Source organism: Cydia pomonella, chromosome 1 (assembly GCF_033807575.1).
Source record: "Cydia pomonella isolate Wapato2018A chromosome 1, ilCydPomo1, whole genome shotgun sequence".
Taxonomy (NCBI): Eukaryota; Metazoa; Arthropoda; class Insecta; order Lepidoptera; family Tortricidae; genus Cydia; species Cydia pomonella.
The window spans coordinates 46,495,146-46,783,503 of record NC_084703.1 but is presented as its reverse complement, the minus strand read 5'-3'; the positions used below and the strand labels follow the sequence as shown (position 1 = coordinate 46,783,503).

At 38.7% G+C, this 288,358-nt stretch overlaps 11 protein-coding genes across 24 annotated transcripts in view; 6 read left to right on the top strand and 5 right to left on the bottom strand.

The window, feature by feature from the left end:
- LOC133525478 (receptor-mediated endocytosis protein 6 homolog) overlaps positions 1 to 59,086 on the top strand; it is a 61,223-nt gene extending 2,137 nt beyond the window's left edge. Inside the window, exons 2-33 of the mRNA XM_061861733.1 lie at positions 3,863 to 4,086; positions 6,792 to 6,959; positions 7,800 to 8,012; positions 9,320 to 9,503; positions 11,957 to 12,148; positions 13,071 to 13,177; positions 14,020 to 14,157; positions 14,849 to 15,033; positions 16,747 to 16,864; positions 17,861 to 18,002; positions 20,202 to 20,305; positions 22,094 to 22,199; positions 24,172 to 24,295; positions 27,847 to 27,947; positions 28,053 to 28,154; positions 29,252 to 29,325; positions 32,816 to 32,939; positions 33,943 to 34,037; positions 35,178 to 35,360; positions 35,916 to 36,146; positions 39,438 to 39,647; positions 40,057 to 40,196; positions 41,659 to 41,821; positions 42,648 to 42,759; positions 43,088 to 43,320; positions 44,707 to 44,852; positions 45,509 to 45,595; positions 47,505 to 47,619; positions 49,924 to 50,071; positions 52,459 to 52,572; positions 54,334 to 54,495; positions 55,444 to 59,086. Of these exons, the coding sequence (XP_061717717.1) occupies positions 3,863 to 4,086; positions 6,792 to 6,959; positions 7,800 to 8,012; positions 9,320 to 9,503; positions 11,957 to 12,148; positions 13,071 to 13,177; positions 14,020 to 14,157; positions 14,849 to 15,033; positions 16,747 to 16,864; positions 17,861 to 18,002; positions 20,202 to 20,305; positions 22,094 to 22,199; positions 24,172 to 24,295; positions 27,847 to 27,947; positions 28,053 to 28,154; positions 29,252 to 29,325; positions 32,816 to 32,939; positions 33,943 to 34,037; positions 35,178 to 35,360; positions 35,916 to 36,146; positions 39,438 to 39,647; positions 40,057 to 40,196; positions 41,659 to 41,821; positions 42,648 to 42,759; positions 43,088 to 43,320; positions 44,707 to 44,852; positions 45,509 to 45,595; positions 47,505 to 47,619; positions 49,924 to 50,071; positions 52,459 to 52,572; positions 54,334 to 54,477 (4,527 nt within the window). The 3' untranslated portion in view covers positions 54,478 to 54,495; positions 55,444 to 59,086. The remainder of the gene's footprint in view (positions 1 to 3,862; positions 4,087 to 6,791; positions 6,960 to 7,799; positions 8,013 to 9,319; positions 9,504 to 11,956; positions 12,149 to 13,070; positions 13,178 to 14,019; positions 14,158 to 14,848; positions 15,034 to 16,746; positions 16,865 to 17,860; positions 18,003 to 20,201; positions 20,306 to 22,093; positions 22,200 to 24,171; positions 24,296 to 27,846; positions 27,948 to 28,052; positions 28,155 to 29,251; positions 29,326 to 32,815; positions 32,940 to 33,942; positions 34,038 to 35,177; positions 35,361 to 35,915; positions 36,147 to 39,437; positions 39,648 to 40,056; positions 40,197 to 41,658; positions 41,822 to 42,647; positions 42,760 to 43,087; positions 43,321 to 44,706; positions 44,853 to 45,508; positions 45,596 to 47,504; positions 47,620 to 49,923; positions 50,072 to 52,458; positions 52,573 to 54,333; positions 54,496 to 55,443) is intronic.
- A 9,848-nt stretch (positions 59,087 to 68,934) lies between these two features.
- On the bottom strand, positions 68,935 to 99,436 carry LOC133525464 (uridine-cytidine kinase). Of its 2 annotated transcripts, none has more exons than XM_061861716.1 (6): positions 99,206 to 99,436; positions 95,412 to 95,671; positions 93,449 to 93,588; positions 92,235 to 92,332; positions 91,847 to 91,895; positions 68,935 to 77,791 (listed from the first exon to the last, which is right to left on the bottom strand). In XM_061861716.1, exons 1-6 carry the CDS (start codon positions 99,389 to 99,391, stop codon positions 77,646 to 77,648), a joined length of 879 nt encoding a protein of 292 aa, XP_061717700.1. In that variant the 5' UTR covers positions 99,392 to 99,436; the 3' UTR covers positions 68,935 to 77,645. The 2 variants fall into 2 exon arrangements, with proteins under 2 accessions (XP_061717700.1, XP_061717707.1); XM_061861723.1 differs by lacking the exon at positions 68,935 to 77,791 and adding an exon at positions 86,820 to 90,229 and having other exon boundaries at positions 99,206 to 99,434.
- Positions 99,437 to 106,605: 7,169 nt separating this feature from the next.
- On the bottom strand, positions 106,606 to 119,691 carry LOC133525592 (bifunctional phosphoribosylaminoimidazole carboxylase/phosphoribosylaminoimidazole succinocarboxamide synthetase). Its single transcript, XM_061861902.1, has 8 exons — positions 119,556 to 119,691; positions 118,138 to 118,341; positions 113,812 to 114,069; positions 112,733 to 112,858; positions 112,052 to 112,137; positions 111,196 to 111,364; positions 108,603 to 108,820; positions 106,606 to 106,969 (listed from the first exon to the last, which is right to left on the bottom strand). The coding sequence occupies exons 1-8, from the start codon at positions 119,572 to 119,574 to the stop codon at positions 106,772 to 106,774; spliced, it is 1,278 nt and encodes a 425-aa protein (XP_061717886.1). The 5' UTR covers positions 119,575 to 119,691; the 3' UTR covers positions 106,606 to 106,771.
- A 1,705-nt stretch (positions 119,692 to 121,396) lies between these two features.
- Positions 121,397 to 162,702, top strand: LOC133525413 (amidophosphoribosyltransferase-like). Of its 5 annotated transcripts, none has more exons than XM_061861669.1 (14): positions 121,397 to 121,559; positions 132,196 to 132,308; positions 144,684 to 144,792; positions 145,610 to 145,756; positions 147,299 to 147,422; positions 147,943 to 148,073; positions 148,354 to 148,472; positions 150,531 to 150,566; positions 152,977 to 153,066; positions 154,786 to 154,944; positions 155,065 to 155,192; positions 156,582 to 156,803; positions 157,282 to 157,402; positions 159,237 to 162,702. In XM_061861669.1, exons 2-14 carry the CDS (start codon positions 132,200 to 132,202, stop codon positions 159,386 to 159,388), a joined length of 1,647 nt encoding a protein of 548 aa, XP_061717653.1. In that variant the 5' UTR covers positions 121,397 to 121,559; positions 132,196 to 132,199; the 3' UTR covers positions 159,389 to 162,702. The 5 variants fall into 5 exon arrangements, with proteins under 5 accessions (XP_061717653.1, XP_061717660.1, XP_061717669.1 ...); XM_061861676.1 differs by lacking the exon at positions 121,397 to 121,559 and adding an exon at positions 121,586 to 121,938; XM_061861685.1 differs by lacking the exon at positions 121,397 to 121,559 and adding an exon at positions 131,583 to 131,938.
- Positions 162,703 to 168,536: 5,834 nt separating this feature from the next.
- Positions 168,537 to 179,330, bottom strand: LOC133525446 (xaa-Pro aminopeptidase 3-like). 2 transcript variants are annotated; one of them, XM_061861703.1, is made up of 10 exons: positions 179,186 to 179,330; positions 178,668 to 178,936; positions 177,326 to 177,475; positions 176,664 to 176,800; positions 174,416 to 174,645; positions 173,583 to 173,753; positions 172,160 to 172,266; positions 170,903 to 171,040; positions 170,121 to 170,241; positions 168,537 to 168,847 (listed from the first exon to the last, which is right to left on the bottom strand). In XM_061861703.1, the coding sequence occupies exons 1-10, from the start codon at positions 179,217 to 179,219 to the stop codon at positions 168,678 to 168,680; spliced, it is 1,527 nt and encodes a 508-aa protein (XP_061717687.1). In that variant the 5' UTR covers positions 179,220 to 179,330; the 3' UTR covers positions 168,537 to 168,677. The 2 variants fall into 2 exon arrangements, with proteins under 2 accessions (XP_061717687.1, XP_061717693.1); XM_061861709.1 differs by having other exon boundaries at positions 170,121 to 170,237.
- A 130-nt stretch (positions 179,331 to 179,460) lies between these two features.
- LOC133525401 (histone-lysine N-methyltransferase EHMT2-like) lies at positions 179,461 to 208,459 on the top strand. Its single transcript, XM_061861652.1, has 20 exons — positions 179,461 to 180,375; positions 181,630 to 181,753; positions 182,712 to 182,924; positions 184,710 to 184,772; positions 185,643 to 185,767; positions 186,977 to 187,179; positions 187,966 to 188,168; positions 188,594 to 188,793; positions 189,426 to 189,593; positions 189,853 to 190,022; positions 191,527 to 191,690; positions 194,493 to 194,654; positions 195,659 to 195,722; positions 196,370 to 196,503; positions 197,968 to 198,112; positions 199,944 to 200,102; positions 200,904 to 201,020; positions 202,245 to 202,364; positions 203,674 to 203,858; positions 206,208 to 208,459. The coding sequence occupies exons 1-20, from the start codon at positions 179,655 to 179,657 to the stop codon at positions 206,311 to 206,313; spliced, it is 3,546 nt and encodes a 1,181-aa protein (XP_061717636.1). The 5' UTR covers positions 179,461 to 179,654; the 3' UTR covers positions 206,314 to 208,459.
- Positions 208,460 to 209,457: 998 nt separating this feature from the next.
- On the bottom strand, positions 209,458 to 210,053 carry LOC133525385 (DNA-directed RNA polymerase II subunit RPB9). The gene has a single exon (XM_061861647.1). The coding sequence runs from the start codon at positions 209,882 to 209,884 to the stop codon at positions 209,504 to 209,506; it is 381 nt and encodes a 126-aa protein (XP_061717631.1). The 5' UTR covers positions 209,885 to 210,053; the 3' UTR covers positions 209,458 to 209,503.
- Positions 210,054 to 211,736: 1,683 nt separating this feature from the next.
- On the top strand, positions 211,737 to 216,006 carry LOC133525369 (small ribosomal subunit protein uS12). Its single transcript, XM_061861646.1, has 5 exons — positions 211,737 to 211,863; positions 212,206 to 212,365; positions 214,861 to 215,059; positions 215,500 to 215,583; positions 215,920 to 216,006. The coding sequence occupies exons 1-4, from the start codon at positions 211,860 to 211,862 to the stop codon at positions 215,566 to 215,568; spliced, it is 432 nt and encodes a 143-aa protein (XP_061717630.1). The 5' UTR covers positions 211,737 to 211,859; the 3' UTR covers positions 215,569 to 215,583; positions 215,920 to 216,006.
- Positions 216,007 to 218,695: 2,689 nt separating this feature from the next.
- Positions 218,696 to 247,255, bottom strand: LOC133525344 (homeobox protein extradenticle). Of its 4 annotated transcripts, XR_009800561.1 has the most exons (10): positions 246,794 to 247,255; positions 244,997 to 245,149; positions 239,337 to 239,497; positions 238,706 to 238,806; positions 230,326 to 230,476; positions 229,623 to 229,719; positions 227,278 to 227,340; positions 224,168 to 224,357; positions 222,591 to 223,436; positions 218,696 to 222,467 (listed from the first exon to the last, which is right to left on the bottom strand). XR_009800561.1 is itself a non-coding variant. In XM_061861630.1 (9 exons), exons 1-8 carry the CDS (start codon positions 247,050 to 247,052, stop codon positions 224,176 to 224,178), a joined length of 1,167 nt encoding a protein of 388 aa, XP_061717614.1. In that variant the 5' UTR covers positions 247,053 to 247,255; the 3' UTR covers positions 218,696 to 223,436; positions 224,168 to 224,175. The 4 variants fall into 4 exon arrangements, 3 of the variants coding, with proteins under 3 accessions (XP_061717614.1, XP_061717625.1, XP_061717628.1); XM_061861630.1 differs by having other exon boundaries at positions 218,696 to 223,436; XM_061861641.1 differs by lacking the exon at positions 227,278 to 227,340 and having other exon boundaries at positions 218,696 to 223,436; positions 246,794 to 247,254.
- Positions 247,256 to 247,521: 266 nt separating this feature from the next.
- Positions 247,522 to 250,135, top strand: LOC133525335 (glycine--tRNA ligase). The gene has a single exon (XM_061861625.1). The coding sequence runs from the start codon at positions 247,750 to 247,752 to the stop codon at positions 249,946 to 249,948; it is 2,199 nt and encodes a 732-aa protein (XP_061717609.1). The 5' UTR covers positions 247,522 to 247,749; the 3' UTR covers positions 249,949 to 250,135.
- A 6,335-nt stretch (positions 250,136 to 256,470) lies between these two features.
- On the top strand, positions 256,471 to 283,167 carry LOC133525307 (casein kinase II subunit beta-like). 5 transcript variants are annotated; one of them, XR_009800560.1, is made up of 9 exons: positions 256,472 to 256,587; positions 256,822 to 256,897; positions 256,978 to 257,080; positions 262,022 to 262,121; positions 262,761 to 262,852; positions 265,160 to 265,349; positions 266,416 to 270,479; positions 270,795 to 271,961; positions 272,018 to 281,171. XR_009800560.1 is itself a non-coding variant. In XM_061861609.1 (8 exons), exons 2-8 carry the CDS (start codon positions 256,826 to 256,828, stop codon positions 282,799 to 282,801), a joined length of 675 nt encoding a protein of 224 aa, XP_061717593.1. In that variant the 5' UTR covers positions 256,471 to 256,587; positions 256,822 to 256,825; the 3' UTR covers positions 282,802 to 283,167. The 5 variants fall into 5 exon arrangements, 3 of the variants coding, with proteins under 3 accessions (XP_061717593.1, XP_061717580.1, XP_061717587.1); XM_061861609.1 differs by lacking the exons at positions 270,795 to 271,961; positions 272,018 to 281,171 and adding an exon at positions 282,782 to 283,167 and having other exon boundaries at positions 256,471 to 256,587; positions 266,416 to 266,513; XM_061861596.1 differs by lacking the exons at positions 270,795 to 271,961; positions 272,018 to 281,171 and adding an exon at positions 282,779 to 283,167 and having other exon boundaries at positions 256,471 to 256,587; positions 266,416 to 266,513.
- Positions 283,168 to 288,358: the final 5,191 nt, after the last annotated feature.

Sequence of the window (288,358 nt, the reverse complement as noted above, 5' to 3'; positions counted from 1 at the left end):
GGAACAAATATCCATGCTCATCACACGAATAAATGCCCTTACCAGGATTTGAACCCGGAACCATCGGCTTCGTAGGCAGAGTCACTACCCGCCAAACTGGTCGTCAAAAGTATACTAGGTACATGAAATAAGATCTTTTTCGAGCAGGTGTGATAAATTAAATCTTATCCCTTGTATATGCCCTAGCAATTGATCTGTTTGAAGTTGTTGCTTTGCAATATATACATAACATACATTTAGAACTCTCATACTCCTTAACCTCCAGGCTAATCCCTCTCATATTCTAGTTTGAAAATTGTGTTTCTGGCTATGGCGTATTCCCATCTGTCTCTGCAATGGTGGAGACAAATGGGGAAACACTGTGACTATATGTGTGTTTGCTGTCTGTTTGATTATTCATATTTGGGGAAATTTGCTTTGTCCATCTGTCATAATACATGGGCGTTTGGGCACATGAATCACATCATATTCATCATGCTTGGTTTTCCAACAAAATCATCATTTAAGATTGTGGTATTTTTTAGTTCACGTTAATCAAAAACTGATGACTTATCTAATGATAAGTCGGAACTATTGTTTCTTCAAATTGTAATTGAAAGGTTACAGTTTTCATGATCATGATTTATTTACAAGACTTTTTTTGCTATTGATAAGTTGATCGTGTCATTCACGCGTCGCATTTTGATTCGTAATGTCATGTCATTAAAGGTTAGATTTGACAAATCTGCGCGTCATCATGGATGACACGAACTATAAGCCTTCACTCCTAAACTAACAGTATAGAGCACACAGATTCCCGAAGCTCATGTATAACCACATTTTGTTTTATCTAACATGGACAGTATTTACCTAATACCTATCATTTTTTTATACCACATCGGTAGGCAAACCGGCCTGTTATTTTCTTGAAGATATATTGTGTACGAATTGGTGTTCAACTTCAATATATTTCGATTATGATAGTAGATATATCTACAGCATATTGAAAAAAAAGTGGTTTTCCATCACGGAAGGGTCCTTATGCTTCAAGTGCAATAGGGTCCTTGCTATGTGAAATTCCAACAGAAGAAACCCTTCACTGATGAAAAGCCATAAAAAATCTGCCTAACACTTACGTTTTGTCGCAAAAATTCTGACCTCCTCATAGTGTTGTGTTCCTGCCGGTGAGTAAGGTTGCCCGAGCTCAACGAGGGGGGGGGGGGGGGTTAAGGGTCGGCAACACGCATGGAACTCCTCTGGAGTCGCAGGCGTACATAGGCTACGGTGACTGCTTACCATCAGGTGGGCCGTATGCTTGTTTGCCACCGACGTAGTATAAAAGGATTGCTTAAGCCTTTTTTCTTAAGGCATACAATGTATATGTTGATGTGCTTGTTTTTGCTTGTATCTAAATTCCATGATGACGTGTAACAGTGCCCTTGTGGCCTATTTGCTGAATTAATGTTGAAGTTGAAGAAGTAGAAGATGTTTCCCACTATAATTTTGAACCTCACATCACACCAAAGTGTTAGGGATAGGGTTCAATTTTTGACACCGTTAATGTGTAATCTGCATAGATTTGTTACATAAATAGCATAAATATCTTAACACCTACTCTAACGCCTTCACAATAGAGGCGTGTTCAGATATTTGTGAGTACCTTGGCCGCTCTTATCTGATGGTGACCTTACAAAGGGCAACCTTGCTGAAAATGCGGCTATTAAGGGGGGCTAACCCAATATTAGCCATCAGGGCATCCGTCTGCTCGTTTGCCTCATATATCGTAAAAAATAGCTAACAATTTTCGAACTAACCCTCGTACTTCGACTATCAGCTCTCTTGAGGGCCTACCGCGAAAAACGAAAAACGAAATTTCGTTTATCGCGTTAGGCTCTCTGCATTCGGAATATAATCAAAGCACACATCAACACACCGTTCGATTTCTCAGAAATGCTGTGTTCATTTATATAAATAAAGGCTGCATTTCTGAGAAATTATATACTAGAGCCAAATTGACCTAGGCTTATTTAATTCCATTAAATTTTGAACCTTAGTGCTATGGATTTAAGCTCTCATAAGATAAACGGTTACGTTTTACTTCGGCCATTTTGCACATAAGTCGTTGCGCTCAATTGCTGCGTGGCTATCTACATTCCTTAGGGTCTGTTTCACAAAGTCTGAGTAGCTAATTAAAATATAAATTAACCGCCAGATTAAACTTCCTGTAAAACTTAGCACTTTGTCTACTGGTAAGCTTGTTTGCAGAAACGCCAACGATGACTTCATTCGTCAGATAAGTGGCAATTAGCTTATTCAGGACTTTACTTAGGCAATGGGAAACAGGCCCTTTAATTGCAATGATTGCAATAATGGTGAGTTCTAAAGAAGTTGTTCAATATGTGTTCAATTATGAAAGCGATTTGCCTTATTAAGCATTGCAGTGAGTTTCATTTGCAGATTGATTATCAATTAAGTTTACTAATACACATAAGAACTTATTCGTTCCTTATGTCATGGGCGTAGGCAGGTACAGGAAGGGGGGCACCCTTGGAGCACAAATTGTACATACAATGTATGCCCCTCTGCCCCCCCCCCCGCCTCCGGCGACATCAACTTGCCTCCCCCCCCCCCTAGTTCACTGGCTGGCTACGCCCTTGCCTCATGTTATGACTGAGGATCAATAGGGATTGCAATAGGGTAGTTAGGTTTACAATAGTTCGTGTCAACCACGATGACTCATAGATTTGTGAAATCTAACCTTTAATATTATGACAATAAGACTTAAGGCACGCGTCTTCGTAAATGACACGCGTTGGACCGGCAATCCAAAGATGTGGGTTCCAATCGCACGGTGACCAGAGTTGATTCTCGTTGATTTTTTCATTGTGTTTGACATCTGTATAGGTACAGATTAAAATGTAAAAAAAAAAAACAAAAACATTTATGTAGTTTTTATGTTCAATTTTAACATACTTTATGGCGCAAATGCCATGAAAAAATGAAAAAAAAAAAAAACATGTCTAATTTTAATTTATTTTAGTGCAATTTAGAGTTAACTCCCTCTTGAAATATGTAAATGTCTAGTACTAGTGACGTATGTAAGCCCTAATGACATGTTTGCACGTGTTTACCGATTATGTAAAACATTGAACGATTGAACACATTATGTATTCAAGTCCTCCACTAAACATTTTCTGACAGTGAAATCAGTCACCTGTAAAATGTTAACCTGGATAAAGGTTGTGACGTTGTCTGCGCAGGGTGCGTAGACAAGATGCCAATCGTTGACGCTCCGTAGAGCATTTTTATGTTGGTTGTTTTAATACTACCTTGCGGCAAAAAGTATAGTAGTTGGGGTTATAATTTGACAACGCGTTATATTTGTCTGGATAAATGTCTTTCTACGAAATTTCAAGTTTCTCGATACACTCTTTCAGCCCTTAGTGGAGAATTTTTGTTGTATTGTATGCTTATTTACGCGGGTCTCTCATTTCAAGAAATATTTTTAACTCCACATTTAAGGAAAAAAATACATTAATGATACAAACCCCTTTTTACCACCTGAAGGGATGTATTTTCGAAAACAAAGTAGTTTTATTGTTTTTTAAATATTCATACGCCTTTTTAAGCAATTTCAAGTTCCGCGCAAAAATTCATTACCGATACAATCTTTAAAAAAAAAACTGCTTTCTCGGTCAAACGGACTGGGCGTTGATGTACATAAGTCAATCAATCAGGGATTGTGACATTTATGTTACGAGTATTAACCCTTCAAGTCCCATGCAGCCACTGATAATGTCAAATATGTGCACATATATAAATAAATAGTTACTCATAAGTTTCATCCGTAATATTAATTTCTCACAAGTATTACCTTCCACAGGAAGCCTTAGCCCTAGGTGAACTGCTAGGATGGCTGCGCGACTCCCCGCATCTCGTCTCCCTCTGCCTTCTCCTGGGGGAAGAACACATGCCCCCCACTCTACCGTGCGCGCTAGTAGCCGGGCTCTACGGCAGCTGCCGTCTCCCGGCCGACCGGACGCGGCTGCTGGCCGTGATACGGTCGCTGCTCAAACACCAACTGGCAACGTCCAGCGATCCTAGGAAGTAAGTTGTTGCTTATTTGACCTTATGTGTTTGGAATAAGATACACGTACAGTTGTTAGTGCGGACAGTACACGTCACTCTACTACGCGCTAGTGGCTTGGCAGTAAGGCAGCTGGAGTCCCGGCCGCCCGGACGCGGCTGCTGGCCGTGATACGGTCGCTGCTCAAACACCAGCTGGTCACGTCCAGCGATCCTAGAAATTAAGTTGTTGCTTATTGGACCTTATGTGTTCGAGATAAGGTTCATGGACAGTTGACAGAGTGGACGATATGTGCATCTAGGAAGTAAGTTTGTTGCTCTGCATTCTGGCAGTCTGGTTGTTTAAAAGGGAATGACCTTCGTTTGATAGGCTAGCCCTATTAAAATGATACCCAAAGTATATTTTAAGATTTTAACCGTAATTAAATTAAAGTAAGAAAAATATTCGTCAAAAAACTCATTCTCACTATAATATATGGTAAAATAGTATTTTATACAATCGTGATTTAATAGAAAGCTTTTCATTCGAGTACCGTGTTTAGGCGACGAAGGTTGCTGAGTTGCCTAAATAAGGTACGAGATTGAAAAGCTTGATTATATCACTATTGTACACAATACTTTTTCTACGAGTCATCTAAAATAATACTTTTCTTACTATGAAACCTAAATAATTAATGAAAATTGGTAAGTATCTCAGTAGACAAAAATGTAAACATAAACGCACGACTCCCGCCCCGCGCCCGTTCAGTCTTTTTTATGCGAGGACGGCGGCACGTGATTATTCATTTTTTATAGTTAACTACAGCGTACTGAAATTAATCTTATAGTCGAGTGGGGTACATGAAAAGTATTGCGTACATTACATTAAAGTTTGATATACTAAATCCTTATTCAACCAGTACAGTCGACGAGCAGACAAAAAATTAAACATAGTTATTGCCCATCATTAATATAACGTATACATAATTTTGTATCTTTGTCCGTATCGATATTTAATACCTTCACTGGCACGAATGGAATGAACGAACTTTCATTGTATGATTGACACCTGTATCGGGATACAGTCAGAGCTACAATTTTGTGATACTCACACAGATATTTTCATTCACTCATTCATTCCATTCGTGCTAGCTCTTGTGAATCGACCCGTATGAGGGGCAACTGAAACCGTTACCTTCGATTTGAATTCGTTCCCGCTACGCTACCGGTACATGTAAATATTCGAAAATATTCCAATACAATAAATTCAATTTATCTTAGTTTTGCTATGCGAAAGTTTACCCTGCCGTTGCCTCGAAAGTTATTAAGGATGCAAGCGAATTTATATCCTCCTAAAATACTCCTACGTAAAGTAATTATTAAGTTTGATGATATTTAAATCGTTTCTCGGCAGGCCCTTTGTAAACAAACCGCCTTGATGCATCAATGTCATATTTTATTTCCTTACGACCGAGGAATAGTTATGAGTGTTATGACAGTGTTTTTTGAAAGCATGTACGTTTATTTTCTTTGGCAAGTATTTCAGCTCAAATGACAATACGATATTAATGTTTAATTTTGTATTTTTTTTTTTAATAAAAGTGCAGAAACACCACAAGTGTCAATTTGAATGATATTAAACTAGTTTTTGCCTATGTGACTTTATATTACACGTTTTATATGATTTTGTATATATTTGTTTATTATTCCGAGAACCAACAACCATCAATTGGGTACTTGACACATGTTGCATATTATAACAAAATTTAGTTAAATGGATAGAGAATGAGCCATCCATTATAAAAAAGTGGAATTTAAAAAATATATTCTGATTATAAAAAATAATAGGCTCCGAAATCTCAAGATAAATAAAAATTTTGTCTTTCAAAAATAGAAATGAAAATGGGTACCATTGGATTCCTTACATTTTATTGAAAAATAAATTGTATGACAACTATACACATAAACGCAATATTTCAGGGTCAAAATGGCAATTTCCTTGATCTTCCATACATTTAGGACAGACTTATATGATGTGACGTCACATCACCTTATCATTTTGTTCGAGGCGTTTTAATCGAGTCGTCGAGTGCGAGCGTCAGACTTTAACTCTCATTTCTGACCTTTGTGTTGCTTAAATGCCATAAGTCCTATATAAACATTTGATCCTCAGGAAAATCAAGATCGTTGGACATTATTTACAAAAAACAGTCCCGACAGATTTTAAAGGTGTATTCTTGACCGCATTTAAAGACTAAAATGTGATACAAAGTTTCCTGAAGTCGGTCTTGTTTTAGAGATAATGACAATTTTTGTAAAAAATTGTTTCTGTATTAGTGGAAAAACGCATTTTTGGCTGCGACGCTGCCACTATGTGACTTGGTTTAGATATACCTGTTGGCAGATATAAAAGTTTTATAAGAAACTCGCAATTTTTAGTGTAAATAAAAAAAAAATTAGTTATTCTTTGTAACTAATTAGTTTTTTTTTGTCGCCAAGATGTAAGAAGAAATAACGTGTCGTATGAAGAAAAAGCAAAAAAAAAATTTTTTTGTCTTATAAAACTTTTTTTTGCCCAATTTTCCCAAAACTTATATAAAATTTTTTGCTCCTCATGACTTCAGGAATGCGTGGTTAAAATCTGTCGGGTTTTACCAGCCCACGGTGTATAGGCATTTGATCCTCAAAATTATCTGATCGACTGGCACCATTAAACTTGTCATCTAGCCTATGGACAACTGTTCCAGATTGTTCCGCTCCGGCAAATGTGCGCTAGCGTCTCTATACGGCGTGTTCCGAGACGGGCACGCGCCGGCGCGGCAGTTCCTGGTGGCGGCGCTCAACGCGCCCGTCATGGCGGCGCTGCACGAGGACGAGTTCTTCCTGGACATCCACCCCGACCGCGCCATGGAGCGGTAAGGATACTGACAACTTATATAGGATACCTACAAAATCATACTACTATCTCACTGAAAAAGCGAATACAAAGCCTGCAAGTTGACTGGTAGAAAATTCCTTAAGGCATTAAGTCCACCATTTTTATTTGTAAATAAATAAAAATCGAATACTTAAATAGGCCCCCTTCCGCGTCATGAAGCTGTAACGGATCCCATCTATACCCGCCTTCCACTAGGACCTAAGCGGGCTCCGTTCGGGCGGCGCCTTGCTAAATAAAAATAGCCCGCTTTTTCATTAAAACTTATAATTCAAATGAAAAAATCTTAATTTTCAGGTAACCATTGGCTCATAGATAAATACCTTAATACTATCACACATATTATTATAAAATCTTAAAACGAAAAGAAATCACAATTTTGGCTACGATGAATTTCACAATCCCATAGGAACCGGATATACATACAGTACTCAATTGCCTCGGAGTGAGAGACGTCGGCGATAAGTTCCAAGAAAGTCGGCTGAGGTGGTTTGGGTATGTCAAAAGAAGGCCGCCAAAGCCCTTAGTATTGCCTTACCAGGCCCTTACAGGAGGGGCAAACCAAGGCAGCGTTGGCGCAATGTTATCGCCAAAGATTTAAACGTGGGTTATCGGAAAACGACGTCCAGAATTAAGCGAAGTGGAAGGAGAAAAGTAGGAAAGCGGACCCCGTCACAGTACGGGACAAACGCTAGGAGGATGATAACTCAATTGCCTCCAATTAGTCAAGCCGATGAGAATCGAGCTAATATAGACGCACCAGCAATGTTTAGTAATATGAATTCTTCTCCTTAATCAATAATGACTGTATTGTCCACAGATTCTCTCCCCAAGACCGCGTAAAGAAGTTCGGCCAGTCCAACACAGCGGAATACAACGCCAAAGTAGCGCGCTATCGCAAATGGATCGTGCAGCGTCTGTTCCAACTCACCAGCAAATTCATTACTTCGCTGCGCGAACATTGGGCTAACTTCCCTGCGTCTATAGCGTGGTTGATTCAGCAGAGCGTGCATCTCATCAAACAGCACTCGCGGTCAGTACGGCAAAATTCTTAATAATTCGTAGTAGTAGTAGTAAAACTCTTTTTTGTACAGAAATGAAAATAAAACATGAAATAGAACACTCATCATTAGTACAAAGGCGAACTTATCCCTTGCTATGCTATTGTTTTACATATATGTATTTTTAAATGTTCATATAGCTTCGATAGCTAGCTAGTATATTTATTTTCACCGCACCAACTGGTAAAGGCCTTCATGATTGTTCAAAAACGTATGAGAAAGTTGCATTTTATCCACATGTGGGGCAAAGTAATCAGATGCAAATTTTGAGTTGTTTCCTTATGTTAGCTAGTAGAATTGACTTTTAAATGATGATTTTGAATGACTGTTTTTTTTATTACGTTCATTTGGATTTGATTTCACTTGAATTTTTTGGTGTTTCATAGTTAGTAGTTTCCTCGTGTTGGTGTGGTGAAAAATTTTGTGTTTCACTCGCAGGCAAAGTTTGTTTAACCCTCGTGCTTTGAAACCCTCGCAACGCTCAAGATTCCACTTCTAGACCCACTCGCTACGCTCGTGGTTCAATTTTGGAATCTTTCGCTTGCTCGGGTATCAATATTAGCACGAGCGGTTAAACAACAACTTTGCCCCCTTGTAAAACAAATAACTATTACTGAAAATATTATCGCTAAATGCAAAGTAAAATTGTTTAAAATATCAACGATAAATGTTCGCGCCCAAAAGGCACCCGCCATTATTGTGACGTCATAAGAGCAGTGCGAAACGTCAAATGTGCAATGCAAATTTGTTTCTACTATAGTGACGTCACTCACGAGCTCTCGCTACGCTCGTGAATCTATTATAGAATCTTTCGCTTGCACGGGACTCAAAACAAGCACTCGAAGAAATATCAAACTTTGCTCTCTTGTTGTACAAATAACTATTCTGCAACAAGAGAGGAAAGTTAGTTTTTCTTGCGAGTGTTGATTTTGAGTCCCGAGTAAGCGAAATATTATATAATTGAATCACGCGCGAAGCGAGTGATTCTAAGTTAGAATCTTGAGCGTAGCGAGGGACTCAAAAACACAAGATGTAAAATAACTTTGCTCTCGTGTGACACATACAACTTTCACCTTAGTAGTGAGAACATATAAAAAATTTAACATCAAGTAAAGTTTGTATTCCTCTATTCATAGCCTTCACTAAATTAAAAAGCTACTTTGTCTCACTCCCTGGAGTGAGGAAAGTCGTACTTTCGTCACTCTCTGGAGTGAGGAATGTCGCACTCTCGTAAGTAGGCTTGTTCGAGCTACTGAGGTGAACAGAATATTTCGTACAGAATACCAGAAAGCGAGCTGCACGGTCTATGCACGGACCTCGTGCTCAACCACTTCATCTGCCCCGCGATCCTGAACCCCGAGGCGCACGGCGTGGTCGACGCGCCCGTGTCGTACATAGCGCGCACTAATCTCATGCAGATCGCGCAGATACTACAGGTTCTGTGCCTCAGCAAACACACTGAGGTGAGTTAACTGTTTAATGTGATTCAGTAATTGGGTTAATTTAATACAGGGCATTTGTTTGTGTGATGAACACAGATATTTGTTCCTGAGTCATCGGTGTTTTCTATGCATATAATTGTGTACGTATGTATATCGTCGCTTAGTACCCATAATATAAGCTTTGATTAGTTTGAGGCTAGGTTGATCTGTGCAAAATCGTCCCCAAATATTTATTTATATTTATAATAATTGCCAAGCCAATAATCTTTACATTTTTCATGCTGCGTATAAGCGGCATAAAATTGCTTTTTATATTCTAGTGCAGTTACATTCTAGGTCGGCAAACCGCGACCCGCTTTGGAGGTACGATTGTGGCTCGTCAAGCGACCAAATAGATTACATTTAGTGTTCTTAGGCTACTGGGATCAAGATTATCGGCTCTTTGAGATTCCTTAAACTGGTGATTTCTATTGCCGTTGGCTGTTCTTCTGAAAAGTTTGCCGGTCCCTGCGGAGGCTAGTGCATAAAATCACCAATTTGATTTGACCCTTATTGATTTAGTAATAAAGTCGTGCATATGCCATACAAACTGTCACTGCTGTAGCAGGCGCTCCCCTCCTCACTCTGCCGTGCGCGGACCCGAGTACTATTTCTTTAGTCTAGAATAAATACGGTAAATGTTTGAAATTCCTGTATATTTTTCTCGTAATCGAAGTGAAAAGTCGAGCAATTCAGCAGCGGTATCATAGTCGCATTTTTATCACCTGTCATATCATGCTTCACTTTCACACTTGCGAGTAATTACTAACAGGTATGGTGACAAATGATAAAGAGCCGACCATCCCTCACAGCTTAGGCATAAATGCTCCCTTTTTCCATCGGTTCGCGCTTACTCTTTGATACTGATACATTTCCTCGAATAAAATAGGTTGTTGTGTAATTATTTCCATAGACAATGTTTGGTAGCAAAACATTAGTTTAAATAAATAAAATAAATAAATAAATAAATATTATAGGACATTATTACACAAATTGACTAAGTCCCACAGTAAGCTCAATAAGGTTTGTGTTGAGGGTGCTTAGACAACGATATATATAATATATAAATATTTATAAATACTTAAATACATAGAAAACACCCATGACTCAGGAACAAATATCCATGCTCATCACACAAATACATGCCCTTACCAGGATTTGAACCCGGGACCATCAGCTTCGTAGGCAGGGTCACTACCCACTAGGCCAAACCGGTCGTCATAGTTTTCTTTTTAAATTTACGTATTAAAAATGTTGGCGTGGACTAAAGAATATTTTAAACAGCATATTCATTTCATACAAAGTTTAAATCTATTTTTAATAGGTAGATTTAAAAAGATTTTTACTCCAACCAAACATTGTCTATGGAATATATTGTTTTAAAAAGTATACGTGATAGGATTCTTTGTTTCATATTTGTCTATTGGAGCATTCCAGGGCCTGTGCTGGACGCATTTTATTTCCTGTGTTGCGACTTTTTTTCGGCTTTTAAAGCAGGCGATTATTTTTCTGTGCATATTTTTGACCATTAGTTTAGTTATTAAGACGCTTTTATTAGGTCGACCTGTATGTAACTATGTAATGGAATCTAAGGTAACTAATTTAACCATCTTCCAAGGATCGTAGCGTCATGAACATTGGCAGCTGTATGTAGTTCTGATGACAATACAATAGTATGGTACTGTCGAACTGATCTGATGATGGAGCCGGAAGATATGAACTGGAACTTCATGATGGAACATCGTATCATAGCTGTGTTTGGATTTGTTAGAAATGTCTTGTAATGAACTTAGACCACTTAGACCATTCCAAGATGGAATATCGTATCATAGTCGTGTTTACTCTTGTGAGCAAGGTAACGTAACGGACTTCTAAAAATAATCGTGTTTTTTTAAACTATTAATTTATAGAAAAGGAAACTATTGTACTTGCAAATCTTTACAAAATTCTCGTTTGTACGTGGACCCGGGTACGTCCTTAAACTACGTCCAAAAGAGAGGTATGGGCATTGTGAATTTCATCTCGCTTTGTGTGGTAGGGCACAGCCAGTGGATGTCATTCCAGATCTAGAGCAGAGCCCAACTGGGGAAGTACCTCCACCTTACAGAAAACCGCAGCCAAATAACACTAGACCCTACTCATAGTGTTGTGTTCCTGCCGGTAAGTAAGGTCGCCAGAGCTCAACGAGGGGGGGGGGGGGGGCGGGTTTAGGGTCGGCAACGCGCATGTAACTCCTTTGGAGTTGCAGGCGTACATAGGCTACGGAGACTGCTTACCATCAGGCGGCCCGTATGCTTGTTTGCCACCGACGCAGTATAAAAAAAAAAGACAATAGGTATTCGCGGGCTTTGCTTCCGCAACTCGACGTCCTATTTCGTGTCGTACTGGTCGTGGAATGCTTTTATTGCAATACTTATCTGTCACGTATGTACCAGGTGGACCCTAAGCTCACGGACCTGTACTCGTTGTTCCCGCGGCCGTGCGTGTGGTCGCTGGTGGACGGCGTGTGCGGCGACGCGCTGGCGCCGCGCGCGCCCGCGCCGCCCGCCGACGCGGCGGCGCCGCGCACCGACGCGCCGTGCGCGCCCGCCACCGCGCTCTACTCGCAGCAGGACCTACACCACCTGGTTAGTGGCATTTTTAGGGTTCCGTAGCCAAATGGCAAAAAACGGCCTTATAGATTCGTCATGTCCGTCTGTCCGTTTATGTCACAGCCACTTTTTTCCGGAACTATACTGTTCAAACTAGGTAAGTAGATGTATTCTATGAAACGCATTAAGATTTTCACACAAAAATAGAAAAAAACAATAAATTTTGGAGGTTCCCCATACTTATAGTCTGTATCTTTAGGTATTAAAAAAAAGGTAAACAAACAATTTGTACATTTTCGGGTAGTTTTAATATTTATTGGTTAACCAACCAAATACAAAACCGCCTGGATCTGTCACTGAACGACCTGACTTTAAACCTACATTATTTGATCATGTAATGTTTTCATCTACCCTCAGCTGCCTTAAGGAGCCATTTGAGGGTAGATTTTGTTTACCTTTTTTTAAATACCTAAAGATACAGACTATAGAACTGAAACTCAATTTTTTTTTTCATCAAACCTATACGTGTGTGGTAGAATAGATAGGTCTTCAAAAATGATATTGAGGTTTCTAATATCATTTTTTCTAAATAGTTTGCGCGAGAGACACACATAGCTTTGGTTAATAGACACCAAATCACGTAAAAATATTTTCTATAATGTTAACATCCAAGGGGGAAAATGAGGACGTTTGTATGGATAAGCGATCACGGTACATCTTACCCTTTCCTCATAACCTCAAGTGCCACGGACACGATATCATACCAATGTACGAAAAGTCTAAAAGGTTTTTGATATTGTCTATCCCTCGGACTCGAAAGGTTAAGTTTAATACTCACAATAACTTAATCGTAGCCATAAAAAAATACCAAGAAAATAAAACAAGTAGAGGTTATTCGGGAGAGAGTGAATCAAGTCCTTCAAACTATACAAAGAATAATGAAACGTTTTTCGCACAGATAACTTTCCTAAAGCGGATATCCTCGAAGCTGAACAACAATACACCGAGCGTGACGTCGGAGGAGATGTCCAGCGGCTCTGGGCCCGCTGACTCAGCTGCTTATAGGTAAATAAATAAATATAAATAATCAATATTATACGTATTTTTTTTAATGGAGGATAGGCAGACGTTTGACCACGATCTCACCTGATGGTAAGTGATGATGCGGTCTACGGTGGAGCACGCTTACCTATGAAATACCTATTTACTCTTGTCTTGAAGAGACCCAGATTGTACTCATGGGGAAACACAGACTCGGGCAGGACATTCCACTCCTTGGCAGTTCGCAGGAATGTTGAAGCAAAAAAAAAAAAAAAGACTTCGTGCGTATTTGTGGAATACCTACCATGAAGCGATGCCGGGGTGCTGATTGTCTGGTAGTCCGATGGTGAAATGGACATTCTTACACAAATTAACTAAGTCCCACGGTAAGCTCAAGAAGGCTTGTGTTGTGGTCAGACAACGATATATATAATATACAAATACTAAAATACATAGAAAACATCCATGAGTCAGCAACAAATATCCGTGCTCATCACACAAATAAATGTCCATGGGTTCGAACCCAGGACCATCAGCTTCATAGGCAGGGCGACTAGGCCAGACCGATCGTCATATATAAATGGAATAAAACATTAAAGATCTGGATTTTTTGGGTTCACCTCAGTCTGACTACTAGAGTTTATAACAAAATAGTGTCCCAATGTTGTACGTTCCGTTAAGTCTTGTTACAGTATGACCTTCTAAGTAGTAAGGGTCCATTCGGTGACTACATTTACTTTCGTTGCGCAATCCATAACTATGACTCCCCCTACTTATGTCTTCAATGCCAGTTTTTGAGCACATTTCGGTGTTTTTTCATTGATAGGTAAATTACATATTATTATGTAATGTATTTTTTTTTCCAGTAGTGAATCCGGCAGCGACTCGTCCACCTCAGATGCCTGCGCGTCTAGCCTCGCCGCCCTTCTGCAGACCATGGAGCCCAACTACCGCAGCAGGCTGCACGACCTGCTCAGGAAGATGCCGGACTTGAGCAAGCCGAGGTAACACCAGCCAAACCATCCAACTAAGGCCCCTTCGGTCATACGTCTGCCTGCGCGTCCAGCCTCGCCGCCCTCCTACAAACCATGGAGCCCAACTACCGCAGCAGGCTGAACGACCTGCTTTGGAACTTGAGCAAGCCGAGGTTACACCAGCCTAACTATCCAACTATGGCCCCTTCGGTCTGCCGGCGCATCCAGTTTAGCCGCCCTCCTTCAAACTATGGAACCCAGCTACCGCCGCAGGCTACACAACCTGCACAGGAAGGTTCCGGATTTGACCAAGCCGCGATGAGACTAGTGTTCAACCAGTAGTGATCAATGAAAACCAGAAGCTTAGCTAAGGAACTACGAAAACTCACTAATTGCAATAAAATATTAGACAAAAATCAACCTTATTTTGGTATTAGCACGTTTCGCGATGGCTCTTAACATTGTGAATCATGTCATAATAATATATGAGTTTTGTTGTCACCTAACGATGTTCGCCTTCGCCTGCGGATTAAATGGGATATCCCATTATTCCATTGTTATTGCCTAGTAAGCGTGAAGCGTCTCCTTTTTAGGAAAAAAAAAATGATATACTGCTGTTGTCCTTTACAGTTCGCATTCCTCATTAAAAAAATCTAAATGGCGGTTTAGGGTTCGCACACAACTCACAGAACAATTTATCACCTATTACGTTATCTTTCAGACAATCTCCGCCTCAACCCGCAGACGCGGCAGAAACACAAAAGAAGAGTATTCTGGCGAAAGTGCCTAAACCTCGGCTGCCTCGCAGCGGCAGCTCGAACACGTCACTCGCGACCGAGACATCGGAACCCGAGCTTGAGGTGTACGTCATACAGATGGCTCGGCAGGATGAGAGCGACTACGTCGGTACGTTATATATGTTATACAGAACGTGTCTAAACCGAGGCTGGCTTGTAAAGCTTCGATACTCACAAATATACTCTGGCAAATGCATTTTGTCAGTAGTGAAAGGCGCGAAATTCAAAATTGAATGTATAAATACACAAAATTTACTAAGTCCCACAGTAAGCTCAATAAGGCTTGTGTTGTAGGTACCTAGACAACGATATAAATATTTATATCGTTGTCTAGGTATAGGTAATTATAAATACTTAAATACATAGAAAACACTCATGAGTCAGGAACAAATATCCATGTTCATCATACAAATATTATGCTCTTACCGAGATTTGAACCCGGGACCATCAGCTTTATAGGCAGGGTCACTACCCACTAGGTCAGACCGGTCGTCAAAAATTTCTATGGGAGAACAACTCGGCGCCTATTTTTTTTAAATTTGCCGCCTTTTCTACTGACTGAAATGGCTTACCAAAACATATTCGCGTTTAGAAGCGTTCAAATACACGCATCGACACATGCGTTAGCAATGAATTTTTCACCACACCAACTGGCAAAGGCCCTCTTGATTGTTCAAAAACGAATATGAAAGTTGCATTTTATCCACATGGGGGGCAAAGTAATTAGATGCAAATTTTGAGTTGTTTCCTTATGTTAGCTAGTAGAATTAACTTTTAAATGATGATTTTGAATGATTATTTTTTTATTACGTTCATTTGGATTTGATTTCTTATGATTTTTTTGGTATTTCATAGTTAGTAGTTTCCTCGTGTTGGTGTGATGAATAATATTGTTTCACTCGGAGGCAAAGTTTGTTTAACCCTCGTGCATTGAAACCCTAGCAACGCTCAAGTTTCCACTTCTCGAACCACTCGCTACGCTTGTGGTTCAATTTTGGAATCTTTCGTTTGCTCGGGTATCATTATTAGCACGAGCGGTTAAACAACAACTTTGCCCCCTTGTAAAGCAATAGTACATTGTGCAACGAGGGGGGCAAGTGAAATTCTTGACAGGAGGGTGGTAATTAAAGACCCGAGTTTGCAATATTCTTACCCCCGGAGTTACCCACAATGTTTTTCATTACACTTGCGAAGAAAAAACGACATTTTTAACGAAATAATTCTTAGTTACGGTGACATATCAAACATTTGTCCGCCATTTTGTAATTTCTTGACAGGTTAGCATCGAGGACACAGACCTTTTCGGTATTCAGCCACGATTGAAAATTATGAAAAATATTTTGATCAAATTATTTAATTTAAACATAAACAAAAATATTCAATTATAAACGTCAGTATTTTAAAAGTAAAACTCATTTATGCTACTTGGTTTGTATTAATAATTGACATAATTAAAAAAAAAGTTATAACTCCCTATAGCTTTTTTTTTCACAATCCATAACTCACAACAAAATAGGCCTTTGTCCTTCAGTACACCTGCATGAAATAAGAACTTTTTCGAGCAAGTGTGATGAAAATAACATTTACAGTACATATGGTGCTACTTTACCGCACTAGTGCGAAAATTAGCATATTACGTTACAGTGTCGAACATTTAAAGGGCCATATGTACTGTAAAACGTTGTACGATACATGTGCGAATAGGTAATTCGCAACTCGTGTCGATTTAAAACACTCCCTTCGGTCGTGTTTTAATTTATCACCACTCGTTTCGAATTTCCTATTTTTCGCACTTGTATCGTAATGTACTATTTGCGTCCAGGTCTGGTGCCCGAGTCGAAGGTCCTGGAGTGCTACTGCGGGGGCTCGGAGGGCGACGCGGAGGACGCGGGCTCCGCGCTGGCGGCCGCGCCCGGCGCCCCCGTGCAGAAACGGACGAGGTATGCGCACTGTAGGCTATCGGCTCGCCGTGATGAATAAAACGCGTAAAAAATCTTGCTGTACAGTATGTAATACAACTAGAGTCAGACCAAGATTAGCAGCGATGTTGATAGCCCAGCCTGTATAAGTGTAAACGTCATAAGAAGTTTGACGTTTAAAATAACTCTTTCACTGTATGGGCTGTCAAAATCGCTGACAACTTATCTTGGTCTGGCTCTAGATACAGAAACTGATGGCAAAAAAACAGAATATTTACAAATTTATACATATATTATACAAAAGCTCAAATCAATTATTTGTTGGTCATTGACAGCACAGAACCAAGAAAGAATGATACATATAAACGAAAGACGTGCGCTGGCACAGTATCCGTACAGACCAGACTGGCCAAGATATATTACAAAATAATAACATTACCACAAATAAGAAATTGTTGTATATTAAACTGTTACAACAATCATTATGCTGGTAATTTCAGGTTTTCGAATGCATCATAGAGGCTTTGTGATATGTGTGTAGATAAAGAGTACAAGTCACGTCTGAAAATATCGATACGAAAAAAGTGCCAAAAATATGTATACGCGACTTTATATTTTCAGAAGTGACCGTATTTATTGTAAATGAAAAGCTATGTTGCGAATGATGCTGCACATAACCATAGAACAGTATATTAACCCTTTGAATTATCGTGTACGGCGCTTCTTCGTGAATTGCACGAAAACTGATATTGACATCAGTTAACGGCTTTGGCAATCAAAGGGTTAGTTTTTCAAAAACCGTGGTCCAGTTTTAGATCGTAATACAGTTGCCTAAATAGATATCTTGGAGCCATTCACCGATTACTAACTTCACCGATTCGAAACCGGATTACGTGACTATCGCTCGATATCAAAACTTAGATAGCATCATTAAAATTTGTAACAATTTTAAACTTAGCTCAGTGAGAGTGTGAGAACCTTAATAACGGGGCCTTAATAAAATGATGTATATTTCAGATTCTCAGTGTCCCACGATGAAGTGTCGTTAGGGAACACGTCGGACAACTTGGAAGCAGTGTCGGAGGCCGCTTCCAACCACAGCGTGACGTCCAGCTTGGAGTTGGAGACCGAAGATCAGAATGATAATCTGTCCGATATGGTGAGTAGAATACACAGTACAGGGAGATTCAGCAGACATGAGCAGGATCCCAGTGTCCCACAATGAAGTCGTTAGGGAACAAGTCGGATAACTTGGAAGCAGAGTCGGAGGCCGCTTCCAACCACAGCGTGACGTCCAGCTTGGAGTTGGAGACCGAAGACCAGAATGATAATCTGTCCGATATGGTGAGTAGAATACACGGTACAGGGAGATTCAGCAGACATGAGCAGGATCCCAGTGTCCCACAATGAAGTCGTTAGGGAACAAGTCGGATAACTTGGAAGCAGAGTCGGAGGCCGCTTCCAACCACAGCGTAACGTCCAGCTTGGAGTTGGAGACCGAAGACCAGAATGATAATCTGTCCGATATGGTGAGTAGAATACACGGTACAGGGAGATTCAGCAGACATGAGCAGGATCCCAGTGTCCCACAATGAAGTCGTTAGGGAACAAGTCGGATAACTTGGAAGCAGAGTCGGAGGCCGCTTCCAACCACAGCGTGACGTCCAGCTTGGAGTTGGAGACCGAAGATCAGAATGATAATCTGTCCGATATGGTGAGTAGAATACACAGTACAGGGAGATTCAGCAGACATGAGCAGGATCCCAGTGTCCCACAATGAAGTCGTTAGGGAACAAGTCGGATAACTTGGAAGCAGAGTCGGAGGCCGCTTCCAACCACAGCGTGACGTCCAGCTTGGAGTTGGAGACCGAAGACCAGAATGATAATCTGTCCGATATGGTGAGTAGAATACACGGTACAGGGAGATTCAGCAGACATGAGCAGGATCCCAGTGTCCCACAATGAAGTCGTTAGGGAACAAGTCGGATAACTTGGAAGCAGAGTCGGAGGCCGCTTCCAACCACAGCGTGACGTCCAGCTTGGAGTTGGAGACCGAAGACCAGAATGATAATCTGTCCGATATGGTGAGTAGAATACACGGTACAGGGAGATTCAGCAGACATGAGCAGGATCCCAGTGTCCCACAATGAAGTCGTTAGGGAACAAGTCGGATAACTTGGAAGCAGAGTCGGAGGCCGCTTCCAACCACAGCGTGACGTCCAGCTTGGAGTTGGAGACAGAAGACCAGAACGATAATCTGTCCGATATGATGAGTGAACTGCGCGGTACAGGGAGATTCAGCAGACATGAGCAGGATTCTCAGTGAGGTCAGTTTATTAGGGAACACGTCGGACAACTTGGAAACAGTGTCAAGACCAGAACGATAATCTGTCCGATATGATGAGTACCTGACATCGGATAGGAGCCAAATTAAGGAGTTCTTATATCGATAAACTTAATTATCGATGTTTTTCCTTTGACTTTTGACTTATTGCGAAGTACTCAGTCCGGAATCTATACAGGTCAGTGACTTGTGCGAAGGCGACATCTACAGGTCTGTGACAGTCAATCACTCTGACGCAGTGTTTTGGAAAACGCGAAACCACACATGATTTTTTTATATTTTTGAGTTTGTTTTAAACATATTTCTAACTGTGACGTGTATCAGCTAAAATTGTTCTGCAGGCATTTGTGTTACAAATTCCCTTGGAAACAGAAATAGTACATTATTGCAGAGGCCGGGAAAGGGCAATTCGTGGATGATAGTTTCGATTTCGTCGGACGACGTGAAGCTTAGCTTAATTACCCTCCTTAATTATTTTTTATAAAGTTAAAGGCACAACTATTCTGCCATTCAGTACCATTCAATATAATTGTGCCATATAAGCTGTATGTGCACGCACGAGATCCTTAAAAAAATATAAAAGTTATATAGTCTGGCACGATCTTACACGACTATCCTATTGCTTATTGCTTGAAATGATGCCGACCGGGTCGTGTAGACGCAGCCCGCGGCTATATTAATTGGTTGTTTGCGTTTTTCTTAGTGGATACATGTTTTAACCTTTTGAACGCCACGCCTATCGTACGCGGCGCGTAATCGTGAACTTTGTCGGTACGCATGAAGGTTGATATTGGACTGTAGCCGCGCGCGTCATATGACGTCTTTGGCGGTCAAAGTAAAAAACAATACAGTAACAACTTCCCGTCCGCTAAAAAACGACAATAATGAATTGTTTTTTTTTTTAATTTGAGCGTGACCATAATGAAGAACGTCCCGTACTATTTTTGCTACAATAAGGTGAACATTTCCGAGCATATTGGAGAAAAGATAAGTAATGTTGGAACTGTTGCGCAGGTATCGGCCAACGTGAGCGGGCGTGGAAGCCCGAACATCTCGGGACGGGAGACGCCATCTTCCCAAGTCACAGACGGAGACGCGGCGGGCGAGCCGGCTAGACGGTAACTATTTTCATTACTGTTTTTAGGGTTTCGTAGTCACCTAGAAACCCTTATAGTTTCGCCATGTCCGTCTGCCCGTCCTCGGCTTTGCTCCGTGATCGTTATTGCTAGAAAGCTGCAATTTGATATAGATACATAAATGATGCATGGCAACAGAACGGTAAAATAAAACCTTCCGAATATTTTTTTTTTAGTACCTCCCATACAATTTTTTTTTTGCTTTGATCTAATGAATGAAGGGGTGTCGTTGGATAGGTCTTTTAAAACGAATAAGGGAATAAGCCATTTTTGATAAAGTTAATATTTTAGGATATCATCGCTCAGCGAGAAAAAAAATGTGTGTGTGTGTGTCCCTCTAAATTTTGAACCATTGGGTCCAAAAAATATGAAAATTATCGTGAAAAAAAAGCTTAGTAAATACTTCCAATGAAAACTATAGCGAACATGGATCGGTCCAGCCGTTTTTGAGTTAGATTGCAAAAATCTTCTCTTCTTAGTAAAAATACGACCCTTAGTCCCTTCTTCTTGTAATCTATATGATGCTTACTAATTAATAGCCCTCATTTGGCCTGTTCTGTCAGAATAGTAACTACTAAACCCTACACTTAGCATGGCCCGACATGCTCTTGGCCGATTTTTAACGCCGGGACCTGAGCATGATTTTGATTGGGATTTATATTGACATCATTGCAACTTAACCCTTTGAACGCCACGCCTGTCATGCGCGGCGCGTTATTGTGAACCTTGTCGGGATGCATTAAGGTTGATATTGGGTTGTAGCCGCGCGCGTCTGTTGACGTCTTAGGCATTGAAAGGGTCAAACATTGCGAGTGTTTTTCGAGTGCAATGCCGCTGAGTGAATAGAGACGGGATATTTGTTTTGAGAAGCTGTTTATTCACAAAAATGAATTTACAGTGGAACTAAATTTTTTCATACTAAACTGTAGGGCTAAGATGGTTGGCTCTTTAACATTTGTCACCATGGCTGTCACGTTCTAACAAGTAAGCGCGAAAGTGAAGGGCATAGTGACAAGTGACAAAGATGTAGAGGAACTATGCTGCCACCGCTGAACCGTCACCCTATACATGAGAATATACGGAAGGTGGAGATAAGGAACGAAATCTCCATGTACCAAAAAGTGTCATCAAAAAACTTTAAATAGGTGGCGCTACAATACCTAGAGTACTTGAACAAAAAAATTAAATCATAGACAGCGCAATTCACTCCGTCAATAACGCCTAGGTTCTTAGCTACTCTAGCGCTACTCTGGAGAGATTTGGAACTATTATTTATAGCTGACATCTGGACACTTTTGCAACAGTTCTACCATAAGAGATGCCACTCCTCTTAATTCCACACTCCATAGCAGCGCCCTCTGGACAATGATCATATATCTCTGATCGGGCTTTTGACATTCGTAATACGTTCGTAATATGGAAGATAGAGGCAAGGAACAGAAACTCCTTAGGCAGAATTGTTGCAAAAGTGTCCAGCTGTCAGCTATAAATAATAGTTCCAAATCTCTCCAGAGTAGCGCTAGAGTAGCTAAGAACCTAGGCGTTATTGACGGAGAGAAGTACGCTGTCTATGATTAGATTTTTTTCTCAAGTATTCTAGGTATTGTAGCGCCACCTATTTATGGTTTTTTGTCGGACACTTCTTGGTATATGGAGATTCTGTTCCTTGCCTCTACCTTCCGTAGTTCGTAATATTATTTCACCAAATAGCGCTGAAGAATTTTGGAATTTTAAATTTAGACGTACTAAAAAACCCTTAATACCCTACAGGTTACCGCAAAACGTCCCAGTGAGCCAGGCGAACAGCGCGCAGGCCAAGCTGCTGAAACAGACCAGGAACGATATTGAAGACAAGTTCTGCAAGTTCGAGATCAAGGTATTACACCTTCTGTCTGATAAAATATACAACTATTGGCGCTGTGCGCTGCAGACCTCGCGAGCATAGCTAAAAACTGAATATTTTTATGACCGGATGTCTTTGTTTGATATAATAGGCTAGATGTCAATTTTTAGGTTTAGGTTCGTTTTTAGAATCAAATGTTTTTTGACGACCAGTTTGGCCTAGTGGGTAGTGACCGCCTACGAAGCAGATGGTCCCGGGTTCAAATCCTGGTAAGGGCATTTATTCGTGTGATGAGCATGGATATTTGTTCCTGAGTCATGGGTGTTTTCTATGTATTTAAGTATTTATAAATATTTATTTTATATATTATATATATCTTTGTCTAAGTACCCTCAACACAAGCCTTATTGAGCTTACTGTGGGACTTAGTCAATTTGTGTAATAATGTCCTATAATATTAAAAAAATAAAATGTCTATATGGGACCCATTGCATTAAAGCAATACAAAAGTCAGAAGTCCGACAGTCGTATTTCACTTCGCTCCCAACAAAACGATAAGCAGACGTGACGTCACGGTCACCAAGAGCCCATCTTGAAGTATGAAAAACATTAAAATTGCGATTTTGTCGGTGAAATATTGCGTTTATGAATATATTTGCTATACAATATTTTTTGAATAAAATGTAAGGAATCGAATGGTACCCTTACTTTATTCCTTTTTGGTAAAAAATACCTTTAATTTTGGAACTTTCAGGTCCTATATATTTTATCATATCCATATATTATTTTAATAACCACATTATTGCGATAAATTGCTCATTCTATCTATTTTACTAAATTTTGTTATAAAATTCAATATGTGTCATCATCCCTATTATTGAATGTCATGTAATGATTGCCAGATCATCATTAGTCATGATTCTGAAACCGTTAAGTTCTCAGGATTTTCGTAAGGTTATCCTATGGATAGGTTAGATTAGGTTAGGTTTGTTTTATGGCAATCCTGAAAATAAATAAATAAATAATTATTATAGGACATTATTACACAAATTGACTAAGTCCCACAGTAAGCTCAATAAGGCTTGTGTTGAGGGTACTTAGACAACGATATATATAATATATAAATATTTATAAATACTTAAATACATAGAAAACACCCATGAAAAGTTACGCGTTTCTGAGAAAAACCAAATTTTGACTAACGAAAATGCGGACACACAATACATTGTGATTTAAACCTGTATGAGAAACAATAGAAACCCATTTATGACTCCGCCATTTAGAAAAAAAAAACAAAAACTAAATCGACAGTAAAAAACATTGTCGATTTAGTTTTTGAATGTGCTTCTAAATTGCGGATTTCATCATCGAACCTGGGGGCCTACCGCGAAAACCTAAATTCGCAAATTGCGGGGATCTTTCTGTTTTACTCTCACTAACACGTAATTAGAGTGACAGAGAAAAATGCCCGCAATTGACGATTTTCGATTTTCCCGGTAGCCGCCCTGCTCACAAATGTTTTTCGAGAATCTGTTGAGAATTGCGACCTGTAGATGAGAACATCTATACAGTCAGCGTCAAATAGTTTGTAGCAACTAAAGTAGCCAAATAGTTCGGTACACCATATATTTAGTATGGCGTACTATTTGGCCACTTTGACTTCTACAAAGTATTTGACGCTGACTGTACAAACGAAAGTATTTTTGCCCAAGGTGAAACGGACACCTTCGCTAACGCTTGGTCAATTATTGGCACTAAAGTAACTGTTATACTTACTACATTTTATGTAATATGCTTGGGTATGGAACTTATGGATATTTGCATAAGATACCAAAATATGTTTTAAGCCAAGATACTCCTACAGTGCCGTTATGAATAATAGACAATATAGACTTTTTATTTATGTTCTTATAGTATTGTTCATGAATTTACAGTAGATGAGTATTTTTTTTTTACTTTAATTTGGCTATCGACTAAAAATGTACGGCTAATCTTATCATTCTAGAAACTCCTGGAAGGCGACGAAACTGTAAGCATCATGTCCGACACGTGGAGCACAGACGTGCTGGCGTCCGACTCGGAGACCATCGGCGACTCCTGCGACCACACGCTAGTCGCCGTTAATCAGAGTGAGTACACTGACTAAAACTGACTTCCGTGGAAAATATATCTTTGTAAAATACAGTTTTAGCCCAGTCCGTAAGGGTGGATGGGCTTTTCAGTGTTTGCATAACATGGACATACCTTGTCATTCAATGGTAGATGTGGTGTAATTAAATAACTAATAAAATTATTTTATTATGGCTGCCTTTCTGCTAGGATCTTTACGTCGCCGTCAAAACAAATTAATTTTATAATAAGCTTTTTTAGCAAATCTCTTTAAATAATATGTATATCCATATGCTACTATAGCTACTATCAGAGTTAATCAAGTGATATGATATCATTTCAAACCTCTTTCGATAGGCAACAAATTTGTTTAAGGATGCCATATGCCATATTGAGTGAAACATAATGAACAACAAAAAAAATAGTACGTTTTGTACATAATGCATTGTTCTCTAAGTTTAATTTAAATTAATAGAGTTTTATTTTCTTTTTGAGGTGTATGTATATTAATATCTACAATTGACATTATTGACGGAAAAATGGCTCGCCCCTGTTCAGCTCTGTGAGGAGTGTAGGTATTCTTAAGGTGTGTCCAGATCTGGCGAGCGCACCGCGAATGCGCGCCTAAAAGCTCGCTCGCTTGCTCGTAAAGAGACGCTTTCCAGATAGATTTTCGTACTTTTACGCGCTTGTTGCTATCTCTATTGCACGCGCGTAATTATATTGCTGTCAAACTCGCACAGTGACATTGGCAGCCGGCAACATGGGCGAGACAGCTATATAATTATACGCAAGCAATATAGATATCGTCGGGGATAGTGCAATACCGCGCAACTAACAAAGTCGAAAGAGTTCGAAATTCAAACAATGTACAAGGTAATTGGACCTTACTGCATTTGTTAGTTACGCGGTATTGCACTATCCCCGAAGATATGTAGTAACAGGCGGTTCGTTGTACGAAAATCTATCTGGAAAGCGTCTTTGCTTTAGTGCGATGTTAATCAACACATGACGCTCAAAGGTAATTAACCTCAGAGAATAGAATACTAGAGAGAAGACAGGCCGGTGGCCGCGTCGCTGTTAGCTCAATGGGCATACACTGCCGTCAGATCACCGTCAGTTGTTACCGAGTGTGCACGAATGCAAAGACGCAGAGAATATTCCGTTTTTATCCAAAATGCCGAGTTGCGCAATAGTTACCTGCACACATCGTAGTGATTTGATTAGTTTCCACCCCAAAGGAATTACTTTTCACATGTAAATACAATTAATTCAACCTGATATTCTGTCTTTCATCTATATACACCGTGTTTTTAGGGTTCCGTAGCCAAATGGCAAAAAACGGAACCCTTATAGATTCGTCATGTCCGTCTGTCTGTCCGATTCTGTCACAGCCACTTTTTTCCGAAACTATAAAAGCTATACTGTTCAAACTTGGTAAGTAGATGTATTCTATGAACCGCATTATGATGTTCACACAAAAATAGAAAAAAAACAATAAATTTTGGGGGTTCCCCATACTTAGAACTGAAACTCAAAAAATCTTTTTTCATCAAACTCATACGTGTGGGGTATCTATGGATAGGTCTTTAAAAATGATATTGAGGTTTCTAATATCATTTTTTTCTAAACTGAAAAGTTTGCGCGAGAGACACTTCCAAAGTGGTAAAAAGTGTGTCCCCCCCCCCGTAACTTCTAAAATAACAGAATGAAAAATCTAAAAAAAATATATGATATACATTGCCATGCAAACTTCCACCGAAAATTGGTTCGAACGAGATCTAGTAAGTAGTTTTTTTTTAATACGTCATAAAAATTTAAAAAAAAAAAATTTTTTCATCAAACCCGTACGTGTGGGGTATCTATGGATAGGTCTTCAAAAATGATATTTAGGTTTCTAATATCATTTTTTTCTAAACTGAATAGTTTGCGCGAGAGACACTTCCAAAGTGAAAAAATGTGTGTCCCCCCCCCTGTAACTTCTAAAATAACAGAATGAAAAATCTAAAAAAAATATATGATATACATTGCCATGCAAACTTCCACCGAAAATTGGTTCGAACGAGATCTAGTAAGTAGTTTTTTTTTTAATACGTCATAAAAATTTAAAAAAAAATTTTTTTTCAACAAACCCATACGTGTGGGGTATCTATGGATAGGTCTTCAAAAATGATATTTATGTTTCTAATATCATTTTTTTCTAAACTGAATAGTTTGCGCGAGAGACACTTCCAAAGTGAAAAAATGTGTGTCCCCCCCCCCTGTAACTTCTAAAATAACAGAATGAAAAATCTAAAAAAAATATATGATATACATTACCATGCAAACTTCCACCGAAAATTGGTTTGAACGAGATCTAGTGAATAGATTTTTTTTAATACGTCAATAAATTAAAAAAAAAATTTTTTCATCAAACCCATACGTGTGGGGTATCTATGGATAGGTCTTCAAAAATGATATTTAGGTTTCTAATATCATTTTTTTCTAAACTGAATAGTTTGCGCGAGAGACAGTTCCAAAGTGGTAAAATGTGTGTCCAAAGTGGTAAAATGTTGAACAAGATCTAGCAAGTAGATTTTTTTTTAATACGTCTTAAATGGTACGGAACCCTTCATGCGCGAGTCCGACTCGCACTTGGCCGCTTTTTTTTGATTTGCGTTAATTTCGAGGGTGCATTCCTGAGCTTAAATTAAGTAACTTTCTCAAAGATACCGATATTCTAACTAACTCCATTTCGGAGATAATCAATCATAAATTTTTATATTATAAGGCCCTTACGATCGTGTACACTTGCTTTAGGACCTGTTTACTTATTAGTTAGTGTTTAGTGCGAGTTCATACATTTGCTACTAAACGTACGTACTATCTCGGACGATCGATGTTAGAAATGACATTGATATGTCACAGTTTTCAATTGTTTGGTTGAGTTAAATGTAATGCCCGTGTTACAACAACGCTATATGCAACATTTAGTTACTTTTTATAAAAATAAAAATAGTAAAAAAAAAACAAAAAAAAATATTTTTTTTGAAAATTAACTATGCCATTTAGTTTCCTTAAACGTACTTACCGAAACCCCGGAGTTAACGCAATTCAATAAAAACACGGTGTATAAACTGTCGCTAGATTCACTTCAACAATATTCAACATATTGCATTACATTGCTGCTGAACAAGTAACGTGATTGCAAAGCCAAGTGTTTACGCCGCAATGAATCGGGTACATAACGATACACTCAATGACAAATTATCTCATAGTACAGAGGTTCTACCGCGAAACACTTCATCAACCTGCGTTCATTCGTTCGTCTATTTGCATTTTTATCACTCTTTGATATTTGAGCGAGCTTGAACGAAAGAACTTGTGACAGACGAACTCAATACAAATCGGCCGGCATGTCCGATCTCCTTATATTCATATTTCTATTTAATTAACCCTTTGAACGCCACGTGTACACCATCAAATAATCAACCAAAGGGGTTTGAATTTGAAAGTTGTTTTAAAACTCTGCCCGAATTTATTTATTTTCAGAACTTATTCTTTTCGTTATACATGTTCATATAATCTACAGACGTAGTGGCTAACACAAATGCGCCAGACGTCTCCGAAACGGCGAGCGAGTCCGCGTGGTCCATGGACGTTCTCGCGTCGGACAGCGATCGGAACACAGAGGTAAACTGATAATTATTTATATTTGAATACAGTTTGAAAACCCGTGCTTTGAACCGTGGCATGCGATTTTATTCGTTACGCGTATAACTGTAAGGTCTGGTTCAGGTTGACACGGACGACTGCGTGTCGGTGGCGGCGCGGTCCGACACCTCGTGGCCGAGGAGGCTTTCGCAGCAGGAGGAGCAAGTGCCTATCAAACAAAATCAGGTATGTTAAGTATAACCGAGTTATGCTTCCACTAGACTGTCGCTTTGGTTTCCTAACATACTCATATTATCTTCTAACAAGAAAAAATGGTAGTCAAAGGAGGGTGGGCAAATTGGCCTATTTGAGCAATAAGGGCAAACGGTATGTCACGGGATAGGTTATTCTAAGTTGTAAAACTTTTAATATGGCAGGTAGTCCCAAATCTTTATGTGAAAAAGTTATCGCCACAAAAAGTAGTGTGAGTTGAAACATGACTAAGTATATAGTTTTTTTTTTCGATACTATAAGTTCCTGTGTCGCAGATCAAGAAGGTTTTGTTATTTTCGATGATTTTGTGTCACGATATTTTAGTTTTTTTATTTTTATAAACAGATTTGACTAGTCTTGCCATACAACAAAATTGAGTGTATAAAAAAACCTTTCCGATGTTGTGTCGTTTATTCTTATTGGTTCATAGGCCAGTATCCATACAAATCTGCCCATCCTCCTTTAAATCAATGGTATTAGATAATATAATTGAATTTGTATCGTTTGAAAATCGAACGAAGCAAAACAAAAGCAACTCTGTTATAATTAATGATGATTTGAAATATCATTGAAGATAATTTGTACTAGTATTAGGACCGTGGGACGGTAGAGGTTATAAGAGTAGAGTAGTAAAAGGCTTGATGATTTTTATAATGGCCTAAACTCCTTTTTTATATATATTGGACCAAATACATTTAATCAATTCAATATAATTAGACCGTCCCATAAATAATATTTATTTATTTATATTTAGAGGAGAAACCTACTGAGGACCATAGAGAATAGACGAGGAAAAATGATAGGTCACTTGATAAGACACGACACTTTCTTTAAAACTATTTTGGAAGGCAAGATCGAAGGTAGAAGAGGAAGAGGAAAACCACGAGCAAGTTACACGCAGCAACTAAAAGGAAAAGTAAATGTCGTGTCTTACAGGGACCTAAAGAACTTGGCCGAGGACCGCGAAAACTGGCGTCTACTCCACCGACAAGAGCCATGCTCTTAAATGATGATGATGATGATGATTTATATTTAATTAGGTGGCATCAATAATATATTTATTTCTACAGCAAAACGGCGCGTACAAAAAACCGGAGGTGAGCAACAGCCCGAAGCACACGCCGCGTCCGTACCTACCGAACAGGTAAGTCGTGCGTCAGGGAATGAGGCCAAGAACCTTTCGTACAAGCTGGATGTGCCGCCTCGGCCATTCTGCCGAGGCGACTGACTTCAAGATCACCCTGCAGTATGAGCTGCCAATCTGCCAAGGCTCCATGCATGAAATATACTTATTGTTAGTTAAACAATTTAACATTAGCTATTTTGTATAACATTTATAGGGTTCCGTACCAGAAAGGTACAAAAGGAACCCTTATGATGCGACTCTGTCCGTCCGTCCGTCAGTCACAACGCTAAATATCACGAAAACCAATTCATCAGCTATTGATTTGAAATTTGGAATAGTTATGATATGAACAACACTAACCCAGACACATTGAAAGTATTCTTTGGTTATTTTATTTTTACTATGGGAAATGTCCAATATGAAGAGGGGGCAAAATCGAGGAGAGTGATGTTGCGGCTGCTTATATCATAGGCGATTTCAACGCTCATCCCAGTGCTGCCTTTGGACAAGAGTTAAGCGACTTTTGTTCTGAGCAGCAATGGGAATGTGCGGACATAAATATCCTAGGTATCAACTCTGATACCTATACCTATTTAAGCGAAGCGAATGGCTCTCGACGGTGGTTGGACCATTGCGTAACCACTAAGGCCGCATGGAGAACGATACAATCTGTTTGGGTAGGTAATGATGTCTCCTGGTCAGATCATTTTCCGTTATTCATTCGCCTAAACTTAAAGGTTATATGTAACACTACGGCGGCTAAACATAATGTAAATGCATTAAAAAATATATTGTGGGGTCAAAGGGATATAGAACAAATAAATAAATATGGTGAATATTGTTATGAACATTTAAAACGCATTGACTATTATAAAAATGGACAGAATTTAGATAGTAAATTAATGGTTTCCGAATTATATAACAATATTATCGATATTATGCAGACTGCTGCATCCATGAGCTACTGTTTGCGTGCAGGTGCACGAAAAAAGGGCAGACAGGTCGCTGGCTGGAACTACCACGTCAAACAGAGCCATCTTATCGCTAGAATGTATTTTAATCAATGGGTAGATTGCGGGAAACCGCGCTCGGGTGGCGTTTATAATAGCATGGTAGAAAGTAGGAAAGTTTTCAAATATAAATTAAAATGGTGCCAGGATAATGAAGAGTCAATTAAAATGAATATTTTAGCTTTAAATAGAAAATGTAACAATTTTTCAAAATTTTGGAAAAATACTAAAGCTTTAGATTATAGATCAAAACTACCTTTAAGTATAAATAAAATCATTGACCCTAAAGAAATAGCCAACCAGTTTGCGCATCATTTCAAAGTAGACCCGCCAGCCGACGTCGTCGGCAATGCGCCCGCTCCCCCCCGCCCTGTCCAGGGGAACTCCCCTGTTCCAAGCGAGATGAGTCAGTTTACTCCAAAGGATGTCGCGGATGTTGTAAAACGTATGAAGAGGGGCAAGTCTCCGGGACATGACGGGTTAAGCGTGGAGCACATACTATATGCTAGCGATGAGATGCCGAGAGTACTGGCTATTTTATTTAATCTATGTATCCAGTTTAGCTACCTACCTGAAGCATTAATGAAAACTATAGTTGTCCCTATAGTCAAAAATAAAAGCGGTGATCTGTCTGACCTAAAAAACTATAGGCCAATATCCCTGGGCACAATTATTGGTAAAGTGTTTGAGAGGTTGTTGCAGCCCGAACTGACGAAAAACATAAGGTTGAATGACGCGCAGTTTGGTTTTCGTACCGGCCTATCGACCGAGTCCGCGATACTTAGTCTCAAAACAATAGTTAACTATTATATCAGTAAACATACATCTGTGTATGCATGTTTTCTAGATTTGAGCCGTGCCTTCGACCTAGTAAATTACAAACTACTGTGGACTAAGCTCTTGGAATCAAACGTGCCGGTAGACACGGTCAATGTCCTAAGGTATTGGTACGAAAACCAAACAAACAACGTGAAATGGGGCGACACCCTCTCTAACGATTATAGGCTAGAGTGTGGTGTACGTCAAGGGGGCATAACTTCTCCGGACCTATTTTGCCTCTACGTCAATGGTCTGATTGAGGAGCTGAGAGGTACCAGGACGGGTTGCCATGTTGCTAATATATGCGTTAACAACCTGAGCTATGCCGATGATATGGTGCTTCTCAGCCCCTCAAGCCAGGGTATCCAACAATTGCTTACTATTTGCGAAACATTTTCGAAACAGCATTATCTAAAATATAATATTTTAAAAACAGAAATGCTTGTTTTCCGATACGGCAAGGGTCCGGAGGTAGTTCCGCCAGTTTATTTGAATGGTTCGCCGGTTCGGGTCGTAGCATCTTTCAAGTACTTAGGCCATTTTCTAACGGAGAACCTTCGCGACGACATGGACATGGAGCGACAGCGCCGTGCGCTCGCGGTCCGCTGTAACATGCTGTCGCGAAGATTCTCCAAGTGCACCACGGACGTAAAAACTACTCTATTTAGGGCATTCTGCCAGTGCTTTTATACATGCTCACTATGGTGTAACTACACCAAACGCTCATATAACGCGCTCAGGGTTCAGTATAACGATGCGTTCAGAATACTCATGAAACAACCTCGCTACTGCAGTGCTAAGACCATGTTTGCTGATGCGGGAGTACCTGATTTTTATGCAATCATGCGGTCACGCATAGCTTCGGTCTGGGCAAACGTATGGCAAAATTCGCAGCAAAATGATATTCTGGCGCTGTTTACTGTCAACCCGAGCAATAAGATCCTAAAGCACTGGACAGCCGTGCACCTGGACGAAAATGGTAAATAATATATAAATGTATATAACAAAGGATCTGTCTATAGCATCTGCTTAAATTTATGTTTAATTTTATGTTATTGTTTTATTTATTTAATTGTATTGTATGAGTTTTTAAACTTGAAATAAAGAATTATTATTATTATATTATTATAAAATATGAAAGAACTTAAATTGACCATTCGAAAACAATATTTTATTATTTTTAGTAGTGAAAAAAAGGTATTTATAGGAGGAAAATGTGAAAAATACCATTTACTGTATCATATTGTATGGCAACAATATACGTAAACGTTTGGAGGATTTAACAACTGTTAAATGAGGATTTAACCTTTCGGAGCTTACTCCTTTGTGAAAAACCTCGGCCATGATGATGATGATATCTGACATGGCTATTTGTATGTTTAGTACAAAGCCATACTCGTACATTTGACGTGCCCAGGACCCTCGCAAAAATTGGCAGACTGTTTTGTACACAAAATTACAGACAAGGCGTCTCCTGTTGTTGATTCCTCCAAGCGTAAACGTATTTTATTTACTGCGTATCAAAATTAGTACATATGCGAAAAGTTCCTTCCAACGAGTGGCGATAAATTAAAACGCGATCGAATGGCGCCCGGACTTCTTTGGTGGTCAAAGGATTAAAGATGCCTAAGTAATGATCAGAAGTTTTCAATCCAAATGTACACTTGGATGTTTTCTAGGTCCGGCAGCGGATACCTAAGCGCCACAGCCCAACTGTCACGCGGCGCAGAGCTGGACCTAGGCTCCACGGCGGCACCCATTTACCCCGAGAACAGGAAGAGCATACTCGTCAATGGATACCCCGTGAGTTACACTAAATTATTAACTATATATATTGCCGAACGCGTCGACACGATATTTCAGTTTATAAGTGGTAGGTAGCATGGTAGGCTTGAGTATTTTATTCAACATGTTTTTACAAGCTTTTATTTTAACTTGCAATGTACCTATGTACGTACGGGTCAAATCTTGCAAGTTAAATTTGACCCACTTTCCGGTTTCCGATGAAGTTGAAAATTTGCCTACATATGTAAGTCGGGTGAGAATGCAATATTACGGTACCATCGAGCTGATCTGATGATGGAGACAGGAGGTGGACATAAGAACTCTGTGATGAAACAACGCAACCTAATTGGCTACTTGACAGTTTTTTATAAATAATGTCAAACGATCTTGATTTTCCTGAAGATCATGCCATAGAACTCATGGCATTTAAGCGACACAAAGGTCAGAAATGAGAGTTAAAGTTTGACGCTCGCACTCGACGATTGAAACGCCTCTAACAAAATGATAATGTGATGTGACGTCACATCACATGAGTCTGTGCTAAATGTATGGAAGATCAAAGAAATTGCCATTTTGACCCTGAAATATTGCGTTTATGTGTATAGTTGTTATACAATTTATTTTTCAATAAAATGTAAGGAATCGAATAGTATCATTTTCTTTTCTATTATTGAAAGACAAAAAAATATTTTTTTCGAGACTTTGGACCCTTGTATTTTTTTATGATCTCAATATAATTTTTTAAATTCCTATATTTTATAATGGATGGCTCATTTTCTATCCATTAAACAAAATTTTGTTATAATATTCAACATGTGTCAAGTACCCAATTGTGTTTGGGGTTTTTAGAATTATCTCGATGAGTATTAGTTGCCTGTGGAAAGAAAAGTACAGTCAGTGATAAAAGCTTGTACCAAAACTGTTTTTGTCATAAACTTATGATTTTTAGAAAGAGATTTGCTAAGTTTTATGTATAAAGGTAAATGTATATAGGTAGTGTGTCACGTATTTTTGGGCATAGGTGATGACTTGCTACGCGACGTCGGCCCCCGAGAGCCCCGGGGCCGCCGCGCCGGCGCCCCTGCCCAACGAGTTCGACTACGGGCCGCAGAACGGGTAAGAAGTCTAAACTGGTTACATGTTTTTCGTCACACTTGCTCGCGGGAGTTATGGATTGTGAAAAAAAGGTATAACTTCCCATGGAGTTACAGCTTTTTTAAAATTATGTCACTTATTAATACAAACCAAGTAGCATAAAAGAGTTTTACTTTTAAAATACTGACGTTTTTTTTTTTTTTTTTAAATAGCCTATCTTGTGTCCCACTGCTGGGCAAAGGCCTCCCCTTTTTTCCGCCACTCATCACGGTTTGAAGTATGTTCCCGCCAGTCTCTGCAAAAAGCGTCGAGGACTGACGTTTATAATTTAATATTTTTGCTTATGTTTTAAATGATTTAATTTGATAAATTTAACAGCCGTTTAAAATATTTTTACATAGTTTTCAATCGTGGCTGAATGCCGAATAGGTCTGTGCCTTCGATGCCTCATCTGCCAAGAAATTACAAAATGGCGGATGAATGTTTGATATGTCACCGTATTTAAGAATTATTTCGCTTAAAATTTTATTTTTTTCTCCGCGAGCGTGATGAAAAACATTGTGTGTAACTCCGGGGGGTAAGAATATTGCAAACTCGGGTCTTTAATTCCCTCCAGCCTGCGGCTTACCCCCCTCTTTGCACAATGTACTAAACTTCATAAGGCCCTATGTGCATTAGAATGTACACTCCGTTTACATCTAATTAGAATCTTTCATAAACCAAATACTCGAAAAGTCTAATTTCTTTTGTTTCGTTGCTCTCTCTAACAAATGAAATTCATCCCAATTCACCATACAACAAGGTTCAAATTAAAAATAAAAATATTGTAGGTTAAAACTGATAGCTAATTATAATCGTATTGGATGGGTCTGGAATATATCGTCGTTGCGCTTTCCAAATCTGATAAGTGCGCGATTTTAATTAAATTAATCAATACCTTATGTGTATTGTTGCTAAGTAACTATTTGTCAATCAAAAATCGAGCACATATCAGCTTTGGACAGCGCAACGACGATATCAAACAACTTTGTCAGTAGAAAAAGGCGTGAAATTCTATTCTATGGGACGATAACCCTTCGCGCCTACGTTTTTTAAATTTACTGCTTTTTCTAATGACGGAAAAGGCTTGACAGACTAAAAACCTTATCATTTATTCTACAGCGAAACCAGCCAATCAGAGTCCACGTTGGAGGGCGCTGCCAACAGCCAATCGGACGCGACCAGCCAATGGGTGGACGACTCGTTCCCCCCTACCCACCACTCGCCCGAGCGGCCGTTCCCCCCCTGCAAGTACGACATGCCCAGCACGTCCAAAACTTACGAAGACAACGATATCATGGACAGGTAATGTAAACTCCTTAGGCCAGACCATAGACGGGCCGATTTTTTATTTAGTTGCCGGCTTTTTTTTTGTGAGATTTCTGTAATATGTTGTGAATAGATAGAGTTCCTTATCTTCTGAGTTACGAAAAATTTTATTTTACCAAATATTCCATACTTAGATTTTTCGTCCCGAATCGGGTTTTTTTTTGTTTATTTCGCCCAGAATGAGAAAGAAAATCGCCAAAAAATTGGCTCAAAGATCTATATAAGAAACTAGCTTCTGTTTTTAGCACTTCCATTTTAAATTCTATCCCCTTGACACCCCTATTAAGGAACTCTTTCCGTAATGAAAACTATACTATGTCTTTTCCCGGAGCTCAAACTATCTGCATATCTTATTTCATTGATTCAATCCTTTATTACCAGACTTCGGATTTCAGGGGGCAAATTATAATGACAGGTAGTAAATTTTGTAATTTTTCAAATATTCACTGATTGTGTCTCTTGTATTCTTGTATAAATTACCATGCTAATTAACTCAAAAATCTAAAATATGAATCTCAATTCATTCCACAGATCTCTAAACTCCAGCGAGAGCTCGTTCAACGCGCTCTCCGTCTCCCAATACGACCGGCGCTTCGACTCGGGCATCGACACCGAACGAAACGAAGACCGGTCCGCCATCACCGACCTCATGACCAGGATGTCGTCCGCTACCATATCCACTTCTGCGAACCTGGTCAACAATGTGTCCAGGATTGTGAAGTCGGAGATAAGGACCAGTATTGTTAGCATATCGTCTTCTAGGTATGAAAAAGCTTTGTACAGTGAAACCATGATAACTCAAACTTCTGTAAGGAGGAATTCTCGTTAACACGAAATAAAATACTTAGCACTTGAAATCTTCATGACTGGAAATGTTTAACCTCATTAAAGCGAAGTAACCGACCTATAACTTGAAATCGACGTACTGTTGTGTCCCCTCTATATAAAGGTCTGTAAATTGAAACAAAAAATACTGTACTTACGGGTTTGTACCTTTTAAACGCGCGGTTGATTTGTGCGATTGACGCAGCGTTGAACGCAAGCGATCACGGAATGTATGGAAAATGGACAATGCGCTTACCGCTGCGTTTACTGCGTATCAATATACGGTCATTAGATTAATTGACCGAAGCGTAGCGTAGGTCTACGTTTTGACTCGGGCAATCTGCTTTCGTATGTCCGGATGTTCTCCTCTACAGGTCGCAATTCTCAACCGATTCGCGTGAAATTTTGTGACCATATTCTATGATTAAATAGAATTTTTTTGTCGATCCAGTTTTTGGAAATTCTTCAAAATGGCGGAGTCATGGTACGTCACGCCTAAACAAATAGCCGTATCCATATCATAAGAGTGTCTTCCTTGTGAGACATGTTTACTGAGTGATTTGCGGAATATTCAGATATTTTAGAACGCTGGTTTAGGAGGTATTTAGATATTTAAGTTTTACTCGAGAATAAGTAGCCTAATTTCACCGTATCACATATAACCACTCGTGGCACAGTTGGAATACGCTCGCTTTACAATGACGAGGTTCTGGGTTCCAACCCCCCCATACAATGAATTCTTTTTTGTTTTTTTTTTTTTTGCATTTTAATTTCCTATTTTTGATTAAGGTTTGTAGCAGGGAGAGAGAGGTCCCTGGATTTTGTATTATTTTTTGCATTTAAATTTCGTATTTTTGATTGATCAAGCTAAGCGCGTTCGTATCAGTTTTTTTTTTTCTGAACTTTTTTTCAGCCGTTATAGTTCAAGGATACGGACAGTTGCGCAGGCGAAAACGGGTGCGATGTGTGGGGGGTCCATGTTCAGAATTTTTCGGAGCAAATTTTACACTTTAGATTAATTTATCAACTTTGGCTTTTCTGTAGATTAGTTGTAGATCGGAATATTGATATTATTTTAGGAACAGAAGTTTAAACGTAAATGTTTGTTATATTGCTTTAATTACCAAATTGAATATCATAGCTAAAATAGGGAAACTGTTTTTATAGCATTTTTCCCCAGCTCCTACCGGAGCTGCAATGTTTCAAGATGGCTGTCGCAGCAGAAAGTTCCGGTACGGCACGTGGCATTGTTGTAGATAATTTTGGTGTATATAGCTAGATTACTAACAGTCGGCGATGAGAAAGTGGCGCCATCTAATAGATCAAAGGCCAAAGCAAAGGTATAGCGTTTCAAGCGATGTCGCCATAACCTTTAGGTTGTGCCCGGTAAGATGGCGCCGGTTTTTGACATTTAACAAATTGAACACATATTAGTGAAATAATAAGGATCAAAGTCAAATGTCGTTCTAAAAGTTTTAGTCACGTGTCGAAAGATAAGGCAGTAAATTAGGTGGCTACAAAGTTTTCTTTGACAATACACCTCTATTTCAAATTATCTTTGCCAGAGCCACTAAGATTACCAGGCAGGGGCCGCATATTAGTATAAACCCAAATCAGTTGAACAGTTTGCTACCTTGCTGTGCGGTATTTAGAGCACCAACATAGGTCTTGACTGGCTTAAAAAGTTAAAATGCTCAGAGTTTTTGTATGTTTTTGTTTCGTTATTTTGTTGCATGTTGAGACGGCCCAATGATGCCATTTTGAGGTCATTTACTGAAAATAGGTCCGTTGGCATTGTTTGATGTATCTTTCTAATCATGCTCTACTCGTTCCTCGCCTTTAGGTTGTAATGGTCAGATTTGATAACGGCACTGTCACAAGAACTTGGCGTCCTAAAGAACTTACATTATTCAGTCAGCGACAGTAATGCAGTTGGCAGTAATGTTGCGTTACAAATACTGCGGCAAGTGCAGCTACGGTCGGAAATCCGAACGTTACCTTTACATTGCTTAGAGTAGTGGTTGACCTGGGGTATCTTGCTGTACGTTGTTTATACGTTGCGCTTTCTCAGGTTCAAGCCTTTTGGATCGCCTCGCTAAAATTAAGATTGTGAAACTCCTTCTATTGCGATTCAAGGACTTCGAGGAGGAAAAAATACTGAAAAGACTGGCAAACCAAACAAACCGACGCGTACGATGAAGCATCACGGTTCCAGCTTACAGGCCAATTTCGAACGTACACTGACATTAGAATCCACTAATTATATATGAACCATTTTATTTAGTTATCATGCGTCTCGCTTGCGCCAATACATGTACGGACTCCGTAGAGTACGAGCGAAATGCATGATAACTGAATGACATTAATATTCGATAATAGGTGGTCCAAAAATATAAAGTAATGAAAATTTCTTTTCCATGCGGGTTTTTTTTATTCCAATATACGTAACAAGTATCCCTAGCAAAATTTAGAGCATTAAACATCATTTAGGCGTCGCTATAAATAAAACAATTATGCCATAAACAATTGTATGAAAATAAATTGACCCATCAATAATTCTGCTTTGGAAATGTCCTTAAGGACTTCTTATACGTTTTATTTATTTATCATAAGTATGTTAAAAAAATATGGCAGTTGATTTTTTTAAACTTTTTGGTTACTTTGCATTTTTTAATTTGTATGAGGATATTGCAAATCACAAAATCATAGCGAGTACAGCGACCACTAAATCATTTGAAAATTAGTTCAAATTATTTCATAATATACTAAAGGGAGCCTTGTGAAGATAAAATCTATTTCATTTTTTTTCCACATACAGAGTAAAGTAGGACCACCCTATTCGATAATTATGTATTTTTGTCAATTTAGTTTTTATAAATTCTTTTAAACAGTAGAGTCATTTATTAAATTTTAAGCTATGCTCGCGAGGTCTACAGCTCACAGAGCTACTAGTTTAAAATGGGTGTGCGGCGAACGCACCGCGTTTGACGCTGCGTTTATCGAATAAAACTACTGCACGCTTAAATACGAAATTAAATCTCTAATACGATTTTTTCATAATGTTAACCTCTGTATCTCCTCTTTAAGACGAATAAATATCTATAAGAACTTAAGTCGATGCCTTCTAACGCAAAAAATATAACATTTCTTTCAAATTATCATATGAAGAAAATGGAAAGCCGTATGAAGTTCATTTCATAATCATACTTATAACATTATTCTTTCCAGGATCGAAAAGAAGCGCGATACATCGAACATGTCCCTAAGTACGCTGTCAGTCAACAGCGAAACGTCAGTGTCGGACCGCAGCTCGAGCCAGGACGTCAACTCCGAGAACGTCACGGAGCGGCGAGTGAGCCCCCCGCCTGTGAAGCCCGCGTCCACTGGAGCCATACCTAAGAGCATCAGCTTCGATGCTACAGCTGAGAAGAGTCAGAGGTAAACACAGTATAATATACTTAACAAACTGATATAAAAGTCATGCAACAGCGAAACGTCACAAGAACGTCAGAACGTCACAGAGCGGCGAGTCAGCACCCCGCCCGTGAAGCCCGCGTCCACTGGAGCCATATTTAAGAGCATCAGCTTTGATGCTACAGCTGAGAAGAGTCAGAGGTAAACACAGTATAATATACTTAACAAACTGATATAAAAGTCATGCAACAGCGAAACGTCACAAGAACGTCAGAACGTCACAGAGCGGCGAGTGAGCCCCCGCCCGTCAAACCCGCGTCCACTGGAGCCATACCTTAACCTCTCATTCGTTGCTCATTTTGCAAAATACGTCGTCGTACGTCTCTTTCTCTCCAATTGCCAACAAAATATTGTATATCCCGTACCATTCCAGACGGCGTATAACAGAAGACAGTCTCGTCGGCAACCTGGACGAGTTGAAAAACAACGTGAAACGCTCGGGCGGCAACCTGCTGCACAAGATCAAGATGTTCAGCCGGCCCAATAAGGGCCGCTCGCACCAGCACCCTAACGGTAACCTTCGCCTCTTGAATCTAGTATTTAGTATGATGAATAACGGGATAGTCTTATGTATCTTTCAGTAGGAGTAGCAGAGAAAGCTTTATTATTGTTTTTTCACGTCACTGTTCGGAAATGTGGTAATAGATGGTCTAAAACCAAGCTGGAAATTAGGCAATAGCTGTAGCACCTGAACCTCCACTACTGCAATGTTTCATTGTTATCATCATCTGTCATTGGTGATGGTAAAAGGTCTTTTTTGGCGCAACTTTATCCTTCAAAAATAAAATTAGGTTAGGTTAGGACCAATTACTTGTTTCAAAAAAAAAGAAACGTCAAAACCATTCAGTTCATGCTTAAGGCGTTTTTGCTTTTGTAGCTGTTTGTTTTTTTAGCAAAAACGCTTCTAAATTTAGAAGCAAACAGAAAAACGTCTCTTAAAAGTAATAAAAAAGGCGGGGTCGGAATCGGAAAATACTGAATTAGATAGTGTCAATTGGAATATATTTGATTCATTGGAATATATTTGGTTTTGTTTTTTTAAACTTTGGACATTGGTAAGGCCTGGAAAAGGGTTACATTTATTTGATTCGTTTTCACCTCGAGCAAACACTTAATAAATTGACACAAAAAAAATATTCGATTTCTTAATTCATAAGGTCATAACTAGACATTCACTCAATTGTACAACCGGCCTATCCAAGGTGAGATTAGCTATCGCTACGACAACGAAACGCTTTGTTTCTCTATCGCTCTTCCATATTAGCGCGACAGTGACAATTGCGTTTCGAACGCTACGAGCTATTACGCATTGTCGACTTGTCGCCGGCGACTTAGTCTCTCGGCGACCAAAACAAAGGCGGGCGACCGGAGACCAAGTGCGTAATCACTAATTTAAACTATTGAGAGCCACACTGAGTCGCCGGCGACAAGTCGACAGTGTGTAATGTATCTACGGAGCGTAAGCGATTTTCATGTTGGCTACACGGCCAATTCCCCTACATAGTTAAAACAATCATATTTTTTCGTCTATCATATTTAATCCATAAGAGCACCATTTTGGACCCGGGTACGTCCTTAAACTGCGTCCACAAGAGAGGTATGGGCATTGTGAATGTCATCTCGCTCTGTGTGGTAGGGCACAGCACAGCGGATGTCATTCCAGATCTAGAGCAGAGCCCGACTGGGGAAGTACCTCCACCTTACAGAAAACCGCAGCCAAATAACACTAGACCCTACTCATAGTGTTGTGTTCCTGCCGGTGAGTAAGGTTGCCAGAGCTCAACGAGGGTGGGAGGGGGTTAGGGTCGGCAACGCGCATGTAACTCCTCTGGAGTTGCAGGCGTACATAGGCTACGGATACTGCTTACCATCAGGCGGGCCGTATGCTCGTTTGCCACCGACATAGTATTAAAAAAAAAAAAAAACCATACAGATTTCACCGCCGTTCACTACGATGTGATTTATTTGTCCCTAGACATAAAATTAGCCGAGGAGGAAGCCCTCCGCGAAGACGCGCCGCGCGCGGAGCCCGCAGAGAGCTCCGACGACATCCTCGCCAAGTACCGCCGCAAGAGCTCCACGGACTCGCGGCGGCGCGCCCAGCGGCGCGTGTCCGACGTGCCGGACATCGCGGACAGGTATTCAATAATTCATTACAGTACATATGGTACTACTTTACAGCGCGATAATTAGCACATTACGTAACTATGTCGAAAATTTTAAGGGCCATATGTACTGTAATACAAGTTCGAAAAAACAGGAAATTCGCAACGAGTGGCAATAAAATAAAACATGACCGAAGGGAGAGACTGTGAAATGTTGCGAATTTACTATTTTTCGCATTGGTATCGTAATGTACTATTATAGTTCTTTAAATCGTTGCAAAATGAATATTTCCGTTAGAAGTGAATAAATAATATACGACAATTTTACACAGATCTGCCTAATTCCACAGTAAGCTCAATAAGGCCTGTGTTGCACTAGACGACGATATTTAGATATTTATAGTGATTCTTTTCAAAATTTAAAGCGCAGAATGTTCAAACAAACTTAAAATGCTTGTGGTAATATAATAGTAATATAGTATAGTAGTTAGTTTTTTACCATGTATGTTTTAATCACTTAATCTGTTAATGTATAGTTGTAGTTAATAATGTAGTGTAAAAAGCCTCGAACTGTTTGAGTGTTGTTGCACACCTGTTATAGGTGCATATATATTATACGTGTCCACTATACTTGTTACTTTACTAGCTTTGTTTATGTACTATTGGTGTGTCTTATAAAATATATATATAACAACATCCATAACCCAAGAACACATATTCGTGATGAACACATAAATAAAAAGCCGTTACCAGGATTCGACGGTACCTCCTGCTACGTACCCATACAATCCGGCCCTCGGCATATACAGTTTAGAACTAAATCGGCAAGAACAAATATGTAAAAACTTTTTTTTTTCAGATGCGAAGGAGTACTGGATCTCAACGACCCCGAGGTGTTCAACAGCATGAAGAAGAAACTGCGGCTCGTGCTGTCCAACCCTGAGCTGTTGTGTACAGAATACGTGCCCAATGTAAGATATTCTATTTTGAACCTACTGACTAGTACAATAGGGTTGACAATTGAATCATCTTTAGAATGAAGAAGGTATTGTAGGTTGCGCTGTCATATCGTAAACGTCTACTAAAGTTGACAAGCCGCTAATAATCGTGTGTCCCTTTCCATCATACCAATACGTCGGAAAGGGACAAACGTTTATTAGCTGCTTGTCAACTTTAGTAGACGTTTATGAATAAGGGGGTAAATGGCTTAACAATTAAAGTCCGTTACTGTACTATGATAGACGATAAAGAACACAATAACATTTTTTTTAATATATAATTTACAAAATATTTCCACAGCGCTGCACAAGCACATCCCTAGTGGAATGGATGCGAGCCGCCGCCGCGGCCGCTTCCGAAACCGGCGCGTCCGCTCAAGCGGCCGAAGTGGCTCGAGCCTTAGCGGCGTCGGGCGCTCGCTGCGAGCGACTAGCGGCAGCTTTGCGGGCAGATCTAGATGCGAGACGGCCGTACGCCAAGTATTTGGCTAGCTGCCGGTCTGCGTTGACGCATACGCTTCACGCGCTCAGACGGTAAGTCTACTACTTATTGTCTAGGTGTATGGCGGAATGGCTCGAGCCCTAGCGGCGTCGGGCGCTCGCTGCGAGCGACTAGCGGCAGCTTTGCGGGCAGATCTAGATGCGAGACGGCCTTACGCCAAATATTTGGCTAGCTGCCGGTCTGCGTTGACGCATACGCTTCACGCTCTCAGACGGTAAGTCTACTACTTATTGTCTAGGTGTATGGCGGAATGGCTCGAGCCCTAGCGGCGTCGGGCGCTCGCTGCGAGCGACTAGCGGCAGCTTTGCGGGCAGATCTAGATGCGAGACGGCCGTACGCCAAGTATTTGGCTAGCTGCCGGTCTGCGTTGACGCATACGCTTCACGCGCTCAGACGGTAAGTCTACTACTTATTGTCTAGGTGTATGGCGGAATGGCTCGAGCCCTAGCGGCGTCGGGCGCTCGCTGCGAGCGACTAGCGGCAGCTTTGCGGGCAGATCTAGATGCGAGACGGCCTTACGCCAAATATTTGGCTAGCTGCCGGTCTGCGTTGACGCATACGCTTCACGCTCTCAGACGGTAAGTCTACTACTTATTGTCTAGGTGTATGGCGGAATGGCTCGAGCCCTAGCGGCGTCGGGCGCTCGCTGCGAGCGACTAGCGGCAGCTTTGCGGGCAGATCTAGATGCGAGACGGCCGTACGCCAAGTATTTGGCTAGCTGCCGGTCTGCGTTGACGCATACGCTTCACGCTCTCAGACGGTAAGTCTACTACTTATTGTCTAGGTGTATGGCGGAATGGCTCGAGCCCTAGCGGCGTCGGGCGCTCGCTGCAAGCGATTAGCGGCAGCTTTGAGAGCAGATCTAGATGCGAGACGCCCGTACGCCAAGTATTTGGCTAGCTGCCGGTCTGCGTTGACGCATACGCTTCACGCTCTCAGACGGTAAGTCTACTACTTATTGTCTAGGTGTATGCCAGAAGTGGCTCGAGCCTCAGCGGCGTCGGGCGCTCGCTGCGAGCGATTAGCGGCAGCTTTGAGAGCAGATCTAGGTGCGAGACGCCGGTACGCCAAGTATTTGGCTAGCTGCCGGTCTGCGTTGACGCATACGCTTCACGCTCTCAGACGGTAAGTCTACTACTTGATGTAATTACCGACAATTTGTTTTTAATTTAATATGTTTTTTTTTGTCATTTTATTGTAAGGTAAGGTAGCAACAAGTAGAGCAGCGCTACCTCGTTTTACGCAAAATAGGCACAATGGTTGTTGATTTTTGGCAAATGTCCAGAAGAACTAAGTACAAAATTATATTACTCACTACTTTACCTTATTTCTAATAGTAATAAAAAGACGACCATTTCAACTGGCAATCAATTCTTAAAAGAAACATTGACTATGGCCACGTTATATTTGGTCGACAGACAAACCATCCAAGTCCGCGCGGAGTGCTCGGCGTGCGCGCGCGCCGCCGCGGCCGCGCGCGTGCTGCAGCAGCTGGAGCGCGGCAACTCGCTGCGGCGGCTGGCGCGCCACCACTCCGCGCACAACAACCACGCCACCGTCAATGGCAAGTACAGACAAAAACACCTCAGCAGCTCGAACAACTGCGAACGTTTTGCCTCCTCTTTTTTGGTACCTGTATTCCCTGATAAATATGACCTCGTTCATTTGAAAGCAAGAGTGAATAGGCTACTACTGAACCGGTGAGCTCCATCTTAGGCCTCGTCTTCACTTTCCATCAGGTGTGACTAGAGCCAATCGCTGATCAGTTAAAAAAAAGGAATTTGCTGCTTAAAAACAGTGAGCAAAATCGCATTTTATTCACTGAGTGAGAGAAAATAACATTCAAGTGAACTTTATTTCGAATGTCATTTAAACGTGCGGAGCCTAATACAAGTTCGAAATATTTGGATTATATTGTCTTTGTCCCTTTCACGTCATTAGCAAAAAGAAAGAGACAAAAAAGTTCATACGTATACGTATTGGCGTTCGAACGAAGTGAAAATATCGGGTGCTATGTTTCACTTTACACCCTTGGTTAACAATGTACTATTTCTCAAAAATGGACGGCAACTGACTAAGCCGGTTAAAAAATAGGTTAAAATCATCGCAATCCCGTTATGGCGCCAGCAATATTGCATATACATTATTCGTGTAGTTCCAAACTTCTTACAAAGTTGAAATTGTTCACACGTGTTAATAATGTGTTCATGTGTGCAGGAGGAGAGCTGATGGACGAGAAGGCGAAAAGACTGATGGCCAACATTAAGACCCTGATCGCCGAAGTCAAGGCGGACCCCTCATGGGAAGGTTAGAATCATACTTCGCACTCGAGGGGGTATTTTACGGGCACGTCAGTTAGTAACGTGCCTCGCTTCTAGCCTCGCTTCGAATTTCAAGTGGCATATGTCGTTTTCGAGTTATTGGAATTTTGATTTGTCGGTTGGGAGTCGACGGCCTGCCACTCTAAGGGCTAATAATTTCTATGACAGTTCCTTCAAGTCTTCTTATTTATGTATATTAAAAGTTTAATGCTAAGTAAATTAATGTGATCCCCCCCCCCCCTTCACCTCGCCTATCGACTGGCGACGCTCTTGTAAATATTTTATTGTATTCTAAATAAGTTTGCTTGCAACTATGAGGATATTTTTTGGCATTACTGTGGTAAAACCTTTTATTGCGAAAAATATCGCCCTGTTTACATTGTTGTCAAAGAGTCTTCTTGTCAGTAAGGTCCGACCGAGATCTCGGTCTCGGTCTCGGTCTCGGCATTCTCGGCCAAAAACTTTTTTGGTGATTGTGATTGTGGTTGATTTCGTACCTGTTGGAATCGGACAGGCGCGGTTGCAAGTAATGACTTGTTCATTTGGTTCTCTTCGTTTTGAGGTTGTTGTTATTGCGGAAGAGTTAATAAATGAGTGTATATTGTTATCGAGATGTAACTTAAATTAACTTGATGTGAGTGGAAGATGACACTGGATATTTTGATACTTAATATATTTGTGTTTACGGGAAAAAGCATAGCAGTAGGTTAGTACAATACGATACCGGTGGCGGATTACTGTTGTGGAAAATTAGACATAATTTCGTGCGATCTTTGCGGATGCTATTCGATACAATTTTGACGAAACTCGCGGTGTGGTTGTTGGGTCATATGTTGGTTTTCATTTGATGTGGCTTATGTGGCCAACGAACAACTTTTTAGTAAGGCTGGCCAGTTAAACGACGAGCGTCGTCACAGTTTAACGGACCGTAACGCTGAAAAATTTCCTTTTTTTGGGTTATAATATAGAACTGTTTCATTTTAATCATTGTTATTACAATAACAATGATTAAAATGAAACAGTTCTATATTATAACCCATCAAAAAATGACAAAAAAGAATCACAAAAAGAGGTACACCTCTTTTTGTGCACATCCGTACTGAAAAACCCGGCCAAGTGCGTGTCGGACCACGTATAATGGAAGGTTCCCTATCTTCATACAATACAAAAAGCCGTACAAGCAAAAGAGCGTATGTTGGTGGCACTTACGTCGCGTCGTTTTAATCAGAAGATCAGATGATTAAGTTTTTATTATTTAAATATTTTTTTTCCGATTTGTTGCTCTCCCGGTTCAAAAGTTAGAGGGGAGGGGCACACTATTTTTGGCTTTCGGAGTGATTATTTCCAAAATATTTAATCAAAAAACGTTTTTAGCAATGTGGTTTTTTTTAAAGACCTATCTAATGATGTGCCACATGTTACTTTTATTTGAATTTTTACTTTTAGTTACATGTATGGAGTGCCCCTTGATTTTTTTTTTCTAAAGTACTAAGTAGCGATTCACATAATACACCTACGTTCCAAATTCGTAATAAAATTTATCGTATAGTTTTCGAGTAAAATGACATACGGACAAACAGACAGAGGTGACGAAACTATAAGGGTTTCGTTTTAAGGAAGCCCAAAAATACTATTTAATAGCGCTAAGAATTGATTATGATAACTTTTTTCTGATAAATTTTAGTGCAAAATTCGTGTTTTTTCTTCTATTTTATAAATTCTCGGTCTCGGTCTCGGTCTCGGCCGAGAATGCCATTGAATCTCGGTCTCGGTCTCGTTCTCGGCCGAAACCCAAAAAGCGTTCTCGGTCGGACCTTACTTGTCAGTGAAGTAAATTAGTACCACTGAAAATACGCAACATGGCGAAGGTCGAACATAACTATGAAAAATTTCAGGAGCGCCGGCAACGTCCATAGAGGTGCTGGAGCTGACCGTGGAGCGCGCCGCGTTCGCCCGTCTCTACCTGAACGTGCTCTTTCCCATCGGCGAGGGCGACTACGGGCGCGACCAGTGAGTATACAATACATGCCTTTTGTGTCTGCCATAGATATATGAATATTAGGAGATCGGACATGCCGGCCGATTTGTATTGAATTCGTCTGTCGCAAGTTCTTTACCTCCACACAAAGCACAAGTCATTCGCGCATCACGCTCAAATATGCAAGAGTGATAAAGATGCAAATAGACGAACGAATGAACGAAGGTTGACGAAGTGGTCCGTGGTAGATCTGTACTTTGAGACAATTTGTCGTTGTGTCTATCGTTTTGTACCCGATTCATTGCGGCGTCAACACTTGGCTTGGCAATGATGTAACTTGTTCAGCAGCAATGTAATGCAATATGTTGAATATTTTTGAAGTCAATCAAGGGACAGTTTATATGGATGAAAGACGGAATATTAGGTTGAATTATTATTTTATGAGAAATAAATAGTATTTATCGTATTTACATGTGAAAAGTGATTATACTGGAGTGGAAATTAATCAAATCACTACGATGTGTGCAGGCTCAGCATTTCGGATAAAAAGGAAATATTCTCTGCGTCTTTGCATTCGTGCACACTCGGTAACAACTGACAGAGGACTGACGGCAGTGTATGCCCATTGAGCTAACAACTGCGACGCGGCCACCGGCGGCTTGTCCTTTCTTTCTAGTATTCCTTGCTCTGTGGTGTCTGCATACTTATTTATGAATCCTTTTTGTATTTGCGTTAGATAGCAGAAGGTGTCGCAGAAAGCTTTCTCTGCCAAAAATGTGGGAGGTCGTGCCGCTCACGCATGGACCTCCACAGCCACCAAACCCGTTGTCTAAATAGCAAAGCTTAAATCAGCAATAGACGCAAAGGCTTGTGATGTTTTTTGAACTCGACTGTCTGTAATTATGTACACGTATTTTCTTCATTATATAAGTGAATGCAGTGGAAATGAGAACGTTGAGAAGTGTGTGTGGTGTGAGATAAGAAGATTGAATTAGGAACAGTATGATAAGGGAAGAATGTGGACTGAACGAAGATGTAGTGACAAAAATTGGGAAAGGTATGTTGAGATGGTTTGGACACGTGGAAAGAACGAGTGAAAGAAGGCTAACAAAGAGTATAAGGGAGAAGTAGAAGAGGGAGCTGGAAGGGGTAGACCTGGGTGGATTTTCTCTGATAAAATCGGGGAAATTCCGAAGAAAGGCCAGGTCAAGAGCATCCTAAACCGGCGAGCGTGTATGAAGAATGTTATGATAGTAGGAAGCAAAAGAGGTATCAGGATCGTAGCAAGTGGAAATCCGGGATCTCTCTACCCTTTTCTTCTTTTATTAACGGCCTATAAAGTTGGTGTCAGAACTAGTACATCATAAAGAATATACATTTTCAAACAAAAACTTGTGTGCACCTTAAAATAGCAGACACAACATATTTAAAATTAAAAGTTTATTAATAAAATATGAACAGAATGAAAAAATAATAATCATTTCAGAAAAAGAAGAATTCATAAAAAATTATAACTTTTAGTTTTGATTTGACTGAAGCCAAAGAGCAAAAGAATATGTTTACACTAGCTCTGATGCAAGTTCATGACCCCGCCGGGAAATAGGAGTTTAGGCGTGATTATATGTATGTATGTGTATTTTTTTTAGCTACTTGTAACTCGTTCTATAGTTCGATTTTTTAGCATTAGAAAGAAGGTAAGCGATTTTGACGTTATTTTATTGAAAAAAAAAAACTTGAAAAATAAGTCACGGCAAATATGTAACAATTACAAATCATATACGACCGGTTACATTCTATTGCTTTCTATATTTAATAGTTACTCATTTTTAAAAACCGTGTTTTTGAATAAAATGACATTTCAAGATTGTTTACCTTTTTTCTAATGCTGAAAAAACCGAACCATATTTGTACGAAGCTGCAACTAGTTAGTGTAAGGCCTGGGTGGCCACCGCCATAATCGAAATTCGCTAATTGCGGAATCTTTCTCTTTTACTCTCATTAAGACGTTATTAGAGTGACAGAGAAAAATGCCCGCAATTGTCGAACTTCGATTTTCGCGGTAATAGCCCTGAGTTGACGCTCGAGTTGGACTAGCAGCGGGGCGGGGCGTGCGGCGTGCATGTTGAACAAATGCAAACGTATAGGAGCGGCCGCACTGCACGCTGCTCACAGCACTCGCGAGTGTAAGATCTGAGTGGCCGTTCGCTCGGCGGGGCGTGCAGCGTGCACTAAGGCCGCTCCTATACGTCTGCATTTGTTTAATATGCACGCCCCGCCGCGCTGCACGCCCAACTCGAGTATCCACTCAGGCCTGACACTTAGTATTGTATGGGCAGAGTGCTGTCGGAGCACATCCGGCGGCTGGGCGCGGGCATGACGGCGGCGCGCGCGGGCGTGAGCGCGCGCCACCTGTGGGCGGCGCCGTACGCGCGCGCGCAGCTGCTGCTCACGCACCTGCCCGTCTACCGGACCCCGAGGGACAAGGTATGTGGAGCACTTAAACTTATTTTTTATTTATTAAAGTTCCAAAACAATTTTAGAAAATTCGCAGAGTTCCATGTTTACTTACTACTAGTTATGAATGGCTTAATTACAGCAAGGGTTCGGATTTATTAAACTAATTTATATAACAAAGCAAATATATGTTTATAAAATATAGTCGTAATTATTTGATATGAAATAATTTTTAATTTTTTTAATTGATTTACAGTTGGATAGGTATAAATCTTGTATGTGTTTCGGAAGGCTATTTATTATTTTTGTAAGTATGAAATTCTTAGTTCTCGTTCCTTAGACATTATTATATGATGGTAGTATGAATCTAGGGGCATTAGGGATACTTCTTAATATATTGTATCTGTGATATTCATTTAATTTATCTATGTTTAGGTGTGGACAGTTTAACTATATTTTGTACGGGAAGCACCTTACAAAGTTCAAAGAGGTTCGAGTAATTATTGTTACATGCTACTTTTATATTTTTTGGAACTATTGTTTTTAGAATAGTTCTCTGTAGGTTGTAGATATTAGAAATATTAGTTTTATTCGATCGTCCGTAGCTGCTGATACCGTATCGTATTACCGATTCAGCCAGAGCTAGGTATAACATTCTCAAGGTGTTGTACGGTAATTAATGTTTCAGAATAGTAAGACGTCTCAATACTGATCTAAGTTTATTATATTGCGTCCAGATCAAGGATCGAATACCGGTATATTTTTCATACAAATTAACCGGTATTCAATTTTGGTATCTCGGTTGTTTATTTATATTTTTGCATTTCACTTAGGTAATCTGATAATTCATTGTCCTTACCTTAACCCTTTTCCAGGCATAGTACGATTTATCGACCACATACGCGCCAATAGAATTTCAACCTTAGCCATCCGATTTAAAGATCAAATTAGATTGCACTTTCGGAAAACGTGACTTGTCTTCAAATGAATCATCAAAGCGGGATTTATTTGAATTGTTTGGGAAAACTTTGTAGATTGGTGCGGTCTGGAAAAGGGTTAATACCATTCTAGAAATCTAAAATAACTAAGAAATATTTGGAAGCTACGTGATTTTTTGATGTTTAGTTTTTGTTATAATAAAAAAAAAAATATTGCAGATCAATGATCTATAGGATGTTAGTAACATTTTGACATAAAGTTAGTAGGAGCAGAAAATATACAAAAAGAAAGTCTTATCCTATTTGGCCCTTCCGATGGCCACTTCAACCCAATATTTAATCACAGGGCAGTCAAGACTCTGATAATACGCACTCGCCTGAGTAGTCCCACACGCTTAGTTATACCGGTAACGATGCCTGGTCCGGGTGCCGCGTTTTAAGGTGGCTAAGACAATCAATGATATCTTTTACACGTAATAAGTTTTCACCCTGTACTATATAATTTTTGACGACCTTTCTGGCCTAGTGGGTAGTGACCCTGCCTATGAAGCCGATGGTCCCGGGTATATCATATGATGAGCGTGGATATTTGTTCCTAAGTTATGGGTGTTTTCTATGTATTTATACGTATTTATATATATGTACAAAGTGCCAGCGAGGAAACGGAAAAAATTTAACCACATATTCCCGAGGTCATAAGAAAGAAAATATCACTTTAAGTCAATTCCGCTAAGTATAACTTTTTGTATGACTTTAATCATAATAATTACATGTTCTGGTAAAATTATGGATTAATATGAATTGTTACATTTGTTTTCGTAAAAACCAGTCTATTCAAAATGTTCCTTGTCACTTTGATATCTGTCAATAAGGACGTCTAGACTACGTCCCATTTATGGAGTGTGGAATTAAGAGGAGTGCCATCTCTTATGGTAGAACTGTTGCAAAAGTGTCCAGCTGTCAGCTATAAATAATAGTTCCAAATCTCTCCAGAGTAGCGCTAGAGTAGCTAAGAACCTAGGCGCTATTTACGGAGTAAAGTGCGCTGTCTATGGTTTGATTTTTTTGTTCAAGTATTCTAGCTATTGTAGCGCCACCTATTTAAGGTTTTTTGATGACACTTTTTGGTATATGGAGATTTATTTCCTTACCTCCACCTTCCGTAGTCCCATTGTAGCGAAATCTCTATCAAAAAGGAGTTATGCACTGAAACACAATAAAAAACGATTTATTTTAATTGGTGTTAACTCTAAAACTGGGCGAATAAAAAATATATATACATGATATTTTTGTCTTTATACGATCCGGAATATAAGTACTGTTAAAATTTTACCAATTCCCCGCGGGCACCGTTGTATATATCGTTGTCTAAGTACCCTCAACACAAGCCTTATTCAGCTTACTGTTGTGTTTATTACACAATGTCCTATGATATTTACAAAAAAAAATTTAATAAAAATGTGCATAATGTATCAACAGCTGCAGTGCGTCATGCGGTGCGTGACCTGCGTCATGGCGGTGCTCGGGCTGACGGAGGGCTCGGCGCCGTCCGCCGACGACCTCACACCCGTCATCGTGTTCATTATACTCAAGGTACGTATATAGTACCTGGTAGGTAGGTAATTATATCCCTTTGAACGCTTTATGTCATAAAAACAAACATCATTCAAACACCAAAATGCCGGGCGCCAGGTAGCTAATATAGACCTTACTAGTGTGAAGGTTACTTTGACAGCGTCCGCCATAACACCTATAGGTGTCCTTGGCATTATGGACACGACTAGGAACGACGCCTTTAGGGTTCTTGGCGTTCAAACGGTTAAGCTACATACTTAAGTTAAAATTTAAAAGTGCCTCTCTTCTATGTATTTATGTATTCTGACAACTAGTTAGTAAAATACATATTTAGTAGGTAGGCTAACCTTTTCTACATGCAATGATGCTCCAAAGTTTCCTTGTCAATTACATAATTTTAGTTTTTTAATTATTATTTTTTTGATTTATTAAGAAACAAACAGTCATTCATTAACATTAATCATAATTAATAATAAATAGACCTATAGTTTCCTTAATTTACATATCAAAATACGTAGCTAATTTTTGATAGTTTGTCTGTGGCAAACAAGCATACGGGCCGCCTGATGGTAAGCGGTTACAGGAGCCAATGAACGCCTGCAACTCCAGAGGTGTTACATGCGCATTGCCGATCCTAAGGGGCCATCCATTAATTACGCCACACGAATTTCTAGGTTCTTTGACCCCTCCCCCTCCTTGTCCCACTTGGTCACATTTGGCAAACCTCTCCCTCGTGGTGTGACGTCACATTTTTGGCAATTGTGTTTTCATTGAAATCGGCTAATCGAATTAAGTATTATTAATATTTTATTAAAACCGAAACTAATCAAGAAAGATAATTAAAACGAATAAAAACGTTTACCGTACCAAAAACTTGTTATTTAACTGTGCAGCGAATAAGATGAAATAATAAATCGGACTACCAATGAAATTACAGTGACGTCACAAAGTTTGTGACTCCTCCTCCCCCTTGTCACAACATGTCACATTTTCTTGACCCCCTCACACCCCCTAAACGTGTGATGTAATTTATGAATGACACCTATCACCCCGCACCCTCGTTGAGCTCTGACAACCTTACTCACCGGCAGGAACACAACACTATGAGTAGGGTCTAATTTTAGTTTTATTTGGATCAAGGCGTCGACATTCTGTTTTTTGAAGTGAAAATTTCTTTAGCGGCGCTGTGCACTTTTTGTGATGGGGAAAAATGTTAAACTCGCGTCAGGGTCACGTGACCGACAAATTGAAAAATTCGTAAGACGGACACGGACGGTGACGTGCAAATTGAATATCATCGAAGCCTGGTTACTTTGAAAAATCGTATCTCATTCAAGTGTGACGTTTTATTTTCTTCATAATCAAAGTGCTGTCATAACGGTTAAAGATGTTTAATCTGTATTGTGTTGTATTGTATCTTTGTGTTGTTGGGTGTCCATGATTGTAGATACTCAAATTGTGCCTTACCAAAACGTTAAATAGCAGAAAAGAAGCGTGATCGTTTGACTTAATATGATGGTGAACGATTCATTAACATTTACTGATTGTGTAGGCTGTAGTCCTGCTCACGTCTCATGAATTACTCTGTATATGTTATATATTAACACTAAAATTTGTTTACGTAGGTATAATAGAGAATAATCTCTTTATAAAACTGCTACTCAATTTCTCCAAAATATCAAAAATGCACAACGTTAATATTGAAGTTTTCACTACTGCCGGCACTCCCGGAGTGGAACCCTTTGTTTTTTTTAAATTAACCCGTATCTTTGGTCGCAGGTGAATCCCCCCTCCCTCTTGTCCACGATCGACTTCGTGAACTCGCTAGGCGGGGCCGCGCTGCAGGGCCCCGCGCTGTACTGGTGGACCCACTTCTGTTCCGCCGTCGCCTACATCAAGACCATGGACTACGGGGACTCCTAGCCCGCTGCGCGGCCCCAGGTACCATCAGGTTCCAATTTATAATAATAGTACATTTATAAATACATTTTTTTTTATAGTACGTCGGTGGCAAATAAGCATACGGCCCGCCTGTTGGTAAGCAGTCTCCGTAGCCTATGTACGCCTGCAACTCCAGAGGAGTCTCATGCGCGTTGCCGACCCTAGCATTCCCCCCCTCGTTGAGCTCTGGCAACCTTACTCACCGGCAGGAACACAACATTGAGTAGGGTCTAGTGTTATTTGGCTGCGGTTTTCTGTAAGGTGGAGGTACTTCCCCAGTTGGGCTCTGCTCTAGATCTGGAATGACATCTGCTGTGCTGTGCCCTACCACACAGAGCGAGATGATATTCACATTGCCCATACCGCTCTTGTGGACGTAGTTTAAGGACGTACCCGGGTCCGGGTTTATTACACAAATTGACCAAGTCCCACAGTAAGCTCTATAAGACTTGTGTTGAAGACTTAGACAACAATGTATATCTTCTCTTCTAACTCGCGTTGACCCGGCATTTTGCCACGGCCCATAGGAGCCTGGGGTCAGCTTGGCGACTAATCTCTAGAATTCACGTAGGCACTAGTTTTTACGTAACCGACTGGGTAAACTAGGCCTTGTTGGGATTAGTCCGGTTTCCGCTCGATGTTTTCCTTCACCGAAAAGTGACTAGTAAATATCAAATGATATTTCGTACATTTAACAAATTTAACACAAATCAGTGAAGCAATAAGGATTAAAGTCAAATGGCGTTTTAAAAGTTTTAATCATGTGTCGAAAGATGCTGTCATCTTAATTTGGCTACATAGTTTTCTTTGACAATGTATTGTAATGTATTACCAAAGAGAATTGAAATAGAGGTCTACCTCTCGCTCTCTCTCTCTTTCTCTCTCTGGTAGCACTAATAACGCACAAACTACTATTATATCACTTAACATAACACTGTTCTATTACAGAATGGGCGTGGGAAGAAATCAGGAACGCAGTGGTATCCCGTTCTTCGTAGAGAAAGGGCTCACACTATATGATTATTATAGCTATGTTTGCTTATTCGGACACAATGTATGTACTCTGGCCACATACGACGGCATCTGTAAATGATAGTTTTGTATCAAGTTACTCACTGAACTGTAGTTACAGATCAATAGATGAAGCATATACAGGCCTGTGCACACTGGATGCGTGTGCGGACACATACGCGTGCGCGTTGTAATAAACAGATCGTTATGAGCGACGGCACACGGCTTGCGTAACGTGTGCTTGCTACGCATACTCAGCTGATGTGCTCTGTCTTAACACGTGCGTTCACCACACATCGGTGACCCATACTACAGATATCCAAGTCGCGGAAAGTTTCGGAAATTTCTAGAAAATAATTAGCAACTAAAATAATGCCTGTGTGTGGCCCGTATATTATAAAAAAAATGCCTTACATCACCGACAACATGTACATCACTAAGCATCACGGAGGTTTTAACGCAGGGTAAGACGTTAGTGAGCTATGGAGTCGACATTGGCAATAAAATTAAAGTTATATTCATACTCATCGAATTATTGAATTAGTGATTTTAATATAATCAAGAACGTCGAAGAGTTTATAAACGATCCTTTAATTTTGTCTTTAAGTATATACTGGGATGGGTCATTTTTACTTTTTTATGATTATTAGGGAGCATTTGATGATTAATTATTTCTTATATTTTAATTTTACTGCCATACGGATTTTAGTTTAAAATTTCGTGTCTCCATACATTTTATGGACATTGTGAAGAAAAAAAGTTTTTTTGGGATACTCTTTTTGATTTAATTGGCTCTGAACCTTTACCATGCTATATGGAGGCAGTTATGGTATATATTTTAAACTAAAGTTTGACAAAAGAGAATGCATAGATGTACTCCGCAAAACAAAATGTAATAATAGTAACAGTATTTATATGAAAAATTTGTAATGGATCCGGAGGCAAAAAAACATCAATTCCGATTGCAAAATCCTTTAAAATACTGTTTATTAGCTGTCTATAACTATGCCCGAAGAACAACTTTTTTTTCTCCATACTTGCGTGACCCACCCTTGTATATACCTAAATATTACAAATAAGATCTTTTTTGTATGAATTAATTTACACTCATTTTATTTTTACCTTTTTATATTGTACACATTTTATTTTTACCGCTTTTATATATAAATAAATAAATAATAAATAAATATTATAGGACATTATTACACAAATTGACTAAGTCCCACAGTAAGCTCAATAAAGCTTGTGTTGAGGGTACTTAGACAACGATATATATAATATATAAATATTTATAAATACTTAAATACATAGAAAACCCCCATGACTCAGGAACAAATATCCATGCTCATCACACGAATAAATGCCCTTACCAGGATTTGAACCCGGGACCATCAGCTTCGTAGGCAGGGTCACTACCCACTAGGCCAAACCGGTCGTCACATATACATTTTTTTTTTCAATTAAATTTCGTATTATAAGCAATACCAAAAATGGTCATTATTCTTATTTGTAATATTTATATACTCAAAGACAAAATAAAAGGATCGTCTTAAACTCGTCAACTCTCTTATCCTTGATTATAACATTAAAGTCACTTATTCAATAAATTAATGAGTATGAATATTAGTTGAATTTTATTGCTAATGTCGACTCCATAGCTCGCTGATGTCTCCCCGTGCAATAAATACTCCGATGTCTATACATCACAAATACATATGTACGTTTGTTACGAGCTATTGTAAGTAGACCAGAGTACTGTTGTGTACCATTTTAGTGCACTCAAGTGTAATATGAAGTGATGATTCGGTAACTGGGACGACAACTGCATTTATCGTTTTTTTAACTAAAAATGGTTTTGCTGTTGTTTGATGACTAATTAATATAAGTGTAACCATTAAGTTATTATGTTTTGTGAAGTTTTAAATGTAAAATCATTATAAGTATTTTTGTTATGCCTAAATCGAAATCGACCATTTTTTTAATGTCCGGGAATATTTTACTATCGCACGTAATTGAAATTGATTAGAGAAAAAAACCCTGAGTTATGTTAATGTTATAAATCAAATCGATTTTATTTCGTGCCAGTTTCCACGTCGTCACATGAGAGTGGGCAAGAGCGAGAGGCTTACTCTCAATATGGCAGTCCCCCTCGCACTCTAGTATTAAAACACCATGTTGAACACGAAATAATATGCTACGACTAAAAAGTTTTTATTGAACAAATATACAAATAATGCAATTAAGAAAATTTTAATATGGCTCGCCACCATTGACGACCGTAAGTAAACAAAAACATAGTTGAAATTTTATGTCTTCAATAATTTATCTAACTTGTCTTGTCTTATTTTTCATTTAACTTGTCTGTGTACGATAAGGAATAAGGATTTAATCGACAAATTGACAGATCGATATATACATTTGTGCTTTCTCTCGCGGAAAGTTCGTGTCATCCACGATGGCGCGCAGATTTATCAAATATAACCTTTAATAACATGTCATTAGGAGTCAAGGCACTCGTCGTGAATGACACGGTCTATAATCATGTGCTAGCCGTGCTTATATCAAAGGTTAATTCCACTGTGTAACTAATTTTTGCGCTATACACCGTGTGCAAATTCAATTTGCCAGATTTTAAAGATGTATTCTTGACTGCATTTATTTATTTATTTAAACTTATTACACTAAAGAAACGTACTGTACAAAAGGCAGACTTAATGCCAAAATGCATTCTCTACCAGTCAACCTTAAGGTGAAGCAGAGAGATTGTGTGCAGATTTAGAGTCTAATAAGAAAAAAAAGTTTCCTAACATCGATCTAGTTTTAGAGATAATGATAATTCTGACAGACATTAAACTCATGTTTTTTTTTTAAATTAAAAATAACTTTTCTTATTCGTTGTAATGATTTTATTCACCAAGGTGTACAAATAAATAAGGTGTCGTATGCAGAAAACGCAAAAAAGGCGTATTTGACCAAAAGTCACTGAACATTTTTTGCTCCTTGTGATCACAGGAATGCGTCGTCAAAATCTTTCGGTTTAATTGGCCCACGTTACGTTACACAACGGACACAATTATATTGTGGACGAATTAAGGCTCAATACAGTTCTTAATTAGTCTACAGTGACTAATGCTGTTGAGTAACGAATGTTACATAGGTCATTAGATAAGCTTTGTAATAAACAAATATGAAACAAAGAGGTGGCCTGTCATATATACTTTTTAAAACTATATTCCCATACACAATGATTGGCTGGAAAACATTTACTTAATTTTTAAATTTACTTATTAAAAAATCTAAACTTTGTATGATATAAAAATATTGTATAAAATACGCGTAAATCGTCCTTAGCCCACGCCGACGTTTTTTTAAGTTTAAATCTATTTTTTAATAAGTAAATTAATAAATTAAGTAAATGTTTTCTGGACAATCATTGTCTATGGGAATATAGTTTTAAAATCTTTGTTTCATATTTGTCTATTGCAAAACTTATCTAGTGACCTACGTATTGCCTATTGTAACAATTATGACTAATTTACGTTGCACAGTGGAAATTATGGACGTAAATTATGCTTTTTAATTATTTGTTTTATTTTACTTCAATCGGCTTAATTTTGTTTAATAATGCGTTTTCATCACATACATTTGAATGAGCATATATTAGACTGAACTAATCACACAAACCGTCATACAATCAAAGTTGCGCTCATATTTTTAAGCGAAATTCTAAAATAGCATGAAATTTGACTTCAACTTTCAGAAATTGAATAAATTGTGATACAAACAAATTATAGCATTTAAAAGTTTTTCATACAACACTTCTAATCGCTCCAATTTCTTTTGTAACGTTTCACTTACATGTTTTAAATATTATAAGCTTAGATTTTATTATTTTTACGTATAAAATTAATGAAATAACTTACTTATTCATTAAATTTTTAATGACTAATGCATGAATTATCATGTGAATCAATTATTATTTTTATGACATATTTATTTTAATCATTTAATTATGTATTTATACAATTTAATATTTACACTATTTGCCTTATTTTACTTTACCATTAAACATACGATTATTAAAACATTTTTTTGACAACCGTTCTGGCCTAGTGGGTAGTGACCCTGCCTATGAAGCCGATGATCCGGGTTCAAATCCTGGTAAGGGCATTTATTTGTGTTATGAGCACAAATATTTGTTCCTGAGTCATGGGTGTTATCTATGTATTTATGTATATTATATCGTTGTCTAAGTACCCACAACACAAGCCTTATTGAGCTTACTGTGGGACTTAGTCAATTTGTGTAATAATGTCCTATAATATTTATTAGAATTACCATATATATATTCAATACAAATAATAGTCGTCCACACTTTATCTTTACCGACTGTACTCACAACCGGTCCGTTGGTAATGGAAGGATCGAGAAAGGAATTTAATTTTTTTAATTTGATCATTTTATTTTTCAATTTTACTTATTTTTGTCGACATTATTGGTTTTATGGTTATCTTGTTTTTTGTTTGTTGCTTATTATTATTATACAATTGACGATCTTTTTGTGAATTTGTGCTATTTTTAAGTGAAAATAACATGGAAATTACAATTAGATATAAATATATCAAATCTAATCATGCCGATTGCACATACACTCACACGCTTGATTGTAAATAGGGACCGTGCGCGTTAGAGAGTCTGCCATCTTGTTTCCTAAATCGAAAACATAAACTTGACATTGACATTTCTGATGTTGCCCCCTACAGTTCACGCATGCTATCTTGCGCGCTGTAGGTTCTGACATCTTGTGGCGTAAATTAGAAACTTAATCTTGAAATTTACTTTTCGCGCCAATAAACAGAGGGCTCTTGTGCTGCCCTCTACAGTTCAGGCACGCTGTATACAGTTTTGAATTTGATTGTTATTATTAGACAAACAGCAGCGGTATCATGGTCGGGTTTTTGTCACTTGTCATATCATGCGTCACTTTTGCACTTACGTATTTGTTAGAGCGTGAAAGGTATGGTGACAAATGACAGACACCCGTCCATCTTAGCCCTGCAGGTCTTGAAACTATTGCATTTGTCATTTTGTGTGTTTTTATCAGGATCATAGACCGACTGGGCGAATCAACTATTTGTTGTTATTCTATCCCGTGAAAATGTTGTACCATGTTCTACTAAAACTTGATAGATGGCAGAAAAATGAATGATTGATTAATTTAAATAACTTAAAACTAATTTTTGAATACTGGGGTTTTCGAACGGTATTAGACTAATATTATAAGTCCACGAACTGGGGCCCTTTTCTCGAATGGTATTAGACTAATATTACTAGTGTGTTGCCATGGTAACCCATACGATTTGACAGTGCGTGTACTAATAATATTAGTCTAACACCGTTCGAAAAATGGGCCCTAGGCCCAGGAGAACGTAACCATATAGCCACGTGTAACAAGAAAAAGTTGATGCACCCGACTAACAGAAATCTGTCTCGAATATTTTGTCAGAAGAGTCTCCAAAGTTAATTTTTGATAAAACTTATTAGTCGTAGTACATTGTTTTAATTATTTTGTTATAATTGTAGGCAATAATTATGAGATTAGATTAGATTATTGTTGATTATGAATATGAATCAGTTATGCCATAGAAAATAATGGTAAAACTAATGGTAACTCACTTAGTTGAAGCGGTAGAATTTTTAATTGGTTCTATTGCGTAATGGAAAATTGTCGTTAGTTTTTTAATAGATATATACAATACAAGTTGCCAAAAATGTACCTAAATATACCAAATTATTATTTCGTTACTTTACATACACACTAGCTGTGACTTTTATGATTATAACTAAAATTCTAGGTCACAAAGGAATATAAGCACGGGTAAGTGTGGCCTAGCCTTCATATTGTGGCCTGTTTACACTAAGGATGTCACAAATATTCGCATCATGTTAAACATTCGCATCAAATGAAGCGAATGTTTTGCGAATGCGAATGTGCGCAGGTCGTGTCCTGTCTCGTCGACTCGCGTATGGGCAGTGCGCGCAAACTGTTTTCAAGTAATGCATTTTGATCAGTAGACAGCATTTCTCAACAGTTTATGACCTCCCGTTCTAAGGTTACATATGTTTTATGTACTAACAGATTTTTTTTCTAATTAGGAATGATAATAACAACTACATATTTCCTAACATTCGTATTCGGACATTCGCATCCTGGACATTCGGATTCGCATTCGCGAATATGAAGAATGCGACATTCGTGACATCCGTGGTTCACACATTGATTGTTTATTCCGAGTTTATACATTTGTTACTCGCAGTAAACAATAATCAATTTGTAAACAGGCCTTAATATAAAAGCCAGCCACAGTTATCACGCAGCCGCACTTATCTCTATTAACTTTAAGGGCTCATTTACACGGTGCGATAACTCCCACGTGAGTTTTTTTTTACATTGCGGTATTTGATCGGTCGGCTGAATTGGTTGTAACCTCAATAGTAAGGTCCGACCGAGAACGCTTTTTTTGTCTCGGCCGAGACCGAGACCGAGACCGAGATTCATTGGGATTCTCGGCCGAGACCGAGACCGAGACCGAGAATTTATAAAATAGAGAAAAAATACGAATTTTGCACTAAAATTGTTTTTATAATCGAAATTCGACGATTTATCAGAAAAAAGTTATCATAATCAATTCCTAGCGCTATTAAACAGTATTTTCAGGGTTCTGTAGCCATAATGGCAAAAATCGAACCCTTGTAGTTACGTCATGTCCCATATCTGTCGGTCTGTGCGTATGTCACAGCCACTTTACTCAAAAACTATACGGTATATTTTATAACCAAAGTTTTTTTTTTTTTTTTTTATAACGATAGGCAAGCGTTTGACCACGATCTCACCTGATGGTAAGTGATGATGCGGTCTACGGTGGAGCACGCTTACCTATGAGATACCTATTTACCCTAGCCTTGTAGAGACCCAGATTGTACTCATGCGGAAACACAGACTCGGGCAGGGCATTCCACTCCTTGGCAGTTGGAACGTAGGTGTAGATGTATTGTGTAAGTCGCTTCTTAGTTTCGAAAAAAATAATGTAAAATATATTCTCAAATATATACTCCGTATAAATGTAACAAAAAGTTAAAAAAAAAAATGTGGCTCATCATTAGATAGGTCTTTAAAAATACAGAAAGGTTGCTAACGCGTTTTTTTTATTAAATAAATACTTTAGTCAATAATCGATTTAAAAAAAAATTGTGTAATCCCCTCTAACTTTTGAACCGGGAGAGCAAAACCATTAAAAAAATTCTAAATAAGCAAATAATTTTTCAGGAAAATTATTTTGAATATGGAAGAGTTATAAAAAAACTGATCTTATTAAAACCACAAAAGTGCCACTAACATACGCTCTTTTGCTTGTACGGCTTTTTTGTATTATATGAAGGTACGAAACCTTCCATTATGCGTGGTCCGACACGCACTTGGCCGGTTTTTCAGTACGGATATGCACAAAAAGAGGTAAAATAACAATAATCAAAATAAAGAGTTCTATATTGTAACCCAAAATATCCGCCACAGGTGTCGTTTTGTTCTTTGCTTTTTCCCTTTGACACAAACTTATTTAGTATCAAAATATCCACTGTCATCTTCCACTCACAACAAGTTAATCTAAGTTACATCCCGATAACAATATACACCCATTTATTCATCAATAACAACTACCACAAAACGAAAAAAACCAAATGAACAAGTCATTACTTGCAACCGCGCCTATCCGATCCCAACTAATATATATATCAAATATCAAATATCAAATTCCGCTCGTGCGCGGAAAATTCAAATTCACCAATGATAACTCATTGCTTATTCTCGGTCTCGGCAAGAATCTCGGCCCATTTTGGCCGAGAACCGAGACCGAGATCTCGGCCCGATTTTTGGCCGAGAATGCCGAGACCGAGACCGAGATCTCGGTCGGACCTTACTCAATAGTCCGTAATGTAACTAAATCATGTCGTCTAAATCAGCCCTAAGTGTAAGGCCTGAGTGGCCGCTCGAGTTGGGCGTGCGGCGTGCATGTTGAACAAATGCAAACGTATAGGAGCGGCCTTAGTGCACGATGCTCACAGCACTCGTGAGCGGCCACTTTCGAATTTATAATATTACCCTGGGCGCCATTCATTTAAATAAATAAATAAATATTATAGAGATATTCTTATACAAAATAACTAAGCCCCACGGTAAGGTCAAGAAGGCTTGTATTGTGGGTACTCGGACAACGTTGTATATATATTTATAATATACAAATACTTAAATACATAGAAAACATCCATGACTCAGGAACAAATATCTGTGCTTTTTCATTCAATAATAAGGCTCCAGGGCTACGGCTGGGGATTTTTGATATGTTCGCCTCCTAACTAGTCTAAACAAAGTTACGAAATCAAAAATTGTGTTCGCATTTCCCTCTATACCTTTTTGTTGTCTGACCAAATAAAAGCTTTTTTTACTCGTCGACTGTAATAGTTGAATTAAGAATTCGTATACCAAATTATAGTAGCGTAGTTTTCATGTATAACTCCAACTATAATCATTTCGATACACTGTAATCAACTATAAAATTACCAATCACGTGTCGCCGCGCTCCCATAGAAAAGACTAAACGGGCGCGGGGCGGGACTAAATAGTAGCCGGTTTATGTCTTTTGTACTACATTTTTCCATTTTTGTCTACTAAGATACTTACCAATTTTCATTTATTATTTAGGTTCTATAGTAAAAGTATTATTTCAGAAGACTCGTAGAAAGAGTATTGTATAGAATAGTGATATAAACCTTACTTAGGCAGCTCAGCAAGCTTCGTTGCCTAAAAACGGTACTCGCATACTATTATAGTCTTGTTTTTCTATGGCATAGCTACAGTAGACCGTTAGGCGGCTGCGTTCAGCAATGACTTGTTATTACGATGTTAATACTCGCAGAAAAAAAGGGCGATTTAACACGCGTTCCTGGCTTGAGGGGCAAGCGGCTGTTTTATTTCCTTTCTCGATATCTATTTTCGAACTGTAACTATAGCCTCCTACCATCGTACAAATAAATGCGATTACAAATAAACGATGAAGATATATATGATTCGATTTCTTTTGTTTTGACAGCGATGGAAACAATTAAAAATGGAATACTCGTAAACAGGGGTCGTACAAAAAGTGCGGATGACGTCAAACCACTTATAGGATGATTTCAAATAGTATTTTTGATTTTTCATAAAAAAATATCACTTATCATTTATCAACCTCTTTATTAAACGATATCGCCACTTGAAATGAGTAAGTACGTTTTTGACTGACACATTGTCAATCAGATGAACAATAAATTGACTTCGTTATTGTTTAGCTATTGTATCTTCACGATTATATTTAGCAAAAATTTATATTTACTAATGTATAAGAAAACGCTCTAAAATGTCATCTTTACTCGAATATTGTGGCAATTTTCCGTTTTTGGAGGTACGTGACAAACACGTATAGGTACTGCTCTTGCTGTAATCAAGATATATATACCAACGAAGGTAATTGCTTACCTTAAAGGAAATTTGGAGACAACCAAACATGTCGGAAACGTAGAAAAAAGGGGCAAAGTGAATTTAATATGAACCTTACAAATTTTATGATAGCAGCAAACATACCCTGGGTGCAACTACAAAATGAAAACTTCCGTAATTTCATAAAAAATGCATGGATGGTGAATATGCAAAAACAGTTACCATACCAACCGAATCAAACCTAAGACTAGGTACGCTATTTGCCAAAAATGTTCAAAAATGCCTTTTCTTCTATACGAAAAGATATCGGGCAATCGTATATTTATGTTACAGTAGATGACTATTAAACCTATTTATCTGAGGATCCCACAGACTTGTTCTAACTAATTTCAAATAATTATACCTTATGGTAACAAGTTTCGTGAAATTTATTCACTACATCACGCTACCACCTGTATTATTAATTCCATGGATTTATATACAATTATTTTGTTACTTCATTAATACTACTTTGTTACTACATGTCACACGGAAGTTTAAATACAAACTCAAACATCACCTGTTTGCAAGATTACGTCATTTTTACGTCATCCGCACTTTTTGTCCGACCCCTGCTCGTAAATTACATTGAAGTATAGGTATCGCCAGGAGAGTTGAAGACACGGTTACGCACACAACAAAAAAAAAACATTTAATATCAGCGAGTTTTTGAAATTAGTGTTCTTTTTTCCAAGTTTAACCGCGAACCTCAAGATGGACACAAATATTTCTTCAAGGTTAAGTGTTTGTTAATTTACCATCCATTCAATACCTACTGTTTTTGCAATTAGTACACTGTGTAGCTTATCTCTCCTGACGATACTTATAGTACAGGTAGGACCTTACCAGGGTAAGGTCGTGTTATTGGGAGGCCGAATAATGTCGACCTCTGCATATGAAGATACCTATTACGACCGGTCTGGCCTAGTGGGTAGTGACCCTGCCTATGGCCCCGGGTTCGAATCCCGGTAAGGGTATTTATTTTCGTGATGAACACAGATATTTGTTCCTGAGTGATGGATGTTTTCTATGTATATAAGTATGTATTTATCTATATACGTATGTATATTGTCGCCTAATACCCATAGTACAAGCTTTGCTTAGTTTGGGGCTAAGTCGATCTGTGTGAGATTGTTTCCAAATATTTATTGATTTATTAACAAAGCAATTGTATTTAATATGGAAATTAATTGATTGTATTTTAGGGATGGCTAGGGGGTGCCGTAAGGTGCGTATCAAATGCATATCCTTGGAAAAATTCGACCTATGTATGCCGCCGTGACCCCGGTGACCGAGTGGCTCAGGCCTCAGGCACCTGCCGCGATAGCAGAGGACGCTGGGTCGATTCCACTGGAGCCATTGGTCACTTTCTTTCTTAGTATATGACATGTATTTCAGTTTGTAGTATGAAACTCGTTGTTCTTTTTGTTATAATTTTCTGCTTTCCATAAAAGGTCTTTGTTTATCGCAGCCGCGACTAGTCTAAAATACGATTTCTACTAACCGGGCGAAGCCGTATCGTATCTTACCAATCTTACTATAGTCTACATCCCTGGACATTGAAAGCCCCGTGGGTTCAGGGTTATAACCGCGAAAATAGAAGTTGCGGGCATTTTTCTCTGCCACTCTTATTACGCCTTAGTAAGAGTGAAAGAGAACGATCCCCGCAATTTGCGAATTTCGGTTTTTGCGGTAGGCCCCTAGGTACTTTTCTCTCTCTCACTGAGCGTAAGCGTGCCCAGGATCGCGCATATCATGTCTTTTTTTTTTGTAATTTATCAAAGAAAAGTATTCGATGAGTTCGAACAAAAATGAAATTGCGTATTTTTAGAAGCAATTTTCATATTTTATGCAAAAATTGTTACAAATTTTTAAGGTGCGTTTTAGACCTGTGTTTGAGATTTGTTTCTATCAAGCGAAAGTCAAGAAGACAGGTTTCGAATCGATGAAGTTCCTAGAGAGAGGCCGCACGACTGCTTATGAAATTTTTGGCAACCGGATTGTGATCTAAAAAACGCTACGTTTAAAAAACTGTTGGCTAAATTCAAACGTTCAAAAAAACGTTCAAAACAACTCGTGGCGCAAAATACTGGTTCTCTGTGCCGGACGTAGTAATAATAGTTCAATGATATGTATAAAACCTTTAGCTTTAGTAGAGTGCGCTCGGATCCGCCTAGTTGGTAGAAAGCGCACATAACACTAAGTAATGTAGATACATACATATTAAGCGATATACGTACTAAAATGTATAACAAACATTTATTCTTCTATTTAGATGTATTAAAGACTATATCACGCACCTGTAAATATATATTTATATACGAAGAGAAGCTATACATTAAGCAGGGGTTGGCGTACGTCAGAAAGAAGTCTATATTTCTATCCCAATCTGTTGTACGACGATCCCTCTTGGAAGGAAAGAGATAGAAATCCAGTAAATGTATTTTTACTCGAATGATATATAATCGGAATGCCTTTCTGCTTGGCAGCAGGCAAGATATGAGTTCGTAGAATCTTTGTGATGGAAGATTGGAAAGTAGGCAAATTATAACTTGCACTAGCTCGTGTCTTACAACCACTCGTTTTAGATGTGCAAGAGAGAAAAATTACAACTATATTACCAAAATGTGCAAATTTGCCCATGCGGTCTACTTCGCCCACGCGTCACGGAGTATTTTACAATCGCGCGGCGTCCGCGGCGCTTACATTGTAATTGTTTTTTGGCATGTTTGCTGACCGATCAGCCCAGACCAGTGGCCTATCGGGTGCATATGTTCCCGTCGGGCACAGATGGGAATACATGCGTTCATATGAATCATTCCATTTGTGCCCGCCTCATGTATGTCGACGGTACCATCCCGGGATAAATGGAATGCACCGCCTACTACTTTTGAAAATCTGTAACTACATCTATGTTTGTGTTTATACAATGAAAACAGTTTTTGCCGAACTATTCTTTCGATTATTTGTTTTTTATATAACATATCTGAAGATAGGCTACAATCAGGATAAACGTGGGCATAGTTGCCGAAGGGCAAAGATACAGTTGCTCTATAATAAAAGGTGTAACTAGGTATATGTTTGTGTTTATACAATGAAAACAGTTTTTGCCGAACTATTCTTTCAATTATGTGTTTTTTATATAACATATCTGAATATGTCTACAATCAGAATAAACGTGGGCATTGTTGCCGGAAGGGCAAAGATGCACTTGCTCTATAATAATAGGTAGACACGTGAACTCCAAATCTTGCCTTTTGTTAGATGTATATATGTATTGCTAATTAGAGTAATATTATGTAATCCAGGAAATGAATTACCAATATTTAGTAATAAATAATCTTGTTTCAATATGTGGTTTTTATTGACCTGCTCCATTTAAAGTCTATATTAGGACTGTTAGGTATTTATATTCTGTTTAGCAAGCAAATAAGTATCTCATTTAAATAAGATATTAAAAATTCATATTCAAATGCATGTTGCGGGTAGATTCCAAATAGTGTCAAAAATTCGCGGAGATTAAAAAAAAAGGGAAATTCGTATTTTGAAAAAGAATTTCTCGGTCTGACTCTAGTAGTAAGCTTAACCTTTTGACCGAATTTAGTAAATGTTTTTTTTTCTCGAGAATGTTATCGATGCAGCACAGTCGAAGGTTGAACACTCGATTTATGACCACCACATATATGAAAGGTTAATTAATAATCTAGTAGGTACAAACAGCAACACTCTACTGTCCATCGGTGGACCTTATGCCAAATACAATATGGTCTACCGATGGACAGTTAACAGTGTGGACGACGGTATGTCAAGTATTCTCAAAGGTAATCCTGGTAATATTGAAGCATAAACACAAAACCGATATTTAAACAAAATAGCTTTATTTAAAATAAAATTATTTGTACAATAATTTGTGTTACATGAAACAATACTTTACAACTAGTAAGTACGTTGGGTACTAGAGGTTAGACGCGGGACATACAAAACCATAGGCACGTTAGTTTTTGAATAAAAATACAGACCTAAAACATAATAATACACGCCTTGATTAGTCTATTCGATTGTTTCTATTGTGTAACATAAATTCTAATGTCAGGTATAAAGGTCAATATGGCTATTATGGCTAAGTGTGGCATAGGGTTAAGTGTGGCTGGCCATCACATTTGGGCCTGTTTACACATTAATTAGTGTTTATTGCGAGTTGATCATATTCAACTTCCGTTTAGTGACAAATGTATAATTATTATTATGAGTCCATATTGCCTCACTGCCGGACAAAGCCCTCCCACTTATTCTTACACGCAAGCCCTATCTAACCGACGACCGGTCTGGCCTAGTGGGTAGTGACCCTGTCTATGATGAACATAGATATTTGTTCCTGAGTCATGGGTGTTTTCTATGTACCTATATAGTACCCATATATAGCTTTGCTTAGTTCGGAAATGTATAAAATCGCAATAATCACTAGTTAAGTGAAGGGCAGCCGGACTTATCCGTATTGACCTGTCTACAGATGTGCAAATTACGGAAAGTTACCAAAAAGTAGAAAAAGTACTCAAAAATTTTAGGAAAATTTGTCTGGAAACGAAGAAAACTTTCGTTTTGGAACTGGACAATTTCGATTCCTATACAAATATATGAGTATCCGAAATTTTCCCAAGGGGAAATTTCGCAATATTGGGAACTTTCCGAAAGGCACAATACTTAGTATTTGTTACACAATTTAATAAGATAATCTTACGTGGTATACAGAATTAGAACTCATGTTTACTGGCGAATGTTTTTTTAAATGATTACAGCATTATGTTACAAATTCGGTTGTTTTAATGAAATGAAGTTCCTTTTAATTTTTATGAGAATACACCTCATTTATACGAAAAAAATAGACCAAATCATACAAATTTTTTGAACTGTGTGATTTTTTTTCTAATTCTAGATACCCCATAACGCCCAACTTATACGCATTTTTAATACACAATCCATTTAATATCGACAACTCTATCAAAAACCCTACGATTAAACGATCATTTCGCTAGCCTCTTTATAGTCGCCTTCAAAACAAACCTAAATATAAATATTATTAGGATGAATTGAATAATGAAAACGTTTTTAAGATACAAAGAAGATTCCGCGAAATAAGTTGAAACCTCTAGCGGCCCACCGCACCACAGTCCAGGTATTAAATATCGACACGGGCAAATTGCCAAAAATATGTATACACGACCTTATTGCCTATACATTAAAGTAGTGTATACATAATTGTGGCACTTTGTCCATGTCGATATTTAATACATTGACTGTACAAGAAAAATTAGCAGTCCAATTGGACTCAATGGTACCTATCACTACGCCTTATAAAACAAAGCCCCCGCCGCGTCTGTCTGTATGTATGTTCGCAATAAACTCAAATACTTCTGAACGGATTTTCATGTTGTTTTCACCTATCAATAGCGTGATACTTGAGGAAGGTTTGTGTATAATTTCTTAAGGTTTAGTGTAACTCGTGGGAAGCCGGGGCAGGTCGTTAGTTAGAAAATACAATTGAATTTTGAATTTAAACATACTAGCAAACTTTCCGCTATAACTTACGTATTTCTAGTCGCGTGGCATGGAATAGATGGGGATGGCGCGCGGACATCGTGAGTGCTAGTCATCCACTGTTAGTCCTTGAAAATGAAAACCTAGGCCGCAACTATCAGACAGGAGAAAAGTAAAAATAAATTTAAAAGAGCTTTGTTCCAACATTACATTGATAGCATTTAACACATACCTATCCATTTTTTGCCTCTACAATTAATTAGACTTTATGATTATCATGTACCTAACCTAGTATAGCCCCACGGATCCCACAGTCAAACTGTGCAAACAGTTTTGTGGGACGTTGTATTTAATATTAAGTCAGTATCCACTGTATTTTATTGAAAAAAAAAAAAAAAAACAAAAAAAAATCGCGCGGATGACTAAAAACCGCGAAATAAGCTTAGAATTGACTTTTTCTTTTAAACTCGTACGAAATAAAACAAAAGCAACTCTATTCCGATTATCAGTATTTAGTACTAGTATTATGACGGTGGGACGCTAGAGATTAAATTCCATAATATATGGGTACCTCATATACGAGTAAATCTAGATAGGCTTTCTTTTCCACTTATCTACGTTTATTTTGCAAAAATACTAATATTTCTATAAGGAGTAGGAAACATTAACAACAAACAAAATCTAATAAGCCATAACAATGGCGTAATTAATAATTTAGACACACGTTAAAAATAACTAGGAAAGCATTTAGCGACATAAATATTTTTCTTTGGCAATACCCTTGTAAAGACAATCGTGACATCATGCATCATAACCGAGGCATACAAACAAAAAGAAGGCAGAAAAACAAAAAATGTCCGTTCTAAGGCCGAAAAGGTGAGGATAATGTGGCCTATAGTCCGTTTTTAGGGTTCCGTAGTCAACTAGAAACCCTTACAGTTTCGCCATGTCTGTCCGAGGCTTTGCTCCGTGGTCGTTAGTGCTAGAAAGCTGAAATTTGGCATGGACATATAAATCAATGAAACCCACAAAGTCGTACAATAAAATCTAAAAATTTCATTTTTTTTAGGGTACCTCCCCTACACGTAAAGTGGGGGTGAATTTTTTTTTGCTTTAACCCTACAGTGTTGGGTAGCGTTGGAAAGGTCTTTCAAAACCAATAGGGGTCTTCAACAAACATTTTTTGATAAAGTGAATATATTCGGAGATATCGCTCCGAAAGAAAAAAAAATGTGCCCTCCCCCCCTTTTACTTTTGAACCATAGGTCCAAAAATCGTGGAAGTAGAGCTTAAGAAAGACATTAAATGAAAACTATAGCGGACATGATCAGTTTAGCTGTTTTTGAGTCATCGCAAAAAGTTTCCCCTTCATAGTAAAAAGACATACATCCACAGTTCATCCCTTGGTTAACAATCTACTATAAGTACTTTAAGCTCCAGTTTAGCTTATTGTGACGGAAGAGTAACTACGGAACCCTACTCTGAGCATGGCCCGACATGCTCTTGGCCGGTTTATTTTGCATTAAAAAGAAGGTAAGCTATTTTGACGTGTCTTTTTATTGAAAAACAGTTTCGAAAAATACGTCACGGCAATGTCACAAATATAAATATACGATCGTTTACCTTTTTTATAATAAAAAAAAAGTTCCTAACTTCCAGGAAAATAAAAATACATCTTTGTAGAGTCGGACCAAGCTGCATGGCATTTGCAATTACAAAGTGTGGCAATGTCATAATTAATGTGAAATATCAAAAAATATTACGACTATTATAATGACAATCTCTATCTATGCTGTATTCATGTCGATGCAAAGTAAGCTTAGACGGATTCAACAATATTAAGTTAAAATGAAAAGGCCTTTTTTTAATTAGACAAACAGTTAAAATGTTTAAAACGAAATAGTTAATCTTCAGAGTTAATGAGATTTGATACTTTTGACTTGGGCTCCAAGAGCATAAGGTGCATTGGGGTAATTTCAAAAGTGTGATAATTTTGGAAATTTAATTATCTACACGGTGTTTTTTTTAACTCCGTTAACTTCGTGGCGTGACTAGGTACATTTAACACATTTAAGGAAACTGAATGGCATAGTTAATTCTCAAAAAGTAAATATCGTTGTAACACGGACATTATATTTAAATATACTAAACAATTGAAAACTATGACATGTCAATGTCATTTCGAACATGGAGCGTCCGAGACAGTACAGCGGGCCTAATGCGAAAACCGAAATTCGCAAATTGCGGGGATCTTTCTCTTTTACTCTCACTAAGACGTAATTAGAGTGACAGAGAAAAATGCTCGCAATTGACGAACTTCGATTTTCGCGGTTATAGCCCAGATGTAGTGAATAATCCTTTCCCATCGTATTTTCTCGGAATCGTTCGTATTTGTCATGCTACTTCAGTCAACCTCAGTCTGTTGCTATCTCTATTGCCCGCGCATAATAATATTGCTGTCTAACTCGCAGTGACATTGACAACCGGCATCATGAGCGGGACAGCCATAATAACGCGTGTGCAATAAAATATCGTGAAATAGCGTCTCGACTTTAGAAAAAGCACTGTGTTGTACACAGCAGGTGCACTAGATGGCGTCACATATATTTCTTTGACTTTGTAACTTTCTTTTCTAATTTCTGTTTGGACCTCTAGATTACGAATAATATGCATTATATTTAGCAGGTACATTATTACGGCACGAAAATAGACATGTCACAAAGCAAAACCACGAATACAAAATTAAAATAAAATATAACATTATATATTATGAGAAAATAAATAGAATAAAAGCAGTCCACTATGAAAGTTATTTTTCCAGCATAAGTTACAATAAATTACGAGTACTAAGGTAATCATAAGTAATCATGGTATATACCTTTAACATACAACGAAATAAATAAATCATCTGCCTAATATAAAAAAGCTATACCACGTTTTTTTAAGATTAGATGTTTTATAACCTCAAAAGTAGTGGTAATTAACATTTCATTCTAAAATTGCGATACAATAACATGTAAATGACACTAGAATTCAGTGCAGTTACTCAGATTTAATTTTGGAAAGAAGTTACCAGTTTACAGTTTTGAGGTTATAAAATTTATCTGAAAAAAAACCGGGGTATAAATAAAATCGTAAAAATCAACGTCGATAAAATATGTTAAAATTTGTTACGATACACAACCAAAAGCGCGCTACTGACACAGAGTAACATAACATAACACTAAAACTAGTATAAGTACTTAAATATATTTTTAATCTCTCTGCTTAACCAAATGTGGAGCAAAGAAACAAGGTTCACATTGACCCGCCGACAAATAGCCGCACCCATACACAACTACGCTCGCATTATAAAACGACATGCTTCATTTATACATAATATATCTATCTCATTTTCTGGTACACATTCGTTTTTGTTGTCAAAAAATGTAATACAGAGAGTATTGTTTGATTACAATTGTTTTTTTGTATAAACAACTTTTACTCGATCTAATTTCCTTTGTATAGTGGAACCTCGATAACACGATATGAAATGCCCTTCAAAGCCCAAAACATCCATAACTCGAAATATTTAATCTCATTAAAACGAAGTAAACAACGTTTCCCTTCACGGGTATCTAGTACAATTTTCATTTATAACTATTAAAATTCTATTTGACCTTTACTAATCGAAAATATATACGTATTGTTTTATCACCTCTATCTTTCGAAGTTATTTACTAACAAACCTCTGTAACTCGAAAAAAAACAATAATACTTTATTTTCGCTTTCCGCGTTTGCATAACTACATCTCTAGCACGAATTTTTCACCTCTGCAACTTGAAACCCCTTTAAGACGAACAAAAATCTATAAGAACCTTCCTAAGTCTATGACTTCTACAAGACGAAACCACGTTAATATCAAGATTTTGACGTTTTCCTTGAGTTTCTTGCTATCGAGGTTCCACTGTATTACATTTCCTAGCAACGAAAACTAGTACAGTCGTCATCAGATATATGGGAGAAAAACATCTGAACACGCACTCTAACGCCTCGACAATAGAGTTGTGTTCAGATATTTGTGAGCACCTCGGCCGCTCCTATATATTTGATGGCGACTGTACCCGAAAACTTGAATGTGCACGCCAAGTTTCATGTCATAACAGCAATTCGTTTGAAAATGAAAGCGGAACTTTTAATGTATGGCGGCGGCGGTTATAGCGTGTGTCTTAATACCTAAAGTGTAGTTAACAATAAGTGTAGGATCCTTTACACCCGACTCATGTAACGTAACTTCCAACTTTGCCCAGGAGATAAAGACGGATACTCTTATCAATTATAAAAAATACAAGTTTGTCTTGAAGTTAAAAGTTATAATCCCAGGCCGGTAAGCAGTCAATTTTAACAGTTATCATAATTTATTTATTAACCTTTATATATATATATGACACTAAGGCTAAGTTAAACGGTAGGTCTTAGCTTCGTAAATATACCAGTTGCCGATTCACACTATGTAGTATGTACCCACTTTTTTCTTTTTTCTTACAAAAATAAATAAGTTGTTTTGTTTTAGAATATATTTTATGCTATTCGTGCACTATGTAAATAATGTATATTATGATTGTTTGTATTTCTCTATGTAAGTGAATTGTAATATTTGGAGAAATAAATTCTTAAACCATAAACCATAAATATAAGCGTCAATTCATAACTGTCAAAAAAGATTTCTTACCGGCCGGAGACTATAATTTCTAGGCAATGTTGGACACCTCGACATTATTAATGTTACTTTAAAGCACCTATCTAAACCACTACAGTAAACCATTAAGTTATCTCTTTGGCTAATAAATAAGCAATTAATGCTTGAGCATTTAAAATTTTAATCGAAAGTTGACTAGCAATTCAAGAATAGTAAATCGTCTACGCCGATATGTAGTGATGTGCCTTTATTTTTTGTTTATTTTAGGTGGAAACTACTGTAGTGTTGTCATGTCTAAGTTCTTAGATATAAGTTTAAAATATTTCAGTAGGCTTAAAACAGGAGCACCGGGAAAGTATTTCGCCCGCAAGACAGACTACCCTAATCTCGAATCAATGTACACTCGGGTCCACCACGGGACCACCTCAGCATTATTAACATTTTTTCAATTCCTGTTAAATCTGTAAGCTCGATCATGGTAATTTAGATACCACGTGGTAGATAATTTTCTGCCCTATCGAATGACATCAATATTCAGGGATGGGGATGGATATCGTATAAAATATGGGCCTGGAAATTATCCCTCTCCAACGGCAGGTATAAAACCAGTCATTATCATTGTTTATGATCATCGACTGAACCTGCAAAACCTAAAGGAAAATGGATACTACCCCGACTGAAGCCGGCCAAGCAGTTGCCCTATTGCAGGGAGGGCTTAGTCAACGTGCAGTGGCTCGACAACTGAACCTATCGAAGTCATCGGTTCAACGTATCTTCCAGAGATTCCGCAACGATCAGACGCTCTCCAGAAGACCCGGAACTGGCAGAACATGCAGTACTTCTGAAAGAGATGACCATTCATCGTTGTTACCTCGCTACGAAATCGTCGACTGAATGCTGTTCAGTCGACAACTGTAGTTAGCAAAAGACGGGTAGCTATCTCGCGGGCGAGATATACAGTCGCGGCCGCGGCGCACCTGCGCTAGGCCAACAGAGGTAACTAACATTGGCGTAAAAGTTATCTAGTCCTTTTCTTGAATTCATAATGACTCTTTAAAATCCACTCTTCTCCAGGAATTATTTGAAGATCTAACAGTCCTACAAAATTAACAACAATTTCTGTATAACTTAAACACCACTTAATACGGCGTTCAAAGCAGTAGCTATATAAAAGGCGATTCAAGTTTTCCTAAGACCTAATAAACTCTTAACATTATTAATTTAGCCTCAAAAATTCATAATAAATAATTCTATTTTTAAATAGATGCTGGAAGCTAGAAGACATAGCATAGAAAGAGTGCAATGTCAATAAGAGATGCTGTTATAAAATAATGTTTATGAATGTTATTTATTTGAGGTAATTTAAATATCTGTACAGAAATCTATAGATTAGTCATATCCATGCATATTGAAAAATATGTACAGTCGCCATTAGAAACATCGGGCCGGCCAAGGTGTTCAAAAATATTTGAACTCGCCTCTATTATCAAGGCATTAGAGTGTGTGTTCAGATATTTTTGAGCACATCGGCCGCTCCAATATATCTGATGGCCATTCAAACTGATTGCGGCCGAATAGTCTTTATGTATCATTTCTTGAATCGGTTTCCTCAGACTCAAACGCCGCAGTAAAAAATAATATTTCTACATTAAACTTCATGACGATTATAATATAATACGTAGAGTTGAATTCAGATTTACAGGTTTTCAGAATATGTTGAGCCTTCGAAAACTTACATGCGTGCAATTTGTTAAGATATAGTACAGAGTCGAAATTAATTTAGTAGCTACGTAAATATCACCGTCAGTTCCTATTTTTACTAGAAATGTAATTTTGACAACGAAGTTCAGATTATTTCAAGATTGCGAAATGCAACGTCACTTAATTTCAAAAAGGCGTATAGGTATTTATTGCAATTGATAGAACTATTCCTCATTTTACGCCGATACGGCCCGCCATGCTATACTTACCATCGCCATCCAATGGGCAATAACGCTAATAGAATAAGACAGTAGCCCAATATTACTTCCAGTCAACTACTAAACGCTTTTAACGTTCTATTACGATGGTCAATATAGTATAACAAATATCTCATATAAACGATTTTTAACAGTTCAAATATCACTTGATCGAAAGGCGGTATAACAGCATCTATCACATCTCTTTAAAATCGAAACACACACTTGTGATCTGTTGCCATCGCCAGCCTTCATGATTGGAGTTAATAACGCACTTTATAATAAACTACGTTCACTGCGTAGATATCGGGTTTATTCGACCCGACGCTGCACTGAAGGTGTTACAACGCTATCTTTGACTTTGGTCACAGCACTCATAGTCACAAATCATTCGGTTTAATGTGGCCTTCCACTCTTCGCTCGCTGCGGGCTGCCCGGAGCAGATGGACTGAACCCGGGGTAATCCAGGCCCGCGAAGTTCTGCTCTCTGACGTTCCGTTTCAGAAATTCTGATATGTGCTGCACTATCAGGTCGATCGCCACTGTAAACAAAGCACTTCGTCAATAAAGGCCGAGTAAGGTTCAATAGTTTAGTAACAAGCAAAGATGCGCGGCTCACGCACAAAATGATGTGATTGTACGGTATAAGGGCTCAACTAGCATGGTTGAGTGGGTAGATGATCCGAATAGAAGATTAATTTTATTAGATATCGTACAGGTCCAATGTACCTCGTCGGTGCAGCTCATGAAATACGGCGTGTCGTGAACAAGAGATTTCCTTTGGCAAGATTGGTCCTTAGAAGCCAAGGATGGATTTAAGAAGTGGAGTCACCAAGATTTTTAGGGGGGAGGGGTCTCAACTTTATCTTGATATGAACATCATTTAAGCTACAAGGCCAAGTTCGGTATAGTTTTCGTGTAGAAAGAAAATACATTTATTTATGACAAAAACAGACACGGATGACAAAAACATGTTGACAATACAATGAACTAACATTTAGCGCAAAATGCCATAAAAGGGTCACAACTCAGCATACATATATTATACCGAATATATATATTAATTCCTCTTCACGCCTTAACCGATTTGGCATAGAGATAATTTGAGACAAGAACAAGGACGTAGCCAGACCCATATTTCAATTTTCTGCCCACAGTTGACAATCTATACTCTCGTACAGTCGCGTCTGAAAATATCCATACGAAAAACATGTATACGAGTACACTACCTTCATATATGGGCAATAAAGTCGTGTATACATATTTTTGCCACGGTTTTCGCATCGATATTTTCAGACGTGACCGTACAATATTTCACTTGGCCCCCTCGTTGCACAATGTACTATGTCATGAGACACAATTACATAAGTTTGCATTGATGTCAAAAATATATATTTTTTATCATGATGATCGTTATGTTGTGTATGTATGAATATTAATTACAATTTGATTTTCTATGTGACTTCGCATGTTGCCAATAGATTTACGGATTTTTCACATAAAAGCTCGCATGACACTAACATTTCCGAAAATTAGCATTATTTTTCTCCTTTTTAGGGTTCCGTAGCCAAATGGCAAAAAACGGAACCCTTATAGATTCGTCATGTCCGTCTGTCTGTCCGTTTATGTCACAGCCACTTTTTTCCGAAACTATAAGAGCTATACTGTTCAAACTTGGTAAGTAGATGTATTCTATGAACCGCATTAAGATTTTTACACAAAAACAGAAAAAAAAAACAATAAATTTTGGGGGTTCCCCATACTTAGAACTGAAACTCAAAAAATCTTTTTTCATCAAACCCATACGTGTGGGGTATCTATGGATAGGTCTTCAAAAATGATATTGAGGTATCTAATATAATTTTTTTCTAAACTGAATAGTTTGCGCGAGAGACACTTCCAAAGTGGAATAATGTGCCCCCCCCCCCCCGTAACTTCTAAAATAACAGAATGAAAAATCAAAAAAAAAAAAAAATTATATACATTACCATGCAAACTTCCACCGAAAATTGGTTTGAACGAGATCTCGTAAGTAGTTTTTTAATACGTCATAAATGGTACGGAACCCTTCATGGGCGAGTCCGACTCGCACTTGGCCGCTTTTTCTGTCTAATGAAAATAGAAATAAATCATATTATCCATAAGGTCCAGACGGGCTGCGGAGTAAGTGAAACTAATGCACGTTGATTATTGCGAGTACATAATTATATTTGCCACTAAACGCGAGTAGCAAATGTCGCAAGAAACACTAGAGTAAGACCAAGATAAGTTTGCAGCGGTTTTGACAGCCCAGGCAATGCAAGTGTTATTTTAAACGGCATACTTCTATGAAATTATGACGTTTACTTGACACTTGCACAGGCTGGGCTATCAAAATCGCTGCCAACTTGTCTTGGTCTGACTCTAATCAATCAATATAAAACATTAAAAAAAATCCTTTATTTCAAGCTACAAGGCTCATAATCAATTTTAACATGTCTTAATTTTAAATCGTTAAATTTCTGTCATAAAATATTGTACAAAAATATATAAACATAATCATTTAAAATTGCTCTTAATTAAAATTATCATTATTCACAATACGATATATAAAAATTTAAATTGAAACTAACATGGGAAAAAAATAAAACAATACAAAATAATAATAATAATACAAATGCAATAAATTTCTACTTCCCTCCCTATCCTATCCCAGTCTTAATTACATGCCTGTCACAGCAGTGCATGATGTAAGGGCAGTCCGGTCTGTCCCCGATCATCGCTAGGACTGTGTTGGGGCTGGCTCGCACCCGCTGGACCATGGACGTAGCGCGCAGTCGCTTCGTGGTATGGAAACACGCCGTGTGTGCCGCCGCAAACATACCCGAGGCGCTGCAGTACTCGTAGCGAGGCAGCCCCATCACTGCTCGAAATGCGTTGTTGCATATGTATAACTATAAGTAGATAAGTTACCCTCATACATAACCTTAACCTTAATATTAACCTTGTTCAGATCATAATGCCAATCATTTTACACTTGCAGCCTGTGGATCAACTGCACGAAGAAAGCTTACGGTGTGTTGCGCGTCCTCTATAATGACGCGTTTATGCGGTCATCACGCGCTGATGGGGCTGTTGGGAGTGTTGGGTTACTGCAGTGCGGAATAGGGAATGCAAACCGGTTTTAAACGAAACCGAAAAAACCGGTTAAAAGCGGTTTTTTGACGGAAACCCAAAACCGGTTTTTAGAATTTAAAAAAACCGGTTTCGGTTATATTCGGTTTTTTATTTAAGTACCTAAGTTGCATGTTTTATTCATTATAAGGGTATAAATCGGTCCTAAGCCGGTTGAATCGACATCAAATCAACGATTTAAATAATACTGGCAGTGGCAGAACATCCGTGCTGGTGTACGAATTGTATAGTAGTACTTTTTAATAAAAATGGGTATAAAAGGTCTTACTTATAATTTTATTATGCGATGCGCTGTAGAAAAATTCCACGTAATCAATTATATTAATGGCAGCTTTAGAGTCTTTTGTTGGTTCGGTGATAACGACTTACCGACAACCTTTTTTTGAGATTAATATTACAAATACTAATTAAAGTTGATTATGGAGTAAAAATAAACTTTGTTTCATTTATTTCCTACTTTACAAATCCATAATAACTTAGCAAATATTTTATAAAGGAAGGTAGTAACAGTAAACGATTTACTACTTGAATATAAATAAATAAATAAAAATAAAATAAATAAATACCGTAAAACCACCCAACTATAGTCCAAAGCTCCCAACTATGGTCCACAAATAAACTCAATTTTTCTCGTTCAGGTGTGTATTTTACTATATTTTTGTAGTTCTAAGGCAAAGTATGTTTATAAATGGAAGGTAAAACTAGGAGTAAACCACAAGGAACATTGGTATAGATACTTAATTTCCTTTTGAACTTGTGGACCATAATTGCAGTATTGGACTATAGTTGGGTAGTTTTACGGTATTATAGGACATTATTACACAAATTACTTGATTAATTAATTATTAATATATACTAGAGGACAGCGAAAAACTTAGAGCAAGATTTCGGATTGGGCCATTTTATTTAAGACAAATAACATTAAATTATAAATTGCTATTGTCACATATTTAAGAACAAATGACCTATCCCATCGGTGTCTAACCAACAAACCAAAAAAATAATTTAATATAATTGGTTTGTTCCTATTCCTAGTTACAAATAACATTAAGTCATTTGACAATTCCCATACAATACAATAAAATAGTCAGATATTCTGTCTTTAATTTCGTGATAAAATCGTGTATATACTATAGGGACCGTGCGCGTTGGAGGGTCTGCCATCTTGTGGCCTGAATCGGAACCATAAACATGCACATGTACACGTCACGTGTTTTCTTGTGCATAGTAGGGTCTGCCATCTAGTGGGCTACATCGGAACAAAAAACATCAAATTTACGCCTCGCGCCAAAAATCTGACGGCTCCTGTTCTCTCTCTTCTGCCTCCTACAGTTCATGCACGCTCCCTATACTAGCATTCGTTTTTACACGTGAAGCAATCTTATCTTTATTCCATGGCGATGAACTTAAGAATTGTTGATTCTAAAAACCGAAACCGGTTTTAACACGTGCTCATTTCTCGTTTGCCTAGGCACGACTAAAGGCAACTTGTACAATTTGTGCGTGGTAAGATATTCAATTTTAGAATGCCCTAACCTATCTGGATTTATAATATCATTGTAATCAATGTGTAAACATGACTTAAAATGAAGGCTAGCCGCACTTACCCATATTGACCTTACATATGAATAGTGTATACCCAAATATGAATTTGTTTACGTGATGTTCAATTTCTTTTAGAGAGACCTTGTAAGTATTACATTAAAATGGTAGGGATAAAATTAAATAATATAAATAAGTTGCACACTTTATTAAGGGATACAAAAAACGAAATGTTTCGAAGATTCGAACAAATATATACAAGTCTTAACATTGGGACAGTCGCGCTATGCAAAACAGTGTTTCAAAATTGTGGGCAAAGTTGACACAAACATAAACGAAACATAGAAATTTGTGGGCAAAGTTGTAACAACATAAATTACAAGAACAGCGCACACTACACTTATAACTAAACGTAAATCTATAGTCACAAAAAAAGGAGTACTAAACTGGAAGTATTTATTGAGATTGTATTACTACAGTTTATTTATTTTTATAATTCACTCCTCTAGGAAGAGGTGCTGTCAAACAATAATGTGTCAACCGACATTCATTTTACATTAAGATGTCAACCCAAAAAAAGTACGCATAAAGTTGACATATTATTACAAAATGAACGTGAGTAGAAACATTTTTGCCAAAACATCAATATTAGGTACATTATATAAAGGTGACAAACTGAAAAAGAAAAACAAAACAACTTTCAATGAAATGTTGTGTAAATGATTGATAAAATGCTTTCCAGCATTTTTTAAATTCGAATTAAGACCCGTGAATAACTTACATAAGGCATTTAGGTCCCAAGGTCCCTATCACGCGCATAAAAAAAAAACAAAATAAGTATAATAAAAGGTCACATTGACAGTTTATCTTCTATTATTAATTTAAATGAAAATTATACTTTCACGTCTAATTTACAATTGACCAAATCGAATAAGTTTAGAACATAAAAACTACTGCAAGTGTAAGCTATTGTATATGATAATAAGGATCTTGACCGAATATTTAATCATCTTTTATCATTTTTGTCGAGGAAGATTTTTTTTTTCTCTATTAGGCGGGTCGGCCAGTGGAGACGTGCCTAGTCAGAGGCAATGCGGCCGAATCACGTCTACACAAACCGAGCTGTTTCGCGCGGCAATTAACTCGCGAGGCGGCTCGTTCTGTGTGGGCCCGTCTATTCGGCAACCGAGGTTTGCGGTCACGATTTTTGACCACCAACACACATGAAAGGTTAAGGAATGCCTGATACCCTTAGACACATAGTCGACCCTCCATAACACTTCATACATTATACATTGTCATTGAATAGCTACACATCCCCGGAAATATAACATATAAGGTTATACACTAAAAACGCGTAATCACGCCAAATACATTATAGCAAAAGTTTCACTAACTAAGCTTAATATAAATCAACTAAACTAACATTTCTTATACAGTAGTAATAAAAACAAAGCAAATTGTGATAAAGGGACAAACTCCAAAGAAACTCAAATTATTCGTCCGTCTGTTTTCAGAATTAGTCATAAACAATACGCAGTGTCGATTTTATACAAAGTATAAGGTCCATGTGGAGAAGACCGTCTACAAGATCTTTCGTCACTTTTAACTGTTACGTTTGTACACATCTTCCACTTAAGAGTCGGTAGAGCAGGAGCGAAGCTCTTCCTTTCTGACTGCGTCTGAGCGACGTACGTGTGGCAATAAATGATATATGCCGATCTTACCCACATGGACCTTAAAATGCATTTAAATTTTGTAGTAAACTATGCTTTATTATTATTAAACACACTACGCATCGTAAAATTCAGTTTAACTTCTAACTTTGCCCGGACATTACCTAGTTTAGGACAAGTCTATTTCTAATTGATATCTTTCGTAAAATATATATTATATACCCTAACTTTTTCAAATTATCACAATAATTCAAAGGATTTCCATTGAAGAAACGCCAATGTATGTTTTCAATATGCTTTACAATACTAATATACATAATCGTATTACACTTGTATCGTAATACAACCAATACCTTAATATAAATTGTAACATTTTGTCCCAACTATTGCAATTGTTTAAAATAAGAGTTTTATAATTTTCAACGCTGAAATAATTACTTTTATTTTATATTACTAAAAAAAAACCTTTTTGTACTTCAATTGAAGAACCATTACCACTTATAGCAGTTGTCCTGTGAGCAAAGTGACCTAGTTATTTCATTAGAACTCGGCCAATCTAGCAATTTATGTATAGTTCGTTCGCGTTAAAAATGCAGTAAAATCATTATCCGCCGGCCTAGCCACGCCCGGAACCAATCAAATCGTTCCTGATTAGAAAGTCAAGTTCACACTGACCAGTTGGAGGCATACTTTCTAATTAGGAACGATTTGATTGGATACGAGCATCGCTAGGCCGCCGGACAATGACGATTATACTGCATTCTTAACGCGAACGAACTATAGGTATCTTAGTAAAACAAACTATAATAGCTTCGAAACATTATGTTACTTTGTGCGAAAATCAGGTTTGATATCAAGAAAATATTCCGACTTTGTCTAAATATTTAGATATATATATATTTATTATTTGTTCTACACGAATGAAAACTTGCTGTACCTATTTAATATTCTATTTTGTCAAGGTTTGGTAAGAAATCTCTTCCTCAGTAAGGTCTGCAATCACATGTAACTAATGATATGTCACAAAACGTTATTGCATATAAAACCTAGGCGAAATTGGGGACGACACATCAATGAAAAAAATAGGTAATACGTAAAGTAAAGAAGCTCAATACAAATTGCAAATAACATAAACAAACCAATTCACCTTCATTACTTCGTAATCTCGCAACTAATCTTTTAACCGCTTAGAATTTTTCATCGAGCGCGCTCGTGTCGCGCCGGTGCGAAGTTACACGAAGTTTTGTCTTATTTATCAGACTGCGGTGAAGTGAGCCGGATATTGGATATCTTATCAACAGTTTATATGCATAAATCTTTTATTTATATAAATTTATAAGCACAATATATAATAATTATTATTTCAGTGAAAACAAGTATGTCTAATACTCAAAACCTGTCATATTTGTTTACATTGTTAGCCATTGCTATTAAACTAGTGTATATATTTTAGTGTAAATGCATTACAATCTTTTTAATACGAATTTAAATTATACTATAACTTGGAAATACTTCAGTAGCACCGACAAACAATATTATTTTGCCTCCATTTTTACTTTGCCCAGGTTTAGATTATTGAGTTCAATATTAGAAAGGAACATGGACACACATTACATTAGTTTGGCGTCCCGCAGTTTCGAATAGTTAATTTTGAATTTGATTATTAATTGTTTAAGTCCGCTATACAATTGCATTTTTTTGTTGTGGTGACTGGGCAAAGTTACATACAACATCAAATTTGGACTATTTAAGCACCAGGACCACAACAACGTATTTGAAGCGGTTGCGTATAAGAACAAATAAAATCTATATAATCAATGTAAATGCAGACAAGATTGAAAAAGTATACACAGCAAAAAATGAAATGCTATTCGTTTGGCAGTACTAGTTATTATAAATATATAAACAATTTGTGCACAATATTGAACAATATTTTCTGGGAGGACCTTTACAAATATTCCATAATGGTATTTAGGACAAATAAGATGTTTTAACATTCAAAATTAACAAGCGAGATACCAAAAAAAGAAGGGTATACATGTTGGTATTTTATAATCAGAAAAATAAGGCCGGTATTCAGTCCATGGTATTCTGATGCAAAAGGCGTACTATGTGGTATCACTTGTATCAAACTTTAAACAAAGGTTACTAATACTAAATTAAAATCAGCCTTAAAAATACACATAACTGCTAAACCAATCAATACCTTAAGATTATTCTACGGATTGCATAATGGGGCATAGACATTCGTTGGCCTAAATGGCCTAAAAAGTACAAATAGTTGTTATATCGGCCCAATTCCGTGGTGTTCTACACTAGTTGCAATTACATTGTCACCGGGACCATCTATTACAAAGAACTGAACTATAGTAGGCTTGCTTAATTGCAGTTAAATCGTATATTAATCATCGGATTTTTCAATGTGTCAATTCATATAAATTTAGTATTAAGCGCCTAAGAACGTTTAACATTATCCGATCCGATATAGTAAAAAGAGTCCCTGTATATTTTTTATATTCATTAGCCAGGTCCACACAGAGCGATCATACGCGCGAGGCAGTTTCCTCACGCACAATACGGCCAGTGTAGACGTGCCTCGGCCGAGGCGGCGCGCTCGTGCGAGGAAAACGCCGACACGTCTACACTGGCCGTATTGCCTGGCGCGTATGCTCGCTCTGTGTAGACCCGGCTATTTTATAATAACTAAATAAATAAATATTCTAGGACATTATTACACAAATTGACCAAGTCCCACAGTAAGCTCAATAAGGCTTGTGTTGAGGGTACTTAGACAACGATATATATAATATATAAATATTTTATAAATACTTAAATACATAGAAAACACCCATGACTCAGGAACAAATATCCATGCTTATCACACGAATAAATGCCCTTACCAGGATTTGAACCCGGGACCATCGGCTTCGTAGGCAGGGTCACTACCCACTAGGCCAGAGTGGTCGTCAAATATAATTATTGTATGTTATCCTTGACAAAGTGTTAATGTAATAATTAAAGGACACGATGCCATGGGACATTCTCTAGCAGCTATCGGATCGGGCAATGTGAACATGTTCTAGTGCAGCGCCGCTGAACTGAGTCATATAGTGAGGCCATAGGTTTGTATAAACAGTCAATAGGCGGGTGCGCACTGAGCGAGCATGCGCGCGAGGAAATTGCCTCGCACGTATGCTCGCTCTGTGTAGACCCCGCCAATAGCGTTTGGAAGAATGGAACGAAATAAGATTGCTTAAATATATATAAGCCGAGACACAAAGAATTGCCCACAGAATGTAATCTAGTTCAGTACGAGGCAGGCAAGCCTAAAATACCGGGACATGCAAAATGCTTCCCTCAAGAAATGCAAGGAGATTTACAACTAAAAAATAACATAAAAGTCAAATATAAGCGGCTCCTAGTGTGCAGTCTTAGCTGGGAATTTTGTATAAAATACATTGCTTTTACAAATAAAAATCTTGCGTGTTTATAAAAAAGATCACCATGTGTACTATATAATTATTTCACCGAATTGATAGCTGATGTTGGTTGTAAAAATTGCACAAATGATATTTTTCATCACTGGGCCTACGTAATGTAACTTACGATAAGTAAATAAGGTAGTACAAATAGAGATATATACTATATAGGTATATTACTGGGACGCTTGCGTACTTATGATTTTACAAAAAACATAATTGATTTCTAAAAGTATGATTAAGTGAAATGATTAAAATTAGCTTTTTATTAACTTGCAATGTACGTATGTATGTACGGGTCAAATGTTGCAAGTTTGACCCACTTCCCGACTTCCAATGAAGCTGAAAATTTGCATACATATGTAAGTTGGGTGACAATGCTATATTATGGTACCATCGAGCTGATCTGGTGATGTAGACAAGAGATGGACATAGGAACTCTGTGATAAAACAACGCAACCTAATTGTGTTTGGGGTTTTTTGAATTGGCTCAATGAGTATTTGTTGTCTGTGGAGAAAAGTATAATCAGCGATAAAAGCTTCTACCAAAAATGACATTTTAGACAACCTTTTTTTTGAGATATTAATATGCCGAGTGTCGAGATATCTGTGGTACACAGTTAAGGTGCAATAGGCTTAGAGAACGGAGCTTTTTAAAATTCGTAGCCCTTTTTTAGATACGGTTACATACTGGATACACAATATGATTGCCAAAATTGTAATTAGCACAATCTTGTAGCCTTTCTCTAGGGACTTCAGCGATTTAAATCCTATCACACTCGATAGAAAAAAAAATAACAACCATAGGTCTAATATGCAGTTATGCATATATTACTGAAAAAATATAATAAATTTTGCAAATGAACTAGAAATATGAAAATTATTTCTAATGAGCAAAATTATGCACGAGGGAACTCGGCGATTACTTTTTTTATTATATTCCTCGCCCGTGCGCACCGCCTCGGCTGAGGCACGTGTACACTGGCCGGTTTGTGCGTGAGGAAATTGCCTCGCGTGTATGCTCGCTCTGTGTGTACCCGCCTATTAAAACACACTACCAAATAAATTTCAAAAACATGTTATCCGCGGTCCTGAGCACGCACAACCATCACGCTCCGTGAGAGTGGGGGAAGAACACGAACCTACTGGGCCTTAAACAAAAGTACGCTATTACATAATTATTTTCATTAAAATTATGTATTTTGAAAAATCACTCATACTCTTATAACATAGAACAATAGTAGGTCGTGTCATTCACGAAGACGCGTGGCTTGGCTCATAATATCATGTTATTAAAAGTTAGATTTGACAAATCGACGCGTCATCGTGGATGACACGAACTATAAATAGGTTTAAACTACGCAACTTTCGAGATGCAGCACAGGGCTAGTATGTGAGCAGTCTTATTAATCTTTGCGTTGGTTGGTTATGTCAAGATATGTACTGGCATATATCTCAGACATTGAAGAATTGCTACCTGGTCTATGCACATTGAAATTTTAAATCCTTATCCGGGCGTAGTACGATTTATCGACCACATATGTACGTGGCAACGGAATTTCAACTTTAGCATTCTGGTTTATGGTTAAAATTAGATTGTCCTTTGTCGAAAATTTACTTATCGTCAAATGAAATACGGCTAAGTGTAGCGGCGGGATAAGTGTGGCTGAAGGCACATTGGGGCCTGTTTACAGATTGATTAGTGTTTATTGGGAGTACATTTTCCAATAAACACTACACAAGTAACACTACACTATCTGTATTGACTTCAGGTATTTGGAATATACAAGGTGAAATAAAAATAGTGGAGATGCGTTAAAGGACTTATTCGGTATCGTGTCCTTATTAGAAAAAAGTAGAAGAAAAAATTTTTTACGGGAAAAAATTGGTTTTTATTTTTTGAAGGATTGGCCGACTTGGACGATCTGTCCCATAGATAAAACAATTTTTTTTTTCGCGTAAAAAAATAAATCTTATGCTTTTACTTATCATAACACGATACCAAACAAGCCCTGTACACATTTGGATTATTTTTGGTAAACCTTTACCTACATTGGTGTGGTTTGGGAAAGGGTTAGAACAATTACATAGACAAGGGACATTTCTCAATGATTTGAGCTACAGTTATTAATTGAGTTTGATTTGACATACGTAGAATATTTTACAGTCACTATCAGATACATCGGAGCGGCCTTGATAATAGAGGCATCTGTCACCTCGACCGCTCCGGTATATCTGATGGTGATTGTAACGAAAGCATTGAGGCTAGTTACAGAAAAGCTTAATTTCAATATGTAGCCACATGAGTTAAGAATTGGAACAGAGTTAACAGTTTCATACAAATTTGCTACAGTGTCATACTTTATTGTCTGTGTTCGCCTCAGATCGATTTACCAAAGCGAGAGAAATGTATGTACGACGTATACAATGATATATACGTATATATATATATAAAGGGTCACATTTGTAAAACTTGTATACTATGTAACGACAATACGGGTACGCGTGGCTGGCCTTCAATGGGGCCATACTGAGTGTTCATACATTTGCCATTAAACGCAAGTACCATACTTACCCCGCAGCCACACTTAGCCGTATTGACCTTATACAATCTAAGACAAATTCGTGCTTCGAATTTGACGGCTAATTAGATGGCGCTGTTCGCCAACAAAAATTATGGTTCTCAAAGACGAGTTTTTTATCGTGCAAAAGTTGACGTTTGATTGTCACCACAAAATATAGTCATACATTTAGCGCCATTTTCAGCTGTCAAACTCGGGACATCATTCTTCCGTTCAATCAATGAACCTTTGTGAGAGATGCCTTGATTTTTTTCTATACATAGATAACATTTTTCCCATAGTTTTACTCCTTCGGTTATTGAGTCTATATGAATACACCTTTGTATGAAACTGTCACTATTCAGTTTTTCACCCTGGTGCATCTCAAAAGTCCCCACCCTCCCCCTATCGACTCAGCGTGTCCTCGGAGCTGCCAGACATCCTCCTCGCCCCGCTCTCCTCCTCGTGCTTGCATCCGTTCAGGCGGGGCAGCGACCGCTTCTTATACATAATGTCCCATATGTGGTGCACTATCAAGTCAATAGCCACTGCAACAAAAATGGACCTTGAGTGGAGGGAGTAAGGTCCGGTTTAGCAGCTACTTAAGGCATAGCCGCTGCAATTTGGGCCCTACTTGCAAACTATTTTATGAAAAGTTAAAAAACAAAACGGTAGTCGGGGCTTCAGTAGATTGAGATGTTTTTTTTTAATGTACGTAGTAAGTAAAGGTTCGTCTACAGTTCGTTTTATTTTATTGCTCGTCATTATTTTTTATTATCATTAAAGTCTAAAATTATGGCTAGTCAAATAGTACATATGAACCTTTCTTTTTTGCTTTTCATTTCATTGCAGTGGCTATGACTTTGTGCTACTTACCGTTGTTATAATATACTTAAAACTAAAACTTACAAATAAAATCGTTTATAAATGTACAAACCATATAAAATAAATACGAGGAGCACATACTGTAATTGATACAAATTCAAGATTTTGACACTTTGGTTGAAAGAAGAGTCAGTTCCGGGTAGCGGAAAGAAAGGTGTTACGGAAGATCCTGGGACCAGACATAACGGCACCTGGAGGATCCGTAAGAATGCCGAAATCGAGGAGCTACGAACACACATTTTTTTCAGATTTGGAATTTTTTCGCTCGTGTGTGTGTGTGTGTGTGTGTGTGTGTGTCTGTTCGTGTGGGTTGACATTTGGTACACATACGTAACCCATAGACGGACGTACAACGTGATTCAAAATATGGGGGTGATTGGGAGGTAATTAAAAAAATAATTTAGCCAATTATATCACGTGACTTATCAAATGAAAGGGCTCATGGTAAAAATCCCAAAATAATTCTTAGTTTACAGAAAATAGTTGTTTATCTAAAGATTACAAGAAAAAAAGAAACATTCTTTAAAATTGAATAATGTATGGAACCCTTGGGGTGTCAGAGTGACTCGCACTAGGTCGATTTTAACAGCCCGGTCTTCTTGGCAGTACCATATACCGCAGAATACCGATTCAATGTTTTTAATTTTTTTTATAATATAAGAGGCAAACGAACAAACGAATCGCCTGATGGTAAGCAATCGCCGTCGTCCATGGACACATGCAGCACCAGAGGGGTCGCAAGAGCGTTGTCAGCCTTTAAGGTGGGAGTACCCTCTTTTCCGCCTCTTTGCCGCGGTGCCAGCATGGTTCCATTTTTATCACTTGTCACTATGCCCGTCACTTTCGCACTTACATAATTGTTAGAACGTGACAGGCATGGTGACAAATGATAAAGAGCCGACCATCTTAGCCCTACAGGATGGTTCTCTTTTTAATCTATTACCCCGCAACACTATTCTCCTCGCGCTGCCATGATGTTGCCCTTTCTGGCCACACACGCAATTAATCGCGACGCCCTAGGCTGATTGCCTTTGCAACGCAATGGACGTAGAAACTGTAAACACATTTTTAGTACGAATTACGCGTGCGATTGTGTGGCCGGCCACTCGCGCGTACTCGCGCCTCCTTCGACTCGTGCCAAATACCGACAAAATGGGGAGCGGTGGGCGTGACGAGTAACGTTCCCACACTACGTCTCTGTCTACTTCCCATGCCACTCGACGAGTGTGGCAGGGGTACACGGAATATTGAAAAATGCGATAGGAGTAAAAGTAACTCACCGATATTGTCAGCGCCTCTGGGAATAATGACGTCAGCGAATTTCTTGGTCTGAAAAAGAAAGGGAAATCATTTGTGTGACATTTTACAAATGTTTATTTGTAATAATTATGTTTGGGTCAAATCTTGTAAGCTAAATTAGACCCATTTCCCATTATTCGACAGAGCTAAAACTTAACACACGTAAGTTGGAGGACAATGCAGTACTATGGTACCATGGAGCTGATCTGATAATCAGGTGGCCATAGGAGCTCTTTAATAAAACAACGCAACCTAATTGTGTTCGGGTTTGTTAAAATGGTAACAACGAATATTAGTTGCCTGTTGAAATAAAAGTACAGTTAGCGATGTTCTCTCTAGTATGATACGCCGTGTTGTGTGTTTACTTACCGGCAAACAGAACTCCTCGAAGGCGGGCTTCACGAAGTTCATGTACTGGTTCAACACCTGCTCCAGGTCCCGGCCTCGCTCCATGATGTCCCTCGGCACTGGACGACGAATGAACTTATCAGAAACGAACTATTCAGCGGAAGCTTGTGACTTTATTTGTAAAGAAAACAGGTCTCATGGTGATAACGAAACTATGTTCTGGTTGTATTCCTGTCCCATTAGTTGGGAGAAATGTATCATGTTCTAACTTGGTGTCATGTTTTTACTAATAAATGTTCAAACTTGGTATCATGTTTTTACTAATAAATGTTCAAACGTGGTGTCATGTTTTTACTAATAAATGTTCAAACTTGGTATCATGTTTTTACTAATAAATGTTCATACTTGGTATCATGTTTTTACTAATAAATGTTCAAACTTGGTATCATGTTTTTACTAATAAATGTTCAAACTTGGTATCATGTTTTTACTAATAAATGTGTTTCAATAGACTTAAGCAATATTGTAAGTGTCTGGAATAAATTGATTTTCTTCTTCTTCTTCTTTCTTCTAATAGATGGCTCATCATGGAAATTATAACCTAAATGTCAAACTACCCCATAATGCGTGTGCGGAAAATTCGGTACCTACGGAATTATAAATAAATAAATATTATAGGACATTCAGGTAAGCTCAATAAGGCTTGTGTTGAGGGTACTCAGACAACGATATGTATAATATATAAATACTTATAAATACTTAAATACATAGAAATCATGACTCAAGAACAAATATCCGTGCTCATCTCACGAATAAATGTCTTTACCAGAATTTGAACCCGGTCGTCAAATAATGTTAATACAGATAAGTGGTGCATACGGATACTTGCGTTTAGCGGCAAATGTATGAACTCGTAAGAAACACTAATCAATGTGTAAACTGTGTATTAAGGCCAGTACCCCTAGTGTAAATAAATTCGATTTCGAAACGTGACGTACGCGTTTGCGTTTAGTCTCATTTTGTATTGGATTTAGAAAGAGCGCGCCAAGCGGGACGTTTTGGAAACTCAAAATCCTATACAAAATGAGACTTAACGCAAACGCGTTCGTCACGTTATGATGTCGATCAAATTTACACTAGGGGTACAGTTAGACTTATCCAACAGCCGCACTTACCCGTATCAATGTTACCATGAACACATTTATTAAGACTTGTCCAGAAGAACATAACGTTACCTCTTCTCGCCAATCTGGTGTCGGAGTCGGTGTCAACAAAAAGCTTCATGTGGAACCGTTCTCGGACCTCGGGGAAGTAGAACACCAGGATGCCTTCAATGAGCACCACGTCAGCGGGGTAGATTGTGTGCGTTCGGTTGCTGACAAACAAATTTAGTGTTAAATGTTTATTAATGGTTATAATAGTGTATAAATACATACATAAACGCCATATTCCATTGGGTCCCATATAGATATGGTCTAAGAGCTAGCTGCAGAAATAGGTTTGCAATTTATATAACAACGAAATCCCTCTAGTTAATGTGCCATAATATCATTATTCATTAATTCGAGCGACTGGCAGCTTTCAGCGGTGGGTGTAAGAGTGGATGGGCAGCAAAGGGATTGTAAAATCAATTGAAGGTGTGCAATTTATAGAGCTGTGTTTGGTGTGATATTATAGGTAATTATGTATTTAATTCAAATATAGCAATGTCAGGCATTTTATTTGGGGGAAAAGTAGTGCCAGGTGACGTCTAAGGCGCGAGTTGAAGCCAGTTGCTCTTCGTCGTCGCCTGGCAGGGTGAACCACTGAATATTTGCGCCTGTATTTTTGCACACACGATTTTGAAGGTCCACTCTAATGAAAAAGTATAGGCCCAGAACTCTATAAATGAGACGACTTTGGCACTTTTTACCGCACCTTGTACGTCACCTACTTTCCTATGGCTACTTTTCCCCCAATTAAAACGCCTGGCAATGTTATATTCAAATTAAATACATAATTAGCTATATCACACCAAAGTCAGAGCTCTCTAAATTGCACACCTTCAATTGATTTCACAACCGCTTTGGTGCCCATCCACTCTCACATCCACCGCTGAACAGCTACCAGGCGCTCGAATGAATTAATAATAATAGTATGACACACTAACTAGAGGGATTTCGTTGCTCTATAAATTGTAAACCTATTTCCGTAGCTATATATTAGCTCTCTGTCTAATAGACATTTGATCCTCAAAACAAACCGGATCTGATAGCATTAAAAAAACTTGTTATCTTGCCTATTTCCAAAATAATATGCAAGTTTATTTGTACAGTCTGAATCAAATAGATAGTAACGTGCACATTGCGCACTTCTTAGAAAAAGCATTTTTAGCATGGCTGTTAAATTATTTAACAAACTACCAGAATCGATACAAACTATACCGATAATCTGATTCCGCAATAGGATAAAAACTTTATTGAAAACCAAGTGCTACTATAACATATACGAATATCTAAATGACAGCGAACTTTTTTGATGTGAGTATTTGTAATGTATTACCTAAATTATATAATTTAAATATAGACCGTAATTTGACATTAATTGATAAGTATGTATGTAAATAGTTAACATTTATTATTTTGATGATGGCAATTACGTTGAATTGCATGAGCTACACGGTCACTCACGTTAAATATTTGTATGCCTCATAATATGGCCAAAAGGGGAGCACTTAATTATCTGTATGTAACACCTGTTTGTAACACTACCTGCTTTTCGACAAATAAATGCAATGAATTGAATTGAACGTGACGGCCAAAGTGGCCAAAAATATAGTAACACACCTTTGTGGCCATAGAAATAAAGTTGTGTTCCAATATATTTCGCCATTTTGACCGTGACTATCTGTTTGATTGTGACTGTACCACTATAGAGTAATTTGAACTAGACAATATCTAATTTAATTTGGATTTCAACGTTCAATGTGGAAACGCTGCTAGCGTAATGGGAACTTTTAGACCAGATGCGATTCTGGGTGGTCCTTTTTAGAAGAAGTGACTGTGTATTAAAATGACGAAGCCTGTTGCGGATAGCTTTATTTATTTGTGTAATGATGAAACCTGCGGTGCAGTTATGAATTTGTCAACATTTCATAAATACTTGATTTTGATTAAAATAAACTATATTTGTTTTTCCATCCATTATACATGTACTTACCTAATAGAATTGGTGATGTAGTTATATTCAGGCACTTCCACTTTCTTCCCCTGCAGGATATCCTTCAGTGTTGCCAGCAACTTCTTGTCGTCAAAGGCATCTGGGTGATCGAAGTTGAATTGTCCCCGCTCCGCGCGGAGCCTCTCCGAGGGTGTGAGCTCTCGATAGAAGGAGTCCTGGCTGATGCAGACCACGCGCCTTTCTGTTTGTTCCTTGTGTTGTTGCCCAAGCTTTTCCACTATTCGCTGGCATACTGTTGACTGGGAATAGAAAAAAAAATCAGATTATAAATTTATCAACCTCAAGACTAGTAAATATGTTTTAATATTATTTTATTTTTATTTTATTCATATTCCTGATGTTATGATTTGACTGCTTTAAATTAATTACTTAATTATTTTCAATAGTGAAGGTTAATCATAAATTTTTAAATAATTTTTAATTATATCTGTGTAATTAGTAATGTATGGGGTCTTGTTATCTGAAATAAAAGATTTTATTTATATATTATTTATGCACTTAATTATTGTACCGCAATATTAGATATCATAGGATTTCGAAAGAAAAAGATATCTTTGAGGTTAGAAAAATTCTAATCTTAAAAAAAAAGAAGAAAATATGACTGTTTCAAGCAAGATTCAAGCATTGTGACACGAGAATTCCATCACTGAAACTAACTGATTAGGACATCAGGTTTGGGTACCATCGGGTGCACTGGTCTCACGAACAATGTTATTATGTGGCTCTATGAGGCCTGAGGCCCTAATCAATGAAGGAAGTGATGGAACGATTTACGAGCAAGTAGCATTCAATAACTCTGAAGTGTTCAGATGCAGGGCTCTCTTGGTCAATGTCGCTATGCATTATATTATTATTATGTCTTTCCCATCACGAAACAATGGTGTTCCGGACCTTTGGGAGGCATGCGAGGAGCCCAAGCCGACACGTAGATGCCCTTTTGACACTTTAGTGAAATGTAAGGGGTACACCAAGCGAATACTGCCCTTGCCCGTGTCATGGGACGCACGCAGAGGCAGCACCCATCAAGTCTATTTGAGAGTTGATGGAATCTAAAATGAACTGGGCTATTGGGAGAAAGCGATGGACTAAACACTGGGCTAAGAGCAGTGACGGATTTGAAGTCTTAGCCACCCTAGCAGCCCTTTTCTCAGCACCCATCATAAGACTGCCGCCCTAGGCCCGGGCCTACTGCGCCTTAGGGTAAATCCGCCACTGGCTAGGGATAAAAAACCATCTGCCTAATAAAACGGTATTCAATTTTAATTCCAGCAAATGGTGACTCGCCCCCATAAGATGGGCCCCACAAAAAGTGACATCTAGGATGGCTCAAGGGTAACACCGGTGTGAGCGGCTCCATACAACCTACAAGAATTTATGAATAATTCGAATAAATAAATACTTAATAATAACCATAATTATGTACTTAATAAAAATGGAACATGATAAATGTTAGAGTGATATAATAATAATAACACTACTTATATGGATAGTACGCGATTTTAATTATTGTAATGCTGTAAATATTTGATTTTAATTACCTATTATTCTATTTGTCATTGTTGTTTACAGATTTATTTTATAAGAGAGTGCCTTAGAAATAAGTACTTAGACATAAAAATGTTGCTACGCCCTAGTAGGGTCCATGATTGTACTCTATTTAAAGAACATCTGTAATACCATGGTTGCAACGAATAAATGAAAATGAAAAAAAAATGAAAAAGGGTAACACCGGTGTGAGCGGCTCAAGGGTGTTACTTCAGAGGTGTACGCCTTTCTACCCAGCAACCACCACTGTGCCAACTCGCGTCTTATGCATGTTTCAATTCTACCCCTGGAGCTTATAGCTCTAAGGAGTCCACTACGGCCGGCCGGCTGAGGAAAGCCAGATGAGGCAGAGAATCCTGTACCACCCACCCTCCTTGCGGGTAACAGAACTCCCCAGCAGCATTATTATTATTATTTGTAAAGCTTGAAATAACTGATAATGCCTGTATCCAGAGTCATCAATAAAGTTTTCAGTGTTGAGTAAAATTTGCATTGTGCTTATCTAATTTATTCTTAAACTCATTAACACTTTGGGCCAATACTATTATCCTCTATATTTCATTGAGATCGCAACATTTATAATAGCTTATTGCTATTGAGCAAATTAATACAAAAAAAATGTAGGTACAGTTGTTTACAGTATAACAGCAGTAAATGAGGAAATAAAAATTAAAGGAAAACCATAACTTATGATCAATCATATTTTATTATACAACATTAATTCATAAGTAACTGTAAACTTTGCTTAAATAATATTGGAAGTTAAAAAATAATAATCATGAAAACTAGCTTGTTCACTCATTATTACTACAATGGGAACTAAATCGTGTAAAATTATGTTTTAAATGTACCTCTTACTTTCATTTCATTTACTCCATTGTAATCATGTTCTTTGCGAGTATGGCGTTGTCCTTCAGTCCTGAGCCTTTTTGTGGTATTCCCAAAAGCCTAACGCGGCTCACCCTAAAGACCTACTGTCACTACAAAACCATTCAACTCTGGAGAGAAACTACAGGCTTGAATCATTCCAAGGCGCTATCAAGGCCTTCAGCAAAAAGGCGGCCTTGAATGCCTTAGCACTGTCTAGGAACCAACTGCGCAAATTGGTAAGGGTGCTTACTGGGCACTGCGGCCTAAATAAGCACATCCTCACTATGGGGAAACGTGACATGGGCCGGCGCAGACTCTGCATGGAGGCGCCTTTGCACATCCTCGCAGAGTGCCCTTGCCTAATGCGCACTCGTGACTCAATCGTGGGCAGACACATATTATGTCCGGAGGAGTTAAGGTCTCTCGAGATCAAGAAGATCCTGCAGCTGTTTAAGTTGTAGGTTTGGATTGAGAGCTGTAGTAGGTGGCGATCAAAATAGATCAGGAATGGTTGCAGTGATATATAGGCTGTAGGGCCTTACATAGCCCCTGACAAAGAAGAAGATGGCGTTGTCTGCATGGTCTTGGAGAAGTTACGTGATTAAGTCCCGTCGTAGCGAACAATAATTAGCAGAAATTCAAATAAAAAAACAATTATTTAAATTTTGCTTTTTAGCTTGCCCATTATTTTCAATCGAAGCTTTATGTCTACACCTATCTCATATATATATAGAAAATATGAAACTTCTATAAAACGATCTTCCTCACAGAGTGCAATAATAATGGTCCATATTTTTAACCTTGTTGTTAATTTTTGACCGGTTGATGACTTGGTGATAGTGGCATGCCATCGTCTTAAATCTATTTTTAGAATTTATTCACTCCATTCACTATAGTGCAATTAAATTGTTATTATCTGGCACACTTCTGTATATCCCTGACATGGGAAAGGGTGGTCTGTCCGAAAGCTCCATGTCTTGATTTTGTAAGATAACACAAGGCATTATTAAATTTATGTGGCATGTGTAATCTTAAATGAATAGTTTTACTGTTGTATTAAGGCATTAAGTTACTCAGCCTGTTAACAATGCTCTCAATTCATACCATATCAATACATAGTGCAAAAACAATCGAAAGACGGATGTTATCTTTATGACGCGACAACATCGCAGTCATTTCATTCCGAAAGGTTATGTTCATAATTTCAACTGAAATCCTAGAAAATGGTATAAAACTGTCTAAGATCAATCTTAAATCATCCTGCCCGCATCTCATCTCTTATTTTGAACCTTACGTAACTGTATTTGGTAGGGAATCGGATGGAAAATCAATAATAAAACAATGTGGTTTAGCCTCACCTTGCCGCTAGCTGTGCCTCCTGCAACGCCGATCAGGAACGGAGTTTTAGTCTCAAACCCATTCGTAGTGGTATGATCTACCGTTTTGTCAGTCATTTTCTTAAATGTATAGAATTTTCTTGCTGTTTTTATTGAAGAAGTGGCACAATGCGCAGCAAAACGGCAGCTTTGCAGTATTGCTGACATGACATTTGAGAAAATGTTGCCCACTTTCCAATGGTGGTACAAAAAGACAATAAATGATAGAAATTATGAGTTTGAGAAGACAAACGATTTACAATTTTTTTTTTAAATAATATGTTTCATTAAAGAATAAAATGTTTAACACGTATTAATGTGATGGAATGAAATATTCCAATTTTTAATTTATATTTTCGTTTCCGGATATTTAGCAATTTCTCTCTGAGATTTCCGAATTCATGAATTTTTATATCTGGCAGGAATATATCGCTCCCACCCCACTGCTTCCGCACTTGTCCCGATAATCACTAAATTTGAACTCAGTGCATCCCGTTTAAAAGTGCACATTTTAAAACTCACGAAGTTTACCGGTCCGGCTTGTTTGTGTTCCGGTATTGTAATACTGATGTCACTACAACAGAGCTTTAGTTCCTGTGACGATAGTGCCATAGGCACTTGTGCCAGTCGCGCTCAGACGATCGGTAGATAGAAATCAAAATTTAATCAGATTCTGCGAAAAATGTGCCGCCTGGACGTCCAATAAAAAAACTATTTGATAAAAATCTGGTTCCCGTTTAGCTTGCGAAATTGAATAAAAATATTGAGTAGTGTATATTGAAAATGGTGAAAATAATAGATTTAGAAGACGACTTAATGAGTGAGGATGATGTAGGCAGTACCGAAAACGATACGACAGAGGAAGAAGACGATGGCATAGAGACTGACATAGATGAGAAGCCGCCCGATCCTCCTGACCCTCAACTGTCTGTCGCCACTCCGGAAGCCTACTCAGAGCTAGAACCATCAGCTTCGGAAGCGGTTGCTGGCCCATCGTCAGCGCCAGAGGGCATTCAACGACGCACGCTCGGTCCCGGTATCATCTCTCCGTCACTTCGTGTTGCCCCCCCCAGATACTTGTGGGACGTCATTTCCCAGTATAGTCACTATGTAGAGTTCCAAAGTTCCCTGCATGGCCACGGACCTATAAGACCACCAGGACCAGGCGGTCTGAGCAGATGGGGATTTGAGCTACAGCAACTAGCCGGTCCACGCAACGGCTATGGTGACTTACAATTTGCGTGTAGCAGAACGGCTCCGGACACGTCGAACACACCAGAACCACCGACAGAAACGAACTCGGAAGAAAAGAGAGGCACAGAGCCCAAAATTGAAGTCCCTGCTACAGAAACTGCCTTTCATACTACTAAGGTAGCTTTGGATAAGTACGAAGGAAAAACGGATAGCGACGAGTCCACTAAGATGAAAAGCAACGGAGTAGGTGAGAAAGAACAATTAGCTGCGACTACCCCTAAAGCGGACTTGCTGTTTAGCCCTGACCTATCGAACGGCGAGCTCTCCGAGGTATCTGATTCTCAGGCTCCGCTGGACTACGATGCAGAGTTAACCACCGAATATACAAGTAACAAAGATATAGAATATAGGACAACCTCTTCAACGGAATGTCCATGGACAACAGTAAGGGAGACCTGTCTGGAAGATCTCGAATCAATGGATTCGATGGGCAGAAAAGAGTCCTCGGAGGCTTCTGAAGACGGCGAAGCCGCATGCCTACCTGCTCACAGCTTCGTCAAAGACTGCTGGGAGCAGTGGGTGGACGACGACCGATTGTTTAACCTCGCAGAAGATATCAGCAACGCGCAATCCACCTCGACAGGAGTCCGCACGTCCGGTCCACCAAGCCCATCCACGGAACGCCGTCGAGTTAAGATAGAAAACCGACAGCACGCGCTAGAACACGAGCGCGCAGCGAAACCAATAAAACGCTTCATCTTCGTCCCTACCGAAAAGATCGGCCGCATCCTCGGCAAAGGAGGACGTAGAATCAGAGAAATAGAAAAGAAAAGTGGTGCAAAAATAAAAGTAGAACACCGCCGGTCAAATAAACCCGTCACTCAGCTCACGCTAACTGGTACAGACGAGCAAATATCCAAAGCTGATGAAGAGGTGTGCATGATAATTCGCAACTTTAAACCTCCAAAGTCAGGCGAGGCTACGACCGCCTCTGTGAGCAGCCAAGAAGAGCTTGAACTCAAGCAACTGCTAATTGGTATTAAAAACCAAGTACTTGATGCAGAAAAGAGATGCCGTAAACCTTAGGCACAAAGAACCAAAAGGTAAGCGCAGGGCGCATTTACACTGAGACCACTTTTTCGGCAGTCGAGTGTGCCTTGTTTTTATCGTGGGCCTGTAGACTGTCATGTGCAGAAGTCTAATATTATAAATGAATGAGCTCTAATACCATTTATGTCATTTATCTAATTTTTTTTGTTCTCGATACTTTGTAGTTTAGTTTCGTTCTTGTTTCATGTTTCTTACATTTATTATGGATTTTTTACTTCGACAACGCGCCAATATTATAAATCAAAATAAGTAATTTAGGAGTGAATGCGAATGTTCGAACTTTTACTTAATTATTTAAGGACCTTAAATAAAATTTGAATTAGTGTTTCTTGTAGGTATTTGTCTAGCCTGGCATTGATTAACTTCTGAAATAAGAGCAAAGCGATTGATTTACTATAAGGGAGCGTTTACACTAGGTGGACTGCTAAATTCGACGGTTATCATTCCGTACGGGCACTGTCGATCGATTGTCGAATAGCAGTTGACCCAGTAGAAATGTGGCATAATACATAATACTCACATTTTATATTACTCGCAACGCAAATGTAACTGTGATGAAATGCATTGTTATTTTAAGTTTTTACTTACCGATTATTATTTTAAGTTTTTTGTTAAATCCCTAGCCAAAAGTATAATTAAAAAAAATGCCAGCTACATTTATCGTAGGCACTTATCGTTATCATAATAAGGCTGAACGATAAATAACAAACTTTCACCGAGAATACAATCCGCTCAATTTTATCAACCCTTTGCCAAATGCATGCGTATGGCGTCTTTAAAATTAAGTACGACCATATTGTCAATCAATGCAGGGCTATTATAGTGAGAATCGGGTAGTATAATGAATTATACCTATATCATAATGAATTTTCAAAGAGCTTTATCTTAAAATTGTTATAAAGGTTAAGAAGGCTTTTAAGGCTGATTTGTAATGTGAATCATTAGAACTTAGATTTTCTACACAGAAAAATATACTTAAACCAGACTTTAATTAAGGTAACAGCATGCGCGTGCGCGATATAAGGGACAGACGGAGCCTTTCGCTCATTATGGCGGCCCTGTCGATAAAATAGCGTGTTTGCATAGATAGACTGTTATATTTAACAATCGGCAGCAAAGGGCCAAACATAACATTGTCGATTTAATCATTTATCATTCTGCTCACGCGCATTGCATGTATCGTGCACGAATACCTACAATGTAAGGTCTTTTCATGGACATGGTAATAGTTTGACAAGGACTGGAACGAACTCAAAGTCCACATTTTTCCGTCTACTATTGTGAGAGAGCCGAATATAGGTATTTACTGGGAAAGATTTAAATTACGGGTAGCATTGAATTAACTGTAATGTTAGGTAATAAATATTGTTATACAGGCTAGAAGGAATTTTATTAATTTTGGTTGTAGGAGCTATAGAGATTTGTTTTAAAGTCAGTTCTCAGACCTATGCACAGACACTTTAATTAAATTAAGAATTATCGAATTTTGGTTGTGCATCTTGTGCATGCTGTACCTTAAGTAATTTTACTTTCATGTAGTACCTATTTTATATTAGATGTTAAGTTGTGTCAAGTATTTACAATTTATAACTATGAATAGGATGGTCACAAAGACGTTAGTTTAGGTACTAAACATTAAAAAATGAATTGATGTGATTATTTATATATCTTCAAGTGTTGTCTGACATATAATTATTGTAGCTAAGTACCTACTCTACATATAAGGGTTTTAAAAACGTAATATTTTCGACTATTCTTACTTTTAAAGAATTTATATTTACCCAGGAAACATTCCTTGTCTATTTATCCAAGTCTGTTCTATTTTATATATATGTAAGCTCGTAGATTCAAAATCGAAAATTCTACCTATTTACTGAAGTCTAATACTTAAGCATATTTGAATGTCACATAAGTGTCACATGTACACATAAGTATCATCTTAATGGATTGTTAAAAAATAATAATCCAAAAATACTCTTTATCCACTTATAAAAGTTGTAGTCAGTAGGTAAATATGGAAGGACTGTTGGAAATAGCAAGGTGCTTTTAGCGAACGATTTATAAATATGTAGTGGTGAGAGTTCACAAGAATGTCATAAACTTTAATCTTTGGAAGGTACTCTTAATAAAATTGTTAATCATTATCTTACAACGATATCACACTCTATGTTATATAAATATAGTGGTGCCATTCAAACGTTCAGCGTTCCTATACGTATTTGGATACTATATTGACAAATATATCTTGGATTTGGACTTTTGTCGTCGAAGAATTACTTACGGCCCTTGATCAGCGAAATATATTATAATTACTGATAGTCTTAGTATGGGATGGACAATTTCGTCGTGGATCTCATATTACATAATATGTATTACATGTCTACGAAAACGCACCTTATGGTAGTTACACACGTCACCGATAATCGCATGCGATTTGTGATACGTTGCTTCTACTTAGCCAACAATTATCTAAAATTGCATACAATTTATTACAAAACCCTTAAGGGCGCGTGTCTCAGTCGACTACTGCGTTTGACAGTATTTGATATGCACTGTCGAAAGCGGCAGTCGGGCTAGTGTAAACATGTCCTTATAGTTAAGATACTAATCGATAATTGATGTGATATTCGTAAACCGTAATTATAACAGCAACTTGTTCGTTGATCAATTTTAAGCGAATGCCAAATAGTTTTTAAGTACTAGGTACACACTATTTTTCTGAAATATATTGTTTCGTGACTATAAAATTGTGATTCTACTTCATAGCAGGGGCTATGGCTATTCAAGTCTAATCTTGATCAATTTTTATGGAACATTTTTTTTTTATTTCATCATTTTTGAAGGCTGCTCTGAGGATAACTTAAATTCTTTGTTTAAAAACTCAACATTAGAAGTCGTATTAGAATGTCGAACAGTGTGAGATTTAAGCGGCGCCGTAGCGGAGAGTAACAAAATACGAAATAGTAAGAGCGTATCTAATTTAACACTAGGCCGATTGTGCCATTCGACGTCACCATGCTAAAATATGAGTTGAACCAAGCCAAATCTTTGCATGTAGACCGCGAGCCAGGAACAGATTTCCATGACCAATCGCCTTCCGGCCGAGAACTCGTGTAGTGGTTAACGGATGTGTATGACGAACCCTCGTGGACGTCAGCTGCCGCTCCGTTGGTGGGTTGAGGAATGGCAGCCACCGAAACACGTACTTAAAACAAAAAAAATGTCGTCGACTCCCGCTTGATACTTTGTCTAATTATAGATCAGAATGTTTAGATGCTTTTGTTAGTTAAAAAAATCGTCTGCCGGTTATATCGCGGTGGTAAGAACATCAGCTGGTCGCATGAACATGTAAAAAATGAGCGCTATAACTTTTTATGATAGCAATAACAATGATGAAACTTTGCATGTAGCATTTCATCAGGCGTAAACGCCTGAAAAGCCATCAACGGATTACGCAATTTACACATTACGCATACTTTGCCGCACATAAAGTGGCGCATTTGTTTTACATGTTAATTTTACAGCTGACGGTCATTCCACCGCGATAGAACCGGCTTTATTTATTTTAAATTAAACAGCATCTAAACTATCATCTGACAAAGTATCAGCCGGGAGGCGATGACTGACAAAATAATGCTACTGGCCCGTAGTCTACATTCTTCATTTCATTTCTATCATTAAACGTCAAATGTCTATGAAAAACAGAATGTGGTATATCATCATATATATCAAATTGGCTGCAGAGTTAGCTTGGTCTAACTCTAAAAAGCATATTGTTAATGTCAACAAATGAGACATTCAATCCAGTGTAATCGCCCCTTAATAAAAGGGGTGAGTGATTTTCCGAATTTGGTTAAACTTATCATGTAAATAATGCATTAAGACTCGTAATGTCATGTAATAAGGTTAGATTTGGCAAATCTGCGCGTCATCTTGGATGACACGAACTATATTCCTATTCTCGGACCAATTGTGTTGCCCGGGGCAACTTTGCCCCTGAGGTATTTTTCTATTTGTAATTCTACCATGTGCCAAAAAATGTTCTCTAAGAAAAAGGGGCCGTTTGAATCATCAACACCTTGATGGAGCCACAACACGAAAAATTTATAGATTGATTTGACTACGTCGCGTCGCGATACATAACATTTTATTGAAGCGTCGAATGGCCTATTTAAAGGCGCTAAGCGTCCTTTTACTAAGAAACGACACAAACGGTTTGTGTTAAAACATCTTTATGTGTCAATTAATGTCTGTATCGAATGTTGTGATTTTATGTTGTATGTTTAAATAAAAGTATTCAAAGTCGGTGGGACAATAAATGTTCAAATTTACATGTGTGAATCGCATTTCTTTTAATTTATTTATTCTCTTTCGTCTTTCCTCCTCTACTACATATATCCATACCAAATCCCGAGCATCCCTAATAAATCTATGGTTACTGAATATTGTAATTGGAAAATAATTAGGGACTACTACTACTACTAATATGGTTAACAATCTAGAACGAATTCAGGGATGGATCCAAATAAAAAATAGATAATAAAAATATACAAACTGGATACGTACGTAAAGTGAATTAATTCCATCGTCAATTTTAACAAACTGTTAATATATTCAAAGACCGACATATGTCAATCCTGTTTACAACTTGAGGCTCCTGATTTTCTTGCCGGCTTGGCGGAGGCCGGCGGCCATGTCGAGCTGCTTGGCGCGGAGCCGGCGCCACACGAGGTAGTCCTGAAGGCCGAAGATCTGCGCCGCCATGAGCGCGGCACGGCGCTATCCGGTTAGAGGACCGTAAGCCGAGGCCTAGGAGCAAGAAGAGGCCCAAGTCTCAATTTAAGACAAGTAGAACTATGTTAATTACTATTTCTAGTTTAAACACTTTTTATTTAGACTATTGTTTCTCGGAGCCTATTTCTCGAGTAGGTATCTTGCCTCTCTCTAACCCTTCCCGCTACTCCCCCAGTGCCCTAGCCTTTATTACACCACCCTATACACGAAACAGGTCCCAAAAAGAGTGTAGGCCAATACGCGTTTTACTATGATATACATTTTTTAACAATGAGAAATAAATATACATTATAATAACAATAAAGTTTTATTAAGGAATGTAAAATACAAAACATATTATATAAACAGGATACGTACACTTAAAAGTAAATTAAAGTCTATCGTCAAACCGTGACGCGCGATTTAAACAAACTGTTAATATATTCAAAGACCGACATATCTCAATACTGTTTACAACTTGAGGTTTCTGAGTTTCTTGTCGGCTTGGCGGAGGCCGGCGGCCATGTCGAGCTGCTTGGCGCGGAGCCGGCCCCACACGAGGTAGTCCTGGAGGCCGATGATCTGCGCCGCCATGAGCGCGGCGCTGTCCGGGTAGAGCACCGTGGCGCAACCGAGGCCGGAGGGCACGGAGAGCGAGGACCAGATGTCCTAGAATCATTTAAATTGAGTTCATGAAAAATAATCGTAAATGACAAGAGCTTCAAATATACATAAATAAATAAATATTATGGGACTTTCTTAAACAGACTGACTCCAGGTGTCAAACCACGTTGTTGTTAAACAAGGTAAGAGATTCTTAATAGTACAATGCCAAAAAGACAGCGGCTAGTCCCAAATAACCACCTCAACTAAGATCACTCAAGATGGAACATACATAAGACAAGTCGCGGTTACCACACAGGCGCTCCCGTGCTGATTTATTATGAGAGCACGACTCCATGTTTCAGTCGAGTCCATGTTTAATGGCCAATACTCATGTAAATTAGAAATACCTACATGAGGGATGAACAAAGGCCAAATTCAGTAGGGCAACTTATGGCGCAGCATTTTACAAGTAAAATTACACGTAATAGTGGTGACCAGATGAACTCGCAGTTTTCCTAAACGGTGTAGGCATTTCGGTGTATGTATAGATAGGCTAGGAACGCCCTCACACCCGGGATGAGATTTTAGGGCAACAAACAGGTATCCTGACAATATCCCCCCACGCATTTGAGCTAGGTCGTTGCTCCGCCGGGCCGCCGGGTCGGATATTGATTTATCGTCTATATGTACAGGATATTACAAGCGATCTTGTATTATTAGAGAGACTGGGAATAAAATCACGTATGTATTACCTACCTACACATCACACATTAAAATCAAATAAAGCATTTCATTTAACCCCGTGCCGTAGGTTCAGTTTTTGAAGAATCGTACCGGTTTTTAGGTCACAATACCTACGGTTGCCAAAAATTTAATTAGCAATGTTGAGAATTTTCTCTAGGGACTTCATCGATTCAAATCCTGGTTTTTTGATTTTCGCTCGACAGAAATCAAGAACATGGATCTAAAACGCCCTTTAAAATTTTTGTAACAATTCATGCGCAAAAGCTAAAAATATGAAAATAGCTTCTAAATATGCGCAATATAATTTTGAAGGAACTAAACAAACAAACAAACGTTTTACTCAGCAAATAGGCAGCAGGGGCACTACAATTACAAATATGGAATCAATTAAATATTAGATATTTTATTAGAAATGTATACAGTCTCTAAATGTCGAATTACGCCAAACAAAACTATGATAAAAAAATACTATATTTTTTTTAGAGAATTCATCGATTAAGTACCTTTAAATTTGTTAAAACTTACAACAAATTAATAATCAAATACTTGATGTTTGCGGTCCCGAGCACGCACATGACATGACGCACATCAATGTCGCTCAAAGCGGAAACATATTTGCCATCATATTTAAAACAAAAACTCATCTCTATACAATAAGAATTACAGTTCGAAATCGAATGACTAGAAAGGAATGACAAATGGTTTTAAGGTTAAAAGTATACAAATCTTTGGAAATCTACCAACGGCCGTAAACGGCAAAGAGGCGTGCGTCTACTTGCATGCAAAGACTGCATTAATTTTACTCTGAGTTTTACTGGCACATAAATACAGTAGCATGCCATTAGGTATCCTTACTTCATGGTATACATACAGACATTCAGTGCATGTAAATTGAAAAAAATTCTAGTGATATTTGGTTCAATTTACTGCATAATGTAGTGAACAGTGTTACCTGTGGAAGTCGCTCGGCGGGAGGAGGGCAGTTGATGACAGGGTAGGACGTATTGCCGGACAGCACGGGCCCGAGGCCGTTGGAGCGGCCGGCCACGGCGATGAACACCAGCGCTCCGTGCGTGTCCTCGTATTGTTGCATGATGCGGAGGGTCTCCTCGGTGGCCTTGTGGGCGGAGGTCACGCGGAGGTCCACGTCGAGGCCGAGCTCGCGCGCCGCTAGAAAGGAAAAGTTGCTTTATATATTGCGATTTATCCTCTGGACTCTGACCACGCTTGGCAGTAATAATGCATACATATTCCTATAAGCTCCATACTTGACGTAGCACATGAATTACATTTAATTTATATCATTTATGTTACGGGACTTTGAAAATCTCGAATACTATGTCAATTCGAAATATAACATTGTTAACTTGTCCCTTTTCGAGACATATAGTCCGTTGTTTCAACATTAGAAAGAAGTTAAGCGATTTTGACGTGTGTTTTTATTGAAAAATACTTTTGGAAAAATAGGTAACGGCAGATATATAACCATTATAAACCATACACTATCATTTGCATTCTTTCGCTTTCATAAGTAATAGTTACTGATTTAAAAACTTGTCTTTAAACTTGTCTTGTCTTTGTGCACCGAACACGTGAACACGTGACAGGCGCCCGCGACCCAGTTTAGTTTGGTGATGCGGCCGTTTGCACAAAGTTAATGCACTTTTCGGAACCGTCGCGACCGGATGCATTCCTAATAATTTTAACATTAACATTGTAACAGTTGTACTTAACATAATATAAGTAACATAACAGTGTAATAAACATTCTGGCATATTTTCTGGACTTTTAACAACCACCGCAAGCTCTCATCCTCAACATTGGTCCTTCGAGCCGGATCTGAACCAGCGACCTATGGATTTTGAAAGCTTTATGCAATAAAAATACATGACATGATTGTTTACCTTTTTCTAATGTTAAACAAAACGAACGATAGTACGATTTATCGACCACATACGCGGCAATCAAATTTTAACTTTAGTATTCCGATTTAAAGGTTCAAATTTGCATTTTCGGGAAATGTGACTTGTCTTCAAATGACTCATCAAAGCTAGATTAATTGGAAAATATTGTAAATTGGTGCGGTCTGGAAAAGAGTTAAATCTATGGCACCATTACACATAAAATTAAAGACTACAGAAAAAAAGAGCACCCTTACACACGCATAGACATACCTATGGAATCTGAAGAACTACCGCGAACCACGTTCGAGGTTTTGCCTCTCTGTCGCACTTGTTAATTCGTACGTAAGTGTGACAGGGAGGCAACACATCGAACGTGGTTCGCGGTAGACCCTCTGTAGCATCATTACAGGGGTGAAACTAAAGAGGGACAATAAAGTGCGAGGAACAATAACATTTCCGATCTTGGACCCCAAAAGGGGGTCGCCATGACATTGCGTGGGCATTCCATGAGCTGACCCGCACAAACGCATTTTATTTCGTATATTATCACAGCAACAGGCTATAATTTAATATAATAAGAGTCCTCGGCAAGCTCGACCTATCGCCTTCCTGTATAAACGAAGTTTCGTTAATATTTTAAAACCACGTGTTGGATTGCAATGAAACTTTGCACATACAATGACATGAGCTATATCTATGTCTGTAATTAGTTTATATAGCTACAGTTTATAAAACAAAGGACATAAGAGCCAAAACAAATTATATATGAAAAACAAATTCGCTGTATTTTTTTTACTATGGCTGAGGCTACATAAATTAGATACACCTTATTCTATTGTAAGTACAAAGTTTCAGAGCAACCTAACTCGTCGTTTTAAAATGAGAACGTAAATACGTTTGTATGGACCGAGCTTGCTGTGGACCCTTCATTCATCGTCATCACGCTATTCACTGTCAATTTTTAAACCTTATTGCAGCGACATAAGGTCTAAGTTAAGTGTGTTTCTGTTAGTACACGGACGTATTTAATCTGCACTCACGTCGTGTTGCTAAATACAATTCAGGGAATATTTTCTCTAGACACCTTTGGCGATCTTTTGGACGGAATTTTGACTCTTAGAGGCTCTATACATCTCTAAGGATAATTTGATAAAAATCATTTAATTCTGACATTTAGAGATATTTACACCTCTAACTAATTTTGGATTTTTTTGTATCTGTTTGTGTTTTTTATTATTATTATTTTAGTTTTTTTTGTAATTCGACATTTAGAGACTTTATACATCTCTAAGTAATAATAATATTTTACTTACTTTTTCTTTAAACAACAATACTGTACTTTGCATTGATATTTTCAATGAATTGTATTTTATAACTGTTGATGTGCTTGTTTTTGTTTGTATGTAAATTCCATGTTGACGTGTAAAAGTGCCCTTGTGGCCTATTTGCTGAATAAATGTTGAAGTTGAAGTTCAAGGAATGCTCCTGGTCGGCAGGCGAGCCCATGAACATCACCAGCTTGTGGTGAATGGAAGGCCTCAATTGGCGCAAATGATCATTTATCCATATGAAGTTATTACTTGTTATCAAGACCTCCACCTTCTACAAGAATGTTTGCTAACACAGCTCTATACAACTTACCTTTAGCGATCTTCAAGCAATGCTCCTGGTCAGCGGGCGAGCCCATGAACACGACCACCTTGTGGTGGATGGTCGGTCTCAGATGGTCCAGCTGGTCCTTGATCCAGGTGAAGTTACGCTTGACTGTGTCGAGGTCGGCAGCGGTGACGTTGGTCAGGTTTCTGTATACCTGTAAATAGACAACATTCAAGGATTGGCAGACTTTAGATGATCGTTTGTCCCTATTCGTCATTTTCACATATCTGATTGTTTGAAAGAGACAAAAATTAACAGAGGTTTCTAAGAGGTTGCTAAGTGTTATGAATACAACTAACTACGTAAATAAAATAATAATGAAATGTATTGTATATTGCTATTATAAGTTAAGTGTGTCTGAGTGTTAGCATGTAAGGTTTATCTGTTAGTGCTTATATTATAAATAAAAAAAAGGAATAAGGAGATTTATATCCGAGCAATAAGGATCATATTGTATGTAATTGGCAAATTTCTATATTAAAATATAACGTTGCCAAACTTAGACTAAGGCGCAGAACCCACGTAGCAGTGTGGCACCAGTGCACCGCGTGAAATTTTGAATCACAGTGTAGGTAATCCGCCTAAACCGGACACAACGCCGCGGCTACGCGTCGAGTACGCAGTGTGCGAACAGCAGGGCGAACCTACGGTGATATAAAATTTCACGCCGCGCCACCGCAATGCCGCGCGGCGCAGCGGCGCCACGCCGCTTACGTGAGTTCTTCGCCTAACAGGCAAGAGCGTCGCCAGCCCTCGGTTAGGGGGAGGAGTTGAAATCGCCGTCGTCGAGAGAGGGGGGGATATTATAATGTAATATTGGCGACGGTTTTGCTAAAAGTACCTGTTTGTCGACCATGAGCCTCTTGTCGCCCGAGGGCCACAGCCTCCACGAGTCAGAATCGATCACGTCAGCCAAGAGGATGTTGCCTGGTAAAAGAAAAAAACATTAACTAATAAGTTTCAGTACGTCACGTCAAATAGCGATTTGTACAGAAAATTACAGACATAAGGTGTCTCAATATGTATTAAAATAATCTCACTTACGTAATGCATACCAAAATTACAAAAGTTGTTACTTTGCGCAGTCGCAGAGGTCCCAATCCTTCTCCAGGATTTTGAACACCAGGATAGTGCACTCGTTCATGTAATCCACCTCATCTTGAAGTCATCACTTTCTTTACTTAATAAACAACTTACCTTCACTATCGGCTGCAAACACGATCTTCATGTCAATAACAGCGCAGTCGCAGTGGGCCCACGCCTTCCCCAGGATCTCGAACACCAGAAGGAACACCTCATCCTGACAGGACAAATGGTCAAACGGCATATGGACAATGATGATACATTTCCTGTACTAAACAACTTATCTTCACTGTCAACTTCAAACTCGATCTTCGTGTCAATGAGAGCGCTGTCGCGGAGGGTCCACGCCTTCTCCAAGATGTCGAAGGATGGTGCACTTTGTTCATGTAATCCACCTTATCCTGAAATCATCATTTTCTGTGCTTTGTAAACAACTTACCTTCACTGTCGACTCCAAACTCGATCTTCATGTCAATAAGAGCGCAGTCGCGGAGGGCCCACGCCTTCTCCAGGATCTCGAATACCAGAATAGTGCACTTTCTCATGTAATCCACCTCATCCTGACCTGATATGTGGAAAAGAAATGAAACTTAATTTATTTTGGACTTAATTGGTGTAGGTATTAAATTAAGACTGTAACTAGTGAGACTGTGAAACGTTAATGCTTAATTCGACACAAAATACGGTCGTGAGTTCAAACCTCCTCGATCGCTAGTTGAAATAGTTCTAAGAGATCTCAACATAACTTTTGACGCTGTCGAAGAGTGATGGGTGATGGGGCTACATTTCTACAAGGTGGGATGATTCGACCACTCACGAACGTATCAAGAGTTTTTAGAGTTAAAAGAAAAACAACAGTGTTTCAACAACAACTGCATCTCTGCAAAAATCCCCGTAATAATGAAGTATCTTAATCTTATACCTTTAAACGAGCAATTCTTGTATATATATATATATATGTATATATATTTCCGGGATCTCGGAAACGGCTCTAACGATTTTGCTGAAATTTGGTATATGGCGGTTTTTGGGGGTAAATAATCGATCTAGATTTGTCTTATGTTTGGGAAAACGCGTGTTTCCGAGTTTTCATGCGTTTTTCTTTCGACGCAGAATATGGTCGCTAATTTCGTGTTACCGGCCACTGTCCGTCTGGTCCAGCGGGTTAAGACGCGGGCTGCTAAACGAGTGTTACGGATTCGAATCTCGCCCGGTGATTAACTTTTTTTTTATATGTTCAAGTTTATATATAAGTAATTTTTTAATTTTTATTGTTTTAGACAAGTTTAATTTAGTAAAAAAATGTAGTTAAGATTATCACCTTATACACCACCATATTACAATAAATAGTTATAACCGAGCAAAGCTCGGTCGCCCCGGTACTATAGTGTTATTCATAAACGCCTGTTACATTAAACAAGCATATAATCGGTAATCGTTTATCCTTATCTGTCATTTTGAGATTTGTTTGTTAGAAAGGGACAAAATTTAAAGTCTTATGGGGAAAGTCACACTCACCGATAGTAAGTCCATTGATCTTGAAATTCGCGCATACAATCTGTTCTTCAGACCACTGAGGATCGTGATTAGCGTCATCCTTGAAGAAGGTCTCCTGCTTCGGTGGCGTGAACCTGAAGCCCTCCGGAACACCCTCGTTCCTCTTGAGGAAGGAGCCGGTGGCCAGGCGACGGGTCACCCACTCGATGGGGACCATCTCGCATTTCTTGGAGAGGAAAGCGGTGGGCGAGACTAGCTTGACGAAAGCCGTCTTTATGCCTGAAAAGAATGGTAGATACGATTTTTTATAACAAGTTTACACTTTTTTATGATAGACAACCGAGCAGATCATAGATGGTAGGATCCTATAGATATGTTTAGAGGCGTATTTTAAAGATTTGGCGCCCCGGGCCAATTAGATTCGCCGCCCCTTCAATTGATGATAATATTGGTAATGTATCTCATATACGGAAAATACCTTGTTTTGTCGCCCCTTGCAGCCTGCCACCCCAGGCCATGCCCCCCTTGGCCTTAGAGTAAATACGCCCCTGGATATGTTCTACTGCGTGCGCCCGTGAGGAACAACATATGCAATGCGACAAAATTAAGAACACGTTTTAACATTCCTGATAACATACCAAAAACAATCTACGTAATTTGATTTGAGCCTGGGGTCCGCTTGGCAACTAATCCCTAGAATTGGCGTGGACACTAGTTTTTACGAAAGCGACTGCCATCTGACCTTCTAACCCAGAGGGTAAACTAAGCTGTACTGGGATAAGCCCGATTCCTCCCGATATTTTCCTTCGCCGAAAAGCGACTGGTAAATATCAAATGATATTTCGTACATTACTACCGAAAAACTAATTGGTAGTCGGGGTTTGAACCTGCGACCTCCAGTTAGTGTAACAGCAAGACAATATGTGGAAAGTGTTGCGCAATTTCAAGATTTTTCCGACGGTACATCAATACCGCCCTGACTATTAATAACTATGTCTTATCCCCGCAGTAAACGGAACATTCCACAAACATTACACTCCATCAATATCAGTTCAACCACATTGACAAGCGACAAAAGCGTCATTATACAACAAACATCGTTATGATAAGTTGCAAGCTTATGCAACCAACCTTGGTAGCTTATCGGTCAGGTCGGAGGTCGGGTTGCCAATAACATCGATAACAATACAATAGATGTAATCAAAATAAGTTATTTCACGCTGAGCGGTGCAAAACATGCGGAAATATGTGAGAGTAAACAGTAAACACTATTAATTTACTACCTCATGACTATTTGTAAACATTTACTTAACATTTATGACATAAATTAAAATGTCCGACGACGACCGTTGACCACCGGTCTGGGCTAGCGGGTAGGCCCTGTTCGAATGCAGAGGCCCATTTCTCGAACGGTATTAGACTAATATTATTAGTCCACGAACTGTCAAATCGTATGGATAACCATGGCAAAATACCGTTCGGGAAATAGGCCTCTGGAGCCATCGGTTTGTATAGCAGCATCTATGATTATAGATGCTGCTTAAATCATCTGTACATGTACAAGGCCTGATGATGATGATTGCCATGGTAACATGAACACAGGTATTTGTTTGTGAGTCATGGGTGTTTTCTATGTATATTAGGGCTACTTGCATTATCCCACTAACCCGAGGTTAACTGGTTAAACCTGAGGGCCTACCGCGAACCACGTTCGACGGGTTGCCTCCCTGTCACACTTACGTACAAATGTACAAGTGCGACAGAGAGGTAACACGTCGAACGTGGTTCGAGGTAGGCCTTCTGGAGTTACCATGACTACCAGTACAATTTGACACTAAGTTAAGGGTTTAACTGGGTAACCCCGGGGGTAGTGGGATGGTGCAAGTGGCGCTAAGTATGTAAAGCCCGACTAGAAATATATGGTGGCTGTCAATAGAGTGACAGTTCAGTTTAGAATGAAAATTTAACGTTCCAATTAAATTACGCAATATGGCGCGTGATCATATATTACTGGTCAGGCTTTATTTGTCTATAAACGTATGTATATCGTCACCTATAGTACCCATAGCAAAAGCTTTGCTTAGTTTAGGGCTAGGTCGATTTGTATAATTTTTTATTTTATTTTTTTAAATGCATAAACACACCATAGTAACATCCGTCGTGTAAACACCATGGTTGCAAGAAATAAATTAAATGAAGCAGAGTAATTGTAGAAGTCTGTTCAAAGGTCAACCCCACGTGTATTGCGCCGCGAGCGACCCAACGGTAATGCGCGTAGCTTGACAACGTCAAATATTGCAATGCCGCGCAAGAAGTTTAATGGCTCCTCTACACGATGGCCCAGCGTAGGCCAGTCTAAGGGACGCAGCTATGCGGTGGAGTAAGATAGCAATATCACTTGCTCCCTTTAACGCATAAATGCGTCCCTTGGACTGGTGAGTCAGAATGGCGGGTGTACCTAAATAAAATCAAATGAAAAGCATACCATATTTTTGTACCTAATTTGTACTATTTAGTACCTCGTTTGAAAAAATTTGTACCTCACGGTACGTAAAGTTATCATCAAAAAACAGGTCACCCGCCATCCTGACAGTCAGAATGGCGGGTGTACTTTATTACGCTATGTTCCCGTGGTTATTGATAAATTCTATAAAAGCCTAATTTTTGTACCTTTTTTGTACCTTCATATTCAATTATAATACGAGTCATTTTATTTTTAGTTTCCAAGTTTTACTCATTTTATATTTTGCTTGCTATTACAATTTTGCAGGCGTTATAATTTTTCAAGTTATCGATTTAATTTTTAAGAAAAAACGCTAAGGTACAATTATTTTTATTACGCCAGGATTTAGTACCTTTAATGTTTAATCTGTTAAGTTCAAATAACTCAGAAAATCATGTCCTGTTTTTTGGTGAGAACTTTAAGTACCGTGAGGTACAATTTTTTAAAAGGAGGTACTAAATAGTACAAATTAGGTACAAAAATATGGTATGGTTTTCATTTAATTTTATTTAGGTACACCCGTCATTCTGACTCTCACTTGGACTGGCCTACGCTGGGCCATCGCGTAGAGGAGCCGTAACATATATATAGGGACCGTGCGCGTTGAAGCCTTTGCCATCTTGTGGCCTGAATTGGAAACAATTTTACATTGAAACTTCACGCCAAAGCCGGCGTTGCCATCTATAAGTACGGTTCACGTACGTTATCTTGTGCATAGAAGATTCTGCCATCTTTTGGTTTACTTTGGAAGCACTGCGCGCCAATAAATAGGATGTCCCTGTGCTGCACCTACAGTTCATGCACGCTTTATTGTAACCAATCAAACTTTAATCGGAAAATAATTTAAAAAAAAAACATTCGATACTGGGCTATAATCATGGAGAACTGTCTGTGTCTGTGAAGTAAAATACACAGACGGACAGGGTTAGTTTCGTATTTATAAGTACAATAAAAATAATCCAAGGCAAATATGTAATACTCGTATAAATCGTAGCTGTACGAAATCCGGACATAAAAAGTTTAGATAATACTGATAACATGTGATCTGCCATGAACTAAGATAACCACGGCTATTAGCTAATATATTTCTTTATTAACGACTTTTCGGGACCACCCTAGTAACCAAGGCTAGGGGAGTCCAGACGGAATGATGAAATCGACCGATTTGATTCATATTTATATGGAGAGTTGTCCGACTTGGACGACCTGCCCCATAGGTTTTTTTCGAGTAAAAAATAGTTCTACTAGTTATTCCTAATCAGGTCACGTTACAGAATATGCCCTTAAACGGATCTCCACTTATACGATAACATTATACGATATAGGAGTCATTGAAAAATTACAATACTATAATGGTGTAATTTAACAAATTCGACGTATACAACGTGTTTCTACTCTCTGGACATTGACCGAGATCCCGAGTAGCGTTCCTTCTCAGGAATGTTCTAATATGGTGAATTATTTAATTAGATACATTTTTTTTTTTTTTAGTTAGATTAATTCAAATAATCATCAATAAACAGGAGCATACTGTATTAGTCGTTCACAATGACGTTAAGATTAAAATGACACTAGTGACATGACATAACATAACTCTTTAATTATGGAGTGTGGAATTAAGAGGAATGACATCTCTTATGGTAGAACTGTTGCAAAAGTGTCCAGCTATCACCTATAAATAATAGTTCCAAATCTCTCCAGAGTAGCGCTAGAGTAGCTAAGAACCTAGGCGCTATTGACGGAGTGAAGTGCGCTGTCTATGATTTGATTTTTTTGTTCAAGTATTCTAGGTATTGTAGCGCCACCTATTTAAGGTTTTTTGATGACGTTTACGTTTCACTTACCAGCCGCCTTAAGAATCTCGAAGACCTTAGCATTGGTCTGGTTGGAGATAGCCGCCTTGCCCTCGAGATCGTGAGCCTTGACACCATCGCCGGCGGTGATGCGGTCTTTGTTGATCAACAGGCAGTGCCCAGGGTCCTCTGGAAGGTCAAAGACCTGCTTTGTTTTGCCCTCGATGATCAGCTTTCCGAGCTTGTAACCGCCGACTGGAATACAATTCAATAAGTAAAAAAAGTTTAAAAGGACGTGTTATGACCTTTTTTAGAAATTCGCGCTTTTTATTATAATAAAGTATTATTGAATTCGCTCCGAAATTTGAGCGACGTGCGAATCGGACGCAGTGTGCTAGCCGCTAAGATTGTATGTCACCGATAATCGGCAATCGTCTGCGATTTGCAAATTGCAATACATTGCGGGATTTGACTGATTCGATTCAATTCGTTTCGTTGCTCCTACTTAGCTAGCAATTATCCAAAATCGCATGACGTTTATTGCAAGGTATGTGGAAGCGTTAAGTACCTATTATCAAATTTTGTAAGTAAAGTATACCACATTTCGACCTCTTGTTGGTGTCCGCAGCGGTACCATGGTCGCATTTTTATCACCTGTCATGTCATGCCTCACTTTCGCACTTACATATTTGTTAGAACGAAACACGTATGGTGACAAATGATAAAAAGCCGGCCCTACTGTTAAGCTAAAATTTAACATGTAAAACTTTTCACCTAGGGCCAAGATGGTCGGCTCTTTATCATTTTATAATAACCAAAGGGATGTTTTTACCACATTCGCTGATAAGGGCTTTTTTGGATCTGATTTTGAAATATAAATATATAATATAATTAATTGGGAATAAATTTGTAATATTTTACACACAGAAAATATGTCATTAAATTCGTGCCGTGAAAGTTGAATTGAAACCCTCGCAACGTTTAGGATTCCGCTTTCGTTTGATCGGGCCTTACTCAATAGCTGTAGAGGTGAACAACTTTGCTCCCTTGGTAATGTAAAGATTACTTGGAAATAAATTGACGTGAAATATCATAGTATTTTCATACAGTCTCGAGTTAAAGGTTCAAAATAAGATAATTGAATTTCGCGCCTTTTCTTCTGAATATACGTTACTTAAAAAAATACATAAAAATGGCGGCATTTTCGGCAAGTAAAATTCAAGGTCGTATAGGTCAGAATTATGCGTAAAATACCAATAATCGCACTATTAAGTGACATCAACGAAAAACTCAATATAAGTACACAGTCAGTACTAATTTAAAACAAGGCCATACACCATACATGGTAACCCGACAAAATTAAGTGCTAAGTAACTACGCGTCGCGATTTCCAGTTCCAACCGGCTCATCAAAATTGGTCGGATAATAGAAAACAAAAATGATTTTTTAAAGTTTTTTTTTAAACTTACCTTCTTTAGGTTGCGACATTTTTTGTTTCGAAGCGTGGAGTGTTTGGCAGCGCGATGGGAGCAGTCCGGAGTGGGATCCTTTTATAAAGTTCTGGTCAGCATAAACACCACGTGCTCTCGCGCAGCTCAAGCCGGTCTGATAAGGAAGCGTTGGGGTCAACAGTACTTGATACTTGAGCGAGTTAAATAGTTTACAGATCTTTAATATAGACTTTTTTGCCCGCGTCATTGTTGTATTTTATAAAATTATTATGATAAGTTAAATCTGTAATTAAATAACTTCTTAAGTACAATATTGATAAATTGCATGTGTAATTTATATTCAAACACTTGTTCGTTAATAATGTTTTACTTACTACGTGATGCGATGGGTAAATACTGGTTAAGCAAATGTATAATCAAATAATGTTGTTATCTACCACGCAAGACGCAACGTACACACTCATAACGAAGAAATGCTACCAGCATCCTTGTTACAATGATTTAAGACCCTATTTTAGATTTAATATTGTTATTTAGTAATACCTCCTTATATATATATAAGGAGGTATTATGTTAAGAAAGTATTTCAACGTCGTGATCTTAACTTAAAAGAACGTTATTTTATTTGTTTTACTAATAGACAAGTTTTGACAAAAATATCTAATCTTATACTTAATGAAAAAAATAACTATAAATAAGCTCTATATTACGTATAAAAAAATTTATCTATCCATCCCTTTACGGATAACAGCATGCCAGGACAGGAAAAGTTACTGGCAAAATTATCCACGAACTTGAGAATCGAAATTTCTGTCAATCTGGCTCAGGACACAAAGATGGACAGTTTGCGGACAGTGCTTTAATACATAAAAGTGACTGTAGCGGCTGTAACGTATAGTTACCCTGTAGCTTTATAAAACTCGGGACTGTAGGCCTGTTTAATTTATATAATGCAAATTATAGCTCCAAATTTATGACTTTTCATAAGTTCCTAGTTCCAATTCAGGGCACTATTATATTAACAGGTGTATAAAGTCAGACCAAGATAGGTTGGCAGCGATTTTAACAGCCCAGGCAGTGCAAGTGTTAATTTAAAAGTCAAACTTCTATGAGATGTTGACGTTTACTTAACATTTGCGTTTGCACAGGCAGGGCTACTAAAATTTCTGCCAACTTAGCTTGGTCTGACTCTAAAATGAGGAGAAACGCGCAAATAATAACGCTGATGACTCTGCTATCTTTAAAACATGTCATTAGAAATGCCCAATCCAAAGAAACAATCATATACCAGATTAGATTTTTTTGGGTTTCTGATAGCCGGAACCATTTATAACCTTATTGAAATGCTGAAAATGAAAGCACAATTTAGAAAATTCTTGACTCATCAACTCTTCAAACAGTTTTTGTTTTATTTGACTTGCTATTAAAACGAAAGTGGAGGACCCGAGCAAAATCGCTTTTTTATACAAACTTAGTCCTTGTTTTGACATAATTTGTTGTATATCAACCACAGCTATCCCCCTACGTTTGATTTTTTCGTATTTTAAATTATTATATCAATTAGGAGCATTTAAAAAATTGTGTGAAATCAGTATTTCGCTCCTAATTTTTAGTATAATCAAGTCAAGCGTAGGGTCAAAGCTATTATATAATTATTTAAAAATATTTTCCTTAATGTCAACATCCAGAGAGGAAAATGGAGATTACTTTTGTTTGGAGAAGCGGTCGTTCCCTTTCCTCTTAATCCTTTAACTACACACCAGTTAGTTTTAGACATATACTAGACAGAGTCACAGAGGTAACTACTTGCAACAACAAAAGTATCAAGATATATTAGTCTGCGTAGTATATTGCTGTTTCGTTCTCTTAAGATGATTATCTCCGTCGCACGTTAACTTCAAATACAACTACTATTCAATCAATTAATTTCTTGATACACTTACGCAGAAGTCGCTTCGCTACGCAACGAATCGAAGTTACTTACAACTAGCTAAAAGTCCAACAGTTTGCTTCAGAAAACAGGTAAATACATCTATTCATTATTTGACATTGTTTGCTACTTTTAAAATCATTGGATCAGCTGAGAACAAGTTTGTCGAAATTCATTTTATATTATACGACCAAGAAATATTGCCCTTCAAACGACCAAAAGTGAATGCTCTTCCACGCCTTCTAATTTTATTGTTGTAATGTCAAATGACAGAAGCAATGCTAACATAACTTTAGCCATGTGGTTTCAACTTTCTAAGTTTTCTTAACAAAATGGTTAGTGTTTTGTTTATTTAAATAATTGTATTAACACAAATAACATGAAGTTTGGATAATCTATGCGTTACTTAATGTGACAGAGTAAAACTGGTTCATTTGTGGTCAAAATCAACAAACATCGGAAGAGTACTAGGTATTTATTCATTTAGTTTTTTTATTGGCTAAATATTAGAGCGCCGTGTGTTGCATTAACATTCAGCCATTATTGTTTAGTAAATCTTTATTGTAAAGTACGTTTTAAACCATTTTTATTTCATTTATCTAAAGTTACGTTAATTATAACTCTTGTCTTATCTTTATAAATTGTACTTAGTTTGTACTACTTACGAATATTCAAATTTATTGTCCATTTATTAAATTTGATTTCATTTTTTTTTTTGCTGATTTGTCTCTTTTGATATTTATTCTGCCAGCCATGCGATAGTCAATATAATAATAGCATTAAGCATGTTCGAAAAGGTTTACTCAGACTAGGGATCATAGACAGGAAAGGCAGGTTGCCTAGAAACATAGAATTAAAAGGGGAAGCCGCTGACAAAGCCATCTCAGTATCTTTATTAATAATAAATAGATATTTAACCTATCCAATTGAGGAAGAAGCAAGGATTCTTCATGTGTATGAATGTTTGTATTCATTTTTTACACTGTTTGAAGAAATTCTTTGGAATTTCTTCAAAAAGTTAGCCCAAACAGCTTGGGATACTTAGTGTCATAGGAGTCATTTCAGCAATGGCAGTTACATGGCAAATAATTTTTTGTGATATGTTATGTTTAAAAAAATAAACTTTAGAATAAAAGTTGGGTGATTTACTCTGAAAACGAGTGCTAAGTATATGTATTTATTTAGAACAAAGGATTATACTGTAAAATATTATGATCAGTGTATCTCCAGTTAAATTCAGACCAAAATAAGTTGGCAGCGATGTTGTTACAGCCTGTGCAGGTGTTAAGTAAAAAATTTCATAGAAGTTTCATGTTTAAAATAATCTATAAGGTATCTGGTATCGGACTATACAACCGAATCTGATACAGATTCCTTGGTTTGCAGGGTTAAATATGGCCAGAATGGATGTTGTTACTGCTCTCAGCTTGCGTTCCGGACACATACCAATTAATAATATTCAGATTCATAATGGGTAAGAACCAGTCACCAAACTACCGAATGTGGAGTGAAAGATGTGTTCCATATCTTGGTGGAATGTCTCCGCAAGAAGGCTGTGACGATAAATTTCATACAAAAATACAGTTGTAATTTATATGACATAGATGAAGTTAACTTAATTTTAGCCTTCCCGCAATCAAATCAGGAAGACAGGCGATGGAAATATATGAAATTGTTAACCTGGGTATTAATTGTAGATAATAAGAGTTGATTGGTTTTGCTATGACACCCTTTTTTTCAATAAAGATTTAAATAAAAACACTTCCACTGTTTGGGCCGCCAAAATCGCTGCATCTTATCTGGGTCTGATTTTCTTGTTGTCAAGTTTATAAGATGTTTATATAGATTCTTATTTTTGTATCAACATGACCTTTATTAATATTATACATTTGAGCCATTATAGAGAGATATAATACTAGCAAGATATTACATCATAACCTACTTTGAGAAGGAAATTATAGTATTTTCTGGTTAATGACAGCCTCTGATCAATTATCATGGACTGGTTGTGCATATTGCTGTGCAATGCATTAATTAAGGCACCTAGACTTAGGTAGATATGATCTTGAGCCCCGACATGGAAATTTAAAGATGCTGTTCAGCAAATATAACTTATAATACTAGCTTCGACCCAAGTTTGCGTGCTAGCGGGCTAGCTGTTCAGTGATCTAAGCATAGTATGTTCTAGTTAAGAGGTTAAAAGTGTGTGTAGATAATTTGGATACTAGCTTAGCCACTTCTGTTAAGTATTTGATTTATGGCTAAAGAGGGTGATATCCACTATCATACAATATTATATATGTGTCGTTTCCAAGCAGAAAGTTCCACTGTGTCGCTAGCCATAAGGACGCTTTGACAGGTTATTTGTATAAAGATACAAACAAATCTCATCCTTATGGTACAGGGACAAAATGGAACCTTGGATTTGATTTCAACATATATGTTTATTTAATATGAAGGGTTTTAGAGACTTGGAAAATATGGCCCTATTTGAGTCAAGTTCCAGACTTCTTTTATTCAACAACCTAGCTCCTTGCTAGACAGTAGTAACCCTTACCCTGTGTGTACGAAGCAGGAGCTAGGGTTTGAATTCTGGTAACGGCATTTATTTATGTGTTTATCTCAAATATTTGTTCCTGAGTTACACATGTATTTTACCTACGTATTATATTTATGTCGTGGACTAGTACCCACAACACAAGCCTTATTGTGGCTTACTGTGGGTAGGGTGACCGGTGACCAGATCTGATTTCCGGTTCTACGTGACAACTGCATTGAAAATACGGGACCGTTTTTTTTAATTAAAAATATTTTTTTTTTATCACTACAGTTTCACTTTAAGAAACAATATTAAATAATTTAAAACTCAACATTTTTCATATTATCAAGAAAGCAAAATGTGAAATAAATAAAATAGGTATTTTTATCATTAAATGCCATTGAATCATGAAATTACGTGACAATATACGGTGCCGTAAAAATTAGCGCGTGAAATACGGGACAACCCGTAAAATACGGGACATCTGGGCACCCTAACTGTGGGACTAGGTCGATTTCTAAGGGAATGTCCTTATATTTAATTCTTCTAATAAATTTCTTTTAAAAATTAGGACATGGCCAGTTTGGTAATATCCTGCAATTACACAAATTGATTAAATAATTTGAATCTGATCGTTATTGATAGTTTGATGGGTCTACGAGTAGAGCTCTGCTTATCTCGGGGGTCACGTTATTGGCCTATTTAATGCTAGAAGATAGTGATTTAAATGAGCCCATTGCTTTGTACCTATGAATAGATGTGCTTAAATAGTGGGCATAAGTAGGGACACTGCCAAAAATATGTAGTCAACTAGTCAATATGGATATGCGTGGCTGCGGGTTAAGTGGGTCTGGCCTTCACATTGGGGCCTGTTTACACATTGATTAGTGTTTATTGCGAGTTCATACATTTGCTACTTGCATAGTGGTAAATGCAAAACTCGTACTAAACACTGATCAATGTGTAAACAGGCCCTAATGTGAAGGCCAGACCAACCACACTTGATCTCGCAGCCACACTCATCCATACCTCATATCTTAATACCTAGGATTGTGTATTAAAATTAGAAAAACAATATTTTTAATACAGTTGCTTAAAAAGTGCTACTTTACCTAGCTGTTTAGCGTTCGCAAAGTTGGTTTTTGCAAACTAGTGCTTTTTTACTTTTCCAACTTTTTTAAATTTATTTCTGACCATAATAAATCCACACTAAAGAGTTTGGATGTCCAAAACTTTATTTATTTTTTATTACGCCATTACACGTTTATTACGTACAAAAAATATTATGAAACGATCTAAACTAAATATTAATTTGTTATTATAAAAATTAAATGTTATATACTTAAAACGATATTTCACTAAAACATTTTATTATTATTGGCTGAATGAAACTATCACTGCCACGTTGGCTGTCGTTAACAGAAAAAAGGAAAACTAAAAAAGTAAAACCGGCGCCCGCCATTTTCAGTATTTTCACTTAAAATTTAATTGTATCAAAATAATTTAACTTAAATTGCAACTGTGAGTGTTTTTGTATGAAATGAGTTGTTGTGATTAATTTTGCAATGTTAATTATTGCTGAACGCAGTGTATAGTGCTGAATTAACATTCAAGTTCAAGGAAAAATTCGTAAATGTAACGTAAGCCGTTTCTCACGTAACCAATATTTGTTTAATTGTGATTTTTTCGCAAATGTATTGAAAAACGTCAACGTAGGTACGTGTGCAAGTGTCATTATTTACTCGTCCCGTATCTTTTATTAGCCTACGGCTCATAAAAGACATCTCGGGACTCGTAAATAATAAATAATGATACACTTTGCACACTTGCATTGAAATTTACTATTTTAGTGACATCCACCGCTATTTTGTTCGCATGGGATGGTGATTTTCATGATAAAATAATGCTATGTCCTTGGGATTCCCTATTTCCATAGCAAAATTATTGTTCCTTTTCATATGGTTTCTCCTAATTAACTTATTGCTACAAAACGCGACGAGTTTTCCTAATACCTTTCATAATATATGTGTGTGGTGGTCGACAATTGTGGATTCTAATCTCGGATGTACTGTATTGTATGGAAGGTAGAGGCGAGGACTAGAATCTCCATAGGCAGAACTGTTGCAAAATTGTCCAGCTGTCAGCAATAAATAATAGTTATAAATCTATCCAGAGTGGCGCTAGATAGCTAAGAACCTAGGCGTTATTGACGAAGTGAAGTGCGCTGTCTATGATTAGATTTTTTTCAAGTATTCTAGGTATTATAGCGCCACGGTATTTTTTGTCGTAAACTTTTTGGTATATGGAGATTCTATTCCTTAACTATACCTTCCATACTGTATAGATTGTGTCATTAATGATGACGTGTGCCTTGACTCGTAATGTCATGTCATTAAAGGTTAGATTTGACAAATCTGCGCGTCACAGTGGATGACACGAACTATATAAAGCAGAGAAAATCGATGTCAAAAATAAGCTGAAAGATGACTTAAAAATTCGGTCCGAATCATTAGCTTCCACAGACAAGAGGTCCAAGAGGGGTAATCGAGCAGGGTTTTAATCTCAATCCTTTATTTTTGGCGTTAGGTTTCTATTTAAAAACCATTATCATTACAATAATTCGATCATACCTTTCTCCTTTATGAGCTCTACGGATGTCATCGATACCCGCATGCGATTTTCGATACATTGCCGCATTCTCAGGTGCAACGAATTCCGTCGTTCCATCAATCGCCGCAATGTTGATATCGGTCGGGTTTGTCGAGGTTCGAGGTTATTCATTCACAAAAATCACAACGTACTTACTCTACGAATCCATTCGGTTAACGAATATGTCTCCTCAGAGGAACATCCTCTTCTAGGAGCGTCGTAAACCGTTAAGAGATTGCATATACTTGATAAAAATTTGTCCCATGCCGCCGTCGCCCCCGTGGCCCCCGTGGCCGAGTGGTTTAGGTAACTGCCACAGTGCCACGGTTGCAAGGGACGCTGGTTCCTTCCCAACCCTGCCTTTTCTTTCGTATATGATATGACATCTTTTTCAGTTTATTTTCTCTTTACTTCACGCCCAGCTTGTGTGTTTATTAGTTCACGTATACATAACACTGCAGGTGTACGTAGATGCTGCTAGTAACTAGTATACAGGTCGAAGTGAAGGGTGAAGGTGTAGCTTTTTTTTCATAATCCATAATTCCCGAGGGAACAATATAGGCCTTTGTCCTTTAGTACACCTACACGAAATAACATCTTTTTCCAGCAAGTGTGATGAAATAGTATGTGCATTACGAAACAAGTGCGAAAAATAGGAAATTCGAAACGAGTGGCGATAAATTAAAACACGACCGAAGGGAGTGTTTTAAATCGAGACGAGTTGCGAGTTACCTATTCGCACATGTATGTTCGACACAGTAACACTAGTGCGGTAAAGTAGCACCATATGTACTGTAAATTAAGTTATTTACGCACCCACACTTAGAAGTGCTGATATAAACCTTTGATACTAACCAACCCTATTGTTTTGAAAGCTACTTTGCAACATGCCACTATAAAAAACTATTATTGACAAAAAAAGAAGTACTGACACAGACAGACACGGTTTTATTAAAATCCGTTAAATTTAAGGGTGCATTTAAATTAAGTAACTGTCTCAAAGTAACCACTATTTTTTATGAACTCCATTTTTGATTTATGTATTTTTATCTAATAAGGCCACTACGAGCGCGTACACTTGCCTTAGGGCCTGTTTACATATTGATTAGTGTTAAGTATGAGTTGATACATTTGTTACAAAACGCAATTACTATCTCATACTATTACTATGTCATAGTTTTGAATTGTTTGGTGAATTTAAATATAATCTCGGGAGCCAAAAATCGATCTAGCTAGATCTTATCTCTGGGAAAACGCGCATTTTTGAGTTTTTATATGTTTTCCGAGCAAAGCTCGGTTTAGCAGATATTAGTGTGTAATTGTAGATAGTGGTATCTGAGACCTGTAGGTCTAAGATGGTCGGCTGTTCATCATTTGTCACCATGCCTGTCACGTTCTAACAAGTATGTAAGCGCGAAAGTGACGGGCATAGTGACAAGTGATAAAAATGGAACCATGATACCGCCGAAGTACTGTCAATGTTTTCGTTTGATCCGCCAGCTGAGTTTCTACTACCAGTTTTATCACCCCTCCGCAGAATCTATATGTGTCCCGAGCGTCACTTTGTTTTCAAATGTATTTGCATCATCCCAGTATAAATACAGTTTATCGTGCTATTTATCGTTGTTTGTTGGAAATGTACGGGTGTCAATTGATAACGGACCCCCCGGTGTATGATGACATAGCGGTGCCCCTTGCGTGCTGTTGTGTCAGTATTAACGTGAACCTTATTGTGATGGCATATTAGGGTTCATCTGTGGTCAAGTTGTTTGTACGGGTTGTCCTTTGATCTTTCGTTAAGTATCTGCCTCTCTATCTCTCTTGCATGTTCGAACGTGCATAAAGAGGGAGATAACGAAAGGAAACTTAACGAAATTTCGGTTTTCGCCGTAAGCCCAGTGTCAGTGACTGTCAAACATTACTGGCGAACCCCTGTAATATTTTTTATATTTCGGGTCCATTCTTACTAAAGTTACCGAGTCCTTGGACCGAGGTATGTCCTTAAATTACGTCCAAAAGAGACGTATAAGAACCTGTTAGTGTGGTAAGGCACAGCACAGCGGATGTAATTCCAGATCTAGACCAGAGCGCAATTGGGGAAGTACCCCTCCACCTTACAGAAAACCGCAGCTAAATAACACTAGACCCTACTCATAGGGTTGTGTTCCTGCCGGTGAGTAAGGTTGCCAGAGCCCAACGAGGGTGCGGAGTGTTAGGGTCGGCAACGCGTATGTAGTAACTCCTCCGGAGTTGCAGGCGTCCATAGGCTACGGAGACTCATCACATCTAATGGCAAATAAATCGGCAAATATCAATGCTATTGTTACTTACTTAAACAAATGATACATTAGTATTTATTCAAATAAGATTCTATCCCATCTCAGAAATTGTAAGCGGAAATCAATCTGGGATAGGTACATACATAAAATAGCCCGCAAAATATTCAACCATGAACTTGGTGCCATCTAAACACGAAGTAACGCGACTTGGTAACAATTCTACCTATTAATAATTGTCTGGGCTCTAAAACCGCGAATACAATTGCGATGCGTAGAACACATAACAGAGTAGAACAATACGAGCAGCGGCGCTTGGAAGACCTGGATGCTAAGCGCCATCTCCGTAAGACGTGACCGAAGCCCTCGTATACCTATACCTACAACCCAGCTGGCCGGCTTCAATAGCAAGTTTGGCATCGTAATTCACATTAGGGTGTTCCATGTTTCCGATTAAAAACAGTTGGCGGAGTCGCCGTCGTCGGATACGGCGAGGATTACACACTATAACTGTGAACGTCGAAAACTGAAGTTTTGTCTATCACCCTCTATCACTCTAATACACAAGAGCGACAGAGGCAAATACACGAAACTTTAAATGTTGATGTCCTTAGTAGCCCTCCTTTCATACATTTCCACTTAATTTTATAATCCAGTCAGGATTTGGAATGAGTTCTTACCGATATCAAGTTCAAGTTAAAAAAAAAGTCTACTGCCAGATTAAAAGTTTCTTGAAGATATAGATCGTGTTCTTCACGAAGACGCGTGCCTTGACTCATAATGTCATGATATTAAAGGTTACATTTGATAAATCTGCGCGTCATCGTGGATGACACGAACTATCGACACCTATCTTCCTAAGGCCACAATCCTACCATGAAATTTAAATCATGTTCAATTGGAACAGAGTTGCATTTGTTTTGTTCAACTTTAAAACAAAACAAAATCAACTCTATTACCTACATAGAAGTTCTAATTTCACTGGTAAATTGAGGACTTTTCTCTAGGCTGGGCCTTACGATAAGTATATCGTATAACATTTACTTATTCGTTCATTAACCACCCTGTTTGTGTGTTATTGTTCACCCAAGCTTTTCTGCTAACGCTTATAATACCAACGTTTATGATTCTTATAATGTCAACGTCGTTTTTGGCATCAGCGCTTTATAGATCGTGTGCCACGTCAACGCGTGGCTTGACTCGTAATAGGTTAGATTTGACAAATCTGCCCGCTATCGTCCATTATTGTCCACATCCAGTTATACGATGACGTACAACTTTGGTAATACTAAGTCAGCGTTTTTACTCGTACTGCGTTAAGGGTGTCGTGGGGTAATTTCATTAACCTTTCATATGTAAATAAGTTTTTGGCAAAAAAATAAATTTGGTACACGCTTTTATCGCTGACTGTACTTTTCTTTCCACAGGAAACTAATACTCATCGACACAATTCTAAAACCCCCAAACACAATCAGGTTACGTTGTTTTATCACAGAGTTCCAATCGCCACCTCCTGTGTCCATCATCAGATCAGCTCGATGGTACTGGTACCATAATATTGCATTGTCACCCGACTTACATTATGTATGGAAATTTTCAGTTTCATCGGAAACCGGGAAGTGGAAACTTGTAAGATTATACCCGTACAAACAGTTACATACATACAAATCATGGCTCCTGTACCCCTAGTGTAAATATTATCGACAGCGAAACGTGACGTACGCGTTTGCGTTAAGTGTCATTTTGTATGAGATTTTTGACTTTCCAAAACGTCCCGCTTGGCGCGCTGTTCAAAAACCCATACAAAATGAGACTTAACGCAAACGCGTACGTCACGTTTCGCTATCGACTAAATTTACACTAGGGGTACTGTATAGAGCAAGCCGTCCTCAAAAAAATGTAAAAGGTGACTGAAAATTCGGCCATGATTCCTAACAATATCATGAATGGTATATCCATATAAAAATTCGTGCTACTCTAAACCTGGCATTTGGGCTTCCCTCCGGCTGTACGTACAGTCGCCATGAGAGATATCGGTGCAGCCGAGGTGGTCGAAAATATATGAACACGCACTCTAACGCCTTGACAATAGATGCGTGTTCAGATATTTGGCACCTCGGCCACTCCGATATCTCTGATGGCGATTTTACGTGCCGGGAGCCGGAGGGAAAACCGAACCGACCGTTTCCAGGTTTAGAGCAGCACGAGTTTTGATATGGACTGTACAAGTACAAGAGTTTCTTGGAACTCATGTACGATATCCAATTGCTTTTTCGGTGGAAGAAAACAACACCAATATAACTCATTCTCCATCTCCACACTGGATTGCAAAGGCAGATGACATTTCTTTGATAATAGAGTTTGATAATACATTACCGTCAACCGGGGTGAATAGGGATGGCGGGGTGAACAGGGATAATAACCGCGAGCCGGGAGCAACATTCAACTGATAATTTCTTAATAACTAGTATTTTTCAAACGTACCCACCGAGGGTACGCTGACAGATGTCATTTCAATACAATTTTGCGAGATGGCGTTAATATATATATTAAAATCTACCATTATTTTTTAGCGACTTCAATTTCATAGAAGGAGGAGGTTCTGTATTCGGTTGTGGCTATTTTTGTTTGTGACTAGTGTTTAATCCCTATTCACCCCGACTAACAGTATCTCTTTTTGGTACGTAATTACGAGACCCTAAAATACATGGATATATACACGCATCTTATCTGGATGACAAAAATTGTGGTAAAGGAACTGCTTATCAATGACGTCGAATTAGGTCTCTTAATCAACAAATTACACATATAAAACACAACGCACGAGACTTGTTTTCACTATCCATCTTGACGTCAGCCCGCCATCTTGGAATTTTGAATTGCGAACGCGCTTTTGTTTTTAAAGCCGAAGTTGGTGGACGTGTGTGGAACTGACAGTTTATGTGTAGTGTTTTTTTATTATAATTTTGGAGGTTAGAATTAAATAGTCCAAGCGGTTTAGTGGAAGGTGAATATTTTCATGCTGCTCCGTGCCATTGGGGATGTAACAAAACGAACAAAACCCTTTAGGCCTTTAGGAAATAAAATGAATTTGGAAAATGAGTATTCCTGAATGAAGCCTTATTAATTATTATCAATAATACATAATTATGAAGTTGTTATAAAGTGAACAACAATGGCTTTTTTTACATTTTCGTACTCTAAAACATTATTTTGCAAATAAACTTGTTACCTACTAACTGACTTTTTTTTTATTTGTTGCAGAACCATGGACGGTCCAAAGGGATCGTGTGAAGAGAGGCTAGCAGACAACTGCAAGTGCGAGGGAGAGGTCACTATTAAGAGCAAGAGGCATGGCAGGGGCGCCGTCGAATCGGGTGAGTTTTTTAAATTAATTAGGATAAATGCGCAAAGCTCAATGCTGCTGCAATCGAATTGGATCTATCGGACACGCCGGGAGTTCGAATAAAAAAAAACAAATACTCTGGCAAACTCACTTTGTCAGTAGAAAAAAGGCACGAAGTTCAAATTTTCTATGGGAGTACAACCCGAGGTCAGCGTATTTTTTTTTTTCAAATTTGCCGCCTTTCTCTAGTGACGGAAATGGCTTGCCAAACTATATTATGTTTATGGAGTTATCGGAAAATGAAACCATAAACTACAGAAGACAATCTTTATGTTCCTATTCAAGCGCTCTCTTTAGTGTAGTGTAGTATAGTTTCTCAAGCTATTTCCGTCACTAGTAAAAGGCAGAAAATTAAATAAAAAAAGTAAGCGCCTGAGGTTGTTCTCTCTTAGAAAATTTAAATTTTGCGCATTTTTCTACTGACATACTGGGTATGCCAGAGTATAATTTAACAGCATTTAAAAAACACATTCGTCATTTTATTTCGTGAACATGTAAGTGAAGAGTAGATACCTAATCACTTCAGGCAAATAAAAGAATAGTGTTTATTTTGTTGTCAATTTTTTTCATCTGGTTTCGATAAAATTTGTTGGTTTCTATTATGTACAATATAAATACAATTTCGCAATGTCTTAAAAAAATCTGCCACGAAAAGTGTGGTATTTTCGTAACCTAACGAAAAATTAAAAATATTTTGTTCGTGCGGGACAAGTTGTGGTTTCGTAATTGTCCCGTCCAGAATGAGGAGCTCATGGAGATATTGGAGATGATAGCTGTTACCGTACGCAAGCCATGTGAAAAAGATTGTAGGTAACGTAGTGACACCAGTGCTCCACCGTAGACCGCATCATCACTTACCATCAGGTGAGATCGTGGTCAAACGCCTGCCTATCTATAAATAAAAAAAGTGACTAACAAGGAAACCAGTAACCCGATACAGCCGACACTTCAATTTTTATCAAAAAAATAAGGGTAGGGAACCGATCTCCTAATAACGCGGCAATTACGGCTTATTTGCTTGGATAAAAATGTCGGATTACTGGTGCCACTTCCAAATAGAATTTCACATAAGTAAGTAAGTAAGTAAATATTTCTAAAGCTTTATTGTGCACCATACAGTTAAAAATAAACAGGAAATGAAAAAAAAACACTTAACAGTTAGGTAACAACAGACGGCCTTATCGCTAAGAAGCGATCTTCTAGACAACATTTGGGTAGCAAGAAACTATGAACTTACAACATAGACAAAGGTGGATTGAGAATGAAAACTTTGTAGCCACAGTAAATTTACTGCCATCTTTACACATGATTAAAACAATCTTACCGGGCATAGGCCAAAAGTTATGGCGCCATCGCTCAAAACGATGCCGCCATACCTTTGGCCTATGCTCTGTGAGATGGAATTTAACACATGTCGGTGAAGGAATGAGGATCAAAGTCAAATGGCGTTCTAAAAGTTTTAATCATGTGTCGAAAGGGGTCATCCATTAATTACATCACACGTTTAGGGGGTCAAGAAAATGTGACTTGTTGTGACAAGGGGGAGGGGGGAGTCACAAACTTTGTGACGTCACTTTAAATTCATCAGTATTTATTTAATATTTTTATTCGCTGTACAGTTAAATAACGAGTTTTTGGAACGATAATCGTTTTATGCGATTAATTTACTTTCCCAATCGGTTGTGTGTTATAATTACTAATATTTATTTTGTCAAAAATGTAAAAATTTGGCGTCACACCAGGGGGGAGGGGTTTGCCAAATGTGACCAAGTGTGATAAGGAGGGGGGGAGGGGTCCAAAGACCTAGAAATTCGTGTGATGTAATTAATGGATGACCCCAAACATGACAGTAAATTTACTGTGGCTACAAAGTTTTCTTGACAATCCATCCATCTCTTTCAAATTAATAAAGCGTGTCCAAATAGAAAAGTTCTGTTTCGATCTTATATTGTTCTTTATTGGTAGATGCGAAATACTATCTTACCTACTATTTGTATATAGATATAATATATCTGATATACCTATACCTACTGCGTCTAAGGAACCAAATCCAGTGCCCATTAAGGTCGCCGAACATCTAGGTCGGTGTCGTGTTTCACTACCCTTTCAACAGCAATTGGTGTTATATACATGCTGTTAACGAGGCGCTTACGACGTTTAAGGTCGGGAAAACGTCACACTATAGGTACCTTTTAAGTATACAGATCTAGAATGACGCTTAAAGATACTTGAAGTGTGTAAAAGGAAAGCATGCACAGCAAGCAAGCAAGCAAGCACATGAAAACAGTGACAGCGTCCGCTCGCATGTACCAAAACGTAAGGTTAGCCCTCGGTCGTTCTGACGTCAGAACTTAGTTCCGTAATGAAATAAGTTTTTTAACACAAGCTTTTTTCTTTGACTGTACTTTTCTTTCCACAGGCAACTGGTACTCTTCGAGACAGTTCTAAAAACCCCAAACAAAATTATGTTGAGTTGTTTTATCATAGAGTTCCAATGACCACCTCCTGTCTCCATCATCAGATCAGCTCGATGGTACCATAATATTGCATTGTCAACCAACTTACGTATGTATGCATATTTTCAGTTTAATTAGAAAGAGAGAAGTGGGTCAATTTTAACTTGCAAGATTTGATTATAGACAGACAACGAGACAGATGTAAATAAATGCTTGTAATATGTGACCGTGGCCGGAAAAACGTCTCACATTGTCGCTTGCCATAAGGCGGAGAATTGCTTGTATATTTATACGAATTACCTGTCAACGCGTCCTTATGGCAAGCGACAAAGTGGGACGATTTACCAGCAGCAAAAATTACAAAGTGTAACTTAGCTTATTCTGTAGACTGCATTGCGAATTTTAATTCAATTTGCTTTGGCATATGCGAATTACCTTGTGTTTAAAGTTGTTCAAAAGAAGTGGTCTTAATGCAGGATTTCTTAGTCTTAGTCATTTTTCCAATTGAATTATGTGTATCAGGCCATGCGCCATACCAGTGGGACGACACTAGAACGTGGGCGTTCTCGGTTCCGTTCGGCTCAGCATTGGTCCGAGCAATTATTAGGGTTGGCACAACTGGACGTCCCTTTGCGTGCACAATCACAGATAAGATAATTACCTTAATTTGGACAACTCTGGATAGCCAAAAGGGATAGTGCCATACATTAGAAAGAGGCAGCATGATTTGTGGCCAAACTAACATTGATGTGACAGCCAAAACTAAAAACTACCTACCCTGTATAACATTTGAACGCCAAGAACATCTAAAGTCGTCGTTACTAGTCGTGCCCACAGTGACAGGAACAGCTATAGGTTTTATGGCGGACGCTGTCAAAGTAACCTTTACACTTTCAAGTATGGAAGGTGGAGGCAGCATGATTTGTGGCCAAACTAACATTGATGTGACAGCCAAAACTAAAAACTACCTACCCTGTATAACATTTGAACGCCAAGAACATCTAAAGTCGTCGTTACTAGTCGTGCCCACAGTGACAGGAACAGCTATAGGTTTTATGGCGGACGCTGTCAAAGTAACCTTTACACTTTCAAGTATGGAAGGTGGAGGCAAGCAACAGAATCTCCATATACCAAAAAGTGTCTGACAAAAAACCATAAATAGGTATCGCTACAATACCTAGACTACTTGAGAAAAAAATCTAATCAGACAGCGCACTTCACTCCGTCAATAACGCCTATGTTCTTAGCTAGCGTTACTCTGGAGAGATTTTGAACAATTATTTATAGCTGACAGCTGGACACTTTTGCAACAGTTCTGCTTAAGGAGATTCTGTTCCTTGCCTCTACCTTCCATTCTTTCAAGTAAAGTTTACATTCGCTGGCTTGCGCCCATTACCTTGGCGTGTTGATGTGTTTGTTTATGACTTATAGCGATCAAAAGGTTAACTTGTCTTTGCCTTGTTCGGGTGAACATAATCGAAATAAGAAAGGGGTCATCCATTAATTACATCACACGATTTTCTAGATTTTTTGACCCCTCCCTGGCTCCTGTGTGACGTCACATTTTTGGCAATTTTGTTTTCAACGAAATCGGCAAATTGAATAAATATTTTATCAAAATATTTTTGATTAAAGAAATATTAGTAATTTTATAACCCAAAACTGATTAGGAAAGAAAATTTAAACGAATAAAAACAATATCGTTCCAATAACTTCTTATTTAACTGTGCAGCGAATAAAAATCTTTAAATAAATTTTCGGTTACTGATAATACTGATGCTTAAATTAAAGTGACGTCACAAAGTTTGTGACTCCCCCCTCCCCCTTGTCACAACATGTCATATTTTCTTGACCCCCTCCCTCTCCCTAAACGTGTGATGTAATTAATGGATGACCCCAAACAAATATTTATGTAAAAGATAGGCTTATGTAACATTGAAACTTATAAACACATTAAAGTATAAATATTATGCATGAATACGATGGCTGCGCTTTTATCGTCTATCTCTATCATGTCGCGTGACACTGGAAGTTACATATTAGATAGAATAGACGAAGAATGTGCGTACAGACGGGTCATACACAATTTATCACAACGCGAGGAAATTAAATTACTAACTATAAAACATTACACATTAAATTGAAACGAACGCTATTAAATATAGTTCAAAATCATCATTTAAAAGTCAGTTCTATCAGCCAATATGAACCAACAACTCAAAATTAGCATCAGAATACTTTGCCACAATGTGAATAAAATCCAACTTTCTTATCTGTTTTTGAAGTACAAAGAGAACGTTTACGAGCAGCGGCTGTAGCACATTTTTATCACTTGGCACTATGTCTGTCACTTTCGCACTTACATATTTGTTTGAACGTGATAGGCATCACAGCCGCTGGTGTGGTGAAAAATATTTTGTCAATTCGTAAACCTTATTGCAAAGCCATAAGGTCCACCCATGTTTAATTAACTGTTGCTGTTAGTACATAGTCGAGTCAAAGATATAATCATTACCTTTACATATATATGTACGGTACATAGCTTCAGATGCTTGTTGCCGGGATTCGTAGAAGCCTAGGGGAGAGGGAAGGGAGGGAGTGGCTGAGCACTATATGTGTATATATTAAGCTCAGCATTGCTCTGCTATAAGGGCCCCGAAACCTGGCCCCGCTCAAACGGCATCACCAGGCTAGGGGTCGTGGGGTTGGGTGACGATCGGTACCGCAGAGCTGGCCCACACACCAGCAGCACACACCGTCCCCCAAATGACGGCCAATAGACCTCTCCACCGGTCGGTGGGGAGCGACCCGCGATAGCCGCCGCAGCCGAAAGGCGGAAGTGGCCACTCATACCTCCCGCGAGGGAGGTATCGAGATCGACGTCCAGTCTGCTATTAGGGTTGACACAACTTTACGTTCCTTTGTGTGCACAACCACGAAGATAATTAAATGAATTTTGATAACCCTAAATAGCCGGAGAGTTCCATAGATTAGAATGGGACAACCCGATTCTGCTCTGAATCGCTGTCAAACTTCGGATTTGTAGGACGTTTCCTTTCTGTACGGTAGTACAGTCAGCATTAAAAGTACCGGATGCAACAACACGCCAAAAGTATCTGATGTTCCGGATTTTTTCTCTAAATGTAGATAAATTTCTAAAATTCACGTCCAAAATATGGTAGATATTTTTTAAGCGTTGTTTGATCCGCTACTTTTAAATCATAAATCATTTATTTGCTTGAAAAGGGTACAGTTATAGATATTCACATTTGTTGTTGTCCTCCTTATTCAGCTGTCCACAAACGATACAATTTTTATGATGCTGACTGTACTATTACTTTTTTATTGGAATAATCTCTATGAGTATTAGTTGCAGTTGAAAGAAAAGTATAATCAGCGATAAAAGTTTGTATCAAAAATGTTTTTTTTTCGGTTAGCGAAGAACAAGTATTTAAAAAAGGTCTTTTAATTTGTAATATTTAATTGGCGCTAACAGTTGCAGTGTAGAGTGTAGCCTACACAAAACGTGTTGCATGAATAATTATTTTGATATTTCATCGTTAGTAATGATTAATCAAGACTTTTATATCATTTTTTAATCACGCAAAAGTAATAAACAAGTATAGTTATCTTTACAAGTAGTTGTTGTGTGAGTGTTTTGCCATTAGAGTCTGTTCGGAAAGAGAAGAGTCGCGGAACGTATTGGGCCCCATACATTCCACGACTCTTCTCTTTCCGCACGGACTCTAACGTTGAAAAAATAAAGTGTAACAAAATAGCGGGGAACCGTTTAAGGGCATATTTGATATCGTGTTCCGAATAGGAAAAAGTAGAAGAACATTTTTCATGACTCCATTTTTTTTAAATCTTCTATTGAGCGGGTCGTTTAAGCCGGCAAAACCACCAAAGGCCAAAAAATTTTAGCGTCATAATAATTTTTCTTTTGTTTTCCTAATGATAAATCTTTAATTATAATAAACACAAATGGGTGGAAAAACAATTAGAACACAATACCTTTTATCTGCTTAAAAGGATCCCCACTAGTTTTGTTACACTTTGTATAATATTCAGTTAAAGCCCGACCAGAATATATGATCGTTGTCAAGAGGGCGCTGTTATTCTCATGTATAGGGTGACAGTTCAGTTTAGTATAAAAATTTAGTTCCGAAGAAATTCCGCAATATGGCGCGTGATCATATATTACTGGTCGGCTTTAAAAATGTTAATCAACCCTTAGAACGCCACGCCTGTCGTGTTCGGCGTGACTTGGTCAGACAGCGTCAGTTTTCGTCTTTGGCGGTCAATGGGTTACTTACCCTTGCCTCAGTTTCATTGGTCGATAACTCGGTCGGTATATATAAAGCATGCGGACTCCCCGCAGCCGGTATAACGACTAGTGAAACTGATAAGTCGATCGGTCGATATACAGCATGCCGCAGGTGGTAAGGTTGTATAACGACTAGTGAAACTCATAATGATATGCGTTTTGGAAATCTCTCGCACCCTGCATACGGGCCCTATCGACTAACGAAAACAGTTCTCCGAATGCGGGCCCTAAGGCATGCTTTAAGGAAATCTCCCGCACCCCACACACGAGCCCCCTCGGCCAATGAAACTGAGCCATTATTGCGCTTGTTTCCAAGCACGTTTCACATAATTAATCAACTATTTAAAACATCGCCATGGTTACGAGGCAGATAGCCAAACATCTGAGGTCGATAAGAACTTGACAGAAGATAATACTAATTTGTCCCGTAGCTTATCTTATCGCGGGTCGTCAGCTGATCTGACCTCGGCGAATTTCATCATGAAGTTCGTAATGCCGACGTCATTTACTTAGCCATGTGGCAAATCAAAGGTGCGATAAACTTTGTCCATGTCTGGCCGCTTAGCGTGACTTGCGCGGCGACGGGATATATATAGACGAAGCTCTGAGTATAGATTTACCCCCTTATTCATAAACGTGTACTGAAGTTACGATGCTGCTAATAATCGTTTGTCCCTTTCCGACGTGTTGGTATGATGGAAAGGGACAAACGATTATCAGCGGCATCGTAACTTAGTACATTTATGAATAAGGAGGTTAGTCTTTGCTCGGAGTACCTTTTTGACTTCGGAAAGCAGTCCACATGCATGAGACTTATCACTGATACTTGTGCATTCTCCATAAGTATAGCACGCCCGCAGCTTTGAATTAGTGCTTTTGAAGTTTTGATTATCTAAAATAAAATTCTAATCTATAGGTCAAATTTCTTGCGCGGCATTACAATATTTATTTAACATCAAACTGCGCGCTGCACAGTTGAGTCGCTTGAGACACAACTGTCGTGAGGTCATTATTGATCTCCAGACTTTTATATCTATTCTGAGGGTCTACCGCGAACACCGAGGTTCGTAAATAGGGGCTTTTTTCTCTTTTACTCCTTTTTGGTTCGTTGGAGTTGCGTTGTCCCGACCACGCTAGCAGACGCCCTAAAAGCTACGCATCAGACCACTTAGCATTATCCATACTTGAAGTCGCGCTTGACATATGGAGACGCGGAAGCTGTCGCACGCGTCCGCGCCAGTTAGTGGCGCTTACACTATGTTTCGTTAACTCGTTCACCCGCTCCGTGGAACCGCGCCAGCTAGCTGACGCCCTTAGTGTCAGTCTAGTGCGTACGTATGTCGCATTTGGCATGAAAACTTAGCGCGGTCGGGCTCTAAGCTAACTCTGCCTGTCTTTTGGGCAGCGACAAAGTATAACGGCGACACAACCTTTTTTTTTAAGGGTAGATGTTTGTCCAATTACCACCACAGTTTATTATTTCCATGGGAATATGACGGTTTCGCACTCTGTAGTTGCTATTTGTAGTCGCCGCGTATATCGGAGCGTGCAATACGCTCACAAATATCTGAATACGAACACGTCTCTATCGTCAAGGCATTAGAGCAGGGTCCGGAACCGGGATTTAGCTAAATCTCAAATAGCCCAATATTTTTAATTATTTTATGCTCTTCACGTATGACTAAATCATGTAGTTTAGGCAACAACTACGTATTATGAGATTGTCTCACTAAAAATAAAATACTAAACCAAAGAACGAAAAAGAACGTATTAATAAACCGCTTGCATTAGAGTGCGTGTTCAGATATTTTTGATCACCTCTGCCGTTTTGATATGTCTGACGCCGACTGCAAAGTAAATAAACATAGGCCTGTAATGTATTGGAATATTCCCGAAGTCCTTGGAATCCTGATCGATGCAGCCCGTTGCATCCTAGGCAACCTAGATCAATAGCCTCACGCATGCGTACAGTCTAGAGTTCCTTGTAAACAGGGAGAGTTTATGCACATATTAACTAAATTGTACTTAAGCCCTTTTCTTTACATTTATTACATAAAAGAGTCCTGACTGCGATTCCAAACGCTACACGGGAGCTGGACTCGCTGTAATAATTGTCGTAGAAATGGACTATAGATCGTGTCATTCATGAAGACGCGTGCCTTGACTCGTAATGTCATGTTATTAAAGGTTAGATTTGGCAAATCTGCGCGTCATCGTGGATGCCACGAACTATAATTGAAATGATCATTTGTCCATATTCGGCAAATATTCGGTCCGTGAATGACTGTGGCGCCCTCCTAGCGGGTATGGGACGTATTGTTAATTTGAAAATTAGCAGCTGCCAAATAGTAATAAATGTCGTTCCATAGAAGGTCATTTATTTATGACGCAGTTTAACACAATCTGTATAGGGGTCAAAATTCTTTTCGTTACCTTGTTTTACCCCAAAAAATGTGACGGGAGTCGAGCTTTTTGTATGAGATGAAATTTTGTTTATTTGATAATTGACATAAATGTACTACGTACTAGACACGCTATCGAGAACAACTTGTGTCCGCCATTTTCGGCGTTTGACGTCTGTCACTAAGCTTAGGAATAATCGCTAGTCAGAAGCGAAACTGTTATGACAACTTTTCATTTTCTGCCTAAATACGTACTGTAAAGAATCTAGATAAAAAAAAAAAATTCCATTAAAGTGTAATGATTTTTGTTTTGTGACACTGCCAATGCACTTATATTAAAATTTATAAAAATAGTCTTAAAACCTTTTGTGTTTGACTCTCGTACTCGTAGTCGCAAAAACACTTCAAAAAATTACAAGTTAACAATAGCTTTTTCATTTTTGTGTATATATTGTATAAACAATATGGTAGATTATCATTAGTACACCTCCATGTTACATCTGCGAAATGTAATCCATGCGCCAAAGAAAATGGCGTACCACCGCAAGTGTTTAATTTAAAGTGACGTTTCAAAATAATCTTAATAAGCTTAAAACAAAACCATTTTGCGCAGTAGACTTATTATGTTTCTAGATATTATTAGAATACATTTTCATAACGCATAAAGGCATTCAAATTTTTTTGTTCGTTACTTTTTTGGCATCTCGCCAGCAGTCGGAGACGTACTAAACGCAATGAAGTGCCGGCACTTCAATGAGGTGTGGAATCATTTTTTGGAGATGCCGACTAGTACCCGGACCCGGGTACGTCCTTAAACTACTTCCAAAAGAGAGGTATGGGCATTGTGAATGTCATCTCGCTTTGTGTGGTAGGGCACAGCCAGTGGATGTCATTCCAGATCTAGAGCAGAGCCCAACTGGAGAAGTACCTCCACCTTACAGAAAACAGCAGCCAAATAACACTAGACCCTACTCATAGTGTTGTGTTCCTGCCGGTGAGTAAGGTTGCCAGAGCTCAACGAGGGGGGGCGCGTTTAGGGTCGGCAACGCGCATGTAACTCCTCTGGAGTTGCAGGCGTACATAGGCTACGGAGGCTGCTTACCATCAGGCGGGCCGTATGCTTGTTTGCCACCGACGTAGTATAAAAAAATAGTACTATAACTTAATGTATTTGATAGAAGATATAGATAGATACAAGCGTGACAGAGTGGTCAGAAACAAGACCGAAAAGAATTTTGACCCATAGGTTTACTCACGATAACTGGCGAGGTTTTTATGAATGTTAAATAAAGCTACCTATACGTCTTGTTTTATATTAGGTCTCATTGACGAGATCAATTGTGCATTAACCCATGCAGTGATCGAGGAAGTCTCGGCAGTTTGTATACGTCGGCGGCCGATCGGAAGATCAGGCAGATAGTTCATGTGTAATGTTTTGACGGTAGTCGCATTAAATTAATGTACGTAGGATAAGTTCGTTAGGTTGCTTCAGATACCCGAAGGGCAAACTGTCCAGAAATAGGATATGTACTATGTGCTACTCGTGGCTCCGTCGGCTTATTTGATTAGTTATGATACTTTAGCATCGATGTTGATCTACGAGGAGGCAATAGAATCAAAAGAAAAGAACAAATGAAAACAAGCTATAGAAGAAGAAATTAAATCACTTGAAAAATATAAGACGGTAATTTGTGGATGATCTTAGAAGCAAAAAGTTCATTTAGGATTAGTAGTAAGGGATAACTGAATATTTATTTAACCTCATTATCCAAGAAGAGTTACAAATTAATATAGTTTTACGTAGTTTCTGAAAATATGTTTGAGTATTGTTTCTAAGTGTGTATTTAAATATTTTTATAATTGGTATTTACTTAACGCATTTTATGTACAATATCATTATACATAATGTATACAGTTGTGTTACTATATTTAACTAGCTTAAATCCAAAATAGGCTCTATACGGCATTGTACCAAGTATGCCGGCGGCGTTTCCTCGTTGTATCGCAATGCTGATACCTTGTATTAGGAAGCCGCCACTCTTCGGTCACCAGTTACGTCAACCAGACGTTTCGCGATTTCCGCAAAAACCTTGTGCGCCCTGGGACCCCATGGACCTAGAGTTTCAACGCCAAATAGTACAAAATAGTACTCTCTACCGAGGCTCTTATAGTTATTACATTTCAAAATTTCGGCAATTTCCGCCGCTCCGCTCGCTTGTACATTGGTACATCCGTTCTTATAATTTATATTAGAATTATAGATAGGGAGAATGGAACTTATTATACATATGATTAGTGTTGAGTCGAGTGGGTGAATAAAGGTAATGCCTTTATTTATATTTTAGTGGTGACGGGTCGAGAGGAAGAAACTGAAATAACTGTTATATAGTTAGTCTCATAATGCATGAAATCGAGTGGGAGTATTGCAGTGTAGTGATGTCATCCCAATTGGACTGGAGGAATATTTGAGTACTTACCTTGTTGAGTGGGAATTTATCTACGATAAAATTTAATGAGGTTACATGTATGTAATATGAGTCATATTTACAGGTTGTGTTATGTTTTGTTTATTGTATGTTGAAATTATTTATTGGTTACGTTAGGAAATAATTCTTTCTTTTTGGAAATATTGCTTTGACTGAACAAGAATACTGTTGAGAATTAATGCTTCAAGCAGATTCGATTGAGGGCGTGTGTTATAGTGAAGAGGTTTTATGAGCAATCGACTCGAGCTTGACAAAGCTATATTAAATGTAGTATCTCAAATTTGAATGTCTTCGTCAACGGAATTCAAATTTGAGAACTTCACTCTACTTCCCACTGTCTAAGCCTAAAGTCGTATGTCATAACAATGTTTGCCTAAATTCAATAAATATGTTATTGTAAGAAGTGCCTGCCAGTAATTTGGTAAAGTTCCAAGGACCACCTATAATTTCTTATATGTCAGTAGAAAAAGGCGCGAAATTCACATTTTCTATGGGATGATTGATAACCTTTCGCGCCTACATTTTTTTAATTTGCCGCGCTTTTCTACCGACGGAAATGGCTTGACAGACTATATTGATGTACCAACAACAAAACATTTAACTAACTACCGGTGAACCTTACTTCCTTGCAATAAAAATGGCAAATGGTGAATAACATCGTAAACTTGCCCCCAGGACTCACACACGAATGTGGCGTTTTCGGCGCCATCGGCACCGGCGAGTGGCCGACGCAGGTCGACGTGGGGCAGGTCATCTGTTTGGGTCTCGTAGCCCTCCAGCACAGGTTAGTTTGTCCCCAGGACTCATACACGAATGTCGCGTTTTCGGCGCCATCGGCACCGGCGAGTGGCCGACGCAGGTCGACGTGGGGCAGGTCATCTGTTTGGGTCTCATAGCCCTCCAGCGCAGGTGAGTTTGTCCCCAGGACTCACACACGAATGTGGCGTTTTCGGCGCCATCGGCACCGGCGAGTGGCTGACGCAGGTCGACGTGGGGCAGGTCATCTGTTTGGGACTCGTAGCCCTCCAGCACAGGTGAGTTTGTCCCCAGGACTCACACACGAATGTGGCGTTTTCGGCGCCATCGGCACCGGCGAGTGGCCGACGCAGGTCGACGTGGGGCAGGTCATTTGTTTGGGACTCGTAGCCCTCCAGCACAGGTTAGTTTGTCTCCAGGACTCACATACGAATGTTACGTTGTTTTATCACAGAGTTCCTATGGCCATCTCCTGTCTCCATCATCAGATCATCTCGATGGTACCATAATATTACATTGTCACCCGACTTACATATGTATGCAAATTTTCAGCTTCATCGGAAACCGGGAAGTGGGTCAAATTTAACTTGCAAGATTTGATTACAAACACAACAGTCAGGTGAAAGTAAATAAAAGCTTGTAATACAATAAAGCTTGTAAAAAGGAATCGATCTCACCGATTTGAAAGTTTAGAATATAACCAGCAATAAATATATTAGTGTAATTCCGACGAGGTATACAATGACGCGCCGCGTACAATAGGTATGGCGTTCAACGGGTTAAAGCGCGTACCAAAACATTTTTTTGTTGTTAACTGATGTTGTATTATACTCGTATGTTTACAGGGGCCAAGAATCAGCCGGCATCGTGACGTCAGAGGGCAAGAGTGCCCGCACATTCAACTCTCACAAAGGCATGGGGCTCATCAACAACATATTCAACGACGAGGCCATGAAGAAGCTCAAGGGGAACCTCGGCATTGGTCACACTAGGTCAGTTCACTGTTTATGTAGTTTATTTTTAATTTTTTTATGATACAGGAGGCCAATGAGCAGACGGATTACCTGATGGTAAGGTATTACCGCCGCCCATAGACACCTGCAACACCAAAGGGGTAAGTGCGTTGCCGGCTTTTAAGATGGGAGTACGCTCTTTTCTTGAAGGTTTGAAGGTCGTATCGGTCCGGAAATACCGCAAGCGACAGTTCATTTTTCATCACGCCGAGCTGGTAAAGGCTTTTATACTTCAAAAACTGAGTAGAAGTTGCGTTATCCACCAGAGTGAGCGAGTAAATATAATTGACTTGAGTGATGATGTTGAATGATAAATAAACGTTCATTAGAAGTTGATCTGTAATTGTAATGTTTTACAGTTAGTATTTTCCTCGTGTTGGTGCAGTGAAAAATTTTGTTTTGTGTTTTCCTTGTCAAAGAAATAACTATTATAGGCCGCGAGCCAGGAACAATTTCCATGACTAATCGCCTCCCGGCTGAAAACTCGTGTAGTGGTTAACGGCTAGGTATGATGAACCCTCGTGGACGTCAGGTGCCGCTCCGTTGGTGGGTTGAGGATGGCAGCCACCGAAACACGTAAAACGAAAAACGAAATTGTTATCGCCTCCCGTTTGATACTTTGTCAAATATTAGTTCAGATGCTGTTGTTTATTAAAAAAGTCGTCAGGCGGTTATATCGCGGTGGTAAGAACATCAGCTGGTCGCATGAACATGTAAAAAATAAGCGCTATACCTTTTATGATAGCAATAACAAATCATGAAATTTTTCAAGTAGCATGTCATTAGGCGTAAACGCCTGAAGTCATCAACGGATTACGCAATTTACACATTACGCATACTTTGCCGCACATAAAGTGGTAAGGCGCATATTTCTTACATGTTCATTTTACAGCTGACGGTCATTCCACCGCGATAGAACCGGCTGACGGTTTTATTAGTTTAATACAGCATCTAAACTATCATCTGACAAAGTATCAGCCGGGAGGCGATGACTGACTAAATATGCTCCTGGCCCGCGGTATATTATGCACGTCGCTATTACGCAATACTGACATTTTATTTAATATGAACTTTATCTTTATATGCATACCTAAGAGGACATAGCGTAAGTAAGAGAATAAGTGGTCTATATTTATTGTAAACAAATTAAATTACAAACTGTTAATAATTTATTTCTATGATAAACTCATGTATTTATGTGTTTCACCTTTTTGGTCATATCGATGTTGACATTAAAAATTAAAAATTTAGAGAAATTTGTTTCTATATTTATTAAGACCACTATGGTATGGTAAAGAACACTATGGTAAAGAAGGCATAGTATTCACGTATTAACATGTGATATTGCTTGCTATAGCCCTGAAATATCGAGAACTTACATAAAAGTAACTTCAATGGTTACGTTTACGATCGACGATCTCATGAAGAGTTTATTGTATTTCCCATCTTTTACAACAGTTAAATTGGTTAGCCAGACTGTATATCACCGTGTATGATTCAAATTGCTCTTATTTTCTATAGATACTCGACGTCCGCAGCGTCGGAGGAGGTGAACTGCCAACCGTTCGTAGTGCACACGGCGCACGGCGCGCTCGCCGTGGCACACAACGGCGAACTCGTCAACTGCTCCAGTCTTAGGAAGATGGTGAGTACAGCCAATTTGTCATCTATGGTACCCTAGTGGTACAGGGCGCCTCTATGAACTGTCTCGCCTCTAGACCCCGAGATTAAGTACTCTATGTCACAGCGTTTGAGGTGAACTGCCTACCGTTCGTAGTACACCCGCTCGCCGTGGCACACAACGGCGAACTCTTCAACTGCTCCAGTCTTAGAAAGATGGTTAGTACAGCCAATCTGCTATGGGTTAAAATGGGTAAGTACTGTCGCTTTGAGATGGACTGCCAACCGTTCGTAGTAGACACGCTCGCCCTGGCACACAACGGCGTACTTGTCAAGTGCTCCAGTCTTAGGAAGATGATGAGTGGATCTGTGGTACCATTATGGTACCCCACCAATAATATTCTTCTCGTCTACCCCCAGACAAACAAATTTCCTAGCCACTGCAACTCGGTATCTGGAGTCAATATCGGCAATCTCCGCACCCACGACTATAGATAACATTCGAAAAGTATTTGTCTCAAATACACCCATTTCTCCATTCTCAGGTACTTGGCCGAGGCGTAGGGCTCTCCACACACTCGGACTCGGAGCTGATCACACAAGCGCTGTGCCTCAACCCCCCCGAGGGCGAGACGGACGGCCCGGACTGGCCGGCCAGGATCAACCAGCTCATGAGGTACTTAGCATTTGTGATACCATACGAATGTATAAGTTCTTTGTCAGATTATTTTCTTTGGTGATTTTATACATGTTTACGTATCCTTTAGGCGGAATAGGTCACTTCCTTAAGAGGTCACGTTCTGAAGACGGATGTCACTTTCAATGTAGGTCCCTTAAGTCACTAACTACAAGACACTTATACCTAAGGTAAGTGTAAGTAACATTCTTAAGTGTAACTGTATTTCGGAAGATTTTAAATTTGTTGTTTATTAATGTAAATTGAATTTGTTTCTCAGGCTGGCGCCCCTCAGTTACTCTTTGGTGATAATGCTGAAAGACAAAATATACGCCGTGAGGGATCCGTACGGCAACCGGCCGCTCTGCCTCGGCAAGATTCTGCCCCTAGGCTCCTCATGTAAGTTGTTTTTTATTATTAATTGTATTTCTTTTCATATCTCGGAACCAGCTGGTCCCGGGCCCTTGGGAAGTGTGCGTGGGGCCTATGAGAATAAGACAAATTAATCTAGGGATACAAGAGGGGCTACCATCCAACCGCCCAGTATGATACATCCCGAGATGGTCTGCGCTAAGTTTTTTCCCTAGCCTATCTGAGTGTCCCATTGATGGGCAACGGATTTCCACGACTCCCGATTTGGTGTCTCCTTCGACCAGTTCAGGAAGCTGTCCAGGTCATCCCGCCATCTCCGTTTGGGCCTGCCCCGTCCACGTCACTCTACCGGCGTCCACTCGGTGGCTAAGCTGGCCCATCTCTCCAGATGCATGAGATAGACGTGACCGGCTCAGTCTCATTTGAGTATTATTATTAATTTTATAAAGTAGGAAGCAGAATGCAGAATTTTGGAGTTTTTCGGCCACATAGCAATGGAGCGCGCCATGCTCGGCATCAAACTTCAAGACCGAGTGAGGAATGTCGAGATACGACGTCGCACCAAGGTGCAAGACGTCGGACACGTCATTACCAAATTAAAATGGAGCTGGGCGGGACATGTTGCCAGGCAGAGTGATGGCAGGTGGGGCCAAAATGCTAACGGAATGGTGGCCGCTTTCAGACGAAAGGAGTGCCTGGCGTCTGTTGGCTCGTTGGGTGGACGACATTCGGAAGACTGCGGGTCACTTCTGGATGAGATTGGCTCGGGACCGGGATAAGTGGCGTACTAGAAGAGAGGCCTATGCTCAGCAGTGGGCGATAAAAGGCTGATATGATGATGATGATGATGATGATAGCAAGGAAAGAAGGCCACAATCTAGAACATCTCATCGTTACTGGCAAGGTTGATGGAAAACGTCCAAGAGGTCGTAGTCCAACAAGATGGGCAGATCAGATCCGTTCCACCCTAGACACTCAACTGTCGCACTACACGAGGCCAAGAACCGAAAGAGATGGCGAGATGCCGTCAGAAGAAAGTTGATTCCACTGGGACTTCACGACCCTCAGCAATGAGGATACCGACGCGAGGAGGAGGAAGCAAACGAGAAGACATTCGTCTGATGCTAAGCAATTACTGTAGTCCATGAACACCTGCAACAGCAGAGGGGTTGTAAGTTTTAAGTGCGCGGACTTTAAGACGGGAGTACCCTCTTTTCTTGAAGGTATGAAGATCGTTTCGGTACCAAAATACCGCGGTGATGAAATGGTGGACCCAAAATGATCGCCCATGTCCTCTGCGACTGTTTCTTATTACTGATAAGAAAATAAATAAATTATCACCAGAATCTAGTAAATTGTGCAATATTTTAAGTTGTCATCAAATAGTTTCATACTGTGTACGTGTCTGCATGATACTTTATCATTCTACCCTTTTGGGGTATTAATTTCCCCCAACTCCTAACTATTCATCTACGTAATTCGAAATAATTTTGTATCATGACAGCGCTCACTGGAGTTTTACTATCGCAAGCTCTGATGTGCCGTCGGATAGTTTCCTTCTTCTTCTTCCTCGCGTTGTCCCCGCGTATTGCCACGGCTCATGGAAGCCTGGGGTCCGCTTGACAACTAATCCAAAGATTTGGCGTAGGCACTAGTTTTTACGAAAGCGACTGCCATCTGACCTTCCAACCCAGAGGGTAAAACTAGGCCTTGTTGGGATTAGTCCGGTTTCCTCACGATGTTTTCTTTCACCGAAAAGCGACTGATAAATATGAAATGATATTACGTACATAAGTTCCGAAAAACTCATTGGTACGAGCCGGGGTTTGAACCCGCGACCTCCGGATTGCAAGTCGCACGCTCATACCGCTAGGGCGCTTCCCCCGTCGGATAGTTTCCAAAATTGCAAACATCTACATGGAAACATTTCGGAGACTTCATATATTTTTGTATGGGAATTAATATATTATATTTCCAAATGAAAGTTTCTTTTGTTTCTGTAAAAATTTCCTCAAATTTCCGAGAACTTTCCGAATTGAACATATGTAATCACAAGCATGTCATGACCACTTTGAATGTTTACAGATGCCTACAAAAAATCATCAGAACGCCATAACGAGGGTAAAGCATGCTCCATTTTCCATAACATTATGTTAGTGTTTTTGATAATAGTCATTATAGACGTGTAAGCTAACTGCAGGGCCATAGTGTGGTGGCGCCATGTTTTTAACCTTTTGAACGCTTTACACCATAAACAAAAACGTCACTGACATGCCAAGGTTCTTACTTTATAGTCCGCCATAACACTTACAGGTTTTACTTACAGGCACTGACGCCCAGCTTGTTCACATGTTGTACGAGTAGTATACCTGCTAATATAGTAACGTTCACACGGACATCCAGGATACAATTTTGCTGTTCCGTTTTGTCACTCCAAACTGGATGACATTGTCCGGTAATAAACAGGATCCAGTTTAGTGACATGTATTGTTTAATGGAAGTGTTCCCACTAGCTTACTGCATGCAAATTTCTCAGTGTGAACACACCCACGATTTTTGCGGGATCCAGTAAAAAACCGTTCCCGCAGAAATGGACCTCAGTGAGATGGGGCTCTTAGGTGTTCTGGGCGTTCAAAAGGTTAAAGGTCTTGGATGTTGATAGTGGCCTATCAGCTTCCTTTCTGTTTTTAGCTGCCAGTTGGTATTGCAGTTGCTGTAGTGGTGGCGCATGTGTTTTCATTTTTGGATGCAATAATAAAACAACACAACTGGCTATGGGAGAATAACACGAAATATGAAAGCTACAAGCGTTCTTAACCTTTTGACCGCCAAGGACGTCATATGACGCGCGCGGCTACAGCCCAGTATCAGCCTTCATGCGTACCGACAAGGTTCACGATTACGCGCCGCGTACGATAGGCGTGGCGTTCAAAAGGTTAATGTCTGCATGTATCTTGCGATCTCCTTGTATGGATGCCGCATAATACACGTTCTGATTTTTAACCGTTTTTTAACAAAATTCATACCGTTTATCAAAACCGACATTTGACAGGCTCTCGTTGCCCCTACCATATAGGTGTCACTAACATAGATTTATAAGTATGCACTAATATGGATTGTATTATTCGAATTAAAAATATTGAATTGAATTGAATATGCATGCTCGCATGACGCATATTCTTTCTCGCTCATTAGCCTGTGCCATAATTATTGCTCGGATTCACAGACTTACCATTCGCTACTTGTATGCAGAGCGCTCCCGAACAAAAACGAAAGGGGACGACGTCACGTGACCTAGGCCCCATTTTCCTCCCTGGAGATTATCATTATAGAATACGTTTTTACGCAATTTGATGCATATTAAACACAGCTATGCCCCTTTTTGATTTATACCTATTGATTTTCTTTTAATAATTATGTATAAGATTCGAGGCTTTTAAAATGGAATTCATAATTCTTATTTAATGCATGTTAATTATAAGATGTAATGTTTTGAAAAGATGTGTCCCGCCGAGTTTCTTGCCGGTCCATATTGGGATACCCTTCTCCAATTGAGGGGGGATTTAAATCTTCTCGGGTCAGAGGTGTAGGGTTAGAGCCGGTGTAGCTTTATTTTACGTTCATAAGCGCATTGTAATATCCCTACTTGAATAATAAACTATCTTTATCTTATAATAATAAAAAAACGAGAAAAATCTAACAAAGGGGCATAACCACATGGCTAATATACAATGAATTAAAATTATTGTGTAATAAATTTTACATAATCTACTATAGAGGCCGGGAAACGAAGGGTTGCGGGCCAAGTAGATATAGACGGACGCGGCCAGCAACCCCGTTTCTCGCCGAGATTTGTATAGTGCTTTTCTCGAACTTGCAATGAAATAAAAAAAAAATATATATATATGTAGTCTATTTGTTTTTATTCGTAGATTTATACAGCTAAAAACAAATTACGAATTTACTACTATTTGATGGTTGAATGCCAAGACGTTGTGTCACAATTTGACGTTTAAAAACAAAAGATTGCTTTACATGCCTAGGTGTGTAAGGCTAAATGAAATTCCTTTACATATCTTCACTTCACTCATCGCACCGGATACGTAGTATTTCCGGACCTAATTTGAAGTAAGTCATGTCAACATTTCATTGCAAGTTTGAGAAAAAATAATTTCCATAACGTAAATATCCAGGTAGGAAAATGTGGACTGCGTTTGTATGGATGTGCAGTCGCCATCAGATATATCGGAGCGGGCGAGGTGTTCAAAAATATCTGAACACGCACTCTAGCGCCTTATCAATAGAGGCGTGTTCAGATATTTGTGAGCACCTCAGCCGCTCCGATATATATGATGGCGACTGTACAATCATTCGCTTTATTTTCTCTCATCGGAAGATAAATGCTGGAAGTTGCCATCATGCCATTTCGCTACACTTTTTCCTTCCTGTTTTTTTTCTTTTTTGTATATTTTCTCTTCTGTTGTGTATACGAACAAAGTGCGTCTTATATTTGTATTTATTTTAATTTCAGTTTTGATGAACGGCAGCTCGAAGAACGGCATAGACGATAAAGCGGAAGGTTGGGTCGTGTCGTCGGAGTCGTGCGGATTCTTGTCTATTGGTAAGTTAAATTGGAACCTATGGTGTAGGTAATAGAGTCGATTTTGCTTTGTTTATAATATAACGAAACAGAACTAACGCACCTCTATTCCAATTGAAAATGAAGTGCAGCAGGCTCAAAGAACGGAGTTTTTGAAAAATTGTAGTGCTTTTTAGATCACAGAGCGGGTAGCAAGAATTTAATTAGCAATCTTGTGGCCTTTCTTTAGGGACTTCAACCATAGTACAAAGAGTGGGGAAGCAGGTTATCTTCATACAAACGCACCGCACGCGGCTTGTATGTGTGCGCCATAGTATCTATGCGTCGCCGCACGCACACTCAAACAAAAGCCCCGACTGGCGCACTGAGAAACGGGTCGAGATTTTATTTGAGTGTGCGTGCGGCAACGCATAGATACTATGGCGCACACATACAAGCCGCGCGCGGTGCGTTGTATGAAGATAACCTACTTCCCCACTCTTTGTATACTATGCTTCAACGATACGATTTCTGCCCGCGTAGCCAACGTGCCAATCGTTAACGCTCCGTAACGAACGAATCGCAACTGTCACTGTCCCACTAATGTTGAAGTGTAAAGATAACTACGATACGTTACGGAGAAATTAACAATTTGCACGTTGGCTACGCGATCTGGGTTTTTGACTTTAGTTTGATGGAAAAAAATTGCGGACATGCACTTGAAAAAATTAGAATATATATTTTTTTAATTAGTATAACATGATATCCGGGCCCCGAGCACTCGCTTCCATCTGGCTCACCTACTGAACCTTAAATTTCATCAAACTTAAATTACTATAGGTAGGACCGTGAGCTTCGCGAGGATATATGACTAGCTTGTGCCCGCGACTCCGTTTATGTAGAAAATGATTTTCATGATATAATGTATGTAAAATTTCATATAAAGCATTTGAGAGGTGAGGTATACATACTAGGTTCTCGCGACATCGTCATAAGCATAGAGTGTTCACTCTATTTATCTATGTATGATGATAGTCTGGACTGCACCCACTCCCCACTTCCTTGAACGACCTCTTAACCTTAAGTTACTCGTAATGGAATGATGATAATTTTCCTTCAAAAATATTTAATATACTTTAAGACGAGGGGACGAAGTCACGTGACGGACCAGGCTGAATCCTATAGGATTGTGCCATAACCAGACAGAAGTTTTTGTGGCAAAAACGAGGGAAAAATGAAACATCGACACATCTTTTATCGATAAGTCAGTCATAGATTAATAATTAGATGTAAATTCTACTTGCTTTTAATTACCGAGAAATTTAAAGAATGTAAATTAATTACCAGTGGCGGCGCGTCACAAATATTCGTGGAGAACCCGGAGCTAATTTTGCTTTCCTTTTCTCCATGAACCGATCGTAAAAGTACTCAACGGGCTGACATTGGACAAGCCGGTGGGAATCGAGTTCTTTGAACGATCCGCCACTGTTAATTACAAAACTTTACATAATTTCTTTATTACACTTATTTTGTACTTAAAAATAAAAAAATAAACCGTAGTATACAGAGCTAAAAGAATAGAAAACGACGTATTTTGCGGTAGCCATCTTTACTTCATAAAATATAGGTATATAGGTAACGTTAAGGTAACATCGATAACAGACATGAACTGTCGACAATGTTTCATTTTGTCAAACACTTTATTTTGGCTCAATAATTTCTGTTCATAACATTCTCGCTTAACGGTTCAACATTCCACAGGCGCCCGATACGTACGCGAAGTTCTCCCCGGCGAGATAGTGGAGATGTCTCGGCACGGAGTCCGCACTGTGGACGTGGTGGAGCGGCCCGCGGACAAGCAGCAGGCATTCTGTATATTCGAGTACGTGTACTTCGCGCGTGCCGACTCCATGTTCGAAGGTTAGTAGGTACACTAGGGTTGAGATACATGACCTGAGTAGTGATTTTACCTCACACACACATATAATATGTTCGTCTCATTCGTCTGCTCTCCTCATGCAATAAAATTTTTGTCGGCAGGTCAAATGGTGTACTCTGCGCGCATGCAGTGCGGCCGTATGCTGGCCCGCGAGTCGCCCGTCGACGCCGATATCGTGTCCTCCGTGCCCGAATCCGGCACCGCTGCGGCGCACGGCTATGCTAGACAGGTATGCAGAAAGCTAAATCAATACCCTTGGAGCTGGTTCCCACTATGTCGAATTCCGATTTGAATCGGGTGTCGAGCAGCTCTGTTCACACTAGTCGGCTGTCGGCCACAATCGCAGCTGGTGCCAATTTACGACAGTCAAATAAGGCCTCTGTACACGATGAACGTCGACGAAGCTTTTGTTGAGACAGCTGAAACTAGAAGATATTGGGTGTACTCAAACCTGAGGAAAGATTTACTTTGGGAATATATTAGAAGTTAATAACTGAAGTAAGAAGTGACGACGTTAAGTTTTCAAATTATTTTAGAATTTCAATAACTACATTCAACGATCTGTTGTCTCGAATATCAGGGAGCATAAACTCCACGGCAGGGCTCGACATCCGGCGAATGTGAACAGCGCCATATTTACTCATAAGCACACATCGGGGTTTTCAGTGCGGGAATGTTTTACACTAGTCAAAAATTGTTAAAAACTGTAAAAACCGATACTATTCTAACATTTATAAGCACTTCAGGAGCTTACTACCTATGTCTAATTCATAGTTTAATAATTATTTTACCATAAACAAAGTTATAAATACTCGAAATAATTCTCGCACCAAAAACCCCGATGTATGCTCATCAGCGAGCGAGATCCGTCACGATTTTATTCCAGACTGGGAGGGCTGACAAAACATTGTCGGATCCGGCACAAAATCGTTGTCGGACGAGCGAGAATAGCTTCATATAAAATGTTAATAAATCATATAAAGTGCCGGCAGAAGTGAAAACTTGAATTCACTTCTGCCGGCACTTTCGGAGTGCAACCCGTTGTTTTTTTTTTTATACGGATTCAGTTCTAACCTAACCTACTGTTTGCAAGATATTCGTTTGTGTGGGGCCACAGTTTTAACCTAACCTAACCCAATTTTCTATTTAGACCGACATACAATTGTATAATGTAAATAAGTTCTAGAGTATTATATCAAGAATAACATTATTATGTCATTGATTAGATAATATGTGTATGCCTTTTGACGACCGGTTTGGCCTAGTGGGTAGTAGCCCTGCCTACGAAGCTGATGGTCCCGGGTTCAAATCCTGGTAAGGGCATTTATTCGTGAGATGATCATGGATATTTGTGCCTGAGTCATGGGTGTTTCCTATGTATTTAAGTATTTATAAATATTTATATATTATATATATCGTTGTCTAAGTAAAGAAAGAAAAGAATTTGTGTAATAATGTCCTCTAATATTTATTTATTATTTATTTATTTATTACGTTATTTAAAATGACGATATATCAAACTATAAAATATGAAAAAGAATAATCAAAAATGTAGTGCACCCGGTTTCAAGGGGTTCATCGTATCGTAATTATAACATGTTAATTTTTCCGCCACCAGTCCGGCATTCCCTTCATGGAGGTTCTGTGCAAGAACCGCTACGTAGGCCGCACGTTCATCCAGCCGTCCACCCGGCTGCGCCAGCTAGGCGTGGCCAAGAAGTTCGGCGCTCTCTCAGAGAACGTCAACGGCAAACGCATTGTGCTTATTGATGACTCCATAGTGCGAGGGAACACTATCGGACCGATTATAAAGCTGCTGAGAGACGCGGGAGCCGCTGAGGTGAGTAAAAACCGCTTATTATGTAAACTAGACAGGCTAAGTTGGCCGCATGCTCATCCAGCCGTCCACTCGACTGCGCCAGTTAGGCGAGGCCAAGAAATTCGGCGCTCTCTCAGAGACTGTCAATATCAAACGCATTGCGCTTATTGATGACTCCATTGAACATGACATAACATCCAATAGAAACCAATACTTGTTATTTAGATATTACGTAACAAAAGGTGTACAATTTCATCGACTTAATCTATCGGCCTATAACAGCCTCGGCCAATTTCTTTATTTCAACAAATTAGGGGATTCGTGTGAAACTATGATTCGCGTCATCGCGCATGACGCGTAAATTTGTCAAATTTAACCTTTAATAACATGACATTACAAGTTAAGGCACGCGTCAGCGTGAATGACACAATAAGATCGTAAGCACGTGAAATGTGTACGTATTCATATGTTAATTCAATTATTCATATATTTTTTTCAGGTGCACATCAGAATAGCGTCCCCGCCCCTGAAGTATCCATGCTACATGGGCATCAACATACCCACGCGAGAGGAGCTCATCGCCAACAAGATGGAAGCACCGAAGCTCGCTAAACATGTCGGTTAGTACTTTAACTATTACGGGTGCACAGAATAGGCGCCTTGGACTTGCTGTCACATTTATAGGTATTATCTATATTTCAACGTTTCGGGTTTATAAGTGATTTTTACATCCATTGTGACAGAAAAGAACTCCTATACCTGCAACTCTTCAATCTATGTCTTGGGTGTGAAAGTAGGCTTCATATCGTATTTTAACCGACTTCAAACAAAGGAGGTTCTCAGTTTGCAATACCTACTCGTTTTGATTATTTGTTTTGTTTCCGTTGCCCAATGGTGGAAGAGATCGCTCGTTTTTTCTTAAGCCCTATATTTTAATGAGTAGTACCAATGAGTATTTAATCTATCTATTCAGAAAATTCCGGTTGTACAAGACGATAGACAATATCGTGAAATGCTCCAATAGTGTACCCGCCTCTGAAGTACCTTTGCTGTAGTATATGGGATTCAACATACATACGCGAGAGTCAATACACAGCTATAGTATCCAGTCCACGGGTGTACAGTCAGCATCAATAGTAGCGGATGAAACAACGCGCCATAAGTATCTGATATTCCGGATAACTTTTCCAAATAAAGATAATTCTCTAAAATTTACTTCCAAATGTATATTTTTTAGTCTAAATTGTGCTACATATAGAACCATCAACTTTTGTTAAGCTGTTACAGAATGGTAGATACTTTTGAAACCTTGTTTGATCCGCTACTTTTGATGCTGACTGTACAAAATAACATCCCCATCCTTAACCTTTTAGACGCAAATTTGTTGACACATTTTGAATTTTATAACAAAATCTAGTTAAAATACATAGAAAATGAGCAATTTATATCACAATAAATTGGAAACTTAATAAATATATTGGAATTCCTTACATCCAAACGGCTTCTATGTCATGGTGACGTCCTAAAGTCACGATGTATTGCCATTTTGTTAGCGAGCGTTTCGAGAATAAACTGCGATTATCGGACTTTGACTATCATTTGTGACTTTTATATTGCTTTAAGGCAATGGGTCACATATAGACATTTGATCCTCAGAACAAACCTGATCGATTGATACCTTCAAAATTTTGTCAACTAGGCTATTGGTCCCATATACATTTGATCCTCATGAACAATTAATTACGAGTAGAACCATTAAACAAACAATATTCACCTAGCCCTATACATCGGTCTAATCTTACAAAAAAATCTCTTAATTTTTTTAAATGTTATTTGGAGTCCAAAATATTCATAGTTTTATAATAAAACTGCAAAACTGCGAATTTTTTGCAGTTTTTCGCAAAGTACGCAGGGAGCACAATTTTTTTAGCTTGCAAAACTAGTTTCACTTTCCCTCAAGGACTCCTAATAACATAAAAAAAATACAGCTTTACATCACGCATTGTTTTTAGCCAAATGGCAAAAAACGGAACCCTTATGGATTCGTCATGTCTCTCTGTCTGTCCGTCCGTATGTCACAGACACTTTTTTCTGAAACTATAAGAACTATACTATTGAAACTTGGTAAGTAAATGTATTCTATCAACCGCATTAAGATTTTCACACAAAAAAGAAAAAAAACAATAGATTTTGGGGGTTCCCCATACTTAGAATTGAAACATATAATTTTTTTTTCTAATATCATTTTTTCTAACCTGAATAGTTAGCGCGAGAGACACTTCCAAAGTAGTAAAATGTGTGCTCCCCCCTGTTACTTCTAAAATAAGAAAATGATAAAACTAAAAAAAATATATGATGTACATTACCATGCAAACTTCCACCGAAAATTGGTTTGAACGAGATCTAGTAAGTAGTTTTATTTTATACATTTTTCATATATTTTTTTCTTTCCAGGCGCCGACAGTCTGGAATACCTGAGCGTGGAGGGCCTCGTGAGCGCCATCCACTACAATATGAAGTCGACGCCGAGCGACGGCGTGGGCGGGCACTGCACCGCCTGCCTCACCGGAGACTACCCCGGGGGCCTGCCCGAGGCCGACTGGTGAACTGTACGGTAGGCTCGGGTCCATTAACACTGTACAATCTGCCATTTGTCTAAGAGGGACCGTTATGCTATGCTATGAATGCTTTTTTCGATTTTTTGACTATTGTAAAAATTAGTAGCGAAAAACAGTTTTCAATACAATTCTTTAAATGCTGGTTTTGTGGCCTGTGAGTAAGCTTGAATAATACCAAGTTATATCAGCTCCTTCAATAAGTCAAATCTCTTTCCCCCTTATTCATAAACGTCTACTAAAGTTGACAAGCCGCTAATAATCGTTTGTCCCTTTCCGACGTATTGCTATGATGGAAAGGGACAACAGATTATTAGCGGCTTGTCAACTTTAGTAGACGTTTATGAATAAGGGGGTTTATGGTCACTTTTTTGTTATAAAGTTGTCGTTTATACATGTACGTACACCGAGCCGCAAAATTGCATGGCCACTAGATTTGACGGACACAGATAAAATCAACATATTTTACATTATGGATATATACCAGCTTATATCTAAAATAGGCCCTTGAGGCATTGTACCAAGGGTGCTGGCGGCATTTCCTCGTTGTATTGCAATACTGATACGTTGTGCGAGGAAGCCGCCAGCTCTTCAGTCAACCTGACGCTTCGGAACAGAGAAAATTGCTTCTAAGATATTATAGAAATAATCCTATGAACGCCACGCCTATCGTCTGCGGCTCAGCATTTTGAACCCTATCGGAATGCATTAAGGTTAATATTGGGCGCGTCAGTTGACGCGTTTGGCGGACAAAGGGTTAAATGGGACCCGAGCCTGTATAAGAGATAATAACACATGAGTACAACTAGAACACATTTATTGTTTCGTAAAAGTACACAAGAGTACTTTAGAATCTATTTTTCAACATTTTCTAATTTTTGTGTGCCTTATTTTTATTATGTGCCTTATATACTTTTTGAGTATAACACGTATTTTTTAGATTAAGAATTGTCGTGCTGGTTTCGACTTAAATGAATAGACATTATTATTGTTGGTTACAGTAAAATTTTGTTAAATTAATATTAGACGCAGCGGCTGCGAGATCGGGTCAAAAAAATCTATGAGCAGTGGGATGAAACTGATCCTTTCGGGCATACTCGGCTCCGTTCGGCATAACATTATAACCTATTGAAACTATTTTTTGCAAATTTGACGAGGTGAAGTTACTTTAATGATCCGATTAAATTACTTTATTTATATCACTGTTTTTCTGTTCAAAAGATATCTGTGGTAGGTCAAAGGAACGTCAAGTTGTGCCAACCCTAATAATTGCCCGGAGCAAGTTTCCTCCCCCTGGTTGTGCCTGCAAATGAGCTAGCAAAATTTTACTGTAATATATTTTTTTATAATTATAACTATTATAAGGGTAACTCTCAAAATGATTCCTGTTGATATAATTATGTATAGTTGACATCAAAAATATGTTTACATTTTTCGCCTTATTACGCAGGAGTACGTCGACTGTACTTATTTAGTGATCTAATAATTTAGTTTTTTTACAGATTAATTGTGTCGATGTATATTAAAATTGCTCAAGTATACGTATAATAATCGTGTGAAAAATCAATACTTAGGTAATTTTGATATGCATTCATAGTTAGATTTTTTAAAGATATTCTAATGTTACAGTCTCATCTTAAAATGTGTAACTTAACAATTCTACTTGCATATGGGTACTAATAATAAGTACCGTGTTTGCTAGTTACAGTCGCCATCAGATATATCGGAGCGGCCGAGGTGCTCACAAATATCTGAACATGCCTCTATTGTCAAAGCGTGTTCGGATATTTATGAGCACCTCGGCCGCTCCGATATGTCTGATGGCGACTGAACACAGATTGCTGCTTTAGGCAGCTGTCTGACCAGCGGCGATGAAGCGATTATAGATAGATTATTTGCAAGAAATATACGTGCAGATTAATCGTTGCTCGGTGTCTCGCTCCGTCGGTCGGGCGTCTGCCTTATAGCAAAGATGCATTGATTAAGACGTGTAAAATATAAGACAATTTCGTGCTTCGAATTTGGCAGGTAAACGAGATGGTGCTGTACAGCTCAGGGCAGTCAAAAGTTGACGTTTGGCAATTCAGTGACCGCAAAATATACCGCAGTGCAGCGCCATCTGTTTTGGATGTCAAAATAAGGGGCACGTTGTTTTCTTAGACTTTACCTCTCTTTTACAATCACTTATCTTTGCTTATAGGTACTAAAATTGATCTTAGTTAATTCTCGAATAGTTAGATCTGATATTAAGGTTCCTGGACATTAAAAGTTTAATAAATATTTATCGAATAATCGTTTCAACTTATATAGTCTGTTCGGAAAGAGAAGAGTCGTGGAATGTTTTGGTCCCCATACATTCCACGACTCTTTCCGCACAGACTGTAACTTTACATTTTCTGCTTAAATTATGGACCATAAAAGTTCGCGGTATAGCATCATTTTTGCCGATTGTGATAAGCAGTCTCCGTAGCCTATGTGCGCCAGCAACTCCGGCGGAGTTACATGCGCGTTGCCGGCCCTCACGCGTTGAGCTCTGGCAACCTTACTTACAGAGGAACACTATGAGTAGGGTCTAGTGTTATTTGGCTGCGGGTTTCTGATTATCAGATTAATATTATTTTAAATTAAGGTATATTATTAAAAATGCGTCCTTTAAAAAAAATTCTTAAGAGTAAAGAATGTAAAGGCGATTGTAGACTTTGTTAGAACGGGATATGATTTAAATATGGTTGCCATGCCTTTGTTCATCTGTTTTTTTTTATATATATACAATACAGGTCGATTCACCAAAACTGGCGTGAAATGATCGAATGAAAAAGTATATTGTGTGCAAGTAAGTAAAAATAAATGTTAGACCAAGTCTGCAGCGATTTGATAGAAAATTATAAATAACACTTGCACAATCTTTGATGTCAAAAGCGTTGCTAAAGTCTAACTCTACTTATTTGTTTATTTCATTTGCGTATTTGGCGAATCGATGTGTAAATTGTAAATGGCTATGGTTCGTGTCATCCGCGATGGCGCGCGGACATGTCAAATCTGACCTTTAATATCATAACAATACGAGTCATGGCAGGCGTCGTCGTGAATGCCACGACCTTATAGTCTATACGTAGATGTATCTTTATTTTTATATTTTCAACTCTATAAACTGGCTAATAGAGTATAAATTGCAAGCACATTGCGTGCGATCAGTTGACAGTAGGTATAAATTAAGTACATTCCACCCTGTTGGTATAGAATAAGATGTTGTACGAATGTACAACTAAATATATTGAGAATAAATTAAATCATTTTGTTTGTAATTATGTGTTTGTTTCTGGGCATTTTATCCTAATACTACTACTTTATTGACCGAAACGTTAGCGTGGGTCTCCGTTTTAACTCTGGTATTTTGCTTTCGTATGTCCGGATGTTCTCTACAGGTCTCAATTCTTAATGGCTCAGTTTCATTGGTCGATATAAAGCGTGCGGGGACTCCCCGCAAGCGGTATAACGACTAGTGAAACTCATAAGTCGATAGGTCGGTCGATATGCAGCATGCGGGTGAGTCCCCGCAGGCGGTAAGGTGGTATAACAACTAGTGAAACTCATAAGTCGATAGTTCGGTCGATATGCAGCATGCGGGTGAGTCCCCGTAGGCGGTAAGGTGGTATAACAACTAGTGAAACTCATAAGTCGATAGTTCGGTCGATATGCAGCATGCGGGTGAGTCCCCGCAGGCGGTAAGGTGGTATAACAACTAGTGAAACTCATAAGTCGATAGTTCGGTCGATATGCAGCATGCGGGTGAGTCCCCGCAGGCGGTAAGGTGGTATAACAACTAGTGAAACTCATAAGTCGATAGTTCGGTCGATATGCAGCATGCGGGTGAGTCCCCGCAGGCGGTAAGGTGGTATAACAACTAGTGAAACTCATAAGTCGATAGTTCGGTCGATATGCAGCATGCGGGTGAGTCCCCGCAGGCGGTAAGGTGGTATAACAACTAGTGAAACTCATAAGTCGATAGTTCGGTCGATATGCAGCATGCGGGTGAGTCCCCGCAGGCGGTAAGGTGGTATAACAACTAGTGAAACTCATAAGTCGATAGGTCGGTCGAAATGCAGCATGCGGGTGAGTCCCCGCAGACGGTAAGGTGGTATAACGACTAGTGAAACTCATAAGTCGATAGTTCGGTCGATATGCAGCATGCGGGTGACCCCCGCAGGCGGTTAGGTGGTATAACGACTAATGAAAGTCATAATGGCATACTTACTTACTCCATTGGCTCATGCGACTCAAAATGAGACTTGTCCTCCGACACAAGACGAAGCCGAAGAAGGGAAAAATGTTTTGTGAGTTTTAAGTAAGTTTCGCCAAAAAGAAAGAATATTTTTTCTCAAATTTATATAAAAACATATATCATGGTAAAACTAGCGCTGAAAATGTTTTTTTTTTTGTAAAACCTAGTTTTTGCAATGGTTGCTTGTCACTTTTAGACATCTATGAAATAAATTCATTAATATATAATGTTTTCTTTTTGGTATTAATTCTGAAACTAGGCGAAATCCAGAAAAGTTTATATGACATTTTAGTCTCCAGTGCTACAGCTGCACTCTGGCGGCAGAACATTTCAGTAATACCCCATATTGGTTTGATTTAACATGCAGTTATTAATTTATCAAAGGAATTATGTCTAAAAGAAAGACTGCTTCTAAATATTTTATTCCAATTTATTTACACAATTTACTGGCTACTTAAATCTACCTAATACATTTTTGTCTGTACAACTAAATTATAATTTAGTTTTAAATACTTCCTTCAGAGGAACTTTTTATATTTTACTTCACATTTTAAAACACAGTGGTTCCTCCTCCTGAGGCCCGCGATCCAACTACAATGTTATTTAAACCATTTTCTATTACAACAGAGTTACATTTGTTTATTTCATTCCATTTCAAACAAAATGTTTTAGACCATATCAAAGATAATTGATTGTAATAGAGGTATAAAGTCTAAGAAAAAAACGTGCCCCTTATTTTGACATCCAAAACAGATGGCGCTGTACTGCGCCATATATTTAGCGGTCATTGTCAAACGCCAACTTTTGACCGCAAAATATATGGAGCTGTACAGCGTCATCTCGTTTACCTGTCAAATTCGAAGCACGAAATTGTCTTAGATTTTTCACATCTTAATCAATGTATCTGTAACGTTCCACAGAAAAAGGTACCTTGTGGCGGTTGGCACTTATCGCGTAGCAAGCGCCGACCGCCATAAGGTACGATTTCTCGTGGACGTCACATATTTCCTTCAAATTTAACTGCCGATTGTTCTTGCATGATGGGCCTTAGGGGGATATTGTTTTGTAATTTGTAACATTACCATTTTAATGCAACTTTGCCCAAACTGGCATCGATGTGTCAGGTGACAACCAAAACTCACTAATTACACAAGTTTGATGATGTCACTAATATTGTGCTATACAATACTTTTTCTACGAGTCATATAAAATAATATTTATCACAACTCAATATACCAACATGGAAACAAGACCTTGTTCTGCGGAATCAAGAAAAATCACCGACAAATTAAGTATATTCACGAAACTCTAAAGCTCCGGTTTCCTAGGATAGCGGTATTAGCTGTGCCGTCATATAGCGGGCGTAATATTAGATGCAAAAAGATTGTTCCTTGACTCACCGCCCTCTAGGAAACCGGACCATTCAACTGCTGTATTTACGGCCGCTATATGACGGCACGGCTATTCTAGAAAACCAGAGTTTTACTACATATTTTACTGGACAACCGTCCAAAAAACTGAAACGTACAAAAATTATGACTGACAAATTTGGATTTATAAATTTTAATATTCCCAGCTTTGAATGAGGGTTAACGCGTTTAATTTCGTCGCTTCGGTCGCTACTGTAGACGGAGGTTTTTCAAAATGGCGAATATATTTGGGGTTACCTTTTTTATCGCGAATTTTCACTCCTTATTCATAATTGTGGACAATATTATTTCTAGTTTTGATTATTCATAGTAAACATTTGACATAGTTCCATAAATAATGGTTTTAAAAAGTGCCAACTAAACGATATCCATAATTAGACAGGTGTAAAAACGGCAAAATTAGACGTTACACAAGAACACAGTGGGGTTGTCACAGACTTACACAACTGCCCAAAAGAAGTAGTGGTACAGTCAGCGTTAAATACTTTGTAGCAACCAAAGTAGCCAAATAGTTCGGTACACCATATATTTAGTATGGTGTACCGAACTATTTGGCCACTTTGACTGCTACGAAGTATTTGACGCTGACTGTACCGAGCTACTAGCAATGCCGATGTATGCAGCTCGGGTGCGCGCGACTCTCCTCTAAAGGCTGTATTGTTTTATAGATTGTGACTATACAGTTGAGTCGCTCGCGGCGCATCACAGGTGAAGTCATTTTTGAACTCTGTACTCTGTATCTTTAGGTATTTAAATAAAAGTAAACAAAATATACCCTCAAATGGCTCCTTAAGCCAGTTGAGAGTAGATTGAAACATAAAATGATCAAATAATGTAGGTTAAAGTCAGGTTGTTCAGTGACAGATCCAGTCTGTTTTGTATTTGGTTGGTTATATTGTTACCAATAAATGTTATAACTACCTGAAAATGTACAAATTGTTTGTGTACTTTTATTTAAATACCTAAAGATACAGAGTATAGTCAGACTTTCTAGTTCGTTGCGAAGAACGCAATAAAAGGATCCTATATTCACTATAAATACGCTATACAGTTCGTGTCATCCACGATGACGCGCAGATTTGTCAAATCTAAGCTTTAATAACATGACAATATGAGTCAAGGCACGCGTCTTCGTGAATGACACGATCTACAATTTTGTACGGTCACGTCTGAAAATATCGCCAAAAATATGTATAGACGACTTTATTGCCCATATATTAACGTAGTGTATACATATTTATAAAACATTTTTCGTACAGATATTTTCAGACGTGGCTGTAATTGTAACACTATGGAGGAGCGGCAATTCTTATTACCAGTATAATTAATAGGAAATCTCCACCTTATTTTTATTGTTTCATGTGTTAATTAAATTGGTTAAAATTAATTAAATTCCACCTTATTTTTATTGTTTCATGTGCTAATCTCAGAAATTTCAATACATAGTAATAACTAATAAAATTGGTTACTTCGTATGGAAATACGTTTTCATTGCTTTAGAGTGTATATTGGCCAGTATAGCGGCAATACCGTTAGTCTCCTCAGTAAAATAAGCTAATATAAATAACCTTTGGAAGGTCTAAAAGTCAGTCTCCAAATGGTAGATATAAACTATAATTACAGACGCAGCGGCGGAAAGCGCCGAAATTTTGAAACGTAATAAATATAAGAGCCTCGGTAGAGAGTACCATTTTGTACCTTTTGGCGTTGAAACTCTAGGTCCATGGGGTCCCAGCGCGCACAAGTTTTTTGGAGAAATCGCGAAACGTCTGGTTGACGTAACTGGTGACCGAAGAGCTGGCGGCTTCCTCGCACAACGTATCAGTATTGCGATACAACGAGGAAATGCCGCCAGCATCCTTGGTACAATGCCTCAAGGGCCTATTTTAGATATAAGCTAGTTATAGTAATCATCTGTATATATCCATTATGTATATTGTTATTGTCAATAAACTGTTTCATGTAATTACAGACAATGTACTAAATATTTCCTACATAATTTTTACTACACAAACAGTGAATTAAACGACAAATGAACCAGAGTTTTAGAGAAACCATTTATTTTATCATTGGCAGTCTTTACTTTATACTTGTTTGTCCTCGAGAGCCTACGTGTTCTGCCACCAGAGTGCAGCACTAGCGCACACACGGTGCCCGTGAGCATTGCGAGAGATATTAACAGTATATTCCTGATCATATTTAAACACTAAAATGTCCTATAAACTTTTCTGGAATACGCCTAATTTCAGAGTTAAAGTCACTTAAAAAAAAAAAAAAATTGTTAGTGCAAAACGACTTTATGATGGCGATGTTTTATGGGGCTTAGTCCAAATATACTTATGGATAGATGTCAAAAAGTGACTTGTCAAGTGTTACTTGTTACACTTTGCAAAAAATAAGTTTTACAGAGAAAAAAAAAATCGAGTTACATTACATTTTAAATAAACAAACAAAATATCGAAATATTTTTTTTTTTTTTTATTGATCTAAACTCATATGTCATTCCTTCTTGTGGCCTCAGAAATGCGTGGTTAAAATCTCTCGGGTTCCTCGTGGGCACCTTGTATTGTAAACCATAGATTAACTTTAAAAAAAAATTCTATGCCTTAAACAGTTTTTTGACAAGTCTTCATTGTGACTTTTATGGAGTGTGGAATTAAGAGGAGTGACTTCTCTTATGGTAGAATTGTTGCAAAAGTGTCCAGCTGTCAGCTATAAATAATAGTTCCAAATCTCTCCAGAGTAGCGCTGGAGTAGCTAAGAACCTAGGCGCTATTGACGGAGTGAAGTGCGCTGTCTATGATTTGATTTTTTTGTTCAAGTATTCTAGGTATTGTTGCGCTACCTATTTAAGGTTTTTTGATTACACTTTTTGGTACATGGAGATTTATTTCCTTACCTCCACCTTCCGTAGTGACTTTGATGCATCGGCGGTTTGTTTACGGAGGGCCTACCAGGAAACGCGAAAATGCAAATTTCGTTATCTGCATCTTTATCGCTCAAATGTGCGTGAGCGATAGAGGCAAATAACAAAACTTCGATTTCCGTGTTTCGCAGTAGGCCCTCAGTATGTGCTAGTGGCGCCCCCTATGCAGTTTTGCGTAATATTCCTATTATAGTGAATACTTTTTGGTGTCACGCGTTACCATACTTGTCCAGAGACTTTTATAATGATAACCTTGATTTTATGGTATGTAAATTTACCAAACATAAATACTGTGACTATAGATGTGCCGTTCTCGACAATGTTCTCCGTTTTGTGTGAGAGAACGTTCCTCTTAATAAATGGAGAACATTCTCGAGAACGGCACAACTATAACCGAATACCGGTGTAACTATAGTCGAGTTTTATCACCCGGAAAATATTGTTATATGATTATTTTTGTCTATTTAATTTTAAATTTATTAATTTACTAAAAGTCTGAAATAAAAAAAAATCATTGCATTTCATAACTGTGTCCGCACACTATAAACGAACATTTTCCACTCATAAATTATGGTAATTTTCAAAATATCGGGCGTTCTCCCGAGCCTTGGTAATTTGTCTCCATATAATTATAGTAAAGAGTCACAGACTGTGTTTCCCGACCACGGCCTCCACGTCGTCCGGCTCCTTGAGGCAGGACGCGGTGAGCACCAGCGGCTCTCCGTCCGTTATTAGCACGTCGTCCTCGATTCGGATGCCGATGCCCCGGAATTCCGGAGGCACTGACGTGTCGTCCGGACGGATGTATATGCCTGGAAACAAAGATTCTTTTGATTTTTGGTGTGTGTGGCGGTTCAAAAGCGTGGTTGCAAACCTAGGTCATGCCGTAGAGAAAAGAAAAAAAAATAGCCACAACCGAATACAGAACCTCCTCCTTTCTATGAAATTGAAGTCAGTTAAAAACTGTTCTCGAAAAAACAAATCAAGGTCCATCCTACCCTCAAAGGGTTTCAAGCCTATCCCAAATCAAAATCCTAGAGCCGCCATCTAGTTAGTTATGCTGGGCATTTTCCGCAAATCGACATCCTTTGTGGGTTGGGTTGGGTAAGTAAAGCGATCCCAGCGCATAAGGTGGTAAAAATTAGAACTAACTGCGGATAGCGTCTTTAACATTTCACAAAAGTTATATGGCTCGTGATGAAACTTTAATTTACGATTTCTCCTGAAATATTAATTTAAATTGAATGGTGTAAGGGACCATTGTAATCTGTATGAAATGCTTCATATAACTAACGTATTTAATTTGGTAATTGTCAATAATGTATCCGTGTAAATAGCTTTGCAAATGCCACATATTACGTGATCTTTTTCTAGAAGTTAAGAATGGGTAGGTATAGTAAGTTATCCTTAAAAGATAGACATTTAACATCGTGGACTTTTTTGTAGACCTATGAATGAGAAACAACCCCACCATACATTGTGTTATAGCTCAAACGGATTAGACAGCGTTTTCGATTAAAGCTCCTAGCCAACGTGATTTTTTTCGACAACATCATTATATTTCAACCAATTTACACGAAACCTTAACAAGTTTTATACCTAAGCCTTTCTCAAGAATCACTTTATTGATAGATGAAAGTCGTATGTAAATCCGTTCAGTAGTTTTTAGTCTGGAGTAGTTTTATAAGATGTAGTGCATTGGCGTTTACCCTAGACTTGCGGACGCTAGGTTGCGTGACAGTCGTGCACATAGCTAATTTTGCGTGAAACGAGGTAGCGCTACTCTAACCACCCAGGTCCTCCACGAAGCCTAGCAGTGTCTTCAGGTTGCTAACTGCCTCCTTTAGTGTGCACGGAGTCCATAGGTATTTGCTCCTGTATACTTCTACCTGTTCGCAGGCTAAGAGAATATATTTTGCGGTTTACTCTTCTTCCATGCACGCTCTGCAGATAGGGATGTCTGTTTTATCCATATTGTGTAGGTGTTTGTTGAGTGTGTATTATGTAGGTGTTTGTTCAGTATCCTGTAATTAATGCTACTATTTTTCGTAGTTGCCCGTCATTTATTATAATAAATGAACATACCAGGCTCCACGGTGACCACCATGTCCGTCCTGACGGGCATGTGCCGGCGCACCAGCGGCGTGTCGTGCACATCCAGCCCCAGGTAGTGGGACACGTGGTGCGGACACAGGCGGTATGCTTTCTGAAACATCCACATTCAATATACAGAGACAGTTGAGGAAATATAGAGGAATTAAAATTAATTCCCGTCTTTGGATAATAGATGGAAATGAAATCATTTCCATCTATTCCCAAAGAGCACAGATGTTAAATACTAAGATGGGAATACACCTCTAGATTCTATAACCCCTAGGTAACTAAGAACTACAATACAATACTGTTCGTGTCATCCACGATGACGCGCAGATTTGTCAAAACTAACCTTTAATAACATGACATTACGAGTCAAGGCACGTGTCATCGTGAATGACACGATCTACACAAAGCTACTTACGCCTACAAGGTCGTTCCCGTCTATATTCCTAGGTAAGATGCCCTCCTGCTGCAGATGCTTGCCTAATAAGCTGCACATGGAGTCGAACAACTGGTCCAACGCTCTTCTGTACGCACCTATGATGGTGTATCATGTCTAAGGTTACATGGAGCAGAGATCGATAATAATTCCTTCCGATATGTGGTCAAATAGGAATACTTTCATTCCCGTCTATGATCCAAGAACAGACGGGAATGAAATCATTTCCATCTGTTCCCAAAGAGCACAGATGTTAAAGACTAAAATGGGAATACACCTCTAGAATTTATAACCACTAGGTAACTAAAAACTAGTACACAATGCTACTTACGCCAACAAGGTCGTTCCCGTCTATGTTCCTAGGCAAGATGCCCTCCTGCTGCAGATGCTTGCCTAGCAACCTGCACATGGAGTCGAACAACTGGTCCAACGCCGGTCGGTGCTCGCCTAGTATTTGTATTAACCGCTTCTGTTATAAGATATACAAAAATTACAACTTTATTTTAAATAAATATTATAGGGACATTCTTACACAAATTGACTAAGTCCCACGGTAAACTCTAAAAGGCTTGTGTTGTGACAACGATATAATTATATAACATACAAATACTTAAATACATAGAAAACCGGTTTTAAAAATAGCGGTAAATACCGATTTATTTTGATTCTACTCCAAACTTTCAGAAGAACGTGAACGTTTTAAGAACTTTATTGTAACCTGAATACACGGGTTTATTCGACGAGCGACGAGACGGCCGGCCGGTTTGGTGGTGTGTCACGTAAACAAAGACAACGACATAGGAAGGAACCGGTTTTTATTGTTCTAAACCGGTTAATCTGATAAGAAATCTATGGAAATGTCCTACAAAACCGGTTTCAAAGTTTGGAAATTTAACCGGTTTCCAAGCCTCGGTTACAGGGGCCCCGCGGTGACAGATTGACAGATTCTCAATTCCATTAGTAAATGCCGGCGTATTGGAGCAGCATAATAAATATCTGGGAACAATCTTACACAGATCGACTTAGCTCTGAACTATACTCTGTATCTTTAGGTATTTAAAAAAAGGTATGAATGCCTTTACCGGGATTCGAATCCGGGACCATCGGCTTCATAGGCAGGATCACTACCCACTAGGTCAAACCGGCCATATATACATACCAATGTACGGAATTCTCCGTCCTTAAGAGCAATTCCTAGCTGAGCAACTTTTCAAATCTCGAATTTTTGAAGCTGTTTCTGTCGCGCTGCGCTGGGCACGAGTGCGTGCGTGCGATAAGGGCAACTGCAGCTCGGACTAAATCTCCCACGCAAAAAACTCAAATATCGAGGTTTCGCTCTCGACTGTTTCCTCCTCCAAAACGCAACCAATCATAATGAAATTTTGGAAACTGCAAGAGGAAGAAATAATATATGCCGCTATGTTTTGAATTCGCACGCAGGCACTCCCGCCCACCGCAGCGCGACAGAAACATAGCTTTGAAAAAATCATTACTATAGGTTAAAAATCCAGGGAGGAAACAGTCGAGATCGTTTGTTATATGGAAAAAACGCAAATAGGAATTTCTCTCAACACTGGGTGGAACTCACTTGAACATTAAGAATGAGCTCGTACAGTATTCTCTGGTGCTTGGTGAATTTCCCCGACACCGGCCACGTCCGGGAGATATCCGAGTTGTATAACCAGCGTTGACTGCCTGTCAATTATACGACTGTCATTAAGAGGGATCACGTGATTATTCCACTAAATATTTTCCATTCTCCATGATTTTTTAGTATTTAATTGACACAATGAAAAGCTAGATATAGAGGGTGATTTCGAAGTCGTGGAGCAAGAGACCAAGACATCACACAAAACTCAAAGATGAATCTAATGATGTTGCTCATTATTTATTATCACCAATAATTATGATTATTTTTCAGATGACAAGTGGAAAAAAACATTTTTGCATACAATTTGGTCACCCTACTCAATGTGACGTCTCGTCGCTTTCCATACAGCGTATGTCAAAAGTCATAGGGTGACCATGATTACTTCATATAAGATTAATTTTACTTGAGAAATAATATAAATTAAACTAATTATCTTTAAATCAAATACTTCCGTATGATAATGTGAATCATTTATAGATTTAGACAAAGTGGTTCTGGATCACGACCCAGAAATCATCCTGGTTTTCCTTTTTTTTTACAAAATTCACAATTTTTTTTTAAGCGAAACCTATAAACCAAAAATACATTATGCTGAAGCGATCGACATCAAAATCAAAGTGACTTGTTAATATTTAGTTAGTGGAAACCGTTTTCTCCCGAAATGGAATTCCAAAGCAAAAATACCGTTATTTCGCTAGGATCGCATAGCTATTCTGGCCTCTTATTTTATAATCAAAACCCGTTATAGGTAAAAAACTTAAGTAAGTCACCTGTTGTATGTAGTTGTGACGTGTTCGAATAGATATTTGTTTTGTTTGTGTGTGTCTTTTATCCATGTATTGTCTATTCGAACACGTCACAACTACATACAACAGGTGACTTACTTAAGTTTCTCAACAAAATTTCTTTACCTTTATTTAGGTGAAACCTATGAAATTGTTGTCGGAGTCTTTATTCAAGGACTCGACCTTTGGAGCTCTCTTAAAAGACTCAAATACTCAACTCGCCTCGGGACTTAAAAGACATGGAAGTTTTTTAAGCGCCGAGTTTCGTAAACACGAATCGAGTTCTTCAAATTCAGACGCAAGGGACTCGAGTTCGAGTAGTACACAATACACTCGGCCCGGATGCGAGAAGTGTTTTTAACCTTTCGAGACCCTTGGGCTCCCTGGGTAGCCAGCTTCTAAAACCAATGACGGAATGTCGCTATATTTGTCCGGGTCTCGAAAGGTTAAACCGTGTAAAGCTCCTTGTAAAGTTCCAGTGCAGCAGTTCGAGAAGTCGGCACCGATAGAAGACAGCGATCACGTGGCCGAAACTCAAATCTTGTAGGCGTTGGGACAAACATGATGTAGTGTACCTGAGTCAACTAGCACCATCTCCTCGGCGTTCAGCAGCTGGTTGTTGGTGACGTAGTGTATGTGCGTGGCTCGGGCGCCGCCGGCCACCACGGGCGGGAACGCGGGGTGCTCCGCCCCTGAGGCGCGAGCGCTGTAGTCTAGTACTGCGGTCAGGTAGTGCTCGGATACGCCTGAAATTGTTATGAAAAATTTCAATTCGCTGTATTCTTTAACATTTTAACCTTTTGAACGCCACACCTATCGCACGCGGCGCGTAATAGTGAACCTTGTCGGTACGCATGAAGGTTGATATTGGGCTGTAGCTGCGCGCGTCATATGACGTCTTTGGCGGTCAAAAGGTTAAACGCCAAGAAGACCTAAAGTCGTCGTTAATAGTCGTGCCCGCAGCGCCAAGGACAACTACAGGTGTTATGGCGGACGCTGTCAAAGTAACCATCACACTTTCGAGTAAGATTTACATTAGCTCGATTGCGCCCGGGAGCTTGGCGTTTCAGTGATGTTTGTATTTATGACATAAAGCGTTCAAAGGGTTAAATATGGTGTCTGAAGCTACATAAACTAAGACTAGATATACCTTATCCTTTGTGAGCACTCCATGTTTACTACAATGTATGGAGTGAACAGTCTATGTTTACTTCTTATTTCTGTACGTCAGGACGATTAACGCGTTCTTGACATCAGCTTCTAACTGCGATGTGTTTGCTAGCAGATGGGTGAATGTGTGTCGTGACTGTATGAAATAGTGTGAGATGACTACTAAACAGATATTTGATCCTAAAACAAACCTGATCAACTACCATTAAGAAAAACTTGTCATCTAGGCTATTCTTACCAGGTTTAGTGACCGCCATAGCCATATTAATAGCCTGACTGCCGATATAACAGGTCTCCTTCATGAGCTCTTTCTCCGCGGGGCTCTTGATGGACCTCATCACGTGCAGGGCCTTCTGCGGGTCCCCGGACGCGGCCCCGGCCTGCCACACGGGCCCTAGCAGTTCATTGACCTCGCGGTTGGCGTCGCGCGTGCTCCAGACGATGGAAGGGCGCGTGGATGAGGCTACTCTGAAAAGTATGGGGGATTGATAGTGGTGTCATATTATACCTATACTTGTCGCAAAACTGGCGACTGATGTCATAATGCTATCTCTTTTACCCTTGTTAAGAGCAACCAAGAGTGAAAGAGATGGGATTATGACCTGACTCGCCACTTATGTTCATAATCATAATCTTTATTGTTTGTGATAAATGGGTTACATTGCCAGTAGTTACTGTTTTAACAATTTTACATGGACTCACCAAAGCGCCTTTACAAATGTACCATTAGCCGTATAAGTGCAGGCGACTTTATCAATGAATTCATTCATAATTTCTCTATGAAATTTCGCTCACTGTCCAAACAAACATTTCCTATGTATCTTACAATGAAATAATCTCAAGCAATTCGATCATAAATAACATTCAGGGTGCTGATGGGGCTGAAGAAATATTGTAGTGCATCGGGAATGTTTGCGGAAGCTCGAACGGATTGTTTTAGTACAATCACCCGTAAACGAGTCGCCTCCCTGGTGCACAGGGTATGGAATAGCGCCAACAGCATCCTGAAAGCCATTGCCGAGAGATGGGACAATCCTATCTTATTTTTCTGGGTGAGAAAGCACACGCAGTCGAGTTTTATCACCCGGAAAATATATAGGATTATTTTAGTTGATTAATTTTAATTATAAATTTATTCATACTTATCATTGTTTACTAACCATTCATGTGCAATAAACTACTAACAAAACTATGGATTTGAAAAAGTCTGAAATATTTTTTTTTCCTTCATTCATTTAAAAAGAAATAAATTTCAATCGAAGTCAAACACAATCAAATCCCATAAAATGATTATTTAAGAATTCGTTAATACTATAAAAACATCTCTGCACTTGCCAAGCATGGACTTGTGTTTTGCGTTAAGTATTTTAGCAAAAACGAGGGATTGACAAAATTTCTATAGGGACCGTGCGCGTTGGAGGGTCTGCCATCTTGGGGTTGAATCGGAACCATAAATATGCACATTTACACGTCAAGTGTTTTCTTGTGCATAGTAGGTTCTGCCATCTTGTGGGCTACATCGGAACAATAAACATCACATTTACGCTTCGCGCCAAATATCTGACGGCTCCTGTGCTGCCTCCTACAGTTCATGCACGCTCCCTATTGACCTTATTTTTTATATTACAAAAGTAATATTGTACCAGACAACGATCGTGCAAAATTTCATTTTTATTGTATGGCGGCTAAATTCTTGCAATACTTATACAATATATTGTAATACTTGTAATGTGTCAACCACAAAAGCAAACCAGAACCAGATCTGGTGTCGCACAGAAACATGTCTAATGCAAGTAAACACTGCATGCAGAAACAGTTAAAAAAAAAAGTTGACAACACATAAGTATATACACGGTGTAACATTGGGAAACCGAAAGATTTTAACCACGCACTTCTGATGCCAAAAGAAGGAAAAAATGTTATATGAGTTTAAGTAAATTACGCCAAAATTTTTTTTCAAATTTTTTAATGTATTTGTACGTAAAAAAGTGAATGTTATAGTAAAACTGACACTGAAAATTAATTTTTACATTTTTTTGTAAAACCTAGTTATTGCAATGGTTACTTGACACTTTGATATCTATTAATAAGGATATTTAGACTACGCCCCATAATGGCATCATCGACAATTCGTTTGCGTAAAATTCCGTATATGAGGTTTTTTTTTTAAATAATTACAAGATTGAAGATTCAATTATTTTTTAAAACAATTACACGATTATTATAAACATCGACAAAACAGCAATTGCTTTTAGTTTCAGCAGTCAAAATTAATTGTGATCTATTGCCTATCCTCCTGTAAGAAATTTCCCATAGATGTATTTGGTGGTATTGACTACACTTGTACACACTTGGCTATGCTAAGGAAGTTGCCAACGGGAGGCCGCGTAGCAGGCGGTCCTCGGGCCCTCCCACAGCTAGGCATGCTTGTCATGCCGGAAGAGGATTCATGTCGTAACAAGTCAACTAATGTTTACTGTACGCACTTGGCTATGTAGCTAGAGAAGTTGCCAACAGGGCGCGCCTCGTCGACCGCGAAGAGGCGCGCGGCCGCGTGGCAGCCGGTCCGCGGGCCCTCCCACAGCTCCGCGTGCTCGTCCTTATCGTGCACGAAGAGGATTGACTGGAAGAATAACAAATATTAGCAATTTCAATTAGATTACTACACTTAACAATAAACCAGGAAGACATCACTACAGGCTCGTCCAAAAATATGTTCACACACAATTTTCGTTACTTACACATCTTCTATACAACGTGTCTCTACTCTCTGGACATAGATGAATAGGACATGTTGATTAGGGTATTTCTAACCTATGTGCAAAGTCTCACTCCAAACGACATAATATTAACGGAGAAATTAACGATTTACGATTTAATACTTTGGAACAGCCTGTATGTAGACACATTAAAGAGTTATGTCATGTCACTAGTGTCACTTAAATCTTATCGTCATTGTGAACGACTAATACAGTATGTTCCTATTTATTGATGATTTATATGAATTAATTTAACTTTTAAAATATTTTTTTTTTATGTTTATCTAATCAAATAATTTACCATATTAGAACATTCCTGAGAAGGAACTTGACTCGGGATCTTGGTCAATGTCCAGAGAGTAGAGACACATTGTATATATAATAGTTACCTTAAAGTTGTCGGTTTGTGCCAGTTTGACCATGACTAGAATTGCCGAAGCCTCCAAGCATCCCGTTAGATAAAAGAAGTCTGAATTCTGTCGGAATACATATGGAATTTTGTCTGACATGTATTGCTTGTTTGCTGCTGGTATCACTATCTGAAAATGTACAAATATAAGTTAGTGTGAAATGTGAAAATATATATTCTTGTTATTTGTTAGCTAAAAATAAATGGTAAAATAACAAAATATTCTCAAGAGATTTTCAGTAATTTAGGCCAGAATACAAATAAATAAATAAATATTATAGGATATTATTACACAAATTGACTAAGTCCCACAGTAGGCTTGTGTTGAGGGTACTTAGACAATGATATATATAATATATACATATTTATAAATACTTAAATACATAGAAAACACCCATGACTCTGGAACAAATATCCATGCTCATCACACGAATAAATGTCCTTACCAGGATTTGAACCTGGGACCATCGGCTTCATAGGCAGGGTCACTACCCACTAGGCCAGACCGGTCGTCAAATAACAAATAATATCAATGTTTTAATTTCTAATGTATGTTATTTAAACCATGATCTTTTCAGGCTTGATATACTCGTATAGTGAGAGAAAGTACAGACATTATTTTTGAGACAAATTCTGAGATAATGTCTTGGAGAACTATTTATAGTACTGAAAAACTTTAAACAGCATTCCAACTGTGGTGGTCTTGCAGGTGTCCATGGGCACCAGTAATTGCTTACCATGAGGCGCCCCATCTGCATATATGCCTCCTATGTCATAAAACAAATAATAAAGGATGACAACCTGTCTGGCCTAGTGGGTAGTGACTCTGCCTATAATCCGATGATCCTGGGTTCAATCCTGGCATTTATTTGTGTGATGAGCACAAATATTAGTTCCTGAGTAATGGGTTTTGGCTATGTATATTTATATATGTCTGTGTCTAAGTATCCACAAGCCTTATTGAGCTTCTCTTAGGGGCTATGTAAGGCTCTACAGCCTATGTATCACTGCCACCATTCCTGATCTATTGTGATCGCCACCTACTACAACTCTCGATCCAAGCCTGCAACTTCAAACAGCTGCAAGATCTTTTTGATCTCGAGTTTACTGTGGTCCCAATTTGTGTACCATACCATAATATTTATTTATTAGGATATTAAATAAATAGATTGAGGGGTGAGTGGTCAAAAATGATAAGACAAGCATGGCATATGGGTTTTTGAATTTAGAACTATATGTTATGTGTGCAGAGTTCATATTTAAATCAAAAATATCTAGACTTAGTTATAGGGTTTGATCGCTCAGCTCTTTTAGTTCCTTACTATGTGTGACTGATGCTCATTGTGAACCTCAGCTGCTAATTTCTGAACCAATGTTTCCCGCCTTTCTCTGTATTCCATCTGTGTGATGCCGCAAGTTAGGAAATCTGGCTCAATCAGATGGGGATGAGTGTGAAATGTAGGCTGACCCATTATTCCTTTGGGTATTTGAAATTTTGACACCATCTTTTCGTCAGAAGGATGATCAATGACCGACATGCGTCTTACTATCTGTTCCGACTTCCCACATACTTTCCTTCGACTTTTGGAAACTGGAAAAAATATATAATAAAGTTATTTTTGCCTCTACTACATGTGTGTTGCGTAAACTCACATCTTCTGTATTTTAGAAGGAAACTACATTAATTCTGAAGTAATTGATCAAGAATTAAAACTAGTATCTATCAATGACCGAGCTACAAAGTAAATTACTGTAATATACGAGATTTTTTCCAAAAAATATTTGTTTCTACGCGATTATTAGTATACTTAGAATATATAACCTATATATTAGAACATACCTGTATTAAATAAATTTTTCCGAAAATTATGCATTGTGATAAATTGAAAGTAATTAGCAATTAAGGATACAGAAAAGAAATTTGTTTATTTGGGCCAGTGGAAGAATACGAAAGAATTTTGGTGCTATGTGAACGGTATGTGACTGACGTTTAGTTAATTGTTGCTAGCGTAAAAAAATTACATTCAACAAAAGCCATTTCACAGCTTACTGCACTGATCATGTGTAAAACAATTCTATACCTCATTTTACGCCAATTGTCTATGACATTTTCTATCTTGTTTATGTATCTAATCAAGTTTTATTTTGTGTTTTGTTGGATTTTTGGCCTGACCTTATTAAATGAATTCTTATAATTATTTATAAATCAAGATTAGCGTTATAAAATATAAATTATATTTTACTTTATTACCTGCAAAATGTTAGCATAGCGGAAAAGTATGTTTCATATGAAGAAAGTGTAGGCCTTCATGATATTTTGTTTTGATATGCAAAGGCCCGTGGATGAAAAGTGCGACAGCGAGGCCCAGTCCGACCTCGAGCGCTCTAGCAACATGCTAGCAGCGCCTGACAACAAGAAGAAGACCGAGCTGGACAAATCCGACGCGAAACCGAAGGCAAGTGAAGAGGACCCGAAACCACGAATAGTGCTCACATTTCGCTCCGAAAAGACAGGAACGCGTTCTAGCAACATGAAAATCGTTTCAGCCGAAGAGAAGCAAGAGGAAATCTCGCCGCGACGTTCCACCCGCATCAGAATACCCGTTATGTGGGATTCTGAAGAGGAGACTGACTTTACGTCGCCTAAGAAAGAAAAAGCTGCAAGCAGCGTGTCGGAAAACGAAGAAGCTTCCGACGGAAGCACTCCCAAACGATCCACACGTCGGAGAAGCAAGGAGTTCTCTGATAATGTAATTGCTAACGCCATAGCTAGGAAAGAGAAGTATAATGACCCTGGACCTGCAAAGAGGCCCTCTCGGCAGATAAAACCGACTCCTAAGGTGCTAGGGAATAAAGAGCTGAGGTGGCTGCAATCTCAGCCGCAAAGTAATGTTATAGACAGGTCAGAGGAGGGTGTGATGACCCGCAGGTCGGCCCGGAGGAAGAGCTTTGAAGCTGTGGAGGAGAAGAAAGTTGAGAAGGTGTTCGAAGAAGAAGAAGATATTGAGGCGGAAGAGATGGAACTGGAAGGTAATTTGATTTTGCTTAATAATATGAATGCAAGCACTCCACTGATCAATTTATTACTTTGACAACTAGACCAATGTAGTTGTAAAACCATTTCCTATTAAAAATTTGTCACATTTTCTGTTCTTGTTTACGCTGAAGCTTATCAATATAATAAAAATACAAATGCTGATTTGAGATCTGATCATTAGGCGGGTCTATACAGTGCAAATATATGTTCGAGGCACAAAACTGCCAGTGTAGACATGCCTCGGCAGGGCGCTTGGGCGAGACAAACACTTGCTGTTTTGTGCATGAGGATATTGCCTATAATGGTGTTTTACTAGTTTTGCCAAATCTGATTATGACTAAAGTAGCTGATTGATATCACAAAAAAATTAAGAAAAATAGGAGTGTTGCAAAAAAATCCAGCTTATTCTTCAAAATGCATTCAAAGAAGTTTGTAAAAACGTTAGATTTTAGGACTGGACAAAACTACGTTGAAAACTCCTCATTGCAGTACCATAAAATTCAGTCTCTTCAAGACCGCCTCGCTGCGTAGACTCGGTTTTACTTTATAAAATCTTAACTCTAAATTGGAGATTCCCTCACTACTTCAAATATAAATATTAAAGTCCCTCGTGCGCGTCAGCGTAAATGTCTCAAAAAGGAATTATTCGCTGTCCCATTTAGCAGAACTTGTTATGCACAAAATATGTTTATAAGGCGTGCTTGTAGACTTTATAATGAATGCGTAAATCTTTCTAATATTGATGTTTTTCATTGTAATATAGTATCTTTAAAGAAAGCATTTGTTTGTGAAAAAAATAATTAGGTATTTATTTTATTTTATATAATTAAATATAATACCTGTATTAAATATATACCTATATAGTGAATGGCACAATAGTGTATGGCATATATAATTGTAGTACTTAACTCTGCAGGTATTTAAGTAAGCTTAGAATTTACTAAACAATTATAAAATTGTTCAGTAACTATACATATAAAACTCAGATGCTCTGTAGCAAAAAAAACTGTTTAAAATCTAGCACTCTTATATTTAATTAAGGAAACCGTAGGTCTAGCTTTAAAATGCAAATGATTGTTTTTTTTAATATGAAATCATATTCCCATATCTCTTGGGCAATAGTACCGCATATACTCTGGCAAACCCACTTTGTCAGTAGTAAAGGCACAAAATTATTTTTTTCTATGAGAATCTGCCTTTTTATACTGAAACTAATGGCTTGCCTAACTATATTTAATACTTTGCAGAAGCCCAGACACAGGAAACAGAAGTGCAATCAAATAATGTGAAGAAACTGAAGCATCTCTGCGAGCTGGGGCTCCGGGCTATCAACCCTGCAGGCCTCAGTGACAGCCAGGAGGCTGAAGACAGGTAATAGGACACTAAATAGTTAATACCTACTTAAGAAACTGAAGCATCTCTGCAAGCTGGGGCTCCAGGCTATCAACCCTGCAGGCCTCAATGACACCCAAGAGGCTGAACACGGGTAATTGAACACGAAAGTTAACAAAGCCATTTAAGTGATACTTAATTTAGCTTCGTAATACCCTGCATACAAATTTTTGTCCATATTGCACAAATTATTTTGAACTTTCATTGTGCACTTTCATTTGAACTTTCAAAGGCTTAGACGCACTGCAACGCAACCCCAAAAACAGAACTTATGTACGAAATATCATTTGATATTTACCAGTCGCTTTTTGGTGAAGGAAAACATCGTGAGGAAACCAGACTAATCCCAATAAGGCCTAGTTTACCCTCTGGGTTGGAAGGTCAGGTGGCATTCGCTATCGTAAAAACTAGTGCCTACGCCAATTCTTGGGATTAGTTGCTAAGCAAACCCCAGGACAACGCCGGGAAGATAATAATGATAAAAAAAAAAATTATCCGGTTACCACAGCGATGTTGGGTGCATACAAATATGTTAGCAAGTACTTACTTATGTACTATTGTTAAAGATAAAGATAGTTTATTTTCCCAGTAGGCATATTACAATGCGCAATGCGAACGTCAAATAAACGTCTCTGACCCGAGAAAATTTAAATCCCTCCTAAATTGTAGGAGGGTATCCCAATTTTGCCAACTGGATATGGGTGGCCCAAGACCGCATAAAATGGAGACAGCTGGAAGAGGCTACACCTCTAAGGAGGGTTCTGGTTTAAGAAACCTACGTTTAAGAAAAAAAAATGTAGTAGAGATAAGTAGTTTACCAGAAATAAATGGCTTTATTATTTTATTTTTATTATCCCAATATGGGACCGGCAAGACACTCGGCGGGACTGTTCAATTTTGGGACCATAATATCTCATTTTATATTTTACATCAACAGAGATGAGGACATGGAAGAACTGGAAGACGAGGAACTAGACGAAGAGCTCATTAGCAAACTGGCCGAAGCTTCCGAGTGTTCTGACGAGGAGGAGGATGACGATGAGGAGTTCTTCTGCGACGCGGACGCATCCTGCGGCGACAGGCCCAGGAGGTCCACCAGGCTGTGCTCGGGATATGGAGAGCATGATGAGGAACTGGCAGAAGACGGGAAGTGAGTAACTTGTATTATTATGTCCTTGTTTTAGTATTAGTGACTGCTTTGACTTGACCAAACTGTTATGGATGTAGGCCGTAGGGAACCTGAAATGCAAAGGTGCCTAAATTCGCCCAAGTAAAATTGTAAAATAATAATTGCACTAGGAAATGGATAACTATTGAATTCAGAATATTAATAAGTATTTGCCAAAAATATCATTTTTGGTACAAGCTTTTATTGCTGACTCTACTTTTTTACCACAGGCAACTAATACTCATCGAGACAATTCTAAAAACCCCAAAAACAATTAGGTTGCATTGTTTCTTCACAGAGTTCCTATGGCCACCTCCTGTCTCCATCATCAGATCTGCTCGATGGTACCATAATATTACATTGTCACCCAACTTACATATGTAAGCAAATTTTAAGCTCAACCGGAAATCGAGAAGTGGGTCAAATTTAGCTTCCAAAATTTGACTCACACTAACATACTAACAGGACAACTTAAATAAAAGCTTGTTAATAAATTACTAATTTTATAATTGCCAAACTTATGTTTTTTTTATAATGAAACTTATTCTAAATCTTCTACATGTTGAATCATGAAACGATCATGATACAACTTATGCTAAAAGCGAATTTAGGGTACGTATTTTTGCCAACCCTAATTTTCAGTTAATTTTAAGTATGTTTCTCACCGAGTCGGGCCGCGTCGGAGCGCATTTCCAATGTGGCTATACGTTATGCAGTTTTTTTTATAATAATAAATCTTTATTTACTTGAAACCTAATACAGAGTGTGAGATGCAACGGAGTCCGTCCGGAGCCGTCCGCGTCCGTGAGGAGCCGACCGACTTCCGGCCGTACTAATTTGAAATGTGTGTTCGGTGGGAATCGTACTTTAGAGAAGGTCTCACTTTTAACTCGGGCAATTTGCTTTCGTATGTCCGGATGTTTTCTACAGGTCGGAATTCTTAAGGGGCTCCCCGCGGTTTTCATTCATTTTTGATAATTTTTGAGTCGTTACTCCTACATTTGCACTACAGATAGAATTATAAGACAAACGGCTATTGGTTCTTTAATCTTTTATCTCCATTCTGGTCTACCGGATTTTGAAAGAAATGAACACTTATTTTTTATATATTTTATAAACATTGTCTAAAAAAACACTTATTTCGTTACTCGATTGCTATGAAGGATTTTACATGTTCAAAATCTACATATTTAAGTTCGCCTTTGACTTCTCTAAAAAAGGGGTCTAATATTTTAATTCTAAACTAATTAACACAAAAGTTATGGTAACAAAACCAGTTTTTTGGCCCAAAATTGTTCAAATTTGATGCTAAATATCTCGAAGACAGTGAACTTTGAAGTAAATATGGGATACTATATTGCTTAAAGCCGTTCCTGTTAGTATGATAAGCTACAAAAAGATTAGAAAACTAAGGGATTCAGATCGAAGGTCATTGGCGTTAGGGAGCCCCTTAACGGATTGTCGTGAAATTTTGTGACCAGATTAAATAGATTTATTTCGTCGATCCAGTTTTTGGAAATTTACCAAAATGCGTTACATAAAGGACTTAAGCGCTAATAGCGTCTATGGCGCTGGAGACCATTGTGAATTTACTGAGATAACGGCTTAATGAATTAAGTGTTTTTCACTTTTACATTTTCTAAGCTACAGTAAAGTCTACAGCTCACAGAGCCACTAGTACATATATCCACTGACCAAATCCTACAATACTCGTACATATATCTAAGTATTTATTGATGTGGTTATTAACACAATCATCATTTACAGGTCACAGCCACGACGCTCATCAAGGATACCTAAGAGCGTGGACTACTTGTCAGACACCGAAAGGTAAACCTAATAGCTTCTGCCATTTAATTTTTACGTGTGATTGAGAACATAGCAAGTCGAATCACTCAATTTTTTAAATGCGTTTAAAATCAATGACCTCAAAAGAGCTGATATCCGTATCGTGTGTTCAGTACCCCTAGTGTAAATATTTTCGACAGCGAAACGTGACGTTACGCGTTTGCGTTAAGTGTCATTTTGTATGAGATTTTTGACTTTCCAAAACGTCCCGCTTGGCGCGCTGTTCAAAAACCCATACAAAATGAGACTAAACGCAAACGCGTACGTCACGTTTCGCTATCGACTAAATTTACACTAGGGGTACTGTTCAGTTCAGTTCTGCAGCTTGTTCGTTTTCGTTTTTTCGTGCAAATTAGCTCGGCTGAAAAGTTACGCGAGCACGCGGCCGCGCGAGGAGATTCTATTCAAAACCTTAAAAAGTTCATGTTAGGTCGTTAAAAAAAAAAGTAAACATATCTAAAAAAAACAGTTGTATATCGTTACCCTGCATACAATAGCAATATAATTTTAATATTAAAACTAATATCATTGGTATAAGTTTTTAATAGTATTATTGCAAAAGACCATCATATTTGCTTGAAATCAACCTTAACAATTATTTACACTCCCATATCGGCTACGTTGATTTATACGACTTTTTTTCATACTAAAATTATTTTAAACGGCTTACGTAGTAAAATTTTATAACGCTCAACATGTTTAGATTTATTTTTGAGGATCTTCGACTTGGGCATCGAATACAGTCTATAATGACCGAGCGCACGGCGTGTAACCTTCTTGTAACCCGTTCGAAATAATATTAATATGTTCGAGTCTCACGGTAGGTAGGTTTATAATTGTTTTTATTTTCAGCAGTAGGAACCCGGCGGGTGCTGATGATACGGAGGCTGCATACCCGGATGAAGAGTCTGGTGTTACAGCAACTTGCTACTGCGAGGCAACCAGCAACGTCTACGCCTCGCCTAAAGACTTGGACGGTCAGTGTTTATACATCACTACATTACCTGTCGAAATATCGTGTCAGGATGAAGAGTCCGGTGTTATAGCGAGTTGCTACTACGAGGCAACCAGCAACGGCTACATCTCGCCGAAAGACTTGGACGGTCAGTGTTTATACGTCACTACATTACCTTTCAAATCATCGTTTCCGGACGAAAAATCCGGTGTTATAGCGACTTGCTATTGCGAGGCAACCAGCAACGTCTACGCCTCGCCTAAAGACTTGGACGGTCAGTGTTTATACGTCACTACATTACCTTTCAAATCATCGTTTCCGGACGAAAAGTCCGGTGTTATAGCGAGATGCTACTGCGAGTCAACCAGCAACGTCTACGCCTCGCCTAAAGACTTGGACGGTCAGTGTTTATACGTCACTACATTACCTTTCAAATCATCGTTTCCGGACGAAAAGTCCGGTGTTATAGCGAGATGCTACTGCGAGTCAACCAGCAACGTCTACGCCTCGCCTAAAGACTTGGACGGTCAGTTTTATAACTTGGTCCATGTGGAGACCATATACAAGCTATTTCGCTGCTTCTAAAGGCGGGATTCCACTAGTGTGCAGCATTTTTGTACTGAATATGCTTGCTCTTTATGTATATACACATACTCCACCGACAGAAGGTCGGTAAAGCAGAAAAAGTTTCCTTCTGACTCTCTGAGCGACGTACGTATACAAATACGAGATTTCTTGGCCTATGGCGAACTTCTCAACCAAAACATTTAAATGCCGGGCGTTTCTTTAAGCTTTTAAACAAGCTGTTAGTCGACGAATTCAATATCTACCATTGCCCACACTGTTAATGGACATTTTTTTAAATCTTAATAGCATATTCGTAAGGTGTTGCTGTTTGTATTTTCCCCTTAAAAATAGAATGTTGATAATATTCTTTTTACAAGCTTTTATTTAAGTTGCAATGTACGAGTATGTATGTAACTATGTTTTTACGAGTCAATTCTTGCAAGTTTTTGACCCACTTCCCGGTTTCCGATGAAGCTGAAAATTTGCATGCATATGTAAGTCGGGTGACAATGCATTATTATGGTAGAATAGAATGGAACTATATAGAAACTCTATGATAAAACAACGCAACCTAACTGTGTTTGCTTTGCTTGGCTGTGGAAAGAGTCAGCGATAAAAGCTTGTATCAAAAATGATATTTTAGCTAAAACTTGTTTTTATACAGCGGAGCCAGTATTCTGCCAGGCCGTGGACCTGGTGGACGGGATCCGCGTGGGCTGCTCGCACCGCGCGCTCCGCACGCCGGCGGGCCTGGCGCCGCTGGTGCGGAGCGGGCCGCGCGCGCCCTACGTGCTCGCGTGCGAGCAGCACAACCGCCAGCTGCGGCTGCACATGGCATGCGCGGCCTGTGGCTGCTTCTGTACGCAGGTGGGTCCGAGCGAAGCGAGGCGAGTATGGAAATCACTCTATTTTTTTTATCTTATTTATTTCATAAGCCATATCGACATCTTATAATTAAGTCGGCTTAAAAATAATAACATTGTTACTTAAACTTTAGGTTTAATTTAAAACATTTGGGTTACTAGTTAAGGAGTATTTTTATAATATTCAAAACTAAACAAAGTTACTCAAACAATTGGGATTACTATTTAAGCAGAGTTTTCGCTAAACTTCATTAAAATTACGCAGGTGAATGTTAGTACGTACGTAAATATAGTACACTTAGAATTAATAGTAACGGATCAAATTACGCGTCAAAAGCATCTACCAGTCTTTAATAACTCAGTGCAGTAAACTCTTGAGAACCGGGTTTTTGAAAAATCGTAGCGCTTTGTTTATTACAATACGGTTGTCGAATATTTAATTATAATTAGTAAGCTTGGATGATTTCTGTAGGGACTTCAACGATTCAAATCCTGACTTTCGTAACAACGGTGAACCCCACTCAAATCGAAATCAAATATTTCAAGGTCATTATTTTTAAAATGTGTTTACCACAGATCTTCAATGTACATATTAGTGTTCACAACTAGAATGTTCTAACGCCCTTATTCATAAACGTGTACTAAAGTTACGATGCTGCTAATCATCATGTGTCCCTTTCCATCATACCAGTACGTCGGTAAGAGACAAACGATGCTTAGCGGCATCGTAACTTTAGTACACGTTTATGAATAAGGGGGTAAATGTTTAACCTTCAAACGTCTTCCCCAGGGCGTGTTCTACCGCTGCAACAAGAACCACTACTTCCACGTAGACTGCGGCATCTCCAACGACCCCAAACAGAAGCCCGGGTGCCCCCACTGCGGCGTGTACTCTTACCGATGGCAACCGGTCAATAGGGAGTGCCATAGAGTGCGGATAACCACTAAATGTTCCAATAAAAGGGTGTTCTTGCCTGATCAGAGGGTGCAGTGGTAAGTTTAATATGGAATAGAAACATGCTATGCATTCTTTATAAACAATTATTCTAAAAGAAGCCCGGGTCCGCCACTGCAGCGTGTACTCTTAACGATGGCAACCAGTCAATAGGGAATGCCATAGTGTGGATCACGGCTAAATGTTCCAATAAGAGAGTGTTCTTACCTGATCAGAGGGTGCAGTGATAAGTTTAACATGGACTAGCATGTTTTTCTTTATAAACAATTACTCTAAAAGAAGCCCGGGTGCCCCCACTGCAGCGTGTACTCTTAACAATAGCAACCAATAGGGAGTGCCATAGAGTGTGGATCACAGCTAAGTGTTACAATAAAAGGGTGTGCAGTGATAAGTTTAATATGAACTAGCATGTTTTTCTTTTTAATTTTATTTTACCAGTTCTGTTCATGCTTTTTTTCTACAGCACACCAGCGTACCTTGGCTTCTCCACCCTGGACCCCTCGACCTTAGAACAAGACCCCATAATACCTCCAGATCTACTGCCGACGCTGACGGTGGACCTCGAGGGCCTGCGGACACGGGACCCTTCAGCTACGGACGCGGGGGATCTTTACCCCGCTATACTGGCGGGGGCTAAGGCTGATGAATTGTTGCCTATGATAGGTGAGTCACAGGGGTCGCCATGTAACGTTATAATTACCCTACAACCTCTAGGTGATGTTGATCGCGGGTCTGCGGACACGGACCCTTCGGATACGGACGCGGGGGATCTTTACCCCGTTACACTGCGGGGGGCTAAGGCTGGCAAACTATTGCCTATTATGATAGGTGAGTCACAGGGTCGCCATGTAACGTTATAATGACCCTGCAACCTCTAGGTGATGTTGATCGCGGGTCTGCGGACACGGACCCTTCGGATACGGACGCGGGGGATCTTTACCCCGTTACACTGCGGGGGGCTAAGGCTGGCAAACTATTGCCTATTATGATAGGCGAGTCACTGGGTCGCCATGTAACGTTATAATTACCCTGCAACCTCTAGGTGATGTTTGATCGAGGGGCTGCGGACACGGACTTATTTGGGGCATCAACAGCAATACAAAATGTAATACATAGCATAGTTCACGGAAAATGGCTTGCGTAACGTGTGGGTGTGTTTTGTTTGAGTGCGTGTTTGTGTGTATGTGACTGTTTCTTTTAAAATGTGCATATACATACACAGAATAAAAATGTCAGTCTTGATTTCTTCCGGTTTGAATTACGTTGTCCATGTAATTCGTACTGTTTTATTGCAGTGTCCTGCCCCGACATAAACAAGCCCGTGACGCCCAGCGGCGGCACCGTGGCCCACGCAGCGGCCCGACGGGGCCACCTGGCCGCGCTGTACCTCGTGCAGTACGCGGGCGCCAACATGGACGCGGAGGACGCGCGCTCGCTCACGCCGCTCATGTGCGCCGTCAGAGGTGGGTCCTAGAGTAGCTACACCTAGTGTCCATCAAGTCAAGGTCACTGTATACCCCATTTCATTTACCATTTTTTCTCATCGCTCGTACAAAGGAGTACTAGACTTATTGAATTGTATTGCTTATTGATTAATATGTGACGTAGAAATTGCTCTATAAATAACCTTATTTCCTTCTGTCTAATCCTGTCAGGAATTGAGTTTACAATATGTATGACATTGACAAATCAATTATTTTATTCTAAATTAAATTATTTCAGCACTCTCCAAAAAGCCCCAATTGAAGCCCAAACACGCCGACTCAGACGTGGAAATGGACGCGGACCCAGAGAGCGAGAAGGAAGACGACAAGAGCGAGACGGGCAGCGACGACGAGTTGCTCAAGGTCATACGGTACTTGGTCGCCGCCGGGTGCGACGCCAATCTGCCGGTGAGTGTGTTTTTAATTTTAGAATAGAAGAGAGAGAGAGAAGGAAGACAAGAGCGAGACGGGGAGCGACGATGAACTGCTCAAGGTCATACGGTACCTGGTCGCCGCCAATGTGCCTGTGAGTGTGTTTTTAATTTTAGAATATCGAAGCTGAAGAGAGAGAGAGAGAGAGGTAAGACGATAAGAGCGAGGCAGGTCGAAACGATGAGCTGCTCAAGGTCATACGGTACAGTCAGTCTCTTAATAGATAACTGGCAACGATTATTTGAATTCAGAACTATCGCCCTGCTGAAGGAATAAAGATCTGCAGGCGTTTTTGGTTTCTGAAAGTTGCAAGCATCTGTGTTAGTCGATATTATTGTATTTCGTTTATGAAGAAAACATATATATTAATATTAGAATCTACCTGGAGCGTTTACATTCCCCACCTCAGCTAGTCCGTACCCTTTCACAGTACGTATTCGCCGCCAATGTGCCTGTCAGTGTTTTTGATTTTAGAATATCTTGACAACCGGATACTTTTTACAATGTTGACAACCGGAGAGGAAAATCGGGACTACGTTTGTATCAAGAACTTGGAGAAGCGGTGACGCGCCGCCGTCCATTTTCGTTATATTCTCCTGAAGCTCACGGTCTTAGCTATAGTACTTATTCAGTTCGCTAAAAATTAAATCATTCTCAATTGGAACGGGGCAACCGGTTGCAGTAGTTTTGGTTCCTTAAATTTTCAAACAAAACAAAATCAACTCTATTTGCTTCGCTATAGATTTTAAATTTCACCAGAATTGATTGTGATTTAAAATACAATACTATCAAAAACTTAAATACAATTGGTACTTTTAAATTAAAACTCAAACAACAACTTCTAGAATATCAAAGCATGCTACCTCCTGGTACTAGAGTAAAACCGTCGTATCTGTAGTGGTCGAAATCGTTCTTATGCGCCGTTCAACTTTGTTAATCTCGGTACCTACTTATAGTAAAATTATTACATCCATGTTATTTATTTCCTCAATATATACTTTATTACCCAACGTATTTATTTAGCCTAAACATTAAACTTACTTTCACTTATGTCATAGTATCGTACAGTATAATCTTATAAATATATCCATAAACATAAACATATATTTGCATACCTATATTATTTTCTACACAAACTAAAACAGTCTTAGCCATACAGTTTCCGACAAGCAGCAAGCAAGTTCGTATTGTACGAAGGGTCGGCCTGAAAACCAGCGTTGTAGTAGGTAAGCCTGCAGCAACACATGCTGAGGTTCGCTCCTTTTTAGCATCATAATTTTAAAAGTTTTTTTATATCTACATGGAAACATAAATTTGTGCCTAATTAAGTTTCATTTTAAGGCTTGTAATGTTTTGTAGCATTGCCTGTAAACATTTTTCAATGTGGTGTTAAATAAAAAATTTCTATGTCTATGTCTATTTTATTATTTGTATGTGTGGGCCTTAGATTAAAGCTTAACTTAGATTATATTTTGTTCAGGGCCCAGAAGGCATGACGGCGCTCCACACGGCCGCCCGCTACGGACACCAAGAAGCATGTGCCGCCATCTTGAGCTCGGCTAAGTCCCAAGTGGACCCCCGCGACCACGGCGGCTGGACGCCGCTGGTGTGGGCGGCGGAGCACTCGCATGCGGCCGTCGTCAGGTATAGCATGTGTGTTGTCATGTAGAGTGAGGCTCGATCCACCATCGTGACCGCGGAAGAACGAGTAATGAATACACCGTGTTTTTATTGAATTCCGTTAACTTCGGGGTATTGGTAAGTACGTTTAAGGAAACTACATGACATAGTTAATTTTCCAAAATAAATTTTTTTTTTCGATATTTCTTTTAACACTTTTTTTGTTATAAAAAGTAATTACATATTGCATATAGCGTTGTTTTTGCACGGGCATTACATTTTCTCAATCAAAAAATTGAAAACTGTGACATGTCAATGTCATTTCGAACATCGATCGTCCGAGATAGTATTTATGTTTAGTAGCAAATGTATTAACCCGTACTAAACACTAATCAACATGTGAACGGGCCCTAAGGTAACACTCGTAAAGGCTTTATAAGATAAAAATAAAATATTGTTGAAATGGAGTTAATTAGAATACCGGTGTCTTTGAGAAAGTTACTTAATTTAAGCTCAGGAATGCACCCTTGAAATTAACGCAAATAAAAAAAAAACACGGTGTATATAATGTATGAATGTAGAATTATGAAATAAGAAATAAACGAAATAGTACTTTATACACTCGTGACATAGTAGGCGCGGCGGCACGTGATTGGTCAATTCTTATTTTATAGTTCACTGCAGCGCAATTATAGTTAAGTATACGAAATTTTAATTCAACCATTACAGTCGACGAGTATATAAAAGTGTAATATACTTCATCAGCCATTAGTTTATTGCTTACTTTAGACTCTCAAGCATTAAATATTGTAGGTTATACAATGGAAAGTACCAAAACGTAGACATACTTAGCAGCTCATTAAGATTGTTTTTTTTTTTTATAGGACATTATTACACAAATTGACTAAGTCCCACAGTAAACTCAATAAGGCTTGTATTGAGGGTACTTAGACAACGATATATATAATATATAAATATTTATAAATACTTAAATACATAGAAAACACCCATGACTCAGGAACAAAATTAAATATCCATGCTCATCACACGAATCAATGCCCTTACCAGGATTTGAACCCGGGACCATCAGCTTCGTAGGCAGGGTCACTACCCACTAGGCCAAACCGGTCGTCGAAAATAAAAATAAGTTTATTTTTCATTAAAATAAAAATATCTGAATAGCTAAATTAAGATCTCATAACATATTTTGTCACACATATATGCATGCCATTTATACTTAGAGTATAAGTTTTTATTAATATTTGTTTACATATAGGAAACTATAGGTGTCTATGACTAGAAAGGTGTTACTTTATATACTTATCTGTTTTGTAAGACTCTTCTTCTTCTTCCTTGCCACTTCCCATTATTTGGGGTCGGCTCTCCTCGTTCTAAGGCGCCAGGACGGTCTGTCCTGGGTTGTCGTATCTGTAAGTTGGGCTCGCTCCAGGTCGCGGGTTATAGTAGCCAGCCACGTGGTTTTGGGTCTTCCACTGCCTTTTCTGGTGCATGGTATTGTCAACGCCTTCTTGACCACGTGATCTTCGGAACGTCTCATTATGTGGCCATACCATCTAAGTCGGCTTTCGGTGATCTTATCTGTGATGGGCGCAATTTTGTAACTCCCCCTGATATACTCGTTTCGTATTTTATCGAGTCTTGTTACGCCTGCTGCCCATCTCAGCATCTTCATCTCTGCAACATGGACTTTGTTTTCGTGCACCTTTTTTATAGCCCAGCATTCAGTCCCGTACATTAATGCAGGTCTGACAGCTGATTTATAAACTTTCCCTATTACCCGAATCGGCATCCTAGTGTCGCAAAGAACTCCCGTAAGGGACCTCCATCTTTGCCAGGCAGCATTCACTCTATGGGTTACATCAGTTTCGATATTAGCATCAGCTGTCAGCATTGCTCCCAAGTACTTAAACTGGGTGACGTCAGCATCTGTGGAAATTACAGAGGGATAAAACTTATCTCTCATACCCTCAAAATATGGGAGAGAATATTGAACCATCGCTTCCTTAAGTACGTGTCACCTGACCTGTTGCCACCTGACGCCAAGACTATCGTCCACCTTAGGACGTGAGCGCTGCCGTTGGCCCCTATGGGCTCATCCGCCACCGTCTCTTCTGGGTGCTCCAGTCCAAACATCCAGCACTGTTGCCGACCTCGCCTCTGAAGATGTCAGAGAAGCCCGGCACAGGGGTTTGTTAACGGAGTAACCTTCTCCGGCCTGTTGGTCCGCGGAAGCTATTTTATTTCACCTCTACCCTCCTGGAGCTCCAGGCGGGCTTTCCACTATCCGCCACCTGTGGACGCGTTCTCTAGGGGTGAGGCTCCCCCGAGAAATCTGTTTTGTAAGACTGTTTAAGAAACAAACAGTCTTACAAAACAGATTTCTCGGTTTATTTTTTATTTTTTTCTCGAATTATTTTTTTTAGCATTCCTGACAGCAGAACGAAGTACGCACAGCATTCATATATTGGGCGCGCATGTAAGCAGTACAATGAAAAATGTATGGACGCAGATTTGTTTTGCAATTCATTAGACCTCTTTAAAAGAACCGTATATACTCGTACTTTTTTAAAATAACATTAAAAGTTTCAGCAACCTGATAGTAGGTATCTGTAATTTGAGTCTTTTCTCAGTTCTCTAAACCTAGGTTTTTTATTGCGTGGAATTCTGACATTTCTTGGTGATATCAGCCAAAAAATACTCCTTAAATATGTGGTGTAGATTACAAGCCAAAATAAAATATTGGAAATAGATTTTGATATGATTATTTTTAATTACAATCATCATAATACTTTATTCGTTTTACAGATTACTCGTCGAGCACGGCGCGGACCCCACCGCGACGGACATAGAAGGTAACGCGGCCGCGCACTGGTGCGCGCTGGCCGGGCACGGGCCGTGCCTGCGGCTGCTGGTGGAGGCGGCCCCGCGCGCCGTGGCCGCCGTCAACGCGCACAGGGACACGCCGCTGTGAGTACACTCGTCGAGCACGGCGCGGACCCCACCGCGACGGACATAGAAGGTAACGCGGCCGCGCACTGGTGCGCGCTGGCCGGGCACGGGCCGTGCCTGCGGCTGCTGGTGGAGGCGGCCCCGCGCGCCGTGGCCGCCGTCAACGCGCACAGGGACACGCCGCTGTGAGTACACTCGTCGAGCACGGCGCGGACCCCACCGCGACGGACATAGAAGGTAACGCGGCCGCGCACTGGTGCGCGCTGGCCGGGCACGGGCCGTGCCTGCGGCTGCTGGTGGAGGCGGCCCCGCGCGCCGTGGCCGCCGTCAACGCGCACAGGGACACGCCGCTGTGAGTACACTCGTCGAGCACGGCGCGGACCCCACCGCGATGGACATAGAAGGTAACGCGGCCGCGCACTGGTGCGCGCTGGCCGGGCACGGGCCGTGCCTGCGGCTGCTGGTGGAGGCGGCCCCGCGCGCCGTGGCCGCCGTCAACGCGCACAGGGACACGCCGCTGTGAGTACACTCGTCGAGCACGGCGCGGACCCCACCGCGACGGACATAGAAGGTAACGCGGCCGCGCACTGGTGCGCGCTGGCCGGGCACGGGCCGTGCCTGCGGCTGCTGGTGGAGGCGGCCCCGCGCGCCGTGGCCGCCGTCAACGCGCACAGGGACACGCCGCTGTGAGTACACTCGTCGAGCACGGCGCGGACCCCACCGCGACGGACATAGAAGGTAACGCGGCCGCGCACTGGTGCGCGCTGGCCGGGCACGGGCCGTGCCTGCGGCTGCTGGTGGAGGCGGCCCCGCGCGCCGTATGATCTATGTATCCATGCCAAATTGCTGCTTTTTAGCACTAACGATCACGGAGCAAAGCCACGGACGGACGGACATGGCGAAACAATAATTCCTAGTGGACTACGGTACCCTAAAAATCACAACTTTGCGCCCTCTCTTAACAATTCCACTTCTCAAACGAAATAGGATTTTTGCCGGTGATAATTAATCACTTGTTGCAGACATGTGGCAGCGAGGCAAGGTCACTACGCGTGCGTCGTCATTTTGCTGGCACACGGAGCCAGGGTAAGTACCGCCACCTGGTGTCCGATCTACCATCCCATCCAGAATTAGACAAAGAGGATAGAAGTTATAGTACATTACTATAGACTCCGAGAAACGATGGGTTAAAGGCCAAGTAGATGACGGCCGAGCGAGCGAGGCCAATAGGAATACGCGGCCGGCAACCCCGTTTCTCGCCGAGATTTGTATAGTGCTTTTCTCAAACTTGCAATGGAATAAAAAGAAAATGTAGTTAATTTGTTTTATTCGTAAGATTACATAGCTAAAACCAAATTACGCCGTAGAGCCGTTTCCGACATTCCCGAAATATATAAATATATATACAAGAATTACTCGTTTAAAGGTATAGGGAGCGTGCATGAACTGTAGGAGGCAGCACAGGAGCCGTCAGATTTTTGGCGCGAGGCGTAAATGTGATGTTTATTGTTCCGATGTAGCCCACAAGATGGCAGAACCTACTATGCACAAGAAAACACGTGACGTGTAAACGTACATGATTTTGTTTCCGATTCAGGCCACAAGATGGCAGACCCTCCAACGCGCACGGTCCCTATAAGATGTATCATTACACACCAATCATATTGTACCTTTAAGGTTAGGCGAATATCGCTATACCTATCATATAAAGCAAGCTTATTGAACACTTTCAGACCGATGTAGAGAACATAGCGGGTGAGCTGCCAGTGGAGGTGTGTTCGGGACAGTGTCAGAGCGCCATCTCGCTGAACATGCAAATGGCGATTGCCTCGAGAGAACAACTCACGCGATACAAGATGGTGTCAAGGTTAGTAGGAAAAATAATATAACTCTAGTTTCGAAAAACCAGGAACCTCTGGTGTTGCAGGTGTCCATGGGTGGCGGTTATCGCTTACCATCAGGTGATCCGTCTGCTCATTTGCCTCCTGTATCATAAAAAAGGAACCGGTCCGGTATCCCTTTCAAGGGTTTTGGAAGGGGTATTTCGTAAGGCTTTGCTTACCAAAGGCGGTAATAAGTAAAACCGTTTCATTTGGCTTTTTAAGCGCTTCATAATACGGGTAAGCTGATACCCGTTCCTAAGCGCTAACCTCTTTTTTTTTTTTTTTTATTGAGAAACAAACAGTCTTAAAATAAACATATGAGCAACTTAGCTAATAGCTATGGATTGATTTCGTTATAGACCTATAGTTTCCTAATTTTAAATTGTTCGATGTACAATTGAAAAAATAATAATAGTGTAAACTTATAGCGTACATAACAAAAGCGTAAATTTATATATAAAAATATTTTATATATATATATATATATATATGTAGAGAACTGAGAAAATACTTAAATCAACCTCAACCAACCTCAACCTCAACCTCAACCAACCTCAACCAAACCAACCAACCTCACCCTCACCCTCTTGAAGGGGTATCGATTATAAATTGTAACGCTTATGCCATTTTCAACTTTCACTTTATAAACATAGAATCCAATATTACTTATTTATGTTTAAAGTGAAGGACTGGGTGTCTAGCGCGTTGACAGCACAGGTGTCATATTTTTTTGAATTAGGAAAGGGATACCCTTTCATTTTAGCGGTGTCCCTGAAAGGGAAACCCCTTTCAAGAGATAAGTCAAATGAACGGGTAAGCAATTCAAAGGGAAAGCAAATCGCCATTTAAAGGCTTTTTCCTGGGAAGGGGTGGACGAGGGTTCCTGCGAAAAACTTAGTAGATATCTTAACTGCCCCACTGTTCATATTCGTAACAGTGGTAACAGCCATAAGGCGAGTCATGCGTCATCGTATTTTTACAGAATAAATTCAAGTGTACTAGTTTTCATAACACTGTTTTTGTAATTACGCAGTATGGAAACTCCATAAAAAAATACAAAATTTGTATGATCATTTGTGATCGATCGCGTCACATTTGAGGTTTATGGTGCCCAAATTATCCCCCTTCATCTATTCATAAAAATTAGCAAATCCCCGTTAAATCTTGTCCCTTTCTAACAAGCCCAAATTTCAAAATGACAGACAAGGACCAACCCGACGACAAAGGATTCTCAAAGGCTTGGTAGTCTTGCCAAGCGTTTGTGAATAACGTTACCTTAGACATAGACATTCTTTATTGGTAATAATAACTTACAGGTCACAACTTACATATTATTCAATTATTATAAATTAGTCATTATATACATATTATTTCATAATTATACAAATAAGACAAATCTAGTTCAGCTTTCAAGTATCAATTTATCTCCAACTCTCTACCATCCACAGCGACATATCCAACGGGCGCGAGCCACACCCCGTCCCGTGCATCAACGAAGTGGACGACACGCCCGCCCCCTCCGACTTCACGTACGTGGTGCGCCATGTGACGCCGCGGCGCGTCGACGTCGACGACACCATCGACACACTGCAGGTATCTAGATCTACTAACCTACTAAGTGATAAATGTCGTTATTATTAAGTATAGTATAAGTCTGTTTATTTAGTTTCGATCACAATGCTGTCCTAAAACTACTTTCAGATCTCCTAGTGGGAATTGTCTTAGGCTATATCTACCATTTTGAAATCGTGCCTGTAAATGTTATTAGACTGTATCTGTTTTTTTCTCCATTAAAAAAATAACCCGACCCGGACCCGGGTACGTCCTTAAACTACGTCCACAAGAGAGGTATGAGCATTGTGAATGTCATCTCGCTCTGTGTGGTAGGGCACAGCACAGCGGATGTCATTCCAGATCTAGAGCAGAGCCCAACTGGGAAAGTACCTCCACCTTACAGAAAATCGCAGCCAAATAACACTAGACCCTACTCATAGTGTTGCGTTCCTGCCGGTGAGTAAGGTTGCCAGAGCTCAACGAGGGGCGGGAGGGGGTTAGGGTCGGCAACACGCATGTAACTCCTCTGGAGTTGCAGGCGTACATAGGCTACGGATACTGCTTACCATCAGGCGGGCCGTATGCTTGTTTGCCACCGACGTAGTATAAAAAAACACAGCGACATATCCAACCTGAGACCACCTCGGAGCACATAAGCGAGGCACACATGAGCGCTCCCGTACATATTTAGTATTGGAACGCGACCGCTTATTTCAGTTGCGCTCATAATTACAACTAGTACTCGTGTATTTTGCATATATCTAATGACGGGCCTTACACCAGTGTGAAGCCAGTACAGCCGGTGTCACGCACACGAATTCGAGCCAATCGTGCAGTCTAACGCCACAACGTGATTGGTTGATGAGTTCGCATCACACACGTGATTGGTTGATGAGTTCGCGTCACGCACGTGATTGGTCGCAACTAGGTGCGTTAGGCTGCACGATTGGATCGAAGTCGTGAGTGATACCACTGAACTGATATATGTCAATGACTCGTGTAAATTAAAAAACAACGGGTTACACTCCGGGAGTGCCGGCAGAAGTGAATATTGACGTTGTGCATTTTTGATATTTTGGAATGGTTAGGGAATAATTTTGCACGAATTGCTTTAATTATCAGTATAAAAGTACTATCATTTATGTAATAAAATACAATATTCATTTATTGCGCTATCGTACACAAACATAACAATTTATATTAGGTACATTAAAAATGTAACACTTCAAAACTATTATAATTATTTAACATTAAAAAGTTTATCTCTCAGAAAAATCAACTTCCATCCATAATAGGCCTTGTTTAGAAGACGGCTTCGCTAATACACCATTCACTGTTGGGATATCAAAAGGATAGGGTCGCCATGAATTTTGCGGAGAGTAGTGAATGGCTACAGCGATCGGTAACAAAAAATAGACGTGGTATTTTTGCAACACGACCATTTTTGGCTTCGTCTTTTTTTATTGGATATAAAGTTAAGCATTTGACCACAATTTCACCAGATGGTAAGTATCGCCGATGCGGTCTAGGAGTCTTCCATGCCACATGCGTACCGTAAAACCACCCAACTATAGTCCAAAGCTCCCAACTATGGTCCACAAATAAACTCAATTTTTCTCGTTCAAGTGTGTATTTTACTATATTTTTGTAGTTCTAAGGCAAAGTATGTTTATAAATGGAAGGTAAAACTAGGAGTAAACCACAAGGAACATTGGTATAGATACTTAATTTCCTTTTGAACTTGTGGACCATAGTTGGAGTATTGGACTATAGTTGGGTGGTTTTACGGTACCTAAAATATGTCTTATAGTGGTCTAATCTAAAAAGTTGTTATTTATGTTTCGTGTTCACTTTTTATACTCTTCCCCAGGGCTGCACGTGCACGGACGGCACGTGCTCGGCCGAGACGTGCTCGTGCCAGCTGCTCGGCGTGCGCCGCTGGTTCCACAAGGGCCGTCTAGTTCCCGACTTCCCCTACCACGAGCCGCCCATGCTGTTCCAATGCAATCACACTTGCGGATGCAACAAGGTGAGATCAACGATAACATGTCACACTCACAGTCTCGTGGTACAAGGGCCGTGGGGCCGAATGCGGCCTTTAAACGCTGCGTCTATCGTCTGTGGCGCATCTTTGTGAACCATGTCGGAATGCACTGGAACCACCCTTGATAATAAAGACTTATGTGCTACTTGGTATATTTTGTTTGTTTACTACTATATTCCTCCTAAATATTTGACAACACTGGCGTCCGACACTTCGGAAGGGAGGAGCCCAAGCGATATCTCACCGTACAAATCGTTCTACCATTTATTGCGGGTCGTGCACATAGTCGCAATTCTCCCTCACTACATACTACTTGACGACCGGTCTGGCCTCGTGGGTAGTGACCCTGCCTATGAAGCCGATGGTCCCGGGTTCAAATCCTGGTAAGGGCATAAATTCGTGTGATATTTGTTCCTGAGTCATGGGTGTTTTCTATGTATTTAAATATTTATAATTATATTATATATTATATCGTTGTCTAAGTACCCTCAACAGAAGCTTTATTGAGCTTACTGTGGGACTTTGTCAATTTGTGTAATAATGTCCTATAATATTTATTATTCATTTATAATACAAAATCCAATCTGTAATGACGACACAAATACATACAAAATGACACACGTCAGAGACAAATCTTGCAATCTTGATCTCTTTTTGTACGGACGATTCACAAGTCCAGTTGGGCATATGCTTCGGCAGAGGGGAAATAGTGCGAATGCCGACTCCCTTCCCGGTGTTGCTCGAAGCTTGTCATATTCCCTCGTTCAAAAATCTCCTTTTTTACAGAAACTGTGCACGAATTCGGTAGTGACCCGCGCCACGGAGAACGGGTCCATGATGATCCGCGCCTGCGTGTTTCGCGCCGGCGGCTCCAAGGGCTGGGGGCTCCGCGCGACGGCCAAGGTACCAGTATTAACTGTACTGACTTAGGGTTCAACTCTTTTTGTGATGACTGATGTCTTTAATTTAATAAATCGGCCATGCTCAGTGTAGGGTTTCGTAGTTACCATTCTGCCAGAACAGACCAAACGGGGGCTAAGCATCATGTAGGTACAGTCAACCAATTTGATTCCTAGGCCACTATAGAACCATGCCATAATGACTTCTACGACAGTGCTTATTGAGTGATGCGTATCAAGTATCTAGTAGTTAAAGCGACAAGGTTCTATAGTGGCCTAGGATTCAAATTGGTTGACTGTACATTAGAAGCATAAGGGAGTACCTTCGCAGCGCTTTGTACGTCTACATGTTCGCTATAGTTTTAATTGAAATTATTTACTAGGCTTTTGTTTCACGACTTTTTTTCATATTTTTTGGACCCATTGTTCAAAAGTTAAAGGGGTTGGACACATATTTTTATTCTTTCGCAGCGACTATTTCCGAAAATATTGACTTTATCAAAAAATGGTTTTTGGAGACCCTTATTCGTTTTGAAATACCTATATAACGACACTCCACACAAAATAAAAAAATAAAAAAAGGGTCAAAGCAAAAAAAAAAAATTTGTTTGGGAGTTACCCTAAAATTTATTTTTGTAGTTTTTATTTTACCTTTCTGTCACCATGCATGGTTTATGTATCCATGCCAAATTGCAGCTTTCTAGCACTAACGATCACAGGGCAAAGCCGCGGACGGACGGACAGACGGACATGGCGAAACTATAACGGTTTCTAGGTGACTACGAAACCCTAAAAAAGGTTCTATAGGCGACACGTTGGACATAAATAGTTATTTGTGCAACAAGAGAGGAAAGTTAGTTTTTCTTTCGAGTGTTGATTTTTAAAACACGAGATGTAAAATAACTTTGCTCTCGTATGACACATTCAACTTTTCACCTCAGTAGTGAGAACATAATATTAAAGGTTAAAATAAATCAACATCAAGTAAAGTTAACCACATACATTTACATTAGTGAATGAATGGCATCATCATTATGACGGAAGCTTCTAGAAATATTCCTGTATTCATGGCCTTCACTAAATTAAAAAGCTACTTTGGAGTGACGAAAGTCGCACTTTCCTCACTCCTTGGAGTGGCGAAAGTCGCACTTTCCTCACTCTCTGGAGTGACGAAAGTAGGCTTGTTCGAGCTGCTGAGGTGAAAACCTTATTTTCTTTTGTTGTAAAGGTCCTTAGAGGGTCTCCGGTGGCCACGTACTGCGGGGAGCTGCTTAGCATGGGCCACGCCGATACGCGCTCCCCCGACCACTACATGTTCGCGCTGGACGTCAAGCCGGACTTGCTGGAGGTGCGGCATATGACTACTCAGGAAAAATAAACTCCAATGAAATTTTTAGATATCAACATTACTATAATGTTTACAGGAAAAATATAAGACCTGTATTTAGTTTTTTTAATTAACTTATTACACTTCAAATTTCTATGAGGTTACATTAAACACATCGCTATGCAAATAAAAGAACAACTTTTGATATCGGTTCACATGATAAATAATTATCCTCGAAAAACCAATATACGTGCAAACATCGCGCAAATTAGTTAGTCAATTTGCCGATAGACACAATTATACTTAGTATAGGTACTTCTGATTCTGATCAAAAATCTTTCGCCTTTATACTTACACGAGATAATTCAAAATTTGTAGTACGGAAACCTCGGTGCGCGAGTAAAACGAATACTTGACCGGTTTTTATTACGTGATACTACCGTGTCAAAACCACCGAACTAGAATGGTTACAGAGGGCCTACCGCGAACCACGTGTTACCTCCCTATCACGCTTACGTACGAATTTACAAGTGCAACAGAGAGGCAACACGTCGAACGTGGTTCGCGGTAGGCCTCCTGAAGTCCGTCTGGAGCACGTGTGTTGTGCCGCGAGCGACTCAACTGTACCGCGCGCAGCTTGACAATATCAAATATTGTAAACATTGGATTTGGGGCGTACAAGAAAAAAAAAACTTGAAATATTATTGTAGATTCTTCCTACCAATCGTTAAAAAGAAAATGTTAACCCTTTGAACGCTTTATGGCATAAACACAAAATATCACTCAAACGCCAAGCTCCCGGGCGCAAGGGAGCTACGAGGTAAGCACTTTTGGATATTTAACAAATTTAACACATATCAGTGAAAGAATAAGGATCAAAGTGAAATGGCGTTCTAAAAGTTTTTATCGTGTGACGAAAGATGGCAGTAAATTTACTGTGGCTACAAAGTTGTCTTTGGTAATCCACCTCTATTTCAAATTCTCTTTGAGAGCGGTGAACACCGCGCGATCCCCGCGAACGCAGATTATTTTACATTTTCATTTCCGGATAATATTTAAAAAAATGTTTTTATATATTCTAAATTATTGTTTAACCTTTTGACCGCCTAAGACGTCATATGACGCGCGCGGCTACAGCCCAATATCAACCTTCATGCGTACCGACAAGGTTCACGATTACGCGCCGCGTACGATAGGTGTGGCGTTCAAAAGGTTAAAGGTTGTTTTGTAGTCAACCTCGAATCCCGTATTTTCAGTGCAGTTTTCCTGAAATCAGATCTGGACACCACAGGTATGGCGTGATATTTCAATAAGTTTCGTTTCTCGACAGCAATGCGAATACAAAGTCCAGCTGTGCGTGGACGCGGCCCGGTACGGCAGTGCGGCGCGCTTCATCAACCACAGCTGCCAGCCCAACCTGGCGCCCGTGCGGGTGTTCACCTGCAGCAGGGACCTGCGCCTGCCGGCCGTGTGCCTGTTCGCCACCAGGGACATCGCGCCCGGCGAGGAGCTCTCGTGAGTACCTCCACGGTGACACTGTCCTTGTTCCACACCTGTTCACGCGGCTACAACGACCTACAACCACTGAATAAATAATGGTACTTCCTACACCGAAGTTTGACAGCGATTCAGGGACGAATCATGCTCTCCCTTTCTAATGCATGGCACTATCCCTTTCGGCTATTTAGGGTTATCAAAATTCAAGTCATTACCCGACGTCAAGTTGTGCCAACCCTAATAATTGCTCGGAGCAATGCAGAGCCGGACGGAGCCGAGAATGCCCGAAAGGAGGAGTGTCGCCCCACTGCTACAACCAATATGATGCCATCTCACGAATAACTGTACAGTACCATTATCAATCAATCAATCAAGCATATGGTACAATGTTGGTTAGTAGAGGATGTTAGATCAGCATATTCTGCCGGCATGCATTGCCTTAGAAATATTCAGGTACTGTGAAGGTTTTCAACTAGGATTTTTTTTCCCACCTTTTACCACTCGTAACTACTGGGAAAAGGTGGGAATTTTTTTCCCAGTAGTTACCACTGGCAACAACGTAACTAGTGGGAATATCCCGTCTCGTCTCGTGTTAGATAACTGGCAACATTTATTTGAATTCAGTAATATCGCCCTGCTGAAGGAATAAAGATCTACAGTTCATTCTAAGAGCGGCAAGCATCAACGATAGTCGATATTTCTGTTATTGGTTTGAAGAAAAAATATTATTATAGGTTATCAGAAATCTACCTCGAGCGTTTACATTCCCCACCTCAGATAGACCGTATCCGTTTACAGTACCATAGTCTATACAAATATACAATATAATAATGATTTTATAAATTCAGAAACAGAATAATAACATTTTTCAAGCAACTATATAAACACTTTCTCCTGGAATTGACGTGTAGGCAGGATTTTAAAGTCACCTGGCAGTCTAATAAATAACTTTACAGTACATATGGGGCTACTTTATAGCACTAGTGCGAGAAGTAGCATATTACGTTACTGTGTCGAACATTTAAAGGGCCATATGTACTGTAAAACGTTGTACGATACATGTGCGAATAGGTAATTCGCAACTCGTGTCGATTTAAAACACTCCCTTCGGTCGTGTTTTAATTTATCGCCACTCGTTTCGAATTTCCTATTTTTCGCACTTGTATCGTAATGTACTATTATAGCCATAAAATGTGCGTTCTAGTTGGCAACTTCGAGTCTTAGTGCAGGTTGAAAAAGCTGTAGTGGATTCCTGCTAGGTCTTTGCTTATTAATTACTACATCATGAAATGGAAAGAGCTGTGGATTTTTTTTTACAAATTTTGTCTGTTCCAATATGTACTGACAGGGAAGTGGCAAGATTTGAAGCTCCCTAAATATTGGTTTATAATGGACAAGATATTCACTTCCATGTATAGTCCTGACGCACTCTTTTTGAGTAACAAATGCCTTTTGGATATCTGTGCTTTTGCCTCAAACGATGAGCCCATAACGTATAATTGAAGCGACATAACCATGATATGCAGACAGTGCAGTCTCTTTCGACACTATAGATCTAATCTAAACCGTCGCAATGTAAAAACGAATCCATTTAACTTAGATATAGTCCTCCTCATCGTTTTCGATGACGGCGACCCTAAATAAAGATTATGGGCGTTGTCTAGCATGAGCCCTAATGTGGCTGGCCAGGCCGAACTTGCTCTTAAATACATTATTGCGCGCGTGACAATAAAGCTGGCCAGCTTCGTTGAAAGTGTACACGTAGGAGGGCTTAAGTCTCTCTTTCCGTAACTGGTATCTTCAAATGTTTTGACACCGTTATTGATGGTAGAACGCCGAGAAACACCTTCAACATGTGCTTTCCAATTCCAATGTTCGTCCACGGTAATACCAAGAAAAGTTGTTGACTCAACATGTTCAATACATGAATTATTGCATTGAACTGTTATGCTAGCTGTCGGCGAATTGCGTGTTCTGAACTTGTATCGTTTTAGTTTTGGTTTTTAAATCGCTAGTGTAATTTGCTCTCGAGATTTATAGCGATGTGACACACAGACAGACATAGTCGCACCAGAAGGGTTTTTACCTTTTTCGTACAAACCGTAAAAAAAAGTGATTCCCTACCCGACAGCATTCCGTTGAGTGGTCTAGCCATGCTTGCGAATTTTAAATCTAATACAAATTGAAAATTAAAATCACCACTGCTTTCTGCTCTCACAAGAAAAAAAGTATAGAGGAGACAATGGTGTCATTTATTGGACAATATCATGGCGAACGCCAAGTCAATTATCTTACCTGCATTTCATTTTTGGTCGCCTTTCTTATTATTAAGATTATAATATATATATAAATTTATTTCCCTTCCAGTTTCGACTACGGCGACAAGTTCTGGTCGGTAAAGTCCAAGTGGATGAAATGCGAATGCGGCAGCCCGGAGTGCAGGTACCCGCAGCAGTCCGCCGACGACGAGTAAGCCGGCAACCACAGGTCACCAGACATGGAGCGTGTACGAGCAACGCGCGGTCACCAGGTCACCACAAATAGGCGCTCACGTACTAATGTAGTACGGGTTCGCGACCCCTTAGTTCAGTATCGCTGTAAAGTCAAACTGGGTAAAATGCGAATGCGCCAGCCCGGACCACATCACCTTACTTACAACATGGAGCGTCTACCACCGTCCAGCAACGCGCGGTCACCACACAGGCTCACGTACTAATGTATGGGTTCTCGACCCCTTATTTCAGTGGCGCTATAAGTCCACGTGGATGAAATGCGATTTCGATGTTCAATGAAAAGATCAGATCAGCTATATACAGTAACTGTGTGTTACCGTACGTACGTCCACACTGTCGAATACATTTAGGTCCTCTGCTTTATCGTGATATAATAGTTATTTACGATACAAGTGCGAAAAATAGGAAATTCGCAAATAGTGGCGATAAATTGTTTTAAATCGACACGAGTTGCGAGTTGCCTATTCACACTTGTATCTTACAATGGAGGAAATCACACGCGCCGCCTCGGCCGAGGCACGTCTACACTAACCGGTTTGTGCGTGAGGAAATTGGCTCGCACGTACGTGCTCGCTGGCTCGCTCTGTGTGGACCCGACCCGCGTATTCACGCAAAAACATGCTCAGCAAGTCAGGACGCTTCATTCAAATATGTACGGTCACAGACTAAGGTTCAAGCTATGGAGTGTGGAATTAAAAGGTGTGAAATCTCTTACGGTAGAACTGTTGCAAAAGTGTCCAGCTGTCAGCCATAAATAATAGTTCCAAATCTCTCCAGAGTAGCTAAGACCCTAGGCGTTATTGACGGAGTGAAGTGCGCTGTCTATGATTAGATTTTCTTTTTCAAGTATTCTAGGTATTGTAGCGCCACCTATTTAAGGTTTTTTGATGACACTTTTTGGTACATGTAGATTTCGTTCCTTACCTCCACCTTCCATAGTTCAAGCCAATTTGGATGTCAATACTAACGGTATGATGTGTCCAATGTAAAGTAAACCCTTGATGGGTCAACTATTAATGTCCGTGACTGACCTGTCCTTCAAAATATATATCCACAGCAGGATTTGCCAATTGGATATTTTTTTGTAAAACAACACGTGCTTATTATTATTTTTACTAAATCTCTGAACCATGTAAATTTATGGCATTTGGGCGGTTACCTGATCTTAAGGCTCAAAACTCGTTTTTAACGGTGGTTGTTGCATTGTCTTCATTATTACCTGCGAGTCTGTCGGTTGGCGTGTGCTTTTCTTTTACCTGTACCAGAGAAGACCAACTAGCATTGAAATAAAGTAGTATTGTTTAGGAATTGTATCTAAGGGCCTGTTTTACAATACCGAAGAAAGGCCTGCATAAGCTACTTGGCACTTATCTGTCGAATAAAGTCATCGTTGGCGTTTCACAATCTGCAAATAAGCTTAACTGGTAGATAAAGTGCTAAGTTTTATCTGGCAGTTAATTTATTCGTTAACAGGCGGGTCCACACAGAGCGAGCATACGCGCTCAGGTGAGGAAAACGCGCGCGCCGCCTCGGCCGAGGCACGTCTACACTGGCCGTTTTGTGCGCAAGGGAATTGCCTCGCGCTGTGTCGGCCTAATTAGCTATCCAATACTTTACTCGAACACTATGAAACAGGCCCTGAATGTTTAATAATTAGATATTTGTAAGACTTAGGAAACGCTTAATAGATTTTACTATTACATATTGTAAGGTACTATAGTGATCATTTTTATAAATTATAATTGTAGGAAAATGTTCATAAGTAAAATATTTGGAATAATTTTATATCTATTGGCGTTACGAGTCATAATGCGTGTTTTTGTTAGGTATATGTATTGATTATTTACTAATTATTTTTATGTGGATTTAGCTTTGTATTTATTTTTAAATCAATTACCACTTTCAAAGACACTCGTGTTAATTTTATTTTAATAGCTTTTTGTAGATTAATGTTATTTTGGTAACTACTAGTTATCTACAAAAAGATGATTAAACAAAATGATCTAAATCATCTCGATTACCGATTAAATCTCAATTCACCTTTTCTATAATGTAATTTAAACATGTACCTAACTATAATAAAAACAATACACTAATGAAGTATGATCAAGTTAGTTTTATTTTTTTGTCTAACATCCTTTACACCTGCAATCTTTCATCATATGTGATGTTTGGTGCTAAAAAATCCTAGATTCAAACCTCGGTAGTGGTATAAAGTAGAAAAAGTCGTTCTTGAATAAAATGCAAGAAAAAGACTAAAAATATTGGATAATATCCTTATTAAAAACTTTTATTTAACTTTCAATGTAACTGTATGTTTGTATGGGTCAAATCTTGCAAGACAAATTTGACCCACTTCCAGATTTCTGATAAACCTGAAAATTGGCATACATATGTAAGTCAGGAGACAATGCTATATAAGATATAATGGTGCCATTGAGCTGATGTGATGATGGAGACAGGAGGTGGCCATAGGAAGTTGTGTAATTCTATTTTAAGTTCAAATTCACTTCTTCCTGCTGTGTACCAATATCCGATATATATTCATCCATAGATAGTTCTTTGAGTTTACAAACAATCTCACTATGATGCATGATCATAAATTCCAAGAGGTAGAAAATATTAAACAATAAGGCATGTCATATGCAATGTTTTCAATAATTGACCAAGTGAAAACGATGGTCTTTGTTACAGTTTGGACAAAAAGGACACAGGTCGCATTTCTGAACCAATTCTAGTGAAATTGTGTGTGCAGGCTCAACAGTAACATAGATTAAATTTTTCTTATGATTTTTTTTTTATATTCAAATGGCACAAAAGACTTAACTAACTTAACCCTTTAACTGTCAGACAAGTATCAGAATTATGGAAATTTTAACCCTGTCATTTTGAAATGAAGTTTAAAATCATTTGGTTATAGGGTGGTAATTTTTGACATATAAAATCGAAGTTTGACATATTAAACGGTTGAGCACCAGTAGAGTTTATAGCACTTAAGACCATTGAGAGTCCAATGTGATAAGGACTAAATGAAGTAGGGAAGTGTTTTATATTTTTTAAGAGAGTCAATAGTTATAAAATAACTGTTTAATAAAACAACAAGATAGTCTTAACACAGTTTATTCTTAAAATTAGAAAAGTACACAATATTCACTCAGTCCACCTATGCTTACAACTCGTACAAACGTAGTAAAGCCTCATCTCCTCCTCTGCACGTCTGGTCTGGCCCTGGAAGAACACCGCCTCCCTGTGGTTGCATTTCGGGCACATGTGATCCTTGGTGCGTGGGAGCGTAGGGTCGCTCACCACATCAGGGTTTATATGCGTCAGCTCGTCCACTTCGTGCATAATTTTGTTCACGTACACGCAATTGGAGTCAGCGAGCTGCTTGTAGTCGCAATTTCTGCAGGCATACAGTAAAACTTTGTTGTTTTTGTCTTCGCGCGGATAAAGCATGTTGTTGCACTCTTGGCAAAACTGAATGCCGACGTAGCCAGGCCCACCATCTTTTCTTCCCAAATTCAACGTCATATTCGCTAATATTTAAACAGGATAACAATTTAATATTGAAAATATGAAAAAACGAGTTGGCAGGCACGCAACAGCAACACAAGTTAATTTCTAATAGTAATAACACTGTCAAACGCTGACATTGTCAATTTGACCGTTAAACAACTTGTCTATGCTTAAGCTAAATCTACACGTGTAGGTGGAAGGCTGGGTATCCATAAAGCTTCTTATACATTATCAAACCTTTTTTTTAAAGGCATAGACAAATTAGTGTTACCCTCTACATTATTTCTCCCAACAAGTGGGAAACTTGTTTAAAATAAATTACCCAATTATGTCATTACAGTGTGGGCCAAAAATACGTTGCGAAAATTTATTTGGGAATATTATTTACTTTTTCTACATGTATATCTTTTAAAGGTCATCAACAAATAAAACTACAATCTATAAAAAAAAAACTTAGCATCATAATATTCTCCTTTAGCTAAGCGTAGGTGAAAAATCTGATGTGGAAAACTATAGGCAAATTACAGTCAATTATTACTATACCAACCTTATCTAAAATAATTGAAGCAACATTATCCAGCAACATCATTAAACATGTTACAATTAACAGTACACTTTCATATGCCCAGTTTTCTTATCGACCAGGTCAATTCACTACAATCGTGGCGCACCAATTTATTAAGCATATCTGCACCGCCTTAGATAATAAACAAAAAGTCGCAGGGATTTTCTTGGCTTTGTCAAAAGCCTTTGCCACTGTGAACCATGCCCTGCTTCTCAAAAAGTTGGAAGTGGATGGTTTACGGGGTGAAATTGACAAATTGATAAGAAAAAATATTTTTATCTTTTTCAATCCGTTGAAGTTAAGATGAATAGATTGCGACAAATATTATCTGCTCATGACGCAATAATATCGTACGGCATACTACTGTGGGGAAAAAAGTGCAAGTTTTAAAGTTACTAAAACAAACTATAAGAATATTATTGGGAGCTAAGTTTCGGGATTCATGTAGACAGCTCTTTAAAAATTAATTATTTTAAGTTCAATCTCTGTATACATAATAATCTCTGTAGAAATAATCTTATATGTAAGAAAAAACATCTAACAGTTTAAGGTATTATCACAATGTGATCCCCGTCACACCAAACGTTCTCTGGATATTATACAAATAGGTCTACCGCGAAAACGAAAATTCGCAAATTGCGGGGATCTTTCTCTTTTACTCTCACAAAGACGTAATTAGAAAGACAGAGAAAAATAAAATGCCCGCAATTGACGAACTTCGAGTTTCCCGGTAGGGGAACCCTGACCCTATGGGATGTGAACTTTATAATAATTTACCATACAATATTAAAAATATTAAAAGCGAAAGTTTAATCCATATACGAGCGAAAACATTTATGTTGTCCCGCACATTGTATTGTAGAGAACACGACCAAATAAATTAAATTATCATTTATTTCGACCATCTGGGATCATAAAACAACAAAAAATTAATAAATTAGTTAATTAATAAAATTGAACAACATAATGATAAATTAATAGATTCAATTAAAATTAAATATAATTTGAATGCAATGATTATTCCAAATTTGATATTAATGTAAACAATAAATTATTATATAACCACTATAAATGAGCTATGACCCATATATGGTATTAGTAGCGTTTGACGAAACGTAATAAATTCTTCATTGTATAGAACTGATCTTAGTAATGATTGTAATATACTATACTATAAGAATAATAATTATACATAACTGTATTCCTTTGCATGAACATATTCTCTGACGATCATTAGAATAATACGTTTTAGGCTGATTTATAATGAAGTAAAGATATCTTATCATATATAGCGGGGTAAAAAAAGTTATACGCTGGCAACTCTATTTTTTTGTTTCTTCTGTTGGCAGCTTTGTCAAGTTCACGCTGCAGTCTAGCTGACAATTTCTTTTCCCATCTGTAGCCGACTGGTGTCGTGCTATCCAAATGGGTAAGGAGCAGTTTTGTGATTTTATTTTAGTTTATTGATTATATTTTTATTTTACCGTGTTATTAAGTGTTTTGTAAGAGTATTTAAATTGTGGCTGCGAATTTGTTATTTCATTAAGCCTACTATTTCGGTATTTTAACTTACGTGCACGCCTAGTACTGAGTCGGCCATGGCGGCGACATGTTTTTCTCGTGGTGTAAAAGTAATCTATTTGCATCCTGATGTCGCGGCTCTTTTTAGGAAGTGTAACACTATAATTTCGGCTGAAGTATTGTAATAGATAGTATCGTGTGTTAATTTCCTGGTTGGGACGTGTTAGTTACCGGCGTCTCGAACTTTCAGGTAAACCGAGGGGAATCCGCACGGCGCGGAAGCACGTGAACCATCGCAGAGAGCAGCGATGGGCAGACAAGGACTACAAAAAGGCCCACATGGGGACGAGGTGGAAGGCCAATCCCTTCGGTGGTGCATCACACGCTAAGGGCATCGTCTTGGAAAAAGTGTAAGTAACCTACTTATGTTCGATCGATGTGAATTTGTTATGTGGTGTAAGGTTGGGCCAATGAAGAAAATGTTACGACGCGCCTGCGCGACGCTGCGGGCCGGCTGCGGCGTCGGGTGCTCCGGGGCTCCCGCGCGTGGTATTGCTCCTGTGAATGTTTTTCCTATACAATCACAGGATAATACTGCGAGCGGTGGCCCCCGGCCTCTACGATTCCGGATTCCACGCATCAGGTCAATGAACCCGTGTTTGTATCCAATTTCTCGTTCGTTTTGTTTGAAAGCTTAGTAAATAAACACTACACATGTCGCGTGCTACATTATCGATTTTTTTTGTTGCATATAGCTTGTACATTTGCAGAGTAATTTCAATTAGATGAGACATGTAATTAATTCTAACGAGTTGTTTAATTGCAATGCCATTAACAGTTGGAAAGCCGCACATTTATTTTCACCATCCTAGATCATTTGCTTCTAGGAAGGTAGTTTTTTAATAGTCGCCATTTTGTGTAAAGTTACTTACTTTAATTATGGTTTGAATCGTAACGGTTTTTGTATTCCTGTATTCGTAATGTTTGATACCATTCTTTAGTTGAATGACGTCTTAAATTCTTAATTATTAATGTCTGGAATTCTTTGTTCAGTCAGTGTATTTTACAAATATCACTGGGTATCGCCTAGTAACTAAGCAGCAACAAAATGTTAGTATTGTTTTCTTGTCTCTAAACAAGTAACTACACGTAGTGCCACTATCTTAGGTTATTCTAGGCTGATCTGTAGCTAAAATTTCACGATGCTTCTTTCGTAACTTCATTCATAATTTCACATAGTAAATACCACGTGTTCGTAATATTTACTGTAGTACCGCGAACATAACCTCGCCTTGTTAGGCCCACGTGGCGTCGCCGTTCTTGGCCCGTGTTAGCGTCAGACCAACCTTTGTACGAGGTACCTACCTTTTACCTGCTTTTTACCTTTTTTTTATTACCAATTTATGGTCAGTTTCAACTGTAGCTGAACTATGTGTTGATTTTACCTGCTGTGGCATTACTGTTAAAAGTAGTAGTTCAGTAACTTTGAGGACGACTGGAATGTACAGCTGAAATATGCTTGTTGTTACTTAACCACTTTATTTTATATATTTCATATCTCTGTTTTGCTTTATATTAACCAATGCGAAATTATTTACTTAGCTGTTAGCTATGCATCTGTAATCTCCTGTATTGGGTTAAATAATTGCCAATAGTTATGTAAGTGACCTGTTAAATAATGTTGAATAAAATCATTAAACCCAATATTACTCTCTTTGTCATCATACAGGAGAAATTGTGACAATATTAATGTAGCACACATATTTTTTAGTTTTCTCTTTATCTCTAATAACCATGTCTTGTCATTTTCAACCATGGTGGACATTTTCAACCATGCTGTTATTTCACGAAGCATGGATTTACATTCTCTTTTTAAGAAATTTGCTCGAGGTCAGTTTTTGTATTAAACACCGGCAGTAAATTCATTTAACCTGAACAAGACAGAAGTTCTTAAATTTTTAAGAATGTCAACCTTAGTACCTATGTTGTGTATCTGATTTCTCCATTACCTACTGCCTTAGCTCTTCACAGAGTGAAAATATATATTAATATATGTACCAATAGTATAGTTGAGCACCACACACGTCAACATTACCAAAATATATATCGCTGTCTGTATAGCATATACATTGTGAAAAAGACTAAATATACTAAAATTGTAGTATACCAAACTATATATTATCTTAAGATTCCTTAATATAATATCTTTTGGTATATTATCGCTTTGTATGTGATGGGCGTTAATGGCTAAACATGTTTGGTCACATGATTATATGGTCTTTTTTTTGATAGGACTAAAACAGTTGTACTATCTCACCATATCACTAGTTACTTGAGAATCACACAAATCCTCTTTTGTGTTCGTCGTGTGACTCTTAATTGTTACCATTATATTATTGAGGTTACTTGTCTTCTCTAAATGTAAACTTAAAATGTATCAAAATCATTTTTATTTAAAATCAATTGTTGGCCATGCCTCGAAAGTCAGTTTTTTAACCTTATTTGAAGTGAAAGTCGACCATTCGTTTTAGTAATTGAATTTATAACACACGTTTTGTGCCACACGTGGTTGCCAAATCTCTGCCTTGATAAAGGATAAGGGGCCTATCCAAGATATCAATCGTACATGGACAAAAATAAATGTATGATTGGGAAGTCACGTGACTATTTCTTTCATTGTCATCTTGTCTGGGCCCCCAGGTTTTGTAATAACCCTAAATTAAAGAGTAAACGACTGGATTTAGACCTATGGCCCCTAACTTAGAACTTGGGGGGGGGGGGGATCTCAAAAGTATTGCTCTGTTGTCTCGGCCCCTAGGCCTGGACCTTGTAGGCCTAGGCGGATTGTGGCCCTGAGAGTGAACTCATTAGATATTTTCAATACTAACATTACTCTGTTCAACAGTGGTGTGGAGGCCAAACAGCCCAACTCCGCCATCCGCAAGTGCGTGAGGGTACAGCTCATCAAGAACGGCAAGAAAGTGACGGCGTTCGTGCCCCGCGACGGTTGTCTCAACCACATTGAGGAGAACGACGAAGTGCTAGTGGCGGGCTTCGGTAGGAAGGGTCACGCCGTTGGTGACATCCCCGGAGTCAGGTTCAAGGTATGTGGAGACTATTGATAGGTTTAAAGGCTGTTTTTGCCTTTTGCCTTTACTTCTTCTAGTCTATTGCAACGTATAGCTTTGATATGCAAGATGAACTGTTCAGTTCATCTCTTGAGTTTGATGCCTACTTTGTGTAAGCCCTTCCCTCGGAAACAAATTAATATTTTATTATAACTTTGGGTTGGTAAATATATTAAATTTCCTCAAATGCAGATTAAGATAATTATGTACAGTATAATTATTAATTATACTGTACACTTTCTAATTAAATAATTAGAAACTTTAATGGCAATTTAGATGTTCCACGAGTAAAGGTTCCTTTTGGTGGTCTGCACTTACACTATTATTAATGCTATACATGAACTTTTACCGTGGAACGTCACATATAATTAGCAGTAAAAATCTGTAAATACTGACTGCTTATTCTTGTTTCACAGGTCGTCAAGGTAGCCAACGTATCTCTCCTAGCCCTGTACAAAGAAAAGAAGGAGAGGCCAAGATCGTAAGATGGTGAAGATCAGGTAATATTTCCTACTATGTCCTTTTTATACCTACTCAAATAATAATATAATCATCACTTTCCATTAGTCATTAGTCCGAAGTATTTAAATATTCTTAAGAATTTATAAATTATAAGGGATTATTACGGTTGAATAAAAATAAGTCGTAAATAAAAAGGATAAATTGACACCATAATAATAAGATATACAAATCCCTAATTTTCCTGAGTGATGTCATAAATAATGTATTTGCTACTACTGAATGCCATGAGGTAACCTTTTTTGCTGACCGAGACTACTACGTTGGCAATACATATTTTATTTTAAGAAGTATTAACTTATTTTTCCTTGTTTCAGTTATAACCTGCGGCTGGGTCCGAGACAGAGGTTGTAGGTTAAGTGATAATCTGTATGTAGGAATAAACTGTTCTACGTACTCCAAAATGTATTTTATTTGCATACTTATTTATTCCTTCGTAGGGCAAACCAAACCTTCCCCAAACCCTTGGACCGCTATGGACATTTAGAATCATTTATTTGTATATTGTGCATTACAGGTAATGAATACAGATGTTATAAACAATGTTTGTTCTCTGTAAAATGTTTTGCTACGTACATTAATTACACACTACACCTAGCGCATACAATATTGGAAATATTTAAAATTTTCACTACTTATATTTTATAATATTTTGTAAGTTTCAATTAATAGGTAATTATATAAATCAATAGCCGGGTCCACACAGAGCGAGCATACGCGCGAGGCAAGGCACGTCTACACTGGCCGGTTTGTGCGTAAGGAAATTACCCGACCGCATCATCATTAATTTGTCAGTGTCCATCATAAATTCATCTATATTGTATAAACATTTCTCATGTTATTTAACCTTATCTTAAACGTAGACACTCGGCAGCTGTTCTTTTATAAGCCAATCCGGTAATTTGTTAAACAATTTAGGGGCCATTATGTAGATGGTATTTGTATAAAAACTTGTTTTTGAACTGCAATTTCCTGGAGGAAGAATTTTTAGCATATTTGTAGCCGAGCGAGGATGAGTATTTAAATGTACAGTGAATCGGTCCATATATTGCTTTATAAATATACATCGAGTGAAGTGTTAACAGGCCTAATTTCTTAAACAAGGGCATAGCTCGTCATTTGGGTAACTTAAAACATAGCAGCATTGCCCCAGTGTATAATTCCGTATCTGAGATTGGAGGATACGTAAGCGTGATAAGCAGTGAGAGCGTACTGCTGCCAAACCGTTTGTCTAGTCTTTTTATGTCAGACATACTGGTTTATTTTTTTACACAGAAATGTGCCCTTTCCACCCTACATTACTATCTATTTGAATGCCAAGAAATATAAATTCATTAACGTATTGTATATTTTTTTCTTTATATTTGACGACAACATCCGAGGACTGACTTTTGGAGGTTTAATTGCATGCATTTTGTTTTTTCTAAATTTACTATATTATTTTCATCCAGTCTATGACAGTCATAAAAGCGCACAATAGTTATTTGTGACACAAGAGAGGAAAGATTCTAAGTTAGAATCTTGAGCGTAGCGAGGGACTCAAAAACACGATATGTAAAATAACTTTGCTCTCGTTGTGATACACAACTTTTCACCTCAGTGGTGAGAACATATTAAAGGTTAAAAAAATTTAACATGAAGTAAAGTTAATCATTTATTTACATTCATGAATGAAAGGCACCATCATTATGACGAAAGCTTCTAAAATATTCCTGAATTCATGGTCTTCAATAAATTAAAAAGCTACTTTGTCTGACTCCCTGGAGTGTCGAAAGTAGGCTTGGTCGAGCTGCTGAGGTGAAAAAATACTGAAGATATGATAGAGATAAGATATTAGGACTACCCCGCGTTCATAAAATGTGAAAATTAAATAAGTTAATCACCCTTTTCTCGACGCCGTGTCAAAAACACAAAAGTTGTCACTGTCAATCGGACGCCACGTAACCGGTATCAAAACTGAAATTAGTTTATGCATAAGCACGTAGGTCTATTGGACTATGACGGATTAATCCGTCTTTGGCGTTGGCCTTGCGGTTAAATAGGCTAATACTAACCCTCGCAACGCTCAAGATTCCACTTCTCGAACCATTCGCTACGCTCGAGGTTTAATTTTGCAATCTTTCGCTTGCTCGGGTATCAATATTAGCACGAGCGGTTAAACAACAACTTTTCCCCCTTGTTAAACAAATAACTATTTCTGTTATTTTGTAATATTTTCGCCAAAACAGAAGCGGGCGATATTGTCAATGCAAATTTTCCATTGCGACTTTAATTTGGCGAGCCAGACTTAATTAATAATCGAACAATGATCATTTTGTTGGTAAAACCTGACATGTCACGCAGGTTGCGGTCGGGAGTCGACTGATGTTTGCTGCGAGCAACGAGCATTGGAACGACTTTTGCACGCGAGGGACATACACTCTTTCCTTCTTATTCTATATGGTTCTGCAGTGGCAGCATGGTTGCATTTTTATCACTTGTGGCTATGCCCGTCACTTTCGCGCTCACAGATTTGTTAGAACGTGACAGGTTGACAAATGATAAAAGAGCAGACCATCGACCATCTTAGCCCTTCTGCGGCGGTATCATGGTCGAATTATTACCACTTGTCATGTGTCACTTTCGCACTTATATATATGGAAGATAGAGGCAAAGAACAGAATCTCCATATACCAAAAGTGTCCAACAAAAAACCATAACTAGGTGGCGCTACAATACTAGAATACTTGAGAAAAAAATCTAATCATAGATAGCGCACTTCACTCCGTTAATAACGTCTATATAGGTTCTTAGCTACTCTGGAGAGATTTGGAACTATTATTTATAGCTGACAGCTGGACACTTTCGCAAAACTTCTGCTTAAGGAGATTCTGTTCCTTGCCTCTACCTTCCATACTTACATACATGTTCGAGTCTGTGCGGAAAGAGAAGAGTCGTGGAATGTATGGGGCCCAATACATTCCACGACTCTTTCCGACCAAAAACCGACCATCTTAGCCCTACTGATGTAGTCATAACGTACTTGTGTAAGTGGTTCTGGGAAACTCGCGAAATATCGCAAATAAGTAAGGAAAACCAATTAAAACAACCGGCTAAACTACACAAAAATGTATTTGAATCAAATCTGATGGTCACAATAACGTTGAACTTATCATCGTATACATGGTGTATCGCCGCCTCGAACAGGCTGTAGTCTAATTATTACACACGGCAGTGCCGGGCGTTTAAATAAATATGTAGGTACTTGTACCTAATAGAAAAACAAAGCCCCGCGGGCGTCAAGGGTGTAAAAAATTACCATAAGGGTAAGGCTACCACAGACACATTTGGATCGTGAAATCTTATGGTTCTTCAAAATAATTTCTGACCGGCAGATTCCCGTGACATTCAGATGTATCTATGGCGTCCCAAAAATGTAATCGTCAGGGTAAACAAGAGTATATCTTTTTTTTTTCACAATATCTAACTACAAGTACCCGGCACTGTACAATCACAACGACAAGTGACAGAGTCACGTGTCTCCCTGCCCTGGCGGCGCAGTTGCAAAACATCGAACCTCAGAAAATTTTAAACATTTTTTTTAATTTGTCGTTATTCGTATACTGTCTCAGATATAATGTTTTAGAACACATCAACTTAATGCTAGGATTCAAGTCCGATCTAAATCTAATTGAAGTGAGACTAACATAATAATAAAAGTGGGAACTGTAGCACTATCACCTTTGGTCGCATTTGGCCACTGCTGCCCATATTTTAAATTACATAATATAGGGTACATTTTAAATACAAGTCAATCGATCTCCATATCTCTCTATTGATTTATTTCTGAATCCATAATGAGATTCTTTCACCTTTCCTATTGCTCCACATTGTTTATATTTCGTAATTATTAAATGAATACCGATTTAATATAATGATCATTGCAGGCCAGTCCTTACAATGGGATTTTCATACATTGCTACTTCAAAAGAGTGAACAACGTGAATATGACACCAAACGTGCATACACTACAATCGCTTACCATCACGTTTTCAAACGAGGTTAAAAAAACAATTTTGAGCAGTGGGTTATACAGGAACCGGCAGTATAGTGCTAAAGTCCCATAACGCTAATAATAACCTATTCCGCGGCGTGCGGATAGTGAACGGATTCAGGGTAAACTAATAGCTAAATAAAAATTGTGCTAGTATAAGTTAGCACCGAGTGGAAGAGGCTGGCGAGCGGTGTGCGGCTACATCATTATCATCTTCATATATTTATTATTCTTTTTTTATGTGCTTGTAGAGTATGACGTTGTGCGCTAGTTGCTGTTATTAAAATTACCGGGCGTGAATGGTAATTAGACGGTCAAACGCTCCTTTTTTTGTTTTTCTGAATATCTGAAACCATAACCAAATGAAAACGGACTCCCATCATAATTGACTTCGACATAAGTAGCTGGAGCCTTTTAATTTTAGAGAAGTGGGTTATGAAACTAAGACATGTTCGCAAAGGCGGTGGGACGAGCCTCTCTGTCGTTTAACTAAGAACCGTTTCCTAAATACGGCACTTGCGACGCGGAATGAGAGTTGGGTTTGAGGCAGGCCTCCGTCACTCGCTCAAGGCCACGCGCTATATGCCTACCGCTCGGCGTATCGTCGACGATACAATCAACATACAACAACACAGCAGTCCTCGAACTCAACAGTCTGGCCAGAGTCGATGACGCTGGTGCCTTGGGTCGGCCACTTGTCTGGGACACTACTTGCGTAGATACCCAGGCACCAGGGTTGGCGCTGGTGCGGCCGCATCCTCGGCCGAAAGTCTCAAACGTCGCAAGTATATCACACTATAGTAGCTACATATTTGCGGCGTTTGGGGTGGAAACCCTGGGGCCGTGGGGGCCTAGTGTTCGTCGCCTCTACTAGAAGCTGTCAAAGCGCCTTGTAGAGGCTTTTGGTGACCAAAGGGCTGGGCAACATTTTGCTAGCCTACTGGGCACCCTTACAGTGTAGTGTTGTTGTTTGAATAAGTTTTAAATATAACGTCCGGGTAAGAATATAGACAAAAATAATAAATAAATTTCATAAAATACGATTACTGTGGTTTGCCATCATCGTGTTATAAAAAATGTTTGCAGCACATCGCTCGTCAAAACGCCTTGATAATAAAATACTTTGTTTGATATTCGCAACTCCTACCTTGGCCGTACGACCAAGTTTCTAAAGAAACTTTCTTTGCTCCACTGACTGTGATACCGAGGCTGACATTGTTTGTCTCTTTCTTCAAAGAACGGTTCGAGAGAGGTGGTTGAAGAAGAGTCGTAGGCACAGTCACGTTCATAAACATGTATACAAAGGCAACACTTTTAACCCTATGACCGCCAAAGACATGCACGGTTACAGTTTATTATTTAACCTTTTACGATGGCACGTTATATATACTAGCCGTGGCGTTCATAGGGTAAACCCTTTTTCCAATACGGTCTAGGAATAGGGGTGTTTCCATCTACAAATCTTAGGGCAGAATTGTATCCCAATAAATTCTTTTGGATTATATTATAAGAACAACCAGTTGGAAACAACCCTATTGCCATGTAACATCGTGAACGATGGTACATATTTTTGTATAAATGTTTATGGTCAAAGCCAGTTGAGCTACAGTCTGTTGAATGAACAAATCAAGTGCATCGGAGCTAATAGGCACAACCTTTACAATAATAAAATATTTAAAATTCAGCATAGCCATATTCACTAGAGTCGTGAGAACGTCACATTAGTGATTTAGTTAAACACCCCGCCCGCGGCACAAAATTGTCAATGCATGAAAAAAGTACTAGAGTCAGACCAAGATAAGTTGGCAGCGATTTTGATAGCCCAGACGGTGCAACTGTCAAAATTTCATACAGCTTTGACGATTAAAATAACACGTGCACCGTTTGGGCTATCAAAATAGCTGCGTACTTATCTTGGTTTGACTCTATTTGTCATTATTTTCATATTATTAACTAAACTAAATATGAATGTAAAAACAAGTGTTAAAACGAGCCTGCTCGATCTATGTAAGAAATATGCATGATTCTAATACATGATTAAAATTTTCCCTATATATTTTGCAAATGTGTTGTCATATATTGTATACATTGCAAATACTCTAGTGAATATGGTGCGCTTTTAAATTGCACACAAATAGAAGACAGGGCGTGCGGTGGAGCAATTGGGCATAAGCATGAATAAGGTAACCCTATGGCTAGGGTAATCCCTTTAAATTAAGTAAACCTTATTCATAGAAATTACACTCCCGATTAATATTTGATAGTTACTTCAGTCTAAATTATGAACTAATTAGTAAATACAAGTGTATCTGTTTTAAATCGTTTACTATACATATTTCAGTATCTGTTAGAATCTCGAATATATAAGAAAACAATTTTGTAAAAAAACATATGTGAACTAAATCTTTGATATACCGTATTGGTAATTGTACGAGTACAGTCAGCCCCAGCGCTCCGCCGCTTCGCCGCATCAGCACAAATTATCCGTACAACTTACTCACTATAAGATAGCTTACACCTACATATCGTATCATATCCACCGTACAGAAAGACAAAATGAAACGACCCCATCCGTAGTGATTACTACTAATACTGCCAAATAATAACTTTCAATAATTTCAGATTTCACTGGTCGAAATAAAAAAATAATACCATCATAAAGGACTATTCGTGGCACTTCCGTTTTTCAATATCTTGATAGTTGTCATCTCACAATTTGTACGTTTAAGAGATAATAACAGTCTTTAGCTGCCGTTTTTAACAGTTGTCAAGTTAATTAAATGTAATTGTTTAGATCAAGGTGAAGTATATTTAAAATTGTGATGTTTTAACCTTTTGAACGCCACGCGTATCGTACGCGGCGCGTAATCGTGAACCTTGTCGGTACGCATGAAGGTTGATATTGGGCTGAAGCCGCGCGCGACATATGACGTCTTTGGCGGTCAAAAGGTTAACAATATCAAACCTCTTTGCAGTAATAGTGTATTTTCAATGAGCACATGCATAATCACACATATTTAAGCTTTAATAATAATAATTACTTTAGTAAACGTGCCCCCCAGTTAGGTACACATTTACCCCCTTATTCATAAACGTGTTCTAAAGTTACGATGCCGCTGCTCATCATTTGTCCCTTTCCGACGTATTGGTATGATGGAAAGGGACAAACGATGATCAGCGGCATCGTAACTTTAGTACATGTTTATGAATAAGGGGGTTACTAATTATAATGACGTGTTATAATATTCCGCAAACGTTTTTCAGATTAACCGTTAAGAGCGAGATCCTAGTCGCCTATTTCACCACCCTGACAATTGTCAACGGACACCGAGTCATAATTTCCTGTACATTCCCCGACCGATGAACAACGATGGTATCTAGCTTCAATACTTTCTTCTTGGACCAGCAATGTACGGCGAATTGATGTCACGAATTGGCGACAATTGTCAAATCATGTAGTTCAATAGCGCGTTTTCGACCACAGAAGTGCCACTCAAGGACGGCCTGTGCATGAGAGTCCACGCAACAACCATTTACAGTACAATCGAGGTACAAATACGTTTTTAAGTACTTTTTGCGTCCGAAACTAAATAAATAAATACTGGACACAGTCGGATCCAACGGAGACAAGGTGTAATTACATGTCTTTCCAAAAATAGCACGCTACATGTGAGTTTGTAAGTATTATAAGATACAGTATACAATGTACTATGCTAGGGCTTGAGAGCCGTTAGGGACCTAGAGTAGAGTTACGTAAATGGCGATTCAGTGGAAGCTGCGCAAGTGAATAATGTCCGTAGCCTGGAAAAAATAACAATGTTTCATTAGTATCATGGCAGATGTAATACTGATTTACACAACAAATATGATAATTATGAAATAAACTAGTAAGGCGAATGAATAGGTTTCAAAGAAAATAATCTCGTAAAACCGTCCGGTTTCTGTTCTTTTATATATATATATATATATTATGTCGGTGTTAAAGGACTCCATCATTAAAGTATAGATATCTATGGACTCGATATACCATCTTGAGAATGTCCACGACTATAATAACCGGATCTCTGTTCGAAAAGAGACAGATTTTGGTGCATTAGTTATTATTGCCGCGCAGTTGATATGGTTGCAGAGCCTGTATTAATTTTTTATAAAGAACTTTTCTGCGTATCTTTACGATAATGAACGTAGAAAGGCTTCGGTTGGTTTTAACCGGACGTAACCGCCGGTTTTAAGCGAACATCCCAAGGGCCTAGCGAAAATGACTATTTAAATAATGTGTCGTAGCATTTGTCGTCTCGATATTTTTTTCGTTTCGTTTGTCGTTGTACGAGTGCCGTCTTGGCTAGGCGCCTTGGTGTAAAACGTGTGTTAGGGCTTGTTCCTGGTTCGACGTATTCCTGTTTCGTCGTATTCCTGATTCGTCGTATTCTTGTTTCGTCTGAATTATATACATAATAATATAATTAAATATGTCGTGCACTAAATCTTCATATTTAGTAAATACTGGTTTTTAAAAAACCTGTGATAGTCACCTGGCAGACTACGGCGAGAGGTCCTGGTGCATGGGGTCGTAGCCCATGGAGCCGTCGTAGGAGGGCTGCGGCTGGTCGTAGCCGGGCGCGGGCAGCGAGTAGCCCATGGAGTCCTGCGTGGGCGCCGGCGACATCATGGGGGTCGCCGTGCCGGACGCCGCGCCCATCGAATACGGGGACGCGCCTGCGGCTAGGGAGAACGTCCTCATGTAGCCTCACTCCACGAACAAGCTTGGGACTTAACCCTTTCACCGCCAAGGACGTCAAGTGGCCGCGGTTATAGCCCAATATCAAACGATTTCAACTAAGTTCACGTGCCGCACAGGATAGCCGGGGCATTCAAAGGGTTAAGCCTTGTTTTTACATCTGGGATATTAAATGGCAAATCGCTTGGCACAATTTGTAAAAATCTGTCATTTTGGAACGAAAGCAAGATGAATGGAGTGGTGCAGGGAGGCCCAAAAATACGTTGACAAAAATGGAATAGATTTAGGTTGTTAGATCTTGGAGTTATTTATTTTTTAATATAAAATTACAATATAAATTATTTCAGGCTAATCTATACGAATTTATATTGTGATCGTCAGGTAGGTAATAGTACATTACGATACAAGTGCGAAAAATAGGAATTCGCACATGTATCGTAAAACGTTTTACAGTACATATGACCCTTTAAATTTTCGTCATAGTTACATAATGTGCCAATTTACGCACTAGTGCGGAAAAGTAGCACCATATGTACTGTAAAAGCGTTTTTCGCAAAGTTATTGTCATGTCGTGATGCCATTCTGCTTGAAAAGTTCCTTGCAAGGATGTATGCTTGTACTCCGGCCAGGGCCATTTCTCGAGCCATCTTACGCTAATATTATTATTGTGTTGCCATGGTAACCCATACGATTTGACAGCTTGTGGACTAATAATATTAGCCGAATATAGATCCAGAAATGAGCCCAGTAGTCGAATCGCACGTTTTTGGATAATATTTTTCTTATTACTTACGGATTTTCTTCAAAATGTCATTAAAAGTTAAAGCTATGATTTAACTAAGCCAAAACTTACTATCGGAGACCGTACTTTTCATGCCGTTGAAGCAAAAATAACGTAATTTAACATACAGGAAGTTGTTTTACAATACTACAAATTTAGATAACTTACTTATTGACGGGTATCAAAATAAATACTTGTTACGAGAATAAAAGCTTGTTACGCTGTTAAAAAACAAAAATATGTATTATTTAATTTAATTTTACTAAATAATCTATTATTTAGTTGAATGACAATAAGATGAATGTCAGCTAGACGTTTCTGTACTGATTGTCAAGTATATGTATAACTTACCTGAAGAGGTTGATAAATGATTAATTATTACGAAAATACTAAACTTATTGGAATCGTACTCTATGTAGCGTGTGACGTCATTTTTCTGTCAACGGCATGAAAGGTACGGGCCCTGCTTATTATCTTCAAAATATATCTTTGGTATTTACATACAAACGCAAACATGTTAAAATTATCAAGAAAAGTCATTTAAAAAATGTCAACGTATTTTTGAGCCAACGAGATTGGCCGTAGATTATTTTTGAGAATGGCCTATGAAATGTAATTTTAACTTTAGTTACAATGCTTATCAGAAGTATTCAGAATTTGTTTAAAAAAAAATATAGATCTTTTAGTAAATGAGCCTATACCCCTCGCCTGGAATGTCGGTCAATATGTCAATTCAACTTTACATGCATTTTAAAAATTTTTGCTCATTCATTTATTTATAAATGTAACATGTAAGGAATAAAAACATATTCCTTCGATTATTTCATAAATTAAATTTAAAATAACTCTCACAGGGGCCAACATTCCACGCGAGAGGTATGACAACTAGTACAATTCATGTAAACTAGGGAATGCCCCCGGTACTGAGTTTGTATGGCGAGAACCGGGAATTCCTGGGCTTTAACCGTGAAAATCGAAGATCGCCAATTGCGGGCATTTTTCTCTGTCACTCTAATTACTTCTTAGTGAGAGTAAATGAGAAAGATCCACGCAATTTGCGAATTTCGGTTTCGCGGTAGGCCTCCTGGGTCCGGTACTGTATATTTATAAAACCAGTACCGGGACCACTCCCTAATGTCAACTAAAACATTATGAATGAAGCTTTTCAATATTTAGAGCATTCTAACGTGTATTTTACGAACGCTAATCTTTTAATAGGGAATATTAAGCGAAACTCTGCGTAGGGGGCGCCACTACCACATTCTGAGGGTCTACCGCAAAACAAGAACGTGGAAATTTCGATATCTAACCTCTTTATCACTCTTCCATATTCGAGCGATAAAGAGGCAGATAACGAAATTTAGAGTTTCGCGTTTCACGGTTGGCCCTATGTAAACAAACCGCCTTGATGCATCAATATCATATTTTATTATGTGTATCCCTGTCAAAAAACAGTTTAAATATGGAAGGTAAGGAATGAAATCTCCATGTACCGAAAAGTGGCCGTTAAAAAACCTTAAATAGGTGGCGCTACAATACCTAGAATATTTAAAAAAAAAACAAATCATAGACAGCGCATGAGCATGATAGCTTTGTTTCTAGTATTAAGTTTAATGTTTTTGTACGCCGTTTGGCAAAATATAGTGAAACTGTACATATATAAACTGACCACCAATGTAACTCTACCTATATTTGCAAATAAAACACTTACTTACTTACGCACTTCGCTCCGTCAAGAACGCCTAGGTTCGTAGCTACTCTAGCGCTACTCTGGAACTATTATTTATAGCTAACAACTGTACACTTTTGCAACGGTTCTGCCTGTGGAGACTGCATTCCTTACCTACCTTCCATATGTTTAAGGCATAGTATGTATAAATTTGTCTACGGTTTAGGATAGGTGCTAGTGCTGCACTCTGGCGGCAGAACATTGCAGTAATACCCCCTGTCACAATATATTACGGCTTAGAGGCAACTCGGTTTTTCACCGTAAAATCAAAAGAGCATCGTTCGCAAGGGACACTTTAATGGAATCCCCCAGTTTATAAATGCAGGGATACGTCAAAGACTTCTTAAAGGTAATTTTAGAAAAATATTTAGTATGACTGATCATTATTGTTTACTGTAATTTGAAGTAGCCCTGCCGGGGGGCGAGCGCTCGCGCGCTGCACCGATCCAGGACAGGTCTGTGTGAAAACCATCACTTTACTGTTTATATAATTACATATACAACTTTACTTACCCTACTGACGTTTAGCGAGAAGCAAGTAGCGGCAAGCGATTTTAATTTTAATTAAAGTGAAACTTTTATTACTTCGTCTCAAATTTTTTCGTCTGTGTGTTGCATGTCGCGTGACGGTCGGTCGCGGAGTACGGATAAAGTGACGGGCGCTCGTCAGAGCAGCCGAGGCCAATATGGCGGCGCCTATAGTTCGCATCAGCTGACCGTACACACATTACTCATCTGTGCCAGTGCTCCACGCTATTTTGTTAGTTTTTGTGAGTGTTTAATGTAAATGTTGTTGGAGAAATAGTCTACTTTTATCATTTCCCATTATCCAAGTATAAAATTAAGATTGATGAAGCGATTTTTATACCCTTAATGGAATATTATTCCGAATTTTTTTTGTTAAATGTCTATAATGTGAAAAAAAGTTTCACTTTTACCGTGGTTTCATAAAACCACACAATCCTTTTTTTATTCACACTGGATTTACAGATTTGTTGCATGTGAAAATATTCACTAGTCGCTTCGCTTTCTCGTCACCGGTCAGACTAGAGGGCTAAACGTACATCTAGTTTCCGCCAACGCGCCATTCGCGAAACACTTACGTACTGCTTGCATCACGTATACTCATGTGCCGAAGGAAACATAGCAAAGTTTCAGAAATATATCATTTTTTTGTAGGGGATTGAAAGTTTCCGAAACATAAATTAACATAAATTTTTCAAGAAAATTCTGAAAGTTTCCTCAATTTGCAGATCTGTAGCGTAATGTGAAGTACTTGTGTGCAGAGCGCGAGAGAATAGGCTTCGCAAGAATACACCCGCGCGTAGTAGCTCAGTGTGTACACGTGACTTACCCGAGGCATTGCGGTCTCACATCTTTACCTCGGGCGAGGCATGTTACAGGCTGTTATTTCAACCCATAGCGATATTTTCCGAACTGAATATGAAGGTCATACTGAGCAACTTGTACTATGGGAATAGGATGGTAGAATCATATATATATATATATATATATATGCTGTACGCGTGGGCCCGTGAGGGACAGAACACACGCAATGCGACCAAATTAAAAACACGTTTTAACATTCCTGACAACATACTAAAAACAACCTACGTAATTTGGTCGGGTTATTTGTTGCCCACCATAAACCATACTATAATTTACGGTGGGGTACACAAAAAATTAAACTGACAAGGCAAAACAATTATAGCGCTTTCTCTGCCACTCCTGGTGTAAGAGACTATCCCGTTCGGGAATTTACCCAACGCCCATTCCTGATCCAGTTATACCACCACCAGGTACCAGTACCAGTAGTTAGTACCAGTAGTTAGTACCAGTAGTATCAGTAGTAAAAGGTACCAACACAGTATTCGCGAAGAAATATATTCAGGTGTTTTGCCATGGGAGTTGTGGTAAAAGTTACTCAGTTTTATCTATATGTAGATCGTGTCATTCACGACGACGCCTGCCTTGACTCCTAATGTCATGTTATTAAAGGTTAGATCTGATAAATCTGCGCGTCATCGTGGATGACACGAACCATATTTACCTCGTCAAATTTGGATAACGGTTGAAAATACACAGAACGATCTGCTAAGTTCAGGGATCTCCTCATTTCCTCGGGAAGTGACGTCGTGTATTCGCGAAAGGCAAGCTAGCGGGGCGTTCGCACCTTTACAATGGCGGGTTGTAAGGCCTTAGACACACTTGTAGGTTTTACTTACGCAAGTACGGACACAGCTATACTAGGATGACCAGATCTGATTTCCGGATTCGAGGTTAAAATACGAGGTTGATAATAAATACAACATTTTTTTAATTACTTAAATATGGCATAATAATTAAGCTATACAATTGGTATTTTTTTTAATGGGAGACTTAAAAAAATAATTTATATATTTAAACACAACAACTTATATATTATCTGGCAAGGAAAATGTGAAATAATTGAATATGCGTTCGCGGGGATCGCGCGGTGTTCACCGCTGTGTGCGAGAAAATAAATATTCAAATACGTATTTTTATCATTAAATGCCATTGAATCATAAAATTACGGGACATTGAAAAATTCGTGCCAGAAATACGGGACAACCCGTAAAATACGGGCCATCTGGTCACCAAATGTACAACAGAATGAGAGATGAATATCATAATCTCATAGTAATAAGTAGATTTGTCCGTACTTACGCAAGTAAAACTTATAAATGTATCTCAGGTGTAAGTAGTGTTGTCCCTTACCGGCGGCCTTCTTGGCGGCGTACAGGTTGGCCTCCTCCTGCGCCTTGCCGATGTTCTTCTTGTAGCGGATGCGCTTGTTGCCGAACCAATTGGACACCTGCACACGTGTCAAGTGTTTAATGTTATTTTTAACACTTTCAAGAACCCGCTGGGTGGGTTCATTTTGTATTGAAAGTGGGGCGGTTGGCACTGGAAGTGGTTAGGAATTGCCAGAGATTGCACTGAACCAGGAGGAATGAAGCAGTGGGAAATTACAAGCTCTCAATAATAATAATCGTGTTAAGTGTTACTTTTTGAGTAAAATATGTAAGTCCATACTTAGTTGCCTGAGAATAAATGAATACGAATATTCTCCTCCTTAGCCTCCTCGCTCGGGTAGGAGTTGGGAGGTGCGAGTAGAAATACTCGTTGAGTATCTCGGCCGCCTGCTACAAGTGCTACAGTGTTCATACCTGCGAGACGGTGATGCCGCACTTGCGCACGAGCTCCTCCTTGGCCTCCTCGCTAGGGTAGGGGTTGGGAGGTGCGAGTAGAAATACTCGTTGAGTATCTCGGCCGCCTGCTACATTGTTCATACCTGCGAGACGGTGATGCCGCACTTGCGCGCGAGCTCCTCCTTGGCCTCCTCGCTCGGGTAGGGGTTGGAGAGGTGCGAGTAGAAATACTCGTTGAGTATCTCGGCCGCCTGCTACAGTGTTCATACCTGCGAGACGGTGATCCCGCACTTGCGTGCGAGCTCCTCCTTGGCCTCCTCGCTCGGGTAGGGGTTGGAGAGGTGCGAGTAGAAGTACTCGTTGAGTATCTCAGACGCCTGCTTGCTGAAATTGCGGCGCTTGCGGCGTGCGTCCAAGAAACTACAGGAGAAAATAGAATATACATTATAAATTAGGTCGAAGATTGAAGGCCTACTAGAAACTAATCCCAAATGTTCATAAAGGTAATCTCCCTCTCAAGTCTTAAAACGTTCAAGGGAAAAACGCTCACAGTATTTTGCGCCTAAGAAATAATTTACATAAAAAACGCCTGTCCAGTCTAACAATCTCTTAATAATCGGTTGTACTTATCTGTCATTTTGGCAATTTATGTTTGTTAGAAAGGGATAAAATTTAATGGATAAGGGGGAGTAAGACAATAGCAACAATACAATTGTACACATACTCCGCTTACAGCAGGTCGACAGAGCAAAAAGAGTGAAGCTCTTCATTCTAACCGAGTCTGAGCTATATCTTATACCTTTAAACGAGCAATTCTTGTATATATATATATATATATATATATATATATATTTCTGTGATCTCGGAAACGGCTCTAACGATTTCGCTGAAATTTGGTATATGGGGGTTTTTGGGGGTATACAATCTATCTAGGTTAGTCTTATGTTTCGGAAAACGCGTGTTTTCGAGTTTTCATGCGTTTTTCTTTCGACGCAGAATATGGTCGCTAATTTCGTGTTGCCGGCCACTGTCCGTCTGGTCCAGCGGGTTAAGACGCGGACTGCTAAACGAGTGTTACGGGTTCGAATCTCGCCCGGTGACTAACTTTTGTTTTTTTTATATGTTCAAGTTTATATATAATTTTTTAATTTTTATTGTTTTAGACAAGTTTAATTTAGTAAAAAAATGTAGTTAAGATTATCACCTATAGACCACCATATTACAATAAATAGTTATAACCGAGCAAAGCTCGGTCGCCCAGGTACTGTATACAAATACGAGAGTTTTGCCCTTTGACGGTCTATACCGTACAATAAACGCCGGTCTTCGACACATTAACCTTAATAATATTGATGATGTAGTACCGGCCAGTAATATATCACCTCCATGTTTTACCGGTATATTTTTTATTTATTTTGTGAGTGACCACCTCACTACTTTAGGTCTAGAAGTATTCCTGTGTACGAGCGATGAGAAAAACTGGTCTCATATAATGGTTATTAGGGTTCCGGACCTCGAAAGGAAATAACGGAACCCTTATTGGATCACTTTGTAGTCCGTCCGTCCGTTGGTCCATCTGTCAAGACCCTTTTTCTCAGAAACGCGTGGAGGTATCAAGCTAGAATTCATATCAAATACTAAGGTCTACTGTCCCTTGGAGCTGTGAAAAAATCAATCTTCTAAGCCAACGCAATCAAAAGATACAGCCGTTTATGCCGCGAATTTTCGACACTCGCAAGGGAATCGAAACCTACATGGTACTTCCCGTGAACTAAGAATCTTGAAATTTGGTAGGAAGAAACGTCTTATAGCACAGACAAAGGAAAAATTGCGAAACCTACATAATACGAATATATACCTACAGGTTTGTACGGAACCCTCGGTGCGCGAGTCCGATTCGCACTTAGCCGGTTTTTCATAGAGGGTTGTATTGTAATGTCTACTATTGTCATTCACAGTATTTCATATTAGTATTCATCATATATTTATATAAAATGACTAGTAAAATATGTAACCCACAAACTAACTTAAGGTGGTTCGACTAGGTTACCCAAAGCTTAAACCTCACTAGATGGCGCCACAATTGCAAATTTTGAGTTTTAATTTTTTTGTGGAGTAGGTCTTTGGTATTTCTATACTGTAAATTATGTTTAGCGCACTCTTTAAATAAATATTGAACTATTACAACAAACATTGAACACTTCATTGTACAAAAACTACCCCTCAATGTCGACAGAATGTTTCTTGACTCTATTTCTAAGTATCACTCACACATTCAAACAGTCTTACTGGGATCCTTGTAGTAGACAATTTGGCACAGCGTGAGTAGGCTTCAATAGCGTTGCGGTATGTACGTGGAAATACATGCAAGAGGATGTGGGTTCGAGACTCTTTTTTTTTTTGTTATCAGTATTATCAAGTACCTATTATTAATAAATTATTTTATGAGAAATATGAGCGTTTTTCCATAAAAATATTAAAAATCTGATTCTCACACATCATGATATTTTTGGGTTCTTCCAACTCAGAATCACTAGCATAATCATAATCAATCCTCGTGCTATAAAAACCCGAAAATTTGTATTGAAATTTTAGTTTTACACTGAAATTTCTTTCACACATAAAATGTGACGTAATGGTATGGATATTTTAGGATATCTTTTTTTAATGCTAGGGTGGAGAAGATTCTAAGTAGAATGAACCTAAGAAAGTCCAAATTTGTAAGTCAGATTTTCCGGTATTTTTTTCAAAAAAAAAAACGCTGTTTTCCCTTACTGCCCAGCCTTTAAAAAAGTAGGTACTATTTTACAGTAGAATTAAAACCTTTTTTTACGATACATTTAATTAAATTACAGTGAGTTACAAAATTGCATGGCCTTCTATTTATAACCATTATAAAAAGAAATGAGATATTTACCATGTTTGTTTATATTATTGATTTCCCGATATTTTGACACAACTAGAAGTTTCACACAATGCCTAGGGATAGAAAATTATTTATTTATTTTATTTATTGTCAAATTCATTCAACGGATCACATCATATCCAATTTATGTGTTTATGTATTGCATTGTTTTCTACCTAGTTGGTTATTAAATTCTGTTACTGCAATAATCTTTATCTACATAAAATATACCAACGAAAGTTTAATAAAGTATATATTATAAAATAATAAGTAAAATGAAGTACACAAAATCAGGAATCACATATGACAATATCATTCAAAATCGCCTCCTCTGGCTTTGACACAGGCCCTGAAACGACGAGGCCAGTCATCAATAGCGGCACGCACGATTGTCATGTCTAATTCCGTCACTGTCTTAACTATGGCCCGCTTGAGGGAGTTAAGATTTGTGTGGGGTTTAGCACAGGCTTTCTCCTCAATAACCTGCTATATGGCATAATCCAGGGGGTTAAGGTCCGGGCTGGAGGACGGCCAGTCTTCGTGGGCAATAAAGTCAATTTTGTTCCTTCGAAACCAGGCTTGAGTTGTTTTTGCCTTATGTGCAGGAGCTGAGTCTTGTTCAAAGATCCATGGCTGGTTTTGAAATAGGGTGTGGCTTAAGGGCTTCACTATTGGTTCGAGAACGGTTTCCAGTTTCCGGTTTTCACACCTTTTTCACAGAAATGAATCTGTGTTAGCCCTGAGTATGACACACCCAAAATCATGTTTGGCGGGTGCCCACATTTGTGCAACGCAATAGGGTTGTTTCCATCTACAAATCTTAGGGCATAATTGTATCCCAATAAATTCTTTTGGATTATAATAACACGTTAAACTACTTTTAGGGGACCTGTAATGACCATATTTTTGTAAATATTGAATTTAAAATATCTTTTGGCACACGTCACGTGACCAAACTCGAAACGTCATTGAAGATTCTGATGACGTCACAACTCTCGGATTGACACTGTTGACAGTTAGGCGATTAACAACAAATGACAAATATTAGTTGACAGTTCGTATCTTCTACGTGTGTATGTAGTTATGTGTCAAACCATAAACTGTGACGTCACACAATTTTCAAAGAGCGTTTTGGGCGCGAAAGCAGCTGTCAAAATATATTTTGTTAATTTAACATATTTAAAGCCGTTTTTAGTATAAAAGCTGAATTTTAAGGCAACTTTTAGTTAATATAGAAAGTAATACAAGCGTTTCAAAAAATTGGAATACGATTCTCTTTTAGGCCCCAATTCATTATAGATACGACGAGATAAGCGTTATGTGTGGTATATAATTATAGCTCACAAATCCACCACATTATGCCATTTTTTATTTTTTCGGTAGCATTTGTTTTAACGGGAATAAAGAGGTTGCAAATCGAGTAACAGAACTTCAGAACAGATATCATTTGATATTTACCAGTCGCTTTTCGGTGAAGGAAAACATCGTGAGGAAACTGGACTAATCCCAACAAGGCTTAGTTTTACCCTCTGGGTTGGAAGGTCAGATGGCAGTGGCTTTCGTAAAAACTAGTGCCTACGCCAAATCTTGGGATTAGTTGTCAAAGCGGACCCCAGGCTCCATTGAGCCGTGGCAATATGCTGGGACAACGCTAGGAAGAAAGAAAGAAATCGAGTAACAGAACTTAGTCACCAACTAGGTAGGTATAATAGTTATGATGTAAATGTCCATATCATGTTGGAGTCATATATTAGCCAACTAATTATTCAAGATCAATACACTTAGCTCCCTTAGGTATTCGCCTAAGTATAATCTCGGGCAAAATTGAGTTTTATAAAAATGAACTAGTTTCTAGGTCATATTTTCTATGAATTGGTCATTTTTGTAGACTCCAATTACAGTTACACTTTTCCTGGTTTTTCGCGGACCAGAATATCGATGATTTTTTGAAATTGAAATTGAAATTGAAATTGAAATCTTTATTGTCATATTGTGAGTTACAATGATCTTAAAATTATGTTAGGGTAGAATCATCACAATCAACCGCGATGCGGCGTACAATGTTAATACTAAAACTAATCTTACAGCTAAATAATTATACAAATAGGTATTACATGTGATACGAATAAAATTATTGGTAACAAATAATATGTCATACTAACTCGACGGCATAAAGTGGTCACTTATCTTATAGTAAGCTTTGTCTAAGCACCATTTATAAAGTTTACGTCCGAATTCAGGTAGTTCAAGTATTTTAATTTCATTAGGCAAGTGGTTAAATGTGTGAATAGACATATAAAATACACTCTTTCTAAAGTAAGCTGTTTTGTGATCAATGGGATAGCACAAATTAAAACCATGGAGTTTGGACGTTATTCTCGGATTGCTTTTTTGTATTTTAAACTTGTGTAGATTTTTTTTCACATAAAGACAGATTTCATATACATATAAAGAAGGGACCGTTAGTATTTGTAATTCTTTAAACAATGGCAGGCATGAGTCTCTACTTCGGGCGCTACAGATGGCCCTTACACATTTTTTTTGCACCTTGAAAACTCTGTCAATGTCTTTGCAATTGCCCCATAAGATGATGCCATAGCGGAGGTTGGACATTATATGGCCATGAAATGCCGATACCGCTGCTTGACTGGAAGCGATATTCCTCAATCTACGTAGAGCAAAGATAAACCTGGTTAATTTCTTAACTATGTGTTCAATGTGGACTTCCCAACTATTGTGACAATCTATCATAACGCCTAAAAATCGCAAAGATGTTACGCTCTGTATCTTTACATCTTTATACATAATCTCAATATTTGTGGGGTTACCCTGAGGAGCATGAAACTCCATATAATTTGTTTTATTTAAATTAACTCTTAACTTATTATTATTTAGCCAAACATTGATATCATGGAAAACAGTATTTACTTCAAATTCGTAAGTAGCAGGGTCTTTGCAGCAAACAACAACGGAACAATCATCAGCAAACAGAGTTACTTTGTGCTTAGTAATATTAGGTAGATCATTTATATATACAAGAAATAATAGCGGCCCAAGTATACTGCCTTGTGGAACACCCTGTTTTACAATTTCAATGTCAGATTGAAACTTTTCAACAGTTTGAGTCTTAGGACAACATTTTGTAGTTTCGGTCAACTGTTGCCTGTTCACTAAAAACGATTCTATCCAGTCAGCACAGATCCCACGTATGCCATATTTATGCAATTTGTTTAATAGAATATTGTGTTGGACATAGTCAAACGCTTTTGACATGTCCATGAATATTGCTGTCACGGGCAACCTTTTTCTCTGCTCTCAGCAATATCTTCTAGCAACTCAATTATAGCCGAAGTTGTAGACCTGTTTTTTCTAAAGCCAAATTGACGATCAGACAGGACATGAAACTTATCAAAGAAATTCAACATTCGAGAATACATCACCCGTTCAAATACTTTAGATATTATGGGAATTAATGCAATAGGTCTGTAGTTATCTGAAACATGTTTATCGCCTTTTTTAAAGACCGGTTTAATTATACTAATCTTTAATTTTTCTGGAAACGTACCCTGCATCATTGAAAGATTAATGATGTGGCTGAGTGGTAAAGCCAACACCTCCGCATTTTCTTTGATTACAGACGTTATAAGCTCGTCATAACCACATGATTTCGAGTTACGTAACGATTTTATGACCTTTGTTATTTCAAATTGGTCTGTTGGTTTTAAGTAGATGGTAGAGCTATTGTATTTGATGTTGTCTTTTTTTAAATTATCCTGTTTATTAGATTCATTTTCCTCAATGTTTAGAAATTGTTTGTTAAAAGCGTTCGTAACATCTTGTGGACTACTAAGCGTTTCTCCTTTAAAATTTATGTCACCTAGCGTTGGGTTGGGTTTATTTTTACCTAGTTTGGCGTTTATAATGTTCCAAGTTGCTTGGGCTACATTCCTGGCACTGGAGACTAAGTTTGTGTTTTGTTTTTTTTGTGCTTGCCTTATGCACTTCTTAAAAATTCTAGAGTAGGTTTTGTAATGACTCTTAAGTTTCTTTTTGTCGTTTTTATTTTTTGTGTTAATGAATTGCATAAATAAGTCCCTTTTAGTTTTAGAAGCAATTTTTATTCCTCTGGACACCCAGTTCAACCTTTTATTTGATCTCACCCGAACCGAAATTAAAGGAAAACAAAGCTTGAAATATAAGAGTATATCATTGTGAAAAAGATTAAAGGCTAGTTTGCAATCGTTACAATTTAAAACTTCAGCAAATGATAAGCTATTGAGACATTCTCGGAATTTGTTGCAGTTTGTTTTGGAATAGTCCCGTCTCTGAATATACCAAGAATCTGGAATTAATTTTATGTTGGCTGGGATTTCAACTATTTGTGCAGAATGATCTGATAAATTTAAGTGATGAACTTTAGGAGTGTCTTCAATATTAAAATTTATGGCTATATTGTCTATGCAAGTACACGATAGTTCAGTTATACGTGTAGGTTCGTTAATTTGGAGCTTAAAGTTATAGCTTAGTAATGTGGCTTCGAGATGTTTGGCAGAATCAAGACTACTTGTAACTTGATTTAGACTAAGACTACTTGTAACTTGATTTAGACTAAGACTACTTGTAACTTGATTTAGACGTCCCTATCATTTTCAATCCAAAAACACATAAAATCACAATTCAGAACATGCGGCAGCGTTGTTTTCTATCAAGTACGTCAAGCACCAGGGCGGCTACCGGGAAAATCGAAATTCGTCAATTTCGGGCATTTTTCTCTGTCACTCTAATTACGTCTTAGTGAGAGTAAAAGAGAAAGATCCCCGCAATTTGCGAATTTAGGTTTTCGCGGTAGGCCCCCAGGTCCTGTCAAGTTTCAGCAGTGTTGCCAGGCGAGCGGAAGAGAATTATCGTACTTGAGTGTCAATATTATTCTACCGTTGAAAAAAATATCGTACGCTAATCAAAAAGGCAGCCCCTAAAAATGTCTAGCAAAATAAGCTTAAATTTCCAATTAATAATAAAAAAAAGACAATTTTCGTCTAAATTGCGCAAAAAATCTGTTTATGTTTGTGTATTTTTGGGATAGACTCAAACGGTATACAGGAAATTCAGACATTTTAAACTTTAAACTTACACCAAGGAGCCGAACACCCAAAATATACTAATTTTAGCCTATTTCTGAGAGAAAGTGTCATATTTTGCTTCAAATTACTAGACTTTTAAGGTGGCATCATCCAAGGGCTGAAATTATAGTACTTTAGTGTACGATAATGCTCTTTGGAACATTATGTCATACCGGGGCCCAAATTATCGTACATGTACGACAATTATCGTACGCCTGGTCACACTGAGTGTCAGTGTCGACAGAGTCAGCTAAAAACGTGTCAAACATCGCAACGTCGCGCCGATGGCCGTCCGAAGCATGGAGTGGCAACGCCGCAATGTATTTGTACACGACATTTGTCACACACACATGAGTAAAATTTATAAAAATATAACGTTGATTATTGCATGATTTCTGTATGAAACAAAGTTTTTCTATTAATTTAGCGCAAATGAATATTCGAAAGTAGATAGATGCGCAACTATTTATGTAATAATATTGTGTAATTAATTAATAAATAGCGATTGTTTTTTGTATGAAAATCGAACCACCTTAATATTGTTTACTCTATACACGTTCATACAAAAACACATAAAGGTGATATATTATTGGCCGGTACTGTATTCGATGGTATTGTACTGACCGGGAGCGCAGGATCATGACGGCCTCGCAGGTGGACTGCTTCAGCTGCATCTGTATGGAGCTGAACTTCTTGTGGATGATCTGCACCATGCGCTCGATCTCCTACGAATACAGACACAGGATTAATAAGCTGCCAAATCATCACGGTCAGTGGCATGTATGAGATGGTCGAACGCTGTGGAAACGGCTGGTAACAGTCCACATAGCTTATAGTCACACTAAATGTCTAGCTTAGTGTGGTAGGGCACAGCACAGCGGATGTCATTCCAGATCTAGAGCAGAGCCCAACTGGGGAAGTACTTCCACCTTACAGAAAACCGCAGCCAAATAACACTAGACCCTACTCATAGTGTTGTGTTCCTGTCGGTGAGTAAGGTTGCCAGAGAGGTCAACGAGGGGAGGGAGGGTTGTTAGGGTCGGCAACGCGCATGTAATTCCTCTGGAGTTGCAGGCGTACATAGGCTACGAAGACTGCTTACCATCAGGCGGGCCGTATGCTTGTTTGCCACCGACATTATATATATATATAAAGTATTCACAACCAAATTGTTGCTTGAGGCCAAAGTGGCTCCACAATTAAAGTCCGCGACTGTTACATTGTACATCTGTGTGTAATAGGGAAGGCGACTGACCTTGGGCGTGATGGGCCGCGTGCGGCTCTGCTCCCGCAGCAGGTTCATCACGTGGGTGGTGAACTCGTTGCAAGCGTTCTCGTACTTGTCGAGCTCCTGGTGGTAGATCTGCCGGATCTGCGCGAGCTTCGCGCGATAGTCGGAGTGCTCGATGGCGTTGTCTGCAATAGATGGGTTAGGTTAGACGTGTGTTACGTAACATTATAAAGTGTGACCGAGCCTATGGACTCTAAATTCAAAACTGTTGATAAGCAATAGTACATTACTATTAGAGGACGGGAAACGAAAGGTTGCAGGCCAAGTAGATATAGACGGCCGAGCGCATAGCGAGGTCGATAGGGGATAGGGATACGCGGCCGGCAACCCCGTTTCTCGCCGAGATTTGTATAGTGCTTTTCTCAAACTAGCAATGAAATAATAAAAAAAAAAGATGATGATGTTGATGATTATTTCATGTCCTAATGTGATAGGTATTCTGTGTGTGGGGTATTGAAGGGGAACAAAAATTTTATTATTTATACGCTTCGACGCACGGTTTAGGAGATACAGCCCTATATTGATTTCTGCATGACTAAAAAAAAAACTTTATGGGGCTGTATCTCCTAAACAGTGCGTCGTGGCGCAAAAATAATGAAATTTTTGTTCCCCTTCGAAACCCATACATAATATTTAACAAACAAAATAAAAGAAAAAAAAACGCAAAAAAGACAAAAAAAAAGCATATAGCAGAATAGTACGTATGGTTCATTTTTTTTTATGGTTGAATGCCAAGACGTGCCATAATTTGACGTTTAAAAACAAAAGAAGGTCGCTTTACAGGCCTAGGTGTGTAAGGCTGTATGAAATTCCTTTACATATCATCTTCACTCATCGCACCTGATATTTAGTATTTCCGGACCTAATTTGAAGTACGTCATGTCAACATTTCATTACAAGTTTGAGAAAAAACTCATTTTGCGTGCATACTATAAAATAAGCGATTATATCATGGATAGGGATGTTTGGCAATGATAACGTTCTGCATTAGCAATCTAGTGCATCAGATTTCTATAAGAAAGTACTTAAATTTTATTTTTTTATAGAATGCATGTTAGTTATAAGATGCAATCTTTTGAAAAGATGTGACCCGCCGAGTTTCTTGTCGGTCCGATATTGGGATACCCTCCTACAATTTAGGAGGGATTGAAAGACTTCTCGGGTCAGAGGTGTAGGGTTAGAGCCGGCGCAGCTTTATTTGACGTTCATAAGCGCATTGTAATATGCCTACTTGCAGGCGCGGATACAAGATTTGGCTTAGGGGGGGGCCATTTTGAGAAAATCATATATTTTAGCACAGAAAATAAAATTTACTCAATTTAGTAATGTGAGAGCCAGGGTTTTAGGGGGGGGCCATTGCCCCTATGGCCCCCCCCTTGTATCCGCGCCTGCCTACTTGAAAAAAAAAACTATCTTTAAAGGGAACCTTTAGTGTAAAGTCTGAGTGGCCGTTCGCTCGTCGGGGCGTGCAGCGTGGCGTCGGGCTCATAAGTGCTGTGAGCAGCGTGCACTAAGGCCGCTCCTATACGTTTGCATTTGTTTAACGCCCAACTTTAACGTCCACACAGGCCTTACACTTAGAAATACACTATCCTTTGAGGAAAGATAGATTACAATATGTCTATCATCGCTAGGCAATCAAAAACAAAAACTCAGTGTCAGTGGTACTGTTTTATAAAATAATTCGCTAAGATCAATGACGAAATTATCAGATAATTAGACAGAATTAAGTCATCTGGATTATTGAGCTTACAAATTTGAGTAATATTATTTATAGATATCGTGTTAATACCATGTCGATAAAGGTTAGATTAGACAAATCTGCGCGTCATTGTGGATGACACGAACTATAACACTAATAACACATTCATCCATCTAGTGTTGGTTAAGACTAGTGTCCGTTGAGTCCTCTGCTTTAAGACTCCATGGTGTTATCTAGACTCACATCATGATTAACCCTTTGAACGCTTTATGTCATAAACATAAACTTATGTTACTTTTGTATTTCATGCTTGAGCTGATGGCCTAGTTGCCAATGCTCGTAATAAATTAAAAAAAAAAAAAAACATAAACATCACTCAAACGCTCCCGGACTAATGTAAACCTTACTCGAAAGTGTGAAGGTAACTGCCATAACACCTATTTAGTGTTCTAGGCGTTAAAAAGGTTAAGTCGAAGCTTGAGTTCTTTGTTATTAGAGATCAGAGTCTTTTGTAGAGCCTTGGGTCCTTTCACATATAAAATTGCACTGTCTTCATTTAAAATTCATGGGTTAGGTATAACGCTTACTTTCTTTATTGCTATTATTATTTAGATGAAACTATATAAGTCGGAGTCTTTATTCGGGAGACCGAGTCCTTTTGAGTTGCGCATAAAAAGACCTAATAAAGGACTCGATTCGGGACTTAAAATACTCGGAAGTCTTTTTAGCACATCTCGTAAAATGGAATAGAGTTCTTTAAATTCAGATGCTGTCGTTTTTGTCTATTAAAGATTATTAAGAAAAATATATTTAAAGCATGTTTTTTAAGGTATGTTTGCTAAGTGGCGCGCCCGGGCGGACGGCGGACCGTCGCCAGCGAGTTAATGCGTCCGAGATTTTGAATTTCGAACGAGGATTATAAAAATAAAAAAGTGTCAATGAGTTTAAGAATAAATTAGATGCGCACAATGCAAATTCTACTCAACACTGAAAATTTTATTGATGACTCTGGATACAGGCATTATCAGTTTTTTCAACTGCATGCCTGCTTTACAAATAATAAATAAATTGTTCGAAGTTGGACTACTTTCTCTAAAAAGACAACTTCCTTATACTGTGTCTAAACACAAAACACACAGTAGTGTAGTGATGAAATAAAATAGCTTCTCACCAACCGTTACTCTCCAAGTTAAGTAGAAAACAGTTTGTTTTTGAGGGCAACCAAGTCACTGCTATGAACGGTGTCCGCATAAGTGATATAATGGTGATGTAATCTATTTGTTTCTTACTTTATCAATAATATCAGTGTAATTATAAAAGAACAGTGTACATAAGACAGGTTAAAATACAATGAAATAAAGTACAAATGAGAACAAATGAATGCACAAAACAAAGAACTATAAGAACTCCGATCTTAAAGCCAATACACGCCAGTTCCGTATGCAGCATACGTTCGTTTGTCTGTAATGTCACGTCGTTTACAACATATGCGTATATTTGTGGTTCAACCATGACTTTAAAATTTACATTACGGCCCAAAGAATCTGGAATTTCCTGGACTTCAACGGGCATCAGTAATGAACTTTAAAGGGCTGTCACAATAGATCAATGCCTGGTCGACGACGTGGCAATAAAAGGCCCACGAACTACAATAATAATAAATAAAATCACTTTAAAACTGACCTTCGTACTCCATCGCAAATGAACAACCACGGAAATGTGAGAACAATGAATATAAGTAAGAGGGTACTTATATTGATAACTTCACATCGCCACTCGTTTCCAAAGTACCCCACAAGTTATTAATACCCTCAATATCAAAAGCAAGTTTATATTAAATATTACATAATATAATGATAAGACGTTATTTTACTGCTTCTTCGGTAAATATAGAATATAAATGAAGTATATAAGTTTAAAATAACTTTAAAAGGAAATGGGACCACTTCCCCATACTAACGTAGTCCCCATTTTCGTCTCTGGATATTGACATGATGGAAAATATTTTTACATAATTTGATGTATATTAACCATAGCTATGCACCTACGTTTGACTTTTTTCGATTTTGATTATTGTAATAATTAGGAGCGAATACAGATTTCATACAAACTTTTAAATGCTCCTAACTATTATAATAATTAGAAATTCGAAAAAAAAAATAGCTGTGATTGATACACACCAAAATGTGTCAAAATATTTACAAATGTTAATATCCAGAGAGGAAAATGAGGACTATGTTTGTATGAAAAGGCGATTTTGCATGAGTCTTCCACTTTCGTCCTTATCCACCAAATGTAGGTATCTTTCTCTTTTACTCCAATTAATGCGTAATAAAAATGACAGAGAAAGAGCCCCGGGATTTGCGAACTTCGGTGTTTGCTTTAGACCCTATGTATCTATTTATATCTTCTGCCCTTCTTCTAACCTTTTGTATATTTCCAATATTTCTCTAATCTGCTCAAAAGTTAACTGGAACAGATCCTTTAAAGGGATAGGTGATCCTGTATTTTTCTTAATATCTGTTTCCATTCCCATAACCTTTATTTTCAGCACTACATGAGTGGATTTTATACATTATGTAAAAGATGGTGGCTTCATTTTACATTTAACACAAACACTGTAATAGTAGAATTAGTACTGACCTCCTTTTTGGGCCAATAGGTATGCATTGAGACCAAAAAGAAATGTGCATAAGTATTCATATCAATAAAGTAAGAATCAAACATAGCTTAAACATGAGCTTATAATAATCACTTAATAGAAGTAAATTATAATAAGTCATTTTATAAGGTCTTATTTGTTTATTTTACTAGGCTGACAATCCTTGACCTAGCCTAGGAATACAACATGACCATAGCCTATGAAAACATCTTACGCACAAGTTGATCACAGTATTTCCAACTAATATGCAAAGTATTATACCAATCTGAATAATCTTAGAGAAATTGTGACAGAGGCCGGCAAAACATCCCATCTTGTAGCTTGTCATAAGGACGCCTTGTCAGGTTATTCGTATAAAGAAGCAAATCTAGTCCTTATGGCAAGCGACAAAGTGGGACGTGTTGCCGGCCACGGTCACTTTTTATTTATCGTTTTTATTTTGATTGTATTTTCGTAAGTTTTTAACATTGTAAGTTTATATTTTGGAGTTTGCATTTACCTACCTACTCTTATTCTAATTGTATTGACAATCCTTATTGTAGCTATAATTTAATTTCATTAGTATTGTTATTATTTGCTGTTTTATTTTATTTTGATGATCATGATAGAAATTCTTTTATTTTTTACAACAATGCAAACTTATTAAGTAATTATCTTTCATGAAATAATAATCTAATCTAATCAATAGAATTAATGATTACTTATAAAACTCTACATAGTAACTATCTTTTTTATTAGAGACCACTCCCAACCTATGCAACCTATGTTGATTATAAGCAAATATTAGTACTGTAGGCTGCCTGCACCTTCTTTAAAGTATCAATGTCAAGTTTAAGTTTCCGATTTAGGCCACAAGATGGCAGATCCTCCAACGCGCATGGTCCCCATACATGTTAATTAGTTATAATTTTTTTTTCTTTATCTGCCTTTAACAGGCAAGTTTGAAAATCCTCAATTCAAGCCTCATCCCTCATCACCAATCTATAGTACAATTAGTACAAAAAAAAATAGGTTCCTTCCCTATAAAAGATTAACACCTGCAAATACGAACAGGTTGAATTTGACAATGTCAGTGTTGAGTTTCACACATGAAGAGAGTGTTCAGTATATATATTTTTTTAAATATTTTTATTAAAGGCCCAAAATTCTAGATGCACACACATCCGGTGTGCTCTAGACTCAGTAATTCTATCTGGTTCAGACATTGTCCAGAGGCAAAGGTCATGCTGCAAGTCATCATAATACAAAAGTGCAAATTACCCCATTCTCCTGCCGCAGCAGAGGCGGAGGCAGCGGCGCCAGCACCGCCACCCTTCTCTGGCCCAGCAACACCCTCAGCAATCAGCATGTTGTCCAAGCGCATCAGCTGTGGGTCCGGGGGCTCCTCCTCTTGAGTGTTGCGGAGTGACAGTACTACAGCAAAACAATCATTGATCACACATGTGTTAACAATCTATTAACTTTATCTGTAGAATGTTTAATAATTACACACACAATCAAATAAATTACAGCAACCTTTCAGAATTTATAGAGAATGTAAGGAAATTCTTTGCCTGAAAAGTTTTAGATAACTGAGGGTCGTTATTTCATAGGGCAAATTAAATGTGTGACTGGAATCAGCAGTGTCTAAAAAGGGGTGACATTAACTATCAATCATCTTTATTGAAACAAAATTATTAGGTCTGTTAAGTCCTTAATTTATTGTTATTGCAATTAAGGGCTTCTAACAAATACAGTTTCATAAGTGCATTGAGACTGGCTAGGCCCGTCAGTGTGAGCAGAATCCTGATAAACAATATATAATAATAATATAATAATTCAGCCTATATACGTCCCACTGCTGGGCACAGGCCTCCTCTCATGTGCGAGATGGCTCGGGCTATAGTCCCCACTCTAGCCCAATGTGGATTGGGGACTTCACATACACCTTTGAATTTCTTCACAGATGTATGCAGGTTTCCTCACGAATGGGTTCAAATCCTGGCTCGTATCAATGAGTTTTTCGGAAATTATGTATGAAATATCATTTGATATTCAACACTAGCTTTTCGGTGAAGGAAAACAATATGTAGCATGGCAATTTAGCTGCTGGATTTGACTGTATCAAGCAAGCTTATGTAAAATTGTACATATCACTTTCTATTCATTGCTCAAGTTACTTTTATCGAAGAGAATTGAGTATAGAGGCATATTGTCAAAGTAAATTTTGTAGTCTACTAAATTTACTGCCATCTTTTGACACAGGACTAAAACTCTTAGAATGACATATGCCTATTTGACCAATATTCTTTGAATGATGTGTGTTAAATATCAAACAGTGCCATGATTTACTCAAGTATTGGCCAAAGTTAATTGAGGGCTAGTAATTCACCATCTATATAAGCATACATTTTTCTTTATTTATCGAGGCATGTTTCTTTTTTAGACTTTATCTTCTACAGAGGTATATAGTATATTTTTGCTTTTATGTACAAAACAATTCATGTTGTTTGGCCACACATATAGTTATTGGCAAAATGACTTAGGCCTTATTTAAGCTAAAGTATGTAACAATATATACAATAATGCATATAAAATATGCAATAACTTAAGTAAAATTGTTAAAATTATTTCAATGAAATGCTACCTAAAAATCCCCTTTAAAACTATGCTTGACACACTTTAATTAGACCAACTGGTAGTACCAAAATTAGCATGGTAATATAGAAATATAAGGATTTAACTGTCTAACAGTGCAAAATAAATACCATGCATGGAAAAACAACCACATAGTGGTATAATATGAAACCAGTGTTAAATGGATGCTCAAATAAATATAAAATTAGACATCAATATCTGCAGCAATGTGTGTAAATCACTTAACACACTATAGTAATAAAAACTTAGGACAGGACAGATAACAGTCATTTAACTATCCAGGTGACTACAGCTACTGGAATTAACATTTCATGGGCTTTAGTCCTAGTGAAGCATGAACACAACATTTGTTAAATATCATTGCCAGAATTCAAAGTCAACATCAGGGTAAAGAATAACTAGCATAAGTAATGAAGTTACCTGTCTTCTCCTTGATCTCGCACAGCACCGAGAAGAGGGCTGGCTTCATCCTGTGGCAGTTGAGCGTGTGCTTGCGGGCCTGCGCCTCGTCCAAGCTCTGGTCCGTGATATTCATGATCTGCTGCAGGATCTCCCCGATGTCCTGCTTGCGTGCCTCGCCATCCCCTGCCGCTGGCGCGCCCTCGCCCCCGGCCAACCCGTACCCTTGAGGACCCATCAGCCCGCCGCTATGCGCCATCATTCTATTCGGATCGTCCATCTCTTCACGTAAATAAACTCTATCCTTAAACACTAAATACGTATACCAATTTGTACGCTGTTAAAACGATTGCCTAATAAAAATAATTAGATAAAAAATACAACAGTCTCCCGACGGGAGAAAAGCCACAGCTTCTCAAGCAATAAAATGGCCGACTTCTTTGTGCTGTCAAATCTGAGATATGTATCCGAAAAGAAAACAAATAATTAAAACTATTCCTATCACGCTTCATCTCACAATTGTTTAAGCTGTGATTTAAAGAGTGAAAGAGATGGTTAAATAAATGTTGCCATACAACAGATGCACAAAATTGATTTCATGGCTTGTCGCTGCGTCGTAAAGCTTGTTTGGATGCAGATAAAATGAGCCAATAAAACTTTATCACAACATTTTCTCACTTTTGTTTTTATTTTGAAAACACAGTGATTTGTGATATTGAGCATTTATCAATAATAAGATGAATTAAAGGACTCTTAAGGAATCGATTGAAGGTAATTTTTTAATATGAAAATTTAATCGCACACGAACGCAGCGCAGCACAAATTTGACAACGACAGCTGTTGAAAAAGAATGTACCGTGAACGTGGCTTATGCATTTCATCACTCACGTTCTTTCACCGTCAGCCACCACGCGAACAAAAACCTAATTACCGGCGAACATATGTGAATAATATGTAAACGCACACACGTCATATAAATGAGAAACCTTTCCTCCCTATTTCATAAGTGTAGTGTACTTAGTAAACTTTTGCCAGTTGTCGTAACACCGCGCCGCCTATCGCACCAGCTGCAGCAGTGGGGCAGCAATAAAGTCCACAGGAAGATCAAAATACCAAATCCTCTTCGTGAAATAATCATGGCTGACCCCAAGATCGAGGAGATCCTGGCGCCGCTCCGCGCGAGCGTGAAAGAGCAGGGAGATTTAGTGCGTAAACTGAAAGAAGAAAAGGCTCCTGAAATCGACGTGAAGAAAGCCGTCGCCGAGCTCAAAGCGAGAAAGAAAATTTTAGAAGACAAGGAACTAGCGTTGGCGCCTACTGAAGAGTCTTTCGATCGCGCCAAGATGGAAGATCTCATCAAGAGGAGATTCTTTTACGACCAATCTTTCGCTATCTATGGAGGTATCACTGGCCAGTTCGACTTCGGGCCGATGGGTTGCGCGCTGAAAAGCAACATGATCCAGCTGTGGAGGAAGTACTTCATTCTCCATGAGCAAATGTTGGAAGTGGACTGTTCTATTCTCACACCAGAGCCCGTACTGAAGGCTTCTGGGCATGTGGAGAGATTTGCTGACCTGATGACTAAAGATGTGAAGTCTGGGGAATGCTTCCGGTTGGACCACTTGATCAAGGCGCATCTAGAGAAGATCAAAAGTGAGAAGAATACAAAACCTGAGCTCAAAGCCGAGATTGAAGATATCCTTGTGAAGCTTGATGGCATGACTGCTGATGAGATGGCTGCACTGATGAAGAGGTTTGAAATGAAATCTCCAATCAGTGGCAATGAGCTGACACCACCAATTGAGTTCAATCTCATGTTCAATACTCAGATTGGCCCTTCGGGCCTTATCAAGGGATTCCTCAGACCTGAAACTGCTCAAGGCATCTTTGTTAATTTCAAGCGCCTCCTAGAATTTAACCAGGGTCGCTTACCGTTTGCCGCAGCACAGATTGGCAACTCATTCAGAAATGAGATCTCTCCTCGTTCTGGCCTGCTCAGAGTGAGAGAATTCACCATGTGTGAGATTGAGCACTTCTGTGACTCCAAAGACCATCCCAAGTTTGAGGCAGTCAAGGACACTAAGATGCTGTTGTACTCTGCTGACAACCAGGAGCAGGGGCGGCCAGCTGAAATTGTCACTATCGGAGAAGCTGTGGCTAGAGGCACAGTCAACAATGAGACCCTTGGTTACTTCATGGCTAGAATTCATTTGTATCTGTTAGCTGTAGGTATTGATGCTAACAAGCTTAGGTTCAGGCAGCATATGGGCAATGAGATGGCCCACTATGCCTGTGACTGCTGGGATGCTGAATGTCTGTCCAGTTATGGCTGGATTGAGTGTGTCGGCTGTGCTGATAGATCTGCCTATGATTTGACACAACACACTAAAGCCACTGGTGTTAGATTAGCTGCTGAAAAGAAACTGCCAGCTCCTAAACAAATAGTGGTTGTAGAAGCAGTTGCTAACAAAGCTGCTATTGGCAAAGCTTTCAAGAAAGATGCTAAAGTAATCAATGACTCCCTGGCTGCCATGGATAATGCTGCTTTGGACCAACTACAAAAGGAACTAAATGCAGAAGGAGCCTACAATCTCATTACACCAAATGGCGAATTCAAGCTTACGGCCGATCTTGTCAGCGTCAAGAAATCAGAAAAGACGATTCATGTAGAAGAGATCATACCTAGCGTGATTGAGCCATCCTTTGGGGTTGGAAGGATTTTATATTGCTTGTTGGAGCACAATTTCAAGATGCGCGAAGGTGATGAACAGAGGACGTACTTCTCGCTACCCCCTACTGTAGCTCCCATGAAGTGCGCAGTACTGCCTCTGAGCGGCAATGCAGAGTTCCAACCATTTGTTCGTGAGCTCTCTCAGGAGTTAACATCTGCAGATGTGTCCCACAAAGTGGACGATTCCTCCGGCTCGATCGGCCGCCGCTACGCGCGCACAGATGAGCTCGGCGTGCCATACGCCATTACCGTCGACTTTGACACGACGAAGGAACCTCACACGGTGACCTTAAGAGAGCGGGACAGCATGTCGCAGGTCCGACTCCCTCTAGCCGACGTCCCGAACGTCGTCCGCGACCTGTCCAACAGCAAGATCTCCTGGGCCGATGTTGAGGGGAATTACCCTAAGTTCGAGCAGCAAGAAACCAAGGGAGCGGCCGCGTAGTATGAGGCATTCTGACGCAAACAGATGTTTGTCCAAGTGTCCTATGTGACGCAATCGAGGTGCACTCTCCTATAGTTAAGCTTAATTGTGCGTTTGTTTCAGAATTTTCACCTACAAAATCATATTTTCAGTTGGAACATTCTTTGTATTTATTTTGCAGTCTACAAATAAACATAAAATTACATTATTGTGTTCGTTTTTCTCAAAGACCTGTTGCGTTACTATTTTTTCAACACACTTACACTTGCTCAAAACGCCGTTTTTATTCCACCGATTTTAGGCTCATAATCCTAGATATTAAACACGCGTGCTTTTTCAGAATATTATAACACTCGTGCTTTTTCATTATATTATCCGACTGAGTTAAGAAGGTAACTGATTGCTAATAATAAGCATGGAATCGGAGCCTTCTTAATTTGGTCGAGTATAACATTTTTTTTAACCAACTATTAGGTTTCAAATGTTAGTTCAAAGACGTTTTATCACACCAAACATAATTTATAGATTAAATTATCTCGTAAATTACATTTATGAATAAACAACATTTTATCGATTTGAACTCCATCCGTCGAATAGAAATACGAAAATATTAGGTTTTTTTAATTGGCTGTTAGTCGATTTTGTTCGCGCCTTTGCCTTGCGCGCGCATTGGAATCGTGCGTAAAAAAATAACGCGCCAGCCATTTTCCGTATTGGTCATAAAATTGTAATTTATTTTAGTTTATGTATTGACGAACGAAAAGGTCATTTTCAAGCATTGAAAATGAAGAACACATAAAATTGACGCTGCCAGTAATACTAATAGAGGCAAGAGCCGAGAACGATAGCATTTTACATCAAAATCGGGTGAAAAATATTTGGCGGCATATGAAACTTTTATTCAATGGAAAATCAGCAAAACGCCCAGTCTTTCTTGGAAAATGTGTTGGTAGCTTACTTCAATGAGCTGGCGAATAAGTGCCTACAAGCCCAGCACGCTTTGGTGCAATTATTCGATATTAAAACTGTAAGTCACCATTTTGAAAATTGTACTTTTACTGTTTTGACAAACGCCGTATGAAACGCGTGTTCATTGGTCATTACCCACATCGGCTTTCTTATTGCGCGCTCGCTTACAGCTCGCGCGCACAATATTGCCTCGTGTGTAATGACTAACTTAGCACACTTGTATCTTAATGTACTATTACAGTACATATGGTGCTACTTTTCCGCACTAGTGCGAAATTAGCATATTACGTTACTGTATCGAACATTTAAAGGGCTATATGTACTGTAAAACGTTGTACAATACATGTGCGAATAGGTAATTCGCAACTTGTGTCGATTTAAAACACTCCCTTCGGTCGTGTTTTAAGTTATCGCCACTCGTTTCGAATTTCCTATTTTTCGCACTTGTATCGTAATGTACTAATTATGACTTTTTTTATAACTGACCATAACACTATTAAGTATTCTTCCACGTCGACCACATGTCGACATACGAGACAAAATTAAACATTATAAAAGCACTTTAAAAATTTGGCAAACGATAGGAAACAAAATGGCGTGTAACAAAAGCTTAGTAAATACTTTAATTGATTGGTTTTTGATTTATTGCAAAAATCTTCACTTCTTAGTAAAAAGACGTTCAAAGCGCTGCGAAGGTAGGTACTCCCTTTTGCTTGTAATGTACAGTCACGTCTGAAAACATCGACACGATTGAAGTGCCAGAAATATATATACACGAATTTATGGCCCATATATTAGGGTAGTGTATACATATTTTTGGCACTTTGTCCGTACCGATATTTTCAGACGTGACCGTACATGATACTTACTAATTAATAGTAATAGCCCTCGTTTGGCCTGTTCTGACAGAATGGTAACTACGAAACCCTACACTGAGCATGGTCCGAAATGCTCTTGGCCGATTTATTTATTTCAGTCAGAAAGAAGACAACGAAAAGAATTTTGACCCAGTTACGGTAGTCAATATTTTAGATTATTTATCAAGTTTTCATGGCCCATATATTAGGGTAGTGTATACATATTTTTGGCACTTTGTCCGTACCGATATTTTCAGACGTGACCGTACATGATACTTACTAATTAATAGTAATAGCCCTCGTTTGGCCTGTTCTGACAGAATGGTAACTACGAAACCCTACACTGAGCATGGTCCGACATGCTCTTGGCCGATTTATTTATTTCAGTCAGAAAGAAAACAACGAAAAGAATTTTGACCCAGTTGCGGTAGTCAATATTTTAGATTATTTATCAAGTTTTCACGATTATTTGTTTAAATATGCCACTTGTAGAGGAGAACCGCAGGACGGACATACACATACAAAACAATTTTTACCCAAGTTGAAACGGATTTCGTTTTCATTTTAAATGATGCCTGATTTAGGTAAATGTGCATAAAAATCTTTAATAAATATAAAATTCAAAATTATTCAATAAAGCACTTAACATACATCTAAAAGACAAATCTTTCTATACGCTGCAGGAGTTTTTTGATAATGGAACGTTAAATTAATACCTATGCTAAGGGCTGATTTAGACGGCACGCGAACTCGCATGCGATTTAAGTTACATTGAGGACTATTGAGGTTACGAGCAAATACCGCAATGTAATTAAACTCGCGTGCGAGTTCTCGCACCGTCTAAATGGGCCCTAGAGTAGGTAACTTAGCTCTTAAGTACTGCCTGTCATCTCAAATAACTGTCTGTAAATCTTTGTACTAGTTTGTTATTTAGTTACAAGACTGCTGCGCCCTTGCAGGGTACATATTATGTAATTTTGTGTACTTACCTAATATGATTGCAATAAATGCTTTGTCTTGTCTTGTCTAGGTACTTTATTAAGTTACATTTTTTGTATCTCATAATTCTTAAACATAAAATATGTTTCGCTCCATAACCATCCTCAACGAGGAGTTTCGACTGGAGCGCGTGTTGTCTGACCGACGCAGACTGTCTCGCTTCGACTAAAAAAACGTGTAAGAGATGAATCGCTTACAGTAAATAATACTTAGAATACATTTGATTTATTTTATTTTAATAGGTAATGCCTTAATAATACTTAAATTACACAATTCTACACTGCAGTGCAAGTTGTTCCAGATGTGTACGCAATTTTCTTTTCCAAAATATAGTTATTATAATATTTTTTTATTATTTTTCCTAGGCTATATTACTTGTTTAGAATGACATATATTTTTAACAAGGTGATTAAAAATCCCACGCGGTAAAGGGTTAACTAGTGCTGACAAGCAAGATTATGTTTATTTTATCATATTTTGCCATACGTTTGCTAGAAAATATACTTAATGAGGTTTTAATCGTATAATTTTATTTAATCAAAAAGCGGCCAAGTGCGAGTCGGACTCGCCTGTGAAGGGTTCCGTACCATTTATGACGTATTAAAAAAAACTACTTACTAGATCTCGTTAAAACCAATTTTCAGTGAAAGTTTGCATGGTAATGTATATCATATATTTTTTTAGTTTTATCATTCTGTTATTTTAGAAGTTACAGGGGGGGGGGGGCACATTTTACCACTTTGGAAGTGTCTCTCGCGCAAACTATACAGTTTAGAAAAAAATGCTAATAGAAACCTCAATATCATTTTTGAAGACCTATCCATAGATACCCCACACGTATGGGTTTGATGAAAAAATATATATATAGTATATGTTATGACGTATTAAAAAATACTACTTACTAGATCTCGTTCAAACACTTCAAACCAATTTTCGGTGGAAGTTTGAATGGTAATATACATCATATATTTTTTTTAGTTTTATCATCCTCTTATTTTAGAAGTTACAGGGGGGGGGGGAGGACACACATTTTACCACTTTGGAAGTGTCTCTCGCGCAAATTATTCAGTTTAGAAAAAAATGATATTACAAATCTTTAATCATTTTTGAAGACCTATCCATAGATACCCCTCACGTATGGGTTTGATAAAAAAAAAATTGAGTTTCAGTTCTAAGTATGGGGAACGCCCGAAATTTATTGTTTTTTTTTTCTATTTTTGTGTGAAAATCTTAATGCGGTTCATAGAATACAGCTACTTACCAAGTTTGAACAGTATAGTTCTTATAAGACGAACGAGTTACGAGTGGGTAGGCAGTGTTTTAAAATAAAAGGTTGGTTCGTTAATTTAGTTAAATGGCAAGTATTCCAGATACTAAACGTGCGTGAACGCCAAAAATGTAATCGAGTAGATTTATAAGAGTGCTGCGTAGAGGCTTACTCGCCATAAAAAATATAATAAAATGGATCCACGCCCAAGTGGCATTCGGGGTTCGTTCACATGTACTCCACAAGCTGTGTAAGTCAGCTGTATAAGAGCTGTATAGCTTGCTATAATGCTCTTATAGAACCAGTTTGGGCACAAATTAGACAGCCTTAAGTTCACTATGGCTGTACATTAGCAGTATAATAGCATTATAATCAGGCCTCGGAGTTTTTTTAGCACGGTAAGACTAAGGAGAGCTATGGAGTCTTTGTTAACATTAAAATTAAGTTCATACTCATACTCATCCTCATTAATTTAGTTCATAAAATAAATAATAGCTATAAAAAATACACCACCATCTTCATTGACGAGTAACAAATAATATGAAGGTAAACAACCCCATAGAATTAACAATCAATATCCATAGAACACGTAGCTATAGGAATGAGTTCTTCAAAATCTTCACATGGTACGTGTACGTTGTTTATTTCATCAGTCCAGTTGTAAAATGTGTAAATAATTGAGACTTTTTCCATGTTCTCTGGAGTGAAACATGTTCTATGTTGGTCAAAAATCCACTTATGACACGAAAAAGATCTTTCCACATCGACTGAAGTTAAAGTAGCATGTTTTAGAACTTCCTCAAATTGTTGTGAGCTTGCCATCGTTCGTATTTCATTAATATCTGGGTTCCTTTGGAGAACTTTTACAAATTTATCTCTAATCGTGTCAGGGCCGAAACATGTAAAAAATTGTGTAATGTCGTCTATTACTTGAATACACATATACATATACATACACATATACATATTATTACTTTTTTATAATATAACATTTAATTAAATATATGTAAACAGAATTAATTACATATAAGTAGTCTAAGTATTTATAAAACGATTCGGACGAACTTAATTAATGAGGATGAGTATGAATTTAATTTTAATGTTAACAAAGACTCCATAGCTCTCCTTAGTCTTACCGTGCTAAAAATACTCCGAGGCCTGATTATAATAGCAGTTTAAGTAGTAACATCGGACTTAAGGCTGACTAATGGCACTATATGGGACGCAGTGTGAACCATACAACGTACATGAGTGTAATAAAGAGTAACAAGTGGCTAAATACACAGCTATCACAGTTATAAAATCCGACAAAAGTACTCCAGTGCTACCTAAAATTCACGTGGGTCCATTATATTTCTTTATTTTATTTATTCCTCATTAGTTTGGTTTTTTGTGTGCCATCCGGCGGATATCCTTTGGATAAGTTTTATGATAACACGCGGTAAGTACCTGTTTTAAATTCTTAATAATGTTAAATGCTATGGGAATGCAAGTTTATCGTGAAATGTATACATATTTACAGCTAAAATATTCACGCGCCTCTGTAAAAACGCGATATTCATTTTAAAATATTTAAAACTGGCTGAGAGGAAATCAACAATTTTCAGTTTTTGACATTATATTGGCATTATAATTATACTACGGTAATTAATTATAGCATGAAACCAAAACTCAATCGCTCTATCTGCGTATTTTGTGATAAATCTGCATGATAATTTTGGAGATTTATTTGGTAAATATTTTAGGTTACGCAGAACAAAATGGTGGAAATGAAATACGGCTATGTGAACTGATATAACTCCAATTTAATGCGGTGAGCGTATAATAGGTTCACATGTGTTCTGTTAGAATGCTGTTACCTATATAAAGTCCCACATTTGTACCACTACAGAGCCAATGTCTATAAATTTATTCTAATGTGAACTAATGTACAGCTAGTAAAAAAAGGTTATTTTAATGATCACAAACAAGTCCTACTACAGCTACTAGCTGTATAACAGTCTCAAACAAGTAAACATAACAGCTTTTGGCTTTATAAATGACCATGTGTGTTCTATTAAAATGCTAGCTCTACAACATCGTACAAGTAGGCTGTTAAACAGCGGTTGCCGTATCTCTACCCTCCTATAATGCTCTTAGTCAGACGGCTGACTAAAGGATAGTTGTTAGAGTATTATAACACCAACAGTCGTATAAAAGTATAACTCTACCCTCCTATAAGTCCCTTAGACAGGTATAGGTGTTATTAATCGCAATAATGCAGCTTATACATCACGAGTGAACTGTAATAATGCTTCAAGTACACCTGGGAACTAAATGTGTACTCTTAAATGGAGTAAAATGCTACTTGGGACTCTACTAATCTACTCGATAACAATTTTTGGTGTTCACGTAATATTCGACTAAATTACTAAAGTCGTCTGAACTAGCCTTAAGTGGCCTTCCTACTTTATCTGTGAACGACCATCGACAAAGCTGGATATCCGCATCACTACACGAAATAGTGAATGAATGAAATTGTCTCCCTCTGAGGAGATCGTCAAGCGTGGCTAATCAAGGTACCAAAAGGTGAGGTTTCTCGGCTTTAATTCCCTGTTTAACACGTTATAAACCGCCAAATACGACCAAGTAAGTCCTGCCAGAAACACTGCGTTATAGATTAAACTTGAAATTAGCGTCAAATAGTTCAAGTCATCGTTGCAATCTTAGGAATGCGAATTTGATGAAGTGTGGCCAGTCAGGCGTTGGTTTTGTATGCAAGAAACTGTGACAACCAAGTTAGTGAATATTTGTGTGTTCCAGGAAAATGAGTAGCTCGGAGGAGGTATCATGGATTTCATGGTTCTGCGGGCTGCGGGGGAACGAATTCTTTTGCGAGGTGAGTAAATCGAACATGGAAAACCGAGTGCATCAATGCACGAAGATTATGCCCTTATTGATCGTTATGTTCTATTTTAGGTGGACGAGGATTATATTAATGATAAATTTAATTTGACGGGGCTGAACGAACAAGTGCCGCACTATAGACAAGCCCTGGATATGATTTTGGACCTTGAGCCTGGTAAGCCCCATATTTATTTTTTCCTACTTGCATTTTATTATCTGTGTTTTAATATTTAAGTGTAATGCGATTTCAAAATGAGATTTTTTTATATAAAATATAAAAAAATACTGAAAATAATGAGCATACTGCGATTACCCTTTATTAATATAAATACTACATACTTTTTTTATTATTCAATTTTACTGTGTAATTTTCTTAGAAGATTGTCGTCATGATATTGTTGTCATTTATTTTTTTAACATCTAATAATGGCAGTCATGATTAGCTTAAAAACGTGTTTTTTTTATAAACAAATCATATACAAAAATGCTTTGTAATAAACATACAACCTACAGTTTCCTGAAATTGTGTTATGTTAACACTTATGTTGTCAAAAAAGTTTCAGTACTTGTATTGGCTGTTACTGTAGACTACTGAGAGCAGCCTACAGTAACGGCCTATAATAATATCACTTCCATGTTTTTACGGTATAACTTTTTTATGTTTGTGAGTGGCTTCCACCTCACTATTTTAGGTAGTCTAGAAGTATTCCTTTGTCCAAGTGATGAGAAAAATTGCTGGTTTTTAGGGTTCCGTAGTCAACTAGGAACCCTTATAGTTTCGCCATGCCCGTCTGTCTGTCTGTCTGTCTGTCTGAGGCTTTGCTCCGTGGTCGTTAGTGCTAGAAAGCTGAAATTTGGCACAGATATATAAATCAATAAAGCCGACAAAGTTGTAGAATAACATCTAAAAATTTAATTTTTTTTAGGGTACCTCCCCTACACGTAAAGTGGGGTTGAACATTTTTTTTGCTTCAACCCTACAGTGTGGGATATTGTTGGAAAGGTCTTTCAAAACTAATAGGGGTCTTGAACAAACATTTCTTGATAACGTCAATATATTCAGAGATAATTGCTCCGAAACAAAAAAAAATGTGACCCTCCCCCCCTCTAACTTTTGAACCATAGGTCAAAAAAATATGAATAAAATCTTAGAAGTAGAGCTTAAGAAAGACATTAAATGAAAACTATAGCGAATATCCGTTATCTCCGTTGGTTAGGCCACCTTGAGAGAATGGACGAAGATCGGAACGTAAAAAGAGCATACCTGGGTCTCCTAGCAGGAGGACGTCCTATCGGACGCCCTAGGTATCGCTGGAGCGACATGGTGGAGGCGGATCTGCGCGAGCTTCGAGTCGACAATTGGCGAGAGGTCGCACAGGACCGAGAAAAGTGGCGCTGTCTTGTGTCGGAGGCCAAGTTTCATTTTGGGTCGCTGAGCCAACGGAGTAGTAGTAGTATAGCGAATATGATCAGTTTAGCTGTTTTTGAGTTATCACAAAAAGTTTTCCCTTCATAGTAAAAAGACGTACACCCACAGTTCATCCCTTGGTTAACAATCTACCATACTTTAACCCATTCAGTGCCCGTGACTCAGCGTATGGGTCATGTTCAAACAGTCGCGCAGGGCCCGTGACTCACATGTGAGTCGTGAATAAATTCTGATTTAAACATAAACAAAACGTAATATGACGAAATAATATAAGTATAATTTGAGCTAACAACCATCTTTATAAGGCATGTTGAAAAACATACTTGTAAACATGTTTTTTTTTAGTGATACAGGGTCTAGAATATTCAAGTTTGGTTTACTGGAAGTGTAATATAGTAAATATTCTGAAATTCGAGATACATACGTGTCCCAAGCAAATGGATAAATCTACATTTCAAAAATATCAAAAATATATTTATGCCTGAAGTTATTGACATGACTCAAGGTATGGGTCACCGTGGCCTGGCGCTAATTGTAAAAACTACACTTATCTTCATAGCACGCAAAAATAAACTTTATAACTTGGTTTTAAAGCTTATTTCATGACGAAACTCGTTTCCAATTGCACCTTTTTACAATGGATTACTGTTTGGATGGTAGCAAGCAACATTTCTAAGGACCAAACTTATTACCATGCCATTTTTTTTTTGTTTCTTTATAAAAACAGGGCGGCTTAAACAGTCACCAACTAAATGGTATATTGTATTATCGCAATAGTGTGTGAGAAATATTTAAAAGAAAAGATTTTTTCTAAACATTTTCGTGGTAATAAGTACTATAATACATTTTAAGTGCTCTATTGTTTATATTATAATGACGTTTACCAAAACAAAGTTCATGACCGGCCACATGTAAGATTATCGGAGACACTTGGACAATAAACAATGGATGCACCTGGGCGGCGGCGGATTTAGCGGCGGTATTATCTTTAACGTGGTATTTTTGACATAAACTCAAGAAATGATTCACCCCATCCCCTCTATTAGGATGTATTTTAGAGTAACATGGGAAATTATATTTAGTCACGATTTATTCGTTGGCGACTTTATGCTCCTCTCTGTGCTCTTCAGTGATTTCGTATTTTGTGATTTTTGTGACCTTGGCTATGGATACCCGGAATTTGAACCCTCCTAACCTCCTGACAAATTGTGCTATGAACTGGACTCCGAACCTGCTTCACCCGAACGACCAGGCTTCGAATACTGGAACCCTGAACTCGCCTCTGTTGAATGATATGCATCCTGATTTAACAGCAATGATGCAAGAAATAAACAACAATGAAATGGGTGTGGATGTGATTGAACCTGCCGGTTACATTTTTTTCGGATTACAATCCAAACTCAATTAGATAAACAGGTTTCTTTATTTTTCATTCTTGCGATTATTGATTAATTAAAATGTATTTATTCGTAGTATTTATAATCACGAGAGATAAACGAAAAGAAAAAATATAACAATATCGATCATTTAACAATCAAGCTAAGTCACTTTTCAACTGCCGTAAATCGAAGTAAAGCGAATTTACCTAGTCTTCTTGATTACCATGCCAATCTTGAAGGAGAGGTAGTGTAACTTAGTATTTAAGTTTGTAAATATTATGTTTTGTATTTGATTGTATTCTATGCCTTTAAATCGTTTATAATAAATGTTGCAATTTCAAAAAACCTGTTTCATTTCATGTTCTGAAAGCAACCTGGTTTATGGTTAAAAAGTAAAGGCTGACTAGAAATATACATAATCACGCGCTAAGATGCAGAATTTTATTAGAACTTTTTTTTTCATAATTTTCTGAACCCTATATTTATATGAAAATAATAGCGCCCTCTTGACAATGATCATCTATTTCTGATCAGGCTTTAAAATGTTCATTCTTAGTTTCTTACAAATATCAACAAATTAGTAAATATATATATATATTTTAATATGAACAGTAAACAGTTGGTTAATAAAAATGTTGCATAATATTGTCCAACGGACCGGATTCATAAGCGGCAATTTCTTTGACGTTCGCGCCAGGCCCCGAGACCCATAAGCTGAGTCACACATTTTAGCTGAAAACGGTTTGTATGGTGGCCCGGCGTGTTGTGTACGCTTCGTGGTTCGTGGCCATGAATGGGGCTCCAGTTTAGCTTAGTGTGACGGAAGAGTAACTACGGAACCCTACTCTGGGCATGGCCCGACATGCTCTTGGTCGGTTTTTTTATTTTAATGTATGACCAACTTAATTCTATATATTAGAGCTCTTTTAGTAATATGCTGAGTCTCCTATTGTAATACATAGTATTTCCTTGCACTGTTCATTATATATTTGTATAAAATGACTAGTAAAAAAATACGGAATCCACTAACTAATGTATATTGTTTACTGTATACAAGTTCATACAAGAAAACACAAAGGTGATATATTAATAGACAGGTCCACACAGAGCGTGCATGTTGAGGCGGTGCGCACTTTTCCTTGCCTGAGCGCGCCACCTTGGTAGAGCCACGTCTACACTGGACGGTTTGTGCACGAGGAAATTGCCTCACACACATGCTCGCCCTGTGTAGACCGGCCTATTCACTTAAAATTGGAATTTACCTTGGTGTGTATGTTTTTGCATCTCAAGGAAACACAAGTAAATTCGTATAGTTACTTATTTGAATAGACAGGAGTAAGGTTGGTATTCGTAGCGCACCCGCGAACGTGCGATGCAAAAACTGTACAATATTAACTAATTAAGAGTGGGTAGCGTAGTTGTTGTAGTTTCACGTCACAGAAAATTATATTGTTATGCAACTTGATCTTTAGACATTATAGATAGAGGATGTTCAGTCAGTCGGTATAAAGTTTGAAATAATCCGTTTAGTCATTATCAATTTAGAGCAGTCAACTCTGGTTTGTGAAATTTTTAACAGTTTTCTAATAATTTGTTAGACTAAGTAGGGAAAATATTATATTACGTTATATATTTCTGATCTACTCACAAAGCCCTTTCTTTTGAAATGTTTAATATAAAAAAAAAAAAAAACTTTGTACCACGGAATTTATGACGTCACAGTTAATACCCCCACCAATTACGCGCTTGTCATCTCATATATTTGTGTTCAGGACATCATACATCATACTGAATGCACTGACACCAAATATACCCATATCCGAGCGAAAACCGATTTCTAGACGACATAGAGAAAATGTCAGTCAATAACCAACTTCTATAAAAAAAATAAAGTATGGTTTTCACATTAAAAAGTAATAATTAACGAACGTAATAACGATACATTTAAAATAATTTAATTTTAAAGCTATTTTATATCAGCTTAGGTTGTTTCATATGATAAATATCATTGCGGTTATTAACCAGTTATTGGCTCCAAAAACCCGTTTTTAACCAACACAAAATGTCTTGGATACCCGTTTTTCGGTTAACCAGTTTGCAAATCCTAGTTAAGACTGAACCGCGGCTTTAGTCCCAGCACTATTGACTAATGTTAGCCTATATTCTGTTTTTTATTCCGTAGACTAAAATGACATTTCATGTGGTACTAAGAAATGTTATGTCTTACATATGGAACGTCATTTTAGTCGGAATAAAAAACAGACCTTAGTTCATAATTCATAAGTTACATTGATGGTTCGTTCTGCAGATGATGACTTGGACGATAATCCCAATCAATCAGACCTTGTGGAGCAGGCTTCTGAGATACTGTATGGACTGATACACGCACGCTACATATTGACCAACAGGTTAGTACTATCCAAGATATATATAACTCCATATAAGATACAGAAAGTCTAAGAAAAAAACGTGCCTCGAAAAATCAAGAAAAATGTATGCTGATATGGCGATATACTTTGGCCTATACTCAAGTAGATGGCAGACACCATTTGATTTTTAACACATATTAGTTAAAGAACATGGGTCAAATAGCCGTATGTTGTTCTAAGAGTTTTAGTCCTGTGTCAAAAGATGGCAGTAAAAGTTGACTACAAAATTTCCTGTGACAATACGCCTCTATACTCAATTCTCTTTGGTACTATATCTATTGCTTTAATATATTTTACAATATAAAATTAAGTGTGTTGAATCCATATAAGTTTATGTTGATATTATTATATAATAATAAAATACTCAAAGATTACTTGATTAGTGTTTATTGCGAGTTTGTACATGCACTACGTGTGTTTACGTTTAGGCCTGGGCTATAACCGCGAAAGCGAACCACCTTAATGTTTTTGTCTGATTGCTTACCTCTTTTTAGAAATAATTTTATATCGAACTTTACAAATTTGAATTCTATTTAATCCTCTTATTTTTTGTTTCAATGAATTTCCTATATTTTTGTGAGAACTATGCAGATAATATGTATCACGTGTTGTCAACAGAGGTATTGGTCAGATGTTAGAAAAATTCCAAGCCGGCGACTTTGGACACTGTCCCAGAGTTTACTGTGAAACTCACCCTATGCTGCCACTTGGTAAGTATTATTATGTTTCTAACTATAAATCTGAAAATTACAAACCGGTCTGGCCTAGTGGGTAGCGAAGGGCATTTATCTGTGTGATGAGCTGTTTTCTATATTCATATTTACTTTATGTATTTTTATGTGTATGTGTATTTTTATGTTTGTTTTAAGTTTACTGTGGGACTTAGTCTATTTGTGTAATAATGTCCTTATACTATTTGTTTATTTATTTAATTAATTAATTTGTGTTTCAAAAATGGTTATTTCTACATTAGTCCAAATGAAGTTTCAAGGTAGAGAAATTGATAATTTATGCATTGAAGCTAAATAATAAATTGAAATATGTATCCACATGCCATCTTTTGCCGAAAGTAAATAATAAATTGAAATATTTGCCAAAAGATGGCTACCTACTATTGGGATTCTGGGCTATAACCGCGAAAATCGAAGTTCGTCAATTGCGGGCATTTTTCTCTGTCACTCTGATTACGCCTTACTGAGAGTAAAAGAGAAAAATCCCGCAATTTGCGAATTTCGATTTTCGCAAATTGCGGGGTTCATCACATTTGCTCGAAAAACATCTTATTTCATGCAGTTGTACTGAAGGCCATTGTTCCCGCGGAAGCTATGGATTGTAAAAAAAAGTCCCTAGGGAGTTATAGCTTTTTATTATGTCATTAATTCATACCATTGAGAAAAAAGTAAGCATGAAGTGCTCATTCCATATATCAGTTTTGGTACCAAAACGCCCATTATTTTTGTAGTCGATATCTAGAGTCGAGTAGCGGAATTATCAATAGGTAAGGTGAGGTACTACTTAGACTCTTAGACTAAAAGTGTTGTAGAATACTAGTAATATTAGTAGTATATAAGCAGTTTTCGATGTATTCAAGGTAGGCGCACTTAGACGGCATGGCGCAACTTCCCCTACCTGACCTTACTGCTACTACGTTTACTTTTGCAAAATTTCACTTACCACTGCCACTTTGCACAATAACTAGGTAAAATTTATAATAATATTATTTCACTGTTTCTAAATCTATTAGAACTTAAATGAAAAATGTCTACATCCTTTTAAATCTTGTTATAAGAACTGCACATACGAGGCAGGGGACTATGACATGACAGAATATATTTTCAGAATAATTTTGTGTAGTACTAAAAATTCGTTTTTTTGCTTGTCGACTGTAATGGCTGAATTATTTCGTATTCCAAACTATAATTGCGTACTTTCATGTATGGGCTCCTACCTCAAATATAATATTCAATTCGATACGCTGCAGTCAACTTTAAAAAATTGTTGACCAATCCCGTGCCGCCGCGCTCCCATAGAAAATACTAAACGGTTGGCTTCGCGCATTTATGTCATTTGTACTACATTTTTGTCTACAAATTTTCACTAATTATTTAGGTTTTATAGTAAAAAAGTATTATTTTAGATGACTCGTAGAAAGAGTATTGTATATAATAGTGATATAATCAAGCTTTTCAATCTCGTACCTCACTTAGGCAACTCAGCAAGCTTCGTTGCCTAAACACTGTACTCGACTGAAAAGCTCTCTATTATATCACAATTGTATATAATACTATAATATGCCTTTGAATTTGCAAACTATTCATTTTGAAATGGTGCAGTCGTATTGTTATATATGGTTAGTTTATTTATAAGGCGCAATTTAAATACTAGATGGCGTATTTTTTTTTAATAGACTCGATTCGATCTATGTGCATGTTGTAGTGCGGGGACCATACCACGGAACAGTATTCTAAAGAGCTTATTACTAGAATACCATTGGTACGCTCACGTCTGAAAATATCGATACGGACAGTGTCAAAAATATGTATACACTACCCTAATATATAGGCCAGAAGGTCGTGTATACATATTTTTGGCACCGCGATCGTGTCGATGTTTTCAGACGTGACTGTATTCTTATAAGGTTTTATGGTTCTAAAAAATAATCCTAACAATCTATCCCCCTTATTCATAAACGTGTACTAAAGTTACGATGCCGCTGATCATCGTTTGTCCCTTTCCGACGTATTGGTATGATGGAAAGGGACAAACGGTGATCAGCGGCATCGTAACTTTAGTACACGTTTATGAATAAGGGGGTATATGTTTTTCTACTATATAGTTGTAGTGAGCTGTAAATTAAGGAGAGCTGCGAATCGTACCAAATACCGAGGTTTTTTATAACTGATACACGAAGTAGATAGTAGTAGAATTGGTGTTCCCATCTAGAGTAAAACATTCCCGCATCCCCGGCCCCCTAAAAGCTCGGGGTGTGTTGTTCTGAATGAAAAATTTGCGAGCAGGTCTGTCCGACGTGCCCGGCGAGGCCATGGTTAAGGTGTACTGTCCGAAGTGCATGGACGTGTACACGCCGAAGTCGTCGCGCCACCACCACACCGACGGCGCGTACTTCGGCACCGGCTTCCCACACATGGTGTTCATGGTGCACCCCGAGTACCGGCCCAAGCGGGCCACCGTGCAGTTCGTGCCGAGGTTAGTATTCCTAAAACGTCTATTCTTGCACAGAATTGACAGTCTTAATTTAGAATCATCCATGTTATCCCATAGACCACTTTAACTACTTGATGGAGCAAAACAAAAAAAGAGAAAACTTAATCTGCTGCTCGAAATTGTGATGACCATCTTGAGATCTCCGTCATTTATAGAGGGGATGTTGGGTCCGAGTCCGGGTAATTCCACGAGACTGTAACGTCAGTTACCAATTCTTTCGTGTTCTTACATTTATTAAGCAAATTTAAGTGTCTGTATGTCTGGCGTAGCCCTAGAGGTAGATGTCTGGATACTTAAATTTGCTTAATTAATGTAAGAACACACGAAAGAACTGGTAACTGTCGTTACAGTCTCGTGGAATTACCCGTCCGGGTCTTTTATGAATCATGTGTGTTTTGGTATCCGGTTTACTACGAGTCTTGATTGACGCTACTTTTATGACGAAGGCTGTTAACCCTTTACCGCAAACGAAGCCATATATGATTTTCAACTCTATTGACAACTATTAAAGTTCAAATTTCAACAAATATTTTTATTACATCCGGGAAGGGGTTAAATGTCCACTTACTTCTATCAGACGTGAGCAGCGAACCACGACCCATGTTTTGTTGTGTTTTGCTAAATGTGATTCAATTCCTGTAACAGATTATGCGAGCTACAACTTATGTCACAGTTGGTCGCGTTCACGATTTTTAGATTTCACGTTACGATTCTTTTCGATACTAAAGTTACTTCTTTACTTTCCAATTTGTATGTGATGTGTCTAATGATGTGTCATTTAAAAAAACGCGTACACGGTCATGGCCCCGACGGAAGACCAGCGCTAGCCCAGCCAGGCTAGCACCATGCTGGGTCGGGACCATTTCGTGGCTTATATGTTATGTTATGTTACTTGTTGTTTTCTTTTTTATTTTGCCACGAATAAACGTACTCTATTCTATTCTACTTACCTTAGGCGGTTGGCAAATAAGTTACGCGTTAGTTTTCTAGGATGTCACATTTTTTTGTTACCGAAGTATAGACAGCGGGTCAATAAATTTGTTTCCAGACTATACGGCTTCAAAATCCACCCGCTCGCCTACCAGATCCAGCAGCAAGCCGCGGCCAACTTCAAGGCGCCGCTGCGGTGCCTCTCCTACAACAACGGTAAACGCTAGGGGCGCGCCGCGCTCCCGCGCGCTCTCAGGCGCGCAGTCCGCTGACGATCCTGACTGAGCCTTGGGCTGGGCTGATTGGTCGACGGAGCCCGCCGTCTCATATATCGAGCGACGAAACCTTGCTGACAATTGCCATCTGACCGCTTACCATGAATTGCGTTGTCCCGCGCGACTCCTTGGCCTTACAGTCTTAAATTAGTATACAATTTTGCACTTTCTTTCAATGGTTCAATGTGAAAAATGTACACATATTTATGACTTTGTGAAGTGTTAGTTCAACAAGTAAACTTACTTACCGTTACAAAAATGTATAGAAAATTGCTATTGTCAGGTGATAATTGTCAATAAAAAAAATAGACGCCTGAAGTATTAAGTTCTAGTAGTAAGAGCATTACCAGGCAATGGACCAAGGGAGGGCAAGTTGACTTCGCCGAAGGAGAGAAGATGAAAGGCACACGTTGTATGTAATATTTGACCGCCCTAACTTCCCTGCTGCCCTGGTGACGCCCTTTCTAGACGACGTGAATGTCTACTGAATGACCTGAATTCATAAAAGAATTAAATAAAATGAAATGAAATAATTCTGAGACCTAGTGCAAAATTGATTTTGGGTTCGGTCGCATAGTGATGAATTTTCAGTACATACACATATTACATTTACCATGAGTATTGCTAAGAGTTGAAGAAACATTGTATATCTAAGATGCTACAATTTTCACTTTTTGAGCATCCGTTAGAATGCTGATATATTTGATGGCGTCTGCATTACAAGTCTAGTCAACCAATGAGCCCAGGCGACGCTGTACACTAGTTATTATCCTGGTGTATAATGTGCACCGATGTATGCTCAGACACCGTCCTAAAGAAATATATTTAACTGGATAATAGACAATTAAAATAACTCTCGCTATTGCTATTTCCTTAGAACGGTGCAGTATACACGTTTGAATTACATTGACATTTCTATGTTCGTCTTTCTCAGTCGGGTTATATTATATATATTTTGGCGAACACCGCACACTACGTATGCAAAACAATAATTAAATTTTTGTCTTTTAATAAATGTATGATATGCAATAAATTTAATGTATATTTATTAATAATATGTGTTTTATTTCCATTTCCATACATGGTGTGGGGTGTTTTTAAGTCCATTTAATATTTTAACTGTATGTATCCAGTTTTTAATCATGTAAGTGTTTTTTTCTATATGATACCAATACTATTCTTTAGTCAACCGCTTAACTTAGACGGTCGATAAGAAGTTGTGAGTTCAGTAGGTACATTTGATTGCTACCCAGTGTGCTTTCCACTAGAAAACCGTCTGTGTTAAGTGGCAAGGCTATAAATAAATGAAGAATGCTGTGCAGGATACTTCTATGTGAACTTTACTCTTGAGCGCATAATTTTAATTCAATCTTTCCATAGAGTCAGGTGATTTTCACACTGACGTCGATTCTGCTAACTTTATTAAAAAAAAAGTACTAATAATTGGTTAAAGGTTGAGTAGAACCTTTAGTGTTTGAACGCTGTTAATATGCTTCGAGCTTTAGTAGCTGCTATTTTTGTTATTCCTGTGAACGCCGAACTTCATATACTAAAACTTATCAGGCACACCGAGAACACGGGGAAAATTATGATAATTTTTATACAATGTTCGATTAATTAAACGAAGGAACTATCCTGAATGCGTACAAGTTATCCATCATGTCTCTGTTAGAAAAATAACTATACAGTTTGTCCATCATATAGTCGCTTCGTATTTGTCCGAGTGTTTCACTAGGGTGGACAGGCCAGAAATCAGAGACTGAAAAACCGGAAAAGACCGGTAACCTTATAAAGGTATCAATTGAATAGGTATCAAACAGTAACGGTACCCGAATAAAATGACAAAATACCGGTAACCTAAAATAAAGGTATCAATTGAAAAGGTACCCGAATAAATAACGTTTAATAGGTACCGTTTACAAAGCTAAGCTTGACCGTTTCAAGTAGAGGTGCCTGACCGAAACTTGAGCCGTTATTTCTAATTTTGACCTCAAATTCATAATTAAGATCCGAAACCGTTTTTAAAGTACCTTTTCAGTCCCTGGCTAGAATTTAATATTGTGTAGGTTTCAGTCGGAGAACGTGATGTATAAGGACGTTATATATAGTGTATAATAGATATGAAACTGTCGGTTATTTTAAATATAAAATTCGCTTCATTCAATTTTTTCAGTAGCTAGTCGTTTCAATCACCATTTTCATTCGCCTCTAACTCAATTTCGAGGCCTGAGGGCCTACCGCGAAAACCGAAATTCGCCAATTGCGGGGATCTTTCTCTTTATTTTCCACCCATTTTTGTGTGTAATTTGCCCTCTTAAAATTAAATTCCAGAACGTGCTTAACATGCTGGAACACGGATGCCCTCAAATCGAACGTTGTCTAGCGTTTCAAGCGCAGGTTTTTTTGACATACAGTTTGGTGACAAGGATCTCTGCAATTTTTATTTGTCGCTCAGAGTATTTTGTAGTTTGGAGCATGACCAAAATCTTTGAGTAATTCGTGGTTGTTTTTAAATATCATCCAAGTAGATTTCTTCGTGTGCCCAGAGATGGCGTTTAGACGCGACAAAGACACACAAGTAATACACCAGGCCAAAATTCGTTTATACACCTCCCCTACTGTTATATTTATATAATCAAATTATACAGCTAACAGTTCTGTTGCATGAATAATAATTACTGTTGAATTAATTATTGACAAGAAAGCATTTGTCGAATAAATGTAATTAAAATGATTTAGATTATTAAATGTAGTAAAGTAATATTTTGTTAGTTTATACGTCGCTCGAGTCGTTGTGATAAGGTCTTCGCACACTATCAACCCAACAACCACTAATATACGGTGGGTGGCCCACGGTGGTGTTGAAATGCTGTGAAGTTGATATAGTGTCCGAAGCCCTTTATATTGGTACCGACGGATAAAAGTATAATAGACAAACATAGTTGAAGAACACATAGTTTAGAGCGCCGTTAAAAACGTTACGAAACAGATTTTACAAACCTAGTTTGTTTTAAGCCATTTCGTTATTTACCTTAACGTCCTCTAATCGAATGTTATTTGAATGGTGTACTGCCTTTTTGCCGAATTATGTTTCGTCAAATTTCATTTAGCAACCAACTTTTCGCCGAAGTTTAATTTCGCAAACCAATCCTTGGCATAATTTTACTTCGTATTTTTTTATTTCGCTACATTTTTATATTGCAAAATTTTATTAGGTCAAAGGAGGGTGGTCAAATTGGCCTATTGATCAATAAGGACAAGCGATATGTCACTGGATACCTTATTCAAAGTTCTAAAACTTTTACTATTGCAGCTTGCAGGTAATCCCAAATCTTTGTGTGAAAAAAGTTATACTAAGTTATACCTATATCGCTTTAGACTATGAAGGTTTTCTTACTGTCGATGATTTTGATTTTGTCTGGGCAGGCATCCCTCTTGGTATGCACCTGATCTCCCAGCCGGGATCTATGACCTGCTTCGAGGGTTCAACAGGTGTCCCAATCTCAGCTGTCATCGGTTTGTCTTTAGAGGGCCCAGCTGTCGAAGGCTCCTTCGTCTCCGGTTCAGCCACCTGGGCTGGGGTTCCGGTAGGTACCCCGGCTTTCAGTGGCCATTCCAGCTTCGATGGCTCCTCCATGGCCATGCCACTCCCTATCTGTTTCGCCCACCTTAGTGCTTCAGTATGTGCCGTCTCATCTAAGGAGGTCGTTTGTTTATTATTTGCTTTTTTTAGATTTTTATTAGTTATTCCTATATTATTATAGCTCCCTCTCAGCCATGCATCCATCGGCACGATGAGTCACACCTTGGATTAGGGTTTTTGGGGTCGAGGTTGTCTCCTCCAGGAAAGGGGGGTATATGGATAAGAGGATCAAGACGGGAAGGGGGGTTGGGAGGGTTGGTCTAGGTAATCCTCTCGGGCAGGACGGAAGCCGAGGAGGAAGGCGCGTCGAACCATCTGGCGCGCCTCGCGTGAAGGGCCTTCGGGCATCCGCGAAGGAGCCGCTCGCGGGCGGCTGCCGCCGGTGGGGTCGCGGATGAGTACGCAAGTGTTCCCGTAACCCCACCAATAAGGCGGCGAGGTGGCATATGGGGGGTTTTTAGTGGGTATACCGTGGGCCTCATTAGCCTAGACGGGAGTCCCACATAACCACTCGGGTCACCCCCCGCACCCGGGTGGTATGCGGAATGCATTTTCCCCCCTGGAAAAAAAAAAAAAAAGGTAATCCTCTCGGGGCATGGTTGCTTCGGGAGATACCTGTGTAGGAGGGCGGGACGGGAACCGACAATGCAGTGTCACGACTGCTGCGACGCTGAACATACGGCGCTACACACGCTGGCGGTGTGCCCAGCGTGGGCAGAGCAGCGGGCCGTAGTAGGTAGAGACCTTTCCTTGCTAGCGGTGGTGAAAGCCATGATTCGTGGGGAGAGGCGATGGGAAGCTGTAGCCTCCTTCTGCGAGGACGTGATGGCGCAGAAGGAGGCGGCGGAGCGCGGCAGTGAGGAAGATCCGGCCTCTCAGCCAATGCGCCGCAAGCGCGTGGGGCGGCGGCGGTTAGCATACGACCGCCGATTACCCCCATAAGGGTACCTGTGGGCGGCAGGCTCGGGGACGTCTGCCGCCTACACTAGGGTCCCTGCGTGAGCGGGCGCGACGTTGATCAACGCGCTCACTGAGGTGGAGGGGTGATTTATTCCCTACGAGTCGAGTCCGAGTCCGGACCCCTGCGTCCCTGGGACCTCGCCCTATAGCACTGAGGCGACAACAGAGGGGTTTTAGTGGGTAAACCATGGGTCTCAGCAGCCTTATATGGGAGTCCCACATAACCATCCCAGGCCCGTACCCGCGCCTGGGCGGTATGCGTAACGCATTTCTAAGGTTTATTAGGAAGATTGGGGGTATAAAGGGGGAAGGGATAAATGGGTCGTTTTCATGGCCCTCTTCTTCCGAGCCTACCCACGCAGGACAACTTTCCGCTGAATCGACTTTGGTTCCTTGACGTCGTCGCCCATCATCCGGTCCGAGAACAAGTCTCCTACCGGATTCCAGAAGAGTAACATCTGGTTCCCTAGTCGATTCATCAGAAATGTGTCCACGTGAAGCGGCGGCTGAAAGAGTGCCGTGCTAAGACCAACTTAAACCCTATATATATCAGTAAAAAATTCTTATTGTTGGGATGCTTTTATTTTGCCATAACTTGTTTCACACAGCGATTTAAGATTTCCCGCCATACATAAAGTTTTAGAAAATGAAAAAACCTTTCAAATGTTGGTTTGTCATTATTGGTTTTTAGGCCAGAGTCCATATGAATCTGGGCATCCTCCTTTTATGTGGTAAATAATTGTGTAGCAAATGATTTTCTAAGGCAAACAACATTATTATAGGTAGGTTAGGGTTATTTTTTTTATGACCCTAAAAACGAAACTGGTCCCAGAGATAGGTAGGTTAGGCTTATTTTTTTATGACCCTAAAAACGGACGGATCATGCTTATTTTGGCACGTTTTATTGGATTCATTAATAAAAATTAAAAGGAGATTCTTACCTGTAGATAATAACTCAAGAATGAAATGTTATTTTGAGCCACAAAGTATGTAAATGAAAGTACCCTCTTAATTTAGCTGAATGGTGCATCACCCTACCCGCTTAAAGGTCTTCTATATCAATTCCACACCAACTCAACTCACTTTTGGTTCAGCTTAGTGGACGACGCGTAGACCACCCGACAGTTACCTAAATGTTAAACATTGTACTGTACGACATACAAGATAAGGCTTTAATAATAATATTTAATTTTGAGTCGAGTGGCTGTTGAGTTGTAATAGTGTGCTAAGACCTTAATGCAATAAAATCATACTGCATTTTGAACCTTGCATTCTAACAAACTAGGTTAGATTTCATAATGCCATTCAATATGTTGCTAAGTCAAGGTATGCCAATCAATACGTTTGACGAAAACATAATTGAGATCTTTAAAAAATCCCAGGTAATAATTTGTCTAACGATAATTTATCAAATCATTAGTTGGGAAATGATATCAGTGCGAAACGTTGAGTTGGGAAATAATAATTTGACCAAATAAATATATGGGATACGTAGTTCGGGGAGTTAAGAATTTGCTAAATAATTTTCGTCGAAACATTAGTGAACCTATTTGAATAGATGACCTTATTATTTATAAAGGTATAAAATCAAATGTATGAAAGTTTCAATATAGAGTTAATTAAGTTTCTATATAAAGTTTCAGCTATTTACTCTACTCACAATTGACAATAGCAAATTCTACCGCATCCCTCGTGTATGTCATCTTCAACTATGCATGTCTACTGTCGTTTATACGTACCTATATTACTAAAATGACGAAACACTTACAATGGTGCAAACGTAGCGTTTAGCACACCCTAGCGTAATGTAGTTTGATTATTTTTTATTGAAACATAGACAAGAGAATAATAAGACGCGTTAATTGGCCCACTAATCAACAGTCCACTGTACGGTATTAGCCTGTCAGTGAGAACAAAAAGTTAACAGTTTCGAACTGACGGGCCGATACCGTCCGGCGGACTGTTTATCACTGGGTCCCTTTAGAGCTTATTAATACGCATGGTTTTGACATATATAGGGTCGCATACCACGCCGTCGTTAACCTTTTGAACGCCGAGATAACCTATAGTCGTCTCTAATAGTCGCGCCCACAGCGCCTGGGACAACTGTTCTAGGTGTTATGGCGGACGCTGTTAAAGTGCCTAACCTTCAACACTTTCAAGTAAGGTATCATTAGCTATATGACGACCGATCTGGCGTAGTGGGTAGTGACCCTGCCTATGAAGCCGATGGTCCCGGGTTCAAATCCTGGTAAGGGCATTTATTCGTGTGATGAGCATGGATATTTGTACCTGAGTCATGGGTGGTTTATATGTATTTAAGTATTTATAAATATTTATATATTATATATATCGTTGTCTAAGTACCCTCAACACAAGCCTTATTGAGCTTACTGTGGGACTTAGTCAATTTGTGTAATAATGTCCTATAATATTTATTTATTAGCTCTAGTCTTGTGTAGTACTGTATTAAAGTAAAAAAGACGCAATTCCGTCCGCTTTACTAGATCGAACTATTCCCTAATGATGATTCTGCTCTTAGTTCATTTTAGTACACTACTCGCGAAACAAAATGGGAGCTAGAAGTGACAGTGACAGTAAAGCGATCCGAGTGATCCGACCGAACGAACGGCTCTCTGCTAATATGAGCGAGACAGCCCATAGCCGTTACTCCATTGTAACTGCACGGGAGAAAGCGACATAACAAATTTTTAATTGTACTACCTTACAAAACGTCTGCGCAAATCATTCCGTTACATTATTGTGCTCAGTTTTTCTCGGTGTTCTACTAAACTCAAAGACCGAACTAGTCCATTTGTTAGATTGTACTAGTTCGGAGCGATCTTTTCAGTGAATGGGCACGCACAACTCTTAAATATCTCGCTATTGCGCCCGGAACCTCCGCGTGTCAGTGACGTTTTTATTTATGACATAAAGCGTTCAAAAGGTTTGAGAATACATTTAGTTACCATAACACGACGCGTGCAGCATCCTTTATGTCCACTCTGAGGCGCCTAAAACGCCTCGACCTTTATGCGTCGTATTATTCGTTTGTCTATATTTCGTACTAAAGCAATGATAGTGGATATATTTTGTTAGTAAATCCGTAAGAATCCGTTTTCATTGTATTTACGTAGCTATTTTAGGCCCGCGCGCCTATATTATATCCCAGAGTCCCTACCGCAACAAACGAAAATCTATTATCAAGGAGAATTTGAAATATAGGTGGATTATCAAAGTAAACTTTGTAGCCACAGTAAATTTACTGCCATATTTAAACACGTGATTCAAACTTTTAGAACGTCATCAAACATCAAACATTTATTCAGCAAATAGGCCACAGAGGCACTTTTACATGTCCATTTTTACAAACAATAAAATTACAAAAAAACAATTACAAATATGGAATCAATGAAATAATAAATACTTTATTAGAGATGTATAGTGTCTCTAAATGTCAAATTACACAAAAAAAAGTCTCCAAGGCTTGGCTCATGTAACTTTGATCCTTATTCTTTCATTGATATGTGTTACATTTATAAATTTAAATTTGCCATCGCTCGATAAGATGCCGCCATACTTTTAGCCTATGCTCTAGTAGATGGCGCTACTGTTTCAAATTTAACACATATCAGTGAAAGAATAAGGATCGAAGTCACATGACGTTCTGAAAGTTTTAATCATGTGTCGAAAAATGGCAGTAAATTTACTGTGGCTACAAAGTTTACTTTGACAATCCACCTCTAAGAATATCAAGTTCTCTTTGCTATTATACACTGTCAGAACGCCTTATAAATTAACTCTTTATTTACTTTCGTAATACGGCTTGCCGCGATATGTAACCTTAATATACGACCTAAACCTACCTTACCTACCTTAATACGACATAATTTATCTTAATTTAAATAATAACCACCCGAACAGGGGGCCTACCGCGAATACCGAAATACCTTTTGATTGCAATTTACATGGGCTGTAAATTGCAATATTACACAAACGTAACGAAACAAAAATCGAGTTTCTTTATCCGCCTTTCTATTGCTCGATAATGCAAAAGCAATAGAGAGGCAGATAACGAAATATAGATTTTTGTTTTTCGCGGGAGACTCTGAAACTAAGCATCGGAATGTCTATGGCATCATGCAAAAAAAGCGGCCAAGTGCGAGTCGGACTCACCCATGAAGGGTTCCATACCATTTATGACGTATTAAAAAAAACTACTTACTAAATCTCGTTCAAACCAATTTTCGGTGGAAGTTTGCATGGTAACGTACATATATATTTTTTAATTTTATTATTCTCTTATTTTAGAAGTTACAGGGGCACACACACATTTTACCACTTTGGATGTGTCTCTCGCGCAAACTATTCAGTTTAGAAACCTCAATATCATTTTTGAAGACCTATCCAGAGATACCCCACACGTGGGTTCGATGAAAAAATTTTTTTTTTAAATTTCCGTTCTAAGTATGGGGAACCCCAAAATGTATTGTTTTTTTTTTTCTATTTTTGTGTGAAAATCTTAATGCGGTTCACAGAAAATATCTACTTACCAAGTTTCATCAGTATAGTTTTTATAGTTTCGGAAAAAAGTGGCTGTGACATACGGACGGACAGACAGACCGACATGACGAATCCATAAGCGTTCCGTTTTTTGCCATTTGGCTACGGAACCCTAAACATGACCATCGATACATATCACTACACATTATAAAACAAAGTCCCCCACGCGTCTGTCTGTTTGTATGTATGTTTGTTCGCGATAAACTCCAAAACTACTTAACGGATTTTCATGCGGTTTCCACCTACCAATAGAGTCATTCTTGAGGAAGCTTTAGGTGTATTATTTGTAAAGGTTTTGTGGCTATAAGTTAACTTTTCGTGCGGAGCCGGGGCGAGTCGCTAGTTTCCGAAAAATTCAGCTGATGTGAGGTTGCACGGTGCACCTTACTTAACCCATTGTATGTGTAAGCACTGATCAGTGCGAACGAATTTAAATTATATTGTATTAAGCTATGAATTTAAATTTATGCTCACGGATCAGTGCTCAAACATACAAAGGGTTAATTGTTAATGATTGCTCTTTTCGTTTATGCATGAAAAGAGCAATTAACTAAGGTGCACCTAATAATTTTATAATAATAATATGTATATAATATATGTATAGGATTCTCCGCCTCTGGCTTGCCTTAGCCGGCCGGCCAGAGTGGAGTCGTTAGAGCTATAAGCTTCAGGGGTGGAAGTGAAAAATTTCATAAGACGCGAGTTGGCACAGTGGCTGCTCGCAGCCGCTGGGTAGAAAGCGGCGTACACCTCTCGACACCCCTGAGCCGCTCACACCGGTGTTGCCCTTAAGCCATCCTAGATGTCGCTTTTTGTGGGGGCCCATCTTGCGGGGGCGAGTCACCGTCTGCCGGAAATAAAATTGAATACGGTTTTATTAGGCAGGCGTCCGGTTTTTTATCCCGTAGCCCAGTATTAGTCCATCGCTTTCACCCAATAGCCCAGTTCATTTTAGATTCCATCAACTCTCAAATAGTCCTTACACCCTGGCGGGTGCTGCCTCTGCGTGCGTCCCATGACGCGGGCAAGGGCAACATCCGCTAGGTGTACCCCTTACATTTGATTAGTGTCAAAAGGGGCTCTACGTGTTGGCTTCGGCTCCGCGCACGCCTCCCAAAGGTCCGGAACACCATTGTTCCGTGATGGGAAAGATATATAATATAATATTAATAATTTATGCATGCTAATTATAAAATATTTTGAACGATACGGATTCTCTCGAAACAATGCAAAATGTTAATTAATTCCCAAATCGAAAGGCAAATAATTTTGTATCTGTGTCGACCATTCTGTCACGTTTTGGAAAATAGAAACATTTGTTTCTTCTTAAATAATAATAGCAAGGGTAATTCTAATAAGAGCTATAAATTGGTGCTTTTATATCCAACATTTTTTAAAGAACCGTCTCAGACAGATAAAATTTTCGATAATAAACTGCAGTGAATTTGGTTCCACTAAACTACGATCGTTAATTGCCCCAGACAGATTTAGAGGCCCTACCGCGAAAAAATTTAGTATAAATGTCTATCTGCGTCCCTATCGCTCGAATACGCAAGAGCGATAAAGAGGCAGATAACGAAATTTCGATATTCATGTTTCGCGGGCCTCGGGCACTCGCGATGTATAATGTAATATTCTTTCTCTAAAACCAAATTTTGTGAAAATTTTTACTAAGATTCCTAGCAACGGGCCTTTTTGTGATAATTTATTAAAATAATGAATGTTAATCTTGTTTCTGTGGTCGTTTACATAATTAATTTAGATTATTAAATATTTTCTTATATACTTGTATCGTTCTTAGTTCTTTATGGTGTAAGCCTTAAGGTAAGGTATAGTTTTGGACGTGATAGAAAACTAAGTTAGAATACGTGTTTTGACGTTGACGTACCAACATTATTAGTAAACTTTTCCTTTGAAATGTACCATATTTATAGCGATTTACCTATGTATAAGCTAATCGATAATAATGCCACACTATAGGAACGAAACACCAATATTATTAACTATGTCTACCTACATATCCCTATTTAATAACACTAGAACAAACACATTTTACCTAAAATATTCTCGGTTAAAGTCCATATACAAAAGTGACATATATGTTGGCGCGTAAGCAATCTCAAGGTACGAGTATCAATGGAGGGAGGGAGGGGGGGTAGTAGTACTAGTTCTTCTACAGTCGAACCTAGATGACTGCATGACATCTACAATGAAAAAAGCCTAGCAATGTCATCGTTAATGTTAAAGGACCATGGACAACTTTGTATGGAGTCCGGTCAAAAAACCAACAGAAATTAGGGTTAGGTCATAAGAAGCAGTACAGCGGTGTCATTCACACGAACTCGAGTCAATCGTGCATTCTAACGTCACGACGCGATAGGTTGACGAGTTCGCAACACGCGCGCGATTGGTCGCAACTAGTTGCGTTAGACTGCGCGATTGGCTCAAATTCGTGAGTGACACCACTGAACTAGCACCATTCTTAGTGCCCGTAAGGCCCGTCATTAGATAAATGTCAATGAACCCTAAGCTTTCATAAAGATCGTCACTGTGCCAAGGTACACTCTCCAATAGATGTGCAGGATCAGCCAAGGTGATCAAAAATATCTGAACATGAAATTTCATGTCTTGAATATAGAGGCTTTGTTCGGATATTTGTAAACACTTTAGACGCTTCGTTATATCGAATGGCGATTGTACTAAGTGACAAATCATATTTCTTACCTATTGGCAGAGAGAATTTGAAATAGAGGTGGATGGTCAGAGTAAACTTTGTAGCCACAGTAAATTTACTGCCATTTATCGACACATGAATGGCGGCAACTTTCCCAGCGATGGCGCGACTTTTTGATATTTAACAAATTTAACACATATCAGTGAAAGAATAAGGATCAAAGTCAAATGGTGTTCTTAAAGTTTTAATTCATCATCATCAATGTGCCTCTATTTCAAAATCTCTTTGCTATTGGTTATAACTATATTTTTGGAGGCAATGTTGAATTACCCTAAATATATCTAATCTTTTGAACGCTTTACGTCATATACAATAACGTTGCTCACGCCAAGATAACGGCGCAAGGGATCCAATGTGAACCTTACTTGTAAGTGTGAAGGTTACTTTACAGACGACATAGCGCTAATAGGATTTTCATCACACTTGCTCGAAAAAGATCTTATTTCATGCAGGTATACTGAAGGACAAAGGCTTTATATCGTTCCCGCGGGAGTTATGCGAGAAGAGATTAATTAAAATAGCCTGCGTCTGTCGTGCTTCTAAAGAATCCGTTTTCAAAATTTCACTTAACTAATTCTCCTTATCCCCCCCCCCCCCCCCCATTATACTCTGCCTTAGAAACTGGGCCAAAGGGCGTAACATTAAGCAATAATAATACTAGATATATCCGACATAAGAAGTGTAGAGTGCCGTAGTAGCTTTCTTCATGTATATTTTGTACACAGACACAAGACATAGTTTAGACGTTGGTAGGATATTTGTTGTTGTACATTTAACTAAGTTCATTTTGGGCCGATGTATTTTGTCGTCGATATTTTTTTTTGTTAGATGTCGACAAAATTAGGTGGATCCTTTGTGGTTGGGGGTCTATTCTGTACAATATAAGTGCAAGTTCACTGTATGCCCTAAAAATCTTCATCTGAGTTAAGATACGAGTATTTCTGAAACTACGGAAAATTCCCCCTATTTTTAGGGGCAAGTTTTGTTTTCGTATTTATTCCCTCCAGAAAGAGGAGCTTTTATTTTTTAAAGTATGTAAAAATCACAAATTAAAATATCATAGAAAGTAATTTAATTGGTTCTTCGAGCCGCCAAACATTATCGAAATCGAAAAAATACGACATAAAATAAAAATCGGCCCGTTTGTAGATCATCGTTAATGCAATTCGCGGGCGAATTCTTGAGGATTTTAGACCCGAGTGCTAGGTATGATTTTGTGGACGATGCGAAAATCATGGATCTTCGGGTGCGAACTGTATTGATTATATCGTTTTCATCCCATCTCAGCGGCTCAAAAAAAGATACTTTGCATTATGAGCATTTACCAGTGTTGACCGAACGTTAATTATAATTAACCATTACAAATGGAACCGTAAACTGTAACCGTCCGTTATGGTTTGCGGTTCAATTTATAATGGTTAATTTTCAATATGGTTAATTATAATTAACGGTCGACCAACACTGGCATTTACCCAAAAAGTTTAGTTCAATTTCAAATCACCAATAAGTATAGTCAGCTAGAGACGTGCCTGATCGGGCGATCACGAAGGGGTCAAAATTATCTAAACATAACTTTATTTCGGACACCCCGCTTCGTCATTTCATTTCTGCTGGCTGTACTCTGAAATGACACCCCAGTATAGTAGTTTGTACGTAGGTGGTAAGCTATATGTACGACGTTGCGTAGGTTAGACAACAGAGTAAACAATGTATTGTAGAAATGGGGACGGGCTGGTATGTCACCGTTTTGATTATATACATTGAAGTTCACTGAATTTTGAGCCGCACAAAAGTTCCTCATAGGTGCGCCCATATCTGATACTACGCGCGTGTAACTGTAACATGGGTGAATCAACTTTTTTCTTGTCACTCGTTGCTATGGTTACGGTCGTCTGGGTCACTCTTAAAATCCTTGTTATAAGGTAATAAATAAAACTATATTGTCGCCCGGATGACGGGCCAGAAAAATAAAATAGAAGTTGATCCACCCTCATATGCCCGCGACACACTATGGTGCTGCTAACTTTAACCCTTTGAACGCTATTCGTCATATACAAAAACCTCACGTTCACGCCAAGATCTCGTCCGCAAGCGTACCAATATAAACCTTGATTTGACAAGATTATATTTACAGCATACGCCATATTTTTTGGCGTCCAAAAGGTTAAGAAAAGAGCTATATTACGAATATTTGGATAAACACGGCCAAGTGTGTTGTAGGTGACTGCGCAGGCACTATGCATCCCTGGCAGCGAATGAGTGAAATGTCAAAATTTGAAAAATATTATGTTTATAATGACTTTCATCCACTTTGTTCTGTCAGTTAACAGTGTGCCTGATGATATAAGTAGCTTTCGATTGGAGAAGGGGCCTTATGCTTCACCTGCAATAAGGACCTTTTTATCAGTATTTCTATTGAAATTTCAGATGGAAAAATCCTTATTTCACTTGAAGCAAAAGACCCTTCTGTGATGGAAACCCCACAGTACGGCATTATTCAGTGATGTTAAAACGGTTTCATACCGAGGCCCCATTAGACGCGATTGTAAGAGCAATTAATTAAGACGCTAGTACACACATAAGTTTTTATTTTTATATACGTTACGACTAGGATAATTGTTCAATTGTAGTCGCGTTGTGTTGAGTATGAGTATGTTCTGTTGTATCAGTTCGGATAATCAATAAATATTTTAACTGTAGATGGTTTTTTATTGCTATCCGCTTTTAACCACGTATTCCTTCGCTGCCATTGTAAGCTAGTCGCTATACCTGAACCTGAGGTCGTACCGCGAAAAACGAAAACCGAAATTACCTTATCTACATCTCTATCGCTCTTGTATAATCAAGCGATAGAGGCAGATAAACAAATTTCGAGTTTTTTTTTTTCGCGGTAGGGCCTCTGTTTAGTTTCTAAAAGCACGTAGATATTATTATTAGTAGATTGGTCCTGCTACAGGGCGATTCACACATTGACACTGTTATTTACCGCGGTGACGGCCTCTCCAAACGTCACCGATAATCGCATGCGATACACCATACGAGAGCGCGCGTATGTGGTCTTCGTTGGCGGTGACAGGATTAACCTTTTCGCCGCCAATTACTTGATATAAAGTCAGTACATTTCCTGCCCCTCACGCCACGAATTCATATCAAGTCGTGGTTTTAGTCACGTTTGTATACGTGCCAGTTTTCACGTGGCGTTGATGACACTTTATTACGTGGCGGCGAAAACCAAAAACGCATCATGTCGCGTTATTTCAAAATTCCGCGTTAAAGTTCGGTTATTAAATTCCTATCCTGTAAACGTTAAAACAGTAAATGGGCCATTATAACAAAAATGTTGGCGTGTAAACCTATGAATGGGTTAGCTTATGTGGAATTATCCAGTCACCTGATATTCGCTATGTGCACGACTGTCACGCAACCTAGCGTCCGCAAGTCTAGGGGAAAACGTCAATGCACTACATCTTATAAAACTACTCCAAAACTAAAAACTACTGAACAGATATTTATACGACTTTCACCTATTAGTAGAGTGATTTTTGAGGAAGGTTTAGGTATATAACTTGTTAATGTTTGGTGTAAATTGGTTGAAATATAACGATGTTGTCGGGAAAAACCACTCTGGCTAGAAGCTTTAATCGAAAACGCTGCCTAATCAGTTTGATCTATAACAACACAATGTATGGTGGGGTTGTCTCTCTTTCATGGGTCTACAAAAAAGTCCGCGATGTTGAATGTCTATCTTTTAAGGGTAATTACACAGATACAGTATTAACACTTATCAAATTAAATACCTTAGTTATATTAAGCATTTCATACAGATTACAATGGTCTCTTACACCATACAATTTAAATAAATATATCAGGAGAAATCGTAAATTAAAGTTTCATTTCGAGCCATATAACTTGTACGAAATGTTAAAGACGCTATCCGCAGTTAGTTCTAATATTTACCACCTTATGCGCTGAGATCGCTTTACTTACCCCCACCATGCACTTCGCATGGTCCCAATACTTAATGTATGGGCACAACAAAATGCGAAAAAACATCTGACATAATCGTTGTAAAGGCAATTAACCCTCTTGAACGCCATGTACTATAGGCGTAGCGTTCCGCGTGTGGCGTGTCATCATGAACCTTGTCGCATTGCATGAAGATTGATATTGGGCTGTAGCCGCGCGCGTCAGGTGACGTCTTTGGGGGCCAAGGGGTTCAACGTGTCGTTTTTTCGCGTTTTGGTGTGCTGAACAGGTGAAATGAACACGTTCAAAAGGGTCAACTTGAACGGCGATTTTTTTTCAGCAGATTCGAAGATTCCAAAATGATTATAACGAGATGAAGCGGAGACCCGAAGCTGACCAACAAACACTGCACTGTACTACACTACATATTTCCCTATTGAAAACGGCGTTCAGTTAAACGTTTATAGTTAATAAGTATCTTCTGTATAGTTCGTGTCATCCACGATGTCAAATCTAACCTTTAATGAAATAACAATACGATTCAAGCCACGCGTCATCGAGAATGACACGATCTATAAATCCAAAGCAACGGTATGGCGAATTCCTCACTTCCCAATTTAATGTATGATATTGACAGATTAAAATACAAATTTTATTTATTTTAATATGAATAAATTATGAAGTATATTAGACAAATTTTACCTGGAAATAAAATTTATATTAAGTTACTTACCTTGTTCTATTTTTTTAGTGTGTGTGGTGTCATCCCATTTCTCGATGCCTGAATGCGTTGGTTGTTGCATGCCGATGGCGCCAAGAACACTAAAAACCGAGTGTAGATACGCCTTTAAGAGCAATTCCTAGCTGAGCAACATTTCAAATCTCGAATTTATGAAGCTATGTTTCTGTCGCGCTGCGGTGGGCGGGAGCGGTAGCTATCTAAGTGTGAGTGCACGCACACAGACGCGAGACGCGAGCGCTCGCTCATTCCGCGCCGTTGACATCGCCGGCGAGCCGGCCGGAATTCATTTGTTTTTGATGTTATCACATAATATTGTTTACAGTACATATGGGGCTACTTTATAGCACTAGTGCGAGAAGTAGCATATTACGTTACTGTGTCGAACATTTAAAGGGCCATATGTACTGTAAAACGTTGTACGATACATGTGCGAATAGGTAATTCGCAACTCGTGTCGATTTAAAACACTCCCTTCGGTCGTGTTTTAATTTATCGCCACTCGTTTCGAATTTCCTATTTTTCGCACTTGTATCGTAATGTACTATTTTAATTTTTATATTATACTGTATCTATTAATTACTATTTAGATAAAGACTGCAAAAAAGAATGATGTCCTTGCTTCGGTCGTCGTCGTACGTGTGATCATGATGTGTTGTGAAATTTTGTAAGTAGGTATGGTTAACCTACAATCTAAATAGTAGTAGTAGTAGTACGATGGGGCTAAACTTGTGCCGCCTTATTGAAGAACGTATCGCAATGACAATCTGGGTAATGTATGTTGGGATAATGCCGGACAATTTTGAGACCAATTGAGCGAACTCGCGAAATTTTTTTTCTAGATCGTGTCGGATTCTTGAAGTAGGTATGGAGCAAATCGTTAAATAATAACCGTAGATATGGCCTGAATTTTGGTAATCTTCAATACATAACGGTTTTAGTTTTGTACATGTGTAAAAATGAGACATACTTTTTTTTGGGTAACGAGTGTTTTGCCATCAAGGGTAAACATCGGATGTTGAATAAAAGTTGTTTTTAATGGAAAGAGAATAAGGTATCACAAAGAAATAGGTCCGGTGTTTAGCTTTCTCCTACGTATATAAATTGCGGCCAACAATACAAACTTATAAGTTGTCATCGAATGTTTTATTTTTCGTATTTTTGTATCCGATCTTGACCCTGATACAAAAATTTGGTAAAATTGTGGCTCTCAAACTTTGATACCTATGTCATAAGGCAATTTGATAAGTAAACAAAGTGCTAACAATTGCGATTTTGACGGTAAAATATTGAAATTATATATATACTTGATATACAATCTATTTTTGGATAAAATGTAAGGATCGTATGCAAAGAGTAAAGTAAATATACCTATAGGAAAAGAGAGCCTCCTTGAAGCATTTTAAGGAAACTAACTTTGAAGTGCTATCTCTATTTTGTATCCGAAACTAACTATATATGTGTGCGTTCACATCTACATATGCATCCGTATGTGTAGGTACTTTCGTACTACATAATATTAGGCCTACTTCGGCGGTGTACATGTTATTTTTTTGTTTGATTTCTTGTAACTTTCATATTTTTTCTGTTTACAAGATATTAAACAAAATACTAACTTGTAAGCAGCCCAAGTAGACCTAATATTATGTAGAAAAGTTTTAAAAAGAATGGAATAAAAAAAACATACTTTTATAGTAATGCAAGATTATGTTTATTGCTTTCAATCTTGTAGATAGTAATAGACTAGGTATTGTAAGTATTTCAGCTTCTGATTTTGTTTGGAATTGTTCTTTTTTTACCTATGTTCATCTTTGTGTACAAAGCTACATTAGCTTCGTCTTCTGAGACTTGTGTCTCAGTCTGATTGCTTATTTGCTATCTATTTTACTAGATTATGTTATAAAATTCAACATGTATAATCATCCCTATACAATACAAATACTCTTACACACCTCAATAAAGAAAACAATACAAAAGATAACAGAAACATAAGCACAGGTAAACAACATGCGGTCTAATCGCTAAAAAGCGATCTCTAGGCAACCTATGGGTAGCGGAAATTAAAAAAATGACATTGTCAGTAAGTAGGTGTACATACATATTCATACAAAATAGACTGCCAAACTCTTTTCCTTTTGATTTACCGTCGCGTTGGTACTGGATAATAATAACAGTCCGAAAGTGTGATCAAGAAAACAATAAATGTGATAATTAAGTAGGTAAGTAGGTAAATTGAAGAGAATTTAAAGTTTGACAATCACTGCTGTTTTAAATGGGTAAAGATCGTATTGTTTCTTTCCGGTCTTTACCTGGAAGGGTCAAAATCGGATATCGGTCTACAGCAATCCTAAGTCTGTTTTATAAATAAACATCTAAAACGAAATTATACATTAACACAATTACAAAAACAAACACATTTTCATCACAATACACAAAATAAATTACAGGGCGAAGATCGGATACACGAAATTTACCTTGCTCTATGTGATTGCGCATTGCACAAGCCCGACATCCCTGAGCGGCGCGGCGCGGCACTGGCAGTCGAGGAAATGAAATGGCGTCTTACACAATGTTGCCAACATTAAAAAATAAAACCGAATTAGGGAGAAATGAATTTGCTACGTTCTTCACCCACATCCGGTATTATCCCAACATACCTTAATCGTTGAACCGCCGCATTTCAAAATGGCCCTTATTTTGATATCGGCTAGCCGTAATGTAAATTTGCTATCTAGTGGTTTACTTGTGACGCACAAGTGTGAGCAATGCAAGACAATCAAATTGTTAACGGGTATTTATGATATTTTAACCAAATTAAGCAGGTTCTACCTATTATCCTACTTAGCTTCATTTACAGGCCTTTAATAGTAAACATTACTAAACATAAGCACTACATGACCTGCAATGTAAAAAAATACAAAAAAAACGGTTTGAAGTGACAGGCTATTACGGGTACATTTTAGAATAGAATAGAAATATTTATTGCGGAACCATGGTACATAATAGTTGTTACATTAAAGAGTGTGAAAAGACATGGCACCCTTTTCTTAGAACTACGTGGTATTTTGGTTATATTACGGCGATCGACTGTTGGTTGTTGGTATATTTTTTCTCATTTTAACCATTAACATGTTATGTCCATCACTATTCTTTCTGTGTACGTATATTAAGAAACTGTCTCCGCCTCCAATTCGTGCGATAAGGACAACTGCAGCTCGGACTAAAATTCACACGCAAAAAACTCAAAAATCGAGGTTTCGCTCTCGACTGTTTCCTCCTCCAAAACGCAATCAATCTTTATGAAATTTTGTAAACTGCAAGAGGAAGAAATAATCTATGCCGCTATGTTTTGATTTTTTTGATATTTTTTGTCATCTTTGTATACTGTGCCTTTTTTTTGCAGCCAATTCAATTGAGCCGTTTTTGCGATTTTCGAGGCGCTGTATCTTTCTTCAAAATTAAATAATCGAAAAAAGCAAAACATAGCGGCACAGATATTGATGATATTGATCTTATTTGAAAAAATCACTGCTCTAGGTTAAAAATCCAGGGAGGAATCAGTCGAGAGCGTTTGTATGGAAAAATCGCAACTAGGAATTCCTCTTAAAGTAGTATTGTTGATTCATGGTTTAAATCTGCTACAGCCATAGAAAAATGAAGACCACGCTATCTTGTATCGAATCCCACATTGCAGTATGTAAAGTCATCCGACCGACGATTCGGCATCTAAGACACCATGCATTACACTGCAATATTGGTATGTTCATACAGCCTGTCAGTAGAAATAGGCGTGATTTACAAAATTTGTATGGGAGATCGATACAAATATTGAGATCTTCTCGCCTTCATATTTCAAATTTGGCGTTTATATAAGCTTTTATTTAACTTCCAATGTAACTATGTATGTATGTTTGTACGGATCAAATCTTGCAAGCTTTTGACCCACTTTCTGGTTTGCGATTGAGCTGAAATTTTGCATACGTATGTTCGTCGGGTGACAATGCAATATTATGGTACCATTGAGCTGATCTGATGATGTGAACTCTGTGATAGAACAACGCAACCTAATTGTGCTTTGGGTTTTTAGAATTGTCTCATTGAGTATTAGATGCCTGTGGGAAGAAAAGTAAGTCAGAGATAAAAGCAGAATTGTAACCAAAAATATCGTTTTTACCAAAAACTTATTACTGAGTAAGCTGGCGGCGTACCAGAGCATGTTATCCTTTGCTTTTTATGTCGTATGGCTTCACAATTCACACAACATCATGAGTAAATACTAAACATAATGAATTCATGATATTGTATTGATAATTAACATTAATTTCTGGCTCAGGACCGCTTCGTCCGCAATCCTATTTCGTTACCTTTTTAACTTGTCATGGTCCACAGTTCTGATACGTCAACATTCGTCACTTTCCTATCTATTATATTTCCATTCCTATAGGGACCTTGCGCGTTGGAGGGTCTGCCATCTTGTGGCCTAAATCGGAACCATAAACATGGACATTTACACGTCACGTGCTACGTGTACTACGTAAAATAGTAGGATTAATTACAGGACATAACACACTTAACAAACACCTACACAATATGGGTAAAACGGACAGCCCCATGTGCAGAGCGTGCATGGAAGAAGAAGAAACAACAAAACATATTCTCCTAGACTGCAAACAGGTAGAAGTATACAGGAACAAACACCTAGGGACTCCGTGCACACTAGGAGAGGCAATTAGCAACCTGAAAACTTTGCTAGGCTTCGTGGAGGAGCTGGGGTGGTTAGAGTAGCGCTACCTCGTTTCACGCAAAATAGGCACAATGGTTGTCGATTTGCGGAAAATGCCCAGAAGCACTAACTAACTAACTAACTAACGTCACGTGTTTTCTTGTGCATAGTCGGTTCTGCCATCTTGTGGACTACATCAGAACAATAAACATCAAATTTACGCCTCGCGCCAAAAATCTGACGGCTCCTGTGCTGCCTCCTACAGTTCATGCACGCTCCCTATTATGATATCTAGTACAGTCAGCGTCAAATACTTCGTAGCAGTCAAAGTAGCCAAATAGTTCGGTACACCATATATTTAGTATGGTATACCGAACTATTTGGCCACTTTGACTGCTACGAAGTATTTGACGCTGATTGTACAGCAGTGGCAGCATGGTTCCATTTTTATTGCTTGT

Coding starts and splice junctions, on each gene's coding strand:
- LOC133525464 (XM_061861716.1), bottom strand. CDS start 99,391: ATGTCAGCAATACTGCAAAGCTGCCGTTTTGCTGCGCATTGTGCCACT. Junction 93,589..95,411: donor TACATCACCAATTCTATTAG/GTAAGTACATGT, acceptor TTTGTTTGTCAG/CAACCGAACGCACACAATCT. Junction 77,792..91,846: donor CAGAGGCGCTGACAATATCG/GTGAGTTACTTT, acceptor CTTTGTTTACAG/TGGCGATCGACCTGATAGTG.
- LOC133525592 (XM_061861902.1), bottom strand. Junction 112,859..113,811: donor GATCAATGGACTTACTATCG/GTGAGTGTGACT, acceptor TCCACATATCAG/GTCAGGATGAGGTGGATTAC. Junction 106,970..108,602: donor CCGCCGAGCGACTTCCACAG/GTAACACTGTTC, acceptor AAATGATTCTAG/GACATCTGGTCCTCGCTCTC.
- LOC133525413 (XM_061861662.1), top strand. CDS start 144,947: ATGTGGCGTTTTCGGCGCCATCGGCACCGGCGAGTGGCTGACGCAGGT. Junction 153,067..154,785: donor GTGCGGATTCTTGTCTATTG/GTAAGTTAAATT, acceptor AACATTCCACAG/GCGCCCGATACGTACGCGAA. Junction 155,193..156,581: donor CGCACGGCTATGCTAGACAG/GTATGCAGAAAG, acceptor TTCCGCCACCAG/TCCGGCATTCCCTTCATGGA.
- LOC133525446 (XM_061861703.1), bottom strand. CDS start 179,219: ATGCATAATTTTCGGAAAAATTTATTTAATACAG. Junction 173,754..174,415: donor TATGGCGGTCACTAAACCTG/GTAAGAATAGCC, acceptor TAACAATTTCAG/GCGTATCCGAGCACTACCTG. Junction 168,848..170,120: donor GGTGGTCACCGTGGAGCCTG/GTATGTTCATTT, acceptor CTTTGTTTCCAG/GCATATACATCCGTCCGGAC.
- LOC133525401 (XM_061861652.1), top strand. CDS start 179,655: ATGATATTTTGTTTTGATATGCAAAGGCCCGTGGATGAAAAGTGCGAC. Junction 191,691..194,492: donor TCGCATGCGGCCGTCGTCAG/GTATAGCATGTG, acceptor TTCGTTTTACAG/ATTACTCGTCGAGCACGGCG. Junction 194,655..195,658: donor GCGCACAGGGACACGCCGCT/GTGAGTACACTC, acceptor CACTTGTTGCAG/ACATGTGGCAGCGAGGCAAG.
- LOC133525385 (XM_061861647.1), bottom strand. CDS start 209,884: ATGACGTTGAATTTGGGAAGAAAAGATGGTGGGCCTGGCTACGTCGGC.
- LOC133525369 (XM_061861646.1), top strand. Junction 212,366..214,860: donor GGCATCGTCTTGGAAAAAGT/GTAAGTAACCTA, acceptor TCTGTTCAACAG/TGGTGTGGAGGCCAAACAGC. Junction 215,060..215,499: donor TCCCCGGAGTCAGGTTCAAG/GTATGTGGAGAC, acceptor CTTGTTTCACAG/GTCGTCAAGGTAGCCAACGT.
- LOC133525344 (XM_061861630.1), bottom strand. CDS start 247,052: ATGGACGATCCGAATAGAATGATGGCGCATAGCGGCGGGCTGATGGGT. Junction 238,807..239,336: donor CGCGGCCCATCACGCCCAAG/GTCAGTCGCCTT, acceptor CTGTATTCGTAG/GAGATCGAGCGCATGGTGCA. Junction 230,477..238,705: donor GTCATGATCCTGCGCTCCCG/GTCAGTACAATA, acceptor TTTCTCCTGTAG/TTTCTTGGACGCACGCCGCA.
- LOC133525335 (XM_061861625.1), top strand. CDS start 247,750: ATGAGAAACCTTTCCTCCCTATTTCATAAGTGTAGTGTACTTAGTAAA.
- LOC133525307 (XM_061861596.1), top strand. CDS start 256,826: ATGAGTAGCTCGGAGGAGGTATCATGGATTTCATGGTTCTGCGGGCTG. Junction 256,898..256,977: donor GGAACGAATTCTTTTGCGAG/GTGAGTAAATCG, acceptor GTTCTATTTTAG/GTGGACGAGGATTATATTAA. Junction 266,514..282,778: donor GTGCCTCTCCTACAACAACG/GTAAACGCTAGG, acceptor ATTTTTTTTCAG/CAGATTCGAAGATTCCAAAA.